At 40.6% G+C, this 288,358-nt stretch overlaps 1 protein-coding gene, 1 long non-coding RNA gene and 1 pseudogene across 2 annotated transcripts in view; all 3 read left to right on the top strand.

Annotated features, from left to right (window-relative positions):
* The window catches only part of LOC116643790, an 18,765-nt gene extending 16,035 nt beyond the window's left edge, over positions 1 to 2,730 (top strand). Inside the window, exon 3 of the long non-coding RNA XR_004301620.1 lies at positions 2,166 to 2,730. This is a non-coding gene — a long non-coding RNA (uncharacterized LOC116643790). The remainder of the gene's footprint in view (positions 1 to 2,165) is intronic.
* Positions 2,731 to 68,051: 65,321 nt separating this feature from the next.
* On the top strand, positions 68,052 to 285,360 carry PHLPP1 (PH domain and leucine rich repeat protein phosphatase 1). The gene is made up of 17 exons (XM_032422705.1): positions 68,052 to 69,839; positions 181,037 to 181,233; positions 188,199 to 188,324; positions 206,776 to 206,942; positions 230,886 to 231,032; positions 231,644 to 231,874; positions 237,034 to 237,236; positions 239,070 to 239,130; positions 241,926 to 242,021; positions 245,352 to 245,507; positions 256,598 to 256,798; positions 259,634 to 259,796; positions 268,811 to 268,941; positions 273,106 to 273,210; positions 279,153 to 279,347; positions 281,420 to 281,648; positions 282,501 to 285,360. Exons 1-17 carry the CDS (start codon positions 68,303 to 68,305, stop codon positions 283,623 to 283,625), a joined length of 5,070 nt encoding a protein of 1,689 aa, XP_032278596.1. The 5' UTR covers positions 68,052 to 68,302; the 3' UTR covers positions 283,626 to 285,360.
* Positions 86,550 to 88,804, top strand: LOC116643666 (annotated as a pseudogene).
* Positions 285,361 to 288,358: the final 2,998 nt, after the last annotated feature.

The raw sequence follows: 288,358 nt of genomic DNA, 5'->3' as shown, positions 1-288,358 counted from the left end.
GAAACTTCAAAGAGGCAAATTTTAGCTTAGTAAAAGGAAAAGACTTTAATGAGGGGGGTCCCCTCTGGTCATGGAGAGGGTTTTCTTGGGATGTAATGGTTGCACCCTCATTGGATGGGTTCCATGGGAACCCATCCACATGGAGGATGGGGAAATTTAAGAAGGAACTGGACTGAGTCAAGGTTCCCACATGATTGTCTGAACAAGGTGAGCATCAGAGTGACCTGGGTTTGTTAAAAATAAATTCCGGAGTCCCACTCATGAAGATTCTAACTTGGCATAGCTGGGACAGGACCCTGGCATGGCACTGACCCACAGGGCACTTTGAAGTGCTAGGTCCGAGAATCTCTAAACAGGATGTATTTGCCATCCCTTCCCAGTTGGATGGCCGTACGAAAGAGGATAGAAAGGTTAGCTTCTAAAGGTTGGAAAATGCAGAGAGATCAAATAATTTTCTTCTTCGATAAGAAGTCTACATTAAAAAGTAAAATAGATGGTAGTATTTTTAGCTTTACTAAGGGCACCCATAAGAGATACATTTAAACTACAGCAGAAAGGATTTGGATTAAAGGAAGAAAAAATTCCTAGCAATGACGATTATTAAACATTGGGATGGGTTAAAAGAGTTGATTGTGGAAGAGCCTTCTCTAGAAATTTCTAGAACTGGGAGACCTTCTCATCTGTCTGGAACTATGTCAGGGGGTGAGTTTAGGCTCCCTTCCAGCCTGGATGCCGATATTCTGACATACACAACAGTATGGTCAACTAATGCAGCCCATTTCCCTCAAGTGTATAGGAGAGCCTTCATGAAAGCTTCCCTCATTATTAGTTTGCTAATAAAGCCAAATCAACAGGGTGCCTGGGTGGCTCAGTTGGTTAAGCATCTGCCTTTGGCTCAGGTCATGATCGCAGGGTCCTGGGACCGAGCCCCGCATCAGGCTCCCTGCTCAGCGGGGAGTCTGCTTCTCCCTCTGACCCTCCCCCCTCTCGTGCTCTCTCTTTCTCAAATAAATAAATAAAATCTTAAAAAAAACAAGTCAACAAATGGTGAACAGATAAAATATTCACACACTAATGAGACCTGTGTTTGAATGAGGAGGTCAACCCCGTTTCTTATCGACTGGTCCCCTAATCCCCTGTGGATAATCTCCCAGGCATTAGCTTTTGTCTGAGTGTTTGTTGATGGGCACCAAGTCTCTGATATAAAAAAAAAGGAGAAAGGGGCTCTTCCTGACAACATCTTTCTGAAGTTCTGATGTTGAGGTTCAGTTGGAGTTGGACATCAAGGCCAAGCACCGAAAAGGGAAGACCTTGAAGAGAAAGGGAGGCAGGCAGGAAGCCTCTGGACGGACAGAGCTATGAATAGCAACTGGAGTGTAAAGTGAGGGGCTGACATGGAGCCAGGGCGGGAAGGTGGGATCCCGAGGTAGGCCAGCTGGGGCTGGGCCAAGAAGGAGACACAGCCGTTGCTGTGTTTAAATCTCTGAAGTATTTCTGCTTTGGGAAAGTTAGTCCTAGGGAGACCCTTTTGTGTCTTCAGTTGGAAGCATGACCAAAACTGATGTAGAGCTTGGGAAAACCCTTCCAAGTTGTCCAGCAAGTCTTCCTCTGTTAAGGAGCAAAATGCAGCCTCGTGGTTTAAAACGCAGGCCCTGGACTAAAACCTTCCTCTCTCACTTGCCATGGATAAGTTTTGTTTTGTTGTTGTTGCTGTTGTTTTTTAATACTTCTGGGCCTCAGTTTCCTTATTTGGAATCTGAAGACAGTAAACAGCACTGGGTGATGTCTGTGATTTTAGGAAATAACACCTGAGTGCAGGGCCTGGCCCACGATAAGTGCTCGGTAAGTGTTAGCTTTTCCCATTTTTCTAAAGAAACTCGTGACTAAACGCTTAGATTCACCGAAACGGTGCCTCCCAAATGCCAGGCTGACACCTGGCACCAGTCTGTGACAAGGTTTTCGGCATTCCTTGGCCAAATGGGAGAAATAAGAACAATGTCGGATGCAGCCTGTTGGCCGGGGCTTGTCAATGACAGCTTTCTTCCTCTGAGAATGTACAATGTCCTTTGCTTTTGGAAATAATGAGCACAGTAGAAGGTACTTTTAGTTTTATGTTCTTTGTCACTTGAAGTTAATCCTTGATTTTTTTTTTTCTTTTCTTCTAGTCCATGAAATCCAAGAGTCTGGGAACCATTCCTCTGGCAGGTGTGAGGGGGATCCAAAGAAGGTGGGCAGGGCTGTCTCGGTGAATCGGAGAATCGGCGTGATGCCCCCCCGGGTCGTGAACTCACAGCAGCAACTGTCCCTACTTCTCCCGCCAACGCAAGCTTCTCTTCATGCTTCTCATGACCTCCCTTTTTTTTTTTTCTTCCTTTTCCTCTCTTTGAGGGTGTTCCAATCTTCTTCCCTGCCTTGCTTTGGCTCCAGCCCTTGGAGGACAGCAGAATAAGCCACCCGCAACCCTGCCACTTTGGCATAAGGATTATTTTGAGCTGAAAGCAATTGAGAAGAAGCAGACACAAGAACAGCTCTCTGCGCCCCCCCCCCAGTCCCCTACAAGCAGGATATAAACTTGTCAAGGTGTCCCGCTTCCCTCTCTGCCAGGAAGGACGGAAGGGAATCGCTGGAGGTGGCTCTCGACCCTGACCTTGACCAGGCAGAGGAACCCACGTGACACCTTTACGACCTTGTCTTCCCCTAGTGCCTCCAGATGTTAACCTCACAACCTGCCACCCTAGGCAAAGTTCTTTTCTTGGTCTCCTCACTTCTCTAAACATTTATTTTTCTTTTGTTAAGATGCAATATAGGGGTGCCGGGTTGGCTCGGTCGGTTAGGCGTCTGCCTTCGGCTCCAGTCGTGGTCCCGGGGTTCTGGGATCGAGCCCCACGCCAGGCTCCCTGCTCAGCAGGGAGTCTGCTTCTCTCTCTGCCTCTGCACCCCCACCCCCACTCGTGCTCTTTGTTGCTTTCTCCCAAATAAAACAAACAACAAATAAATAAAAAAAGATGCAATATAAGCCCAAGTCCTAACCACCCCTGGAATTACTCCCCACTGGTGCTCCCCTGTGCATGTGGATGCACATGCTAATGCACTCCTGTTGGGTCCCTCTTGTTAACCTGTCTTGTCTAATGTGCAGGCCCCAGCCAGGGACCCTGGGAGGATAGAGGGAGAAAAGGATGAAGTGAGTTCTTTCTTTCCTACACCCCTTTAGGCTGTTCTTACCACCATCCCCCCTTTGCTTGGCCTTCTCCCCTGCCCTGTTTCTCGTCCCCTTCACACGCCTGTCTCCGTTCCTGGCTTCGCTCCTGAATCTTTCGCGGCCACAGGTGCCGCAGCTACCTCTCCAGGTGTTCGGCTCAGCGGTGGGCACGCAGGTGCTCTGCGCCGTGGGGCCGGTGCCCCGCCGCGTCCCCTCCTGACAGAGGGCTGTGCTCAGGACAGAACGACGAACGGGGCACTCAAGATTGATCTTCCTGCCTCCGCACAGTGACATGTCATTAACCGAGATGCTTCCTTGAGCACCAGAAAGGATGGATTGTTGCCCGTAGCCCTTCCAGTAACAGCGACACATTTTGGGCAATGCATTTGAGGGAGAGAAGTCGGGCTCCATACAAACCCTGAGGATTACAGCCGAGGCACAGAGACGAATCTATTATTTTAGCAGTTTCCTTGAAATTTGGGGGAGGGTGGGGGGAGACATTTCTCCTCCTTGGAGAGCAAGCTCAGCCAACTGTCCCCGTTTGCTTGAGACTTTCCTGGTTTCAGCACTGAAAGTCCCATGTCTCGGGAAGCTCATGGCATACTGGGACAGCTGGTCCCCCTAGAGCCAGCGGTAACCAATCCTCTGCTGGGCTATTTGTCAAAGATTTGGCACAAGTAGGTTTAGTTCAGAGAATGGACACAGTGAGAAGGGAGTAAAGAATCATTTAACTCAGAGAAGAGAAAGCTGAGCGTGGGGGTGGGGGAGCAGGGGCTATTTCGGTGACAAGTGTGGTCAGTGGGTGGGCTAGAACGTGTCCAGCTGGGGTCCATCTCTACCCGAGCTCAGAGCCAGAGGAAATGGGTGTGAATGGAGCCCGAACTTACTCACAACGCTGATTTCCTGACAGTAAGTATTCTTAGACTCCAGAATGAGTTTCTAAAACAGATTCGGTATTGTCTTTAGAGGTAATCCCTAAGGGCTTTAAGAGTTTAGGTGTGGCCCAAGAGCTGAAGGAATGGACAAAGCACACTTCTAAGATTCCTTCCAACCCTAGAATCCTGTTTCCATCTACCCATCTATTATGGCTCTATTTTTCATGTCCTCTTTTGCCTGTAGTTAAATCGTTTATAATGACCAGAAAAAACGCTTTGATTCTAGTCTCCTGGGGCATGAGTCCAGCTTCTCCAAAGCATGATGGAGAGGAAAGATTAACATGTTTGTTTGTTTGTCCCTAAGGATGCTTAAATTTAGAAAAGGTTATGTATTGGTCAATTTCATGACAGCAATATTAGAAGTTTAAAACAGGGAGAAACATTCCCTGTGGTCCTATTATTCCAACAGCCTGAGTGACCCACTTTCTCTTCCCACTCCCTGTCCTGAGATTTCCCTGGGATTTCATTAACGTTTAACCTGGCATCCAACCTGACCCACATAGGATTCTTACATTAGGGCAACTGGGCCTTACTGAGTGATTAAAGCTAAAAGCAAAACAAACAAACAAGCAAAACTTAAAAAAAAAAAAATCCTACGTAATCAAGTTGTTTCCAATTTTTAAAATCAGCTTTATTTTCCTCCATGGTATTGTCTCACATCCTGGGAAATCAAGCTGAGACATCTGGTGAATTGTTGTGGTTAAAACTGAGCTTTGGGATTGGTGGTGGGTCCTTGTTGTTTTAGGGATGTTTCCCCTTCATACAAACACTTCTGTTTGTCGGAAACTGAGCCCTGCCTACGTGAAATCTGAGCATCTTTCCACTATGCTGTTCTGAAGTTGTTACTTATCACTGATCCAGCCCGCCAACCCTACGGTCAAAAGCTGATGGCATAAACTCTTTGGCTGATCTCATTCTGATCAGCCCCTTACACAAGTTCCTTGGCGTATTAGTCAGGGTCCTCCAGACAAACAGAATCAATGGGTCGTATATATATATGGAGAGGAGATTTATTTTAAGGAATTGGCTGGCAAGTTCAAAATCCGCAGGGTGGGCTGTCAGGTTGAAGAGCCGATGTTGTGGTGCCAGTCTGAAGGCTGTCAGGCTGGAGAATTCCTTCTTGCTCTTGGAGGTCAATCTTTGTTCTGTTCAGACCTTCAACTGATTGGATGAGGCCCACCCACGGTAAGGGGGACAATCTGCTGCTGTATATAAATCCACCAATTTAAATGTTAATCTCAACTAAAAATACTCTTACAACACATCCAGAATAATGTTTGACCAACCAGGTGTAACCAAAGTAATAAGACCAGGGCCAGGATAAACCTTTAACTCCAGGAACAACCCCTTGATTCTTGCATGAGTGGCTGTTTTCAGTTAAGAATATAAAATAGTTTTGGTTTCACCTTTGGATGTAAACTAGATGAAATAAACCATGCTCAGAGTGGCGGCAGGTGACCCTTGCCCCTTTGTAGTGCAGCAAAGAGTTCCATTTCCCTACATCCTTGGTAGCACCTGCTATTATACAACTTTTTACTTTATTTTTTACTTTTTTATTTTTAGTCTTTTTTTAAGATTTTATTTATTTGAGAGAGAGCGTGAGCGCACAAGCAGAGGAAACAGCAGAGGGAGAGGGAGAAGCAGACTCCCCACTGAGCAGGGAGCCCAATGCAGGGCTCGATCCCAGGACCCTGGGATCATGACCCGAGCTGAAGGTAGACGCTTCACTGACTGAGCCACCCAGGCGCTCCTATTATACAACTTTTTAGTTCTTGCTAGTCTGATGGTTGTAAGGTTGTATCTCATTTCAAACACAATTTGCATTTCTCCGATTACTAAGGAGCTTGAGAGGCTCCTCATATATTTATTGGCCATTCCAGTTTCACGTCTGTGATTTTCTTTTTCACATTTTTGCCCATTTTTCTATTTTTTTCTTGCTGATTTGCAAGAGTTTCTTAGATATTCTGGATTTTAAGCTTTTGTCCTAGTTTTGCAAAGTATCTTCTTCCAGTACATCTCCTGTGTGTTACCTTTGTCCAAGGTGTCTTGGTTTAAAGGGAAAGCTTTACTCTTGATGTCCTTAAATCCATCTATTTTTTCCTTTGAAGTTTGTGCTTTTTGTGCCCCTCCTAGCAAATCAGCTAGTTTTTGCTATCTAACCAACCACTCCAAAGCCTAGTGGCTTAGGCCAACAATGATTTATTGCTATGGGTTGGTGGGGTGAAGCTTCTGGACTGGGCCTGCCTCCCGGGGCCTGATGGTGCTGGGGGGGCGGGGCTGGGCCTCCACTCCACATGGCCTCTCAGACTCCAGGTGGCTAGCCCAGGCTTCTTCACAAGGTGGTCTCAGGGGTTCCAGCAGCAGGGGAAGGCAAGCCCCAGTGTGCACGTGCTGCTCAAGCCTCTGCTTCTTCATAAGGCTAACACCCCGTGGCCCAAAGCAAGTCACATGGCCAAGCACAGAATCAAGGAGTGGGGGAAAAGTCTCCACCCAGCTGATAGGAGGAACTGCAAAATGTGTGTGTTCATAGGTTTTAACAAGCAGTTTAGGTTCACAGAAAAATTAAGCAGAAGGCACAGAGGTTTGCCACCTAGCCCCTGCCCCCCCCGACCCCAGCATGCATAGCCTCCCTCACTATGAACATCCCCCGCCGGAGTGGGACACTTGTTACAATCAGTGAACCTTTATTGTCACATCATTGTCGTCCAGAGCCCATAGTTTGCCTTAGGGCTCACTCTTGGTGGTGTATGAAATTCTATGGGTTTGGACAAATGTATCATGACATGTAACCACCTTATAGGATCATACAGAGTAGTTTCGCTGCCCTAGAAATCCTCTCTGCTCCATCTGTTGTTTTCTTTTTCCCAATCTACCTTGTTACTCTAAGCTTATCAAGATATTCTCTTATATTTCCTATTAGTAGCTTTATAGTCTTAAAACTATTTGGTGTTTCTTTCTTTATACTGTGATTTTCAATGTATTTTAATTATCTAAATTTTTCAATATTTCATTTATAATTACATATTTGTGCTTGTTATATACTAACATAATTGCATATTATATAATTAGTAAAAATAATTTAAATTAAATTTTCAATTTAAATCTATTTTTTCCCAGAGTGAACCACATTTTCCAAGATCTATTATTCTATAATCTGTCTTCTTCCCTCTGATCTATAATGCCAGCCCTATCGTATACCAATTCCCCATATATATGTGGCTCTGTTCTCAAACTTTCTATTCTATTTGCCTCTCCTATGCGAATACTTGTAAAATGGGCTACTATCTGATAGAGCTAGTATTGTTTTTGCTTTTCTTCCTCAGATTCCCTTGGCTCTTTGTGGACTTCTATTCTTCTTTATAAATTTTAAAATTATTTTTTCCAATTAAAAAATCCTCTTGAATCCATCAGGTTCTGGGGATCTTAGGTACAGCATGGTGACTGTAGGTGACGGCAATATATTGTATACCCAAAAGTTGCTAAGAGAGTAGAGTTTTAATGTCCTCACCATAACAATGACAACAAAATGGTAATTCTGTGAGGCGAAGGATATGCTGACCAACCTTATTGTGGTAAACATTTCACAATATAGACACACATGTATCAGATCATCGCGTTGTCCACTTGAAGCTTGCTTAATGTTATGTTCCAGTTACATCTCCATAAAGCAAGAAAAAAAATCATCTTGAGATTTTGATTAAGATTGCATTGAAGTAGAGATTCATTTAGGGAAAATGAACATCTATTCTGTGCTAAGCTGTCCCATTCATAAATATGGCACCTGTCTCTGTTTATTTAGGTAGTCTTTTATATCCTTTATTAGTGTTATCATCCATAACTTCGTGTGATTTTTTTTTTCGTTAGGCTAATTCATAGATAATTTACAGTTTTTGATACTTTTTCAAAAATGTTGAAGAATATTGGTTTTTTTCCTGTATTTTACCAGAGTTCAAATGTTATAGGTGTGGCCTAATGGAATTGTTGAAATGTTGTAGTAATGCTCTGAATCAGAGGAAAAAGCATAATATTCAGAGTTACATCAATATTAGTATCTGAGGCGACATCGCTTACGATACCTTCTAAAATGCACCGAGTGGCTGGTTTCAGGGTGAAATTAGCCTGCTGACTTGCTCACCCAAGAGATTTTAGTAGATTTTCTCTTCCGGCAACACAAGAGGTCCGCCTCAGCAAAACTCACACAAACAGAAGGTCACGAATGACTCTCTCTGGAATCTCCTTCATTTCAACAGTTCCTAAGTGTTCAAGAGAATTAATTGTTCAACTGCAGAAACTGGGTCCCAGAGGAGTTTCAAACACCAGCCAGATGGGAAAGAGTTTTAGGGCACACGTGGTCTTATACCCCAGCAACAGAAAACCAGAGGGGGAAAAAAAAGCTTGCATTTCCATTGTCAGCACAATGCCTATAATTCTCCTTTGTTCTGGGGGATAAACACTGAAAGACATGAAGGGCAAAACTTCTATACCTGAATTTCCATAATGCTGGGTACTGGGGATTGTCATTACTTGCTCATTGCTTGTCATTTTTGCATAGAGAAAAGGAATATAATAAGCCTTTTGAGAAATACGTGTTTAGACAGCTTGAGAGTGCTTTGTCTTCGGATGCATATGTGTGTTTAGCAGAATAATTCCCTGGTCTAGGGAGCAAATACCACATGCATAATTCTTTTGTTAAAGACGATTCCCCTTTATTTTTGCATTTTTTGTGTGTTTATTGCTTTTTTGTTATATTTTTAATCCTTTTTGGATTTATTTTTTAATATCTGGATCCAGTACAAGTATTTCAGTCAATGAAGAGGCGTGTTACAGTAAACCCGGGGAGCTTAGTGCAAAGTGTCAACATCCCACTTTGTTGGACCTTCAGCAAGAGTCACTTTTCTGAGCCTCAGTTTACTCATCTGACACAGGAAGGGTTTAGGTGACCCCACATGTCCTCTCAAACTCTAAGATTCTGGAATCTTCTTGGAACCTTGGCATTTGGAGATAATTCTTGAGATTTCTATAAATAAAAGTGAAACTCAGCCACTTCTTTAAAACCGGTGGGAAGCTTCGGGAACACAGTCGTCACCAGGTCTCTGTGATCCCTGTGGAATCAGATCAGAAACCGCCAGGATGGTGGGGCATTCATAGGGCAGCGAGGAGCAGAGTGTTGGCTTCACATATCCTGCCAAAGTCCATGTTTCTTCTTCTAGCAATTTCTTGAATTCCTTTGAAAATTGGAATGGATGAGAATTTTAGTTTTTCCACAAGATAAAAGGCTCACAGATAAAGTGAGTTATCTGTCTTTTGGCTCTTTGTGGACTTCTTGATAAAGTGAGTTATCTGTCTTTTGTTCCAACCAAAAGGTGACTTTACCAGAAATTATACTGAACATCTAAGGAATTAATCTGGACGAGTGAGCTCAGCCTGACATGAAGATGCTCCGATGCCCTTCTTAGTGATGATGCTGAAATAGTAACAGCTTTAGTTTGCTGAGGCTGTAACAGCTGCCGGGGGGGAAAAAACACAGAGAGAGAAACTAGGAAACTCAAGCCATTCCAAAGATATAAGGTAGCAATTTAGAGGCTATCCTCTTGAAAAGCTTATTTAAGCCCATCAATCAACCAATAACTATTGATTGCCTACTGATCAAGATGTTGCATCTGCATTCTCTGCCTTCCAGGAGCTTCTGATTTAGTTAAGAGCTACCATCTCTGCTCCGGGCCACTGAGCCCCAGTGCCCGCTGTGCTTTCTCAGACTGTAGCCCTTCGCCCGGGCGGGGTTGTATCTTTAGATCTTTGGCTTTTCAGTCCCTCTGGGTTCTCAGGCCCCCACGCTGTGAATCCAGCCACTGCTGGGTTTCAGCTCCCCGGGTCCTGACCTATTTCTGGCTAACCGTTCCTCATTCTTAGAATCCGCCTCAATTACTGTTGTGTTTGCCTTTCCAGCTCCAACCTATCTTTAGCCCCTGGTTCTGCTGAATTCTGTAGCTGAAGACCTTTTCTCCATCCATCCTGGCTGATGTGACATACTGAGGGTCCTAGGTTCCACCTCTGCGTCCTAGCCACCCCAGCGGATCCTTGTCCACCGACTGGAGTCACCGTGCAGCCTTTCCTCTCCTGGAACTTGACCTTTCCTTGGACGCACAAATGTGCCTATTCACAGCCAGCGTGAGTTACGTCCCCTCGTGCCCACGTCAGGTCCTGCACCGCGGGCCACGGCCGCCGTAGCGCCCAGATGTGGCCGGCTAGACACTGAGCAGGGCAGACGAGAGCGAGAGCAGTGGCTCCTGTGTGCAAGGAAGCGTGCTTCTTCAGAACTGCCTCTGACGATGCAGATCGAGGCCTTTCCTGAGGTAGAGCTAGAGAGAGAAATCCATTAGAGACCCAGGGTTCTGGGTGGGAGAGGTACGGGCTTCCTCCAGAAGGGGATGACTTTCTCAGGTAGAGGCAGCATGGCGGCAACGGAAAACATTCGTTCTTTGGTGCCTCACCAGAAGGAGGACACAATTCCCAAGAGTCGACATCTGTGTAAGCTTTGGGATTACAGAGTCCAGCTCTGGTAGATTATCAGGGTAGACACAGTGGTTCGAAATTAACTTCACTTTTCCTATCCCATCATCCTCTTCTCCTCAGGTTTCGGACACCATTATGCAGCCGCTGCCAGGCCTGAGAACCTCCTCCCCACCCCCCCAATAGAATACTGTTGAGTGTGTCTGTAAAATTGTCCCCTCTCTGACCTCTCCTTTCCATCACCTAGTTCAGGCCCTCACTCTCTCTCACCTAGGCCAGTGCACTGAGCTCTTAGCCCTGAGATTGCCAACACCACCCTCACCATTCCCCATCTCCATTCGAACACAATGGCTTCCCTCTGCCTTAAGAAGGGAGATTCATGTTGCTTAGTACCGCAGTCAAAGTTCTCCATAAGCTGGCCTTCTCCCGTCACTCGTCACCACGTACCCTGTGAAACAAGGTGGAGAAAGGCCAGCTGTTATTCCTGATCTGATCCAATACAGTAACTCTCGTAGTATTTCTGCCCTGTCACTACAAATGTCTCCTTGTTAAACAGGCCCTGTATTTCCACCCTTGGCCCGAGCTCCCACTCTGCCTTCGCCTGGAACATCCTCCTGGCACGTCCCAGCTTCTCTCAGGCTGCACTTGAATAGCCCCACCATCCTACAGATCAGAACGACTCTCCTCTTCTTCGTGCTCTTATGGCATTTAGCAGCTTTGATCTTCTGCTGCATACGGTTGCTCATGTGTCTCTCTTTCCTCGCCCGCTTATAATCTTTTTGCCTCTAGAGACACGTAATACTCCTCTTCGTGGTTGCCACGGTCGTTGGTCATTGTAGGTACTCGAGGAATGTTTGCTGAAATAAGTCCGTCCAAATATGTACCTGAACGTCCGTCTGGCTCCAGAGCTGGATACCGACACACACGCACATTTGGGCTATAGTCACACCTACGTAAAGTGCACATTCAGGCACACACATATACCTACGCATGCACGCATTTATGCACAGGCAGGCAATGCACACCTATGTCTGCACATGCACGCGCTCATGGTTGTGCACTCACACACATGCTCACATGCACACTCACAATGTACACATAGACACGTGTGCCTACACTTACACCATGGGCAAACCCACACACACGTTCACATACACACACGCATGCATACAGACCCACACATGGACGCACATGCACACCTTATCATTACCTTCTAAAAGAGGAGTTTTGCCAAGAGCATTTGGGTGTGGACTGGTGAGGGACCCCAGGGTGCAACCCATCAGGCATGCAAGGCGTCAGGGTTCTATTTTGGGGGTAAGTGTACACTTATTCCCCACATTCTTTCAGGAGGAGGAGGCTCTTTTTATGTAACACCCCTCTGCTCAGAGAAGATCGAGTGACCTGGTTGATAGGAAATTTGGAAAGAATACAATTCTTTCCCAGTGTGATTGGCGCAGACCCTCTCTGTTTTCCTCTTTGCTGTCAGGGTGTGAGCTGGGGTGCAGGCTGGGGTGCGGGCTGGGGAGGGGCAAGGCCAGGGTGAGAGGCTGCCGTGCTCTGGGCTGCTGTGACGGGAGTTCGGTATTGGAAAGCTTGTTTGCTCACAGACATGAGCCACATCTTCAGTATCAGATTGACAAAGGTGGTGGCGTTAGCCTGTCCCTGCCATCTTTCCTGCTTCGTTTCTCAGCGGGCTCATCAATCAGGGAAGAAGGGTGTTATCTCTCGGGACCCCTCAAAGCCCCGAACAGAACTTGAATAATTTACCAGCTCTCTACTCTGACCACGTGCCTTCAAATTCACATAAGGAAGGAAAGGAGGAATGGCCATTTGTTTTCAAATGGTATGTTTGCTTACGGCTTGCGATGCGTAAGACGCCACCGCAGGTATTTCTCACGTCTGCCTCGATATGTGATAGTTCTCTGATATATGATATATATATGTGATGCTTCTCCACTCTCCGGGGGCTAGAATCTCCTTGAACAAAAGGACACATTCATGTTTACCTCAACCTGTTTACACCTTTTTGCTGGCAAGTGCCCTCCTGCTCTGTTGGCTTCATCTCCCTGGGGAGTTGGTCTCAATCCCTGGGATGTGCGGTTTCCTCCCCCGGGTATGACCTCATTGTGTCGGCTGTGCCTTGTCAGGGATCTTATCCAGTAGGATCTGTGCTTTCTTCACGGTGATAAGTTACCTCTGATGACACAGCAAAGTAGCGCTGTTTGTCACAATGTGTGAAATTTGGGGATGAGATAGTCCCTTGCTCTGTGTCCTGTGACATTCAGCTCTAATTCCACTAATTTTTTTATGGGCGTTAAAAACATATTTTTTAAATTGAAGTATAGTTGACACACAATGTTACATTAGTTTCAGGTGTACAACAGTGATTCACAACTTTATACATTACTGTGTGCTCACCACAAACGTTAACTCCCACCCGCCACTGTACAAGGCTATTACAATACCACTGAGCATATTCCCTAAGGTGCACCTTTCATCCCTGTGACTCATTCATTCCATAACTGGAAACCTGTACCTCCCACTCCCCTTCACCCATTCTGTTCACTCCCCCACCCACCTCCCCTCTGGCAACCCTCACTTTGTTCTCTGTTTTTGTGGGTCTGTTTCGCTTTTTGTTTGTTTGTTCATTTGTTTTGATTTTTAGATTCTACATAAGAGTGAAGTCATATGGTGTTTGTCTTTCTCCGTCTGACTTACTTCACTTAGCATAATACCCTCTAGGTCCATCCCTGTTGTTGCAAATAGCAAGACCTCAGGGTTTTTTTTTTTTGTGGCTGAGTAATATTCCATTGTTCAGGAGCACGTGTGTGTGTGTGTGTTACATCTTCTTTATCTGTTCATCTATTAGCCATTGTAAATAATGCTGCAATAAACATAGGGGTGCATATATCTTTTCAAATTAGTATTTTCATTTTCTTTGGGTAAATACCCAGTAGTGGAATTACTGACCATATGGTAGTTCTATTTTTAATATTTTGAGGAAGCGTCATACTCTTTCCCACAGCGGCTGCACCAATTTACATTCCAACCAACATGCATGAAGGTTCTTTTTTCTCCACACCCTCATCAACACTTGTTATTTCTTATCTTTTTGATTCTAGCCATTCTGACAGGTATAGGGTGATATCTCACTGTGGTTTTGATTTACTTTCCCTGATGACTAGTGTTGTTGAGCATCTTTTCATGTGCCTGTTGGCCATCTGGCTATTTTCTTATAAAAATGTCTATTCAGGTGCTCTGCCCATTTTTAAATCAGATTATTAGCTTTTTTGATGTTGAGTTGTAGAAGTTCTTTATATATTTTGGATATTAACCCCTTATAGGATATGTCATTTATAAATCTCTCCTTCCATTTACTAGGTTGCATTTTCATTTTGTTGGTGGTTTCCTTTGCTGTGCAACAGCTTTTTATTTTGATGCGGTCCCAATTGTTCCTTTTTTGCTTTTGTTTCCCTTGCCTGAGGAGACAGATCCAGAAAAATATTGCTAAGGCTGATGTCAAAGAGATGACTGCCTATATTTTCTTCTAGGAATCTTATAGTTTCAGATCTCACATTTAGGTCTTTAATCCATTTTGAGTTTATTTTTGTGTATGGTGTAAGAAAGTGGTCATTCTTTTACATGTGGCTGTCCAGTTTTCCCATTTATTGAAGAGATGTCTTTTCCCCCATTGTATATTCTTGCCTCCTTGTCATAGATCAATGACATAAGCACGGGTTTATTTCCGGATTCTCTGTTCTGTTCCATCGATCTATGTGTCTATCTTTGTACCAGTACCACTGTTTTGATATTATTGCTTTGTAGTATATCTTGATAACCAAGATTGTGATATTTCCAACTTTGTTCTTTCTCAAGATTGCTTTGGCTATTCAGGGTCTTTTGTGGTTCCATATAAATTTTAGGATTATTTGTTCTTGTCCTGGGAAAAATGCTGTTGGTATTTTGATAGGGATTGCATTAAATCTGTATGCTTGGGGTAGTATGGACATTTTAACAATATGAATTCTTCCAATCCATGAGTATGAACTATCTTTCCATTTATTTGTGTCATCTTCAACTTCTTTCCTCAATGTTTTATAGTTGTCAGAGTACAGGTCTTTGACCTCCTTGGTTAAGTTTATTCTTAGATACTTTATTCTTTTTGGTGCCCCTGTAAATGGAATTGTTTTCTTAATTTCTCTTCCTGTTACTTCATTTAGTAAATAGAGATGCAACAGGGGCGCCTGGGTGGCTCAGTCAGTTGGGCGTCTGCCTTTGGCTCAGGTCATGATCTCCTGGGATCCAGTTCTGCCTCGGGCTCCCTGCTCAGTAGGGAAGTCTGCTTCTCTCTCCCTCTACTCCTCCCCCTGCTTGTGCTTTCTCTGGCACGCTCTCTCTCAAATAAATAAATAAAATCTTAAAAAAAAGAAATGCAACAGATTTCTGTATATTATTGTATCCTATGACTTTACTGAATTTGTGTATTTCTTGTAATAGTTTTTTGGTGGCATCTTTAGGGTGTTTATGTATAGTATCGTGTCGTCTGCACACTTCTGTCATCTTTAGGGTGAGACAGATTCAGAGGACAGTCTGAGATGAGGGCAGGGTGAGAGTCCAGTTCACTTAGGGCAGTGAGGAAAGGTGAAAATGACAGGGATTATTGGAGGGAGGGGCTCAGGAGCAGGTTAATAATTGTGGCATCTAGAACCTCAGGGGTTATTTTGCAGATGTGGCAACCACCTAATCTGTCTCCAGTAAGGAAAGGAGAGGAAAAGCCTTAGGTTGCAGCAAAGGGATTGCATTCTAGAATGGGAGCAACAAGGGCTTGGCAGAGCGGTCTTCTCTTGATCGCCTGACAATTCAAATAGATGTTAGTCTGCCTGGGATGGTCAGCATTACCTTTCATAACAGTCTCAGGAAGAAATAATAAACCTGTCACGCTAAAACCATTTCACCAACTCCTCTTCCCAAAAGAGAGGAGTTCTATTGTTATTTTTGTTGTTTGTTTGTTTGCTTTTTGGTCTGGAGAATCCAGCAATTACTGTATGTTTACCCTCACCCCAGGTTCCACTCAGATATCTGCAATACTGCAGAGCCCATTGATATGAATATTATAACTATTTATGTCTCCAGCTAAGAGTGCTACCCATCTGGGAGGGAGGCTTGCAATCTCCAGTTTTGGAGGAGGGCTATAGAGAGTATATTCACTTTAACAATTATAACTAAATAAAACAAACGTTTCTAGAACTGTATGCTGTTTCTGAGATTTTGAAATTGGAATGAGAATCTCTAAATGTAAAGTACTGTACACATCATGCAGTGCATAATTCTTTTTGATAACATCCCCACAGGTCACTATGAATCCTCGGACCTGCCCTCCCCCCAAGTGAGGTGAAGCCCTGGCCTTGCACACCAGCTCAGAGTTCCCACAAATGTGGCATGGGCCACTGCTGGTGTTCGAGGCAATTTCAGGGACACAGAGATGACCCTTTTTTTTTTTTACTTTAATAGTTACACATCTATTTTCTTATATGTGAGACCAAAATAATTGAAGGGCAGACATTTCGAAGAAAAATGAGGAGAGGCCAAGAAAAATATAACAAAGCAACACAATTGGGCGTGAAGCATTTGGCATTTGCAAAGAGGAGGGAGAAGAGTATTGAAAAAGTGTGATGGGGGACCATGTTAAGATATGGGAGAAATAAGATCAGATAGAAAATGTGGAGTCTGTCAAGGACGACTTTGAGAGCAGTGATAAATGGCATGTTAGAAATAATAAGACATGGGCTTTGGAGAAAATAAGATGGAATGCTGAGATTGAGATGCTGAACTCTTGACCATGGATGCAATGATGGCTATTTATTTATCTACTTCCTTCCTTCCTGGTCACCTCTGGGTGTGGTGGCGTCGCAATTAATTAAATGATCACTGGCGGTAGTCGTGCTTCTAGCAATAGCAGAATAGGTTGTTTTGTATGAAACTTATTTCTGAAAACAACTAGAAAAGCTGGACTAAATATAAAAACATTGTTTAAGGCATTGGGGAGCTACCAAGGTACTGCGAATTTGCCGTACCAATGTTCAGAGATTTTCTTGGACCATAGTGAAAGCAAGCGAAACATAGAAAACAAGAGTTGAAGAGAAAATCTCCCTATGTTTGGAAATTCAGCACTTATGATACCACTGAGTCAAAAAAGAAATCACAATGGAAACTAGAAAATATTTTGATTATGCCATAATTAAATTTCCCACATTTCAAAACTTGGGGGAAGCAGCTAAAGCCAAGTGTAGAGGTATTTGTAGCTTTCATATGCCTACAGGAGAAAAATTTTTAGAGGCTAGAAAACCAATGACCTAAAAATCTATCTAAAGAATTTAGAAAAACAATGAGAAAGTCAAATCTAACAGTAAAAAGAAGGCAATAAATAAAAAAGCAGAAATTAGTAGGGTAGGAAATAAACCTATAATTGATTAAATCCACAGTGCCAGAAGTTAGTGCTATAAATTTTCCTCCAAGTATAGCGTTAGCCTCACTCCATATATTTTGATATGTTGTGTTTTTATTTTCATTCTGTTCAAAATATTTTAAAACATTTCTTGAGATTTCCTTGTAGATATTGGACTACATTAAAATCAGGAATTTCTGTGTACTTAAAGGATACCATTAAAAGAGTAAAAAGCAAACCACAGAGGGTAAGAAGTTATTTATCACATATATAAGTGACAAAGGGCTTAGATCCAGAACATATAAAGAATTCCTACAAATCAGTTTTTTGATTTCAATCTTTTTCTAAAGACAACCCAATAGAAAAATAAGCAAAATACTAAAAAAAAAAAAAAACAAACCCAGACACTTCATAAAAGAGACTATCTGGATGACCAATAAATATATAAGAAGCTGTTCAGCCTTGCTGGTCTTTAAAGATATGCAAACTAAAACCCCAGTGAGAAACCTTTTTATACTCACAACAGTTAACTATCAATATTAAGTGTTGGAGAGGATGTGGGTCAACTAGAACTCTCATATGCTGCTGGTAGGAATGTAACTTAGTACCACTTTGGAAAACTGTTTTTGTAGAATCTAAAACTGGATGTTTTTATACCCTATAACTCAGCAATCCCGTTCTTAGGTATACAGCCAAGAGAAATGCAGAATGTAGATGAATGCACATGTCAGGTTGATTTGCTCTGTGGGGGGCTAATAATGACCACCCTAAATACCCACAACCTAATCTCTGGAAACTAAATATGTTACCTTACATGGCAAAAGGGACTGTGCAGATGTGATAAAGATGTTGAGATGGGAGATTATTCTGGATTATTTGGGTGCACCCAATGTAATCACAAAGATCCTTACAAGAAGGGCATAGGAGAGTCAAGGTCAAAGAGAAGAAGTAGGATGGAAACAAGTGGCAGAGAGCAGAAAAGATGTTGTATTACTGGCTTTGAAGATGGAGAAAGGGACCATGAGCCAAAGAATATATGTCGTCTCTAGAAGCTGTAAAAGGTAGTTTGGATGCTTCCCTAAAGTAACACAGCCCTGTGGACCCAGTTTAGACTTCTAAACTCCGGAACTATAAGATGGTAATTTTATTATTTTAAGCCACTAAATTTATGGTAATTTGTTACAGTAGCAATAGGAAACTAACATATGTTCCAAACAGCAAAGGGCCAATGGATAAATGAATGGTGGTATATTCCTACAATGGAAGACTATACAGAAATTTAAATGATCAATTACAGCTTCATACAACAATATGATAAATTCTCACAAATGTGAGCTTGAGTAAAGAAGCCAGACATAAAAGAATACACACCCTATGATTCCATTTATATTTAAAGCTGGTGCCCTTATGGCCTACTTGGGTGTCCCACAGATAATGTTGAACTGTTGAAGTGAATTAAATTATATGGAGGCCCCAGTTGTGACAGCTCACTATCCTTCAGGAACTTGGCAGAGCTAGCCATGGGAATAAGATAATTTGAGCAAGTACTATTTGGAAATTTTTGTTTACATTAGGTTCTTGGCTTCTTTGACAAAATCTATATTCAGAGGCAGTCCTCCATAAAATTGAACAATAGGATAATAGGAGGAAAGGCATTCCCTTTGATTACCTTTCAGAGGTGAATAATGGGCTAGGAAAGCTCACTGTTCTGCTTTCTTTCTAAATTGCCAAGCAGGAAGCAGGCTTGAGGGTGGAGTTGGCACTTCCCCACATAATAGGGGGCCTCTCAAGAAAGAATTTAAGGGAGTTTTGGCTGTTTTACAAGACTGAAGTCCTAAGAATAATTCCTTAGGCTGCTGTAACAGAGGGCTTTGCAAATTCAGGGTCTTAGAGCAGATCCTCCCAGCAGTTAAAGCTGAGCCCTGCTCCAGACCAGTGATGGGTAGAGCCATGACTTACCTGGCCAGGACTCCTACGTGAGTCACCACAGCTGAGGGGAACAGGGTGATTAAGGATCTGCATGTTTAGTCCCAAACTATTTTGTACAAAAGCAAGTTTGGAGAATGAAAGTCACTGGGCGATCTATACCTTCTTGTCTCTCATACACTAGAAGTGGCAGATGCTGATAAAACCCACACACTCAAGTAATATGGCGGTTGGCTTCCCACAAAGCAGTCTCATCTATTTAATACTGCCTATTGGCAGCTGGGATCACACTTAAGTACTCTTCTCAGGGGGCCCCCTCTTCTGCTGCCCATGGATCTCTTCCAGGCCTGATTTATTCTGGATGGTCAAAGTTCCATCTTAGTGCAATGTTCTCCCAAGAGATGTCTGGAAGTTTCTCTTGGAAGCTTGTTCACTTTCTTCCCTATGTATGTAGTCATCTCGTGGAATATCACATTGTTCCACATTTTTACAGAAAGACTGTAGATTTACCTGTTGTACTTTAATATATATGTGTGTGTGTGTGTGTGTGTTTTGTACAATGCTGATCCTAGACCAAATTGTGGTGTGAGCTAAGATTTCTCTGGAATTCCACAACCTGTCTGAAGTCTCTCCTCCATATTTTGGGTCTTAAACTCTTGCCCAAACAAAATCCCTCTCAAGACAAAATCTGAAACCAAGTCATACCAACAGCTGTGATTGCCAACAACTATCAGCTCAACGAGTTGCCTCGATCATTTTCTGAGAGATCAGGGGCTAAAAGCAAAGGAATCCTGCACCTCAGTGTTTTAGGGAATAGCACACAAGCGAGTTTATTGCTCAAAGAAGCTTTCCTGGTAGCCCTAGAAATCACATTAAATAAGCAAATGACAGTTTGTGATGTTCCCTGCATCCCCGTTTTAATATCTCAGAATTGGCAAATAGGGATTTAAAACAATAATAACCGTTGATTCATTAGTTAATCCAATTCCAGGTCCCCCTCAGCCCTGAGTCTAGCAACAAGCAATTGACACACCACATTCCCTAAACACCAAGTCCTTCCTTATGAGAAAAAAGTCATATTTATAAGTGGAAATGATGGGTTTTTTTATTTAATCCTCCAAAGTGCCAACCACAGCAAGGTGAGCATTGCAAGCTTCCAAGGGTGGTTTGTTGGATGAATATCAAAATATTACCTACTAATGTGCTCTTTTATTGCTTTGATGACTGTTTCAACAGTGTGTTAAAATACATCAGCTAGAATTTCATACATATCTACCTGATGGGAGAGAAAAATATTTCAAAAACCAGATTTTTTTTCACCATATTTCAGTAAGATTTCAAATTTCTCAGGAAGCCAAGAAATGCTTATTTACTTGGACTGACCCAAAATGCAACACTTTTAATACTGACTTGCTATGTTTATGACCAGTCTTCCAAAATCATGTTCAACTTTATTTTTAAATTGACCGCTACCTCAGCAGTTTTTTTCCAATTTCTTATTTTTAGCAATGTTATCTCTCTCTTTCTTGCTGTTTTGGAAATGTTCATGATAATTAATACTAATGAATATTTATCCTTGAACCCGAGTGCTTTATTTCTAGTTTTTAAAAGTCTCCACCTACATTACTGATTTCACCTTCACACATACCTGTGAAATAGCAAGAGGGATAAAGAGCTGAATGTTTATCACAAAGAAGGTGGCATCATGCCTACACTGCTCTCCTGAGAGACCTAGCTGGAGGGCTAGGTGGGGGGGGGGGAGGGGACACCAGGGTGAGAAGGGGACAGACAGGGAGGAATAATGAAGTAGAAGCACAATGTTGCTCTTTTCCCCCATGGAGAGATTTAAAAATTTCAGATTGTTCTTTGTCAGTTAAATACCCATATGCTTTTTAAGCCAAATCTGATTTTAAAAGAAAATATTTAGGAGATGAAACAATTGCAGCTCAAAGATTAGTGCTTTGTTGCATATCGAGTTTCCCTGGATTCTTGCCAATCTTGGAAAAATCCCATGGCTTTGAGTTTCTGTGCACTCTCAATATGCACACCCCCCCCCCTTTCTTTCACAAGCCTCCCTTCCCAGCATTTCAGACCTGGGTCAATTAGAGATAGATACACATATGCCCAGAAATGCCAATCTTCAAGGAAAAAAAATCATAACCATACAATATTTTGGAAGTTGTCTAGGAACAGATGACACATTGCCATAGGTTTGCATAAATTGTGCCTGTATTTTGGCAGATCATAAGTGGATACAAACATAGCACTCTTCAGTTCATTTATGGGGTGTGGTGCTCAGAAACTCCAAGAACACTGGCTTAATGGTCCATTTCCTGTGTTGATGTGGGGCATGGGGCATCCTGACAATGTATTGTACAAATTTACCACATAAGCTGATCACATCCCTTAGGACAGCAATTTAGCTGTGGTATCAAGAACCATAAAAATGTTCATTCCTTCTCATACAATAATCCTGTTCACTGTGGGAAATTGATCCCAAGAAATATTTCGCTGATTTTGAAATATTTTTGCTTAAAGATGTTTTTTGCAGGGCGATCTACTAGGAAGGGTGGGTATGAAAAAAGGGATGTATCATGAATTATTCAATATTAGTAGAATAGGTATATAAATTACAGCATATTATCCAGTAGAATTTTATGTTTCAATTGGAAGTTGTAACTGTGTAACACCATAGGAGAAATTTGGTAATATAATACTCATTGGCAACAACAGAATACAAAATTCCTCATGCTCTATGATTAAGAATATGTATATGTATATATGGATGCCTGGGTGGCTCAGTTGGTTAAGCATCTGCCTTTGGCTCAGGTCATGATCCTGGGGTCCTGGGATCGAGTCCCATGTCGGGCTCCCTGCTCTGCGGGGAGTCTGCTTCTCCCTCTACCTGCAGCTCTCCCTCCTTGTGTTCTCTCTCTCTCTCTCTGACAAATAAATAAATAAAATCTTAAAAAAAGAGAATATATATATATATATATGTATGTGTATATACTCTCTTTTATATATATAAAAACATAAACAAACACACCAATATCTGAAGAACAGAGCCTGGAGCCTGGAAGGGAATATAGAAAATCAGAACAGATGTAGTGAGATACTAGAATTGAGATGGGGATTTTTTTTCTCTCTGCTTTCATGTTATTTTAATGACGGTTTTATAATATGCAAAAATAGCTAAAATGCAACATTGTGCACAACTATAAGGAGAGTCAAAATAAAAAGACAACAGATTGTCAGTGTCAGAATTTTTTGGCTTGAGTCAGTTTTGTGACATGATCAACTATAATGCTGCTTCAGCGCCATTTGTCATACCGGGTCCTCCAGCACGAGGGAGTAGCGGACATATTTAATTGTTTAGCCGATGTTGTTGGGTGTGGGGGAGGTACTTAGCAGCATTTCATGTAACTTGAAGATATGCCCATCATGCTTTTTCTCTCCAGACACATACTGTATGCTAACGACCTTCATGCTACCTTGGAACGAATGGCAGTACCATTGTACCCCTTTTAATCCTTTAATCATGAAGGCGTTCAGAGCATGTCACCCCAAAATACGCCACCCTGGCATGTTGATTATTTTGAATTAAAGGCAACTGAGAAATAACAGCTATAAGAAGAGCACCCTGGCCCTCCTTTTCTTCCTGAAAGTGGGAGATAAAGCTCCCGTGTGAAAGGTGCCCTCTCGGTACCAGGAGGGAGAAGACATTCTTATCACCAGAGATGGGGACCCGGGGCTGAGAATCTGTACAAACAAACCTGGCTAAACTCACCCTTGTCTTCCTAGTTACTGCTCCACGGTTTACTACCCAGGCCGCCACCCCTTTGTCCCGTCACAGCTCCCTAAGTGTGTTACTGTTCTTTGTGGAAGATGATACATGTGCTGGAATTCTAAGCTGCCATTCTGAGTTTTCCTTTTGGTCTCTGTTGTATGCTGTGTGCTGTGCATGTCAGGAAACTGTTATCCTTTCGTTAAGAAGGAGTCCCAGCTAAAAAGCTAAAGGATGGGTAGAAGTCAAGTTTTGCCTCTCCTACAACCACAAATGAATCCTAGAGGAACTATTTCTTGGGAGAACTAACTACCGGATGAGAAGTGGCGCGTGAAGCCAAGAAACAGACCCAGCACGGGCCACAATAATATTAGTGTGAATGACTGTGATGTGTGTGTTACGTTAAAGGGCGCAGTGATGTGCAGCAGACAAGAGCGAAGGGAGAGAGCATAAAGTGGGAAAGAACTTCAACAGAGGGAGAGGCAAAGAGCTTCCCAAGAGGAGGAAGCTCAAGCAGGATCCAAATGCTCATGAAGTTCAGGGCATGTCCCAGTCATGGAAGTACAGGATTTTTGTCCCCTTGGTGCTCATGATTCTTGGTCACGCTGCTTGGAAGAATGAAGAGGTCGACCAGACGAAGAGTGGTGGGCAGCAAAGCAAAGTTTATTGAGCAAGAGTATAAAGCACCCAGAGAGGGAGGGGGACCCAAGAGGGTTTCCCGTGGAGTTTCTAAGTTTAGCTTCTTTTTTTTTTTTAAGATTTTATTTATTTATTTGAGAGAGAGAGAGGGTGCGCACTAGCATGGGGAAGGGTAGAGGTAGAGGAAGAAGCAGACTCCCCACAGAGCAGGGAGCCCCATTCGGGACTTGATCCCAGGACCCTAGGATCATGATCTGAGCCAAAGTCAGACGCTTAACCCAATGAGCCACCCAGGTGCCCCAGTTTAGGGGTTTTTATGAGCTTTTGCAGAACTGTCTTAAGCAATCAGGGTGCGCTGAGCCATGCCAATCAGCGTTGGCTTTGGTCACGTATCTGTCTGCCTATTAGGTTAATGTCTCTGTGCTGATGGTCTTTTTTTACTGACATCTGGGGCTTAGGTCTTAACTGCCCCTTGCCCGTGATATTGACAAATGCTTTGTGGTTAATCATCTTATTTGAGGACGTTTTGCAGAAGTCATTTCTGCAAAGGCTGCAAAACGGCATGTCAGTGCTGTCCTGTCTAAGCTGTGGCACAGAGTGTTGGCGCTGTTTGATCTTAGCTGTCCTGACTCCATATTTTCTTGTTGGGGACCCTGGCCCTGACTACCTACCTGTCCAACTCACTCCCAACAGTGGCTGCTCCTGAAGGGTCAGATGACCAGATAAACTTCTTTGAAAAGAAGGGAGAGACATCATCTTGTTCCCCACTTGTGTTCAGCACAATCAGACATGGAGAGAGTATTCGGTAATTGATCTTGAGTCAATGAATGAAAACCCGTACTCAGGATGGACTGGCAGAGAGTGAAGCAGGGAATGCAGGGAAGAGTGCGAGGGCCTGAACCAGGGCAGTGGGGGTGGGAGTGAAGAGAAGAAAGGAATGTCAAGGGTATGCAGTAGTAGAACTGGCAAGAGAATGGGAGTGGTGGTGGGAAATGGCTTCTAGGTTGAAAACCTGGGAAAGTGGGAAATTAGAAGGTGGAGAGGCAGCTGGTTGTAGTTAGAATCCCCGAAGTGAGGCAGTGGGTATTTCCAGCCCTGCAACGTGGGTCTCCTCAGATTCAGTCTCTTAACTCATAACATAAAATTACAAAAGTGTAAGCACATTAAAATGTATTACAAGGTGCTATTATGGCCACATAGGACTGAGAGAAAATGAGAAGATAGGAAAAAAAAAACTATCTCCAAGGTAAATGGTTAAAGTTGCTCAGGAAGAGGGATGAGGAGTCATTTTATGGAAATGAAGGGATCCAAGGAGTCCCCGAACATCCATAAATTGCACAGAGACCCCGTGTAAGGTTGCCACCTGGTAGAGCTGTGCCTTTGTCCTCTTTGTCTGTTGTTAGGGGCTACTGATCCTGGAGAGAAGACTAGCTCTGAAACAACTGATTAAGTAAATTTAATTAACTTGGAAAACATAAATGGGGCCTCCTGAGACTTCTTTCTGTTTGGCCAACTTTGAAGACACTGTCATGTGAGTCTTCTGCCCTGCCTGAGACACTCGGATAGTTGTATGAGTTCACTAAAGGTCTGTATCTCATCCTAAAATATATTCTCATAGGACTAGAGATTTCTTCCTCAGCCTTGGGGTTTTTCTTTAAAAAAAAATTTTTTTTTTTTTTTGATTCAACTGTATAAAGCATGGTGGCAAAGGTAATCCTGCTTCACAGAATGAGAATCAGTCCATTTCTTGTTTCCAGATGGACTAGAACCCCATACTCCAATATTCTTTTCCGTATCCTCAAATTTGAATTTAAGTAGAGGCTGTCTGTTGAATAAGCAAGTCAGAGATGTCAGTTTCGAGCTAAACCAGTGGTTCTCAAAGTGTGGCCCTGGACTACCAGCAGCAGGCTCATCCGGGTATGTGTTAGAAATGCACCTTCTCAGGCCCCACCCCAAACCTACTGCATCAGGATCTGGGCAACCAGGGCTCAGCAATCTGTTTTAACAAGCTCTCAGGTGATTCTGATACAAGCTCAAGTTTGAGGACCACCGGGCTACAGAATAAATAACTGTATTAGTCAGGGTTTCCCAGAAAAACAGAACCAGTTGGCTATATACAGATATATATAACAAGGGGTTAATTATGGAAATTGACTCAGGAGTTATGAGACCGAGAAGTTCCAAGATCTGCCATCAGCAAGTTGAAGAATCAAGAGAGCTGTGGTATAATTCGGTCAGAATCCGAAGGCCTGATAATCCAGAGGCTGATGGTATAAATACCAATCTGAGTCCCCAAAGCCCAAGAACCACGAGCGCCAATGTCTGAAGGCAAGAGAAGATGAATGTCCCAGCTCAAGGAGAGAGAGTAAGTTTGCTCTTCCTCCATCTTTTTGTTCAGTTGGGGCCCTTGGTGGATTGACTGGATGATGCCCATGCGCCATGTTGGGGAGAGCAATCTACTTTATTCAGTTCACCAATTCCAATGTTAATCTCTTCCAGAAATACCCTCACAGACACATCCAGAAAGAATGTTTTGCCAGCTGTCTGGCCATCCCTTAGCCCAGTCAAGCTGACACATAAAATTAACTATCACAATAACTAAAACTAGTTTTCAGATTGAGCAGCTACAAATCGACACCTTTACTTTCTTTCACTCATTCGGTCACTGCTTCATTTTATGAATATTTTATGGGGTACGCACCATATGTCAAACGTCAGTGTAGGTGCTGGGATGATAAAGCTGTCAAGTTTCCTGTTCTCGGACAGAGTTGCAGATAACATACAGGATGTCCAGGTAAAATTTGAATTTCAGATAAGCAATGACAATAATGTTTTAGTATAAGTGTCTCCCAAATATTGCATGGGACACACTTACACTAAAAATTATTGATTGTTTATCTAAAATTTGCATGGAACTGGGTGCTCTGTATTTTTATTTGCTAAATCTGGCCACCTTACTCTTGTGACGCTTCTATTCTAGTGGGGAATACAGACCCCCCAAAAAGTAAACTTATTTGATGAAGCAATGCTTTTCAATGGTGATATGTACAATTAAGAAAATATAATAGAGTAACATGGTAGAGAGTGGCATTGGATAGACTGGTTAGAGAGACCCTCTCTGAAGAGGTGGGAGCCGGCTACACGTAGATCTGAGGGAAGAATATCTCAGACAAAAGGAAAAATTTAGTGCGAATTCCCCAGGGTAAGAAAGATCTTAATATGTTCAAGGGATTGGCCAAAAGTCAGCATGGATGAGCATAGCAAGAGAGATGGAGAGATAAATAGGAGCTCAGTCATGCAGGCCTTGGCAGACAATAGTAGAGAGCAAAATTTATTCTCTCATTGGAGAATTTTTAAACACAGAGGAGTCTCAAGCCTGGCTTTGTATTTTCAGATGATCTCCTAGCATCAGCAAGGAGAATGGTTTGTAGAAGGGGCAAAAGTGGGAAGGAGGGAGGCAGGTCAGAAAGGGCTTGTTGAGGTCCAAAAAGGAGATTATCATAGCCGGGACATGGGGGTAGTAAAATAAGGGACAAATTCAGGATACGTTTTGGAGAGGAGTTGACAGGACCTGCTAATGGATGGCATATGGTGGTTGGAGGGAAAGGGAAACAACATGGGTGAAGGTGCTTGTCACTGAGATGGAAAAAGACTGGGGGCAGGTGAGTTTCGGTCAGGGGAAATCGAGTCCCATTTTGGACAGGTTGCATTTAAGAAATCTATTAGATAGTCAAGTTAGGAATTCAAATGGATCATTTCAGGGCTAGAAATATAAATTTGGGACCAATCAGCATATACATGGTATTTAAACTATGGAACTGATTAATATTACCTAGGGGAGTGACTGCAGATGAAGAGAAAAGGGTGAAACAAGGCACTCCCACGGGTAGATTTGGAGCTTCCATCAGGGGACAATGAGGAAGTCCCAGGAGGAAGTATTTTTATTCAACATCAGCTTTGTCACAAAAACTGTGTATGTGTGTGTGTGTGTGTGTGTGTAATACTGTAGTTCTGTGTATATGTATTTGTAAATTATGTCAACTACCCCTCTGTTGAATTGAAGACTATCATAGCTTGATTAGATGCCATTACAAATTATGCGTATCATGAACAATTTTGAATATATTTTTGCTCCGTTTGGCTTCTTTTTTTTTTAAATAGTGGTTAAAAGAAAGCCCAAAACTCATAACATGAAATCTGTTTTCTTAACAAATTTAAGTGTGCAGTATTGTTAACTATATGAACAATTGTTCTATAGCAGATGGCTAGAACCTTGCATTGCATGGTTGAAACTGCACATCCATTGCCTGACAACTCATTCCCCCCATTCTGCCCCAACCCCTAGTAACCACCCTTGTATTCAGTGCTTCTGTGAGTCTGATTACTTTAGATACGTCACGCAAGTGGAATCATGCTGTGTTTGTCCTTCTGTGACTGGCTAATTCCACTTAGCACAATGTCCTCAAAGTTCAACCATATTGCCACATATGGCAGGATTTCCTTCTTTTTATAGGGCTGAATAGTATTCCATTGGAAGTATATACCGCATTTTGTTTATCCATTCATCTGTTGATGGACATTTGACTTTCCACTTCTTGACTATTATGAGTAGTGCTTCACTGAACATGGGGATGCAAATATCTCTTTGAGATTCTGTTTTTAATTCTTTTGGACAAATAAATACCCAGAAATGGGATTGCTGGATCATATGGTGGTTCTATTTTTAATTTTTTGAGGAACCCCCATACTATGTCCATAGTGGCTGCACCACTTGGCATTTCCACCAACAGTGCGCAAGGCTTCTAGTTCCTCTACCTCCTTGCTAACTCTGGTTATTTTATTTGTTTTACAATGGTCATTCTAACAGGTATGAGATGATAGCTCGTGGTGGTTTTGATTTGCATTTCTCTGATGATCAGTGATGTTGAGCATGTTTTCATATACCTGTTGGCCATTTATATGTCTTCTATAGAGAAATGTCTATTCAAGTCCTTTGCCCATTTTTACTTTATTTTTTAAAAAGATTTTATTTATTTATTTGAGAGAGAGAGAGAGTGAGCAGGAGGAAGAGTGAGAGAGAACCTGAAGCAGACTCTGCGCTAAGCATGGAGCCTGACACGGGGCTTAATCCCACCACCGTGGGATCATGACCTGAGCTGAAACCAAGAGTTGGACACTTACCCGACTGAGCCACCCAGGCACCCCCCTTTGCCCCTTTTTAATTGGGTTATTTTTTTGCCATTGAGTTGTAGGAGTTCCTTATATATATATATATATTTTTTAATTGAGAAGTAGGTGTAATTTTATTTAGCATTTTATGCTTTTTGATGACCTAGTATGGATCAGGTATTCCTTATATATTTTAGATATTAAACCCTTATATATGGTTTGCAAATATTTCCTCCCATCCTGCAGGTTGCCTTTTTACTCTGTGAATTGTTTCCATTGCTACACAGAAGCTTTTTAGTTTACTCTCATCCCACTTGTCTATTTTAACTTTTGTTGCCTGTTCCTTTGATGTCATAGCCAAGAAATCATTGCCGAGACCATTTGGTTTCTTAATATTAAGGGTAAGTGTATTCTTTTTCCCCTAGTGTTGTGCTCCTCCAACTTGTGTTTACGTTTTCCCTGCAAAACCAAATCATTTTATTTTTTATTTTTCTTTTCTTTTTTTTTTTTAAAGATTTTTTTTATTTATTTGAGAGAGAGAATGAGATAGAGAGAGCATGAGAGGGGGGAGGGTCAGAGGGAGAAGCAGACTCCCCACTGAGCAGGGAGCCCGATGCGGGACTCGATCCCAGGACTCCAGGATCATGACCTGAGCCGAAGGCAGTTGCTTAACCAACTGAGCCACCCAGGCGCCCTTATTTTTATTTTCTTAATGATGACCTTTTTGACTGAATTTACAAGAGAATTAGCAATAACATCAGATATTTCACCTTTAAGAGAATAAACCGGGCGCCTGGGTGGCTCAGTCGTTAAGCGTCTGCCTTCGGCTCAGGTCATGATCCCGGGGTCCCGGGATCGAGTCCCACATCGGGCTCCCTGCTCAGCGGGAAGCCTGCTTCTCCCTCTCCCACTCCCCCTGCTTGTGTTCCTGCTCTCGCTGTGTCTCTCTCTGTCAAATAAATAAAATCTTTAAAAAAAAAATAAAAAAAAGAGAATACACCTCCCAAAACTTGACATGGATTCCACAAATTGTATGAAACAACAACACATAAGCACCATTTTTGGGCTGAACTGTTTTTCTTTTGGAAACATCTGATGACACCATATCAAACCACATCGTTAACCCTTCGCAAAGTTCTGCTGCCGTCAATGGAGCCAACACGGTGATGGCCTCACATCTCACATCAGCAAGAAAATTTGAAATAAAAAAGAGCAAAATTAGGAGAACAGTTAGCTGATAAAACAAAAACTCATGCCTCACCGGGTGATGTGTAAGTGACAGCTGTGCACGGCAAATTGTTGTCTGTGGGAATAACTACTTCGCTGCTTAAAATAAACCCTAACTTGAAAGAGATGCTGATATTTCTTTCGCAGTGTTTTCTGGGTTTCACATGATCCGCGATAGAACAACAGCTCTCAGGGCCGATGGTAAATATCAACAAACACTTTGACAAAGCTGTTTTGTTTTATTTTGGGTTTTTTTTTTAAGATTTATTTATTTTGGAGAGAGAGAGCACGTGGGCAGGAGGGGCAGAAGGAGAGGGAGAGAGAATCCCCAGTGTGATGCGGGGCTCGATCTCACAACCCTGAGATCATGACCTGAGCAGAAACCAATAGTCAGATGCTAACAACTAAGCCACCCAGGGGCCCCTTGACCAAGCCGTTTAAAGGGCCCACTTCTAGTGTCGCTACTGAGACCAGTGCTTCTTATTCTGGTCTCCATGCATTACCTGCTTGTTCTCTCTGAAAATTTTTAGGATTTTTTTTTTTTTAAACCTCTGGTGTCTTCATTTTACAGCATTATAGCTTGTTGTGTGTGTGTGTGTGTGTGTGTGTGTGTGTGTGTGTGTGTTCTAGGTGCTCAGTGGGCCTTTAAATCTATGAAGTCATGTCTTAAATTCTAGAGAAAATGTTTATTTCTGTAGTTAATATTGCTAATTGCTACCAGTACATCTTTTCTTCTTTCTTACTAACAGAATATCTGCACACAGGATGGCAATGTGCCTAGCTGGAGTTTCCCAGGCACCCTCATTGGTAGATGTAGTCATGTGACACATTTCTGTCCAACGAGATGTAAGTTGTTGTCACAGTTGACACGAACGCTTTAGGCCCTCTCCTGCTAGACACACCATTGCAAGGCCTGAAATGAGAAGCGGGTGAGCAGAAGCCAACCAACTCCCCCAGGGCCACCTCACTGCACGCTCCGGGGAGCACCACTCACACTGTAGTCGATGGAATGATGGTGCCCTTGAGTCTGCAAAGCAGTGACCCTACAGAGAAAGCAGGGTAGCATGCACCACCAGGAGGGGTGGGGAGCTGGGGGGCGTGGTCTGTCAAATATGGCTGCTGGGAGCCTTACCTTTTTCAGTAAGGCTTTGTGTTCTTGCCCTCTGCTCTGCTGCCCATCCCCTGGATCAGAACATCTCTGGTTCACCCCCTTAGGTAATAGCAAACGTATCATCCGCCGGATGGTAAAGGAGCAGTGGCCCCGGGCCGTGTGGGGCAAAGAAGAAGATCTGGGTCCTGCTCCTTCTTATACAGACTGATGAGTGACCCCTCTTGTTTTGAGCCCCATCCTGACTCCTGGATTCAGAGATGTCTGGTGCTTCCAGATCCTCAGCCTTTTGAGGATTTGTGGTGGATTCAGTTTCTGTTTGTTGGCTTCTCTGGGTGTAGACACTTAGCAGAATGGAGAAAACGAAAACTGACTTAGATGCCCTTTGTCCAGCCACTTTACATCTTCCAAAAATGTGTTGAAATTTTTTGCATTTCCTCTCCCATTCACTTCCTCCTATTTTATTCCTTTGTGGTTATCTTAGTGGGTTTGGAGAGGGGGTAGAGAGAAAGGCATGCATTCAATTTGCAGAGTTAACTGGGAGCTGATGGCTTCAGCTGAGAAGGCACACCTAGGTGCGTCTATGCTAAGAAATCCCAGGCTTTTCATCCACACCTGTAGCCATACGGATTTTTAAAAGAATAACAAGTTATGAAGAAGAACATTAATCTACTTCACAGTTTTATCTAGAGATGCCTACATTGAAATAAATAAGTACCTAAAATAGTTACCAAGTTTCCTCTTGAATGACAGTAAGGCAGCTGCATATGGTTGCAAGAATGAGAACTATTCGCTCTGCTCAGCACTATCAGACTCCCAGCCCTTTGTCTTTCCAGGCCATTGTCTTCCCGTTAAACCTCACTCCTTCTCACTGATGCCGCCAGCCTCTGGGAAAGATCAGATGACGAGGATGCTGGCTGACACCTCCAGGGTGCTTAGTAGGTGTCCGGCACTCCTCACACTTCCATCTCCACAAACAGCATTGCCTCCAGTTACCCTGTATTCTTATCCCCCACGGGTTAAGAAGGCCCAGAGCAGTTAAGCATCTTGCGTGAGTTTCCATAGTTCAAACAGAATGAATGGTTCAGAGGCAGGATTTGAACCAAGGAAAGGCCACTCTGGAGTCTTTGCTGGCATGACTGTATAGAGATAAACATACTGAATGTATGCAATCCCCTATAACTTCAAAAACAATGTCACATTCTCTCCTCTGATCCTCACAGTCCCATCGTACAGTTGAGAAAACAGCTTCTGACTGCAGACAGTAAGAGCAAGGTAACTTATTCTTTCACCCAGAGATACACTGATGTGCTGTGGGGTTTTATGTGCTTTATAGAGCTTCGTAGCCCGAAGCTCAGCTATGTCACTGGTTCATTTTGATGATTACGAGCCTTCCTTTACACACAATTCCAAGAAGAGGCACTGTAAAGGTAATATAAATATTAGAGTGCAAGTTACAAATCGTTGACTTAAACCTCAGAAAGCATTTTCCCGTAGAAACAACGTGAGTCATGGTGAGTAGGTGCGTAGGCCAACCCACAAATGCCAGAATGCGTCTTACTGTTCCCTCGGTAACCACAGCCCTCCAGGGCCTGGGGTGGACAGAAGGCCCCCACCGGGAAGAGGGGGGTCTGGATGCAGTGGCATGCTCCTCCCCGGAGGGATGAGGTGTAGGGGTGAAGAGGTATCTGGGAGGGGCTCATGCCCAGGCCAGTTGTGAGCTGAGTGTTTGCAAAGTGGGAACGGCTGGGCATACTTTATACCTAGGGTTCCACCCAAACCCATGCCACTTAAGTACAAGGGAGGAAAATTTGCCATTTAATCAAACAGATTTCCTGGCACGACCACACTGCCCGTCTAAGGGACGTGGGAACCTGAGCTGCTAATGCTTAAAGAACCAAGGGTGGACAGAGACCAGCTGAGGGCCATTTGTAAGACACTATGTCCTAGTAAGCCCGATTTCCCGAGAGAATTCTGCTTTCTGTTTAGTTGTTGGGCCCTCGGTTTTACTATTAACCTCCAGACCTTGTATGTTTAGAGGCCCTTTTTGTACCATGGTGAGAGGAGAAGATTTATATTCTGAGCTAATATAATCAGTCATTTTTAATGAAGCCCTCTGACTTTTACCAGATTCCCAATTAGGGATCTCTGGGCGATAAAGCATTTGCCAGCTTGACCCAGAATAAGAGCTAGGCATTATTATGCTTAAATTGATTAATTATAACCATAATAATCATTCATTCATTCAATTATTCATCTATTTCCTTCACTCATTCTAAAATTTATGTGAGGTGACCCAGTGTAATGATGATGACGATCTGAGTCCATGAATTCATTGGATCGCCTGCAATTGCAGAAGAGTAAACATTTCTCTGCAGAGGGCTGGTTTTTCCTGTTGCCAGTGATCGGAGATTGTTTGCTTTTATTTTGTGTTTTTTCCTGGAAGAAATTAACCAGGTCTTACAACCCAACGTGACACCTGGCCACAAAGTATCCCTGCCGTTTATTATCAGAGAGGATCTGATAAGAGAGCAGCCATGTTAAATTCTAGAAGATTTGTGATGACTTGACCTGAAGCTAGGCCAGGGACCGAGGATCCACACAACCTTCAGGGCCCTGTAGCTGGAATGTCAGGAGACTCTAGTACCCTCTAATGTCTTTGGATAAGCAAAATCCACATGAGGGATTTTTCTTATTTTGAGCTCAAGCAAACCACAGAAAAACAGTTGCATTTGAATCATCTGCTCCTTGTCAGGAGCCGGTCAAATCGAGGGCTCCACGGCCCCTCCCTCCAAGATTAGGATGCTCAGTGATGAGTCATTATTCTGGTCCAGGCCATCCTTCCATCCTCAATGACCACAACTACTGGTGACAGTTGGTTGGCTGCCCAAAGGGAGACAAATTCTCTTTTTATTACTTTTTGAGAAAATTGAGGCCATTATCAAAGATTGTTTCCCTCTTCTTACCCTTCCGACTATGCAATACTCTACAGCTAAGATCCATTCTGGTTTCCTTTTTTTGGTTCAACGTCAACTTTCCCACCTATGTTTTGACCCTCTATTCTTTTTGGCACCTGTAAGACTTTTTTAAATTGAGGTGACCATTCCTACTATACAGTTCCAAACCATTTCCATCACCCCAAAGTAAAACCCTGCACCCATTAAAAAGTCACTCCCGATTTCCATGTCCTCTTAGCCCTGGGCAACCACCAATCTGCTTTCTGGCTTTATGGATTTACCTCTTCCGGATATGTCATATAATTGAAATCATATTATAAGTGACCCTTTGTGTCTGGCTTCTTTCATTTGGCATCATGTGCTTGAGGTTTTGAGGTAGCATGTATCATTACTTCATTTCTTACGGCTGACTAATACTCCATTACATGTATGTTTGTTTATCCATTCATCCACTGAGGGACATTGTGTTGCTTCTACCTCTTCGCTATTACTAACAGTGCTGCTGTGAACGGTCAGGTACAGTAAGTACTTGTTTTAAATTTTGGGGGGTATATACCTAGGAGTAGAATTGCTTTGTCCTATGATAATTCTATGTTTAACTTCTTGAGGAACCACCAAAATGTGGTTCCTCCTCAGCCTCCTCCTTCCCAGGCTTTTGGGTCTGTCTGCTGCTTGTCTAGTCCTGCACCCCTTGCCCCAGGCATTTACAAGCATTCTCCCTTTTTCCATGCTCTTACCTTTTCCGCGATGTCAATCACCCACCTTTCAGATTTTGCTCCATCATTTTATTTCTCTAATTTTCCTCAATATTACCCCTCTCCTCTGGCATCTTGCCTTGGATGAAAAATGACTCTAGTCTCACCATCGAAAAAGAAAAGCATCTCTGTTCAATTTCTCTTCTCTAGAGTTGTCTGCATTCTCTCTTTCCCCTTCAACTTCCTTTCACCTCTCAAACTCCTGCACTCTAGTTTCTATGAGAGCCCTGTTCCCTAAAGACCACGTATGACTTCCCAGTTGCTCTGAGCAGTGAGTGTCTGTCAATCCTCTTCTTTTTTTTTTTTTTTTTTAAAGATTTTATTTATTTATTTGAGAGAGAGAGAGAGAGAGCACATGAGAGGGGGGAGGGTCAGAGGGAGAAGCAGACTCCCTGCTGAGCAGGGAGCCCGATGCGGGACTCGATCCCGGGACTCCAGGATCATGACCTGAGCCGAAGGCAGTCGCTTAACCAACTGAGCCACCCAGGCGCCCTGTCAATCCTCTTCTTGCGTCATTCTGTCCAACAACCATTCCTTGTTAACTTATCCCTCCTTCCTTGACATTTACTCCCCCTGACTTCTGGGACACTTCCTGGTTTGTGATTCCTGACATTTAGGATTCCTCTTCTCTCTCATAGGCATGACTCCCCCATTCAGTCCTTAGACTCCAGTGTCCCCCAAGGCTTGATCCTCCACCCACAGTCCTTGCTACACTCTCTCTAGGTGACCTCATCCACACTCATTGTTTCAACATCGTTTATGCACGGATAACTCCCAAATCTTTTTCTCTAGTGCTTTTATTCCCCCCCTAAGAAGAGGACTCAGCTCTCCTATTGCCTACTAGCTGGATAGATGAATATGCATCTCACATGTACCAAAGCAGAACCTAAACTATGTCTTCCTCCTACGTTCTTGATCACAGAGTGATCACATCACTTGTCACTAGGTCAGAAACCTGAGTGTCATTCGAAGCTCCTTCCTGTCCCTCACCACCGCCACCCAGACAATCACCCAGTATTTCTCAAGGTGGTCCACTTTTCTCCATCCTCATTACCAATGTCCCAATCCAGGCAGGCATCATTCCCTCTTGGACCACTATGCCAGCATCCTCTCCAGTCTCTCTTCCTCAATCTTATCATTCCCTAATTCTTTTCCTCAACTGCCAAAGAGATCCTTCTTACATGCAGATGTAATCACACCCTTCCTGCTTTCTATTCTTCAGTGGCTGCCTATCTCCCAGGGCTCCTTCACTGATCTGCACACGCCTCATCTCTGGCACCTCCTGCCTCTGACATCGTTAGAACAACTCTGGACTGCATTCACCATCCCTTTTCTGGCCTCCATGCCTCCCCTCTTTTTCCTGCTCTGTAACTCCTGCTCACATTGTCCTTGAGGGCTTCCTTGGCCCCATCCTCAGGTCCCTGATCTGAACTCCTGCAACATCTCTGGCCCTTTGCTGTGGTTGCATCCTTACACCTTTCTGTAGTGATCTGTTTCCATGTCTTTCTCTTTTATGGGGTTGGAAGCTCCTTGTATACCCATCACCTGGCTCCATTCCTGCTACATTGTTTTGATCCTCAGAATGAATGAATGAATGAATAACATACAGATTATCCCCCTTTTCTGTGGGAAAGGACCAGCAAAAGAGAAATTAGAGGCAATAACTGGAGACAATCTGAGAAATATTTCAAATAGAAAACATCGCACTATTGGCTAATCTGATTTTTTTGAGTCGTGGCATTTAAAATATGTTTAAGAGTAGCATTTGAACTCTAGTAATTCTAAATTGGGAAGAATTATCAGAGGTCATCTGTCTCAACTTCCAGTTTCTAAAGTACATAGTTAAAAAGAGGGAAAAAAATGGTCATTCTAAAAAATGCCTTTTAAAAATAGCTTCCTGTATCTTCAACCCCTTAGATGATGAGCCTTTCAATATCTGGACCAGCTGAACGGAAACTGTTGAACTCCAGTTCTGCCATGGAAGCTCGGGGGACAGGACTGGAGAAGTAACTGGCTGTGGAGAGGACATGGCGTCGCGTGGTGACTCTCGGCAGCACCTGCCATGGGCTTGTCCCTTCTACCCGATGTTCCACGTAGCCCCGAGCAAGGAACCTTACTTTCCAGGTACTGATGCTCTCTCTGTCACAGAGAGCATCAGGTGTGCTTGCCTTCCTCACTCTTGCTGTGTAACTGGTTAATAATGATTTTTAAATGTTAGAGGCTGAGGAAATCTTCCTGATTTTGTTCACTTAGGTCTATTTGCAGAGGGCAGGGGTGCTTGGCAAGTACTATGAAATGTCTAACAGACTGGAAGGGCTTTTACGTTATATGGAGATAAAACTCATTTGCGACTGTTTAAAGCAGATAGTAAAGAAGGAGAGGGAGATTAGAGGCAAAGAAATCATTTTACTTCCTAGTCTGGTGGGAAGGAAGAGTGATGTCGAATTGCCCAGGAACAATGGAGGAAGAACAAGGAAACGGTGACAGGTAGAAGTGCTTGTCCAGCTGCTGGGAAAGCACCCCATCCTTTCTGCCTGAAAGGTGCTGATGGCAGAACCAGGATCTGGACCACAGGGCAGAGCCATCATGAGAAGAAGCAGAAGGAATAATGAGCCAAGACCGGCAGCTGGTCGCAAAGTCACGTCCATGCCTGGGTAGAGTTAGCAGAGGAAAGAAAGCTGCCAGCCTTGGAGTTGGGGGGATGGAATTAGAATAGCCTGAAGGGTGGTTGTATAAGAAAAGATCCCCCTAAAGAACTGGGAATGGTTAAGGTCAATCTAAGGCAGTTTTTCTTAAGGTGGGGGCACTGCGGGCATCTGATGAGTAGAGGCGGGGATACTGCTCCCTCGTACAATGCCCAGGGCAAAGAATTAGCCAGTCCAAAGGTCAGCTACACTAAGATTGAGAAACCCTGATCTAAGGGAATTTTCCAGCCTGATAAACAACCCTGGGGAGAAGGACTGGATTTACCAAGGGCCGAATTACAGGTCCCCTCCCTAATCTGACCAAGTAGTGGAACTTGTTTGTGTCAGATGACAAGACCCTGCATTCCGAGACCTCACGTTGGTGGCTAGAAATCGGCTGCCGTGGCGGTATTTACACCGTGGAAATTGGCAACTACTACAAAGCAGGGCCTGTGTCTCCCACACTCCAGACCCTGGAGAGCTGATTTTTAAAGAGGTGCCATCACACGGCTGCTTCTCAGCTAGGAGGAATGAGATGAATTCTCTTTTTCCCTCTTTCTGCTCTTAAAGGGCGCTACCCTTAAACACGCAAGTGAAAGTGACTAGGTCCTTAATCCTGCCTCCAGCCCGAGGTTCTCACACTAGTATCTATCAGCAGCACCTGGAGGGCTCCTTGAACCATAGATCGCTGGGCCCCACCTGCAGGCTTGCTGATCCAGTAGGTCTGTGGGGCCCAGCAAAGCATTTCTCCTAAGTGCCCCAGGTGATGTTGGGGCTGCTGGTCTGGAGACTACGTTTTGAAGACCACTGTTCATGCTGCCTCTGGGAATGGCCCTGGTGACTCGCAGGAGTTTGTCTTCAGGAAGCAATTCAGTGGGCTTTGAGATGATGCTTCCACATCTCTCAAATACTCACTTGAATATGCAAGATGTGAACCATTCCCTTGTTCAGGCTGCTTATATTCTAGTGTTACTTCTCTGGCCTTGGGTCCTATGAAGATAGACCACAGGATGACTGTGCATGACAGTGAAGGAAATGATCTCAGATGCGGAATGCTTAGTCACAGCGTGAGATTTCAAGCTTCGGGTAGGGTCTCTCTCTGCATGGTGCTGAGTGCTCTAGGAACATGGGAACTTTTTAACAAGAAAAATGTCTTTAAAAAGTATGGAAATGAATGTTCTACAGCGAAATAATTGGGGGGAAAAAAGAAAGTTAAAAATTTTATGAAGACCATAAATAGATGAGTTTTGCAAGTGCTGATGGGAAGTAGTATGGCTTCCGGTGTCACGGGAGTTCCGGTGCCACACGGCCTAGATAGGCCCCAGAATGCAGGCATGCTGCATTCGTGCTCCAAACCCACTTCCAAGCAGGACTCTGCCCTTCCTTCCGCTCCGCTGAGAGAAGATGCCCACCTGAGGCAGGAGTGAGCAATGTACGTTCTATGGGCTGTGAGAGGGTTTAGTTGCATACCACTCGGCATTTCATCCCCCACCTCCCCGTTAGTCATCTGCTCTTCCCCTCATCATCCTCCCCGACTGCAGCCAAGTGGAAACCATGGACGCTCTTTCCTGTGCCATGCGAGGCACTTTAGCTCTGTCTCAGCTCCCTCAAGGTTAGCCAGCAGCTGGCCCCAGCTCACAGAAGACTCGGGAAAGCACATTCCCAAAGCAAGCCACTTGCAGAGGGATTGTATCATAAGGGTCCTGGAAGGAACAGATGGAACTTTCCAATGGGGTAATCTGAGGAGAATTTAATTGAGGGACCGTTTACAAAGGCATAGGCAGAGTTTCAGGAAAACAGCTCCAGGGTAGGAAGAGTGAACTGCCTTGCTACCCAATGGCAGGCGGAATTCTAGGATGACCTCCAATGAGTCACAGCCTTGTCAAATCTGCCTTTGAATGTGGGCAGACCCTGTGAATTGCTCGTAGCCACAGGAATACAGCAGATGTGATGGATGTCACTCCGGTGATTAAGTCGCTGTGCAAGACTCCTACATCATGGTAGACCAGAGGAGAGAGCCCCCCACTGGCCCTGAGGACGTGAGCTGCCCTGTTGTCAAAGGGTCATGTGGGAGGGAGGTATGGGTGACCTCTAAGAGCTGAAAGCAGCCCTCGGCTGACAGCCAGCAAGAAAGCAGGGACCTCAGTCCAACAACTGCAAGAAACTGAATTCCACCAATAAGAAAACCCTACCTTCTAGAAAAGAGTGCCGCCAGGCCCACACCTAAGTTGTTGCCTTTTGAGACCCTGGGCAGAGCACCCAGCTAAGCCATGCCCAGACTCCTGACTCCTAGGAACTCTGCCTTATAGCCTGCATGTTTGTGAACCCCCTCCCCAAATTCGTATGGTGAAATCCTCACCCAATGTGACAGTATTAGGAGGTGGGGCCTTCCCAAGGTGATTGGGTCATGATGGTGGAGTGCTCATGAATGGGATTAGGGCCCTCATAAGAGACACCCAGAGAGCTCTCTTGCCCTCTTCCTGCCACGTGAGGGCACCAAGAGAAGGCAGCTATCCGCAGCTGGAAGAGGATCCTCACCTGACCATGCCGACACTCGGATCTCAGACTTCCCAGCCTCCGGAATGGTGAGAAGGAAAGTTCTGTTGTTTGTAAGTGCCCACTCTGCGGCGCCTTGTTAGGGCAGCCCGACTGGACTAAAACAATGTGAGATGGTAAGTGTGTGTTCTTTTAAGCCCCTGAGTTTGTGGTAATTTGTTAAGCAGCAAGACATGGGTACTATGTACCCTTAAGAACCCTGAGGCAAGGGCAAGGAGCAGTTCCCAGAACCCAGAGAGAGGGCAGACTGATGAGAGCTGAGGCCTTTGGGAGGCACAGCCACCCAGCAGTGGCCAGAGAGGGAGGGAGCAGGAGAACGAGGGCCCCGACCTCACACGCACCTGTCCTTTCTGCACCCCCTGCTCCCTCCCCAGTGTTCCAATTAGTGAACCCTGCCAGAGGGCAGCAAGGTGGGGGCCGATTAATTTGGTCTCATGGGTCAGCTTGCGGCACGGAGCAGAGTGGAGGAAGGTGGACAGCAGATTTGGAGGAGTTAATGGAATATACATTCTAACACCAGGGGATCCTCATGCCCACTATGGGAAAAATAAGTGTTTTCCCTCATATTATTACCTACATAAATGGACAGCAAAAGGAAGACAAAAAGTGAGAGTTTTGGTTTCCATGGTAGAATCAGTAAACGAAAGTATCCTAAAAACTGAAATGACTTAAATCTTTCCTTTTCCCCTCGTTAAGTGGGCTAATCACCGCATATGGTCACAATCTCGCTTTACTCAAGAGGCCCCTGTACTATAATTACACTCAGGCCCAGCATTGTTCAAGGTCTAGAAAGAGACAATTTATGTAATAAGGCTGGCCATAAATCAGACAGCTCTGTAGTTACTGGGTAAAGGAGATGGTTTCTAGAGACAGTTTCACTGTTATTTTTTCCCTAGTTATTTCTTAGAAGATACAATTTATTCACTGCTCTGATAATAGATTTGTTTAAACACACTGTATCTCGTTCTACAGCTGGAGAGTTGACCACCTGTATTAGTTTGCTAGGGCTGCCATGACAAATACCACCAAATGGGGGGGGGGTTAAATAACAGAGCTTTACTGTCTCAGTTCTGGACCCTAGAAGTCCAAGATAAAGGCACCAGCAGGGTTGTTTCCTTCTGAGGGCTCTGAGGGAGAATCTGTTCCCGGACTCTCTCCTTGCTTCTGGGAGCCCCCCAGGTGATCCTTGGCTTGTAGATGATGTTCTTCCTGAGTCTTCACCATGTCTTCCTTTTCTGAGTATCTGGCTCTGTGTTTAATTTCCCTTTTTTATAAGGACACAGTTATATTGGATTAGAGCTCTCTCTAATGACCTCATCCTAACCCGACCATCTGCAAAGACCCTATTTCCGAATAAGGTCATGTTCATAGGTACTGGAGGTTAGGGCTTAAACATCTTTTTTTTTGTGGGGGGGAGGGGGGCCCACAATTCAACCCATAAGAGGCTCTAAACCAACCTACAGTTTAAAGGCAAAGCCTATTTCTAGTAGCCAAATTGAAGATTCCAGTGAATCCTCATGTGTTGCTGGTGAAAATGTAAAATGGTGCAACCACTTTGTAAAATAGTTTGGCAGGTATTTAAAAAGATAAACATACACCTACCATATGACCCAGCCATTCCATTCCTAGGCATCTACGGAGGAGAAATGAAAGCATATGTTCACACAAAACTCACTCGTGCGTGGTCAGAGTGGCAGCATTCACGGTAGCCCCAAACTGGAAACACTCGAAACGTCTGTCACCAGTGAACGGATAAACACTAGGTGTTATATCCATACAACAGAATATTATTAAGCCATACAAAGGAATAAACTACTGATACCCGTCATGACATGGTTGAACCTCGAACACATTATACTAAGCGGAAGAAGCCAGTTACAATGAGCACACACTATATGAGTCCATTTATCTGAAACATCCAGAAAAGGTACACCCGTAGACACATAGATTAGTGGTTTCCTGGGTCTGGGATTAGGAACGGAGAGTAACTGTCAACAGGTGGGAGGGATCTTATTGGGGAGATGGAAATGTTCAAAAATTGGATTGTAGTGATGGTCGCACAAGTCAGTAAATGTACCAAAGATCATTTAATTGTACACTTCAAATGGATGAATTTTATGGTGTGTAAATTGTATTTCAATATAGGTATTTAAAAAAAAAAAAACTCCTGGTGTCCTTAAGGTAAAAATCAAACACTTTTATCATTTATTTATAAGATGTCCTTCAGTAATGTGTTAAATATATCAAAGCCTGTTTTATGTACCGATGTGGAACCATATCCAAGATAAAGTATAAGTGGAAAAAAAAATCCATCCCAAACAAGGTTCAAGACATGTATTTCCTAGTGTACACAGGAATTTTTCTAGAAGGTAATATAAGAAATGGATAATAGTGCTTTACCCTGGAGCATGGGAATGGGATGGGGACTTTTCCCTGTAAACCCCTTTGTATCTTTTGAATGTGGTACCATGTGTATGTTTTCAAAAACATAGGTATTTAAACACTTTTAAAATGTATCAGCACACCACAAGCCAAAATATACACTCAACACTGGAGATGACCTTCCAGAAAATAAAAATAGTAGATTTTCCCCCCGTGGACCAGACTGTCACTTAATAAGTGATCCTTCCAGATCTGATATTTGGCCTTTTGTGCTAAGAATAGTTTATTCACCTCTACCAAGGAGCCATTTTCCACAAGAGACCACCTTGTAATTATGTGGTCATGTTCAAGATTAAGGATTTCATGTTTGTCTGGTCTGTCTTACCCACTTCATATGGGGAAATTGGAAAATATTCTTTCATGCAAACTCTTCCGGAGAAAGGTACCACCTAAACATGAAATCATTAAGATAATACATGTTACTGGGAGGTGGGTGGGAGGCCCTATTTATATATTTGCATTCTTTTTAGAGTACTTGCTGGGCCATAGTTGAAAGGGGAAGCAATGTATTATATTTTGTTTTCCCTTTTCACAATGTTGGCTGCTGTGTAGGATGCTTCTGTTACTATTTATTGATCTCTCTCTATTCCCTCTGTTGTTGTTCTAATGATGTCATGCAAATTGAGAACAGCTAGGATTTTTTTCTAAGCACAATAAAATGGCATCATAGAAACGATTCCTATAATCAAGCAGTTGGTTTCTAAAGAAAACAAGGGAGACTTCACTGACCGTTCTTAGAATACATTAGCGACCCAAAGCACGTCATTAATTCTTTCCCGTTCTTTCCATGGGGGGGTGGGGGTCCTGGTTGCTGTAGGCTCTTATACTCTGCTGTAGGGCTCCTCCAAGAAGTAATGCCCTGTAATTGCCCAGATCTCTACGGCTTGAGAGAACTCAAAAGCATCACAGTTGGGAAAATGTCTCACCACGTCCAGCCCCTCACCACATCCGGCTGGTCAGCCAAGCAGACAATCAAAAGGCATTCCGGTCTTTTCACGGAGCTGCTGTTGTGTGCTAATAGAGATTTTTTTGGTCTGCTTCAGAGTGGGGTAGGGGAAGGGAATTATTATTTCCTCAAAAATGTGTTTCTTTAATCCAGTGTTTTAAAAATGAGATTTTTATTCAAATTAGTCGTAGCCGAAGGAAAGAAAGTAAAGAGGAGCCGTTATTAATGACAAGGCCTCCTGCTGGTCCCCAGAAAGTCTGTTTCCAAAGCAGCTGCAGAAAAATTGATCCAGCCACAATGTGCCCCAGTTACATTTATTAGGACATTATTAATTTGCTTAATGATGAGCTGTCACACAATTCTTTTATGCCTGTCTCCCCAAAACAAAGATGCCACACCTTCTAGTTTGCAATGGTGATTTCTACTTCATTTCAGGGAACATGGAAAAATGGAAGACAGTGGATAGGACATCTAATCAAGGTAGATCTTTACAATTCCTATTTAAGCACTTTTCAACCTCTTTGAATTTATGCTAAAATTAAATGTTCCTCTGAATAAATTGATGTATCTGAATACCTAAATGTATGCATGTGAACTTAATCATCTATTTTTCTATAAAATAAAACATATTGGTATGCTCATGTTACCTACTGAAATAATCTGGCAAAATTGTTTCAAAGTAAATTCATCCCCGAGGTTTTGTTTCTCCCCCTAATGCTTTCTGTTCTAAGTATATTTGGTTACTGGTTTCTAGTTCTCATCCAACAATGTGAAACTATTAGCAGCTTCCATTCCAGAGGAATGGTGGGGATGACAGCGTAGTCAAAGCAGTAATTAGATGCACATCGATGCTTTTCTTGTTCTCCATCTCCCGGTCCCCAGGCACACGGCAGGAAATGTGGGAGCTGAGATTTGAACCAGCTGTCTTGACCACTTTGCACTTGACCCACGCACTTGACCACTTTGCGCTAATGACTGGGTGTGCCGCCTCCTTGCCATCCTTACTCAATCTGGACATTATTATTTTGCCAAAGCTTTGCCAAGCTGTGGGGTGAGATGGCAAAATGAATTTTAAAAGTATTTTTTTTTTCTATATTCTGTTTCCAGGGGAGACACACTGACTGGTAACTGGTGACTGGGGAAACTCCATGTTCCCGAAACACAAGAAGAATGGTAAGGGCTTTGTGTTGCTTTGCTTTAGAAATGAAATTAAAAGTAACAAACAAGCAAAAATGAAATGGAGGAAAGAAGTCTTTGCCAAAAGGTGAAACTGGGAATTCCAATGCCCTCGTTAGAAATGGATCACTTCAAAACAACTCTTCCCCTTCCTTTCTTCCTTCCTTCCTTCCTTTCTTCCTTCCTTCCTTCCTTCCTTCCTTCCTTCCTTCCTTCCTTCCTTCCTTCCTTCCTTCCTTCCTTTTTGCCATATTTGGTGAAGATATTTTGTTCTTTGTATATTCCAGATAAGACCTCAAGATCATTACACATTTCAGTTTGGAGAAAGCTTACCTATACTCTTGGTTTGAATTTAAGAAGACAAAGAAAAATGTACTGTTAGGAAGACAGAGAAATGTAGTCGTATGAACAACGTAAGGTAAAATTCTGTGTACAAAATGGGTATTTACTCAGCATTAATGGAACTAATATTTATTCCACAGACCAGCTGTACACAAATTAACAAAAGGCATCTAGGCGAAAGGACTTCTGAATTTGTGTGGTCAGTGGACTGCTATTAGTTTGAGAGAAGTTGATCTGATACAACTTAGTATGCTTTCAGTAAAAGAGAGAGAGACATGACCACTGTAACCAACACAAAAAGAATTGAGTTTGATGTCTGTCAAAGCTAAGCGATAATAACAAACGCCCAAAGAATTAACTTCCATGTGTATTCCAGTTGTTTGCTCGAACTTTGTTTCAGACTCTAAATAGCTAAAAGGATTGCTGTATCTTTTGGTAGGTTTTAAAAGAGAAAACTTGGCAATGTAATAAGAGCCTGAACAGTGTGGTTAAGGTTATGATTTTTAGAGTCAGGCAGGCCTAAAATCCAGTTCTGCTGTTTATTAACTAGATGACCTTGAACTCAGTGGAATCTTTCTGAGCCTCAGTTTCTTCTTCTGTAAAATGGGAATATTCATTCTTCATTCAGTCATTCAACAAACATTTACTATGTGCTGCTAATATGCCAGGCACCGCTCTAGGTACTAGAAATACAGCAATGAACAGCAGTAACAAGAAAAGCCTTGTCTTTTTTTTTTTTTTTTAAAGATTTTATTTATTTATTTGACAGAGAGAGACAGCGAGAGAGGGAACACAAGCAGGGGGAGTGGGAGAGGGAGAAGCAGGCTTCCCGCGGAGCAGGGAGCCCGATGCGGGGCTCGATCCCAGGACCCTGGGATCATGACCTGAGCCGAAGGCAGACGCTTAACAACTGAGCCACCCAGGGGCCCCAAGAAAAGCCTTGTCTTAACGACTATGTCTTAAGGACAACAAGCCAACCAATAAATATAGACTCTGTCAGGTGGTGACATATGCTGTATGAGTTTTCTGTTCTTTTTTTATCGTTTTATTTTATTTTTGCATCATGATAAGTATACTCTTCAATCCTCATCCCCAATTCTCCCCCCCACACACACCTCCCCTCTGGTGACCATCAGTTTCTTCTCTATAGTTAAGAGTCTGTTTCTTGGTTTGTCTCTCTCCCTTTTTTTTTTTCCCCCTTTGCTCATTTGTTTTGTTTCTTAAATTCCACATATGAATGAGATCATATGGTATTTGTCTTTCCCTGACTTATTTCCTTAGCATTATACTCTAGCTCTCTCCATGTTGTTGCAAATAGCAAGCTTTCATTCTTTTATGGCTGAATAATATTTTATTGTGTGTGTATATATATATATCTCACCATTCATCAGTCGGTGGACACTTGGGCTGCTTCCATAGTTTAGCTATTGTAGATAATGCCGCAATAAACATAGGGGTGCATGTATCCCTTTGAATTAGTGTTTTGGTATTTTTTAGGTAAATACCTGATAATGTGATTCCTGGACTGTAGAGTAGTTCTATTTTTAATTTTTTGAGGTGCCTCCATACTGTCTTTCACAGCGACTGTACCAGTTGGCATTCCCACCAACAGTGCACAAGGTTCCTTTTTCTCCACATGCTCGCCAACACTTGCTGTTTCTTACGTTTTTCATTTTAGCTGTATTAGTTTCCTCGGGTTGCTGTAACAAAGAAAGTACCACCAACTGCATGGCTTAAAATGACAGAAGTTTATTCTCTCACAGTTCTGGAGGCTGCAAGTCTGAAGTCTGTGTGTTGGCAAGGCTCTAGCAAAGAACCTTTCTTGCCTCTTCCGAGCTTCCGGGGGTTGTTTGTGTCCTTGGTGTCCCTTGGCTTACAGCTGCACCATTCCACTCTCTGCTGCATAGCCACATGGCACCCTCCCTGAGTGCGTATCTCTGTGTGTCCTCTCCTCTTTTTATGAGGACACCAGTCACATTAGAATTAGGGTTCATACTAATCCAGTATGACCTTGGCTTAGTTGATTACATCTGCAAAGACCATATTTCCAAATAAGGTCCCATTCTGAAGTTCTGGGTAGACCTGAATTTGGGGGGACATGGTTCAACCCACTACAAATGCTATGAAGGAAAATTAAGCAGGGTGAAGGGATAAGCATGGGGGAGGTGCTATTTAAATAAGGAAGGGTCATTTGGGAGCAGGCCTACACGAGAGAGGGAGGGGCGCCTTGCTGTTCATCCAGGGGAGGAGCACCCAGACAGGGAGACATCACAGCAGTGCACAGACGTCTGGAGCTGGAGCCTGTTTGGTGGCTTCAAAGGACAGTCAAGAGAGCTGTGTGGCTGGGTAGAATGGGCCAGCAAAGGATAAGAAAGTGGGGACCAGAGAGGCGGCAAGGAGCAAGATCACTTACGGCCTAGTAGACCAAGATGAGTATTTTGGAGTCCGCCTGTCTTCTGGGGATTTTGTTAGGCTAAAGCAAGATATGATTTCTTAAGCACTTAGGAGTACCCTGCAAAAAGCAGGCACGTGGAAACGCCAGTTCTCCCCCTCCTTGTTTACCTTGCTCTCCCAGCTCTAAGACAGCACATTAAGAAATTTCTCTCTCTGGGTTTGGTGTGACCGTCTTCTCCAACGGAGTTCTTTTCTGCTTAACTGGTCACCTGATAAAGGATCTGACAGTTTCCATTGCTGAAGGGACAGCATTTCAGAGCTTGTATCAGATAAACTCCAGCAAGTAACCTTTCATAAGGAGAATACTTGCTAAACCAGGACACCTGCAGAGCAAGGAGAGTTACTTGGGTTGGAAATAAACCTCTTGTCCTGCACTCTGTCCTCACCCCTAGTCATCTCTGAAGACCCTCCATAAACACTGGAGAGGAACATGGCTAGATTTCTAGAAAAGTCTAAAATGTCTTTTATTTCCACAGTGGCCCTATGACTGATCTAAGTGGACGGACTTCAAATGTTCCCATAACATTTAAATCTCATCATTGTACTTTTTGTTTGAAAGACATTTTAATGAGAGAGGAAAGTGTGAGTTGATATTACTATGAATACATTGCCCACAGGTGAATCCTCATTCTACCCGCAGGACTGTTGATCAAGCAGCATAAATATTTGCAAATTTCTAATTAATCTGTGCCAATTTCATTTGGCTTTAAAATATGCATTTGTGTTTAAAACATGCATTTTACCTCTTGGCTGGAAGGAACCATATCAGCTATTACTAACCCATCCTTGTGCTGCTGGTTTAGAAGGATTGACTAGTGAATTCTCGTTTCTCATTTTAAAAAGGCTACAATATCCAACTGGACTGACAAACCAACCAGAGACCTCAGACTGACTGTATCCCAGAGAAAGAAGCAGATGACATCCGAGTACACTGCTTTCCCAGGAGTCCGGACCAGCCCCTCCCTCTCCCCCAAATATGCATTTTAGAAGGGCATTTCAGCTATTCCCGCTGCATAGAAGTTCCTATGATCTGTGTGGAAAAGCAGACATGTAACAGTGACCCCGTGGGGCATTCTAGTGCGGCACTCCACAAATTCTGACCCTGCAGGCTCGGGAAATCCTGCTCGGCCCCCTGAAGGGTAAATTCGGTTGACACTTCAGTGGGAAACTGCTCAATATACCAGCACAAAAATGTTTGCTAACCAGGCTGTTTGGGGTGGACTTGTGTGAGCTTTTTGAATTCCAAATTAATACCATTCTTTTAACCCTTTGTCCCTCTGATGTGTCTGAGGTGGAAATGTCTGGAAGGCAGCAATATGGGAAAATAGACACAAGCAAACGGGAAAATTCAGTAGTCACAGTGGGCTTTTGAAAAATACAAAACTAGACTTTCTGTTCATCTTGCCTCTGTTTGGGGGGTGTGTAAGTGTATAGGCAAATTTATACTGGAAAGAGAAAACGTTTATGAGAGATGAGGGAACATTTGCTACCCATTATACTTTCAGTCTTGAAGCCAAGCGCTCAATTCCACTCAGCAAAATGAAATAGTCAAACCTTTCTTATGATGAGATTTCACATAACATTTGGTATTTTGAATGTAGCCTTTGACACGCTATTTTGTTTGTTTTCTTGTGTTTCCTTCTTGTTTGGGATGTCAGTAACACCGCGGCCAATGACAGGCAGCTGATCACCTGGGAAATGCAGCCAAAGGAAGATTCTAGCCAAGCCATGAACTTTAGTCCAAATGCTCATCTCTAACACAGACAATGCCAGCCCTTGTGTGGGAAAAAAAAAGAAACAGGGACAGAGCTTTGTATGGGAATGGGAATGACAATATGCCCTAAGATCCACTTTCTTATTAATGCAGGGTTTGTCCTATGTCACCATGAAAGACAACTGTGTATTTACTGAAAACAGGGTCACAGTCATTGTATGGGGTCCTGGAAAAATACAAGATCCTTCTAAAACCCAAAACCTTTTTTTATTTAAGGCTTATTATAGGGTGTGAACTTAATCCTTAGATTAGAATACCCTCTTTAGAAATTTTTCATTGTTGGGCGCCTGGGTGGCTCAGTCGTTAAGCGTCTGCCTTCGGCTCAGGTCATAGTCCCAGGGTCCTGGGATCGAGTCCCACATCGGGTTCCCTGCTCTGCGGGAAGCCTGCTTCTCCCTCTCCCACTCCCCCTGCTTGTGTTCCTGCTCTCGCTATGTCTCTCTCTGTCAAGAAAATAAATAAAAATCTTTAAAAAAAAAAAAAAAAAGAAAGAAATTTTTCATTGTTTATTCTAATGGTCTGGGCCTCTTTGACCCGCTGCATACTTGACCTTAATCACTCTGCTTCCCACCCTATTGAAACTCCTATTTTCCTTGGTTTTCTCTGCTGTTCTCTTAATGCAGTCTTTTTCTCTCCTGACACTCCACATGGCACTTAGGCAATGTTTGTCTTCAAGAACGCTCTTGTATTGCTCGGCACCTTTTTTCCTATAGAGCTAATTCTCTTCCAATCTAAATAATTACAAAATCGCTATTCCAAACCTTGTGCCGCCTCCCGAGCTCCCGTCCCTTATTTTTGATCACCTGAACATCTTGTCTCTACTGCAAATGATACTTGATTTTAAACCCAACTTATTTCTCCTCTTCCCTCTGTCCAATTAAAAATGGGGTCCTTCTGATTTTAAAACTTAATTTTTGTTTTCACCAGTGTTCTCCATAAAGAGCCAAATAGCTTTACTTCGTAAACTGGCAGTTCCCTGCTCCCCCCATTTCCTTCTTTGTAAAGGCAAATGCTTTCAATTCTTTTACAATTTATTTTGGTATTTCTTCCTTATCACAAAATAACCTGCCTATGTGGCTACTTCTTGTATTTTTCCATTTGAAGCTTTGTAAATCCTACCATTACTACCACACACTTACAATCTCTGCGAGGCATCCTGCCCCAAGAGTTAAATCATAATTGTGGTTAGATCAATTTTCAACAATTCTTTTGACTATGTAACTTCATTCTGCTGAGTAATGTTGTATTTGTTTTAAAGATTCTATTTATTTATTTGAGAGAGAGAGCAGCAGCGGGGGTTGGGGGGGTGCAGAGGGGAAAGCAGAATCTCTGCTGAACAGGGAGCCTGATGTGGGGCTCAATCCCAGGACGCCAGGATCATGACCTGAGCTGAAGGTAGATGCTTAACCGACTGAGCCACCTAAGACTACTTTTCCTAGCTTCTAAAACACTGTTTCCCCTGAAGTTAATAATTGTCTTGGTTTTTCATTCGCTTGGTTGTCTTAATTAATTACCATGAATTAAGCCACAAACTCTTCACCAGGAGAGCAAATATCTTCTCACGTCGGAGCTCCCACGGCATTTTCTTAATTTTATCTCATGGAAGCATTTCGGGAGGAGGCTTCTGAACTTCTTCATCATGGACAGGCTGCCCTCCAGGCCTGCAGTGCAGCTCCCAGCACGGAGTTTCCCTTGACCATCAACCTGGGATCCCCATCCCTTCTCCTGACTTGGGGTCTATGTTTTCCAGATCCTCTAACTTCCTATTTCTTGGCACATTTCTTCCTTTCTCTATAGCACATTCTTCAGGAGGTTCCTGAGAAAGAAAAAGTGGTAGGTAAGGTTTGCAGGACTTCGCATATCTGAGAAAGTATCATTATTCTACTCTAACTCTGTTTTGCTCGCGTTCGTCCGTTCCTTCCTTCATTCCTAGCTATCCTAGGTTATAATTAGTTGTTTGGCCAGCTGTTGAATGCTAAGATGGGAGTCATTTCCCTTCAGAAATGTGAAGGCATTACTCCATTGTCTGCTGCTTTGCTCCTGAGAAGTCTGAAGCCATTCTGGTCCCTCAGACTTTGAATATAACTTATTCCCCGCTACAGAACATTTAGGAGTTTTTTTTTTCTTCCCTTTGTCCTTAATGTTCTGAAGTCTCATGATGGTACACCTTGATCTAGATCTATTTTTTCCATGTACTCTGCTGGGCCCTGGATGGGCCCCGCAATCAGGAAATTTATGCTCTTTGATTCTAGAAAATTATCTTTTATGATTTCTTTCTATTTCCTAGTATTTGGATATCAATGCTTCCCTAATTTTCTTTGTTTTTCTACGATTTCCTCAACTTTTCTCCCAAGCTTTCTTTTGAAATTTTCATTTCTTTTGTCTTATTTCAGTGTAAAAAAGCTCTTTCTTGTTGACTGTTTTCTTTTTTATACCTTCTTGTTCTTATTTCATGAGGGCGATATTTTCTTTTCTCTGATGACACCCATCAGTTATTTTCAAAAGTCTGTTTCCTTCAAGTTGCATCCCCCCACCCTCGTTTACTTCCATTTTCTTGCAAAAGGATTCAGCTCACAGCTCACAGCTCACGATGTGGCCTCCTCCACCTGTGTGCGCCACTCCTCGATGGTGGGCTTTGCTGCCGAGCAACATAGCTGGGCATCCATGGGTGTTTCGGGAAGGTTTGCTGGTCATCCCATAAACTGCAAGCCTATGCCAGGCTTTGTGAGAATCAGGAGAAGGTGGCTTCTCTGGGAGGCAACTCTGCAGGAGCAGGGCTCAGTGATCAGAGGGTACCTTCTGGAGAATGAGGAAAAGGTGCACCTTCCTCTGGGCAGAGTCTGCACCAGGGTACATGGAGCATGAGCTGGATTTCAGGCTCACTCACCCCTTCAGCCAGGTGTCCTGTGCAGGGCTGAACATGGACCACTGTGTGGGATGGTTTGGGGTCTAGAGGCAGAGCAGAGGACAAAATCTGGGACAGCATGTAAAATTTCACTTTAATTCCAACTTCAGTCATGCTTAGTGTTCCACATCTCCAGAACTCTCTGTTTTATCTATTATTTCCAGGGAATAAACGTTGAAGAACAATTAGTTTCACTGAAGGTGAAGGGCACGGGAGATCCAATGCCATCATTCCTTCCTGAATAGACCAGCAGCCTCTTCTTTTTAAATCCCACATTTGTTCCTTCTGGGAAGATCTCGTGTCACCAGTTCTTGTGGTTTTAGGAAGTACTTCACTGCAAAGTATGTTGCTTCTCAGCTTTCCCCCCTGCTGGTTTAGAGTTCAGTTTCTTAGCTCAGCTAACTCAGTTATCACTCATCCCTTAGGTTTTCAGCTTCCAATTTTTATTGATTTGCTTCTTCCTATCTATCTATTTTTTTAAAGATTCATTTATTCATTCCAGAGGGGGATGAGGGGCAGAGGGAGAGGGAGAGAGAGAATCTCAAGCAGACTCCCCACTGAGCATGGAGCCCGACTCAGGGCTCCATTCATCTCAGACCCTGAGATCATGACCTGAGCCGAAACCAAGAGTCAGGCACCTGACTGAGCCACCCAGGCGCCCCACTGTCTATCTCTATTTATCTGTCTACCATCATTTTTTAAAGTTCACTACCATTTTAGTGCGGTTTCTTGAGAGATCAGAGTTAAGTGAATATTTTTAGTCTGCTTTCTTTTGCCAGAGAGGGATATTATTTGAATATGTTGTATATAAGGTAATTTTATGACTGTTTTTTTTTTCTTGATAGTTTCTTTTTAAATTTGTCCTTTTCCATTTCTTCTTGGTCTTTTCATGCTCTCTGCCCAGGTTGAGCATGTGATAACCAGTTTCTGGAGCAAAGGTACCTTTGGACATTTGTATAATAGACAGCTGTACTGTACTGTTAAATCATGCTGCACATAGTGTAGATGATGTATTTTTCTTACACATCTGGACTACCTGGTCAGTTTGCTCACTTTTGTACTGTCCTTGAATGACTTGGACTTTGTCACTCTTTGAGATGGGCATAGAAAAAGAATTGCACTTCCGTATTAGCACATTGGAAAGAGAAGACATCCTCTATCTACTAATGGGTACAGGTGCATTGAAGTGCTCTTGATGGCTTTTGCTGAGAAGCCACAAAGGGACCATACTTTATTTTGGCCACAAGCAGGAAGATTTCTGATTTTTCTCTTGGTGAACTTGGTTACCCAGCATGACAAACAGAACCAAGGGATCGTAGACTTGTATCGATGAGAGAGGGAACTCCAGAGAGGTAGGTGTCACACCATAAATCAGTTCTATGCTCTGCTGGGTCCCTTCCCCTTGGCATGACTCACCTAGTCCCCCAGGGCTCGGCATCAGCTCATTTCTCCGCTAGGCAGACTTCTGTTACTAACAGCTCTCCTCTTTAGGCTGATCAGGGATCTTGACCAGATGCTACTAAAACAACTTGTGCTTACCTCTGTTAGTGAGGAGAACAACTTTTTCCTAGACAATGTGGGTCAATTCTTATTCTTTGGCTCCCTTCAGATGATAACACCCTTCTGAAACATCCTTCTTTCAGACAGTTATATTACTGCACATTTGGTGAGATGGCCATATACCTTAATCACTTTGATTGAGCTTGGGTCGTCTTCGGGTCTCAGTAGCAATATATTTACATCTTAGTATAGGCTATTTCTACAAATTCCAAAGATTCTTTCTTTTCAGAGACTTTGTCCTCAAAGTTTGTGAGTGAGAGCCCCTAATCAGAACTGCCTATGTCCTGATGATGTCATTTACCTACCTCCCAGACTTGTTGGGAGAATCAGGTGAGATGATGCACAAGAAAACACTTTGTGGACAGGAATGTGCTATAGGGATGCACGGCATTATTTTTGCAATACAGCCTATTCTTTGTTTATAGTCCAGACTGAAAAAAAATTAGATGGAATAGAAAATGAGCTTCAATCTGGAAAAAAAAGTTCTATACTTTAATTGACCTTTAGATATAAATTTAATGCAAGCTGACTTACTATGTATATGAAAGAACAACAGCTGGAGTTTTGTTAGTTATTCTTTCCTTCTTCCATTTTTTTACAGTGGGTTTAAGATTTTTCATTTAAAAACGTCTGCCCCCATATTAATAAATAAATCAAGCTTGTTTGTGTTCAGTCCTATATAGAAATTATGTTTATTTTGCAATGATAATTTAAAAAAGAACTGAAGTAGACTCAGATACCATAAAATACTCTGATACTTATTTTTGAAATTCTAGTGGCTCTCTCTCCCTGAGTCTTTTATTTTTTTAAGATTTTATTTATTTATTTATTTATTTATTTAAGAGAGAGAGAGAGAGAGAGGGCGCACAAGCTGGGGGAGAAGGAGAGAAGGAAAGAATCTCAAGCAGACTCAAAGCTGAGTGTGGAGCCCAATGCGGGTCTTGATCCCAAGACCTAAGATCATGACCCAAACTGAAATCAAGAGTTAGATGCTTAACTAACTGAGCCACCCAGGCACCCCTCTCCCTGAGTCTTTTAACACTGGATTATGAGTCTTCAATCTTTTAAAAAAATGTAAACACATTAACTAAAATTTGTTTTCTCTCCCTGTGTTTTGATATCACTATTAATTATAAATCTTATCAATCAAATTTGATTAATAGTATTTAAGTATTTACATTTGAGAAGGGGAAAATACACAGGTGAGATTTTTCATGCTGTTATCCTTCAGTGCACTTTGCCTGATTCACATGTAACATGAACTGATTTCACAGTTAGGTTTTTACACATTCAAGCACCAGAGGAAAAGCAGGTCATAATTCTAGAAGATGTATATTAATATGGAAGTGTCAACTTTCAGAATACAGAAAAGGCATAATTAGAAGATGATTGTTCATTCTTTGCACTATTCTGGGGGCAAAAAGACCTCTTATAGTGGTCAGATTTTGAGTTTTTCCTATTTTTTAATTTTAAAAACTGTATCTATCATATTCCAACCCAGTGGAATAGGCAGCTACTTCCTCCTCCCTCCTCCCTTCCTGCCTTCCCTGTCTATCCCTCTCTGATTTACGGGATGAGTGATTCTAAAGGACAGGACTGAATTCCAGTCGAGAAGTTGATTTCTATTGGAGAGTTGGGCACATAGTTTTATAGGAGCAGTGCTTGTTGGCAGGTGAGCATTTTCCCTTCCAAAGCTCTAAGATCCAAGAGTGGAGGGTATATGGATGCTGTGGTCATCACTGTTATTCTTCATACTTACCAAAGTGCCTGGCACAGAGCAGATGCTCAATCAAACTCATTCAGGAAAGTCAACTAGCTGGTATCATTGCAATTGCCCAAAGTCAATACATGCAACTCGTTTTGAGTCTGGATCTGCAGGTTCACATTGATCTCAAACAAGGAGAGACAGGCCCTGGTCTACGTGCTTTTGCACAGAACATTTCTCTTTTTAGGAAAAATGTAGAAATTACGATTCATGGACAAAATTGCAAAGTGAATAGCATTCTACTTTCTCATCAGATTTTGTCTCCAGATAATTCTACCCAGGCTGCCTTACCCTTCTCCTGGGCCTGCCTTACCCAACACTCCACCTGCGTGCCCAGAGCCCAGAGTCATATGTAATTACAGTGTTAAGTAAATCCAATGTTCCCATGCCTTAAACAAAAAAGACACAACCTTTTATTAAAGGATTATGCATAAAGTACTCATATCACACAGATCTATGGGAAAACTGTAGTGGCTTTATGATCTTTATAGCACTTGGTATTGTCACTCTTAATTTTAGCCATCCTAAGGTATGTAGGTTTGATTCGCATTTTCCTGATGAGCAATCCTGGTGGGCACCTTTTCACACGTTCGTTGACTTTTTGATTATCTTCTTTTGTGAAGTGCTTGTTTAAGTGTTCAGTTGTTTTGCCTGTTATTTTTGAAAGGATTGTCCTTTTCCTTTACATTCTGAATATAAATCCTTTGTCTCCCCCAAGGTCTGTGGTTTGTATTCTCACTCTCTTGATGATGCCTTTGGATGATCAGAAGTTCTTTTGTGTTTTAAAAGCTTTGCCTTTCACAAGGTCGTTTTCAGAAGTTTTGTTATTTTAAATTTCATATTTAGATCTAAGACTTACCTCAGATTAATTTTTTTGGTATGACATTTTAATTATAGCCAAAGAATAATGAGCTCTCTCTGTCTTCCTCAAAGACCTTGGTCTTCACATCTATTACTTTATCTGAGTGTGGTCATTTCAACTCAGGCTAGGTCACTGGAGAAGCTGTGGAGATGTTCTGGGGAAGGAAAGACTTTCTTCTCAAGTCCTATCTCTTAAGTGTTCACTCTGGCTTTGAATCCATGTCCACTTATGTTTGAGGGCAATTCTTGTTCACAAGCATGATGCCACTGTGCAAAACTTATAACTTGTTTAACGGTTGGGGAAAAATCAGGAACTAGATTTCCTGTTCCAAAGCAAAAGTGCCCCAAAGTTAAATAGTAAAGGAAGACTTTATTCAGGGTTATTGTAGTAGGGGAGAGAGACCAGAACTCAGCCTGAGCTCCTCCACTAAAACAGGGGGCAGAAGAGTTTTTAAGGGCTGAGGTGAGCAAGTGAGAGAGTACTGGAGGATGCTGGGCCATCTGTGTTTATGAATTGAATGCTCCAAAGGAATAATACATTGCCTACATTTTTATGATAGGAGGTTGTTTTGCAACTTGGAGCAAGACCCCCACTGCAGTTAGGCTCTTAGTTTCCCATAGGGACTAAGAGACAGCTCTGCTGTCTCCTTCGATGGCATTTCAAAGAGGTGGCTCCCAGGTCCTTGAGAAAACCATTTCTGGGTTGAAAAACTGGCAAGAGGCTTTAAAAAAGATTTACATACATCTCAGAAGGGCAGAGAAGCCATAGTTACGAATGTTCTAAAGAAAACCTCTAAATAAAGGGAGGTCGGGGGCCTGCAGTCAGGAAGAAGCCTGTCTCAAGGGGAAACGTTAAGGTTGTCTTGGTCACCTTCTTCTCAGAGACCTGGCGAAGATACTATTAATAAATGCACGCTAGAGTCACCACCTGCTCCCCGGGCCAACTACTTTATCTGCCTACAAGTTGGGTGGGCTTTGCAAGAGTACCAGCCTGGTCAGGGAGCTGCTCTGGGAGCTGATGGTTATCAGGACTGCGGGAGGGAAGCAGAGCTGCTAGTTGTTCCAGATGCTGGGTGTGAGTTTGACACCTGCTTCCCCAGGCGCAGAAGAAAGAACCTCTGCTCTTCTTTGGTTCAGAGCTGGAGGCCATTGGCCAGATGTGTTTGCCTGGAGTGAGGACTGGGGGCCTCTGTGGGCGGCACCGTGGAGGTCTGTGTCCTCCCCCAAAGCCCCACCTCCTCACCTGGGCTTGTCCCGAGAGCCAGGTCCAGGGGGATCTCAGGAGCATAGCTGGGGCCTGGGACGGTTTTTTCTGGTTTCAGCTCCACTCTGTCTCCTGCACCCACTCCCCGCCAACACTGTCCCTCCTTTCGGGGCCCAGGGAATTGTGTGTCCTGTGCAAGAGAGGTAGTGAATCCGGGGGGTTGGCCGAGTGGCTTGTCTGGAAAGAATCTGCGTCGGGGGAAGGGAAGCCAAAGGCTAAAACGGATCAGTGAGCAGGAGAGACAGTTCAGGTTGTTCCATGAGCCACGTGGTAGGGCTGGGGTTGTTCCTGGCCTGGAGAAGATGAAGGTAACTTACACTCTGGTCCTGTTTCGTCCAACTCCAGAGGAACCAGTTATGGAGGGTTTACTTACTTACTTTAAATCAAAATATGGGGGGAGGGGAAGCCCGACAAACCCCAAATACCCAAACACTCCTGGGATTTCTAGGAGTGACTAAAACAAAACCGTCTCATTTGACTGTCAAAAGAGAGGCCGGTGGTGGGGGAGGGGTGGGAGGAAGGGCGTGTCCGAGCCCCCCCTTGCTGCTCTGTGTCCATGAAAAGTCTCTTTTCCTGGGGCTCTTTTTTTTTTTTTTTTTAAGATTTTATTTATTTGACAGAGAGAGACACAGAGAGAGAGGGAACACAAGCAGGGGGAGTGAGGGAGGGAGGAACAGGCTTCCCGCGGAGCAGAGAGCCTGACAGGGGGCTCCATCCCAGGACCCCGGGATCATGACCTGAGCCCAAAGCAGACGCTTAACGACTGAGCCACCCAGGCGCCCCAGCCTGGGGCTCGTTTCTGAATCATGTTCATTAGCTTGGCCCTGCCACCTGGGTCAAGTACTCATTTTCTTTTTTTTTTTAAGTACTCATTTTTTAACATAACAATAGAGAGCAGTGATGAGCAATTTTTTAAAAGAAACAATAGCAACAAATTGAAACCCAAACACCCTCTCTCACTGAGGGGGCGTCGGGGCCCCGTATTACCCAAGCACCAGGGGGGAAGGCCACCACATTTGGAGCCCTAATCTTGGTGTCAGAAAGCTTGGGTTTCTATTCGTTGCCCCTTTCTAGCTGTGTGAGCTGAGAAAAGATTAAATTTCTGCTCTATTCTTTACAATGGGAATTATATGTAACTCTCACAGGGGTCAAAGGGATGAGAAAAACCTACGGATAGGCCTGGCAGTGACCCTGGCATAGGGCTGCCAGATAAAATACAGGACACCCAGTAAAATCAAAGCTCAGATAAGCAATGAATACTTTATCATACGGACATGTCGAAATAGTGCAATTACTGGGTGTCCTGTGTTTTTGTTTGCTAAATCTGGCATTTGATAGATATTTCCTCACTTCCACTTCTTCATAAGCTCATCTAAAAAGGATTTTGGACACTGCCTGATTTAAATGTGGCTAAGTTGTGGTTGAAGGATGGGGAGATAAGGAAAGATGACTGGCAAAATAGACTGTAACCATGTTCTTATTTCCACAAGGAAGAATAATACAAAAATGGCATAAAAACACTGAGGGCAAGCATAATGTCCTGCTTGATCATTCATTTATTCTTTATGGAGCTCTTAAATAAATCATGTTTCGCCAAAATGATGCTTTTTTTTTTTTTTAAGAGAGAGAGATTGAGCGCACACAAGCAGGGGGAGGGGCAGAGGGAGAGGGAGAAGCAAACTCCCCGCTGAGCCACGCAGGCACCCCAGAAACGATGCATTTGTATTTAAAAATTAAAAATTACGTTCAGAGTGAGTTTTTTAATAACATGGAAAGGTGTTTATGGAATAGTTTTGAGTGAGAAAAGCAGGTTAAAAAATTGTAGCTATCTTATGATCTTTACTACATTAAAATGCATTTAAAAATCTGAGAAGAGGGTGCCTGGCTGGCTCAGTCGGTTAAGTGTCTGCCTTCGGCTCAGGTCATGATCTCAGGGTCCTGGGATCAAGTCCCCATGTCGGGCTCCCTGCTCAGTGGGGAGTCTGCTTCTCCCTCTCCCTCTGCCCCTCCTCCTGCTCATGCTCTCTCTGTCTCTCTCCCTGTCTCTCTCAAATAAATAAATAAAAATCTTTAAATAAATAAATAAATAAAAATCTGAGAAGAAATATGTGAAAATAAGTGGAAGTCACTGGATTTTTTTGTTCATCTTTGCATCATTAGTGTTTTCAGTATTGTCCAGACTTTCTATAATAAACTTATTACTCTTAGAATTAATAAAGTTCTCTCTTAAGTTAAATTAGATTTACAGTTTATTGTTTTAAATTATAAATAAAATTCTAAATGAAATAAGTGGCAGGAAACTTAACTTTAAACTCTTGATTATAGACAAAATGTAGAAGTTCAGATTATAATGAAAACCATACAGTTGATTTTTTTAAAAGATTTATTTATTTATTTTAGAAAGAGGAAGAGAGTGTGAGTGGGGAGAGGGGGAGAGGGAGAGAATCTCAAGCAGACTCCCCAATGCACGGGGAGCCCAACGTGGGGCTCGATCCCATGACCCTGAGACCATGACCTGAGCCAAAATCAAGAGTCAGACGCTTGACCGACTGAACCACCCAAGCCCCCCAACACAGTTAATTTTTTCAAAAACCTTTGTTATGAAGCATAATATGAACAGGATAGTATACAAAACACAAATGTACAACTGAAACACATTTTCTAAAAAGAGGGACCCAGGTAACCACCTAGGTCAAGACAGAACACTGTCAGCATCCCGGAGGCCACCTCAGGCATCTTTTCACTTGCTCCCCCCTAGTGGTTTGTGGTATTTACTTCCTTTTCCTTTTGTTTCAGTTTTACCACCTAAATTGCATCCCTAAAAAAAAAAGTATATATATATCTATATACATATATATATAGTTTAGTTTGGCTTATTCTTGAACTTGGTATAAATGGAATCAAATGGTAAGTATTCTGTTGGGCCTGGCTTCTTTCATTCAACTTGCCAAGATTCATTCATATTGCCCAGCATTGCGATCATTTATTCATGTTTGTTGCTTTGTTGGTCTTTCAATGTAGACTGTACTACCACTGATTTATCCATTCTACTGTTGATGAACATGTGGGTTGATTCCATTTGGCTTTGCTAACTGCAGCTTCTATTGATATCCTTGTCCATGTCTCCTGGTACACATGTGCTCACTGGCTGATGTTCTGTGCCCCGACCTTACTTCGTGCTGAGATTTCTACCCATCTGTAACTATAAAAGGAAAACTGATAAAGACCCTGAAATTTGGGAATCAGAAGCTGTAGATCTTGTTGTCATGGATTGGTTCCTACTCATGACAAATTCAGATTTCGAAGGACTGAAAACCCAGCAGTTTTCTTAAATGTCAGAATAAACCTGCTGTTATTTTAAATGCATTAGAAACTCTTTTACTTATTTGTGGAACATAAGGAATAGCATGGAGGACATTAGGAGAAGGAAGGGACAAATGAAGGGGGGCAAATCGGAGGGGGAGATGAACCATGAGAGACTATGGACTCTGAGAAACAAACTGAGGGTTTTAGAGGGGAGAGGGGTGGGGGGATGGGTTAGCCTGGTGATGGGTATTAAAGAGGGCACGTACTGCATGGAGCACTGGGTGTTATACGAAAACAATGAATCATGGATCACTGCATCTAAACCTCGTGATGTATTGTATGGTGACTAACATAATAAAATAAAATTAAAAAAAAAAAAAACTCTTTTAAATGGCAAGGATCAGTCTTAAAAGGCTTGCCCCCCCCCAAGTGAATAGCATTTAAATGTGAAGATCTCCATATTTTGACTAACAAAAACATTTGCCAATATTCCAAATTAGACAATGTTGGTTTTAGCCAGAATCAGAAATATTTTTTTGAGCCAGAAGAGATTTTAGAGACACTATCTGGCTGAGTCCCTTGGTTTTCTAAATCAGTAACTGAAACCTCCTTGGGGGCAAATGTCTTCCCAATGTCACACTTAACTAGTTAGTATAGAACCAGGACTAGAATGAGGACTTCTTAGATGTTATTGAACTCCTCCAAAATATTACGTGGGGCTACCTTTTAATTGTGGAATGTGTTGAAGGCTGAGAATGTTATTCTGCCATTGTCACCATCATTATATCCAACTTATTCATACACCCACCTGCGCAGGAGGGCATTTACTTGATTCTCCTGGCATCCCATTGTTCCCACAGAGTATGGTAAGATCATACATGTTATATGCTACTGGTGTAGTGGTTACAGTTTGTAGTATTTTGAGCCATAAGGCAACAGGTGGCGTTAAATTGTTGAATTCTGGCAAGTAATAGCTCCGTATTCACCTAACCACATTTTATAGGCTACAGAATGGAAGAGCACTAGAGATAACTCTTTGCAAGCCCTAAGGCTGTGGTTACCAAATGCCGGTCTGAGATCTGGCACTGGTTTGCCATGGTATTTTTCTTGATTAGTGGTAACATGAGGAAAAAAAGGACAAAGTAAGGAGTTTTCCATAAAGTTAACTTTGTTCAGTTTAAAGAGAATACCTTCTATGCTGAGACTTGTCTTTCCTACTTTTGTGTGTGTGTTAAAATGTACTTTCTTTAATAGTATATTTATGGTATTTATAGTTTAAAAATAGTTTTGAGGGCAATGCTTATAACTGTTTTATTTGCTATTATGTACTCAGACCTAGCTTAGGGCCTGACATAGGAGACATAGTGAATATTTAAATGAATGAGTAAAAGGTTTATATCCCTAGTTTGGTCACCAGTTTTTTTGGGTGATGGGATTTTACGAATCTCTGAAATCTAGAAGTCTGATAAATTTCAGATTGTCACTCCTGAGGAATGCTACAAAACACCTAGTATACTGGAGTGTCCCCAACCAAAATTCACATCTACTTGGTTTCTGAGAAGGTGAACATATTTGGAAATAGGGTTTTTGCAGATACAATCAAGTTAAGATGAGATCATGACAGATTAGAATGGGCCCTGATCCAATTACTGACATCCTTAGAAGAAGAGGAGTTGGGACATGAGGATACAGGGAAAAGGCCATGCAATGACAGATGCTAGGAAACAGAGACTGAAGGATGTACCTCCAAGCCGAGGAACGCTGCAACCACCAGAAGCTGGACGAGGCAAGAAAGGGTGTCCCCAGAGACTTCAAAGGGAGCATGATCCTGGGGACACCTTGATTTTGGACTTCCAGCCCCAGAACTGTGAGAGAATAAATTTCTGTTGTTTCTAGCCATCTGGTTCGTGGTCCTTTGTTATGACAGCCCTAAGAAACAACTGTATGTAGGAGTCCAGACCAGTGGATGTGATGGGAAGTAGAGGGGAAAAGGGTAAGATTTCTAGGAATGGACTCTGTCTCCTATAATCATTCGGTTTGGGGGCACAAAAAGAGAATACCCATGTTACTGCTTTAGGGTATAATTAATGACCATAAATATAGGGGAATCATTATCTGGAGACTATTTTTCTATTTTTACTCATGAAAGATTCAGGAGAAATGCTTTGGGATGATTTCGGAAGGATTTTTGTTAGTTAGGAATCTTGGTGGAAAGAGATCTTAGGTACTTGGGACAGATTAGAACCCAAAATGAGTTTCTAAAAAGCTGAGTATAAATCAGTTTTTTAAATTAATCTATTTTAAATGTATAAATATTATAAAGGTCCAGTGTTTAAGCAATTGTATGATGAATTCATATATAAGACAAAGAATATAGAATACTTTGGGAGTAAACATTTATACCCTAATGTGTAACAAATATATCTAGATTGCCATATTTCCCATTTGCCTAAAACAAGAACCTTCTATATGAAAGAAAAGAGGAAGTCAGTTTTAACTAAAGATTTAAAAAGATAGGTAATGTTATTATTTTTTTTCTTTAAAGATTTTATTTATTTATTTGACAGAGAGAGACAGCGAGAGAGGGAACACAAGCAGGGGGAGTGGGAGAGGAAGAAGCAGGCCTCCTGTGGAGCAGGGAGCCCAACACGGGGCTCGATCCCAGGACCCTGGGATCATGACCTGAGCCGAAGGCAGACGCTTAACGACTGAGCCACCCAGGCACCCCAAGATAGGTAATGTTATTTACAAGCTTCCTTAGGGCGGGTATTTTTGTCTATACTATTTACTGGGGGTAAATGGTGCCCACACATAGATTTTCAATAAGTATCTGTTGAATAAGTGCCCCAGGTGATTTACATTGTTATTGGAAGAGGTGGGATTACAAGGTCTTTATTTCTTGGTTTAATACTTCATTGTTGTGATGTAATATAATACATCTGTTTATTTCTATGAGGCAGGACGTGAGAAATAAGAAAAAGACAAAGAATCATGGGATTTAAAAGGGTGCACTAAAAATCTGAAAAGCTCTGAAGTGTATTTATAAATTTCATTTTTTTTTTTTTAAGATTTTATTTATTTGCGAGAGAGAGAATGAGAGACAGAGAACATGAGAGGGAGGAGGGTCAGAGGGAGAAGCAGACTCCCTGCTGAGCAGAGAGCCTGTTGTAGGACTCGATCCAGGGACTCCAGGATCATGACCTGAGCCAAAGGCAGTCGCTTAACCAACTGAGCCACCCAGGCGCCCCTGAAGTGTATTTATAAAGTGGACTACCTAAAATGAGTGGCAATCTGAGCTCTGGAGAGAGTTCAAATGGTAAGTTTTGTGAGGGAGGGGTAAAGATTTAGAGAGAACAGGAGGTATCTTCCTGCCAGTGAGAAGGGAACATACAAATTCAGTTTAGCCACCTGGGGCCCATTTAGTGCACTAGAGCAGTAATTTGCTAAATGGGTCCCTCGTAGTAAAAAAGAATGAGTAAATAGTGAGCAATTTAGGCATGGTAAACCACTAGTAGCTCAAGGGATGTAAGAATGTGAAACTATAATTAGATCCCATGTTCATAATGTGCTAACTAAATGTATTACATTGTATATTGCATCTTTCTGAGTTTATTTCTGGACACAGCTGAGCCCTTAGCAATTCAGACTGAAACCATCCCAGCTATCAATTCATGCTTCCATTAAAATTCCAACTGCTTATATTAGAAAAAAATTCCAACGATGGTTTCTTTTATCTTGGATCTAAGGATGCAAACAGGATTAACCTAGATGCAAAACACAGCAAGTCAGTTATAAATCACACAGCATAAAATAAACTGTGGCAGTAAATTGAAAATTATGTTCTCTTTTTCTATACTTAGCTGTGAAAATATTTTAACAAGTTGGCATCAGGGTTTGCAGCTTTTACATCTGTTGTTTCTTTTCAGGATTATCTTTTAGCATTTTAAGATGTGATTCTTTGAAGAGTGTGGTTAGTCAGAAATGTGGTATTAGACTGTACATTTGGAACACTTTAAAGGGTAGGGGGCATTCATGAGTTACATGGTTTCAGGATACTGGCCTATTCCCCACTCTACTTTTAGTAGAAGCTGCTATTTCATGGGTATCTGGAAAACATTTGTCCTTTACTGGAATCCTTTTCTTATTCAGAGAAATGGTATGGTGTGGGTTGGCTCAGATGGTCTGAATGATGTCCCATGATACTAGCAAGTTCTAAGCACAAGTTTCATTGCCCTTATCAATGTCTGTTATTTCAGCTGTGAGGTTCCAGTTGATCTAGTGGTAGGGGGACTGTATTCTCTATGAACTCTCCTTTTCTTTCTCTCTCTACTCTCACCTCCAAGTTTAGTGACTTTATTGAAGGTTTGGAGGTGGAACAAGGGATGGGTCACACTGTGCACCCTTGTTCTTCTGCTCTTCTCTCAACTCTGATTTTTATTATTGTGGGTGCAGTGGAATATGGCACCTTTCAGACTATGGATGCTGTGCATGAAATAGTTCATCTATGTAGAAATTATATTCTACATTCTTCTTCCTCACCCTGTCCCCAACACAGGATTTTTTGTTTTGTTTTGTTTTTTAGGCTGGAATGTATTTCCTTTTTATTTATGCTGAGATACTTTAACATTGACACTACTCATTATGCCCCTCCTCCTCCCAATTCACTAATTCCTCATACTAAGTGGGGCAGGTGTGTATGATGACTCCCAGCCCCTCCTACCTCCAGTACTTTGGATACTAAATTCTCTGAGCTGTGTTTTTTCTTTAATTTTTTTCCCCTTGGAGGAGGTGTTTTGGTTATAAATACCTTCAAAGAGTAAACAAAATTCCTAGAGGATAAAAATGCAGAGTTGGGGTGATTGTATAAAGCTGAATGACGGGAACCAGAGCTAGATTAAGTACAGTACTACAATTTCTTAGAGAGGATGCAAATGGACATTAGGCCAATGGTAACAGTATTTATGATTAGAACAAACTTTCCCTGAGTTTGGTACATTAGCTAAAGAAATATCCCTTTAGAAGGCAGCTATATGGGGGCTATAAGCTATAAGCCATATTTCTTAAATAGCAAAAATTAAACAGGTTTGTAGGAAATCAGCTAAGGAACTAATGAATATAAAGAGGTGTAAACAGTCCATATTTTAGGATTGAAATTTAACATGCTCTTTGTTTTTTAATCTACTTTAAGAAAGGCTAAATTAAAAGACCATTCTTTTCATTTCTAGAACGAATAGTTTGTGTTAGGAGTTGTTCAAGGCAACATACAGATTAGTGTCGTTGAAATTTATCTTCAATATCATTACCTCTTTTCTGCCTCTGCTTTCTTTCAGAGACAGATCCTTCAGCAACTACCCAGTTTCATTTGTTACAGAAAATTTCATCCAAAATGAGTCTCTATTGTTTGACTTCCTAGAGAAGGTCAGTTCCCCTTGTTTTATTTTTGTTTCTTTTCATGGCACCTTGTATTTTCCCCTTTCTACATCCCTCTCACTTGTTGAATGTCTTTCTTCATAACCTATAAGCTCTATGAAGGCAAGGACAGTGTCTGATTTATTCAATTGCTTACCACAGTGACTGGTGTATAACATGTTTATGATTATTTGTTAAATTCATTGACGTGACTGTCTTATCTCTTGGGAGAATTTGCATTCTCCCTAATTTAAAAAAATGGAACTCTGTGCTGTTGATTGAATTGAAATGCAATAAAAATTAGTTTCATGAGGCCAAGGGGTAAGATTTCAAAAGAAAGATATAGAAAATCATTTTCAGGAATTTCAAGAATTAAGAGAAATATTTATTTTTATCCTGGTAGCATCCTCCATTCCTCTTCAATGGAATTGTGTAGATAACCTAAGCGTGACTTTCCTTGCCCTTATCAATTTATTTCAGTGACAAGTTCTAGCTGATTTCTCTTTTTTCTTTTTTTAAGGTTTTTATTTTTAAGGAATCTCTACACTCAAGTGGGACTTGAACTCATGACCCCGGGATCAAGAGTCCCATGCTCCACTGATTGAGCCAGCCAGGCACTCCTCATCTCTCTTTCTCTCTCCTTGGCACCCCCCCCACCCCCTTTCCAGGTTTAGTAACTTTATTGAAGTTAAGGCAGGCCCTGGATAGTAGCAGTTGACAGAATCTCTCATGTGAAAATCCAGATTTATAAAACAATCTGAGGAATGGTAATTCAATTAAAAATGTTTACTAAATTCTTTTAAATAGCAAGCTATTCTAGTGTAGCCTACAGTATTGTTTTAACTGATAAGAAAGTGCAACTTTTCAGACCACAACTATACATTGTAGCAGCAAAAACCATTTTTTTCTCCTTAATGTTTAAAGAAAAAACAAGGTAACACATAAGAGAGAATACACAGGACGAGCCAATCTCATATCCCACCACGTCTCCAGTCCATTATTTCTTCTACTTTCCACCGCTTCCGTTGTTATTAAGTTACTTCAAACTTTAAGGTCAATGGGAAAAAAGACCCCAACACTTTGCCTTTTTCCTTCCCACATATAGTTGCGGGAGGATCGGCTCGCGGTTGTACGATTTAACAAAAAGCGCTTTCGACAACTGTCCAAGTTAGAACTTCCAGATGCTGTCTTCCCTGGCCTGGAAAAAGCGGGGAAAATTGAGGTTGGCCACTTCCACGGCCAGTTATCCTGTGGTGCTCTGGGTGCGTTTTTGCATCTCATACAGTGGGTGGAAGTGAGAACCAAGGAACCGGGACCTTCATACCGTGTAGAGTTCCTCAAAGCCCTCAATTTAAATCAGGGAAAACGAAAGTCTTGTGGGGAACGGGAATGGGCGGGTTGGGCACAAGTTAAAGAACAAGAACATTCCCAGGTACAGAGTTTAACAGCAGAGGGCACAATACCCACTGCCCATAGCCAGCGGCTGGCTGCAAGGAGGGGCATAAAGTAAGGAACTCTGGGGCTTGTGGTTCGCCATGTTTTCCTCGGGCATGTTTGTCCCGCAATAGAACCGCAACTCCCAGCGTGCACCGCGCGCCTCTCTCTTCTCAGCCGGCGCCTCTCTCTTCTCAGCCGGCCCCTCTCCCAAGGCCGGCGCAGGAACCTCCCGGGAAACTGCCCCCCCGCCCCGCCCTCGTACGCACGCGTCACGTTTGTTTACCCTGAAGCCCCGCCTCCCCTCCATCCTCCAGCTCTCTCCACTCCTCCCGGGAATGCCGTCATGCTAACGATGCATATTCATGAGGCCCTCGTGGATCTCCCGCCCTGCCCGCCTCCCGCCTTCCCGCTCCAGGCGCGTGATTAATATTCAATGAGCCCGGCTACGCGGCTGGTTCGCCGCGGCGAGGTGGGGCGGGGGGGGGGAGCGGGCGGGGCCTGCGCTCCCGAGCCCGCGACCCGGGCGGGGAGGGCGTGTGTAGGGGGGGCGGTGGCGGCGAGGCGGGCGGGCGCGCGGGATGGAACACCGAGACACCGACGGAATGCTCCGAATTGCCACATAATCCCCTGGAACGGCCGCGCCGAACGCCATTGGCTTCTCCCTTCTCCCCGCGCTGCCGCCGCCGCCGTCTCCCACCTTCGCCTCACCGCCTCCCTCTCCTCCCGCTGCCTCCGGAGCTGGGGGGGAAGCGCGAAGCCCCACTGCAATGGAGCCCGCCGCCGCGGCTACGGCGCAGCGACTCCCAGAGACCAGCAGGGAGGACCGAGCTCCGGCTCCGGCGGCGGTGGCGGCGGCGGCTCTGGCGGCAGCGGCCGGGGGCGGCCGGAGCCTGGAGCCCGCGCTGACCCCGGCGGCCCCGACCGGCGGGGCGCGGGAAGAGGCCCCCGGCGAGGCGCAGCCGGGGCCGCTGCCGGGCCGGGCGGGAGGCGCGGGTCGCCGGCGGCGGCGCGGGGCGCCCCAGCCCACCGCCGGCGGGGCTGCCCCGGTGCCCGGGGCCGGCAGCGGCGCCAACTCCCTCCTGCTGAGGAGAGGGCGGCTGAAAAGGAATCTGTCCGCGGCCGCCGCCGCCTCATCGTGCTCGTCCTCTTCCTCGTCGTCGTCGTCGTCCTCGGCTGCTGCCGCCTCGCACTGCCCCGGCGCCGCTGGCCTCTCTGCCTCCTGTTCGGCCTCCGCGTCGCTGTGCACCCGGAGCCTGGACAGGAAGACGCTGCTCCTGAAGCACCGGCAGATGCTGCAGCTGCAGCCGTCGGACCGGGACTGGGTGAGGCACCAGCTCCAGCGGGGCTGCGTGCACGTCTTCGACCGCCACCTGGCCTCGACCTACCTGCGCCCGGTGCTCTGCACGCTGGACACCACGGCCGGCGAGGTGGCCGCACGCCTCCTGCAAGTGGGCCACAAAGGCAGCGGTGTGGTGAAGGTGCTAAGCAAGGGCCCGGGCCCCGCGACCGACACGCAGCGGCCCCCCGACGTCGGCCCCCGGCTCGCGCCTGCGGAACCCCGGGACTTGGGGCCGCCGCCCGGGAGGAGCGGGCTGGCTGCCGTCGGGGGCCCGCGGCGCGCGCCTCCCGCGGACCTGCAGCTGCCGGGCGGCCCGGGCGGGTGGGCGCGCCGCGCCTCCCGCGCCAGCCCCGCGCCGTCAGACTCCAGCCCGGGTGAGCCGGGCGCCCCGCAGCCCCCGGACGGCGCAGCCGCCGGCCCGGCCTCCGACACCGAGAGCTTCAGCCTGAGCCCCAGCGCCGAGAGCGTGTCCGACCGGCTGGACCCCTACAGCTGCGGCAGCGGCTCCTCTTCGTCGTCCGAGGAGCTCGAGGCTGACCCGGCCCCGGCCCCGGGCCAGCCCCGCCTGCCCGGCCGCTCCGCGCCATCCCGGCCCGGGGCGGGCGCCCGGCCGCCTTCCCCGACGGCCTCCCCGCCTCTGCTGCAGCCGAAAGACCCGAGGGGCGTTGACTGCCCGGGAGGGGCCGCCCGCGACCGGCCTCGGGAGGAAAAGGCGGCTGCAGCTGCGGCCGCTGGCCGCCCCCAGTCGACCCCGGGTGGGAACGGGGCGGCCCCGGAGAAAGCGCCTCCGCCGCCCACCCTGTACGTGCAGCTCCACGGAGAGACCACCCGGCGCCTGGAGGCAGACGAGAAGCCATTGCAGATCCAGAATGACTACCTCTTCCAACTGGGATTTGGGGAGTTGTGGAGGGTGCAGGAGGAAGGCATGGACTCGGAGATTGGCTGCCTCATCCGCTTCTATGCAGGTAAGGAGTTCACCTGTATTGTGACGTGTGGGGTGTAAAACTTTAGGTCCCGAGGAATGAGTACAGTCGGCCGTCTGTCCAGACCAAGAGGACCTGTACGTCCTCGGGAGTGTTTGTTACTTCTTTACAGCTTTCACCTCCCCTCTGTGGAGCAATTTAAAAATCCGCGAGTTGCTGTCAGTCTTGAGGGCCCAGAGGTGGGGAAGCGCTGTTGGAAGAGGTGGCAGAGCCCCCAGGAAACACGGGTAGCAGCTACTTCTGAAAGAGGCAGTAGTGCTTTTAACAACGAGGGGACTTTCTTCAGGCCTCGCCTCGAGGGCAGGCTGGGTTTGAGGCAGTTTGGGATTTCAGGTAAACCATCTCGTGCACATCATACAGACAGAGGGAAATGACCAACAGACATGCTCCAGGTCACTCCTTGTGCATTTGTCCACAGTTGGCCATTCCTGCGTGACCCCCAGGAGCTCCTTTCTTGTCACTTGGGGCGCTCGTTCAGCTGTCATGCTCATTTGCCCACTGAGTCCTCGCTAACAGATGGGACCCTTCTTAGTGGTACTTTTCTCCAGAGCTTTTTTTTTTTGCTTTATTTCAATTTCATCTGCAAGTTTGATTCTTGCACCAAAAGTGATGTCTATTTCTCATTTCTTACTTCCAGCCTCTATAACTCGGTCTGACCATTGCAGTGTGACTTGAAATAGGGATCACAATAAGACTTGAAGTGGTTACCATTTCTTGAGATGGGATCTAAAATCCTTCTCGTTCTTTTTTTTGGTTCTAGATGAAAACTTCTTTAATTTTTCTATTTTTTCCCGGCTTTTTGAGATAGGATTGATGTATTAGATCTAATTCTTGACCAGGAGTGACTAATGTTTCGCTCTTGATTAAAGACTTGGTGGGTGCTAAATTAGGGAGCTATAAATCCTGGTTGTGATATTGGAGCCTTATATTTGTGTGCATCTTTTTCTGGTTTAAATAATTATGTTCTTAATGATAAATTTTATTTAAAGCAAAGTTAGCATAACAAAGTTAAATGAGGAGAGTTAAATCTGGTGCTGGTGGAAAAATTATCATACTTGTAACTTTATTAATCTGTTGCCATTCTTTCTAACTTAATGTTTTTGGTTCAACTTGTGTCTTAGTGGCAACTTAGTTTGAATGAAGAGATCTTTACTCCCACATTGAAATATGCAAGACCAGTAACATTCCTGGTGAGATGTTCTTTTAAGTTTCATTGAAGTTTTTCTATAATTCAAGTGGATTTCTGATGGATTTTTGCCTTATAAAGAAACCCATGTGATAATACAATAGCATTTGCAGAATCTGAAGATAATATCTCAACTGGATGGCATGGCTTTACAAGTTTATGACCTAGAAAATAGGTGGGTTTTTTTTTTTTTAATTGTAGGAGGAGCAATATATCCTTTTCTCCTGGAACTCATGTATTTTGTAAAATACTGTTATTTTACAAAAGCATTAAATGGTAATCACACTTGGAATGAGAATATTAACGTGAGAATGATAAATGCTCTTATAACCAAACCAATTAAACTGAAATATATATAAAGCAAAGGATATGTAAATAGTATTGAACAAATTTTATATAGAAAGAGCTCTGTATCTCTTGTTTTCCTGATGTTGATTACAATAAATGTTAGTGGGAAAGGTTTCGGGTGTCCTAGTCATGAAATTTAAATCTTTGATTCCCTTGATTGCCTCTTCAAGTGTGTCTAAAATATTCTGAGTGACGTACAGTGTTTTTGTTGTTTTGTTTTTTAAAGCTTATCAATATAAAAGTGACAAATTTTCTTTCTGGTTGAATCTTAAATTTCTGGTGTGGTCATTTTACTCTCTTTGTTTTGCTTTTTATGAAAAGCCGTAATATTTCTTTCTGAACTTACTTGCTTCATCTCTATGTATGCACAGCATAAATACACACATGCCTCTGTGTACACACTTGTAAAAATAGCTAGTAAAATGGGTGTCACTCGCAGTATCCAACCTATTCTTGAATGTGAAGCCATTGTTCAGGTGTCCTAGAAGGAAGATGCTTGATTGTTATAGAAATGGCTAGTTTATTTTGTTTTTTTTATACAGAGTTGAGCCTATTTTAAACCCAAGGTAATATACAAAATGTCTGTTGATACTCATTTGCCATAGAACAAAATTCAGCATATAGTGAATCCATTTGAACTTTTGCAAGAAAGTTTAGTTATTAAGGAACAAAAGGGCCTTGTCCTTAAGGTGGTCTTACTTGTTAGGGGAACACTGTGAGGACTTCACACAGTGAGGGTTTGTACCTGGCTGGAGGAGATTCCTAGAAATTCCCTCTGCAGAGGGATGTAGGATACCCAATGGGAGTGTTACATTTTGGTAGTAATTCTTTTCCTTAGGAAAAAGAGAATTAAGGTTTGTTTTAGAGGACACCCTTTAAGAGGTGTGCCACATTTGTTTTTATAATTTTACGTATAACTTAGTCTTATTGCTGCACATCTTTTTGTTTATATGTGTAGTTGGAGTTAAGGATAGATGAGGAAGTTGCCTTTGAAGCCATTTGAATACATTACTGTATTTAAATTGAGCTTATTATCTGCTATCTAGTTATCTAGTCAGCTGCTTTTTTTTTTTTTTTTGAAACTTTTTTGTCCAGCAGAGAACTTTCATTCTTTTGAAGGTCACCTTTCAATGGAATTTCAGTATTTATAACTTGACTCGTTATTATTAAAAGTCTTTGAGAGGCATTTGCAGCCTTTGAATATTTAAATACTTATTTGGGTAAAGTAAAATGAAAGTCTTTAATGAACTATAAGGTGTTGGATGAAAGGTGCTATTTAATTACAGAGTTGTTAATGAAAACTTAGTTTGAAAATTGTTATTGTATCTTTCAAGCATTCTTTTAGCTGATTTAAAAAGACAAAATTTAAGTGGCTTTATATGAAATTACTGGTTTTAAGTATTTTAAGTACATTAACATTTAATTTCCTTTTAAAATGAACCATCTTAAATTCTAATTGGAAGAGAGTAATTTTAGGTTAAAAAGTTTAAAAATTTATGTTGCTTGACATAAGTAATGGACTTCAAAAGATTAATGAGCTCTGTGTTTTGGATTCCCTGGGCAGTCTGAGTCATTGACCAAGGGCAGTATTAAACTATATGTTTTTTGACTCTTGTACCACCTTTTAGATTTAGTAGTCTAGCTAATTCAGTTCAAATTGTAATAGTGGGAAAGGATGTTGAGAGAATGGAGAGCACACCCACTGTGCCTAGTGAATCTTGGACAAGATATTTTTATGTGACTTATTGGGATTGCTCAGGAGAACAGTCTCCTAACCCCTCTCATATTTCTTCTCTTTTTCTCTTTTGGGAATGATCAAACCTTACATGGTTTCCTACATGGAAACCGAGAAGGGGTGGTTCAGCATTAAGCTGTAATATTGACCAGCAGGCTCTTATTACTATAATTACAGCAGTATTGAGTAACGTGGTATGAACATGTGACACCAGTGTGTGCTTGAACAGTCTTTTCAATTTTAAGAACAAAGGATTTAACTTTATTTTTGTTGTTTTATATTTACATTTTATATTTGTTGTTTTTGATGTAAAGTGCATGCTGTCTTTTCCTTCATAACTGTGGTTTGAGAACATTTATTAATATGTTGGATTTTATTATCTTCAAAAAATTTTAAAGGGCTTTCACATAAATTATCTCATTTGTCGTTTCAAAAACATTATTAGGGAGGAGTCGGTGTCAATCCTCTTTTCAGATGGAGAAACATGCACAGAGAGGTTTGCTTCTTGCTTGTGGTTTTTCAGTCCTTGGCAGAGCTGAGAATAGAGAGCTGGGATGTTCTGTTTTGCAATTCATATCACTTTCCATGAATCGATGCTGAATTTCATTTACACTTGATTTTTTCACTTGGTTAGAAGCATTCAGAAAATACGCTATTTTTGTTGGTAATGAGGTGATATTATCCTCCAGTCCAAAGTGGTATTCCTTGTGAAATGTTGATGGCCCTATTTTTTATCATGCTGCCTTTAAAAACCTAAAGTACCAAGCCTGGCAAATAAATAGGCAATACAGAAAGAGTACTGAAGTGTTGTAAATATTCTGGTTGCAATAGTCATACTTGCATTTAAGTTGTTAGGGAATGACGTTTACTTAATGACTTTTTTTTTTTTTTTTGGACCATGCCTCATTTGTTAAACTGTAAATCTTCATTGGGTATAGAGAATTAACACTTCATCTGAAAAGTGGATAACTTTTCAGGGTGGAGGTGTGGCAATTCAGTTCCTTTAAAACATAGCCTTACTTGTAAAGTGTTGAAAATATACATCAGAAAAGTCTTGCTTAACTCTTTTATTTTAAAATAGAATTGTTGGTACTTTAGTGATCGTGCTTTATTGGTGTTACTATGCTATCGTTACAATTATTTTTATAATTCATACATTACAGAGAGCTAGAATTTCCCTGAATTTCATAGTTGTTTCTAAACTGTGTGTCTTTTGTGCTCAGTGAAATAATTGCAGGGAGAGGAAATGTGTAAGTTAGGTTTTCAAGTTTCTGGGTTCAGAGTTCTTTTTGTTGTTATAAGATTGTTAAATCCACCACCTTAAATGATTGGTTATCCAGAGGTCATTATTATTTTTTAAAGTGTAAAGTGTTTTTGTTGTTTCTTATTCTTTCTTTTTAAAGCCCTGAATTTGATTTATTGGTAACATAACATTCATTGACATTCTTTATGATCCAAGCCTAGTGTAATACTTGGCATTTTAGTTTAAACATTTGTTGAATTGAATTTGTGGAATTTTGTTCAGCAGCTGGTGGAGTATGCCCTGATTCTTCAGCCTGCCATCCTGTTTGGGTCCCCAGGGATGTGTTAAACACACATATACTCGGAGGCGTTTCTCCCAGGGCAGGAGATTTTAGATGTGCCACATACTACTAATATCTTCTGTTGCACATGAGTGAAGCTCTATGTGGGTTTTGAGAGAGCAGTTCTCTCTCAAAGTTTTCTTAGAGTTAACAGGTGTTTTTTTTCCCCCCTTCTTTTCAGAGGCATCTCTTACCTCAACTTTGAGATGAATTTAATGAGACATCTGTCAAATGAGGCATTTTAGATTTAATGATTTTGTTATGTGCCAGGATGGAACACAGTTCAGTCTATCTGGACAGGAGAAGGGTTTAATTGTATTGTGAGAGTCAGGAGATCCTGAAGCCACTCAGTAGAAAAGCTTTTCCTTTAAAAAAGATGCCTGACATTTTGAAAAAGAGAAGTTATCAAAATGTCTGGGAAAATGAAGCCTTAAAAAAAAAAATTCCCACTTTCTAAAACCCACTCCACCCCTTTAATCCCAGGCATCTGGTGTAACACTGGTAATGAGGGGTTTTGAATCTGGCCTCATGTCCCTGTGCTTCTAGGGCAAGCCCTTTTTTTATACTTACGTTCGGTTTTCTGAAGATAGTATAATTAAAACAAAAAAAGTGACCATGTGGATTCTTTAGACATATTAGGTATTTATAGCCTAAGTCTTTGTGACGGGTTGGGTTTTGATTTGTATGAAACTTCAACTCTAGGCTTTGGGAGATTTTGATAAATTTTAAACTCAGAGATCTGGAAGGAACAGACTTTAGTGATAGTCTAATTAAAAGACATTAGGATATTTGGTTAACTGTGAAATAGCAACTCTTCTAGGTTGCACAGTGTACCTTTGAGTCAAGCATAATGACAGTTACTACATTACTGAAGTGTCATGACACTTTGATTTAGAGGTGGAATGGTTTGGTTACATATTTTCTATATAATATATGCCCAGAATACCTTTTAGTATGTTTAATGAAACCAAGCATAACCTTCCCAGAACGCCAAGTTCTTGCTGAAATAATTTTTTCCCTGTTGTATTTTTACATTTGAGGTTGCTTTAGTACATTGTAAGATGTATATAATGATAAAGTGTCTTGTTCAGGTACAAGTCCAGGAGCTTCTGAGTTTGGAACCTAGAAGTTCTATTAGAAAAGGAGTGGAAAAGTCTATTTGTAGGTTGTACACGTTTTTATAAGTTTCTAAATGTCAATATTTTAGCAAAAGACAAAAAAAATTCAGAATTTTTGGCATATACTTTCCCAAATGAAGCTTGCTAAAATTAGTCTCATTTCCAGTTATATGAAAGCATTCAGTTGGAGACTGAACTAACTCTGAAATAATTTTGTTTTAGACCATTTTAATAAGGAGGGAAAAATCTGATTAGAAATTTGAGGTTTGAGAGGATTTGAATTGGTTGATTTTTCTTTTTAGCTTTTTTTCTTTTGCATTCTTTTCAAGCCGGAAGAGTTTTGTATTTGTTGCTGCCTATTTCTACTGACGCCTACATCTGGTGAAAAGAAGTTAGAGAATGAATCTTGTCATATAGCTGCCTTATATGTTAGAATATTTGGGCTTTCTTTTAAACTATGAGGCATGTTTTTAAATACAGTGAAAGTATGATCTCTGCTTTTTTCCTTACCTATTCAATAATTATCTGGATTTTACAATCAGTTCACTCCTGACACATGGTCCAAAGAGTGAAAATTTATGCATAGAACCAGTTTATTTTTTTACCTTGTCATTTATGAGAAATTTATTCCTAAGGAATTCTGTCTTTGTTCCCTTCCATATATTTTGAGAGCTTGTCTGGCTGTGTCTTAGTCCTGTATAGGTGCTACCGTACGGTTTTTGAGTTTCTCTGATGTGTCCTGGGGTCAGGTGAGAGTAACCTTGGTTGGTGTTTTGTATGTTTGTTTGTTTTGTTTTGTTTTTCAGAATAACTTTGGGGAAAAAATTACATGGTTTTATCTCACACTTTGAGGAAAAATGGTGTGTAGTTTAAGGAAATTAGTCTGAAAGCTGGGAAACTTGGCATGAGTTTGGGCGTTCATTTTAATCTATCCTGGGCGTTGCTTTCCTGGTCAGTAAACTGATGAGCTTGGAGAGGAATAAGTCTAAGATCGCTTTGAACTCTTAACATTCTGGGGCTCCATGAGAACCTTTCCTTCCCATTAGAAAGACTAAAAGTTGTAGTTGTTTTAAGTTTTGTAAGACCCGTCTATGGGTTTAAAAGAGTCAAATCCCCTGCATTTTCTCAGGGAGAAAGGAATGGACTTGGCCTTCATATATGCAAGATAGCCTGAGGTTGACAACCAGAGTAGATCAGCTTTTTGGTATAGATTCAGACTGATGAGAGTATAGGTAATGTTTGATTCACTCTCTGCCAGCCCTACTTCTCAATGTAGACCTCAGTGTGCTAGAGACGAATTTAAAGAAATATATCCTTTTTAAAGTTAGAGTTTTTTCTTAAGTTGACGTATAAAGCAAGATCCTTTCAGAATTTGGTTTATCAAGTTTACTTTAATGGTAACTCTGTATTGGAGGTATTCAAATATGCAAAACTTCCTAGTTCTTTAGTTTTAATTCTTGATGAGCTGTGTGCCTATCTCCTGGTGCCTAGAGTCTCAGGAGAAAAAGCACTTAAAGAAAATGAAATTTTTGTATTGTTAATTTGATTAAATGATAGAATTAAGGATCCCACAGAGATCCCAACATCTGTATTTTTATAGATGAGGAAAGCAAGCCTATAGAGGTTAAGTATCTGGTCTAAGATCATTGATCAAGTCAGTCTCCGAATTAGGAGTAGCACCCATGATTTGGATTATCTGTCCATTGTTCTTTTTTTCACCACACTGTGAACTTAGAAACTTAATTTTGGATCCTCCTTATATTTCATATTCAGAATGAAAGTTTAAAAAAAATGGAGTGTACGTCACACATTTGGTGGTTTCTCTGTGATTTCAAGATGTTTCCAGTTTCATTTCATTCTAATCAGTGCTTTTGGGAGGTTGCATATCGCGGACAGTTATAAGGAGGGGCTTCTGATGGAACAGTTGGGTATCTTAATTGCATAGAGGGAAATTAGATTTCATCAGTGATGTTACCCTTTGGGGGATTTAATGATAGAACTTTAAAATTGACAGACGGTTGGCTGAGAGGAGTTGCAGTACTAGAAAATCAGAAAAACCAATGGTGATTCATCTAGTACTTTGAACTTGAAATTGTTAGAATGGAAATGTAAAAAGAAATCATTGGCTTTTAAAAAATATTTGGGAGAAACATTTAAAAATAGATTTTGAAAAAAATTCTCAAACATGTTCATTAAAAAGATTCAGTATTCATTATATTCTTTATTTCAGTTTTTTAAAAAGATGTCTTCTCACGATGAGATGCACATAGCTTACTTACGCACACATGCACAGTTCTACTTTTGTGTAACATAAAAAAATAAAAAAAACTGGCTTCAGTAATCTTTGGGCTTTTGTTGTTTGTTGGCTTTGGAAGTCTTTTATCATGAAATCTGCTACTGTTTTGAATATCTCCTCTCTCTCCCTAAAAGAGAGGTAGAAGGGGGGAGAGCGAGAGAGAAAAAGAAATTTCTGCCCCTTTAGCAAAAAGGCAGTTTGTGAATATTTTTAGGGGTGTGAGAGAGATTCCCTTCTATATTAGGCTCTGTTTTAATTTAGTCATTTACCTTAAGCAAAAGTTTTAGCTTTCCTTATAGGGAAGTTAATCTACTGAGTCAATTAATTCCTCAAAGATGACTGCTCATTTTTAATATGAGGAAGGGAACTTTTTAAAGTACAGAAGTACAGAAGGGTAAAAATACATTGTATCTGACATGCAGAATATGTACTCCAGATGCTGAAACAGGGGAGAAATTTCTCTTGATGGTCTCTTGGAGAGGTGGTATGGCTGGGGGCAGCTGAAATTCAGTTGTATGTAATAAGGATCCCTCCTTATGGGAAGAAGTAAACACTGCTATAATTGAAGGACACTTGTTCTCTTACACACACCCCACACATGTGTTCTCCATTGAGTGTTAAGGCAGGATGTTAATGGGAGGTGGTAGTCCTATTTATGGATGGGACGGGAAGGAGTGGGGTAGGGTAAGTAGTCTTGGGAGAAAAAAATCTTGATTTAAAAAAAAATTGCAGTTCTTAATTACGTGGAGCATTTTTTTTCCACATCTTAATTGGTAACTTATTGTGAATTATTCATATCTATTCATATCACTTGCTCTTTTTTTTTTTGATATTTGGCTTTTTCCTACTGGTTTATAGATTTGTTTTAGGGGTATATTTAGGGAAACTAGCTTTATTTTGTAAGTCACTATTTTCTTTATCCATTACACATTTATGTCAAGACTCCCTATCTGAGGTTTAAAAAATGAAATTTCCTGTATTTTCCTGTGGTATCTTATAGTTTTATTTTTTATGCCGAAAATTTTAATCTATTGTTTAAGAAACGTAGGAAGTAGGAAAGAACAAATTGTGTTAATACTTTTTATTGGATAATTGAGTTATTTCTTCACTGATATAAAATGCCACTTTCCTTAGTTTGTCTTTTTTTTTTAACTGATAAGAGATTAAAATCTATGATATAGAATAATATGGGTTTAGTAGCTATTTTGAATTTGTTCAGGAAAATAGGGAGAAAGGGAAGGATCTTTATCTGCTTTCCACTACGTTTCTTTTTTGCTCCCTAATTTCTTAATAGCAGTCTGTGACCATTACTTTTAGGATGGCAACTCATGTACTTCTGGAATATGGATGTATCACCATTCTCTTTTCCTGTGGATGCTTTGTCATCCTGAAGTAGCTAGGGTGGGCATGGGGTTAGCTGGAGTATAAAATGCTGATATGTATATGTATATATACACACACATATATGTATATATATATGTTGCATTAGGCATCATTTAGCTGCTTATTTATGCTGAAGAGATTCCTTTTTTCTCCTTCTAAAGAATTTCTGGGGACAACTCTGAAGGTCACCATGAAGCACACATGATTTATCTTTTGAATATAGAAAAATGAAGACTAACATGCCTGTCAAGATAGTAATAACTCTGTCAGTAGTGTTTTGAAGTTTTCTTAGTTGACCTGAGAAGGGGTTTCTGTGTGTAGCCATGAATTGAGATGACAAGAATATAATGCAAAATAACTCTGAGATAGCTGAAAATTGTGAAATGGGACCAGTGTGCTAATGGTACTCATGGTGCTTTAGTGCTATAGGTAAATGAACTCCCAGAAGAGATGAAGTAGTTCTAGTGGGGGTATGGGAAGTATAGAGTCATAGATGTCAAACTAGAAAAGTCAGGTTGGAACATCTGCCACCTTTGGTAGGCAGAACTAGTGACCAGTTCTTAGGTATGTGACCACAAGACAAAAATTGTACTACTGTTGCATTTCATGGCCTTATTAGACCCTCTTTGGTAGAGAACTGGGATTCTCTTCTGTAGGCTTTTAATTGTATTTGCCTAAGTTCCAAATTATCTTAGCTGGAATAGATTCTAGACTTGAATCCATTAACACTTACAGGGAAAATCTCCACACCCATTGCCCTAAAATACTAAAAGAAATAAAGTTGCAGTTGCCAGATTTATTTAGGTGTTTACAAGTATCATTTCTTCCACAATGACAAACTAGATGGCATTTTTTTTAATTTGAAGAAACAAGTGCAAAAACTCCCTATATATAATGTTCAAGAAATTGAGTAATATTTTGTTATTTAGCAAACATTTATATCACCCTTACTACATGCTAGGCAGTGTTTTAAGTGCTTTATATATATTAGCTAATTTGAGCCTCATAACAACCCTGTGAGGTAGACCATATTATTACCCTAGTATTACAGTTGGAGTGAGTTCCAGAGCAGTATAGTAACTCATCTGGATTTGTACAGTGAGTAAGGCACAGACAGAACTCAGGTCCAGGCATCTGACACCACAGTCAACTAGTCAGTATCCACCTTCTTTTGCTGAATGTGGAGAACTTATCTCTAATAACCTTCTGGAGCCAGTTTGGGCATATCAGCATTTGGGAAGCATAGATTTTGAAGTAGTTAAGGCATGGACTTGAGTTCTCTATCTGCCACTGCCCCTGGAGCTCTATTTGCTTCTTTCCTTCTTCTTTTTTTTTTTTTTTTTTTTAAGATTTATTATTTTAAGATTTTATTTATTTATTGGAGAAAGAGAGCAAGTGAATTCGAGCAGGGGCGGGGGTGAGGAGGGGCAGAGGGAGAAGCAGACTCTCCGCTGAGCAGGGAACCCCATATGGGGCTCAATCCCAGGACCCCGGGATCATGACCTGAGCCGAAGGCAGACGCTTAATCGACTGAGCCACCCAGGCGCCCCAAGATTTATTTACTTATTTGAGAGAGAGAGAGGGAGGGGCAGACGGAGAGAGAGAATCCCAAGCTGACTCCCTGCCCAGCGCGGAGCCTGACTCTGGGCTCGAGATCACGACCCCAGCTGAAACCAGGAGTCAGACCGTCCACCAGCTGAGCCACCCAGGTGCCCCTCCTTCTCTGTTGAAAGAGTTCATGCTTTTGTGTTCTACAGGATTGTTGAGAAGATCACATGAAATGTGTGAAAGTGCCTGGCACAGTCGTACTGGTTGTTAGAAACCAAGTCCTGGGCTTAGGGTGGAAAGAGCATTCATTGATGGAGGACCCGGACACCTAGACTTGACCGTGGGCTTCGTTACTTGATGTGAGACCTCGAATGAGCCTCTGAACCTCCTTAAGCTCATGAGAGAGAAGGAGAGAAGTGATAAAATAAATCTGTCTCAAAGAACTTTGGGAGGTTCAGATTTGATGATATATGTGGAAATGCTTTGTAAACTGTGAGATGTTACACAAATGTAGTGTGGTTTTATTATTCTTAGCATCAGTAAATTGCCACAAATGTTAGAGTTAATTAGGGCTCGTTAAGGAAGATGGGATATATAGTTGCTCAGTGACTGGCAGACAGTATACTTTCATCTGTCCATCCATCAGTTATTGTATCTATTATGTCAAAGGTGCTTTTGATTCAGAGATGACTAATTTGAATTTTCTAGGATCCCTTGACATACTTATAATTTTGAGGGCATGTTTGTGGAAAAAAACAGGCAAGCCATCATTTTTATACCAAGGTGAAAAGTGTCCCAGTAGAGGCAGGGTTCATAGATGGCTGTCGTAGCAATGTTGTGAATCCCCAGGAGGCCCCGGAGCCAAGGCTTGAGGGACCAGAAGGAGTAGACTATTGCCTTAATTCTGGGACCCTGAATTGTTTGAGGAGCAACCATAAATTACTAGTTCAAATCCAGTCAGACCCAGTTTAGGAGTAGCAATTCCAGCTCCATCCTTTAAGATTTATGTATTTCCTTCTATCTAGGCATCTAGGCCTTTTTATCCACTTGAATCATTTGGGCTCCATGTGGTATCGCAGCTTGTAAGGGTCTAAATTCTGGATTAAGCAATTATTAATTTTGCTTTTTTTAAAGATATTTATTCATTTGAGAGAGCACGAGTGGAGGGGAGAGGGAGAAGCAGGCTCCGCACTGAGCAGGGAGCCCAACACAGGGCTCAACCCCAGAACCCCGAGATCACGACCTGAGCCAAAGGCAGATGCTTAACCATCTGAGCCACCCAGGCGCCCCTAATTTTGCTTTCTTGAAAAGAAAATGCAAATGTGTGCATGCTCCATGTTGCCCTGAAGCCTGGTGCCAGGGTCCTGCCATACATTTGAAAGACGTTCTCTTATTTCTTTTTATAAGGCCTATGAGGGTTTTTCATTCCTCAGATTTATGAGAGTTATGGGAAATGTGTTTATCTTCTGGAGGCAGTTAATTTCTTTTAATTTAGTTACATATGGGGGCACCTGGGTGGCTCAGTCGTTAAGCGTCTGCCTTCGGCTCAGGTCATGATCCCGGGGTCCTGGGATCGAGCCCCGCATTGGGCTCCCTGCTCCGCGGGAAGCCTGCTTCTCCCTCTCCCACTCCCCCTGCTTGTGTTCCCTCTCTCGCTGTGTCTCTCTCTGTCAAATAAATACATAAAATCTTTAAAAAAATAATTCAGTGACATATGTAGACTGCAGTAATGTAAAATTTGGATGATGATGAGTTGGTCATAATCTGGAAATTTTATTTTTAACTGTGCTCATCTAGTGTTTGAATCTTCACTGATGAAGACTTCTTGTTGGGCCAGGAGGAGACGCAGTTCTTGAGTGTTCATTTAAACAAAAGCAACATGCTAGCTTTTTAATCCATGGCTGGAAAACTTGTACTACACATATGGCAAGTTAAATCTTTACTAATGGCCTGTTATAAATTTTGTTTTGTTTTTGTTTTAAATAGGAGGCAAATGTCTCTGTGAAACATTGTCTTGTGTAGTAATGTGAATGGCAACACTGGAAAAAAGATCTTCATTTTACTTTTTTGTTTTGTTTTTAAATTATGACAAACAGCATGGTAAAAAGAAAAGTTATTCAGATCCTGTCTGATTAAAATAAATTGATTTATATTTCTAATTCAAATGAAAATGCTTCTCCTTCATACTCATCAACATTGAGGTTAATCACTTGCCAATGTGTGTTTTCCACTGTTATTAGCACCGTTTTGCCCTCTGTGACTAATTTTTACAGAGACTTAAGTTAACTCATTAGAGTTATATCAACACTCGACAAGCTGATTTTATGGGGGATAGTAACAGAAATGTTAGCATCAGTGTAATCATATAGAGAGTAGTTATTGGTCCTTGTGATTTTAAAGCAGACACTCCAAATCCCTTGCTCTGTAACCAAGTTGTAAGAGTGACTTGGTGTTTTTAACCACAATCTGAATTGTATTGTCTCATTAATAAATACATGATGACAGAAGTTCTGTAAACAGATATGTTGGAACTACTTAAGAGGATAATGTCATTCTGAAGATACCACATAAAAGTCCATTTCTGAAACTAGGGCTTGTTTTGTAGTTAATACAGTCAGAATGCTTGTTTTATATCCTGAATCAGCTTGCAGCTGCTCATAGAGAATTGGGAGCTGTCATTGCTTCCTGCTTCTGGACATGTGTGTCACATCTCCCACCTTCACCCCCTCCCCACAACCAAGCAATAAAACAAAAATGGTTGACAGCCCTCTTGGTTCTAAGAAACTGGCAGATTAACCCCAGTGGCTTCAACCTCCAAATAATACTGATGGATAAAGGAAAGTTGTGTGTTCATTTATCTTTAAGGTACCATCATAAGCACAACTATGCTTATCCCTTTGCACAGTGTCTTCTTTATCTTTTAGAAACATTTGTGATACTGGAGTAGGATCAACCTGAGTTGTCTGTGGATAGTTACTAAATCAGATTCTGGTGAATGTGATAATTGAAGAAATACCTGCTAGGTTATAGCTTTTCTAGGCTCCACAGGTATAAAATGGGTGACAACTGTGTGGATATGTGAGGGGGAGGGCATAGAATCTGAGCATTGGAAGGGACCAAGGGCATCTAGGCCAGTTTCCTACCTAGCACAGAAATCTGTGCTCGCCTGATTGATGGTCATCTGGCCTTGCCTGTTGACTGCTTACTAGGTAAGCATTATTCCAGGATAATGTTGAGTGGAGCTTTGCTCCTTGAGATGTGATCTATGGAGTAGCATCATCAGCATCTCCCAGGAGCATGTTAGAAATGTAGAATCTCAGGCCCCACCTCAGACTTAGAAGATTCTCAGGTTGATTCAGCTGCACAGTGCACTTTAAGAAGGGATGGCATTGGATGAATTGCGAGTGGGAGAGGTTAGAATTGAAGGAAAGAAATCATTCGGAGCTTGTGTGGCTTAGTGAGATACTGAGGGCCTAAATTAGAGCAGTGGAGGGAGAAAAGGAGACCTGTGAAGATGTTATCCTAGGACTCAGTAGCTAATTGGCCATTTTGATGAAAGAAGCTCAAAGATGACACGTGTGCAGCTTGAGTGATGAGAGAATTGTGGGTCAGTTCATGAAAGTAGTTCATATCACTAGTTCAGTAAAGTTGAAGGAGCAGGTGCTAGAGTTAGGGGTTGGTGATATGAGAATGAATGAAGGTGTATCTTCTGTTCTTAATATTTACAAATATTTATCAGTTGAGGACTGATTTTGCAGAGGATGAACGTGAATGGTGTAGTACATGTTAAACTGACTAAAGCCATCCGTTTAGCTGGTAAATGCACCTGGCTCACCATCCAGCTTCCAGAGCTCAGTGGAGCTCTGTTGCCTTCTGCTTATAGTACGTGCAGTAACTCTCAGGAAGGTGATATAAACATTATTTACTTGGTTTCCTTATGACTCATTTTTTTCGCATTTAAAATAAATGCTAGTGCTGGCTATGGCTATGGACAAAAGTGGAGAGGTCTAAAAATAATGTTTATATTAAATTTATGAAGCTCTCAGGATGAATGCCTTTTGAATGTCGAGGCTTTCCTATCTGGGGTGTGTGTGTGTGTGTGTGTGTGTGTAAATTACATAAACAATTATAATAAAACTTGAAATACCTTAATGAAGGCATTTACAGAGGGCTCAGGGAACGCGGAAACCTGATAAAGCAGCTCTCCCTAGAAATGGAATGCCTTGGAAAAGCTCCATGGGAAGGATTCCCTTTGTGAATGAGGGGCTAGAACTGCATGACAAGGGTGGGGCAGGAAAAGCACGAATGAAAGGGCACCATGTAGGTAGGAAATGGTGGGTAGCTCCAATGGTGAAGTGTTAGGTGATGAGTTTAAAGTGGTTGGAGGTGAAATGGAAAAGGAGGTTGGGGCCAGATGATGAAAGGCCTCACATGCTAAGGACTTGACTTGATAAGCAGTGGGAGCTACTGAGCATTTTAAGTATGTGGGGGTGACATGGTTAGGTTTGTATTCTAGGGTGTTAACTGGTAGCCAGCTGGAGGATGGATGGGAGAGGAGTGGCTAGAGACTTGGTTACTGCCTTAGCGCTGTCTTTCATTAACATTTGAAAGCACTCTGTTAGGAGCTGGAGATCCAAAGAAAGAATTGCCTCAAGGAGTTCAGCCTAGTAGGGAGAAAGAAAGAATTGCAATACAGAGTGTGTCGCTTTTGAGGTTTGTACAATGTGGTTGTGATACCAAATAGGAAACTAATCAGGTCTCTGCAGTTGGGGTGGGTGGAAGATTATTTTGAATACTGGAAAGAGTAGACTAGGAATAGGAGTGGATGGGATAGGGCATTCCTGGTATGGGGACCAAGGTGCTACCTGAGCACTAGATGAGAAAGATCTGGACTAGGTTAGTGCAGATGAAGAACTTCAGAATGGGAATTGCTGTTGCTTAGAGTGTAGAATTCTTGGGTCTTATTGAATGATTATATGTTGGTGGGGGGGAAGGAGTAGTTCAGGATTTATTATTCATTCTGGCACTAATTTGAGTATGTCTTCCAGGTCAGGAAGGTGTGTCACTATATCCCATGTCAGGGATACAGTGTGCATAAGACTGACAGGGTTTGTGTGTCAGGATGACTTGGAGGTTTCTGGTTTGATTGACTGTAATCCCATCGCCCAACAGGCAGAATACAGGAGCAGGAATTGGCTTTGTGGGGGGGGGGGGGGGGGTAGGTTGGTGGGAAGATGGCAATTTAGATTTTGGATGTGTTAAAGTTAAGGTGCCTGAAGGACATTCAAGTATTTCTGGAGGGAGCTCAAGGAGCATCTATGTTAGGCAGTCAGTGAAGTGTTTGGACTGAATGAAAGTGCTTGATTGAGTGGGTGGAGTGAGGACAGGCCGAGGGAGCAACTCTGAAGAATGCTTGTATTTAAAAAGTGGGAGTGCAGGCTGGGCCGTGGACGGGAAGCGCCACGCTTGAACCCCAGCCTCCTCATCTAGTTTGAAACCCGGGCGCCGCCAAGATACCGGCTTACCACTCTTCTCTCATGGACCCTGACATCAAACTCATTGGAAACATGGCACTGTTGCCTATCAGAAGTCAGTTCAAAGGACCTGTCCTTAGAGAGACAAAAGATACAGATATTGTGGATGAAGCCATCTGTTACTTCAAGGCCAATGTCTTCTTCAAAAACTATGAGATTAAGAATGAAGCTGATAGAACCTTGATATATATAACTCTCTACATTTCTGAGTGTCTCTTAAGAAACTCCAAAAGTGCAATTCCAAAAGCCAAGGTGAAAAAGAAATGTATATGCTGGGAATCACTAATTTTCCCGTTCCTGGAGAGCCTGGTTTTCCACTTAATGCAATTTATGCCAAACCTGCAAACAAACAGGAAGATGAGGTGATGAGGGCCTACTTGCAGCAGCTGAGACAAGAGACTGGACTGAGACTTTGTGAGAAAGTTTTTGACCCTCAGAATGATAAACCTAGCAAGTGGTGGACTTGCTTTGTGAAGAGACAGTTCATGAACAAGAGTCTTTCAGGGCCTAGACAGTGAAAGGAGCCTCGGCAGACACTTTCCACAGCCGTGGGCAGCATTTTACAGCAAGATGTACATAGTTATTTGCCTTTATTTGATAAAATTTTATACAGAAGAGAGAAGAGAGCATGCCTTCACTTGAAGAGCTCTTTATCAAGAATTTGGGTGGGGGAGGGAAGAATGAGTTGTTGAAGGGTGATTTGAAATGTTCTGCAGTATTAAGCTGGTGCTTAATAAGTAAGAATAAAGAAATTTCTAACAAAAAAAAGTGGGAGTGGATTATGTTGAGTGAAAGAACAAAGAATAAAAGAGACCTACTGTACAACTGTATTTATATGAAGGTCGGTTAACAGGCAAAACTAATTTTTGGCAATATGTCATAATAGTTGTTACCTTTCGGGGGCATATTGATGGGCAGGGGCTTGAGCCATCTGCTGCTGATAATGTTCTTTGTGGTTTTCTGAGTTTTAGTTTCCTGGGTATAAACATTGAATGTAGCCTTATGGTTTGTGTGCTTTATTCGATATAAGTTAAGCCTCAGTAGAAAGAAGGGAAGTGGTCCTGAAGGAAAAGACTTGAACATCATTTCTATCCTGAAGGGAAAGAGAGAGCGGGAAAAGCTAAGGATGATGCATGAATGGAGAGGGAAAAATGAAAGAAAGTCCTGAAGGAAATAAGAGGGACGATATCATGAGCCCCCATGAAAGAGTTAGCTGTGTGTCGATAGAGGGCATCTATTTCTTTGAGGCTATTAGGAAGGATGGTAAGGATAAAGATTTATTTGAGAGATAGTTCAGGAAGCTGGGCCTCAATTTTCTTAATGAATTGGAAGGTTAAGGAAAAACCAACTCTTCGTATTTATTGTAATATACTTTTCCTTGAGTAAATCACCCAACTAATCATAGTCTATGCCCTTTTGGGAATTTATGCCTGTGATTTCAACCTATGCTGACTTTTCTGTGGGGTGTTCCTTTCTTGGACTACTCTGAAGCACCTTATTGCACTGGGTGGGGCTGGGGGGGTGTTTGTGAAGTAGAGATGCAGGAAATGATTGCCAAACTCAGATTTATAAGTTTGGAAGTGCTTGTATTGGGTAGCTTTGTTTTGCACAGTTTTGATTGCACAGTTTTGGTTCCTTCCTCCCAATCTGTGAGAGTGTGTGTGTGTGTGTGTGTGTGTTGGGGGGAGGGTAAGTATATAGATATAATGGTCAAAAACCTTCAGAAAAGTTGGAACTACTAAATGACAAAGTAGGGATTGTACCTTCTGTTATATCCTGTTTCCTTTCTGTTTATAAAATCACTTGTGGAGTAATAAAACTTCTGAGATAGTTTTTTTTTCCTTCCTCATAACCTATTGATTATACTTGCAGAGATGAGAGCTGGTTCTGAAGACACATTTTTCATTCCTAGATTTTTCAAAGTGACTTGTGGCTTGAATCTGTTTATAAAGTGAGCATAAGGACATGATAAATGATAAGATTAGATGGGTATAAATCAAATTGTGTAGGGGACAATTATTGTTATATTGTTAAGAAACCATGTCAAACCTATCATTTTTCCTCTTGATAATTGTAGCAAGCATCGACTTTGTGTTTTGTGCTCAGTACTCAAGCTGGATGCTGAGATTCCAAATTGTGGTTATTGAAACAAATGAAAAACCAGCAGTTTGGGGGTTTTTTTTTAATTTTATTTTGTTATGTTAATCACCATACATTACATCATTAGTTTTTGATGTAGTGTTCCATGATTCATTGTTTGCGTATAACACCCAGTGCTCCATTCAGTATGTGCCCTCTTTAATACCCATCACCAGGCTAACCCATCCCCCCGACCCCCCTCCCCCTAGAACCCTCAATTTGTTTCTCCAGTTTGGTTGTTCTTAAGAATATAATTGCCCAAATATTTACTGTAGTCTCTAGATCATCTGGTTATTTAATTTATTTATTTATTTTTAAAGATTTTATTTATTTATTCATGAGACACAGAGAGAGAGAGAGGCAGAGGGAGAAGCAGGCTCCCAAGGAGCAGGGAGCCCGATGTGGGACTTGATCCCAGGACCCTGGGATCATGACCTGAGCCGAAGGCAGACGCTTAACCATCTGAGCCACCCAGGCGCCCTAGATCATCTGGTTATTTTATATTCCAGTTACAAAGTTGGTTTCTATAGATTTTTAATAAAGATGTTTTGAGGAATAGGATAGAAACTCTTGAGAGATAACCATAACTCTTCATATCAAATATGGTGAATTGCCAAACAGCGGTAATACTGGGAGAAAGAAGGATCATTGCTTCTGATTTGGAGAACCTGGTGGAGTGGCAGTAGAGTTGTTTTTAACTTGCTCAGGAACTTTATTGGGTTGGCGGTTGTAGGCACAAAGTTTTGTTTATGTTCAAAATTCACTGATCAGTGTAACGAAACTTTTTATGGGATACTCTTTTTTTCTCCTATACTTAGTCAATTCAGATAGTTGCAGAGTGCTTGCTTTCCAAGGCATGAGGTACTTTGAAGGTTGGGGGGAAAATGAATCCGACAGATCTGCATTTTTATAGAAGCTTAAGCCAGATTGCACAAGGACATAGATGATCATAAAACAGAGCACAGTAAGATAGTACTGGGAGGATACTCCCTCCTTTCCTCCTTGCAAATAATTCTTGAACCTGTGTCCACTACATGCCAGTCTTTAACAAGACAGACATAGTCCTTGCCCTTGTGACTTTATAGCAAGTCAAACTTGTCAAACACATACCTATATAAATAATTGTGGCATGTGCCACTAAGGAAAAATATAGTATTTTTTTGTAGCGGTGAATCCTTGTTGATAAGCTGAGACCTGAAGGATCAATAGTGGTTTGAGGGTTTGGGGTACAGGGTACGTGGAAGAGCATTCCAGATAGGAAAATAGTATATGTGGAGGCCATGAAGGGGGGAGCCCAGCATGGTTTAAGGACCTAGAGGAAGGACCACTGTGAGTGTAGTACAGTGAGTGAGATTGAGAGTATCAGGAGGCAAGGCTGGAGAATAGTCAGGGCCAGATCTGGGTGTGTGTGGTCTGGGGTCAACTTTTGGCAAGTTGAGTGCTTTGGTCATCATAGCTCCCCCCCGCCCCCTCCCAATTAAATGCAAAATATGTCAGTATGCACTCTAGGTTATGTTTGGCTGCAAGGGTCTTATAGGCTATAGTTAGTGTCTTGGAGTTGATTTTAAGAATAATAGGAAACCATTCCATTAGGTTATCAAATGTTATTTAGCTTTGTCTCATTCTAGGATGGGTGTCATGACCATCATTTTATAACTTTCCTTTGTCTTATCAGTAGGGAGGATAAAAGGAGGATAAAAGTAACCCTGTCTTTTCTATATTAAGCCTTCTACCCTGGATACGCTAAGAACAGCCAGTTTTCTCGCTTTCCTATGTACACTCCCTCCAGGCGCTTTCTTTCCCTTTCCAGCCTTCCCTGTAGCCGCCTAGCTCCTTACCCTGCTGCACTGACTCTGCGCTGAGAACCCACGATACTCTCAAATTACATGGGGCCAGGGTCTGAGCATAAAGGCGTAGGCTTTTTACCAGCCTCACATTCATTTTTACAGAAAGCTTTATTTTACTCCCCCCACAACCCACTCAATTTTCCCTTTCTTAGAAAAGAAAAATTAGTACCCTTCATCAAATGAGTAGTATATAAACATTCCCTGTTGTACACTCCCAACTTCCCCTAACTCAACCCCAGCGATAATAAGCTATGCTGAATATCAAGCATGTTTGATTGAGGAAATTTAAAAAAAAAAAAAACACACCAATTCACTGTGTTCTCTTGGCACATTAGCAATCAACTTCTATTTCAATGAAGTTGGAATACAGCATTACAGTTTTTATGTTCTTTCAGGAAGACATTCAATGAGATTATACCATAGGATCTCTTTTTTGTACACTTTTTATCCATAAATGAGAGAGGTCTTGGCGTCATTTGTCCACAAAGTCAAATTTTCAGTTAAGGGCAGGTTCATTAGTTTCTTTATAGGGATTAGTGAAACTATTACTTTCTTTCTCCTTTTTTTTTTCCCTTGGTTGTCTTTATATTTTGCATTATTTTCCTATTTTTTGATGAGATAGTAAGTGATAGTAAAACAGGAAACAGGTAAAAGTTTTTTTATTTTAGGATTTTTATTGTTGTTAGGGAAATTTCAAAAACATTTTGAAAAGTATGCAGAATTTCATGTCATGATTTCAGGGTCATGAGATCGAGCCCCTGATGGGCTCTGTGCTAGGCGTGAGCCTGCTTTAGATTCTCTCTCTCCTCCTCTACCCCCCCCCCCCCCCCCCCCCCCCCCCCTCTCTCTCTGTCTGTCTCTCTCAAAAAAAAAAAAAAAATGTAGGCAAAATAGTGTGATGAAGCTTTGTATACTGATTGCCTGGCTGGCATCAACAGTTACCTACTCAGGGCCAATCTTGTTTTATCTTGAGTCCCTCCTTCTGCCTAGATTATTTTGAAGCAGATCCTAGACGTTCTTTCATTTCATCTATAAGTATCTCAAGTATCTCTAAAGTATAGCACTCTTTTAAAAAACAACCATGACACTAATTTTGTTTAAAAAATTAATATTCCTGTTTTTCAACAAATATCTAGTCAGTGTTCAAATTTCCAAGTATCTTAAATTTTTAATTTGAATTACTGAAATGTCAATATCTTGTGATTGGTTTTTTGTTTACATTTCTTTAATTTTAGATTTCCCTTCTGTCTCTCTTTTCCCCTTCAGCCTCCCCCTCTCCTCTTTCCCTTGTAATTTACTTGTTGGAAAAAAAACAGGGTATCTGTCCTCTAGAGTTTCCCACAGTTTAGATTTTTGGGATTACATCTCTGTGGTGTTAACAGGAGTGTATTGAAAGTTTGGGTATATACTTTTGATTTTTTTTTTTTCCTTTTGAGTTTTGTTTAACTTTATCTTTTTTTTTTCCTTAAAGATTTTATTCATTTATTTGAGAGCGAGAGTTTTGGCGGGGGGAGGACAGAGGGAGAGGGTGAAGCAGACTTCCTGCTAAGCAGGGAGCCCAATGCAGGACTAGATCCCAGGACCCTGGGACCATGACCTGAGCCGAAGGCAGATGCTTAACTGACTGAGCCACCCGGGCACCCCTGTTTAGCTTTATCTTGATCAAGAGAGTTAAGTTGGATCTTCTTTTGGAGGACTTATAACGGAGGTCCAAAACTAGTGCCCACTGGGCCATGTGTGGCTCACAGACCTGTTTTGTTTGGTGGACACTGAAATTTTTTTTTTTTTTTTAAGTAGGCTCCATGTGGGGCTTGAACTCATGACCTTGAGATCAAGACCTGGGCTGAGGTCAAGAGTCAGACGCTTAACTGACTGAGCCACCTGAGTGCCCCTGAAATATTTTAAAATTAATTGCTATCATTTAAATATTATAAAGTTTCACATAAAAATCAAGATTTTTTTTTTTTTTTTAAGTCACGAGATGTGGGCATACTAGGTGTCTGTGGCAATGGCCAGGTTATAGCTGATGAGTGGCGGCACCTCACTTCAGAGGGTGTCTCTCTTTTTCCCGTTACCCAAGTGCTCCTCTCATGGTTTCCTGCCTGGTCCCAGTGGGCTGGTAGGTTAGTGAACTGCAACTTAGAGCAATAGGAATTGCTTTCCTCTGTGTGGGATTGCTTAAAATCTATGCATGGTAGTTTACTTCTAATTTTTTGCTACATGTTTCACTCCAGCTGGTGTTTGGGCTATTTTACTGTCTAACAATTGATGTTTATTCAGATAAATGGTCAGAGTGCCTGCTGATGTTCCCATTGTGCTTTGTATCTCTATCATAAGACTTGTTCAGTGCATTGTATGAATCTATTCTCATGCCCCCATGGAAATTGGTGTTTGTAGTTTTAGAATCTAACAGAATGCTTGGCACATAGTAGGTACTCAGTAAATTCTTGTTGAATGAGTGACGGAGGAGGACAGGAACCAGTAAACAAAACTATTCAATGGAAAAAACGTAGTAAGAGAAAAAATCTTGTAATGTACATCCATGTTCGAAATTTCACTGATGCTAGTTCCTCTATTCTTCCATTGGCATGCATTATCAAAAGTGACTGTAATTGTGGTATGTACAGTGTAGAAATAACCTCTATAGGTGTGCAGATGTTTATCATTAATAACATCTAAGTTAGCAATAGATTTCTAAGAAAGAGATTTAAATTTATTTGTGTTTGGAGAACATACTAGCTGGACTTCCTTAAGAATTTGGAGTTTAATTCTTCCTTTGGTTTATGTCCAGTGTTAACAAGGACATGTAGCAAGTGTGAAAAAGGGAAGGGTACAACATGGACAGAGCTCACAGACTTGAGGGTAGTTTAGGAGGCGTATCTGGTATAATTTGATAAAGTTTTTAAACCTGGCATTTGGATATTGCCAAAAACAATACTTGAAAGATACTTTTATGTTTTAGAGTTTAATCTTATTTGTGTTATAACAATACATACTTAAAAAATTATAATTGAGGGGGTGCCTGGCTGGCTCAGTAGGTGGAGCGTGCGACTCTTGATCTCAGGGTTGTGAGTTCGAGCCCCACGTTGAGCATAGAGATTACTTCATAAAAATTTTTTAAAATTGTAATTGTTTTTTTTTGGGGGGGGGGTGGTTATATTAAGCCTGCCTGAACTTTTCCTTGCTTACTGACAGCCTTTTATAAAAGTGTGAGTAAGGTTAGGTTCTATACACTTTGACTCCAGGAGAATATTTAATTTCTCATGAGTAAAAAAACCAAAAAGTAAATACAAGTTACCAGTAGCATGTTCTAGCACAGTCTGAATTCTTATTTCTTAGTGATAATATATGAAAATGTAGTTTGGATGACCCTAAATTATCAATGAACTGACATGTCACTAAGAAATCTAGCTCATTTTGCACATTTTTTATTGTGACCTGAAAAGAACAAGTGGCACTATTATAAGTAAGGAGTTTCAGTTTTTAAAGTCCTTCAGTGGCATTTGTGGGAGACATGATAAACTCTTATTGAAAACATTTGGAATCTTCACATAGTAAGGTTGATTATTACAGGGAAGCACTGTAATGTTGAAAGAAATTAGAGATTTTTTTTTTTTTTTTTGAGTAACTGATTTTAATAATAGCAACAACAACAGGAGTATCACCACTCTGCACTTACAAAATGCTTTACATTTTTCTTTTTCTTTTTTTTTTTTTTTTTTAAAGATTTTATTTATTTATTTGAGACAGAGAGAATGAGAGAGAGAGAGCACATGAGGGGGGGGAGGGTCAGAGGGAGAAGCAGGCTCCCTGCCGAGCAGGGAGCCCGATGCGGGACTCGATCCAGGGACTCCAGGATCATGACCTGAGCCGAAGGCAGTCGCTTAACCAACTGAGCCACCCAGGTGCCCCAATGCTTTACATTTTTCAAAGCACCTTCAGCATTTAAATGATGATAATCACTGGACCAAATCTGTGAGAAATTCCTGATTAAAAGAAAACTTCTTCATGTTACTGTTGCCCCTTTTAGTTACCTGTATTTAAGAAATTAGTTACTGTTAGTAAATATTAGCCAATGTTTCTTTTCTACATAAAGATAAAAGGAAAATTATGACAAGATTCTTTACAATTTGGAGGAAAACTGATTTAAATGGAAGATTTGAAGCTGAAATACTGTGCTAATTTCAAGTGAGCTGTGTCAGAGATGGTCTGTGTCAGAGGTATTAAATCTAGATAGCTGAGCACTGGCTCTATTTCTGGGCCTCCAAGGGGAAGATTGTAGTGCATGCTTAATGGATTGTTACATATTAATAAGGAGAGGAAGATAGTTGGAAGAAAAACTGACTTTTTTATAGTGAGGTTTTCTCAGATGTTAACACTTCCCTGCTGTTAAATAGTTGCGTTTTATTTAAGCAATTTGATTTTCTTCTTTGTACATATTGCCTGTAACAGCCTTTGAAAATTGTAAGGTGAACACTACTTGAATGATGTGCTTTAAATAGCAATTAATTTAGTTTGATTTTACCCAAATGATTTTAGCTTTGCAGTAGTTTTTCGTTTAAAAAAATTTTTTTTTTGTTGTGAGCTACTTTGAGCCTGAAGACAAGTTGGGAATAATAAAAGAATACCTGTATTACTATTACCCAGCTTTGTTGAATGTAACATTTTGCTGTATTTGATTCACATGTAGGTTTTATTTTATTTTAAGATGCATACCTGTGTACACCTTAGGATCTCAGCAACCTGGCACATGCTTTGTGATGTTCATTCCTATATATCTTATATTTTTTCATATTATATGTGGTGGATTTAAGTTTTTAAAAATTGTTTGCTGGTGCATAGTAATGCAATTTATTTTTGTGTTTTGATCTTAAATCTAGCAAACTTGCTGAGTTTTTGTTTTTTGTTGTTGGTTTTAATAGTTTCTATATTTCTTTGAATTATTTTGTATAGTCAACCATATACCTTGCAAATAGTGGTGGTATTATTTCTTTCGGGTCTTAAACATATTTCTTTTTCTTGTCACACTGGCTAGGACTTTCAATAGTGTTGAAAGAAGGTGGTGATAGGAAACTTACTTGAATTTTGTTCCTTACTTTAAAGGGAATTCATTTTGCCATTTAATTTCATTTAATTTACTAGTTGATAAACTTTATAAGGTTAAGAGTGTTATGAGAAGTTTGTTTTTAAAATCATGAAAGAATTTTTATTATTTTTCTGTATGTAGAGATTTTGTGGTGTTTTTTTTTCCCCCCTTTAATCTCTGGAGTGTGATGAAATTATATATTTAGTATTAGTTTTTTCTAATATTAAAAGATCCATTAATTCTTAAAACTTAAATTATCTTGGTGAATTTTATTAGCTAATATTTTAAGTAGTACTTTATTTATGTTTTACATGTGGAATTAGCTTAAACTTCCCTTTTTGAACCGTTTTTTCTCTTATTTTGGTTTCAAAGTTATACTGGCCTCAAAAGGTAAATTGGGAGTGATCCCTTTTTAAATTTTTTCTGTAACAGTTTGTATAAGATAGGAGTTACCTGTTTGTTCCCTGAATGTTTGGTGGAACTTGTTTAAACTTCTGGACCTATAGCTTTTCAACTGGTGTTTCAATTTATCTAATGGTTATAGCTATAGTCAGATTTTCTAATTCTTCTAGGGTCAGTTTTGGGAAGATACATTTTTCTAGAAAATATTCTATGTCTGTTTTTCCAACATTATTGAAATCTCTACCACATTTGCAGTGTTTCCTTTGTATGTGCCTTCTCTTTATTGTTGGTCTAACCACAAATTTGTAACTATTATTTGGGTTTTGAAAGAATCAGCCTTAAGTTTTGCTGAAACTTATGTTCCCCTCCCGCCATATTTAATTAATGTATGCCCTTATTCTTAATTCTGTCAATCAGTTTTTTAGGAGTTTCATTTTATTCCTAACTAAAGTCAGATGCTTAGTGAATTAATTTTCAGTCCTTCTTTTCTAAGACCAGTTTTTAGTCCGTTTGGGCTGCTATAACAAACTACCATCACCTGGGTGGCTTCTAAATAACAAAAATGTATTTCTCACAGTTCAGGGTGCCAGCATAGCTAGGGTCTGGTGAGATCCCTTTTCCAGGTTATAGACTGCTGAATTCTTATATCCTCGCAAGTCTGAAGGGAGAGGGCGCTCTCTGGGTCTCTTTTATTAGGGCACTAATCCCATTCATGAGGGCTCCACCCTCATAATCTGATCACCTCCAAAGGCCCCACCTCCTAATATCATTACACTGGGGATTAGGTTTCAACATATGAATGGGACACACACACACACACACACACACACACACACACACACACACACAGAGTCTGTGGGAGCCCATAAATATCTCTTTAATACCACTTTAGTGGTATCCCACAAATTTTAATGAGGTGCTTTAGTTTTCATTGATATGTAGTTCAGTTCTAAATATTTTGTAATTTTATTGTGATTTTTTTTTTCTTTGTGAGTTATTTATTGCTAATTATGGCATAATTGTCGGAGAAAGTGCCTGTATGATGCTGATTCATTGGGATTTGTTGAGGTTGACTTTGTGGCCTGGTGGGTTTTTATCATTGTTCCATGTCTGCTTGAGAAGCAGGTATATTCTAATTGCTGGGTCTGGCTGTAATATATGTTCATTATTAGGTCATGCTTGTTGGTTGTGTCATTCAAATCTCCTGTAGCCTTACTAATTTTTGAGTGTTCAGTCTATTGGCCATATATTAAAATGTTTCTCAGTGATTGTGAATTCATTAAGTTTCCGCTTTAATTCATATGATATTTGCTGTCTGTATTTTGAGACTGTGTTGATAAATTGCAGGTAAATTCAGAATTTTAATCTTGTTGACTGAATCTTTTTCTCATTGTTATTTAGTGACCTTTTATTTCTAAAAGGGACTTTTCCTTAAAGGATATTTTATTGGATACTGATGTGATCACACTAGCTTTCCTTGATGTTCTTTCTGTATTGCTATTTATGCCCTTCTTCTAAACATCATATAGCAGGCTTAAAATTTAATATGAGAATCTATGAATGAAGCCCGTTTATTTGTATTTCAGTCCATTTATTTGATTTTAATTTTATACTCCCCTCTCCTATTTAGGTTTGATATTCTCTTTTCTTGGTAGGGTTTTCTTTAGTTTTCACTTTACTTTCTATTCATCTGGAAGTTTTATATTTGCTTTATTATTTTAGTGGTTACCTTAAAATATTTGACTTGAATATGTGACCTAAAAAGTCTGTAGTTAATCGCCATTCCAAAACAGTATGTCTTAAAAACAAAGCAAAACCCCAAAGACTTTAGAATACTTTAACTCTGATAACTTTTCTCCTGTTCCTTGGTGTTACTTTCAACTGGTCTTTTTTTTTTTTCTTTTTACTTCTGAAATTAGACATTACTTTTATTTAGTCAGCACATGCTTAGATTTACCCATAGACTTACCGGTACTCTATAAATATGTAAGTTTTTACAGCCTCATATTATCAAACTCCAAACGTCTTGGGGTTTGGAAAAAAGGACGGACTTATCACCCTCCCACCCCCAATTATTAAAGAAAAAAGTACGTATTTTTCGTCAAAAGAGTATTTGTTGTACTTTGGAAAAGTATATAGGAGAAAGTGTAAGTTTCTGGAAACTTAGAGATAACACTTAATATTTTGGTTAGTCAGCTTCTTCCTTGCAATTTTACTCTCTCCTTCCCAGTTTCCCTCTTTCCCATTGTATTAGTTTCTCAGGGTTGCCATTACAGAATACCACAGGCTGCATGAGTAAACTACAGCAGTGTTTTTTTTCTCATAGTTCTTGGAGAAGTCCAAGATCAGGGGGTTGCCAGGATTGGTTTCTCCCGAGGCCCCTCTTCTTGGCTTGCAGATGGCTGTCTTCTTGCTGTGTCCTCACAAGACTCCTCCTCTGTGCACTTGGAACCCTGGTGTCCCTTTGTGTGCCCAAGTTTCCTCTTATAAGGACACCAGTCAGATTGGATTAAGGCCTACCCCAAAGCCTCATTTTAACTTAATCATCCTTTTAAAGGTCCTATCTCCATATACAGTCACATTCAGAGGTACTGGAGGGCTAAGGCTTCAACATGTGAATTATGGGGGGGAACACAGTTCAGCCCATAATACCTGTCTTCCAACTTCTTTCTTTTGGCAAATGGTGTGTTGATTGCCGCCGTGTGCAGATGTGAGTTGACTGGGGATGTAGTAGTGAATGAGACAGAAGTGGTTCACATCCTCATGGGGCTTATAGTTTACAGTCTTAGACAAGTCTAGTATAATTTCTCTCCCTCCCCACTCTCATCCGTCCTCTACCTCTTTCCCTCCCCCTTTCCTACACACACACACACACACACACACACGTGCGTGCGCACACTATACTTGTTTTGTGATCATTAATATAACTGCTTTATTTTACATACGTAGAGGAAAAAGCCTTTACAGTCTTGAAAACCTAGCACTTAATATTTTTATAGTTTTTCTCAGAGTTCTGCTGAGATTCAAATTATCTCTAGGTTTCTGACTACTGAAGTTATATCTTTTACATTTATTGCTCTTCCTTCTTTTTCCTGTATTTCCAGCTACTGTGTGACTCGTCATTGTCATGTAAAGACTATATTCTACAGTTTTATTGGTAGTGAGGATGAATTTCTTTTTTTTTTTTTTAAAGATTTTATTTATTTATTTGAGAGAGAATGAGAGACAGAGAGCATGAGAGGGAGGAGGGTCAGAGGGAGAAGCAGACTCCCTGCCAAGCAGGGAGCCCGATGCGGGACTCGATCCCGGGACTCCAGGATCATGACCTGAGCCGAAGGCAGTCGCTTAACCAACTGAGCCACCCAGGCGCCTGTGAGGATGAATTTCTTAGGTTGTTACAAGCTCCTGGGGATTCTTTCTTCAGCAATTCATTATTGCATTTACTTTTTGTTGCATCTCAAAAAAGCTCTTCCCCCTTCTCCTTTTTAGGTCACCGTTTTGGGTGGAGGGGCTGGGCAGAAGAATATAAAGACAAAATGAAAGGGCTCAAGTACAATAGAAAGCGGAAATGAGACACATTTGTGGGACTGAGTGTGTGTCTGTTCATTTTACGTACTGTTGCTCAGGTACCCCGAGTTTTCAGGTGCCCAACGTGAGAGTTCCATTTTTCTTTTAAATACAGTGTTAACTGCCTTTTGATTTTTGAGTGTGGCAGCTCCGATGTAGGTAATCCAGTGAATCTTGGATTGATTCTTAGGACAGCTGCACATCTGAGATGGGTGATAAGTTTTTCCTACTAGTTACTCAGGAGCCTAATAGGCAAAATTGGTCAGGAACCATTTTCTATTATTATTATTGTTTTAAAAAGATAAGTGTGAAGCATCAAGGTTGTTTGTGGGAGGAAGGAGGTACTTCTTTCCTTGTCTGACCACTGACTCTAAAATAATTTATTTGTATGAGACTCTGTAAGGTAGTATAATTTGAAGTTACCTCAGAATTTGACCTCTAGGTACGAGAGAATTTGTACTTCTTAAAAGGGTGGATTAAATTATTGTATCTAGCCAACTTCCTCCTGAAATGTTTGTCTAAGAGCAAGAACAACATCAACTCAGAGCAGTAGGGGACAGTCATCTGGCCTTGTTAGTGCCGTCCAGCTCCTTGGGAAAGGCTTTCATTTGTATGCTGCCTAATTATACTGTAAAATAAAAGACTGAATCCATTAAAGAGCCAGGCCCTTTGTGTAGTTCCTGAATTCCTTTAATTTAGTGGCTGCATAGAAGCTTTATTCAGAGCATTCATAGTCCTGTACTATCTTTCCTGTCTAGATGCCAGGTCCTATTCAATGGTGTTCTCACTGCAGGAAGTTCTCACATTCATTTGAGGATAGATGAAGGTGGGGGGAGGGGAAAGATGGGGGGGAGGCAAAGGACTGTGTGGATCTTTTTTTCCCCTCCATTTCCTGCTCTGCTCCTTAAAAACGAAACAAAACCCCAAACAAAAAGCAAACTCAAGAAGATAGCTATAAAGGAAATTCTCAAGTGACTCAATGGATTGATAACTCTTGGTAAATCACAGAAAAGTTGTGTCTGCCTCTGGCATCTATTTACAAATAGTACTAAAACACCCAGAAAAAGCATTTCAGGTCAGATGAGGGTAGGAGGCATTGGAAGAATAGATGGCAGTCTGTTCCAAAGGATTTACTTCCTTTAATTGAATGTATTTTAAAGGACTTTTGGTAGGGTGGGGGAGCAGTGGGAGGGATGATAAAGAATAGTTCTTAAGGTTGTATTAGCAGTCAAGTTGAGAGTTGACAGATGCAGGAGGGGAGTTCAAGTGAACATCTTAAAATCTAAACAGGAATAGAAATAGGCCAAGGGATGTTTTTTATCCCCGTCTTCTGTAGAATTTTAAAAAAATAAGTATTACTTTAGGTCTGGTTTCTAATATGTGACCTTTTACTAATAGATGCTGAATTGTTGCTTTATGTTTCCAGTTTTCTAAATAGGTATGCATGGAAGGAAGGGAACTGGAATGACCCGAGTTGTATTTTGTTTTGTTTTGGGATGCTAGTGGTGGTGGGAAATAAATAAAGGAACAATGAGTGTAGACGGACTCTTGAGTGTAAATAAATAATGTACCAGTTTTGAATTGCCAGGATATTATCTTGATTGATGGTGGTTCTATAGCCCAAGGAAGCTCGATCTTGTTGAGGTTTGTTTGCCTAGAAGCCTTGGTAAGTGGAATGGAATTCTCGGGGCTGGGGCCGGCGGGGGGGTGGGGGGTGGGGGGGGAGGAGGTGGTGGTCAAGGTTAGATTCTAATTACGTATTTAGTGTCTTTTTCAGGCCTTTTGAGTAAGGGGTATCATTTCAAGTTTCTGATCTCTTATTGTCTCAGTAGACCCTTATTGAAGCTGGCTAGGCAATTAAAAAACAAAACAAATTCAAACAATCCCTCAGCAACCCCTCATTTCTATCAGATCTTCAGTAGAAAACAGGAGTGAATGATTGGATGGAACGTAAAGTGAAGAATGTAGGTTCATGTTCCATGTTTTGTACTGTGAAATACATTCTAAAAAACTGTAAACACAGAAAAAATAGCTATTTAATATGATAGGAAGGATTCCTGGCATGTGGAATCCTTGACTGGATACATAGGAAACCAAGTAATAGAATGGAATCAAGACAAAGAACTGAACCTTCATTAGTTTTCATAGAAATAATGCAAAGTTTTCATTTTTGGTTTTTGGTGAGGTAGGAATGATAATGTGTAGTAACATTTTATTTTGGTTAAGTATATAATTAGGAAGTTGTCTTTTCCTTCTAATGGGAAACTGATAATAAATGTTTCTAGTTAAATTTGAAATAAGTGTTGCACCAGAGATTGTCCAATATACTAGTGAATAGGTATTAAATAATTTATGGAAGAGAAACAGGTTGTATTTTCATGAGATATTCCCAAGCATTTTGTTTCCATGCCTTAGGAAAATAATTTTTGAGATAAAACCGTAATGTTTAAATTACTCTCCCCCTTTTCTGCATTACCTTTTCCTTTATCATTAGTCATATTTGCTAATAAATGTTAAAATTAGTGAGAAATCAGATCTCAGGATATGTATATCCTTTATAGCTACTCAGGCTGTGATGTTTTGCTTCTAGATATGTGCTTGTAGGCATGACAAGGTTTAAGTCTTAGATTTAAATCTCATAAAGTATGGTTCTCATGGTACTAATCTCAAGTGGGCATTCTACTACTAATGCTTTATGTTGGCTTTCCGGTCTGATGATAGGGATAGAAGTACCAAAAGCTCTGTTTTATCCACTGTTGTATCCCCAGTTCCCCAGTGCTTAGAGTAGGCACTCCATCTGTAGGAGTGGTGATTTTGTTCTTCTTTTTTTTTTTAAAGATTTACTTATTTATTTTAGAGAGAGAGCGGGTGCGCAAGCACGAGTGGGAAGAGCAGAGGGAAGAGAGAGAATCCCAAGGAGGCTCTGAGCTCAGCGGAACTCAGTCTTCTGACCCAGAGATCACAACCTGACCTGAGGCGAAACCAAGAGTCAAACACTTAACCAACTGCCCCACCTAGTCACCCCAGTGATTGTGTATTCATTTTCACTCATCCTTTGTTTTAATGCCATTTTGAGTGGAGTGTTTTTATATTAATGCCAGAATTTTTCTTTTTCTTTCCTTTTTTAAAAAGATTTTATTTATTAATTTAGAGTGTGAGCTAGGCGAGGGCCAGAGGGAGATGGAGAGAGAGAATCCGGAAAGCAGACTCCCTGCTGAGCACGGAGCCCAGAGGAGCCCAGCGCACAGGGCTTATTTCATGACCCTGAGATTATGACCTGAGCCAAAATCAAGAGTCAGATGCTCAACCAACTGAGCCACCCAGGTGCCCCAACCAGGACTTTTATTTCATTTCATTGAGGTGGTAATTTTTATCACAGTGAATTAAATTTTTAATTTCTCTCTTTTTAAAAAGATTTATTTGTCAGGGAGAATGAGAGAGAGCGCATGAGCACAAGCAGGGGGAGCGGCAGGCAGAGGGGAAAGCAGGCTCCCTACCAAGCAAGGAGCCTGATGCGGGACTCGATCCCAGGACCCTGGGATCATGACCTGAGCTGAAGGCAGATGCTTAACCGACTGAGCCACCCAGGCATCCCTAAATTTTTAAAATTTCAAATGTAAAATGGGAATAGTTTGTCACTTTCAGGAATAATTGTGTGGAATATTGGTTCTCAACCAGAGTCTAGTTTGTCCCTAAGGGGGAATTTGGCAATCTCTGGAGAATTATTGGTTGCCACTACTTGGGGGTGGGAAGAGGTTTAAACTACTGGCATCTAGTTAGTAGAGTCCAGAGATGCTGCTGAACATTCTAAAATGCACAGGACAGCTTCTCTGTCTCTACATGTCAATAGTGCTGAAGTTCAAAGGCCCTGATCTAGAAAATGCCCAAATAGAGAAAATGAAGAACTTTGATTTAATACCACAAAATATGCCTGCCTACCAAGAACTTTAAAGAAAGAGGCTTTTACGGAGAGAACACTAAGATTCCCAAGAGTTAAAAAAAACAAACAAACAGAAAACCCCCAAAAATACAAAACAGTAATGGAAAAATTGTGCCATGTGAGGTACTTACATTTTTTAAAAGATTTTATTTATTTATTTATTTATTTGACAGAGACACATTTTTTTAATAGCTTTTTTTCTATTGAGGTATAGTTGACACACAATGTTATAGGAGTGTTAGGTGTACAACATAGTGATTTGACAGATTTATACACAATGCTATGCTCACCACAAGTGTATCTACCATCTGTCAATGAGGTACTAATATTAAATTGAAACAACCTACAGAGTTGGAATCTGTTTTTGTTTTTCATATATGTATGTACCTTCTAGGATGGGATGTGAAATTATGTTTCATGTATGTCTAGAAGATAGTGGGCTTTTGCCAGATGAAGAAAGTAGGGATGCTGAAGTCATTTTTGGAGGAGGGGGAAATTTACAAAGGCCTTGAAGCCCAGAAGGAGTGTGCAGAGTTTGGGGAAAGTGGTTAGTTTTGTGTAACAAGAATGAAGATGAAGACTGTATTGGAGGGCATGGAAAGAGACAAGGTTGGAGTTGGAGTTGGCGAGGTAGGAGCAGTATGTGAAGAGCCCTGTCTGCCAGGTTGTGTAGCATGTGGACTTGATTTTGTAGGCCTGGGGGAACCTTGTAGGGGAGTGACAAGAGTATTCATTTTAGAAAGATTACTTTAGGGCAGAATATGGGGGACAGAAGCAAGGAGACCAATTAGAAGGTTGTCTAAGTTCATTTGAGAAAGAATGAGGCACTGGGAATGGAAATGGAAAAGGGGGATAAAGGTGATCAAGTTCAGAGCCGCTTAGAAAAAGAATCTACAAGTTTTGGTGAAAGTAGGATGAGGACTTAAGAGAAAAAAAAACAAAAAACCAGACTGGATTCTAGCTCCCTGTGGACATGAAGACTATAAAAGAAGCACATTTGAGGAGGTTCCTGGCGTTAAGGTACTCTGCCTGCTTCCACTTAAACCTGAAGCCCAGAAAGGTCAAGAGTCTTCTTTAAGTTCATCCAGGTAGGTCTGTGGTAGGGTGAGATGCAACTCTGGTCTCTTCCCACGTTCTACTGCTGAGCGGGGCTGTGGGCTGTGTGCTACACAATCATAAGGTCACAGAGTTGAGGATGTGAGTTCTAGAGTCAGGTGCCACAGTACTTCCTCCTTATGCTGAAAACAGAAGAGGCATGGGTGCTTTCAATAAAGTCAGTAAAATGCACTTTGATTTAATCCTTACTATAACATGTTTAATGATTTTTTTTTTTAATTAGCATGAGCAGGGGGAAAGGCAGAGGAAGAGGCAGAAGCAGACTCCCCACTGAACAGGGTGCCCAACACGGGGCTCCATCCCAGGACCCTGGGATCATGGCTTGAGACGAAGGCAGACGCTTAACTGACTGAGCCACCCAGGAGCCCCCTTACTATAACATGTCTAAATGGGTGTAATTACTTTAAAGAAATGGAGATGTTAGGAAATCAATGAGTTCCATTTTGGATATTTGGAGCTTGTGGACCACAGTAGTGTTACTTGGAGTTGATCTCTTACTGAAGAAGAGAAAATACATTGTTAGGATTAGACTGCATGTTTTATCATTTTAACTGGCCCATATAGATATTGTTTTAGAATTAAGGAGGAGCCACCTGGCAGATTCATTCTCAGATGAAGCAGGGTTTGTTTTATGGTAGAAGCTCTCTTAATTGACCTCACTGTCTACTCTTTATAACATTGGCTGTTCCTCACAAGTGTTCGAGGCTGGGAAACGGTTTTCTGGTTTGCCTGTCCAGTTCTCCTCTACCGGTTGGGTTGTATATTATATTGGCTCCATTTTCACAGTCTGTCCAGGATTTGATTTATCTCCACTGCTAACTCTTTAGTTGAAGTCTGGTCATCTCTCGCCTGGATTTATGATAAGCCTTCTAATGACCTGTCTCCCTGCTTGCACTCTCCCAGCCAGAACGATCCTGATAAAATTAAAGTCAGATCGTGTCACTCTTCTCAAAACCCTCCAATGGTTTGTCTCAGAGTAAAAGTCAGAGTCTTACTGATTTCAGAACAGTGCTTGGCTTGTAGTGGGCTCTCAGCATTTGTTGAACAAATGAATGGCTCCCACTTTAAAGAAACAGAAACTGAATGTTTTAGAGAATGCATTGTAAGTGTGGTTTATGTAAGAACCATGAGTTTATACTTGGCTGTACATCAAAAGAGTGATAAATGAGTACACACTTATGTTTTATGTTAAAATGTAATTGTTTAAGGTATTTATGTTTTCATTCTAAATGTTTTATCATTTTAATAGGCACTTTTTCAAATATTAATCAAGTGAGTATATAATTCATATAAGAAGACTTTAATGGTATGGTATATATGAAGAGTTTGATTAGAGGAAAATAACTGAAGGCTTGTTTTAATAATAGTAATTATAATAACTATATTTATTGAATCCATACAATGTCCTCCTGTTGGCTGCATAGACACTTGGCATGCATGGTCGGCATCTGGTCGTGTTCCCTGATGGATATCTTCATCTTCTTTTCACTACCACTGAGAATTTGATCAGTTCAGTGTCAGGAAACGTGTGTGGCTGTTTCCAGGTGCCATGCTAAGGGTTGGGGCTTTCAGAGGTCATTAGTTACTGATTGCAGCATAAACATTGAAACGGACACACCATACCCTCATTACCAACTCCCTGGATGTAAACTTCACCTTACTGGGGATATTATTTTGTGTGATTGAAACAATTAGATTAGTAAAAGAGTGGTGTTTTTTTTCAAGCTAATGACTTTAAAAGTTTGGCTTTTTTTTTTTTTGCAACTTTTCTTAGAGAAATTGACTGCTTTTGTAAAATTTCTTATCATGGGCCAAAGAAAAAGACATCCCAGTGATTTTAGTCCTGTGGGATTGAGGCTTTGGTTTTTTCGTGAAGTCGGCTCTTCTGGAGGGGGGTTAATTTCCTGGAGCTGTCACCTACTCTTGATTCCCAGTGAGGGCTGTGTGGTAAATGCTTTTTGTTACAGCCCTGTAACCAGCCCTTCAGCCTACTGTCCTAACCACTGCAGCTGCTCTGTGTGGCTTTCCCATCGTACCTTCTCTGGGGGAGCGTGCCCCTTGGACTCCGTTGTCCAGACTGGCCTCTCACTTGTGCCGAGCCACTTGCTCAGCTGTTCATGTTCTGTGGAATTGCTTTCATCCTGTGCAGCAAGCATTCCCCATCACCTGTCTTGTCACTCTGGCAGACTGTGCTTGGGGCCCGGGGGTGGTGGTTGGGGAGCCACGTTGGGGTAGCCATCGGGCATGTCCATGTATGCCCAGGAACGTGTGCAGGGGTCTGTAAGTTTGGCTGCTCCTAGAAGTGTGCACGCTGCTGCCTCTAACCTTTTCTGAACTCTTTCTCTACCAAGTGTCTGTGTAATAAAATGTGTTTGGCTGTCAGAGAAGGCTTTATGGGAAGAGGGATGAATAGACTACATGTTTTATAGTTATACTAAGAAAAGGGCATAGTGCTTGGGGGGAGTGTGGTGGAATCACCTACCTTGGATCCCCAGTATCAAAAAGTAGGGCCAGTCTGACATGTCAGAAGACAGGACTGCTCACCTCTTGTATCAAAGGGTAATGGAAGTTGTTTCTCTTCTAATTTGCTATAAGGGTAACTTAATGACATGCCCAGTATAACAAATTCCACATGTAAATGAAGAGAGGAAAAATGCACCTTGAGATTTTAATTTTTTTTATAATGTGTTATAGAAAGCATCAAATTGCTGTAGACTTTCTAGGATCCCTAATATGTATCACTAGGACCAAATAGATTTCTCGAAATTAATAATTGACAGAGTTTTGTTTTTGAGTTAGACAGATAATAGCGTTTTGAAATAACTGACATAGTGAAATGAACCAGTATTTTTTTGAAGGCTATTGAGGTTTAGACATCTTATATTCCTTTCTTTGTTGTCTTCTGGATAGATGATCATTATAAATCCTTTAATTCTGTGTAGCTATAGATAAGTTGAAAACTGTCACTAGACAGAATGTCCAAAATCTGATCCTGCCATGCTTTGTTAGCTCATTGGCTCATTCTTTTCCTTTCTTCAGGTTCTTACCAATACCAGCCTTCTCTATAATGACCCCTGTGGGGAAGGAAGCCTGAAAAGCTTACCTAGAGCATTGCTTTATAACGTGCCGATAGGATAGTTTGTAACTACTTTTGTTGGTTTGAACTGGGCATTTACTGCTGGGGTTTTCTTAGAAGGTATTCTCTTTTCTCTCTGAAATTCTCTCTTCCTATTTTCCCTGAGCAAAGTTTCCTTACATCTGGGTAGGGAAAATGGAAACATGATTTGTGAGAATATTTTTTCCCTTTCTATTTGCGGTTAACTGGGAACTCAGATTAGTGTTTTTATTTGTTTTTCTTTTTCTTTCTTTTTCTTTTCTTGAGAGAGAGCGTGCACGCAATGTGTGTCGGGGGAGGGTCAGAGGGAGAGGGAGAAAGAGAATCTTAAGCAGGTGCCACACCCCGTGTGGAGTGGAGCCTGATGCAGGGCTCAGTCTCGTAACCCTGAGATGATGACCTGAGCTGAAATCCAGAGTCGGACACTTAACTGACTGAGCCACCCAGGAGGCGCCCGTTTTTATTTTTTTTAAATAAAATGTATTAGACTACCTTATGTTACACTAACAAACAACTGCCAAATGATTTAGTGGCTTAAAATAGTAAAGATTTAATTCCTGTTCGTGTTATGTATATTTGTTGTGTATTAGCAGTAGTTGGGGGGGGGGTCTGCACAGCATTATTACTCAGGAATCCAGGCTGACAAGCACTGTCTGGAACTAGTTGCCATGCAAAAGGGAGAAGAAATTTCTAGGGGGTTTCAGTTCATATGACCCACCCAACCACAAGGGAGCCAAGAAGTTAATCCTACTCTGTGCCAGATTAGGGGGCCCACACCATGGTAGGGGTCACTTAGAATGCCTTGTCGCTGCAGGTAGCAGACAGCTTGAATCAAACAAGTTTAAATCACAAGGGAATTTAGTATTTCACAGCACTAAGAATCCAGAAGTTGATGGGGTTCAGACAACAGGTGGTGTGATCAGGAGCTCAGTGCTGTCATCAAGCCATTAAGTCCTGTCTCTCACATCTGCCATCCCTAACTTGGGGCTTCGCTCTCAGGAAGGCTTTCCTCTTGGTCAGAAGCTACGTTAGCAGTTCCAGATAGGACTTCCAGAAATGATAGTCTGTAGAAGAAGAGGGCACGGGAAGAAACGGATACTTTTTCTTAGGAAATCTTTCCCAGAAGCTCCTAGCTGGATTTGTCATTTCATTGGGAAGACTTGTCACATGTCCATTTCTAAGCCAGTTACCATGATTGGTTTAGAGATCACAGTCTACTTGTTGGAGCTAGGACTAGGGCCAACTTTCTCCTGAAGCACGTGGCTGTTGGCAGGAGAGGTGGGCACTTAAGCCAAAGTGGGGTTCAGTCAAGAAGGGGAATGTGGAATGAGCCACCACAGCATGTGCCACATTCTTTGCATATGGTTGAGGCTTTTGTCCCTAGAAGTGATGAGAGATACTAATTTCATATGGGTGAAAGATGGTACATAAATGGGAGATTTGGATGGACAAGGGGTAACCTTAACTTTAAAACCTCTTCCTCAGATAGTTCAGCGATGAATAGTATGATTGTTTTGACAAAATCAACACTGTGTGCATAACACTGCCAGACAATGCATTATAGGGAATACAAGGGCTCGAATGCATCACCTGTCATCAGTTTATAGGACTCCTGCCTAAACAAACGGAAACCTCCATGAAGCAAACCCGAGATGGGCCATTGCTTCTCTTATCTCTCCAACAGTTCAGTTTTTGCTTGTTTAAGATAAAACTCAAGTGTGAATTTAATTAGTTTTTATTTCATTTCTTGCTCTCTATTAAAGATGTATTAGTAATGTTGTAGTGATTTGTTCTGCTGTGTTTCAAATAAGGCTTGGTGTTTCTTTGAAGTTTTGAAGAAGTAGTGTTCCAGTTTCTTATCTCTGGAGTGCAGGCTACACTACTGCTATTGAGACCCATTTGTATGGGGTGGCCCCATTTAATTTCTGCAACCTTTGTTTCTTTTCTGTTCCCACAGAGTTGAGCTTCACTCTTCTGTCTAGCATCTGAGGTACTCGGAAAGAGTGCTGTTCCCTCAAACTTGCAATGGGCTGGTGGAGGTGTGCTCTCTCTTTATAGCTTTCTATTTGCTGTTTTTCTTTCTAATTCTTTGGCAGGACGGCCCTGCGGTTCCTGTGCTGGCAGAGAATACCTGACTGCCTCGGTGCTGTCCTATGCTGCCCAGTGGTTTTTTCCCAGCTTTGCATTTTAGCTTTGGAGCCCTCCTTCCGGGCCTGCTCTTTCACCTGCTTACAGACCTGTATGAACAGATCACCTCTGAGTATTTCCTGCAAAAACCTTTTCATCTTGCCTGTTTGGCTCTGGACCCTGAAGGTATTTGTTTTATGAGCAAGGCCTTTTTTCATTTGTGTGTTTAGGGTTTGAAAGAAATGTTCAACCAGTTTTCATCTGTGGAAAGTTCCAGCTTATGGGCACTTCTAAATAAATCCTCATAGATTACGGAATGGAGGAGGCAGCTCACATTTCCACCCATTGAGCTGGTTTCTGCATGTGTAAAATGCCTTTTTTCTCCAAGTATTTGAAAAATATCATACAAAGAAAATTTATTACACTGTGGATGGTAAAATTACTTGATTATAGTGGTGAACTATTTTTTTTTTTTTAATCTTTTAGGGTATGTTTAGCAGAGTAAATCATACCCTTGGCATCCAGTAATTTAATAACACAGCTTTAAAAAAAGAAAAAAGAGAGACAAAATGGAATACCTCATTCATGGCCAGGAAACTGACATTTCAAAGATGAGGAAATGGGCACAGGGAGGCCAAGTAACTTGATGAGCATTATGCAGCTAGTAAGTAAGTGGGCAACCTTTTGTGCTCAACCTTGCTGTTAGGACACTAGTTTCTCCTTAGTCTTTTCCTTTAGTGTTTTGTTTTCCTTTGATGTAGTTAATTTCTTGTTTAAAAAAAAGTGAGGGGAAGGTTAGAACTATACATTCTACATTTTTATTCTTTTAGGCTAGTGACTATTAGACTTCTTTTTTCTTTAAAGCAAAATCTTTATTCCTCAGTGCATTTTTGGGTAGTTACAGAAACCCATAATTACCAACCAAAGGAAAAAAAAAATTGAGTTTCTTTTTGCTGAAGTAAAGAGCCTCTGGCATCTTAACTTTCTAGGTATTATTTAGTGAATTGGTCTGAAGCAGAGATGAAACATCTTGTTAAGTTTATTACTTTCCTCAGTAAACCCATTGCAGAAAAGAAAATTTCAGTTAATGACCATACTTGGATTTTGCATGTGGAAAACCCTTGCCACTAGAATGAACTATTTCCTTGAGCGTTAAAAAAAGAAAACAACCAGCTCTTCTCTCCATCTCTGAAAATTGTTCAGTTTTAAGAATAATGAAACATTATTTTCACATGAAAACCAAATGCAAATTAACTTCTTTTCACATGGTGATTTCAGTGATGGGCGGGTTGTAAGGTTAAATCCCTGTGCAGAATGGAGGCTCTTGTTGAATTCAAATCCTTCTAAACCAAGAAAAAAGGAAAATTTGTGTCTGATACATACATGTTTATAGAACCAATGGTGATTGTGAGTCAAAATAGGATTTATATGGCAATGTTTATTGGTTGAATTTGTGAGTCTACTTTGTGGGAAGTATAGAGGATGGAGTGAACAGTCCTTAAGATATCTTATCGCTCCTTTTTTTTTTTTAATCACAAATATAATGACAGAAAGTGATTTAGTAGATGTGGTGGGATCCGTATCAAGGGTCTGAGTGCTTGTAATGGTATAGAGTCTACCAAATGGTCATGTCATTTCATAAGAAGATTGCTGTAGAAACAGCTAAAAAAAATTGTTTTGAGATCTCAAATAAAAAGTTTGGAAAATGTTTTCTTTGAAAGCTCAAAACAGTTGCCATTAACCTGTAAAATAAAATCACTTTTCACTCCTAGGCCACTTTCTACTCTGAAATGCTGTTGTGTTTGCAACTAAAATGTTTTGAATTTATTCATAAACAGGTTTCTTTGAAAATGCAACAGATTGAGAATGCGTGGAGAGAGATGGGGAGAGTTAGCTGTAATGGTTATGTTCTCATTTGTATCTTTGGCTTAAACAACATTTGTCAAAATCTCTTGGACATATGAAATATTTGTTTTAATTTCAAGATCTTACTTGAAATGTAACATACTGGTATTCTTACTTTCTCTTGGCTATGCTTTGTTGGTTAAGATCAGGGACTAATTAAAAAGGACTAATTGTACACTTTGTTGGAAAACCCACAAATGTAGTATATACTGGTTTTGGAGATCACTCTTTTCCACCCTTACGTATGGACCCCACCTGTACTTGTTGGTTATGTGGATCTTTTATGGCTTAAACTATGTATATTTCTATTCCCCCCCCCAAGACTATTTTTCTTTTAGGGTCTACAAAAAGGATGGGTTGAACTAGTGATTTTCCCCTTTTGGTTTTAAAAAGGAAACCATTTCAGGTACACTGTTCAAAGTGAACAGACTTCAGAATAGTGAAATAATTGGAGAAATCCATAAATCTAATTGTTCAAAAATTTCTCCACCCTTTCTGATGTTTTTACCCTGCCTGGTAATTAGAATTTTAGGTTGTCATCATTCTAGCCTCCCAAATATCTAAATCTAAATAATGAAATAATGTTATTTTTCCTGTGTTGGAAATTTCAGCTTTATCTTTCTGTTTATGTTTTTGATGTTGCTTCAGACCTATTATGTATATACTTACATGTATGTGTTCAGCTGTGTCACTGTAATTCTGAAACATTAGAGACTTGTTGAAAATGTGGTAGGAGACTGGGATTGCCCACCACTACCCAAATTAATCTCAACTGGTTCAGAATTGGTGATATTACAGAGTTTCTATAACTCGTGGCTTGACTGACACACTTAAGAGTAGGTTTTGCCTGGACATTAAAATCATTACTCTATAGTTTGTCCTCCTGCCCTCTTTCTCTTTAGCTCTTTCTTTCTTTAACTTTGGGACATTGAAAAATTGAGAATGAAACATATTCTTAATAAGTAAGTTCAGCTTAGATGAAACAGATGCAGTGATTCATCTAGCTTTATAGTCTTGTCAGACCTGTACCTCTCTGCCCTTTGGTTTCCATACTTGTCTGTTTTTGTTAGAAATGATAGTAGCACTTCCAGATAGTTGCAGTCTGGCATTTCCAGGGGCTGGATGCTAGTGGTCCACAGATTTATATTATTTGAGAAGCATAGTGTTTAATTTTAAAAATGAGGTTATTTCGGGCGCCCGGGTGGCTCAGTTGGTTAAGCGACTGCCTTCAGCTCAGGTCATGATCCTGGAGTCCTGGGATCGAGTCCCGCATCGGGCTCCCTGCTTGGCGGGGGGTCTGCTTCTCCCTCTGACCCTCTCCCCTCTCATGCTGTTTCTCACTTTCTCTCTCTCTCTCAAATAAATAAAATCTTTAAAAAAAAATGAGATTAGTTCTAGTGTCTCTCGAAAGGAAACATGAAGTCTGGCAACACCAGGCCCACAGTCCTGCAGGAAGTGAGGCGTAGCTGCCTTCTTCAGATGGTGTACCACTGTTCCCCAGTTCCACTGAATTCCCTTCGTTTTACATTACTTGCCTGGCCCCAGAGGCGTTTTCACCCTGCAGTCCTGCTCTAGATTTCTTGCTACGGGTGCTTCCCCGTTTTTATGGCATTAGATTTTCTGCCTTCATTGCTCCTGAGTCTATGCTTACTGTGGCTTGTGAACTCGTGAAGAAAAATGTATGATTTGGGGAGCTGGATATAATTTTACCATTTACTTAGCTGGGTATATTTGGACAAGTTTTACATCATCCCCCTAAGCTTCAGATTCCTGGTGTGAGTAATGGGTATAATCCCCACCCCATGGAGTGGTTGTGGCCCTCAGTGTAATGTTCTCTTACCCTCTTCTGTTTTTCTTCTCCAATTCCACTCTCCTCCAACAGTGTGTTTTGTATTACTTTAATTTTTTTTTAAGATTTATTTATTTATTTGACAGAGAGAGGGAGACACAGCAAGAGAGGGAACAGAAGCAGGGGGAGTGGGAGAGGGAGAAGCAGGCTTCCTGCTGAGCAGGGAGCCCAATTCGGGGCTTGATCCCAGGACCCTGGGATCATGACCTGAGCCGAACGCAGACGTTTAACGACTGAGCCACCCAGGCGCCCCTGTATTACTTTAATTTTTTACGTTGTAAACTAGGTAACACCATTTAATTCTGTAGGAATCCGGAATTACGGGAAAAGAAAGATGAATATAAAACAAGGTGGGGGGGGGGGCTTTTTGTTTGTTATTAATAGTGGCTTGCTTAGCAAAACTTGATGGAATTAGCACAGTAACATCCCTTGGAATGGGTGTCCCTCTGGCATTTTTAATGAGGACAGGGCTGTAAATGTATGGATTTTAAGTTAAAACTTAAAAAGCAATATAGCATTTCTTTTAACATTCTAAGAAGTATGGTGATTGTTAAATAGTACAGTTTTCAAAGCAAGGTGCTAAAAGAATATGAGAATTGAGAATATGAGGCCATCAACAACATATAAAAAATACAGGCGTTTTGCAAATTTGAAATAGGGATACTGAACATTTATTTCTTTAAGCATTTTTTAAAGATTTAGAAAACAGGAAAGTGCCCTAGGCTCTATTCTCATTTATAATCAAATGATCTAAGACCTAATAATTTAATAAAGATCTAATAGTTTTTATTCAGTGTGCGATTACTTAACTGATAGCATTTATTATTTTCATAGCAGTTAATATTGATTTTTAATTCATAAATTATATGAGATATCAGAGTATTCCTAACTGTCCGGCTAAATAGACACCTGTTTTTGTTCTGGAAGATTAATTATCTGTGCTTGCAAACCTGTGGCTTGACGTATTTTGAATCTAGTCCAACTCACTCATTGACAGTTGAAGAGACAGATTGGATGTTCAGGATCCTGCAAGGAATGATCAGCTCAGTCGGAGCTGTGGCTTGGGTCTTCTCCATTCAATTTACATTCTTTCTGTAATTCTTCACTAACTTTTAAAAAACGTGTTTTTCTAGAAATCATTTCTGTTCTCTTGATGTTACATGATTTTCATGCAGATTTATACTTTGAAATTAAATTTTAAAACTTAGAACAGTTCTTTAATTTTGTGACTGGGTTTTATAATTGATCCAAGTAGGATATGCATTGCTCAAAGGAAGTATCTTTGTTGCATATCTATAATCTGTTTTAAAATACTGACTCTATTTCTTACTTTGCCATAATGGTTATGGTAGAGCTGTCTCTGGGAAAGAGTTCTTGGTGTTTTTACTTAGGAAACATAAATTGTAAAATAAGATGATCTAAAACACAGCTGTTACTTTTTAACACTCTTTAATACCACTTTGCAGCTAAATCCACAAAACCTACCAGCCCAGGGTTTCACCTAGCCAATTAAAGTGTCTTTTCAGAAATTTTCCCAGTATTGACTAGGTTACTCCTTTTTTGTTCTCTAACAATTGGTTCAGCCTCCAGGATATGCATGTGCCCGCAAACTGCCTGGGGCAGCACCACCCTGGGTAGACAAAGAGTTGCACTGAAGTGGTTGCAGTAACTTGTCTGCCACCCTCCTCCACTGCCCTGAGCATTCTTTTCTCGCTACAGCTCTGTATGCTTCTGAAGTCATTACAGTGTAGTGGCCTTAGCCGTGCCCTCTGGCCTCCTTTGGAACGCAGGAGGAAGATCCCAGGTGATGGCCATGTAGATTGTAAGTGGGGCACTGGGCATCTGCCGTGGCTTCTGGCCTTTGGTTAGGGACACACATCTTGCCCACCAGAAGTCCTGGGCACACCAGTGCTAGCCGCCTCACCCGAGCTCTGTGGCAGAAGGACGGTGGAGGCTGCCACAGAGCTGCCATTTCTGTCCAGTCCCCTCTTTCACAAGTCTGCAGTCACCCAGGCTGCGGCCCTGAGACCCTGTTGTCTGGTAGCGTGGTGCTTTTCTCTTCTGTGTGTCTTTCCCTACTTGCTTCCTGGACTCTTGATAGCACGCCCCCATTCTCTCTAAATGTGACTTTTCCCAGTGGCACGAAGATGCTTTTCCTACTGAAGAGACCTAGATTCTGTCACTTCAGTCGATAAACATTCAAATAGCCTGAAAACAAAACAGAATCACTTTCACCCACAGCTACTGTTCTGTCCTCTATCCCTGTTTTTGTTGTTGTTGTTGGTTTGTTAAAAAAAATTTTTTTTTTAAAGATATTATTTATTTGCGAGAGAGAGAATGAGAGACAGCATGAGAGGGAGGAGGGTCAGAGGGAGAAGCAGACTCCCCGCTGAGCAGGGAGCCCGATGTGGGACTCGATCCCGGGACTCCAGGATCATGACCTGAGCCGAAGGCAGTCGCTTAACCAACTGAGCCACCCAGGTGCCCTGTTGGTTTGTTTTAAATAAGCAAATCCTTTTAACTCTTTTTTCTTCTCAACTCTCGTATGTTCTCAACCCCATCCAATCTGGGTCCTGCCTCTGCCTTGTTATGGAAGTAATTTTCTTGATGATCACCAAAATACAGATGGTAATAATACTTAACAACTCATAGGGTTCTTGGGAGGATTAAATGAATTAGTACTTGTAAGCCTCTTGGAACAATGTGCTTGATACATGGTAAGCACTCAGTAGATGTTAGCTTTCATTATTAGTAGTTGTTTGCCATCTCCACGAATGTCTTTGTCCCTTGTCTCTTTTACTTATTGACTGTATTTGACACAGATGATCATCTCATCCTTTTAAAATGCTTTTCCCTTCCCTTGGCTGCTCTGACACTTTACTGTCCTTGTTCTTTCCCAGTGTCATTGACCATTTTCAGCTCCTTCATTAATTTGTTTCATCTGTCCTTTAAATGTAAATATTCCTCAAGGATCTCTCCATCTACGTGTCCTTCCCTCCAGTTGCTGTTTGTGCATTTTGATTAATGCTATTCCATTCTCTCACTCATTCAGGATTGTTACTTTGAAATCATCTAAAATTCTGTTTTCTCCTTCATTTCTTTTCTCCATACTACCCCCAGATCTAGCCTTTTTTCCAGTTCCTGTTGATTGCACCTTGGTCATTTCTTGCATAGCCTAGTCATGTTCATTGCCACTATTCTGTTTTAGGTCTCAGGTCTTTTAACTTTTCCCTCTCCACATCGCTACCAGAGTTGCTTCCTTTAAAGCTCAGCTCTGATGTCACGCTTAAGTGGTGGTCTCCAAAGAGGTGTGCTTACATCAAAGGTAGTATACAAATAGATACATTTGGATGTGGGAAGAAAATATGAAAACTTGTATTTACGCTTAAATTGAGCTTTAGTAATATTTGATGTATATATTGACATTCGTACCTTCATTGGATCTGTAAGTCATTTATTTGGTCATATATCTTGAAACATCCTCAGGGAAGAATGTAAAGTGAGTTAATAGCCCTCCATTGTTTGTTTCATTTCAGCATATTGCAGTTGATTACAGTTATATGTGCCTACTTAAGTAGGTATGTACAGTGTATTACTTAATTTTTAATAAGCAAATGCTCTCAAAATGGATAAATGACTTAAAAAATTCCTGCAAAAAAGAAGATTGAAGATAATGTTAATAATGCAAGATGAATAGGTTTTCGATAGAGAGGAAGAATGTTTGAGTCAGAGAGAACAATGTGTAGGAACTCGGGAATGTCATTCTGGATTCTGGGGCAGCTCTAGGTCCCTTTGGTGCTACGTGTTGGGTGAGAGCTTTCTTCTGGTTTCGTGTTTGCTTGTATGGGATGGGCATTCGTTGGGATAATATTATATTCCTGGCCTCTCTAGGAACCCTCACTTACTCTTCCCCCTACTTTTTCTGGAGTTTGGAAAAAGGAACTGAGCGTGTGTCTAGTTCAGCTCATCATTTCCTACAGAGAGCTTGCATTCTGCCCTGCCCGTTCGTGCTGTTTTACAAGGGCAGGCCTCTGCAGGAAGCCTTTTGGCTGTTGAGCTGTACCTGTGACTGGGTGGGTAAATTGGCTTAATTCTGGGCTGAAATATTAGCAAGACCCCTTGGCTAACTGACCTAAGCTACCTTTTCCAACCTAGGCTTTATTAGTAATAAAGCTGATATGTGTGTGTGTGTGTGTATATATATATGTATATATATATATATATATTTTTTTTTTATCTCCATCTGTCTGACTTCCCTCTCTGTTTCTCACTAGTTCTAAACTTGGGAAGGCGGGGGAAGCCTCCATCTCTAAAATCAAGTTACTAAGTACTAACTCTGAGAGTTGTTTTATAAGGATAAAAGATACAGAAGGAAGTTTTTGAAAAATAAACTGTCTAAAATGTATAGATATTTATAAATATTCTTTAGAGGGGAAAGTAGAAACAAGCTGGGACCTGTTACTTTTATAATTAACTGCCATCCACAGATTAAATCCTAGCTCCTGCCTGCTACCCCTGCCAAGTCCGTGGATTATGGGAAGTGGTTGTGGGGGTAGGAGGGAGGTGAGTGGAAATAGCAAATGAAAAAGATCTCACTTTGAATATTATCTGGATATCAGGCTCTCAGTTATAGTATTATATCACAGAATCTGGGAATAATGAAATACCAGATCAAGGAAATTAATTTTCCAACAGGAATGGGGAAAGTTAAATAATTTCAAAGGACACCACTTAAAGCAAAGATTGCCTCAGCTTTTCAAAAAATATCACAATGTTATTTGGCCTTTTCTTAGTTAATGAGCAGTGGGAAATGTGCTTGCATTAGAATATCAGAGCAAAACCATGATTCCTACTCCCACTTGAGAAAGTCCTAGAATTTGGAAGAATACACTTGTTACTATATAAGACTAGGAAGAAAATTATTTGCAGTTTTCTGTTGGATTTGATCCTTTCCTCCATATATGAAATGATATAGCCTGTACATGGTAAAACCCAATTTAGTTTTTGAGAGTTTTAGATGAAGTGGTTTAATGGTTTGGAGCATGACTCACCTGTGGCATAGGCATGAAATCCTACGTAATGACTCATGAGAATTGCCGCTGCCACACGGTTTTAGAATCCAGGGACCGAACTCTCTCTGCAAATATATTTAAGTGCATTTCTAAGTAGGTAAGTAGGTAACAGCTGTTTGAATCTGGTGGTAACATGTGTTTTGGGGGTATGGGGGAGAAGATAGAGTATACTGCTTTTATGTTAGAGAAATTGTGTCCCCCACCTTCCCCCATCTGGTTTAATAGAGTACAATAGTAAAGACCTAATCAGTTCAGGGAGTGGCCCATTTTAATCCAGCCCTCTTTATCCACAGAGTGGCTTGGAATGAAAGATGCTAAAATGCAGTGTTTGGCTGGTACTAGTGAACCACATAGAATGTGGAAAAGAGAGTTGATGTGTGGCTCAAGTCATCTTAGGGCTCATGGGAAGGAGATGAGAACGCACTGGTACCTCTGTATCTGGGACAAGGGGTGTTGCTGAGAAGCCCTGTTTTGTAAATTTGTTTGATTGCAATTTTAGGGGGAAAAAAAAAAAACTAGTGAAGTCTAAAAGTTTGAGAACTGCAATGTAATAAAGGAGCCACAGCTTGGATGAGAAATTTCAGCTGCTATGATTAAAGAAAAGCAAAAATTACAGAAACAACATTCTCTCCCATTCCTCAAGCCCTAAATCAGTGGGTAGGCACCTTGAGAACCAAAGAGATTGAATACAATGGAGAACATCCAAAAACGGAACCAGACATGACCTGTGAGGCAGGAAGTACAGCTTGAGCCTCTATTGAAAACAACTCAACAATGATATCATTGGCTGGAGATGGAGAAGACTATTTTGTAACTCTCTCGGATAGGAGTTTAATAATTACATTACTCTGTAAGCAACAGAATCAGCACAGCAACAAAAGGCTCTGTAATAACCTCACTGTCTGGGATATAGGCAAAAATAGGAAAAGAGGCAGAAAATTTCTCTGAATATCCCAAATTGGTGACATTAAATCTTACCTAGCTCAGATTTCATTATCTTTGAATATGATTCTACTAAGCTTGGTTATGTGGTTATATTAGAAATATGCAATTGGGAAAGAGGCTGCTATAGGCGTTTGCAGTGACAATATCAGCATGTATGTGGGTGGGGATGAAAATTATAGGATTACCTAACAACGAGAAAGGAGATAAAAAACTGTAGAAAGCAAATACAAGGACTTAAAAACTCAGAAGCTGTGTTCTAATTAGGATAAAAGCAAGAGTTTATATGCTGTTCTCTGGGAAGAGGTTGTGGTGGAGATAGCGATCTGTTAGTGATGTCTGCTACCCTCATTGATCGTCATGGCTGAATGGGAGATAACCTTTTCAGAGTTTAATATATCATTGTATAAAATGATTGCTAATAATCATAAGGATAATGATAAAGATTGAGTCTTAAAAGAATAACTCCAATGTCTAGAGAACTCTTAAGAACCTGTCATTCACTTAGCATTCTATACAGTTTCAGAGATGATTATTTAGTTGAAAGAAACATAAGGTAGTCATGTGATTTTAAGTTGAAGATTAAAAATATATTTGGATTTCAGTGGATTGTTGGATATAAATCTTAACTAAAATTTTCAGTATTATGGCATCAGAAGTCTAGATGTAGGAAGAGCTTATGGAGATTTCATGTAATTCCTGGTTTCTGCCAGGCTGTTTTACAGAATTTTGAAGCCTGTCATGTTAGAGGTAAAAATTATTGACTAGTTGAAAAAGATGAATTTTGGTTTTGAAATTAGTAGAATAATTAGCAGCGATTGCTGTGGGGGAGGAAGATAAACAACGTGATATTAAACAAACTTTTGTTTAATCATACTAGGATTCAAAAGTATATATTCCGTCTTTCTAAAAATCATCTTTAAACTTTCACAGAAATGTCTTAGAGCTGCTTTATCTTCCATGTTTCTGGAAAAATAGTCCATTCCCATTAACAATCTGGGTTTAATGTCTCCATAAAAATTGTTTTGTGTTTAAAGTCAGTTTACAAATAATTTATAGAACAATGAAGGGATAGTGAGAAATGGCTTTATTAGGATTTATTAAGAATTTAAGGACAGCAAATCCAAATCCAAAATGGGTAACATTCTCTGAATACAACTGCTCCTCAACTGTTATGCATGAATCTGGAAATATCCATCTTGTAAAATAGTGATTCCAGATTTCAAATATATCTCTAATTGCTTATCATTACTTCTATTTTATTTTATTTTGTTATTTATTTATTTATGAGAGAGACATAGCAGCTGTGCGAGCGGGGGGAGGGGCAGAGGAAAAGGAAGAGAAAATCCCAAGCAGGCTGCATGCCTAGTGTGGAGCCCAATGTGGGGGTCTATCTCTTGAACCTGAGATCATGACCTGAGCTTAAATTAAGAGTCAGACTCTTAACCAACAGAGCCATCCAGGTGCCCCTACTTCTTGTTCTTCTTGCACTTACATCATCAAATACCATGCTTGAAGAATTTTTTGAAATCTTGGACAACTCGTAGTTTCGTTGAAGAGAACACCATCGTCTTTGCTCTATATTAAATGCAAAACATTTTTATTCCTAGGTTTGTAAATGTCAATTAGCATGGTCTGTCTCATGAATATTTTTCATTTCCGTATCATGTATTTCCTTTCAGTCCTCTGTCTTCAACATGTCAACTTGGAATCTACTAATGAACCCTAAGTAAATTTTGACACATAAACATCACAATAAATGAATGCATACTTTTACAAGCCCTTTTAGCACAGTGCTCTGGTCCACATTCTTGTTGCAAAATATGATAGCCCTTCCTGTTGAATGACTTAATGGGTGAGAATGCCATACTTTTTGTACTTAGAAATATATTGTTCTTGAATTAGAGAAAAATCCATCTACACTATCTTCATTTGAAGACTGAATCTGAGATTTTATTTACATGGTTAATTTCATCATCGTCACTAGACTTTGGAGTGCTGTCATCTGTCTCTGCACTCATCTTCTGATTTATCTAATTGTGACATGTCTTTGTGATTTTTATCCTCTTTGCCATTATGGGCAGACAGTAACAATTTCTGAATTCTCAGCTGTGTACAGTGAAAGCTAAAAGTAGATGACCAAGTTAGTATCTTCAGTCTAAAACTTTTTTTTTTTTTAAAGATTTTATTTATTCATTCGAGACACAGAGATAGAGAGAGCATGAGCAGGGTGGGAGAGGCAGAAGGAGAAGCAGGCTCCCCACTGAGCCAGGAGCCAGACTCGGGGCTCAATCCCAGGACCCTGGGATCATGACCTGAGCCGAAGGCAGACACTTAACCATCTGAGCCACCCAGGTGCCCCTCAGTCTAAAACTTTCTTGAGGGGCACCTGGGTGCCTCAGTTGGGCGACTGCCTTTGGCTCAGGTCATGATTCTGGAGTCCCAGGATCGAGTCACGCATCAAGCTCCCTGCTCATCAGGGAGTCTCCTTCTCCCTCTGACCCTCCCCCTTCTTGTGTGCTCTCTCTCTCTCTCTCATTCTCTCTCTCTCTCAAATAAATAAAGACTTTTTTTTTTTAAGGAATTTTTTATTTATTCATTTGAGACAGAGAGCTACAGATCGAGAGAGAGAGCAGGAGCAGTGGGGAGAGGCAGAGGGAGAAGCAGACTCCCTGCTGAGCAGGGAGCCTGATGTGGGGCTCAATCCCAGGACCCTGGGATCATGACCTGAGCTGAAGGCAGACACTTAACCATCTGAGCCACCCAGGCGCCCCATAAATAAAATCTTTAAAAAAATTATAAAAAAATAACTTTGTTGAAAGATCATGTCATGCTTTGGGCAGTACAATAAGAAAACTGAAGGATGATACAATTGTAGCAATGTATTTCATTATTAAACCATCCTTCTCTAGGTGATCCTACCATTCTTCAGTTTGCTTATTTCTTTTTTTCTTTTAAAGCAAAGTTGGGAATAATTGTTTAGTAATAATGAAATAACCTTAGGGTAATTTGTAAGGGTGGAACATCTTGCAAATAGCAAACTGTTTCGAGACACAGGAAAAATAAGATCACTAAGATCCCATAATGTATCTTATATTTATAAAATGGTCCACCGGACTCATCTGGTAATTGCAAGATAAAATGAATTTTATACTGTCTTTAAAAAGAATAGGTAGATTTTCTCTTTGTTATTGGAAGACCTCTAGGAGAGAATACGTCGTGAAATACAATCCTTACAAATAGAACTGCTTGAAAAAAGAAACTCAAAATCTAAATTGGGTACAGTGGACCTTGATGATTTGATGAGGGCAACTGGAAATGGTAGACAATATGATGTTTTATGGAAGCAAAAGAGAAGGGATGGATGCCAGGAAAACATGAGGGAGAAAGGCCTGGATTTGGTCACACTGGCAACCTTGGGCTGCTAGAGTTGGAGAGTATCCTTTCAGCTTTACTTTCTGTGGTAGTGCTGTATTGGATCTACTCTAAGATGTTACACCCCACCTTTTTTTTTTTAAATGTTTCATAGATTTTCGTTGCTGGAAGACTTCCAGAAATATAATGGGACATTTGTGTTAGCCAGTCCAAGTCTCAGGTATGTGGGACATTCTCAAAGCCCTTCAAGACTTGTAAGTGCAGCTTGGAGCTGTTGTACATCAGTGAATTATTTTTTTTGGTGCTTCTTGTGGGCCTTGCTTTAGTTTGCCTTTATTGTCTCTCTCTGGTAAAGTAGTAAATTTCAGAGACTGGTGTTGGTAAGAACTTTGGCTATATGTAAAGTTTCCTTGTCATTAGTTTGTGTGTCTTCTTTATTTATACTTTGTCACCACAAGGTGCCACATTTTGGGAAGGACTATTAAAAAAAAAATTATTTTGGGGGGGTGGGGCCTGGGTAGCTTAGTCAGTTAAGCATCTGCCTTTGGCTCAGGCCCTGATCTCAGGGTCCTGGGATCAAGTTCAACATTGGGGTCCCTGCTCAGTGGGGAGTCTGCTTCTCCCTCTCCCTCTGCTCCTCCCCCCTACCCCCCACCCCCCACTCATGCTCTCTCTCTCTCTCTCAAATAAATAAAATCTTTAAAAAAATTTTTTTGGGGGGGCATGGGTATTCTATCTGTTCTTAGCCAAAATTTAGACTATTTTAGAGGAAGCTCAAAGAAATGAAAAACCAGTGCTGCTATGAATTTGGTAGAAAATGTCACAACCTTCTTGTGACCTATGCCTTAATTCATTGGCTCATTCTGCCTGTTTCCAAAATCTGATTAGCTGAGCTAGATTCAAGGCTATGTAAGATGTGGTCCTAGACAGGCTTTTTCCTCTTCCTACATATTATTCACTCCAGCTGAATCAAATAAGTCTTACTTTCCTAAGATATTTCACATTGTTCGGCACATAGCTTGGCATGGGGAAGTGCAAGGGGATTGGAGTCAGATCAACTTCATTTTGAGCCTTAGTCAAGATTTTTTTTTTTTTTAAAGATTTTATTTATTTATTTGACAGAGAAAGAGAGAGCACAAGTAGGCAGAGTGGCAGGCAGAGGGAGAGGGAGAGGCAGGCTCTCTGCTGAGCAGGGAGCCAGACATGGGGCTCGATCCCAGGACCCCAGGATCATGACCTGAGCCGAAGGCAGCTGCTTAACCAACTGAGCCACCCAGGCGCCCCGAGCCTTAGTCAAGATTTTTGACCTTAAGAAAGTCACTTGACTTCTCTGAGCCTCTCATGCTTCATCTACAAATGTTGCTAAGTTGTGATATTTAGTTAGTTAGTTAGTTTAGAGAGAAAGAGGCAGCCGGAAAGGGAGCGAAATCTTTGAGGAGACTCCCCACTGAGCACAGAGCCTGATGTGGGGCTAGATCCCAGGACCCTGAGGTCATGACCTCAGCTGAAATCAAGAGTCGGCCCCTTAACCAACTGAGCTGCCCAGGCGCCCCCAAAGTTACGATATTTAAATGCCATGATAAATGTGAAAGCATTTGACCTAGAAGTCACTTAGTAAATCATCTCTTCCCTGAGCTAATATCGTAATGATCCTTGCCCCTTCTTAAAAGAGGCAACACACACACACACACACACAGTAAATTTGAAAGTTGTCTTGAGAATTTGTAGTACCCGTTGAGATGATTATTTAAGGTATAGTTCCACCTGTGTTCTTGATCTACCATTTAGAAACGTTGCCCTTCTCATTTGTTATCACCAATCCCACCTACATTGTGGGCTAATTCTCTTGGGCTATAAAAGCATTCGTGTTTCTTTTCTATGTTTAAGCAAAACAAAATAATATGTCAAGTCAAATGAATAGCAAAAGCAAAATTCAAGCAAACAAAATACCTTCTTCTAAAACCAACTCCTAAAGCTGCATTCAGCTCAGATTTATCTTTGGAAGCCTAAACTCATTGGCTTTCGTGGCATTACCACAGAACGTCCCAGCAGAACCATAGCTGAACATGATTAAAGCAAAATCTACTTCAGCATGTGCCTCTTGTATTCTTGATCTGAGTTAGCGGCACTATTATTCACCCAGTTGCCCATGGTAGTACGTATAATTTATTGAGGTATGATTTATGTACAGTAAACTATACCCATTTAAAGTATGTAATTTGATCAATTTTGACATCTGTTCACCTGCAAAACCACCACCCTAGTCAAGATATGAAATATTGCCATCAGCCTGAAAAGTTTTCTCATACCGCTTTGCAATCAATTCATCCTTCTCCTGTCCTTGGCCCTAGGGAACCAGTGATCTACTTTAGTCACTATAAATTAGTTTGCATTTTCTGTAATTGTGTATAAATGGATTCATATCTGTATCAGGGTTCACTGAAAAAGAGAACTAATAGGATGGATATATAGATATTGATGCTATATATATCTATATATACAGAAAAAGATTTATTTTAAGGGATTGGCTCACATGATTGTAAGGGCTCACAAGTCCAAAATATTCAGGGCAGGCCAGCAGACTGGAAACTAATGGAAGAGTTGCTGTTAGAGTCTTGAGTGTGAAGTCTGTGAGGCAGGCCAGCAGGCTGGAAATTCAGACAGGAGTTGGTATTATAGTCGAGTCCAAAATCTGTAAGGCAGGCTGGAGATTTGGGCAGGCTGTCTAAAGTATGGTCTTGAGACACGATTCCTTCTTCTCTGGGAAACCTCAGTTTTTGTTCTGATGGCCTTCAGCTCCCCGTAATTGGGTATCATGTGTTGTAAATTTCTTCTTCAGAAAGGACTTGTTTTTTCTTCTCCTAAATAGGTAAGGACTCTTCTAAACTTTTTTTTTTTTGTCTGTGTTCAAGCCTTCATTGTCTTTGAACTTCACATTGAAATATTTTTCTCATTGATGTCCTATGCATGGTGTCTTCCTTCTCCAATCCGTTTCTGTAATGCCACAAGTTGTTATTCTAAACCTCAATCTGTTCATGGTACTCCCTGCTGAAATAACTCCCTCAATAACTTTTCATTTCCCCCAAATTGCCTAAGTCTAGGTGATGACTTCTGATGGAATGTCCATGTTACAGAACGTAGCTTGGGGAGAGAGCAAATCAGCCAGTTTTCTATGTAAAGGAATGATCCCAAACTTGGAGGACTTAGACATGATAACATTCTGTTGTCATTATTTCTTTTATTAGCCTGAACTGTTTTAAAAAAATTGTTTTTTATTTAGTTCTTTTTTAAGTAGGCGAGCCCAACTCGAAGCTTGAACTCATGACCCTGAGATCAAGAGTTGGACACTTAACCTGACTGAGCTACCCACGTGCCCCTAACCTGAACTCTTTTAAATGCATTGCTTTTAATATTCTTCCTAGTTCCTAACACAGACCATTGTGACATAGGAAGTTTTTGTACCTGTTTTTTTGTTTTGTTGTTTTTTCCCTTAGGAATTAAAAAGGCAGTAATGGAAATGACTGACTTGAAGAGAAAACCAGGCAGCCAATAATTTTTGAATGCTATATTTAAAAAAAATCTTTCAAAAAAAAAAATAAATAAATAAAAAAAAAATCTTTCAGTTTTATAAGTAGAGGGCCTCATTTTTTTTTTAAAGATTTATTTATTCATTTTAGAGAGAGAGCGTGAGCAGGGGGAGGGACAGTGGGAGAAGGAGAGAATCTCATCGCTCCCCCTGCTGAGCCGGCAGCCATGCAGGGCTAGGTCCCAGGACCCTGAGATCATGACCTGAGCCAAAATCAAGAGTTGGCCGTGTAACCGACGGAGCCACCCAGGCGCCCCTGTAGAGGGTCTAAATAATCTGGAAGACTAAATATAGCCTTCAGTTTAATTAGGAAGTAACTTTTGTTGAATTGGCCGTGGAAGATGTGTTGAAGAGAATAAGAACATCGCTGATCGTTATTCTGAATTTTCTTTGACATGTTGTGTACCATAGCTGTTCTATCGGGGCCTTGCTGTTTTGGTTTGAGACAGGTTTCTAAGCAGCAAGATGACATATTTTTAGAAATGTAGAAGCATGTGTTCAAATTGAGTTTGTTCTTTGGATGATTTATTTTTTAATGTAGGTAGCATTAGCGTTCTAACAGGCCTCTCATAAGAACTATTTTATGACTGCTAATCTAGATCGCACACAAACTAAGTATCCAGGAGATAAGAGTAATTTAACCTGGAGAGTAACTGGGAGTCACTGTGTGTTAGTGTATTGATTTTAATGTTTACAGCTTGAGGATATGGTGTAGATTTCGAGTCCTTCCTTAATGCGTTTGCTCAAATTATGCTTTGGAGATATTTTAAATTCAGCCTTCTGCTTCCTTTGGTCCCATGAGGTTAGCTGTGGGCTTGTACATCTTTACCTCCAGGAATGAGAGTTGTGGGGGGTGATAAACTCAAAGGCGCCTTTAGAATTTGTAATGATTCTGTTGTATTCATTAAGTAATCTGATCCTGTTGTGCTCCTATTAAAAACCTTCTAAGGGTTTCCCATTGCATTTAGAATGAAATGCAAACACCCTTTCAGGCCTACAAGCTCCTGTCCCTCTTCCCTGTACTAGCCTGGCTTCAGCTGCCCTGCCCGCTGAGCGTGCAAGTTCGTCCCCTCCTTCAGCCTTTGTACTTGCAGTCACCTCTTCCTGTAATCCTCTTCCTTCAGACCTTTAGGTGTCTTTTTCAGTTCTCAGATCAAATGTCATCTCCTCAGAGAGGTCCTTGCCAGTGTTTCCTTCTCCCCAGTCACCCTGTTCAATTACACTATTTTTATTGTCTTCATAGTACTCATTGCCATCCCTCTCATTGGTCAGTAATTCTCATAAGAGTCTGTGCCTTGCTGTTTAGTTCCATTTGCTGCTGCATCCCCATGCATGGAGAGGCATAGTGGGTACTTTGTAAGCATTCAGAGGGATGAATGTTCCTTATAATTATCCTCACTGAAATAAAGTGACTAGTTAAAAACAATATGTGACTAATTCATATGATTGTCTGTTTAAATTACTCAATAATAGATTCATCTTTTCATTACATAGTACGGAATTCAATTATGGTTAGAAGCAGACCCTGTCTCTTGTGGCTGGGGCTGGTATGCAGATACAAGATCCTATCTTTTATTCAATTTGTCAGGTTATGATTTCTATCAATTCTTTAAAAGAAATAGCTGAATAATAATTTCCTTTTTTAAAGTTTTAAGTTTATATTTTAGAGGCTTTTTGGAAATTCCTGAAACGTCATTAATTCATGTGCCCTGTTTTGTTTTGTTGTTGTTTTATTAAATCATGACTGAGGCAGGGTGGTGGATTGAGACGATTCTGGACTGGAGGTCAAGAGGTCTAGTTTAGTTCTGCCAGTAGCCAACTCTCCACATGAGTCTTTTGGCCCTCAGTTCCCTAGTTTATAAAATAATAGGGTTGGATAAAATGATCTTAAATGTTTGTTCTCTTTTGGGGCACCTGGCTGGCTCAGTCAGTAGAGCATGAGACTCTTGATCTCGGGGTCGTGAGTTCAAACCCCATATTGGGTGTAGAGCTTACTTAAAAAAAAAAAAAAAGCCTGTCCTCTTTTAACAATGTATAATTTATGTAATTCCAGGCATGAATCAGTTATTTTTTCACTTTGGGGAATTTTTTTTTTTTTAAAGATTTTATTTATTTATTCATGAGAGACAGGGAGAGAGAGAGAGACAGGCAGAGGCAGAGGGAGAAGCAGGCTCCCTGCTGAGCAGGGAACCGGATGCGGGACTCGATCCCAGGACTCTGGGATCATGACCTGAGCCGAAAGCAGACACTTAACCGTCTGAGCTACCCAGGTACCCACTTTGGGGAATTTTTTAAGTTGTATGGATGTGTGATATATATGATAGTTGTCTAGATATTATTACACTTTTGCAAGAATGGAAAGTCAAATTTGTCTAATTTAGCAGAACATTAAAACATCTGAAAGATTCAGAAGTGCTCTGGTTTATTTCACTTACTTTTTTTTTTTTGGCAGCAGCTCTGGTGAGAAATACCATACGTGATTTATTGGAGCTATTGATTTTAAAAGTGACAGTATTTAAATGTATAATAAAGGTTTGTCTTTAGGATGCTAATTTTGGCCTTATCACTGTTTAAAGGATCCCAATATTTTTCTTCTTTAATCATTTGAGAATTTTATAATATGGCATAACGTGTCCTACTTCAGCACATCAGTTTTACTTTAAAGTTCATATAATTCGGGACGCCTGGGTGGCTCAGTTGGTTAAGCGACTGCCTTCGGCTCAGGTCATGATCCTGGAGTCCCGGGATCGAGTCCCGCATCAGGCTCCCTGCTCGGCAGGGAGTCTGCTTCTCCCTCTGACCCTCCTCCCTCTCATGCTCTCTGTCTCTCATTCTCTCTCTCTCAAATAAATAAATAAAATCTTTAAAAAAAAAAAAAAAAAAGTTCATATAATTCATCATTGGCATTAGATACGTAACAGTTTTAAGAAATACTGTAGAATAGCGTATGTTCTATCCTATATGCTTTAGTTCACTAGTCCTCAGACTTTAGCATGGGCATCATAATTAAACAGATTGCTGCCCCATCCCAAGTTTCTGATTCAGTAGGTCTGGGATGGGGACTGAGGACTTGCCTTTCTAACAAGTTCCCAGGTGATGCTAATGCTGCTGGTCCAAGACTCACACTTTTGTGTTCTTTTTTTTTTTTTTTTTTAAAGATTTTATTTATTGACAGAAAGACAGCCAGAGAGGGAACACAAGCAGGGGGAGTGGGAGAGGGAGAAGCAGGCTTCCCGCTGAGCAGGGAGCCCAATGCAGGGCTCGATCCCAGGACCCTGGGACCATGACCTGAGCCGAAGGCAGACGCTTAACGACTGAGCCACCCAGGCGCCCCCAAGACTCACACTTTTGAAAACCCTTGCTGTACTTTGTCAAGTTCTTCGTTTGCACTCACTGGCAACATCTTGGTGCAGAGGAGTCCAGGTTCCTCCTTGTTGTATAGTGATGCATCTCAACAGTACCAGGCCCCTTTCCCTCTTTACCTTGTAGTCCTTTGATTCCCTGATATTACATGATATCTCAGATCCTCTCCAGTCTCCTGGTAAGTGTGATACATAGTAAATGGTTAAATGCAGCTGGAACCCTTAACAATAGCATGCTGCTGGTCACTTAACCTTTTGGAGTGTGTGTTTAAATGGGAAGACATGCATTTAGAGGTGATGGGCAGTTTACTCTTGTCAGTTTGACAGCACTGACTTTGGAATCAAATACTCTGGCTCAGAGATTAGCTCTGCCACTTACTGGCTATTCAAGTTTGTGAAAATTATATAACTTTTCTGAATCTTAGTTTCCTCATTTCTAAAACAGGATTGATAATATCTGCCTTATAGGATTTTCATAAGGACTTAATTAAATTAGTTAAGGTGTATAAAATACTTCATAGGTACTTGGTAATTTGGTGGTCTCACAAAAGGTCACATGTCAGTGTAAATGATCATAACTCCCATGTAGTTTTGGATAGTGTCTGTTACTCTCATAGCTATTCACGTCTTACCTTAATGTGTGTTGCTCACCCAACCTGCTTGCAGGAGTAGCCATGGGCAGTAGACGTTTAGCTGTCTACTGTGTTTGCACAGATCCCACTTCTCTTACTTGTTTGGAAATGCTGTGTCTTGTTCCTGTCTAACCTGACTCTATATCCCTGGGCACTTAACTCTGGTTGTGGTGCCCATATCACGTCCTTCCTGCTCTGTGGACCTGTTGCAGCCTGTTTCTCAGACTGGGATCCTCCCTGTGTTCCAGGATGGTTTTTATGCTCCTCTTTCTGGCTGTATATGAAATACCTATACCAGTGTGTTTAGAGGCGTGTAGCTCCACCCCCTACCTGGAATGGGGTGTTTGGTTTTTTTTTTGTCATGAAAGTAACCACTCTTTAAATATGTCTTTCAATATATGTGTGATTTTAATTTGTCAGATTCAAGGGACAGACTTGTGCATTTTAAGTGCAGGTTCTTGTATGGTATTAAACATTAGACATTCCATTAGACGTAGAGCCCAATGAAAAAAAATTTGATTTACTATATGTTCTCTTAAAAAGTACCTATATTGGGGCGCCTGGGTGGCTCAGTTGGTTAAGCGACTGCCTTCAGCTCAGGTCATGATCATGGAGTCCCTGGATCGAGTCCCGCATCGGGCTCCCTGCTCAGCAGGGAGTCTGCTTCTGCCTCTGACCCTCCCCCCTCTCATGTGCTCTCTCTCTCAGTCTCTCTCTCTCAAATAAATAAATAAAATCTTAAAAAAAGTACCTATATTCACCAGATTCTAGTTAGCTTAGAATATATTGGGGAAATTTTCAACTGTGAATTCTGTTGATTGGGATGGAGATCCCCTAAGACACTGTTTTAGCCTCTAACAATGACTTGTGAGAAAGTGCCAGTTTGTCCCATCACAGATGATGCTTGGTGGCAGTGTTGGGGGTTCAATGACTCTTCATTGTTGTTTTACATTCTGTTTTTGGACATGATCATGAATTCTCTGTTGCCCTAAGGTCTATTGTAGTGATGTATTTTCAGCCCTATTTATGATTTCATGCTTTTCAGCAACAGAAGAGATTTGTCTTTGTTACATATTTACACAAACACTTTGCTTCCTACTTCCTTTTCGGTGAACCAATGTTCATCTGGCTCAGTTGGGGTGGGGGTGGGGGTTGAGCAAATATAGGAGTCTGACGGAGCAGTTGTCTCCTAAGTGTGATTTTTCCTTGCGTTTGTGAGCACCTGGCAAGCCGAGTGCACTGGACCAAGTAGAACTCAGAACAGAAGCATCAGATACAGACTACCATTTATGGAATTATGAAAACTAGATGTGTGGAACACGATGTAGTAGTTTTACTTGATTGAATTAGAGTGTTTGAATATTGGGAGACTAATTCAGGATTGGCACACAATATTATCACCTAAAAAGGTATTATTTAGTATGAAGCATTGAATAATACATAATGGATCTCTCTCTGCCATTTATATATTCTTGCTTAAAGCTATTTTACTATAGTGCAGCCATATATACAAATTCAATTTCAGTGAATTCAGCTACATGCACTCCATCTTTTGTATAAGCTGTAAATGTGTATATGTCAAAGAATTTATAAATGAAATTTATAAGGATAATTTCAATGTGATTTTTAAATTTTTTTTTTTAATATTTTATTTATTTATTTGACAGACAGATAGCGAGAGCAGGAACACAAGCAGGGGGAGTGGGAGAGGGAGAAGCAGGCTTCCCACTGAGCAGGGAGCCCGATGTGGGGCTCGATCCCAGGACCCTGAGATTGTGACCCGAGCCGAAGGCAGACGCCCAACGACTGAGCCACCCAGGTGCCCCAATTTCAATGTGATTTTTGTCCTGTTCTTTACTAATTTTATTATCTATTCCTAAGTAAGATACAGCTAAGAGTAGGAGAAGAAACAAGGTTGAGGACTTTTAGTCTTGTTGAAGGTGGTGTAGCAAAGGGCAATGTAGTCATTTTTGACAAATTAAGATCAGATGTTTTTGGAGTGAAGCACTGTTTTCTGTACTTCCAGTGGTCTGCTTTTTGGCATCTGTTTGTGCTGGAGTAAAATGAATTTATTTGCTTTTAAAATGTTTTGAACGTTTACCATTTGGGTTCATTTCAGCTCTCATAAGCAAATAGCTTTGGTGAAAGTTTATGAGACTCTCTTACATAGGTTGGGGACCAATGAAACGTCATTCTTGTCAGAAGATGGAATGGTATGGAAATGGTACCCACCAATGGTACTCATGCTAAAATGTGGTAACTTAGAGCATGTTTTCAGAGCCTTAAAAAAATAAAAAGGTAAGGTGAGTCACCTGAGGTTACTGGATTGTGATACTACTCCCCATAGCCTTTAGGTTAATGCCGTGTTGTAATGGTTACTGCAACAAGAAGCTGCTGTGCCGCACTTAGGAAATGAGTATCTTTTCTGATCCATGAACACTGCCATTATCAAGGGGACACTTGAAGCCTTGGAGAAACTTTTCTTTTGCTCTTTCTTCTTGACATTTTTTTATCCCCTTAGAGCAGCTTCAGGTTTATGTTTTAGAATATGGCCTAGTAACTTGCGTCCTAACCTAAAGAAATCGTCTTCCATCCAGAGTAAAATGAGGGACTATAGGCATGACAGTGCCCATGATGGAAACAAAAAGGGAATATTTATACTTGTCCTTTAGGAAACTGGTCCTTCTCAAATTAGGTTAGATCTGTCGTTCCAGGGCCTGAGAATGAGTAGAATGCTGGCCACAGTGAGGAAGGGCCTCCTGCTGCCAGCCAGCCAGCCAGCCAGCCTGCCAGGGTCTCAGCAGCTGTTGCACCAGCAACTTCAGAGCCAGGCCCGTGGTCTTCAAGGTTTTTAATCTTTAAAATGTGACGCAATGGGAGGAGTCTTGAAGTTATTCTCATTCTTTGACTGCTCTTTCCTCATCCTAGACTCTGTATATAGAAGCAGACAGTACGATGTCTCTAAAGCAGTGCTTCTCATCTGGGTAGTTTTGCCTCCTAGGGGACATTTGGCAACATCTGGAGGTATTTTTGGCTATCACACTAGGGAGATGGCTCCTGGGATCTATCATCATTGGACAGCTAAACATCCTACAGTGTTCAGTATATAGCCTCTCAAGAAAGAATTATCTACCCCAAAATGTCAGTAGTGCCATGGTTGAGAAACCTACTGCTAAAGCATCATCTCAAAGAGAGAAACAAAAGTTTCTAGAGTAATATTCTCACCCTGAAGGGTAGTTGTAAGAAAGAAAGCAGGAACAGAATTCTAACTTTTAGTTCCTGCCTTAGAATGAGGTAATAGAGTTTGGTGTACTGTAGGTCACGAGACAGGTTTTGTGGCCTCCTCTACAAGTGCTCATCTTTACGAGGGGGAGAAGGTTGTGGGCTCTCTTGGTTCCAGTGCAGGTCATTTAAGTGAGTGGTGCAAATTCAGACTGCTATAGCCACACATTTGTCTGTGTGCTGGACAAATGAGGGAGTTATCACCAAAAAAAACCCTCATTTGGTTTGCAAAGTGGTATATAGCCTGCTTCAGTATATGGTACATCATTGGCTCTATGCTTTCCTGTCATTCCATTCAGGCTTAATTTGACTTTTTCAGAGTGAATTGGAAAAGAGCACAAATCTACTCTCACTGACACTTAAATCAACGGAAGATTATAGGGATCTTTTTTTGGATTTTAGTAATTGTGGCTTCTTTTTTGACGTAGTTGCCATAATCAAGAAATTGAAGCATGGTCTGCTCAGGGCAAAATGAGTCATGAAGTCAGAAAATATATAGATATTTGTGGAAAAAGATTAATACGACATAAGTGCTGGGGGAGGAGAGAATAATTTGAAAACTCATTATTTATAACTTGAGGCAAATAAATCATAGTTCAGAATTATGTTGTTATAAAACATGGAAAACCAGATAATTGGTATGTTTTTCTGTTTGATTCTCAATTTTAAAGGACTCTAATTGATGTATTGTTTATATTGTTCCCTAAATACAGTGTTTGGATGATAGGGAGGGAGGAGAGAATGCATGTGATCGTAGCTCAAAGATGTGCAGTGCTTCTCCCCAAAACAATTAGAGTGCAGAGACTGCCAATGGTGATGTCAGTCAGTAGATAAAGAGCCATTTAAGACTTTATAATCAGCATTAGAAGAACAGAGAGAATTTGTGCAAACTCTGAAACAGTGTTAAGATTCCTACGGTGTTCCTCTGTTCTGTTGCCTCAAATGATAACGTTCTCAAACATTTAATTACTTATATAATTTACAAATTATATTTCGTATCCAGGAAAAGAGAGAGTACTGTTTATAGGGGGCAAAGTAGTTGCTTTGTTTTGCCAGAACAAAAGCAGAAATGCAAAGCAATATTTCGGGACTGAGATAGAGGAAAATAATACTGGTTTCTAACTTAGTAATGTGGCTCCTAGAGGCGGCGTTGGGCAGAACTGGCCTACCTAGACTGTAAATTTAATACTGTTTATTCCCTTGGGGAGAGGAAAATGCCATTAATATAGACTTAAATGATGTAAAGGGGGGTGAACTTCTTTACAGTCAGGAAGAGCCTCACTTAAAACTAATTTTCCAAATGCCAAAGGTCTTTGGCTGCCCTTCCGCCCCCCCCCCCCCCCCCCCACTATTTTGCCAAGATTTTGGCATGTCTTTTCCTTGGATTCTTACCCTTCATGCTGGATTTGGAGCCTAAGTTAGAAGGGAGTATGCTGACATACATTTACACTTTTTTTTTTTTTTTTAAAGATTTTATTTGTCAGAGAGCATAAGCAGAGGGAGAAGCAGGAGCAGGGAACCTGATGCGGGGCTCGATCTCAGGACCCTGGTACCATGGCCTGAGCCAAAGGCAGACGCTTAACCGACTGAGCCACCCAGGCGTCCCTAACACGCTTTAGAGATGAGAAAACCGCAGCATCATTTGGCGTGGCGGAAGTAGGCAGTGCAGGGGGAAGAGTGGTAAGCAATGAATCTGGAGAACTAGGCAAGTTAGTCATTGAATTGAATATTATCTCAAGATTTTCAGTTCATAGCTTAGTGCCTGACCCTTAATAAGTGCTTAATCAGTAACTATAATGATTTATAGGTAACCATAGGTAGATACTTACAGGGAGATTACTATGTTCTATGTATATCTTTTCTCTCCCTCTTTTCTGTTTCTGCTCCTGTTTTAGATCAGACCATCAATTTGAGAAAGACAGAGAAAGACTGAGAAATGAGAGAAAACAAACGAATACCAGTACAACAGAAAGAAAATTAAACTACTTTGGGCTAGCCTTTGTATACTTTCACTTAATCCTCACAATCACCCTGTGATTTAAATAATATTCACATTTTATGGATGAGAAAACGGAGATTTGGAGATGGTACTCAGTTTACAGTAAATGATAGAGCTGGGATTTGATCCCAAGTCTGGAGGATTCCAGTGCAAGCATCTCTTTTTTATAGTATTCCATATCTCTGTAACTGGGCAGGTTTAGTTATTGAGAAATGCCCCCCCCAAAAAGTGTTGTTAAAGGATTGTTTCAATAAAAACTTGAATTTTCTTTGGAGGAACAGGTGAAAAAAAAAAAGAGGGGAGTTAGGGCCCAGTGTAGAAATAAGTGAGAGAGAAGTTAGCATTTAGGGTAAATACAGTGAGTGCCTGGTGATGGTGAGCAGCCACTGGAGGAGGGAAACTTAAATTTAAGATTTAGCCCGTGAGTGGTGAAAGCAGGGCCACTGCATACAGATCGCCTGCTGTGTGCTGCGTCATTCGGTGGGGGGCCATTCCCAGTGCGGTCTGTGGTGGGGCTTCCTGGAGTGCTGCCGTGCTGGCTGCGTGCAGGGGCTTGCATGGCGAACGTCTAGGTGTGTGCTGTGAGGGGAGAGCAAGCACCTGCTGTAGGCACAGGTACCTGTCTCTTTCTGGAAAAAGAAATACCTGGAAGCTTAAAGGTCATAGTTACTACACAAAACAACTTGATGAAAAATGAGCAAAGGACTTGAATAGACATTCCCCAAAGAAGATATACAAATGGCCAATAAAACACATGAAAAAAATGCGCAACATCACTAATCATTAAGGAAACACAAAACACAGTGAGATACCACTTCACACTCATTAGGATGGCTGCTATAAAAAAAAGTGTTGACAAGGATATGGAAAAATTGGAACCCATGTGTGCTGTTGATGGGAATGTAAAATGGTACAGTTGCTATGGAAAACAATATGGCAGTTACTCAGAAAATTAAAAATAAAATTACCATATGATCCAGCAATTCCATTTCTGAGTAGATACCCGAAAGAATTGAAAACAGGATCTCAAAGAGATATTTGTACACCCATATTCATAGCAGCATTATTCACAATAGCCAAAAGGTGGAAGCAACTCAAATGTCTATCGATGGATAAATGGATAAACAAAGTATAGTATAAACATATAATGGAATATTATTCAGCCTGAAAAAAGAAGGAAATTTTGACATATGCTATGACATGGTTGAACCTTGAGAACATTGTTTTTATTTTTATTTTTTTTGTTCAAGTTTTTATTTAAATTCCACTTAGCATACAGTCTAATATTAGTTTCAGGACTAGAATTTAGTGATTCATCACTTACATATAATGCCCAGTGCTCAACACAACAAGTGCCCTTCTTAATACCCATCATCCATTTAGCCCATCCCCTGCCCACCTCCCCTCCAGCAACCCTCAGTTTGTTCTCTATAAGTTAAGAGTCTGTTTCCTGGTTTGCCTCTCTCTCTCTCTCTCTTCCCCCCCCCCCATGTTCATCTGTTTTGTTTCTTAAATTCCACACATGAGTGAAATCATATGGTATTTGTCTTTCTCTGCCTGACTTATTCTGCTTAGTATAATACATTATAGCTCCATCCATGTCATTGCAAATGGCAAGATTTCATTCTTTTTTGATGGCCGAGTAATATCCCATTGTATGTATACACCACATCTTCTTTATCCATTCATCAGTCGATGGACCTTTGGGCTCTTTCCATAACTTGGCTATTGTTGATAATGCTGCTATAAACATTGGGGTGCATGTATCCCTTCGAATCAGTTTTTTTGTATCTTTGGGTAAATACCTCGTAGTGCAATTGCTGGATTGTCAGGTGGTTATTTTATTAACTTTTGAACCTTGAGAACATTTTTAGTAAAATAAGCCAGTTACAAAAGGACAAATACTGTATGGTTCCATTTATACGAGGTACTTAAAGTCATCAAATTCATAGAGACAGAAGGTAGAGTGGTGATTCCCTGGGGTTGGCAGGGAGGCAAGAATGGGGAGTTAGTGTTTAATGGGTACAGAGCTTTAGTTTGGGATGCAGAGGTTCTGCAGATGGATGGTAGTAATAGTTGTACAACAGTATGAATGTACTGCATGCCACAAAACCGAACACTTAAAAATAGTTAAGATGGTAAATTTTATATTGTGCATTTTACCAGAATTTAGAACAAAAGAGTAACTGTTTCCATAGCTTTACTGTTGTCTTCCCTGTTTGACAAACTTTTCATTTAAACATACAATTCTCTTCATCAGTATTAAGGGGAAAACAGTCATCTGTAATTTAAGAATGCTATTTATTAAGCAGGGGAATAAAATGTTGACTTTTCCCACAACCACACTTGAAGAATGTCTCTTGCCTTAGTAGTAGCTGCATTTGTTAGAATTACTTTAGAAAATGGTGACTAGATTTTTATCAGGTCCCACCTCCCCCTACTATTTGGACTATAAATAGTCCAAATTTATACCCACAAAGCTATTTTAATATTTTATTAATTGATTCACTTTATTGAATTACAAGTATAATTGGCACTATAGGCTTGGTTCGAACCCAGCACTCAGCAGGTAGGGCTAGAAAAGTGCTGGGATACTGTGGGGACCTCATAGTGCCGTGGGCGTCACTGGTGCGTTCTGCTGAAGGAATGGAGACGTGTGGTTAATCCGGTGGGTAGGTTGAGAGGAGATTGGTTAAGAGAGCATTTTCTCTGTTCAGAGTCTTAAGTCTCCTGGCTTTGGGACAATATTTGTAGTTACATCAGACCTCAGTGGTACAGCACTCGTTCAGTACCCTCCTGTCATAAACGTTTCATGTCTATTTTATGTTTATTTGATATTCAGTAACTTGCCCATGAAGAAGTTACGCCACTAGCATTTTCTCTGCTTAGGGCTGTGGTCTCCTGAGCTCAGCCTAGAGGGGCTTTTATGTTCCTTTGCTTTAAATTCCTTCTTTTGAATTGGTTGTTCCAGAGAACCCCAGGCAGTATCTTTGGGAGATGGATCATCTTTCATTGCCCTGGTGTTGTGTAATTTGGCACACTTGTATTTTTCTGTATGAGCCGGATATTGGGAGTACAGGAAGCCAAGGTGGAAAGCAAGGACTAGAACAGTGGGAAGAGTGAGGGAATGACTTGTCAGAGAGGGCAAGGACTATGCAGGACCCATAGTGGGTGTGTGATCCTACCGTGATTAACATGGTGAGCCTCACAGGAAATCAGTCCCTCCCCTTCTCACTTTATATTGGAATCATGCCTTCCGGCAAACCGTAAAAGCTTTCCCCCTTTGTATGCTATTTATTACAGAGCATCGTTTTATGTGATTCAAGTGAGCTTTCAAAAGTAGATGGGTAGTGAGAGGTAGGGTTTCTTGTTTGTTTTGTTTTTTAACCTAGGGGCTGTTCTTGTTCAGTCTACTGTGGTGTGTCACCATAAATTGTAATTAAAGCTTGTTACATCTTATGTGTTTAAAAACACCAATCTTGAGTTTAAAATAACCATACCAAGCCGTTGATAAGGCACAGCTTCTGTTTTTGATCCTGGATGGATAAACCTAAAACAGACAGATTTATGTGAAAAGATATTCTGGATTCCAGAGAAAAGATGGTTTACTCAGGATGGCTTTTTTCTTTTTCTTTTTTTTTTCCCCACTTAGCAAACTGCTCTCAATTTTCAAAATACGGTTAATCCCAATTACCTTTATATGGAATATAGGCAAGTAGAAACTTCCAGAATATCGGGGCCACTCTCACCCTCTCTTTCCTTTTGGTCTTTACTTTTACAGTCATTAGTGATTATATGTATTCATGAGTACAAACTAATATGAATTTTGGCCTTCAGAAAAATCACAATGCATTAAAGAGTGATTTTTTTTTTTGGCGTATCTGAAATTTTACATGCTATTTTTTCCTTCTGTTTATATGTTTGAGTGTATGCAGAAACTTCTTCTTATATTCATTTTTTTCTATTTGTATTTTTATGTTTATTTCTATATTGTGCAAAGGGAACCAGTTCTTCCAGACCCTTCCATCTGGGTGTTAGCAAATAAGGAGGGGGTAAAAAAGCAACTTTAACCAGCAATTGAGGTGGCTGGCTTTATTTCCCATCACTGGAGATGTTGATGTTGTGGCACAGAAGCCCATAAAGCTAAATTAAACAAAGCCACATCAAGGCTTGTGTCAAGGCAATAAACCAGACAGGGAAGGCTGTTCTGATACCATGTCAGATGAACACACGTGGGTATGTGGGAGAGGAAGATTAACTAAAAATACTTTAGGAGTCTGAACTATGCTGTGTAATTTCTTCGTTAAGCATTAGGGAATATATGTAAGACTTTTTGTTTGTGAACATTTCCATATTAGTAGGTGGTATTGCTGATCTGAGAGATTCATAGCTTGAAAAACCTGAGTTGGCTGTGTGTGTGTGTGTAGCTATATATCGATCAAATATTACATTTAGCTGTTTTTGAGTGAAAGCAAAACAGTGCCTTTGTTTTTGAAGAACACGTAAGTACATCACAGATTTCATAAAATACTGAATTTTTACCAGAATTTCTAGGCTGTTTTACAAAAGGTTTTATGCAGAGGTGAGATAGGGATCCTGCTCCCTGCCATGAAGGGTAGAAGTTTGGCAGGAAAGCCCAGCACCAGGAGGGGCCCACACCCTCCACTCTTCCTCAGTGTCTCCTAACCCAGCATCAGATCTTCTGCACCTCTGATGTCTGGTCTCTTGGTGCCACGGTCCTGCTGTCTGGCTTCTGTTTTTTTCATGCCTCAAATCCCTGATGCCCATTTGGAGCATAGCTTTTTTCTTCTGTGGCTGTGGGAATTCTGACTGACGAAGGTAAGTAGTTCCAGGCTGCACTTGAGGTCGATTATATTAATATCTAATGCATATGCACATACGTATATATAAATACAAGGAAACTAAACATACAAACCTTTAATACTTTTCATAGCAACAACTTAAATTCTCTGGCTTTTTCTTTTCTTTAACACCCTCCATGTCATTTACTGTGGTTGTAGTCCTATGTGTAAGTACATTTATCTCGCAGATAATTCTTTAGTAAATTCTTTGGGAAGCTAGGGATTTTATGAGCTATAAGATGATAAAACAGTAGCTAGGAATAACAGGAAACAGATTGCATAATACAGAGTCATTGCCTTCATAGTTTTTCCAAAGAATTTGGAAAAGCAAGACTTTTATAAATAAGTTAAATATAGGTACACCTCACCTGTTTGGTTATCAAGCAATGTTATCAGTTGTAAACATAACTATAAGCCAGGTAGCCTGCAAAAAAGGCGTCTACGCAGCCCAAATAGACACTGCAGAATTTAAGTAAAAGCGCCTGGCATAATTCAGAAGTAGCATTCATAAACGTGGGAGCCAGCCAGCCTGGGACCTCAGTAGTCCCTGAGGACATTGTTATGAATATCATTTATTATACTCTTACATATCCTTTAATAATGATGACTCAGGACCATCAAGAAAAAGTATTCACTGCTTATTTGACTTTTGACAAGGCAGGACAAGTTATGGTATATTCAAAAGTATTGAGATAAACTTATTGCCAAAAGAATGAATTCTTAGACATCTGTAAAGCTCCATAATCTAGATTAGCACATGATCTCCAGGTTTAGGACAGCCAAGATGATATTGTTACCAACTACCAGTATTTAAAACGTTCCAGCAAAAGTCCCAGGCTTTCAGTGGGACAGGAGAAGGTACCCACAGTAACTGCTGGCGGTGGTGCTCATGCTGGTGGTGTGTGGTGGGGAGAAACTGGGGCCAGGAAACGTACTTAGGTGGCTGTTACCATAGTTGAGGGGCAAGTGGGAAGTTAAGGTCAGGAACTATAACCTGGGGTTGCCTAGGGGCTCAGTTCAGCGTCTGACTCTCAGTTTCGGCTCAGGTCATGATATCGGTATCGTCGGATCAAGTCTCGTGTCAGGCTTATGCTCAGTGCAGAGTCTGCTTGTCCCTCCCCCTCTGTTCCTCCCCCTGCTTGCTCTCTCTCTCATAAATAAAAATAGAATCTTTAAAACAAACAAACAAACAAACCATAACCTGGGTATAGGTATGAATAACTGCGAGGAAGGCCTGGCATGCAAGAGATACTGTGAGGCCTGTGGGCGAAGTGACTAACCAGATATGGACAGCAAGCGGAGGGAGGCTTTAAAAGTGACCCCAGGTTTTGCAGCCCTTGAGTCTGGGAGAATGTTGTTTACTACTGCAGAAATGGGACAGGTAGCCGATTTTGCAGCGAGGGAGACTGGCTTTGTTTTCCTGGTGCTGAGATGAGGATCTGGCCTGGACTGGAGGCCTTTGGACTGGAGAGCCTTTGGACTGGAGAGCCTGGAGCTCTAAGAGCCTCTTTTTAGCTGTTCCCCAGACAAGCGGAGACAGGCATGCTTTGATTGTTGCCCTGGTAAGTGCCTAAAAATTATTGGTTGATTTGTAGTTGTTTTGAGTTTTGTGGAATGATTGGATTTGCTTGAAAACAAACTTTGTTCAGATACATACTTTTTACTTTCAAGTAAAAAGTCCGTAATTAGACCTGCTCATGCACTTGCAGAGTGGGAACAGAAGCTGAGGCAGGCTTGCTACAAAGCCTGACATTGCCGTAAAGTCATGAGTTTTCTCTTGAAATGTTATGTAAAATCTCCATTCTACACTATGATGTTTGCTTTAATATAATTTTTAAAATATAAAAGTATTAATAGTTGCTATCAATCCAAAATGAAGAGTTTCCTGCTATGTTTCTCTTGTGGTTTTGCTTGGCTCTTCTTCCAGAGTTGTTTTTGTTGTTGTTTTTTAAGTAAGCTCTGCACGCAACATAGGGCTTGAACTTACAACCCTAGATCAAGAGTCACGTGCTCTACCAACTGAGCCAGCCAGGCACCCCTTTACTTGGCTCTTCTTGGTTCTACATATGTAGGTATGCTTTGCTCTTGACTGAGTTTTAAAGGGAAATTCAGTTTTCTAGCCAGCAACATGATGTTCTTTTGGTACCTCATTGAATGTTCTTGCTGTGTTATTTTCATGGTCTTCACAAGAATATTCTAAATTTGCAGAGCATTATGAAATTCTGTTAGGAAAGCAAGATAGTATATATAGCTCATATCATTGGAACTTTTGGCTGGATTTATAATAGGAAAATAGGGAATGTCTGAAGGGACTAGTTAAGCCTTTTTGTCTTTTTAGAATATGATGCTTATTATTAAAATGGCTGATTAATAATTGCAGATATTGTCATTTAAGGGTTAAGAGTCCAAGTGGTTAAGTAGGTGGCCTTGAGGGAAGTTAAATCTTAGGTGACTTGGATCAATATCTTTTAAAAAAGTTACTCCCCTGCACGTTAATGAGCATACTACTTTTTCTGGATTGAGACATTTTCTCTTTTTCTGAATAAAGAAATCATAAAAATAACTTTTTTTTTTTCAGTCTGAGTATAATCCTCTTGGATTCCTATAGCCAGGGAGATTTTATTACAAACTTAGCACACGTTTTTCTAATCAGAGTGATTAAATGAAACCTGTCTTTCCATGCTGCAGCCTTACTTCAAATGAGTGCTACAGAAATAGGAAACTAAACTCAAGGGGCATAGACTTGGAGAGTTTCCCATCTTTCAAAGAGCTGGAGCCTGAAGGCAGTTTAGAAAAGAAATATTTTCTCAGGCATAATTTATTGACTATTTAATGATTATTTTTCAGTGTCAGAGTAGAACTGTGTTTATTATCCCATTTGTGCTCCACAGACACTGATATGAAACAGCTTACGTTTTTGCTGGTGTCCTTTGAGTATAAATGACTTTACAAAATTTTTTCAAGTGGCACCATCACTTTTTTACTTGGGAAAATAAATTCTGATTTTGCTACACTTTTCTGACTGATTGCATTTGTTCTCTTCTCACTTTCTTCCAACCTACCTCTTGTCTTTTTATGGACGTATTCTAATGACTTCTCTAAATACTGGCTTCCCCATATTTAATGCAAAGGAGCAACCCATTGATAAACAAGTTGAAAAAGTCTTCTTTTACTGTCAAGCTCTGAGTTTGTTTTTTGGTAACAGCCCTAATAAGGGTTTTCTTTTTAAATTTCCCTTTTTTTCCTTATCTCTCTCTTCAAAGTGTGGGTTTCCCCCTATATTTGATGTTTTGTGCCACACAAAGAAATGCTCTTGCAATTAAGAATAAAATTTATTTGTGGAATAGAAATGAGAGCATAGTTGGGTTAGAAAATCTGCGTAAGTTTTACCCAGTGAATGTAGATGGCAGAGGGATACTTGTCATGACCTGCCAATCACCTAGTTATTTGCATAGAAAAATCGGTTCTGAAAAATGATTTAATAACATAGAGGGATTTTATGTACTAAGAAATATGGCTTTCAGATACTTTGAAGATACTTTAACAGCAATGAGTACATAGAGGGAAGTAGGTGCATTTGAAGATTTTTCCTCTGTAACGTAACATCTGCTTGCTCTAGAGTGTTGATAACAAATCACCTTCATTCACTAAGTACTGTGGATGAGGAGATGAGTGAGACAAGCCCTGGAGAGCATTCCCATGCAGATGTCTCTGCCGAGCTTTGTAAGATGAGAAGGGCAGTAAACCTGGTGAAGAAGGTAAGGAAGAACATTCCAAGCAGAGAAAGAGACATCAGTGACACATGCAAGCATATAGGTGTGTTTGAGGTACTGCAGGTGGTTCTAGTGTGCCTAGAGGGATGGAAAGTTAACCTTGAACTTGCAGAAAGATGGCCTGCAAAGGTCAGCAGTGTAGGGTCCTGAAGAACTTCCTTTGCTCTGTTCTTGCTAGTTTAGGTGAGGCACTACTGTCCAGTGGGTAAGAGCATGGCTCTAGGTTGGATCTGGCTTTTCCTTCTCCTAACCTGCTCTGTGACCTGGGGACAGCTCTTTTGGTCTCTGGTGCCTCATCAGCAAATCGGAGCTAATAATTGTACCTACCTCATAGAAGTGTTGTGATGATTAAATTCGGTCAACACTTGAGAGTGTGTGCTCAATAAATGCTAGTTCCAGATGTTGTTAATGTAATTATTGTTACTGTCATCTAAAGGCTGTGGGGCAGTCATTAAAGGATATTAGACAGGAGAGTAATTGATGACATTAGCAGAGTGGAGGGATAAAGTAAACTGGATTAAGTACAAATGGATTGCAGTTGTCATCTAGGAAAGACAAAATGAGGGCCTGAACTGAAGCAGTTGTAGGAGGAGTGGAGGGAGGGAAGAATGGATTAGAGAGATTTAGAATGGAGATTTGGCTAATGATAAATTTGATATGGAGGAAAAAAAACCCAGTGTGTCCAGATTAACTAGCAGGCTTAAGGTTTGAGTAACAAATGGGGAAGCCAGAGAAAAAATATACGAGGAAGAACAGCTTTTAGGAGATGAGATGATGAGTTTAATTTGGATTTGGATTTCATGTGCTTGTAGGTCTTCCTAGTAGAGAGGTTCAGCAGCCAGTTTGGTACTAGTATGTAGTTAGGAGAGGGATTGGGCTGACCTTGTGATGTTGGAGTTAAGAATGATGTCATGGAAGGGGCGCCTGGGTGGCTCAGTTGGTTAAGCGACTGCCTTCGGCTCAGGTCATGATCCTGGAGTCCCTGGATCGAGTCCCACATCGGGCTCCCTGCTCGGCAGGGAGTCTGCTTCGCCCTCTGACCCTCCCCCTTCTTATGTGCTCTCTCCCTCTCATTCTCTCTCTCTCAAATAAATAAATAAAAAAATCTTTAAAAAAAAAAAAAAAAAAAAGAATGATGTCATGGAAGTGAATACAAGTGAGGAACCTAGAATTCAGAGCTGGAAACCACTCACATTTATAGAAACCACCCATATTTAATGAACCTGATGATCAGAGCATCTGTAAGAGGAATTCCATAAAGAAGATTGAGAAGAATTTTGAGAAGTAGAAAACTGGAGAAGGGGAATGTTACAGAAGTTGGGATGGGCTGGGGAGAGTGGTTCAAGAGTGAGACTGTTACGGACAGTGGGGGCCAGTATGTGGGAGGTAGAGGGTAGAGGTAGGTGCCCTTCAAAGAAACTTGGCTCTGAAGAGAAGGAGAAACTCTTATTTATCAATATGACTCCTTGTGCCATGACCTTGCTGATCTGTGGCTGAATCTGTGTAACAGTCCTTCTCCCCACCAAAGCCTCCCAGGAGTTTCAGTCCACGTGGTATTTTGGGACTAAACCTGTCCCAGATCAAGCCAACATGGCTACTGGGTCCCAGCCATGTCCTTTTACCTCTTCCTGGTAATTAAGCTCTAGCTTTGTCTTTTGAGCTCTTTTTTCTCCCCTTCAGACTTTCATCTAACTCCCTCCCTCCCTCCTTCCATTCTTCCCTCCTCCCCTCTCCTTTCCCTTTCTGCCACATTACAGTCCCTTCTCTGGTTTCCAGCCTAGTACTTCAGTTGCTTGGAGACTGAGGTTCTACCTTTTCCACTCAGTTCTTCCTAACTGTTATGGATAAGTCTTCAAAGCTGAATCTTTATCACCTACTGCTGATTCACTCTCATGTCAGCTTGCCTACCTGTAGGAACCATCTTGTTCCAACTGCCAGATTCACCTGGTGATATGAAACTTGATCTACCTACTCTTTAGCCTTGGCCATTCATTCCTACATTCCTAATACTGACTGGTCCTTTTTCCAGACTGCTATAGCTTGCTATTCTCCTATAACCACAACTGTAATCTGGACTTACTGAACATGGAGCTTTATGTACATTATAACGTTAGTTAACAGTGATTGCATTCCCACCTTTAGTACCCAGTATTTCTCTTCTGTTCCTCCATTTCAACCTTTTCTAACTTTATACATTTTGCATTAAAAAATTTTTTCCTGGGGTACCCGGGTGTCTCAGTCAGTTAAGCATGCAACTCTTGATTTCTACTGGGGTCATGATCTCAGGATCATAGGATCAAGCCCTACCTCAGGCTCCATGCTGAGCATGGAGCCTGCTTGGGATTCTCACCTACCCTCTCTCTCTGCCCCCACCCACCACCACCCCCCTCCCCCAGCTCACACTCTCTTTCTCTCTCTGAAAAAAATTTTTTTTTCCTAATCCATTTATTTTATCACCTTTCCATTTGTTAATTGATGATAGATCAGAACGAAAAAAATTAAAGAGGACAGTCTTCAAGAAAGATGTATGGTGCTAGAGTAGCTAGATAATGAATAGGGTTGTGAGTGCTTGCTAGGTATCAGGCACTATGCCAGATACTATAGATATTTCTGTAGTATCTATATATGGCAGTTTACCTATTTTACAGTTGAATAAACTAAGGTTTGGCTTAGTAATTTACCCAAGTTCACACAGGAAGAGATAAGCCCAGCGTTCAAATAGAGCTCTAACTCCAAAGTCTGTACTCTTAACTATCATACCATGTTGGCAGTTCCCTGCTCTACCTGCTCTGGTTTGGACTAGTTGAATGTTTCTCAAACCGGGGTCCATTGGCCTACTGTTTGGATGTTTCTCCAACTGAGGGGTCGCTTGGCCTGCTGTTGGGTCTTAGTTTCCATTGTGTCCAGTCCTGCATCAGACCTAAGTTTTACAAGTTTGGTTTCCTGATATGGATGAGTCTCAGTTGTTGCTATCCACATGCATAGTCACCTTTGCCATAACTAACTAATTTGCTTTCCTGAAAGGTAGGTTTTGTTAAATGTTAAATCAGCATTTTTATCTTGGGGAGAAGTGGCTCTCTGTAAGACTGATCAGCCTTTTAAAACTTAAGAAGAAATGTCATAAATACATAAGCACACAATTAACAATTTAAAGTACTATTTTTTTTTTTTACACAAATCACTTAGATTTTATTTGTAGATTTATTGTTGATGACAGAGACTGAAATCCTCAAAACTGGCTCTTGTTATTTAAGTATTCAAAGGGGACTCTGTAGGCCTAGGCTTGCAGTGCAGGGGAGGATTAGGTCGTAATGAGTATCAGTAGTTTTACTAACATAACCACATTAAGGATTAAGCAGATGGAGTAGAGAACAAAACGCTTCTCTTGAGAACAGAGTAGAGAAAGTGGAAATCATGGACCTTACACTATGCAGCCCCCAAACCTGTTCATTATCCACGGGTTCCAGCTGATTTCGGAATCTGCCTTTATATTACTTTCAGGCAGAGGTTGGCAAACTTTTTCTGTCTAGGGCTGAAGAGGAAATATTTTAGGCTTTGCAGGTCACATAGATCTATTGCATATTCTTATTTTTATTTGTTTTGCTTTTACAACCCTTTAAAAGTCTACTTTAAAAATTTAAGAACCATTCTTAGCTCACCGACCATAGAAAAACAAGCCACAGGCTGGACTTGGCCCTTGGGCGGTAGTTTGCTAACTTCTGCTTTTAAAGGAACCTCTGCTTTTAAGGAACCGTCATCACCTGAAATAAATGTAAGTTCATCTTCCATCCCATCCTCTAGAAACTATAGAATCCCTTTCTGCCGCCATTATCCTGTTGCTCCTCCTCACTCAGACTGTTAGAATGGCCTGTCGATCTCTCCCTTTGCAAGTTCCCCTTAAACCCTTACCGCCCCATTGCCTGGAGTATTGCCGTAATTGCCTGCTGTGCAGCTTTCTCTACTTCCCGTCTGTTACTGCTCTCAAATGTCCTATGCATAGCAATTAAAATTATGTTCTGGAGATAGTTATTCTGTGTCATCTTTTACTGGAGGTACGTTAATTTCTTGTACAACCTGAAACTTGTCATTCTTTGAAAGGTTACTGAGCTTCCCATCCATGGAATGAACATTCTTCTTATTTGTTTCCTGTGTGAACCCGCAATTTATAAAGCAGGTTATATCTTGTGATAACTTTCTGGACAAACCTAAAATTGTTGATCATAATGGACTTTGTTGAAGTACATTGTTAAAAGTCAGTTCCAAGTTTGTGAGACTTAGAGGTAGTGTTCAGAGGCTCTAATACTCCCCACACTTCACAGGTATACCGGCTTCCTTGCCCTTGCCACAAACTAGTGAGGAAGGTACTGTGCTTTTGACCGTTTTGCAGGGAGAGCACTAAGACACAGGTCAACAGAGGAAGTGAGTGACAGAGTTAGGACTCAAACCTAGGCTGTCTGGCACCAGAATTTACATCTTTGAACCACAGTGCTATATTGCTTCCACAATGAATTAATAGTTAAAAGAAAGACTTTGAACCTAGTAGAGGAAGGAAGGAATCGTTCAAACACAGCTTTAACCTTCATCCCTTTCCCTGCCAAGGTCCCAGGTCTCTTTGTATTTTGTTGTTTTGCCAGATAGTGTATGAACTTGGCTGAACTTTATAGATGGAAGTATTTGAACGTTTGAAATAGGGAAGAGTTGAAGGTTATCAGAACAGAAAAAGTCCAGCTCTTTTCCTGGAGCACCATCAGGTGCCTTTGCATAGAATGTGCCAGGGACTCTATCCATAGGCAAAGAGAAAGCATTTGAACATGATTATTCATTGTGAAAATTTGTTAAAAACATCAACAGAGCACAGTTTTGGTCAGCCATCTGCTGGAAGATAGAAATGAACTTGTTAAGAATTTGCAGTTGTCTCCGAAAACTGTTGATGACTGTTTTGTTTTTGGATTGCATATTGTCATCTGGATTGTTAATTGCTCAGGAAGAGAGATGCTATTTTCTGTTCCTTTTGCAATTCAAGCCTAAATCGTCCTTTCTTAGAATTCTGTACATAGGCAAGCGATCTATGAATGTTGACCAAGTGAGATACAGATATTTGATCTTATTGAACAGTAGTTAGCTTTGATCTTTACTCATTTGTTTCAGTTAAATCCTCAGATACTTAAAGTAAAAAAACCTGATAAATAAAATTCTTACTTTCCAGCCTGTTTGTTTAAGCATATTCTTTTGTAATGAAAACACTGTTATCATAGTAAGATGGATGTTAAATATTACCCAGCCATTCACTATGTAACTTTTTATTGAGGCCACTATGTGGAAGCACTGAATAGGTTCTCAGAATCCAGCCAGGAATAAAACAAAAATCTGTGTCCCATGAAGTTTATATTCTAGTGGAGAGAAAAGATAAGCATAATACAGAAAGAAATAGATTACATAATATATTCAGTGATAGGTGCTATGGAAAAAAAGAAAAAGTGGGGCAGGGAAAGGGGGTGCCAGCACACTGGGAGGAGGCAGGTTCTGGTATTATAAATGGGGTGGTTAGGGCCGGCCTTACTGCGGTTTGAGGAGACTTGAAGGAAATGAGGGAACAAGCCAAGTGGCTAATTAACTGTAATGCTTGTCACCTCCTCTTATTACCACTCTTCAACTTGTAGATAGACCGTGATTAATTTGAGTCCCTATTTTATTCCACCGGTTATAATCTGTGATGGTTTATTTAGCATGCATTGTGGAATTTTGACATATCTTATTGTACCTTTTGCCACCATAATCAGAGCAAATAAATGAATGCTTTAGACTTTGTGTTGCATCAGTGTAATTTATTTGGGTCAGCTCTATATTTTTGTGGTTGGATTATTTTTAGCAAGTGCAGTCTTCATGTTTTAAAACTTGCTCTAACAGTATTAATATTAGATAACTGTACAGTGATGGTCTCAACTTTTTTTTTTTTTTTTGCTTCTAAGGTTGATCACACATAGTGCAGACTCTCACCCTTAATATCTTTCATTATATGCAGTTAAAATCTCTCCCATGGGGGAGGCAAAGTGAGGGTAGTTAAAGAATGAGGCATTCCTTCAGGGAGTCATATAAAAAAGAGGGGAATGACTCTCAGTTTTGATACTTGGCTTGGTTCTAATTATTTGTTTTATTGCGTTGAGAGTTTGTCTTAACTGCTAGTGATCCTAATAATAACTTATTGAGCTAGGGCCTTTTTTTCTAGAGTGCCTTGGAGGTATTGGGTGCTGAATGGGCTTCTCGGGCTTCTCAGGCTAGTTGCATTCTTTGCCTGACTTAGTGAGTTTTTGTAAACACTCATAACCTCAATCCTTAGGAGTAGGGATCTCTTGTTACTGCTGGTGGTAGATGTACCAACAGAGAGAAATTCAGCTGAAGTTTATTTTATGAAGTCTTTTTATTGTCTACTTTCACTTAACTGGAAATTTCCCTTGGTATTTGTGCACATTAAGTTGAGAGTTGAATTAAAGCTAATTTCTAATACAATTATCCAGAACAACTAATTCTTAACTGTGGGTTTGCCAAGGTGACTTTTTTTTTTTTTTTTTACATGGTAGGTGTGGTTTGGAGCTAAAGAGAAGCATCAAGCACAAACTGTTTTTATGTAATGTACAGTTTCACTACCAAAATTAATTGGTGCTACAAGTGAGACAACATGTCAAAAAGTAATTATAAAGGACTCAGATAATTTAGTATTTGGGATCAGCTACTGGGGTGAGTATGCCCATGTTTATCTTTTTTTTTTTTTTTTTAAGATTTTATTTATTTATTTATTTGAGAGAGAGAGAGAGAAACAGCATGAGAGGGGAGAGGGTCTGAGGGAGAAGCAGGCTCCCTGCTGAGCTGGGAGCCCGATGTGGGACTTGATCCCAGGACTCCGGGATCATGACCTGAGCCGAAGGCAGTCGCTTAACCAACTGAGCCACCCAGGCGCCCTGCCCATGTTTATCTTAAACATGGGATACCAGGTGTCTGGAGTCGGTTGACCCTGTGCAGGCTGTTGTACAATGCTGAATGAGCCTAGAGGATTGTGTTTTAGTTTTCATTTTTCTAAAACAATTAGTAAGAGAAAGTATTACAGTTGGTGCCATTGATGATCATATTTCCTAAACTGAAGAGCTTAGTAAATTTTGAAATATTTATGTAAGTTTTACACCCAGATTTTAAAAATTGTCAGCACTGTACCTTGTAAAATAAATTATTTAAAAATTATGTTATTGCTAATTTTGCTCATAGCTGACTGTGGGGGGGAGTACTTCTCTGCAGGTGTGCTCAGATTTCTCTAGTTATAATAGCTTGATGTCTAGTAAAAAGCTCACTTTATTGAATGCTTTCTGTGATGCCTGACATTGTTCTAAATGCTTTCCATTTGTCTTAGCCTCACAACCATTTGGTTTGATATAATCTTCATTTTATGGCTATGGAAATTCTCAGAGAGGTTAAGGGTATTCATTCATTAATTCAGTAACTGTGTTTTGAATTTATACTGTGTGTTAGGCATTGTTCTAGGTGCTATGGATACAGCACTGGCAAAAACATTAAAACAAAGCAGAACAACAACAAAAATCTACCGCTAAGGGGTTGTTAGGGAACTTGTCCAAAGTTTGCACAGCTCCTAAAGGACAGAGCTGGGGTTTGGACTTCGACAGCTTGACCTCACAGCCCACGCACGTCACCACTGAGCTGTGCGGACATCCCATTTGTTTTTATGTCCATAGTTTCCCTCTTCTCTTACCAAGTCTTGGGAATTTACCTTCTGTCTCTTCACCATCTCAATACATTTTCTCACCTATTTCTTGTCTTTTCCACATTCCATTGTTTATATTTACCTTTCAGGTCCATATTCACATTCATGTACACTGACGCTGTCATTCCTAGTCTCTAGGAACACCGTTAACCTTTGTGCTGTTTTGCTGTATGTCCACGCCATTTATATTTTTACTTCCTCTCTTTCCCCTCTCCCCATCTTCTTTTACCTCATTTCCTTTTCACCTTCTGTTTCCCTCATTCCTCTGACTACCTTCCTTCCTTGGGCCAACGTGTGTGCGAGCACCCAGAGGCAAAGAAAGGTTGAGGGAAGGAGCAGAGGGGAAGTGAGCTACTCTTTCTTCCAGTTGTCGATGGGAAGAAAGGCCAGAGAAAAGAAGGGTAAACTCAGCGCTGATTAGGGAAGGGACAGACTGCGTGCCCAGGGAGAGGGGAGAGTAGCAGGTCTTTTGGAACTGAGGAGCTGAATCTGAACAGCAGGACAACAGCAGAGCCAACCCAGGAGGCAAATGAGAACAGACCCCAAGTCTCCCAGAGGGGGGACACTGGGGAAGGGAACCGATTAAATTCCCTGGAGGGGAAAGAGCACAGTGGAACCCGAACAAGTGGGGATTCACCCTCTCCTGAATAGAATATGACTTTATGAATATTGATGATTGAAACTGTTTTAAGCATTGCAGGTACAGTGTACGTGACTGTAGAACATCATACAGCTATATGCGATAGGTAGAGAGAGGTAGCAAGACGCGCACTACAAAATGCAGCTGAATTAAAGTAATCTTATTTCTAATCTCCTAATTAGGGCTAAATATCTTAGCTAAAATAAGCACTTAAATACTGGTTGAATTACAAGTAATTTGGTCTCATTCTGTAACTTTTTTTTAACGTACACATGCATATTTTCATCCATCTTTCTACTGTGCCAAGCATTGCGAATGTATCAATGAATGAGACTGTGCCCTCAGTAATCACTTGGAACTTAGTTGGACAGACAAATGACAACGTTTGAAGTTGTGAAAGGAGTATAAACTAAGTAGAAACCTCCTAACTATGCCTTTTCGGTGGAGGAGTTCAGATTGATAAAGTTCAAATGAAAAATTGAATTGACATAGGAGTTCAGGAAAGTCATTTCAGGCAGGCAGAATAGCAGGAACGAAGACAGGGCAGGGTAGAAAGTATTAATGTGGAGAGAAGCCCAGTGAGGATTGGGTATATGGTGAGTGGCAGAAGATGAATTTGCTGAGTAGACTGGAAAATCGAGAATGCATACTGCCTATGCCTTAATCACTTCTGTTTTTGTTTTTATTTTATGCCTTAAAAGTCTCTCTTAAATGAAGTCAGATTTAAAAATAATCTCAAGATGTTTAGTGCTGGAAGAGTGTGCTCTCTGGATATATTAAGGGTTCATGTTGGTGTTAACACTTGGTATACGCTAGAAATTTTAATTTAAATATTTGCTTATCATTAGCTTTCTAAGTCAAATTGCTTTTATTTTTAAAGAAATTAAGTCTTTTATTGAAATATACATTCAGAAAGCTGCACAAGTCTTAATCACCAAGTGACTACCTCTGAGCTCAAGAAATAGAGTATTACCAACATCCCAAATTCCCTTGGGCCCCCTAGTTACTAGTTATTACCTCTACCCCACTCCTCTAAAATAACTACTCTCCTGATTGCCTTTTTTTTTTTTAGATTTTATTTATTTATTTATTTAAAAAAGATTTTATTTATTTGACAGAGACACAGCGAGAGAGGGAACACAAGCAGGGGGAGTGGGAGAGGGAGAAGCAGGCTTCTGACGAGCAGGGAGCCCGATGCGGGGCTTGATGTCCCAAGCTGAAGGCAGATGCTTAACGACTGAGCCACCCAGGCGCCCCTTATTTATTTATTTTAGATGCGGGGAGGAACAGAGGCAGAGGGAGAGAATCTCAAGCAGACTCCACGCTGAGCGTGGAGCCGGACTTGAGGCTCAATCCCACAAATTTGAAATCATGACCTGAGCTGAAATCAAGAGTAGGACACTCAACTGACTGAGCCACCCAGGCGCCCCACCACTCTCCTGATTTCTGACATTATCAATTAATTTTGCCTGTTTTGACCTGTATATAAATGGAACTATATCATATGTACTCTTTTGTGTTTAGCTTCTGCTTAAAGTTGTTTGTAAAATTCATCCATGCTTTTGCATGTAATGATAATTCATTTTCATTGCTGTGGGGTATCACAATGTATAATTGTACCACAGTTTATTCATTCTGCTGTTTATGGACAGTTGTATTGTTTCCATTTTTCTTTTTCTAATTACAACTAAGGTGGTTGTGAAAAATCCTGTACATCTCTTAGTGTAATTACATATGTATTTTTGTTGGGTAAATCTGTAGGAATGGGATGGATGAGTCATAGAATATTCACGTTTTAACTTTAGTGGATCATGCTAACAGTTCCAAAGAGGTTTGTACCAGTTTATATTTCTATCAGCAATGTATAAGAGTTTGTACACATCTTTGCTAATAGTTGGTACTGTTGGTCTTAAATTGAGCCTTTCTGCTTGGTGTACAGTGTGACCTCTTTGTGATTCTAATTTGCATTTCCCAGTAACTAAGGTTGAGCACCTTGCAGCGTATGTTCACTGACTCTGTAAATAAATGTGTGTGAGAGAGAGAAAGCTGGGAGGGAGGCCCAGTTTTTTACTGGGTTGTCTCTTTAAAACATTTTTTTTTAGTAATTTGTAAAGGTTCTTTCTTTTTATATATTCTGAATATGAGTTCTTACTTAGCTAGTTATATATGTTGCTGATACCGTTTTTCCATTCTGTGGCTTGCTTTTTTCACTCTCTTATTGGTGTCTTTTGATGGCAGACATTCTTAGTTTTAAGGTATTCCAACATGTCCACTTTTTCCTTATGATCATTCCTTTTTGTGTCCTATTTAAGAAATCTTTGTCTTGGGGCGCCTGGGTGGCTCAGTCGTTAAGCGTCTACCTTCGGCTCGGGTCATGATCCCAGGGTCCTGGGATTGAGCCCTGAGTCGGCCTCACTGCTCAGTGGGAAGCCTGCTTCTTCCTCTCCCGCTCCCCCTGTTTGTGTTCCCTCTCTCGCTGTCTCTCTCTCTCTGTCGAAAAATAAATAAAATCTTTATAAAAAAAAAAGAAATCTTTGTGTTTGTTAAGGTAATATAGATACTCTCCTATGCTAATATCTACTTATAGTATGAGGTAGAGGTCAAGATTCTTTTTTTTTTTTTCCGTCATCCATATGGATAGCCAAAATTGCCTTAAAAGGTTTCAAATCATCAGAAATAAAGTATTTCAAAATATTTTATCTAATTCAATCTCCTCTGCAAATAGTTTTAAATGAGTTAAAATCTTCTTTTAATACAAATAATGGGTGTTCTGTTTGTCCTGTTTCTCTTAGTTTATAGTATTCTAAATTGCAAACAAACTGTTTTTTCTACCTGCCCATCTGCTTTTCTTCATCTATCTTTAGAGAAAACAAAACAAAAACTCAAGCTCAGGAGTTTATATGCAGTCTTTACCCTCAGAAGTCATGTCTTTTTCTTGAACACAAAATTATCTTATACCTTTGAAGTCATCATTGGGTGTGTTTATGCATATATAGAAAAATGAAGGATTGGTAGATAAAATCTAGGTAAGTCAGTCAGGAAAATCAGTGATTTCTATTTTTTCTTTCTAGACTGATTTCTTACAGTAATTCCAAAATGAGTTTATTGATAGACTCAGAAGGAAAGGAAATCTTGTATGTTATTCCTTCCTTTATTTAATATTTATACTTTTTTTTCCTTTCTCCTGCTTTCCCCATTTTTAGGCATAAGGCATAAAATGGTCATAGCAGTAGGACTGGTGAGCAAGTATATTATACTTTGAGAGTAGCTTGTATTTGGTTAGTTGATTCTTTGTTGTTGTTATTTGTAATGGTCCCGAGATTTTGAGACAACTCCTTTCTTTTGAAAGATTAATACTTCTGAGGCAAACATTTTGTAGGGAAATAAAAAGATGATAAATAAGAATTTTGTTGTGTATTATGTATACACTAATTCTCTATGTAGCTGGACTATCTAAATGTTGTTTGCAATGTTGAAATTATATATCTTTGAGGATGAGTTTAACATCTGTTTTCAAATCCATAATTTCCTATTTATCCAAACGGAACTTTGCCCTCGGATCTTAGTGTGAGATTATATTCTTTAATTCTAAAGCTCTTAAGTATAGTTTTATTTTCCCTATAAATTTGTTTGGGATTATATGAGCTAAAGTGTTGTCTGAAGGGGATAAGATAAAGAGAGTCAGAAGCTGTTTGGGGAAATGCCAAGAAATAAAAACCCGAGGTGAATGCTCAGTTCATCAGGAATTAATTTAAATCAGTATATTATTTATCCAAAAGTAGCTTTAGTTTCAAATCCTTTTCATGAAAGAAGTTGCCCTTGTTCCTTTTCATAATGAAATCTACTGGTTTATCATAACATGAATATATTAGATTTTCTATTTTCAAGTTAATAATCTTTAGGGATTATTGTATGCAACCACAAAATAATTTTCTTTTTTATCATATGAAGAGGAAACTCTCACATCTTTGGCCAACAAATAAATGCCAATATAACATTATTGGCAAAATATGAGGTAGTGATGAGTCTTTATTCATCATAATCCATCTTAGTTTGTCTAGGAAGTTATATTTTCCATCAATTGTATTTACTCTAAAACTCAAGGACATCAAATTAAGGGACTAGGCTAAAATTTTAAGTAAATTTCAATTGTATGTACTGAGCAGTTCTTTGATGGCTTATGATTTCTGGGGTAGAAACCTAAATAAGAAGATACCATTGTTGTACTCACATAGTTTGCAAACAAAACTAGAGCTAAGACATTTGTATATGGTGGATTATTCTGAGGTGAGAATTTAGAAATAATTGCTTCAGTGGTGTATTCTGGAGTTCTGCTTCTGCTGCTTGGGAATAATGGAGTGGGTGAGTCCAGTGTGGTGAAGAGAGTCCATTGTGTGATTACACACTAGCATGGCTCCAGCGTGCACTCACTTTCAGGGGTGAGCAGTGTTTTGCCCTATGTCGGGACTGGAGATGGTTTTCCCTTCCAGTTTAACCTACAAACTGAATGCCTGAAGTAAAACTGAAGATGCAAATAAGCAGAGGCTGATAAACAAGAGCCAATGGATGAAACATTTATTCTTTTAAACTTGGGGTAAAAAAAACAGTCAAATGGCTAAAAAGTTAATAATGCTGCTCTAACAGAGTTTGTCACCATTAACAATGACAAATGTGGAAATGGAAAGTTTTTTTGGATTTGGCATAAAAAAATGGCTGGATTTTGTCATTATTTGTAGTCTCTTAGGTTTATACTTGATTGTTGATTGTCTTTGATCACTGTAGTATATAATTTTGTATCCATAGCTAGTAATTAGTCTTTCTTTGCTCCTAAAAATACAAAATTTTAAATTTTACATTTTGTGTGTATGAGGGACAAGTTTTGTATAGTCCATCAGCTAAATGTTCTTCCTCTTTCTTTTATATCCAGTTTATTGTTAGAAAATACCATATATAAATGGATTTTTTTCTCATCATTGGAAGTAGTTTATTATCTCCAGTTATTTCAATTTGTTTAGACTTTTATTGAGTGTCTACTATGTGTTTGTCATTGGTCTAGGCCCTGTAAGAGTATAAAGGTGAATGTCATGATTCTTGCTCCTGAACTAACAGAAGATAGAAAAGTTAATTTTAACATTATATGAAATAATGCTTTAAGTATGAAGTATATGTAGAGTGTTATGGGAAGACAGATGATAGAGAAATTAATCTGATAGGCAAAAAAAGCACAAATGTGATGTACTTAAGCAGGGCCTTGAAAGATGAATAAGAATTGGTTTTCTGATTTAAATACAGACTTTAAGAGAATAAGTGTTTTATTAGAATTATATAGGCTGAATTCCATCACAACAAATATAACAAACCTGTAAAACTCCTCTCCCCTCAAATTCCAGATTCCTGTCTGCAGTCTTCTTAGATTAAAAACTATTCTGTTAAACAAAAAAGTTGAAATAATTCTTAGTAAGTTTTCCATAAAAAGGATTTGACCAGGCTTGAGAGAGCTTTGAAAATATCTAGTTATAATAGTGACCCATACTTTTGGTGTAATTTTAAGAAATCCATGCTTTTTCTGAAAACAAGTTAATTCTTTTTCAGATTTTTGTTTATTTTGTGTGTATGTGTGTTCCCTTGCTATTCTATTGACTTGGGACTTTTTTGTCTATTTAATAGCCATCAGGTTTTATCTAGCTGATGAAACATAATGTGTAAATTTATTCTACTAAGCGATGTAATTTTTAATTTTTACTCATTGGTAATTAGTGAATTAATTTTGTTAGTGTTAAAAGCCAAGCTAAGAATAAATGCCATTTGAAACTGCTTATAATTGTTAATGTGAAAGGCTCTAAATTACAAATGTGAAAACCCAGAATTAATATAGAAGTTTTTAGGTGGTTAGTCTGAGAAGTTAGTGATTTAGAGTAGAGGGAGGAAGACTGAACAGAAATAACCAGAGATAATATTTGGGGGTTCAAATGCCTTGAGACAAGGAGGCCTGTGTGACTGGGGGGACATGGCCAGGATGAGTGGGAGGGAATAGTAGGTCAGAGGGTTAGTAGAGGACCAGGTCAATAGAACTTGCTAGGCTATTGCAGACTTGGGCTTTTACTTCGAGTTTGTGTCATTGAAGGCTTTTGAGCAGAGAAGTATCATTTCGGGTGCTATGTTGACAGTAGACTAGTGTGAGGCAAGGACAGAAGCAGGAAGACCAGCTAGCAGGCTAAGGCAGAAATCCTTGGAAGAGATGAGGGTAATACATGTAGTGTAGATGGAAGTAAGGTTGATAACACAGTTGAGTTCTGGATATATTTTAAAGATAGGGCAGGGGTGGAGCTTGGATTGGATCTGGGGTGTGTAAGAGACAGGACTACAGGAATACACCATGAGTTTTTACTTGAGATACTCAATGGATGGAATTGCCTTTTCTGAAGATGGATTAGTCTTGGAAAAGTAGGAGGAGACATTCAGGTGGAAATATGGAATAGACAGCTGGACAAAGGAAACTGGAGTTAAAGGCAAGAAGACTGGGCTGGAGATATAAATTTGAGAAGTTAAAAGTCTGATATGATGAGCCCATTCTTTGGATTCCATCCATGCATGTAATCATGTAATTATCATACTAATTATATGCAAACTTGTTACTAGTTCTCTAATGCCGAGTACTTGTTTTAAATAATCACCTTTGTTTGGAATCAGTACCTCATGTGATCCCCCAGTACACTGTACTTTTTCTGTCATGGTCTCTATCAAAGTGTACTGTACTAGCCTGGTTCTCTTACTAGACTGTAAGGTTTTTGAGATTTGGAACCTGTTGTCTTGTATACCCACTGCCACATATGGAGATGTTCATGCAGATCATATAAAACTCCATTTAATATGAATTGAAATTTAGTAGGACTGGAATATAAATTTGAATTTTTAAGAATATATATCTTCTGTGAAAGCTAGAAACCACTGCCTTTCCATTTTTACACAAAACTTTGTTGCAGCAAACAAAAAATAATTAAATTTTCCTTCCTTCCTTTCTTTTCTCCCTGAGTGGATTACCTTTAGGGAGACAAGGCCTAGGTGGTATCAGTGCAAATTAAGTCATAACCATGTAACTTTTTAAAGGTCTCCAAATCATTAATTTGAGAGAAGCTCAAAATAGCTCTACTATGATTAACTTTTTCTGTCCAAAGTTGAGTATTTATGAAGACATACACAGAGTAAGCATTGGAAAGGTTGTAAAAATGCAAATGTCATGTTTTTCCTTCTAACATTAACTTTTTTAAAAATTTTATTATTTTATGTTAGTCACCATACAATACATCATTAGTTTTTGATGTGGTGATCCACGATCCATTGTTTTCATATAACACCCAGTGCTCCATGCAGTACGTGCCCTTCTTAATACTCATCACCAAGCTAACCCATCCCCCCACCTCCCTCCCCTCCAACTTTGACTCCTAACCACGATCCTTAATTATAATGCCACAGTTGGGTGAGTAGGAAGGAACATTCTTCCTGTCTTTAAAAAAAGTTTGCTTGATTTTCGCAGATTGTACACGGGAATGATTAATACATTAAAAAGACACAGCTCATGCAGTCCTCTGACCTCTTACAGAAGAAAATAGTACCAATAAAAGGTATAATAACACTGAAGGCACTAGCACTATTATTAACAAAAATAGGGCACATGAAGGAGCTACTGTGTACACAGCTGGGAAATAAAAATATCTGAGGAATGGTTAATATGTGAATCATAGAAAACTAGGACCTTGTGCCAAGAAGGACCCTTAGTAATCAGATAATCCAGTGTGTGTGTGTGCCTGTGTGTGTGTTTTCCCCTCAGAACCTTTCTTTAAAAGAAATACTGTAGGGGTGACTGGGTGGCTCAGTCGTTAAGCGTCTGCCTTCTGCTCAGGTCATGACCCTGGTCCTGGGATCGAGCCCCACATCGGGCTCCCTGCTCGGCGGGAAGCCTGCTTCTCCCTCTCCCACTCCCCCTGCTTGTGTTCCCTCTCTCGCTGTGTCTCTCTCTGTCAAATAAATAAATAAAATTAAAAAACAAACAAAAAAACCCTCCCCCCCCAAAAAAAGAAATACCATAATTGCTAACTGATAACTGCTTTATTAGGAGTTGGATTGGTGGAAAGATGGGACTTAAGACCACTGAGGACAGAGTTTCTTAACCAGAGATCTAATCTGATTTCGCCATTTTCTGTCCCCATTTGAGAGGTAAAGGCCTAGAGAAGTAAAATGACTTATCTGAAGTCATAGAGCTAGTTAGCGGCAAAGCCAGGTCTAGGATTCAGGTTTCCTAACTTCAGTCCAATCCTGCCTTTATTCTCATTTTAGACTTCAATGTTAATATTGTCTTTAAAGTAATATTAATGTATTTATCATTAGACTTTATTTAAAACTGTGGGAACTCTATTCTATATGCTAAATTACAAGGTTTTTTCCTTCTTAATCCATGAGAGACATCAAAAAGCAATACCCCCGGCATGAATGAAAACACACAATTTTGGTTTTGGTTGAGTTTCACTTGTAGATTTGACAGTGGAGTCAGAGGCTGTATATTTTTTTGTAGGTGAAAGGTCGGACAGAACCAGTGCAACTAGAGGAGCAGTTGTTCAGGCAACAGCGCACAACCCCCGGATGTGCTGGTTGGATGAAGAGTCTAGGTTATTGGGCCTCTTGGCCTGTTCTCAGGCCATTGGGCCGGGTTCTGGTGAAAGCATGACTGTGCCTTACTCTCCTAAAAGAGCTGCTTGCTGTGCTGTCTTTGAAGATTTATCTTGCAAAGGCATATGGTACCAGATGGTATTGATGGGAACTCAAGGGACTTCCGCATTTTACAGAAACCAACTAGAATCCCCTTTTTTGCCTTTTCTGAACTGTAATGGTAAAGTTGACAGAAATCTCCACCATTTTCCCTACAGTTTTTGAGAGCTTTCTTTTTTTTATTAAATGAGATAACTTAGGTGAACTAGTAACTGATGTTAGCTTTATTTCCTCTTCCTACTTCTTCTCATGTACTGTGACAATTACAGAAGCTTGAAAGATGAATAAGACATGAAGGTGGAGGGGGAAGGTGGACAAGGTAAGGGTAAAGATATGGATATAGTGGTATGGGTTACTTGTGCCTCTGGGAAGTGGGGATCGGGGCGGGCTTTGCATAAGAGTCATCATTTGAATTGCAAGTTGAAGGATAGGTACGATCTTACCTGGTAGAGATGATAGTACCACTGGAGAAGTGCTTCCTAACACATGGTTCCCTCTCCCTCTCACCTTCCCTCATTTCTTTCCCTGTCCTCTCTCCACCCCCCCCGCCCCCGCCTCTAACAAAGGTATATTCACTTGCCTGACACATTCCTGAGTTTCCTATGCCCGTATGGTTAGGTGATAATGGCTCCCAAACATGTCCACATCCTAATCCCTGGAATTTGTGAATGTCACCTTATTTGGAAAAAGGGTCTTTGCTGATGTGATTACCCTAAGGATCTTGAGATGGGATAATTAGCTTGGATTATCCAGGAGGGCCCTAAATCCAATCACAAGTGTTTTTTATAAGAGAGAGCAGAGGGAGATTTGAGTCACACATAGAGAAGACAGTAAAGTCACAAACAGACTGGAGTGATGTGGCTACAAGCCAAGGAACACTGACAGCTCCAGAAGCTGGAAGACGCGAGGAGCAAATTACCCCCCCAGAACCTCTGGAGGGAGTGCAGCCCTGCTGACACCTGTTTTCCAGGGCTACTAGAACACATTACCACAGACTGGGTGACTTAAAATGACAAATTTATTTTGCAGTTCTGGAGGCTAGAAGTGCTCCCTCTGAATGCTCTAGGGGAGGATTCTTCCTTGTCTTTCCTAGCTTCTGATGGTTGCTGGCAACCCTGGGTGTTCTTTGGCTTTGCAACTGCGTCACTCCAGTCTCTGCCTCCATTGTCACACGCCCATTTTCCCTTCTATGACTGTGTCCAGATTTTCCTCTTATAAGGACACTAGTCATTGCATTAGAGCTACCCTAATCCAGTATGACCTTATCTTAACTTGATTGTATCTGCAAAGACCCTATTTCCATATCAGGTTGCATTCACAGGTACTGGGGATTAGGACTTTGACTGTATCTTTTTGGGAAATGCAATTCAACCCATAACAGGGTTTGTGGATGGCTGCCGCAGTGACTTAGAGAATGGAAACAAAAGAACTAATTGAGAATTTGTTGTTCAGTCAGCAAAAGGTGACAGCTATTGGATTTGGGATATGTTGGGGGATGGAGCTGATAAGAATTGAAGATAATGAGGGAGAGAGGGAAATTGAGAATGATTTTTCTACTTTTACGTAGATATGGTTGTTAGTCCAAGATAGAATGATTTATAGTGATGACCTTGAATACATTTAAGTGATTAAAAATTTTATTGGCATTTCTTAGCACATCTTATAACTAATTGAATGTCAGGTATACTGTTTTTGATGATATTTTTTACCCTGGATGTTGGTTAAATGAGTGTGTATGCTCAATAAATTTGTTCTGTTCAGTGTTTTATAACTAATGTGCACATTGTTTGTACGTGTGTTGGCATTTTAGTTCACCATCCAGTTGGTTTATTTAACTGATGGATGCTAGCCTCATTTGGAGTTGTTAGTAGGTACCAAAAGTATGTAAAATTGTTGAAAAAAAATATGTAAGACTTTGATAGTCTGCAGGGTTAACCTTCATGGTTTTTAAGTCTTCTAGTGCGAAGAGCTTCTCTTGAAGACAGTTAAACAATGAGGTTTGTTTAACTTTGAAAGAAGTTTGTTCGACATAGAGGGAAGTGAAGTGCTAGTCCTGGCACAGTCTACTGATGTTCCATTTACTGGTCTTCAGCCAAGCTATTGCCCTACTACAGACAAAAATTGTGGAATGCTTCATGTATCTTTAGTAGTTTGGATTTCCAGATCCAGTGCTTAGAGATATGATACTTTTGTCTGCTTGGGCATTTGCCTTTAACATTTAAAGGTCAAAATGCCATATTGTACCTAGCAATCTTTTTAGAGCTCAGCTAACACGAATTGCTTGATCTTAGGTGATACTTCATGATTAAGTAAGTTTTACTGTAAACTTAATAATATACTCCACTGTATAGAGAATACACTATGGCAATACTAAACAAAGGTAGTAGTATAAATATTTAGTTCTCAAATTTTGAAGAACTGTAAAACCAAAGAAAATTAGACTTGATTAGATCAGAGATCAGTAGTGTAGTAGGTGTCCTCCCAAAATTCATGTCCATGCAGAGCCTCAGAATGTGACTTTAGTGCCTTTTCAAATATAGTAAGTTAAGATGAGGTCATACTGTATTTAAGTTGGCCCCAAATCCAATGACTGGTGTCCTTATAAGAAGAGAAGAGGATACACAGAGCTACACACAAAGAAGGTGATAGGAACATGGAGGCAAAGATTGAGATTGTGTTGCCAAAAGGCGGAGAATGTCAAAGGATTACCTGTAACCACCAGAAGCGAGGAGAGAGGCTTGGGACAGCTTCTCCCTTAGAGCCTTCAGAAGGAGCCAACCTCACGGACACTTTGATTTCAGACCTCTAGACTCCACAACTGTGTCTGTTGTTTTAAGCTACCCAGTTTGTGGTAGTTTGTTGTGGCAGACTTAGGTATATCGGTCCATAACTAATACAAATAATTTAGGATTCCAAGAGTAATTTTCAATGAAAGTTGGATCTTTGCTACTTTCAGAGCCACTGTACCTGCTATTCAAGCTGCTGCTCAGAGTCCCTATTCTGGAGAATTGGCTGCCATTATGGATGGCATCTGTAAGAAGTGTGCTAGCATCACTTACCTCTGCCCCTCCCTTGTGACAGGTAGCACAATCGATCAAAGCCCTTTCCCCCTTGTATGTCATAAGAAGACATGGGAGACTTCACACCCTGCTTATGCATATCGTTGTTACTAGTTTTAGAAGTTTGCTTATGTGATATGATAGCAATTTATTTCAGTTCTAGTTAGGGTGAAATTTTGACTTGAATATAACTGTGCTAGAGAAGTTTTAGCTGCTGCAACAACCAACCATACCAATCTTATACTTTAACATAATAACAGATTTCTTTTGTTCTCATGATCAAGTCCATTGCTGATGTTTCTGGTCAGGCAGCTCCATTCCAAGTGACTTAGGAGCCTGGGCTCCTTCCATCTTGTGGCTCACCATCCCCTTGAGCCTCCTGAGCATTCTCCTGGACAGTCTTCATCCAGCTGGTCAGTGGGTGAGGAGCCAGTGGAAGAGGATGTATGGCATAGGCAGATCTAGAAGTGGCTTATACATTTCTGCCCACATTTTCTTGGCCAGAACTAGTTGCAAGACTCCAGCAGAATTCCAAGAGAGTATGACAAATGCAGTTACTATGTGCATCCAGGAAGATGAAATGGGATTATTAAATATCTAGCCAGGCTCTACCAAAATAGCATATGTAAATATGCCGGTACTGTATACAAAATCGTGTTTTGGTGCATTCATATTTTAAAAATCATTTTAATATAGCCATGAAGCTTTTATTTTATTATTTTGGATGTGGGATTTAGATTTTCCAGTGTGTCTTCTAAGTCATTCCAAACTCCCCTCTATTGTTTTGAATAATGACATTTTATAATTTGTCGCTCTATTAAAATTAAAATTTCTCTTTGATAATTTAGATTTGAAAAGTATGACCTAGAATTATATTCCATTATAATAAAACGTATTGCTTCTATAAATTACAATGAAAATGAAGAACTGGCCTTAACAAATTTTTTTAAGTTAATTTTTTTGTTAGTAATCTCTACACCCCACGTGGGGCTCAAACTCACAACCCAGCAGACAAGAGTTGCATGCTCTTCCGACTGAGCTAGTCACGTGCCCCTTACATTTCTGATAATAAGGTTCCACAGTATCTGGAAACTCATGTTCCTCAAAAGTTTTTGTTCTTCTTGTCACTTTATTATAGTCTAAAGAATGAGCTAGCAAATACTCCTTTTCTATTTTCAGAAAGTTTTGGAGACGGATTTTGCTCTCTAGTTTACAGGGACACTAAAAACAGTAAGTGGACATTATTCCTGTTGTGGAGTAATGACTTGTATAGCCTCTCATTTATCCTCCTTTCTGATTCTTCCTGGTCTGATCTCTGTTACTCATCTTTGGGTTGTTTCTACTTTGAGTCTTTATACCTGTGTCTATTTATTATCATACTTCTCATATACTTTATGATGAAAATAAAGACAGACTATTTTGTCAAACTATATACATACTATAATTCAGTTGAATGACTTTAATTTGCCCATTGATAACACCCCCTTTCCTTAACTTAAAAAAAAAAAAAAATTCCCTAATGTTTCTAGAAAAAAAGTTTGAAATATTTGGCTGATAATTCTAGGTAAATATTTTCCTTTGTAATATAAACCAAAAAATGTTAGAAGCTAGAAAGTTTGTTTTGAGCCATCTATTTTTTCTTCTATCCTTTTTTCCAAGTACGTTGCTATAGATTGTATAATTTTTGTAATTTGAGCTGTATATGTTGAGAAGAGGTTGTTTCCTTTGGCCTAAACATAGGAGTGTATTCATTGATGCAACAGGTACTTGTTGAGCACTTAGTTTGTTCCAGATACTGTGCTAGGTTTTGGACCTGCACATAGGCAAGAGTCATAGCTAGTAGATTGTGTATTTGGCCTGCTCTGGAATTTACAAGCCATGGGTTGGGGTTAGTTGGAGGAACTTGAAGGCCCAGGAAGACTGGAGTTCTAGGGTTCTAGAACCTTCTGAAGATCAAAGGACTTATTTGTGAATAAATGATTTGGTCACCAAGGAATTAAATCAGTACCCTAGATCTGAAAGATGTATTAAATATGCTTTTATGATAACAAGCACTGTAAAATCCATGACAGTCAGTTACAACTATTTTTTCATTGGAAATGTTTTTATCCATTGCTAAGTGTTTTGCTGCTCCTTATAGTTATAACTAGTTAGTGACTTATGGCAGAGTAAGGGTGGGGGGTAGTGGGAACAGAGAGGAAAAACAGTATACAGTGCTGGATAAAATCAGAATGCTGTCTATGTACAAGTGTAGAAAGTTTTCACCAGAGGGGCGCCTGGGTTAAGCATTAAGCGTCTGCCTTCAACTCGGGTCGTGATCCCGGGGTCCTGGGATCGAGCCCTGCATCGGTCTCCCTGCTCCGTGGCAGGCCTGCTTCTCCCTCTCCCACTCCCCCTGCTTGTGTTCTTTCTCTTGCTGTGTCTCTCTCTGTCAAATAAATAAATAAATAAATTTTTTTAAAAAAAAGTTTTTCACCAGAAAAATTATAAGCCCTTTTTTTTCTTGCTTGCTTTTTTAGTCTATTTTCTTCTAATCATTCTTTAAAAAATAGAGACTTCCCATGTCTTATTCAAACACACCTACTGGTATCAGCAATCTGAAACCTATTTCCACGTAGATAGTGGATGTGGATGCATTTTTATTAATAACATGGCTTAGTGTGCTGGTTTGTTTTGATTTTTTTCCACATGTTCTTAGGATGTCCGCAAAGGTCATTCATTCCTTTGGGAAAAATACTCAGTAGTGGAAGCATGCTTATTCTTGTTCATTTTGCTTATTTTGCTTATTATAGCTGATTTAGAGTTGCTACCTAGAAAGAACTGGTTATATTAAAGAGAGATCAGGAGTCGCAAAAAAATCATGCACTTGGATTTAGCAATTCATACAATGAAAATTTGGAAATAATTCTCAGTGAAATGAGTAAACATGATTATTCATGGAGTAGCTTGCAAGTCTTTAAGATATAAAGATTGACAACTTTGAAAAGCCCGTATGATACAATTTGAAGAGGCTAAAGCAGGCTATAAGATGGTGTGTATGTTATGATTACAAGTATGTAAATGAGGGGCGCCTGGGGGGCTCAGTCGTTAAGCATCTGCCTTCGGCTCAGGTCATGATCCCAGGGTCCTGGGATCGAGCCCCACATTGGGCTCCCTGCTTGGCGGGAGGCCTACTTCTCCCTCTCCCACTCCCCCTGCTTGTGTTCCTGCTCTCGCTATCTCTCTTTGTCAAATAAATAAATAAAATCTTTAAAAAAAGTATGTAAATGATTTGCAAATAAAAAAATTGAAAAAAATTCAAAATGTTTATAATGCTACTAAGAAAGGATTATGTTTATTTTGCTTTTTTTACTACGCTTCTAAACTTTTGATGATTGGGATGTATTTAAAATAATAATGGAGGGGGGAGGAGCAAGATGGTGGAGGAGTAGGCGACCTAAATTTCGTCTGGTCCCAGGAATTCAGCTAGATAGGGATCAAACCATTTTGAACACCTACGAACTCAACAGGAGATCGAAGAAAAGGATGGCAGCAACTCTCTGAACAGAAAAGCGACCACTGGAATGTCTCTTCTGATTTGTTTAGCGTATATTTTTCTGGGGTTGTTGTTACCCTGTTAGCATTTTGTTCTCTCATTCATCTATTCTCCTCTGGACAAAATGACAAGACAGAAAAAAATCACCTCAAAAAAAAGAAGAGGCAGTACCGACTGCCAGGGACCTAATCAATATGGACATTAAGATGTCAGAACTAGAGTTCAGAATGACGATTATAAAGATACTAGCTGGGCTTGAAAAAAGCGTGGCAGATATTAGAGAAACCCTTTCTGGAGAAATAAAAGAACTAAAATCTAACCAAGTCGAAATCAAAAAGGCTATTAATGAGGTGCAATAAAAAATGGAGGCTCTAACTGCTAGGATAAATGAGGCAGAAGAGCGAACTAGTGATATAGAAGATCATATGATGGAAAATAAAGAAGCTGAGAAAAAGATAACTACTGGATCATGGGGGCAGAATTCGAGAGATAAGTGATACCATAAGATGAAACAATATTAGAATAATTGGGATCCCAGAAGAAGAAGAAAGAGAGAAAGGGGCAGAAGGCATATTGGAGCAAATTATAGCAGAGAACTTCCCTAATTTGGGGAAGGAAACAGGCATCAAAATCCAGGAGGCACAGAAAACCCCCCCCCCTCAAAATCAATAAAAATAGGTCAACACCCCAACATCTAATAGTAAAACTTACAAGTCTCAGAGACAAAGAGAAAATCGTGAAAGAGCTAGGGACAAGAGATCTGTAACCTACAATGGTAGAAACATTAGATTGGCAGGAGACTTATCCACAGAGACCCGGCAGGCCAGAAAGGACTGGCGTGATATCTTCAGAGCACTAAATGAGAAAAATATGCAGCCAAGAATACTATATCCAGCTAGGCTGTCATTGAAAATAGAAGGAGAGATAAAAAGCTTCCAGGACAAACAAAAACTAAAGGAATTTGCAAACACAAAACCAGCCCTACAAGAAATATTGAAAGGTGTCCTCTAAGCAAAGAGAGAGCCTAAAAGTAACATAGACCAGAAAGGAACACAGACAATATACAGTAACAGTCACCTTACAGGCAATACAATGGCACTAAATTCATATCTTTCAGTAATTGCCCTGAATGTAAATGGGCTAAATGCCCCAATCAAAAGACACAGGGTATCAGACTGGATAAAAAAACAAGACCTATCAATATTCTGTCTGCAAGAGACTCATTTTAGACCCAAAGACACCTCCAGATTGAAAGAGAGGGGGTGGAAAACCATTTACCATGCTAATGGACACCAAAAGAAAGCTGGGGTGGCAATCTTTATATCAGACAAATTAGATTTTAAACCAAAGCCTATAATAAGAGATGAGGAAGGACACTATATCCTACTTAAAGGGTCTATCCAACAAGATATAACAATTGTAAATATCTATGCCCCTAACATGGGAGCAGCCACTTATATAAGCCAATTAATAACAAAAGCAAAGAAACACATCGACAACAATACAATAATAGTGGGGGACTTTAACACCCCCCCTCACTGAAATGGACAGATCATCTAAGCAAAAGATCAACAGGGAAATAAAGACTTTAAATGACACACTGGACCAAATGGACTTCACAGATATATTCAGAACATTCCATCCCAAAGCAACAGAGTACACATTCTTCTCTAGTACCCATGGAACATTCTCCAGAATAGATCATATCCTAGGTCACAAATCAGGTCTCAACCAGTACCAAAAGATTGGGATCATTCCCTGCATATTTTCAGACCACAAAGCTTTGAAACTAGAACTCAATCACAAGAGGAAAGTCGGAAAGAACTAAAAAATGGAGGCTAAAGAGCATCCTACTAAAGAATGAAGGTGTCAATCAGGAAATTAAAGAAGAATTAAAAAAATTCATGGAAACCAATGAAAATGAAAACACAACTGTTGAAAATCTTTGGGATGCAGCAAAGGTAGTCCTAAAAGGAAAGTATATAGCAATACAAGCCTTTCTCAAGAAACAAGAAAGTTCTCAAATACACAACCTAACCCTACACCCAAAGGAGCTGGAGAAAGAACAGCAAATAAAGCCTAAACCCAGCAGAAGAAGAGAAATAATAAAGATCAGAGCAGAAACCAAAAGAACCGTAGAACAGATCAACGAAACTAGGAGCTGGTTCTTTGAGAGAATTAATAAGATTGATAAACCCCTGGCCAGACTTATCAAAAAGAAAAGAGAAAGGACCCAAATAAATAAAATCATGAATGAAAGAGGAGAGATCACAACCAACACCAAAGAAATACAAACAATTATAAGAACATATTATGAGCAACTATATGCCAGCAAATTAGATAATCTGGAAAAAAATGGATGCATTCCTAGAGATGTATAACCTACCAAAACTGAACCAGGAAGAAATAGAGAACCTGAACAGACCTATAAGCACTAAGGAAATTGAAGCAGTCATCAAAAATCTCCCAACAAACAAAAGCCCAGGGCCAGATGGCTTCCCAGGGGAATTCTACCAAACATTTAAAGAAGAATTAATACCTATTCTTCTGAAACTGTTCCAAAAAATAGAAATGGAAGGAAAACTTCCAAACTCGTTTTATGAGGCCACCATTACCTTGATCCCAAAACCAGACAAAGACCCCATCAAAAAGGAGAATTACAGACCAATATCCCTGATGAACATGGATGCAAAAATTCTCACCAAAATACTAGCCAGTAGGATCCAACAGTACATTAAAAGGATTATTCACCACGACCAAGTGGGATTTATTCCTGGGCTGCAAGGTTGGTTCAACATCTGCAAATCAATCAATGTGATACAATACATTAATAAAAGAAAGGACAAGAACCGTATGATCCTCTCAATAGATGCAGAAAAAGCATTTGACAAAATACAGCATCCTTTCTTGATCAAAACTCTTCAGAGTATAGGGATAGAGGGTACATACCTCAATATCATAAAAGCCATCTATGAAAAACCCACAACGAGTATCATTCTCAATGGGGGAAAAACTGAGAGCTTCCCCCCTAAGGTCTGGAACAGGACAGGGATATCCACTATCACCACTGCTATTCAACATAGTAGAAGTCCTAGCCACAGCAATCAGACAACAAAAAGAAATAAAAGGCATCTGAATCGGCAAAGAAGTAGTCAAACTCTCACTCTTTGCAGATGATATGATACTTTATATGGAAGACCCAAAAGACTCTACCCCAAAATGCTAGAACTCATACAGGAATTCAGTAAAGTGGCAGGATATAAAACCAGTGCACAGAAATCAGTGGCATTCCTATACACCAACAACAGGACAGAAGAAAGAGAAATGAAGGAGTCGATCTCATTTACAATTGCACCCAAAACAATAAGATACCTAGGAATAAATCTAACCAAAGAGGCAAAGAATCTATACTCAGAAAACTGTAAAATACTCATGAAAGAAATTGAGGAAGACACAAAGAAATGGGAAACGTTCCATGCTCATGGATTGGAAGAGCAAATATTGTGAAGATGTCAATGCTACCTAGAGCAATCTACACATTTCATGCAATCCCTATCAAAATAACATCAACTTTTTTCAAAGAAATGGAACAAATAATCCTAAAATTTGTATGGAACCAGAAAAGACCCCGCATAGCCAGAGGAATGTTGAAAAAGAAAAGCAAAGCTGGTGGCATCACAATTTCAGACTTCAACCTCTATTACAAAGCTGTAATCATCAAGACAGTATGGTACTTGCACAAAAACAGACACATAGATCAATGGAAGAGAATAGAGAGCCCAGAAATGGACCCTCAACTATATGGTCAACTAATCTTCGACAAAGCAGGAAAGAATGTCCAGTGGAAAAAAGACAGTCTCTTCAACAAATGGTGTTGGAAAATTGGACAGCCACATGCAGAAGAATGAAACTGGACCATTTCCTTACACCACACACAAAAATAGACTCAAAATGGATGAAAGACTAAACGTGAGATGGCAGTCCATCAAAATCCTAGAGGAGAACACAGGCAGCAACCTCTTTGACCTCAGCCGCAGCAACTTCTTCCTAGAAACATCGCCAAAGGCAAGGGAAGCAAGGGCAAAAATGAACTATTAGGACTTCATCAAGATAAAAAGCTTTTGCACAGCAAAAGAAACAGTCAACAAAACCAAAAGACAACTGACAGAATGGGAGAAGATATTTGCAAAAGACATATCAGATAAAGGGCTAGTATCCAAAATCTATAAAGAACTTATCAAACTCAACGCCCAAAGAACACATGATCCCAAGAAACGGGTAGAAGACATGAACAGACATTTTTTCCAAAGAAGACATCCAAATGGCCAACAGACTCATGAAAAAGTGCTCAACATTGCTCAGCATCAGGGAGATCCAAATCAAAACCTCAATGAGATACCACCTCACACCAGTCAGAATGGCTAAAATTAACAAGTCAGGAAACAACAGATGTTGGCGGGGTTGCGGAGAAAGGGGAACCCTCCTACACTGCTGGTGGGAATGTAAGCTGGTGCAGCCACTCTGGAAAACAGTATGGAGGTTCCTCAAAAAGTTGAAAATAGAGCTACCGTATGACCCAGCAATTGCACTACTGGGTATTTACCCCAAAGATACAAATGTAGTGATCCGAAGGGGTACGTGCACCCTGATGTTTATAGGAACAATGTCCACAATAGCCAAACTATGGGAAGAGCCAAGATGTCCATCGACAGATGAACGGATAAAGAAGATGTGAGATACACACACACACACACACACACACACACACACACACACACACACACACTGGAATATTATGCAGCCATCAAAAGGAATGAAATCTTGCCATTTGCAACGACGAGGATGGAACTGGAGGGTATTATGCTGAGCGAAATAAATCAATCGGAGAAAGACATATATCATATGATCTCACTGATATGAGGAATTCTTAATCTCAGGAAACAAACTGAGGGTTGCTGGAGTGGTGGGGGTGGGAGGGATGGGGTGGCTGGGTGACAGACACTGGGGAGGGTATGTGCTATGGTGAGTGCTGTGAATTGTGTAAGACTGTTGAATCAGGTAAGGCCTGTACCTCTGAAACAAATAATACACTGTATGTTAAAAAAAAGAAGATAGTAGGAAGGTAAAAATGAAGGGGGGCGGGAATCGGAGGGGGAGACGAACCATGAGAGACTATGGACTCTGAGAAACAAACTGAGGGTTCTAGGGGGGAGGGGGGTGGGAAGATGGGTTAGCCTGGTGATGGGTATTAAAGAGGGCACATATTGAATGGAGCACTGGGTGTTATATGCAAACAATGAATCATGGAACACTACATCAAAAGATGTATGGTGATTAACATAACATAATAAAATAAAAAAATGGTATAAAAATAATAATGGCAAATAAGTGAGAACTTTATACGTTTTGTGTTTTATTCTGAGAAGGTTTAAAATAAAGCTTCTCAAGTTTCCCATAGTTACCTATAGGTAAATCATATAAATAAGCTAATTATGGGAGGTTTTTGTATTTGGGTTTTTTTTTTGAGATTCCTGATAAGTTGAGGGATGGTCATCTGTTTGGAATGGGTGTGTTTCAGAACGTCACATTGGTATAACAGTTTTTGAGGTCAGTTTTAGAACATCGGAATCTAGATTAACGTCTTTAATGTAATCAACCTTGTAGGGAAAAAAGGTAGGTAGTTGACTGTTATCTAATGCAGTAGAGAGGAATTAGATTGTTTTGCTCTTGGAATCTGTTTCTCTTATAAAATTTAAACATTATCAGGTATGGGTTATAAAGTGGAATGTAAACCCAGACTCTACTTCTCAGCGAGGAGGCAGAAAAGCATTTTGAATCACATTACGTCTTAACAGGATTGCATGGACAATGCTCTTTGGAACCTTGTCAAGTCATCTTGGCTAAAGTCTGTTCTTCACAGCAAAGGAAACTGAAATGTATCAGGTCTCTTTTATTAGTAAGAGAGAGGAGTAGTGGTGTGGATTATCCAAAAATCATTCATGCTTGATTTTAGAATTTTTATTTTAGCATTTATTTATCAATGTGTGCATGCCTCGTTGGAACTTCGCAACCCTCCTTTTAATAAAAGCATCCCTTGGTGAAAACTTGACTCAGCTGGAGCTATGGTGCTGTCTACCCTCATCATCCTGATTTCCACGCCCACAGCAGTATGCATCAACTCTGACACAAGTCACAATTTTTATCTAAAGGAGGTAGTGAGTATGTTTATCCTTTTGAGAGCAGTTATGGGCATATTGCACCTTAGGCATGCTCAGATTTAAGATTTAGTCATCCCAAGGCCTCCCGAGCCTCATGATAAATAGACATTTGTAATTTTTCTGAGGCCTACATTTGAATCAAACATACCATGAGGCCTGCTGCCTGGCTTCATTGTTTTGAGAAGTTCAGCTGTTTCTCTTCACTCATGGTGTTCTATGCTTTAATGCTTGTTGCCTTATGACATTATCCTTTGTGGAGAAGTATGACAAAAATAAAGCCAGCTGGGAAAGCAGGTGATGAAAATTTTTCTTCAGTCTACCAAAGGGATGGTTTTTAACCAGAAAATGGAAGTTGTAGGTAATTTAAGAATGTTAAATATGGCAGAAGCTTGACAAACCTGTGGACCTGAACAACTCTACCATGTACTATAATGGAAATGACAATAAAAAGTTAGTGAAACTGTTACAGTGATTTTTCTAGCCAAGGAAAAAATTCCTCATCCAATGAGAAAGAAAAACTCAGGAGAATGTTGGAAAGGCTCCTAAGGTATGGTCTGGTTATGCACGGAAAGACGAGACTGCCATTTCTGGGAAGTAACAGATGGCCAAGACATTGAACTGACAGGTGAAGGTTGATTTGATGAAATTTCTCAAATGCATTTTCTTTGCCAAATGTGAAGTTAATAAGGGGAGGCCACACCAGCTAGCCATGTATTGCTCCTGGAGCTGAGCTGAAGGAACTCATAAGTCAGGGAAGTGTTATGGTCTCTCTGAATGCAGGAGTGTAATGAAACCCACCTTTGAAGAAAATACCTTCTCTAAATATACATCCCAAGAAGAGACATGAGCATTGGGTATTCAGACAACTAAGGGGTAATTTTGGTGATGGAATGGAGGGAAATCTAAACATGCCTGAGAGGTGAATCAAATTCCTTGTGAGGACAGGAGGTGAGGGAACGAAGGAGGGACGAAGCGGGTCTAAAAGCAGCACCTGCTCTTCTAGTTCATTTCTAGTTGCCTTTCTCATCCTTTCCCCAACTTGATGCACTTGCTTCTTTGGTTAAGGTTTATCAACCAAATGCTGACGATCACCAGATTGAAAAGACGTTGTTAACCTATGGCTTTAGCTCAGTGGGTCTCAAGTGGTGGTCCTCAGACCTGCAGCATCAGCAGAATCTCTAGCCCTCACCTAGAATTACTGAATTGGAAACTCTGGGTAGTGGAGCCCTGCTGTCTGTCTTGAGAAAGCCTTCCAGGTGATTTTGGTGCAAGCTGGTTAGAAGCCCTCTGCTGTGATTTGTCTTCATTCAGCATTTCCTTTAACATTTTAATTTATTATAGTTTGTTATATATTACATACAGTGTACAGTTGTGGTAATCATCTTCATTGCTCTGACTTCTCGAATTTTTTAAGTTCCTGGCTGATTTTATTATAGTTTATATTAGGGCTTGCTTTGGTAGATTTTTAAAAAATTATTTTGGCTCTGTGTTTACAGAATCTATAAGAATATGAGGGGCTAGCTCACATTTTCCAGGTACTGTTTTAATTAATATTATAAGGGAAATTATAAGCTCTAGTGGTATTCAAGAATTTAGAGATTAGAGAAAGGTTCAAGGCATGACATTTCTCAGGGATAAGGGTCTACAGTAATTTTGGCGATACAAATAAACCTAATCAAACTGAGTAGCTGTCAGTAAGAAGCAAGATTTACTGGGCAGTTGACTTTATATATTTTGATCTGATACATAAATTAACCCTCCCCAAATCTATTTAGCAGCTGGTTGTCATTTCCATTAGCTAAAAGCAGCTAGTCTTAAATCTGTTTCAAAGCTCCTGCCAGCACGTCTTGCTGAGCTTTGTTTAGCCTTTCAGCTGTGAGACAAAATTCCCAGGTGCCCATTCAGTGCTCAGGTCTCCAGACCTTGTTATGGGCTGTTTAAATCCTTCTGCCAGCTCTTGAAATGACCCAAGGCAAGTAATTTAATTCAGTCTTTCTGTCACTGAAGGTAGTCAAGAAGGATTTAAGGATTTATATGCAATAAGAAACATGCTTTAGAGTTTTATCAGTCTAAGCTCTAAAGGTAGAAGAGGTGAGGGTGAGGGTTGAATGTTTTCACTCATTCCTGACCATTTTCAGCTCTAGGGACACGGTAAATTCTTCCATTAACTTTTATGCGATGATCAGACTTCCTTAGTTTTTGGTGCTATATCATCATGAATACTTTCATTCTCTAAAGTTTTGGAAATTGTGATTGCTTAATATATTATTCTTGTTTTTTACTATTTCTGATTACAGTAGACCCTCACTAGTTTATACAAAAGTTCTGTAAATTTGTAGATGATTTTAGGGAAATGTGGGTTATTTAAGTAATACTATGTTCAGGTAAATAGAGCTAAATGAAACCAACTTCGTAAAGTTGTATTAGTTATTGCCCTGAAACTTAATGGCTTAAAACACCACACATTTATTATCTCCTCCTTTCTCTGAATCACGAGTTCAGGAGTGGAGTGGCCTAGCTGGGTACTTCTGGCTCAAGTATTATGAGGTGTGCAGTCAGCATGTCTTGGGGGTAGCCATTCTCCAGGGCTACTGGGGCTGGAGGATCTGCTTCTATTATGGCTCGGTCATGTGGCTGGTGAAAAGAGACCTCAGTTCCTCACTGGCTTTTGGCAGGAAATTTCAGTGCCTCACCTTGTTGGCCTTTACATAGGGTCTCCAGAGTGTCCTCATGACATGGCAGAGGAAGAGTGATCCTAGAGAGAGCAAGGAGGAAGTTCTATGCCCTTTACGACCTTCAGAAGTTGCTTCACTTCTGCCACATTCTGTTTGTTAAAAGCGAGTCACTAAGTATAGTCCACATGCAAGAGGAGTGGAATTAGGCTCTACCTTTTGAGGGGAAGAATTTAAAAGAATTTTATGGACATATTTTTAAACTGCAATGATAGACACGGTTATATATTTAGCAAAGATGTGATTGGCAACAACCAAATTTGTACTTATTTCTTTATTGTTTAAATGGTCTTATAGTTAAAACAGGTGTTTCTGCTACTTTATATATATTCCTGAAAATTCTCATGTTCTCCAAAATTGTAAAATAAAAATAAAAGGGTTTATGGGAAAATGTAGTTGGAAGGGGGCAGGACTATAAGTCCATGCATCTTTATAACCAAAATACTAACAAAAGTAATGATGGGGCCTCGGGAGATAATCCAGATGGTCCCCATGGGCATCCTAGTGTGGCTGGAAGTTGAGTTGCCTTAAGGAATATTAAAACTGCACAATAACAGAACAATAGAAATGCTAGCTTGTGGGCACTGAGATAGCATATTTGCTGTGGGCTTTTTCCTTTGCTATTGAAAGTTATAATTCTAGAGTAAATCTTTTTGAACCAACACAATATGCATATTAAAATGACACCATTCCCCTATTTATAATCATATGAGCTAATTGGTATTAATGAATCACAATATTGTAGCAGAACAGACTGTAGTTTCCCTTAAATAAATAAATACTTCTCTTCTAATCATTTCTTTAGTAAAATTCCCTGATGATAGATAAGACTGAAGGAGACTTCAGTCGCTCTGCTGTGGTCAGGTCTCTATCTCAACTTGAAATACTTGCTTTTGCTGTCTGTCTTTCCTCTTGGATCGTGTAAGAAATGCCTTAAATCTGTAGGAAATTAGAGTAACATTTCTAAAATAAAAGTTTTAATGAATGATCCAACTTTCAATTGGTAGGCATTGGTTACTTGGTGTTGTCAATATTTATTAGAGCATAGGACCATTGGAATTCCTCTGAATTGAGAAGTTTAAGAATTGGCAGGGAGAGATAATTCCTTATGTCATAGAATAAGGAAGTCTGATGCAAAGGAGGGTGCATCTGGGTTGTTGCCCAGGTATATAGTGCATATTCATCTCCATATTCCATGTACTCCATACACAGCCAAGTCCTGAGGACGTGTCTGATCTGGAACACCCAGGGAGGGAGCAGACCACAAGGATATTGAAGTTCACTCAGAACAAGACAAGGAGGGGTTTGATTCAGACTGGGATGTTTAGGGCTTTCCAAGGACAGACTGATCTTACCATTAGGCTCCAGGACTATTCAAGGCCCTTTGGGAATTTTTCTAACTAGAGAATAAAAAGCCTGTCTCTGTTGATGTCTCCATACTCTTTTATATATTTCTGGGATGTATCGTCCACTCTATCTGGTGATTTGTTCTAGGGCTTTCTCTAGGATTTTTGTGGAGTTGGGAGAATGGAAGGGCTATTTTTATGTATCCCTGTTTTTTTCATCAGTCTGTGGTTACTCACAGATCTACATAGATGTGACAGGTTAACAAGTGTCCTTGAAGCCACTCTTGGATGTGGCTAAATTGTCTCCTTCTTTGCATTCATTAGTCCATATGTAAGTGTGTGTGTGTGTGCGCGCGCGTGTGCATGTGTATGTGCATATTTAGATCAGATTCCTCGTTAGTGTATGTTAGTTTCTTATATTCGTGGAAATTGGATTTTAGAAAGCGGTAGTCTGTTACACTTACCTTCTTCCCTACAGGAAGAGTGTCATGTAGAAAGGAGCTCTTAGACTGGGAGTCCGAGCATTTTTCTCTCTAGGTAAATGAACTCGTACGGAAAGGGACAAGCGAATGACTGGTCTGATCCATCACTGGCAGCCTTTGGCAAGTCAGGTCTGATCTGAAGTTTCCTGGGCTTCCTACCTCTTTGCGGGGCATTAGCATCTGGTGACTGAACAAGTCAGTGGAGTTCTCAGCTCCCTTGAGGGTGTTAGCGGTGTGTAGTTGTTTGCTGGGCACCAAGTTGAAATAGCTGAACCACTGTTAAACTTCACTCTGGCCCAGCCCCAGCAAAATTATGTCGTATGCAGTATCTACTTTATAAAACATCTGATATACTGGGAGAAAGAGGAAGTGAAATTCAAACCCGCTGGTTTTGTTATTTCTGCCCAAAGGTATGTATTGGGAGGGTTCCAACACTCTGGATCTCTTGAGATCTATTTTTGGTGCTGCTACTCTTCCTGTTTCCTTTTCTAGCAGGTATTAGACATCTACCAAAACTACTTGGTATTTATGTGAATTTTTAAAATTCATAAGAATATAATTTCCCTTGAATATGTTTTTTCTGCTAGCCTTTGGCAACTAGGCAACTTTCCAAATAAATAGAACCCTTCTGGCTTGGGTCCTGTTCAAGGACACGTGTCTCTCATTAGTTATTTCTTTTTTTTTTTTTAAAGATTTTTATTTATTTGACAGAGATATACACAGCGAGAGGGGAACACAAGCAGGGGGAGTGGGAGAGGGAGAAGCAGGCTTCCTGCGAGCAGCGAGCCCGATGTGGGGCTCGATCCCAGGACCCTGGGATCAGGACCTGAGCCGAAGGCAGACGCTTAACGACTGAGCCACCCAGGCGCCCCTCTCATTAGTTATTTCTGAGCATGGGTTTCAGTACTCTTTGCCATTATACATTCAGTGTCTACAACGGGGAATGTTTTGCTCCTTGTTTATAACACTGTCATATATTAATCACAGTAGTTCTCCCATCCAGTTGATAGGACTTGTCTGAATATCAGTCTGCCAGATTCATTTCCATCTTGGAAACGAAGACTCTTAAGATCTTTCCCAGCGCTCTCTTTGTCTCTGAGTCGCAGTGCCCCTCTCTTTCTGTCTTCCCTCCATGAGTCACATGCACCACCACACAGCATCCTTCCTAGATTGGTGTTAAGTCTGTCCTTGAGTACTTAACCTATCATAGAGTAACATTTTCTTATTAGAAAAGTTATTTTTGTCTCCTTAACAGTAAATGTACATTGAGTAACTGTAGGAGCAAGAATATCAGCAGTTAATTCCATTAAAACTGATTAGTTTCATTAAATGCTAGATCTTGAATGTTATTTTCCTATCTCAGTCTATAATATTTTCTTTTTAGTGTACTTAAGTTAACTCTAGCCATTTATAAAAGTCTTGAAGTTATCCCTTTTTTAAATGTAAAAAAAAAAATGTGCAGGATATAGAAGGAAATAAAACTTGGGTTTAACAGAGGGCGTAAAATAGTCTTTTCCGAGCGTTTTAAGGAAAAAGCTTTTCTTCATCTAAAATTAAAATGTCTGTGGAGTAGATGTGGTAGTTCTTAACCATAATTGTATTATTGCGGATTTCAGAGTCTCTCAATTGTAAATTAGATTGTTGCCCAATAATTATTCTCTGTTGCCCTGATAGTTTATCTGGTATGCCAGGAGTTGGAAAAAAGCCCAATTGTAGGGCATCTGGACGGCTTAGTTAAGTGTCTGCCTTTGGCTCAGGTCATGATCCTGGGGTCCTCGGATCGAGTCCCGCATCGGGCTCCCTGCTCAGCGGGGAGTCTGCTTTTCCCTCTCCCCTCTCCGTCAAATAAATGAATAAAATCTTATAAATAAATAAATAAAAAGAGCCCAATTCTTTGGACTAAAATGTTTGCTTGTGTTTGTTTCAGGAAAACCTCACAGCACCAGTAGCTCTGAAAGGATTCAGCTCTCAGGAATGTATAATGTCCGTAAAGGCAAAATGCAATTGCCAGTGAACCGATGGACCAGACGCCACGTCATCCTGTGTGGGACCTGCCTGATAGTATCATCTGTGAAAGACAGCTTGACCGGAAAGATGCATGTTCTGCCACTAATTGGTGGAAAAGTAAGTTTAAAACAAACAAAATACTAACAGGTTTCCCAGTATCATTAAGCTTACTTTGAGCCATTTCTTTTCTTTTTTTTTTTTTTTAAAGATTTTATTTATTTATTTGAGAGAGAGAATGAGAGACAGAGAGCACGAGAGGGAAGAGGGTCAGAGGGAGAAGCAGACCCCCCCCGTGCTGAGCAGGGAGCCCGATGTGGGACTCAATCCCGGGACTCCGAAGGCAGTCGCTTAACCAACTGAGCCACCCAGGCGCCCTGAGCCATTTCTTTAATATGGGGTCCATGGTTTTCACTCATCTAAGGTCTAATCCAGTTCCTGTTGTGCTCTACCAGTGGGCATGGTTGGATGGTGGAGTTGTGGAAGATAACAATGCTGTTGGCCCACGTGAGGCCCCGGTGATCATTACTTTATTAGTACATGCATCTTACTTACAGGCTTGAAAGCAGAGCAGCTAAAATTCAGTATTATATTTTAGGCTGTAGATGATAAACTATTCTTTATGAGTAGACATCTCTTGATATCTTGAGTATGTATTGTGTAGTATAGTATAATGATCCTGAAGTCCATGGCTTTAGGACCATTCAAGCATGGTTACCAAGGGTTAGACTATCTCTCTTGCATGAATCTTTGATCCAACTTTGGCATACCTGTCTCTCTTTGTGCAGTGACCAGTGAAGTTAGCATTTTTTTAAAGATTTATTTGAGAGAGGAAGAGAGGGCATGAACAGCAGGAGGGGCAGAGGAGAGGGAGAAGCAGACTCCCCGCTGAGCAGGGAGCCCCACACGGAGCTCAATCCCAGGACACTGAGATCATGACCTGAGCCAAAGGCAGACACTTAACGGACTGAGCCACCCCGGTGCCCCAGAATTAACATTTTTTAGTTTATCAACTTTAGCTAGTCATAATTTTTCAACCTGAAATGTTAACTTGTTTCAGAGAAAAACTGTGATATAGCTGATAGATATTACCAACATCACTATCTGCTTTTCTTGGGGCATGATAATTATTTTATTCCTATCATTTATAAACTAGAAAGAACCAGATTGCTTGGGAAAATCTTACATTCTTTTTTTGCCAGATCGATTTATTAATACCCAAATGTTGGTGGGAGTATCATTACCATAATTATATGTTAGTATTTCCCGATTTTTAAATGATACGATAATCTCTTAATAAATGGGAAGGCAAATTTGGATGAAGAAAAGGGTTTTTGAAAATTGGGGGCATATTAAGCAAATATTTTCTTTACCATTTTTCTTCCTGAATGAGCATGGGAAAGAAGGCAGAACATGGAGGATATAAATAGAGGGGTAAAAAAAACAAAAAACAAAACAAAACAAAAAAAACCCACAACTTTTGTTAAAGTGAACTTTTTAAAATGGGCAAATGTTTAATCTGCTGGTTCCAGGGATTAGAAATGAATAAGGTAAAATCAAGTGTGTGCAGTAGTAAATGGCTTTGTTACTCACTTGCTGTGTAGCAAATTCATTCTTCATTCATAATTTAGTCGTTCCTTATGTAAATAGCCCATGTCAGTTCCCTACCCACCCCTCTGCTATTATGCATTCTAATCCTAAAAAGACTAATACTTGATCATTTAAAAAAGATTTTGGCCAGGCTGCCAGGTATATTTAGATCTATTTCAGTCACCTGTTTTGAAACCATTACTTAACTTTTGTCTGAGCATTGAAGAATTAGTGGTATCTTATTACTGAAGATTTTGTCCTCTGGATTGAATTCTGAAAAATTAGTCATCATTATTACTCCCATAGGTCATCATTACAAATGCATATTTAATGTTTGATGCCCTGTTAGGTCAACAGTCTGTTTCTTTCTTCTCTATGATGTTAGGCGTTTGCTTAGGCAAATTTAATACAACTATTTATTAAATAACCTCTGTGGGGAAGCCACTTTGCTTGGTGTCCCAGAAATACCAAGGTGGGTAAGTCATCATCCCTGCCTTTGAATTGCTTATAATTTACTATCCAGAGATGAAGGATGGGCACAACGATATCTGCTCTAAGAGAGATGCAGAAAAGTAGTGCGGGAGATGAGTGGAGGAGAGATTACATTTTCTTGTGGGGAATCAGAGAATTTTGTGATGAAGGAGGTAGCAATTACAGTAAAACTTGAAGGGTGAAAAATCTCTTGACATATGAAGGAGATGGTCAGAAAGATTATTGTGCTTAGAGAAGCCGAGGCAGGAAAGCAGTGGAATGTTCAGATAAGGTCAGAAGATCGAGTTATAATTAGCATTTTCATTCAGAGCTAGAGGCTTGTCTTGTTTCCCAGGCCTATTATTGGATGGACTTCTACCATTGAATAAATTGAAATAGCTTCCTTTTCTCACAGACCAACCTTGTAAAACCTGTTTTGCACTATGCCTTTAAAAATAATTGAGTATGTTGAAAAACAGTCTTTTAAAACCTGTTGACCGAGTTAGGGAAAAATAATTCAGTCTTTGCAATCTGAGTTTTCATTAATGTTTATCTGTTTCTTTTTTCATTCTGCTGTTTCATTCTGTTAAAGGAAAAACTAAGAGTAAATAGAAGGTTTTTGTTTTTGTTTTTTTTAAATATATGTGAAGAAGAGCTAGAAATGAAGTGTGAGATAGATTGCCCATAACCCTAGCAATAATTGTTGATAATCGAATCTGACAACCACTTGAGCATGATCATTTAGTTTACATTTTCAAATGTCAAATTCCAACTATGACGTTAAATGAAGCACTCTTAAAATTTAATTGTTGGGGAGAAATTATATAATTGGTAAATTTCTATTGTGCAAGTGTTAGGTTATTTAATTTATCCTTTAAAATTTAACATAGATTTTTAGATATCATATTTTAATATTTTACTTAATATTTGCTAAATTATGATGCATAATAAGTTGAATAACCATTAACCTACTACTCAGTTTAGGAATCATGGCAGTATCAGTACCAGTGTTTCTACCTGTGTCCACTCTCATCTTTCCCGTTGCCTCCCCAAACCCCAAAGGTATCCACCCATTGTCCTAGAATTTATATTCATCATTTTCTTTTTTGAAATAAGTTTAATCTTTTTTGAAATAAAACTATGTTTTGCTTTTGATCTGAATAAAAATGGTATTGTACTACATGTGGGCTTCTGTGATTGAATTTTTCCACTCAGTATTATGTTTTTTCATAACAAGATTCTATGTTGCTTGCTGTATGTGGTTTTCATTTCTGTATAATGTTTCCCTCTGTAAATGTTCTAAATTCTCATAATTTCTTAAGGAATTTTCCTGTTGATGGACATTTGGGTTGCTTCTAATTTTTTATTATAAATAATGCTGCTGAAATAGTCTTATATTGATATGCCTCCTGGTATGCAAGTCGATTTTCTAGGGCAGTAGTTCTCAACTCGAGTTACTGTGCCCAAAAGGGACATTTGATAATATGTACAAGTGTTTTGATTGTGAAATTATTGGACAGTCAACAAATCGGCTAAATTATTCTATAGTAACAAATCCCCCCAGATGTCAGTGACTTGACATAACCGCATTTTCTCATTCCCCTAAATGTCCACTGTGAATTGGTGGAGATTTCTTTTTTCACATAACTGTCCAGGGACCCAGCCTAATGGAGGCTCTGCTCTCCTAAAACATTTGGAACATGCAACCTTCTTTTGGTGCTGAGGCAGAGGCAGAGACAACAGAAGACTCATGAACTGTCTCTTGTATATTTGGAAGCAGAAGTGACCCCATGTCACTTCTGCTCATGGCTCATTGTCCAGAACTAGTCACATGACTTCACCTTAATTGCAGAGAGTCTGGAAAATGTGGAAAGTAGTGTTTGGTTAATATTAATATCTTTGGTGCAAGGGGAAAATATTGGCATTTATGGGGTAGGGGCTCAGAGAATGAAATGTCATGCAAAGTATTAGTACTGCACCATGTACAGTGAACTGTTTAATTCAAAATCCTGTAATAAATGACCTCCTTGAGAAATGCTGCTCTTAGATACAGACTTAGGAGTGCAGTTACTGGGCTATAGGGCATATGCACATGCTACAAGATGATATCAAATTATTTTCCAAAGTTGATGCACCATTTTACACTCACATCAGTGTACAAGTGTTCCTGTTTCTCTGCATCTTCACCAAATTTTATTGAGGTGTAATTGACCTATAGTAAACTGCATATTTTGATAGTAATTTGATAACAGTATAGGTAGCTAAATACACCCATTAAACCATCGCCACAATGAAGAAAAATGATCATAACATCCTCAAAAGTTTCCTTGGGCTACTTTGTACCCCTTTCCTCCCACTCTTTTCCTCTCACTTTTCCCCATCCTCCAGAAATCACTGGCCTGATTTCTCTTAATATTGATTAGTTTAAATGGCATTTTTAAAAAATTATATTTTCTCTTTAGTGTATAGAAATGCAGTTGTCTTTTGAGTATTGATTTTATATCTAGCCACCTTGCTAAATTTTCTTTTTTATTCTAATATAATGTCTATAGATTGTTTGGAGTTTATGATGTAGCTAATCATGTAATATTTAAATAATGACAATTTTCTTCCTTCTTTAATACATTTTTGTGTCTTATTGTAATGGCCAGAACTCTATAGTATTGAATAGAAACAGTAGATACTTGTCATCTCAGTGATCTTAAAGAGAGTGGTATATCATCATCATTAACACTGAAGTTTGCCTTAGATGTTGATAAATACCCTTTGTCAGCTAATACCAAGTTGTTATTTGTGTTCTTAGTTTGCTAGTAGTTTTTATCATGAATGATGAATAAGTGGTGAATGTTACCTAATGCTTTTTCTGCAGCTGTGGGGATGATCATATGGTTTTCTTCTTTCACCCGTTAAAGTGATTAAAGATTTTATAGTTCTAATAATGTTAAATCATCTTGCCTTTCCTGAGGTAAATCCAATTTGTTCTTGATATGTAGTTTTTTTTAAATTTAAATTCAATTAATTAACATATAATGTATTATTTGTTTCAGGGGTATAGGTCTGTGACTCATCAGTCTTATATAATACCCAGTGCTCATTACAACACATACCCTCCCCAAAGTCCATCACCCAGTTATTCCAACCCCCCACCCCTCCCCTCCAGCAACCTTCAGTTTGTTTCCTAAGATTAAGAGTCAAAAGATTTTATTTATTTATTAGAGAGCAAAGCAGGGGGAGAGGCAGGGGGAGAGGGAGAAGCAGACTCCCCACCCAGCAGGGAGCCTGACTCAGGGCTCAATCCCAGGACCCTGAGATCATGACCGGAGCTGAAGGCAGACACCTAACCAACTGAGCCACCCAGGCACCCCTTGATGTATAGTGGGTTTTTTTGGTATTTCTGGATTCTACGTGTCTGTATTTTTTTTTTTTTGTATTTCTGGATCCTGATGCAACATTTTGTTCAAGATAAGTGTTCATAACTGAGACTGGCCTATAATTTTCCTTTCTGTTTCTGCTCTGATCTGTTTTTGGTTATAAAATAGGTTGGGGTATTTTTCTTCATTTTTTGTTTGGTAGATGAGTTTGCACAAGTTTGGAATGATCTGTTTCTTGGAATTTTGGTAAAATTTATCTATAAAACCATATGGGCCTGATATTTCTTGAGAAAAAAATTTTTTAATATTCAGTTTCTTACATGGTTATAGGACTATGTAGGCCTTCTGGTTTTTTTCTTGATTTAGTGTTAGTAAAATATATTTTCTTAGATTTTGCCATAAAATTGCTTATAATGTTCTTTTAAATCTCTGCTTAATCTGTAATCATGTCTCTCTTTTCATTATTAATGGTATTTATATGTCTTCAATTGATATCACTGACCAGTATCAGTTGACATTTGATTTTGTTAGCCTTTTCAAAGAACCAGTGTTTTGTTAATGTTCATGTTCTCTGTTGTATATTTGGTTTTCATTTCATTAATTTCTGCTTTTTATTATCACCTTTATTCTACTTTGAGTTTATTCAGTTTTTGATATGGTATTTTTTCCCCTAAGTTCTTGAGACACATATCAATGAAAACAATTTTCTGCCTTCTTTTCTAATACGAGTATTTAAAATTACAAAATTTCCCCTATGTACTGCTTTTGTTGCATTCCATAAATTTTGATATGTAGTACTTTCTTAATGGTCTAGTTCTAAGAATATCTAAATTTCTATTACGACTTTTTTTACTTGTTTAGAAGTGTGTTACTGGTTTTCTAAGTATACTTGGATTTTAATTGACTTTTTATTATTGACATCTAACTTTTGTGTTTTGGTCCTAGAACATAGTCTGTGATACTCATCTTTTTGAAAATTTTTTATACTTTCCTTGTGACTTGTGATAATTTTTGTAAATGAAGCATAGGAGCTTGTGTAATATCATGTTAGTTTATTATCTGGACTTTTCCTCCTTAGGAAGAATTTACTGGGAATGGAAATTTGATTTGACTGTATCACTGCCGTATTAGGACTTGAAGGACCAATTAGGACTCTTGGTAGAGTTTTATTTCATTGTTAACCTCAATTTCATGTTAAATTTTTAAAAACTTATCTAACATGCTTGAAGACCTTTTTCAAAAGGTTGTAATTCAGAATAATACAAAAGTCCCTTAAAGTAAAAAATTTACCTAGAATAAAAATCCTTAAGTAAAATATTAAGGACAACTCCGCCCAAAGGAAAGAAGAACCTCAGCACCCTATTGTGACGATAGAGAAATATGAGGAAGGGAGTCTGTTCCAATTTAAACAGGAAGAAAAGAATTTCACTTTTGTGGGGGAAATCTAAAGAAGATAAAACTCCCCATTTTCGATTTCCTTGTAATTCAAATTGGTTGGTCAGACTCAGGAACTTAACACATTTTAAGTATTAAGAGGAACATATGTAGGGAAAGATGCAAATCCGTGCAGGGTGACTGGCCCAAGGTATGGTTAATGAACTATGTAAATGGTCTGCTTTCCTGACTCATTTTTGTTTCTGTTTGTTTTTATAGGTAGAAGAAGTGAAAAAGCACCAGCACTGTTTAGCATTTAGCTCCTCTGGACCCCAAAGCCAGACATACTACATTTGTTTTGATACATTCACAGAGTATTTAAGGTGGCTTCGACAAGTCTCCAAGGTAAGTGCTTGTTCAGCTTCTAGCTGGCTCAAGAGTTCCTCTCTGCTTTACCCAGTTCCAGAATGTAGTATTATACTTTTTTTTTTTTTTTTGCAGATACTGCTAGTAGTTTGTAATTTTTAGTTTTGTAGAAGCTCATTTTGGCTGAAAAGTAGCCAATTAAAAAATGTTTAAGTGTATTTCATTTGTTAGATTCTGTTTATCCTAAGGGGGGAAAAAAAGAATTCAGTGGGTAGACTGGCATTACTATCTTAATGTTATAGATAAGGAACATAGGCTAAGAATATTTAAGGGACTGGCCCGGGGTAGGACAACTGCAAAACCACAAAATACCCAGAGAATTGTTACAAATTTCCCCTCTTCCTCTATTTTTTCATATAAGTGGTTTAAACTGTGCCATCTCCTTTTCACCAGTTCAACTTCTGCCTTTCGAGTGGCTTACTTTCTTTTCACATCTTCATTATTTTGACCATTTTATAGTCCCCTAATTAAATAAGATCACCATGACCTATGAAACAGTATATGTGTGTGTGTGTGTGTGTGTGTGTGTGTGTGTGATGGAAGCTAGAATAACATAATGAATAAGATAAATAAGTGTTGGTATTTCAGGTAGTGTGTGTGAAGATGATTTTACATCACATTTATAGAATTGTGTATAAAATGGGTGGATTGTAGTACTTTGTGCCTTGGTTTTGCGTGTGTTTATGAAATGATGAAACCTCTCTTGGGTGCAGAAGCATTACTTTGGAATTTGCTTTCATATTTTTGAATTTATAATCCAATTTGCTATCCAAGTTCAATATGATTCAGACTGCTGTATGATGTAATTATTTATCAAGTGAATGAATAGGGAACGACTTTGTAAAACAGTTAATAGAAAATTCGAGAATAACGTCTAGAAAGACTTTGTGAAATACTGACTACACTTGAATTATCAGGTAAAAACTGTGTTCTCTGATGATGCCAAACATTTATGAACATTAGTTTCCCCTCCTTTCAGAGAGGTAGCAATAGAGGCAGAATTTGGATTGATAAGACTCAGAATTCTCCTAACCTGGTAGGCAAGTGGAAGGGCAGCACCCTGCTAGAGAAAATGGGAAAGATGACATTTTTCCTACAGACGTGCATGTAGAGTTAATGTGGTATTAGAGGCAATAAGTACATCTGTCTAGTTGTTTTACAATTACTTTTGTGGTTGCAAATGTGAGGAGACAAGTATTAAAGAATACTGTGCTTTGATATTTAAGCGTTTGCATGGGTTCAAGGCAATAAGGCAACAGCCTACACTCTGCTTTATTCAGAATAAAATGCCAAAATGTGGTCAGAGTGCATTAAATTTCTTTCTATATGGAGACATTGATTTTTTTTTAAATAAACTTTTTATTTTGGAATAATTTTCTATTTACAGAAAAGTTGTAAAGATAGTACAGCGAGTTTCCACATAGCCCCACCCAGTTTCCCAAACATCTTCCATTACCATGATAGATTTGCCAAAACTAAGAAACCAGTATTAACACATTACTCTGAAATAAACTCCAAAATTTATTTGGATTTTACTAGTTTTTCCATTAATGTCTTCTTTCTGTCCCAGGGTTTAATCCAGGCTACCCATTGCATTTGACTGTCATGTCTCCTTTGTCTCCTCTATCTCCTCTAGTCTGTGTCAGTTTTTCAGTTTTCCTGTGTTTTTTTATGATCTTGATAGTTTTGAAGAGTATTGGTCAGGTATTTTATAGAATGTTCTACATGGAGATGCTTTGATCTTTTAAATCAAATCCAGTGTCATAGTCAGCTGCTTTGCATTCTTTTTGGAACAGGTCAGAGGTATAAATTCTTAAACATGGATAAAGATGTAAATAAACATAAATTATCAAGCTTATCAATGACAGATTGTTTTGATTGAAACAATAACAGAACGATTAATAGGTATTGAGTTTAATAGTCATATATTAGACATCCACACAATTGATAAGTCACTGTTCTGAAGCTGGCAAGCATTTATTAAGCACCTTCTGTATGTTAAGTATGTGTTCTATGTACTGGGATATAGCAAAGAACAAGTCTAATTCCCCTCTCTTGGGAGCACTTACATTGGGGAAGTAGATGGTTAATAAGTAAACACACAAAGAAGACATCAAATAATCACAGTGCTGTAATACAAGTTATAATGCCAGAGTATAATGGAGGAGGAGTAACTCTTTCTGAAGAGGGGACATTTAAACTGGAACTTCAGGGAAAGAAGTATCCAGTTATTTGAAGATGTCATGGGAAGAGTTTTCCAGGCAGTCAGAGAAGATAGTGTGAAAGTGCTAAGACTGGAACAAGGGATGTGAAGTCAGGGAAGGCAGGGGTCTTACGTTACAGAACGGGATAAAGAGTCTGGATTCTATTATTGGCATAATGGCAAGCCATTAAAAGAGTTCTCTTCCAAAAAGTTACATGATCTGACATTGCAGTTGTGTGGAGGACAAGAAGAAAAGCAGGGGGTTCTGACTGGCAGGAGGCTCTTATGGTATGTTCCAGGCAAGAGGTGAGAGGAGAAACGGAGAGAAGTGGATAGATGTGTTTTGGGATGTGTTTTGAAGATTGAGTGACAGGATTACTTATAATTACATATCAAGCATGAGGAAAAGGTCGGAATGAAAAATGGCTTCTAGGTTCTTGCTTTGAATGAGGAGGTAAATTGTAGCCTCAGTCAGAAACATAGCACTAATTAGACTTTTTATATTGGCACCTTTAAAACAATGGCAAAATACAGTTTTTAACTTCAAAGAGTTTGTTTCTAGAGAGACAGCAAAGAGGTGAGGCAGAAGAGGTAGATTGTGAAACGTCTCTTTAATGGGGTGTGGAAATTGTTGATTTCTAACGCTGTTGGTGATCATAAAGGTCAAATGTTAGTTTGGTTAGTACTCTTCACTGTCGCTGGTTGGCTAATATGCCATCTCCATGGTCTAATAGGGTGGTGTATCTGGAACGAGGCTTTCTCTCTGATTATCCAAACCACGAACAGACGCAGGCACCAGGCCACTCAGTAGGAGAAGGTGGGGGGTGGAAGGAGAATTGTGACATAGGAGAAGGTGATGGTGGCAAGGTGGAGGAGTGTTGGTGTGAGTTTCCTCTTCCACTGATTATCGTATTGCCATTAGAAAGTTTCTGATGTGTAATGCAGCTGCAAGCAGATCATTCACACGCACATAGGTACACAACAAGCCTGCAGCTTACATTTCACACAGGTGTGGGTGGGTGCTTCCAGGAGGGAACGGAAGCTAATTACCTTAAATTATGAGTATTAATAAGTGGTTAACTAGTAGTTGGCTGGTATTAGTGAGAATGAATTCAAATTAGAACCTTAACCTCCTTTCCCTTCAAAAAGGCTCTGAATGTTTGGAGAAGCCAAATAGTGTGGGAGTGAAGAGTTCGGGTTTCAAACTAAGGCAGACATAGATTCTACCATTCACTGGCCCTGACACTGTGTCGAAGCTTCTAAATTTTAGGCCTTTTCATTTGGTAAAGGGAATAGTAATAGTACTTACCTCCTAGGGCTTATGTCAAATATGCACATGATAGACTTATCCTGGCACACAGTAGATTTTAACTGTGTGTGTGTGTGTTTGTGTGTGTGTGTATGAGAATGACTAAATAAGTAAAACAATTTTATGGCCATCATTCCTGCTGTTATCACTGATTGGCCAGACGATCTTTTTAAAGTATTACCTGTTTTTATGTTTATTTTAAGCTTATAAAGATGCACATATGCTTGGTTTATCTGAACAAAGGACCTTTTGCTATTCTTAACAGCCACAGCAGCCTTTTGGGGTAACATAATTAGGGATGGCAGACGTAGGGGAGAAAGATTTCTTCCTGAGAAGTCAGGAGTCAGGGACAGAGGGCAGAACATCTTAGTAAATGCATATTTTAGATACAGTGTCTTTCCTTTCTCCATTCTTAAAAACCAGATAAACACTTCGAAAGTTTTTAGAAGTTTTTACGGTTGGTGAATTAAAGGAGAAATGAGTTGTTAAGGTGCTGGTTGAAGAGGTTAGATATTATAGAAGGAATCAGTGTGAGAGCCCCTTATTTGGTTGTGAATCCCATATAAAACAGCCGTGCTCTTCTTTAAACTTCGTATCTTAAGGGTGGTCCTGTGCTCTTATCTTTTTCTTTAATCCAGCATCCTGGGAGAGTAGGTTGGGGCCCCTGGAAAGAGGATATGAGAAGCTCGGTCCATTGGGGAGTATGTGCTTGTGGGAAATTTGGAGTGGCCAAAGCTGACTCTTAAAAGCCACTTATACTTTCAGCTTCCGTTTCCACTGTCTCTGTTCTTCCTCATGTCTGTAGGCATTAGGAAGTTACACAGTTTAGTTGTTCAGGGTTACTGTGGAGACTTTCTTTTCCTTTTCTTATTGAGAAACACAACATTCACAGAATGGAATGTCTATACATCCTAATGTTTATTTTTTTTAATTTTTTTTCTCTTCTTTGCATTATCTTTTAATCTTTTTTAAAATTTAAATTCAAATTATTAATATATAATGTATTACTAGTTTCAGAGGTAGAGGTCAGTGATTCATGAGTCTTATATAATACCCAGGGCTCATTACATCACATGCCCTCCTTAATGTCCATCACCTCGTTACCCCACCCCACCCCCCAACAACCCTCAGTTTGTTTCCTATAGTTAAGAGTGTCTTATGGTTTATCTCTCTGATTTTGTCTTGTTTTTCCCTCTCTTTCCTATGATCCTCTGTTTTGTTTCTTAAATTCCACATATGGGTGAGATCATATGATAATTGTCTTTCTCTGATTGACTTATTTTGCTTAGCAAGAATACCCTCTAGTTCCATCCACGTTGTTGCAAATGGCAAGATTTCTTTTTTTTTTTTTGATGGCTGAGTAGTATTCCATTGTATATATACCCCACATCTTCTTTATCCATTCATCTGTCATACATCCTAATGTTCAAATGAGATTCATTTTGATAAGAATCTGAAAGAAAAACAACAACAGAAAGAAATATCTGAGTTTCTGATTTTTAATGACCATCCCCACCTTAGTCTGGGTAGGAGGACAAAGAGAAGCAATTCTGATGATTTTTAAATTAAAATGAATTAGATAATTAATTTAAAAGGAAAATCCTTTATTTTCAGTTTATGCTTCTGGATCTTAGCTAAAAGAGAAGTGTGAATCTTCTAATTTGTTTAATTTGATTTTGGGAAAATTTATAAAAGGTTATTAGTTAGATATGTTCTACCAAGATAGGCCTTTATATACTTACTATTTTTAAAATTGAATCCTAGCACTTAGTATTGCTTGCAAAAATAATACCCAAAGCAGTCCCTTTGGAGTTTTTGTTTTGGGTGGGTGTTAGTGGTAGATACTGTGAAGGAAACAGCTCCTTTGGGAGGATTACAATATTGATTATAAAGTCATCCCTAAAATATTAATGCACGACATGCTTTAAAAATTCAGTAAACATTCTGTTGTATGCAGTGTAAAAAAGGGCTCTGTTTGCTCACCACGGGCACATGTTTTAAGCATGTTTTCCGAGGGATGGGAGGAAGGCTGGGAGTGATAGTAGAGAGAAGAACAGGAACTGCAGAAGACGTCCTGTCAAATACACGACACAAGTGACATAGGAACGCTGACCTTGATGTCCATTCTTGTGGCCCACTTTTTGGAGTGCATAAGTTTTAGACATGTTGATTAATCCTATGAATTCTTTTCAGAGTTAGTCTTTACACGAATCTATAGCCTAAGCATATGTAATTTTTTATTAAGCCTTAGTTACTTCTACAGCACTGTATTGTCCCGCTTTAAAGTCTGTTTCTTTATTTCAGGGAAGATTTAAAAAGCGGGGAATCAGATCGTGGATTGGGTGTTGTGCATGAATGTGTTTTTAACTTTTTATTATGGAAAATGTCAAATATTTAGAAGTGGACATAATAGTATAGTAACAACCACATACCTTGTGACCCAGCTTCTACAGTTATCACCTGTGAGCAGTTGTGTTACATGTGTGTTATATGGCCCATTGTGACAAATTCACACCCCATGGAGCAGCATAGCTCGTGCACGCTTCTCCCTCCTTGTTGATCAGGGGCTGACATGCAGTTTCCAGTGACTGTGGCTATCATAGTGGCTCTCTCTCCTGTCTTTCTTCCAGTATTAACCGTAGTATTTTATTCTAGGCCTCTTGTTTTTTGTTTTGTTTTGTTTTTGTCACTGCCGTGAACTTTTTGGTTGCCTTGATATATTGGGTTCACTCTTAATAGGCATAGTGTAGGCAAGTCAGGGCCACATTTCATGCTGAATTAAAGATCACATGAAGTAATGAGTAAATATCACCCCTTTAAATCAGAATAAAGTATATGGTGAATCACAACTGAACTTTGGCTTTCACATGCTTAAAAAGAGTGTTTGTCTGGTTCAGATTTCACTCAAAGAATACTTCACTAACTACTTGAGTCCAGTCATTCTAATGTAATAGGATTAAGGTTTCCAACATAAAGATTTGTGTCATTGGATGGAGCTGCAAGGAACCCTGAAAGATTACTTAGTCATCTTTTACACATTTTTTGCCTCTTAATTTGAAGTGTAGATTAGGGAGTATGCTGCTTTTTGTCAGCATGATTTGAAACCTGTCTTTTAGGGATTGTGCTGTAGTTGCTTACACTGGGATTATAAGAGGCTTTGCTCTCAGTACGTTTCTGCTAAGAAGTCCAGGTGTTTTTGTTGTTGTTATTCTTGCTGTTGTTCATTTGTTTTTTTAGAAACCTTCACATCACATTTTATACCCATTCTCTAGATAGAGAATTAAGGGCTATTTGACCAAGGACAGTCTAGCAGATCTGTGGTAGAAGCTTAAGTTAAACCATGTGACATAGATTTTAGCTTATAATACGTCACCCCATCCCAAGGAGATTGTTCTTGTACCAACTCTGTAGTGAAGATATGAGAAAAATTTGGAAATCCAGTATATGAGCTGTTTGGGTACAGGAAGACTTCAAGTAGGTAATGGGCAAATTGAGTTTCTGAAGGATGAATAGGAGTTCACTACAAAGACAAGAAGGGAAGGGCATTTCAAGGAGAGGTGTAAAGTAAGTACAAAGGCACAGCTGTGTAAAATGTGAAAATATAGTTCTATCACAGATGTCTGAGCAGCATGAGACAGAAAAAAAAAAAATAGAAGCTAGATAAAGTTTAAAAAGTGCTGGCCTGTCTGTTTCCTGCTAGTTCCATATCATTTCCTGGGGGAAATTTGATTATAAGTTACCAAATATGATAACTAACTTTCTAACATAGTAATGAATTTGTTACATAAAAGTTCATGTTAGTTCATGTTATGGAATCTTCCTTATGGATATGAGCAACAGTTTATGAAATTAGGGAATTTAGGAATTCTGCTTTGACTGATGAAATATTTTGGATTGCATTAAATTTTGTTTTTGTAATACGTAAAACTGTGATTAAGTTAGTAAAATATTAAAATGATCTCTTTGTGGTTATAATTATGCTTCATCTTATTTCCACATTGCTAATCCTGTCTATTCTTTTTTCCTGTGGCAACTATTGGTTCTGAAATCCTAGTTAACATTTTTTTTTTTAAGATTTTATTTATTTATTTGACAGAGACAGAGCAGGAACACAAGCAGGGTGAGTGGGAGAGGAAGAAGCAGGCTTCCCGCTGAGCAGGCCCCCGATGCGGGGCTCAATCCCAGGACCCTGGGATCATGACCTGAGCTGAAGGCAGATGCTTAACGACTGAGCCACCCAGGCGCCCCTAGTTAACATATTCTTAAAAAACGGGTTTTTCCTTGAATTCTGAGTCATTTCAGTTTAAAGCCATTTAATTTTATTTTCTCCAAAGTTTTATCATCCAGTTTTATCCAAGTAAAAAATACCTAGTTTGCTTACCATTCCCTAGCAAAAGAGGCATGCTTTTGTGAAACGCTGCCGGCTTGTCCATTTACTGGGTTAAACTGATCCCCTGTGTCTCCGTCTTCCCTCCCTGGGTCTTCTCACTTCCTCCCCTTTATTCTGCACTTTGTTGGAGTTACCACAGAGTTGCCATGAGAGACATGGGGAGGGAGGGTAGAGAGAAGACTAATTCCACCCTTTCTTTATGCAGGGCACTCTTCTAGGCTCAACTTCTAGGTCAGGGTCTCAGCAAACGGAAGAAATGTGTTCCTCATGTGGATTTTATCTGTATATTGTTACTACCTTTAATAAAATACATTCTCGGGGGCGCCTGGGTGGCTCAGTTGGTTAAGCGTCTGCCTTCGGCTCAGGTCATGATCCCAGGGTCCTGGGATCGAGCCCCGCATCGGGCTCCCTGCTCAGCGGGAAGCCTGCTTCTCCCTCTCCCACTCCCCCTGCTTGTGTTCCCTCTCTTGCTGTGTCTCTGTCAAATAAATAAATAAAATATTTAAAAAAAAAAAATAAAAATAAATAAATTAAATAAATAAATAAAATAAAATACATTCTCGGTGTCAAGCAAGGGGCTTACAGCTGTGTTTTAAAGTTGCAACATATTATTTTAAGATTGGAAAGGGCCCTTGTAAGAAAGTCACCAAAAAGGTAATATTACCAGTTGTAGTTTTCTGGAATAATTATCTTAATAGTTATTTGGTCTTTTCTTTGAAAGTATTCTTTAGTTGAACCTTAAGTTGTAGCCATGATCAGGTGCTCTTAGTTCAGAGACTTAGAATTCAAGATTCAAAAAGGACCTTCTGGACTCCCAGACTTCCTTCCCTCCTCAAACCGTCTGTAGCGTTCCAGACACCTGTGCTGTCTGGCCAGACGGCTCTTCCTTACCAGTGAGCGGAGGTCTTTTCCCTGTGGCTTCAATCTGTTGATCCGGTTTTGCTCTCTAGTATAACACGGGAGAATTCTGTTTGATAGCCTCTGAATATTGAAGTTAGCATGATTCCTGTGCCCTCCTCCACCCCTTAGCCATCTGTTTTCAGGAGGAGCATCTCCGGTAGTTCCAAGTCCTGCTGTCACGTGGTTCCCAGATCCCTTCTTCAGCTGGTTTATCGATATGCGTACTTGAAGATACCAACTGATGAGCCCGGACCATCATTTTCCTTGCTTCACACATTATATCCAAAGTGAATTAGTTATTCATCCATGAGGTCGACGCCAAATTAAAAGAAGTTTTGTTTTTACCCCCAACTTGTTGATGTATTTTGTTCATAAAATCACTTAGCCTAATGAATCGATCTAGTAGTGACCGCAATAATGCCAATAGGAATAACTAATGTTTTGGTAACTTTTTCTATGTGCCAAGCACACTTCTAGGTGCTTTATAGCAGCCCTGCGAAGTAAGTACTCATTACAACTCTACGAGGTCAGGTTTTACAACAAAAGAGGGAGTAACTCTGGACAAGATACTATCACATCTCCATTTTGCAGATGAGGGAACTAAGGTATGAAGTATCCAGCCCTGCTTTATGCAGGAAGTTCTGCTAGCTTGCTCCTTTTTCTTTAATTGTACTTCCAATGTTTAACAGTGGCCTGAGGGAACAAAACAGACCAAGACTCAACTGAAATGTACTGAAAATGTCAAAGGGAAGTACTTCACATACAAGGTTGTCAACAGCATCCAGGCAGCTCAGTGGTAGAATAAGAGGTGGTTTGTCACACAGTCTGTTGTATGGGGTATGCTGCTAGGGAAGCCGCTGTGCACTGCTCGTCCGTCGTCTTAAATGATGGCCAAGACACATTTAAGAAATCTGACGTGCTTTCTATGTCATCCAAGGCAGATTAGTATATGTGCTGCCGAAGCGAGCACTCATCCAAGGCAGATTAAATTGATTTTATTGTTGAGAGGACTACTGTTGTCTAATTCTTCAAAAACTGGTCAAGTATTGCTATCTCAGGAATTCACCATATATGATTAACCACATCTCTGTATCTGGTCATGTTAATATTATGAAGTTAAGTCATTTTAGTCTTGAGTATTTAGACCAATGTAAATATATAAATATATATACTTATATATATTATTTATATATATTTATATAGTAATATATAAATATTTATATAGTAAAAATATATATTTATATATTTATATATAATATATAGACTTTATATTTATAAAATATATAAAATATATTCATATTTATATTTATATATTTATATATATATATATATATATATATATGTTAAGAGTTTAGTTTCCATTATATATTTGCTTTTCTTGGAAGATCCCAGTATTTGTAACCCAGAGTATTGCATTTCCTACATCTCCTCTGAAGAGTTAAGTTCGTCTACCCACTGGTCTGATTTATAATTTCATAAAGTAAGGAATCACGGAATAATTGGAAAAATGTCAATGACCTCTTTATGTCTAACATGCTCGACCTTGTATGTTAGATTTGGAACTTAAAATACAAAACAAGTAGCTCGTTTCTAATAGTAGAATCATTTAAGTATACGTTTACATCACTTCTTTTACCAGAAAGCTAGAATTTAAGTGTTTTTTGTGGTTGGCTATCTTTTCCCTTCCCCGTGGTCAGGGAGATGCCACTTTCTCAGGTGGCCACTGTCTAAACGGACTGTTTACACCTAGTTTGCCAATACGGAAATGAGGAAGGAACTCTGAGTTCAGATTTGATCTCCGCCCAAGCTGAGCTCTGTTTTTCTGTTGTTACTGAGAAACACAATGGGGTTTGTGTGTGGGTGGGGGGGGGGGGAAGATAACGGCTGGAGTGACATGGGAGTGATCCTGGGAGGCTGTTGGTGCCATCTCCTCGCAGTTTTTCACTGTTGCCTCTGGCTCCGGGAAAGGTGGTGCCAGGTCTGCATTTCCAGTGGAGGCCATGCAACGAGCTCCCTGGACAAACACCGCAGTTCCGTCTGCTCTTGGTGGTGATGTGCAAGTCTCTGCCCGAGTGCCCAGGCGAGGGAGGGGAGTGTGGGTGCTGGGATTGCACAGGGTTGCTCTGAGCTTTGTGTTCTCTGCTCTGGGTGCTCTCATCACACCACTGTGCGTACCTTCCTGAATTACGGTCGTGTAAGTGTCCATGTCTCAAGAGACCAAGCTTTTGAAGACACAGTGCCACCTCTCCAGGACCAAGTCCAGTGCCCGGTTCATAGAGGCAAATGATAAACATGTGTTGAGAGATTCACTCGTCCCCATCCCCTCCATTCGCCTGGCAAAGAGAGGTCAGGATGCTTAGGTGGAGCTCTTATTCTAAATTTCTCAGTATTGTTTTTTCCATATTGTTATAGCCTGGTGCTTTAACAGGGCTTTAACAACATCGGCACTTTGCTTTGCTCCTATTAGTGTATTTTAATTACTAATTATTAATTATTAGTAGCTCCTATTAATGTATATATTGTAATTAATTTTATACCAAAGTTACCTTCACCTGTTAAACAGATTTTATAAGATTGTAATATTAGTACAGGATCAAGAAAAGAGATGTCATTGCAAAAAGGTCTGGGGTCAATTTAAGGCATTTCCTATATATTTGTAGATTTTTTTTTTAAGAAATGATTGCATGTCGTAGAGCGGTGATAATCTGAATTTTATTAAAATTAGAAACTTTGGTTTGATATAAAGTATTATAAAACTATTGATGAGGATGGAGTTGAAAATAAGTTGCTAGAATGCTTAGCTAAAAGATTAATAAACACTCCTCTAAATTTATATTCTCCTCCCTCATGCCTTCCCAAAGCATTTTTAGGGAGTGAGAATTAAAACTAGGTCAGTTAAGAGGTTAAGAATTTTTTACAGAAGTCTAGTAAAGTCCCCAGAGACTATCCCTGTAGCCAGGGCATAGTTTTCCAAGCCACTGAAGGTTAGGCCAGAGCAGTTGATGCCTCCCTGTGCTGGTGTGCAACAGTCTTTTACTTTACACAAGTAGAATTACTTGTGCTATTTCAGCTGCTTTCACCAAGCCTTTCAGGGTCATTTTGATTGATTTTGAGCATGTTTGGCACATAATAAGGATAAATGCCCCTTCACTAAAGTATAGTGGTAACAACAACAAAATAAGTCACATGAATGTTTTTCTAAACCTTTCCTTGCTAATAAAAGATGAGGACAGTCCTGTTACAAGGGAAGATGATAATTTCAAAAGCATAGCAAGGATTGGTTAGGATAGGAGAGATATCTTGGTTTAGAAATGCAACTCAGCTAGATGCATAGCTGAGACCAGTTTTGACATAAGTGCCCTAAAGGCTTGCCAAGAAACAACTGAGGGAAGTGTTGAGCTGAGTAGCCTGTTAGAAATATCTGGAAGCCCAATAGGTCGTCTGAAAAGTTTGTCGTTCATATTATCATTTTTATGTTTACCCTGCAGTGTACTTTTGGGGAAATATTTTGAGGCCCAAATTAACTTTCCCCCTCCCCCTCCCAACATGTTTACAAGTAATTTGGAAAAGAAGACAACCTGAGAAGGTCGTTGGAATTCATGTTCACTTTTATGTGTCTTCCAGAATATGTAGGTTCATGGGGGGGGAAATCCCATTTAGTTCCCCAACTCTATCAGCCTTAAAAAAATGTTTTGCTGTTAATCCAGACTAGCCAGATTTCCCTAGCCACAGTTCCATTGAACCAATCTTCTAACACTTGAATCCCTTCATGTGTAGTTCATGGACGGTCTGTGAGCCTCATAACTAGTGTCGTGTTCTGCCTTTGACTGAGCTTTATCTGTGTCCTGCTCAAGGTGGCAAGAACAGTGGCCTGTGCTCTTGTCCTTTTTTTGTGTTACAGGTTTATACTGCGCCCAGCTGTGGTTGTTGGTCAAGGGACACTTGGTCTGTAGAGCCTCTCCTGATTTTTTTAAAATGAGAAAAGTATTATTTACAGCAGCTTGTCCAATTCATCAGGGCAGGGACCATCTATTCCTCTTTAGTGATGAGGGCACAGAAGGACAGATAGATGAAGTGACTTATCCAGAGCCACATGGCTTGGAAGTGGTAGAATTGTTTGTACGCCCTGAATATTGTTAAGACTGTGCCCTTTCTCCTGCATGTCAAGTTGCTTGGGTCTCAACTTTGTGTCTTCCACTGTCTCGATGTTGGGAGGTGTAATAGAAGTACAGTAGCTTTTACCAAAAGGATTTTGTATTCTCATTGTGAGGTCCTTTAGAGATCCCTTTCTATAACAGATTTGAGGTGATTTCTGCATGTGCCCTTTTCTTTCACTTTCTAAATTTCTATAACCTTTTATTTATTTATTTATTTTTTATTTTTTTATTTTTTTAAAGATTTTATTTATTTATTCATGAGAGACAGAGAGAGAGAGAGGCAGAGGGAGAAGCAGGCTCCCAAGGAGCAGAGAGCCCGATGCGGGACTCGATCCCAGGACCCTGGGATCATGACCTGAGCCGAAGGCAGACGCTTAACCATCTGAGCCACCCAGGCGCCCAAATTTCTATAACCTTTTAAACTTTTCCTGTAACCTTTTAGAATTCAGTGAGGTGCTCCCCAAGTGGCGTCACCCCTGCCCAGGTAGACAAGCTGTGTAGGTAGGAGTGGGCAGAGCCCATGATGTCAGGGAATGGTGCCCCCGTGGGGCTTCACCCCTTCCCTGAAGTCTGTTTGTGGTCAGCACATACTGTCTGCTTCTCTCAAACATGCCAGACTGTCTTCTGTCACTGCCATTCCTGAGGCTTAAGCTTCCCCTGGGATAGCATCTGATCATCTTTGCTGTGGTCTAAGGGGTTACATTGTTATTTTATCATGGGAGTTAGAAGTACAGGTCCTTGTTCAAACTCAGGTTCTGCTACTGCTCAAACTGGGTGACCATGGGCGTGCTCGGTGACTCTGTTTACCCTTCATCTTTGAAATGAGGGTAAGTCATCACCACACTGAGTTGTTGTGAAGGTTAAATAGCATGGCTAGAGCAGTTAGAAGAGGGCCGCCCACAAGTGAAGCACCACCTAAATGTTAGCTGGTATTATTGCTATTCCTACTACTTAAAAAAAAAAAAAAAAAAAAGTAATAAGAGGCTACTTGCTCTGAGGTATAGCCAGGTGGATTTCTGATTTATTTTTATTACTTATTTAGGTCTTTCCTGTGAAGGATCTTAGTTTTAATAGGTGCCATGTATGTGGGTCACAGCTTCTTTGGGCAGTCCAGCCGATGGTTTTCTCACGTGGGAGTCAAGCAAATCTCTTTGTGGCATATCCCTATGTGCCCAGGCTGGTCTGCGTGGAAGCACTTAAATTCCCCCCTTTTTGCAGAGACGGGGTGGAGGGGCAGCTCCTGGTAGCTTTTGTGGTCACCTTGGCAGCTCACTGCCCTGCTGCTATCCTTTCTGTTCTTGCTGTGCACGGCTCTTGCTTGTTGTCGCCTTGTTAATGTGGCTTCTTTCCCCTTGTTTCCAGCAGCAACAGCTTGTGGTCCAGAACGAGGAAAGGAATCAAATACTACTTGACATGTAATCATTATCTTTCAGTTGTCTGAGGAGAGTATTTAGTGTGACGCCTCAGTCGAAATAGGATTTGTCCTCTTCAAAGTAGTCTCTGTGTGAAAGCATACGCTAGGTGTGTCAGATGCAGGCTGGTGAGAAAGCAGGGGCTGGAAATTGGTCCAGTGGCCATTCTTCTGACAAGTACTTTTTTCGAGGGTCTCACCAAGTGCTGAGCATATCAGGGTATATCAGTGAACAAAATAGGCAAAAATCCCTGCCCTTATGGAGCTTGCAGTCTAGAGACAGAGATTTTCAGAACCTTTCCATGCTTCCCATTTTGCTCACATTGAAAGCTAGAGTATTTACAGTGACTGAAAAGACCCTGCCGGACCTGCTGCCCACCCCTACCCCCTTACCTTCCTGATCTCACTACGTACAGGTCATTCTCCCCTCCAACATGCTGGGCACATCCCTTTTTAGGGCCTTTACCCTTGCTACTTCCGTGTTCCTCTAGACAAATCCCTTCAGCCAACTTCCTCATGCCCTTCGTGTCTAGATGTCACCTGTTCAGTGGGGCCCACCCTGACCAACCTATTTAAGGAGAACTGACCACTTTTCCAACAATCCTGACCCCCTGTTCCTTGCTCTATTTTTTCCATAGTATTTGCCAATTTTTAACATATAATTGACTTATGTACAAAGGCAGGGATCTTAATTTTGTTTACTGAGGCATACCAAGTGCTTACCTAGGCCAGTATTGGCACATGGGAGGTATTCAGTAAACGTGTTGAATGACTGAAAATGAAAAGTACTCTGGAAAAAATTGTGAAGGGAGTATTAGTTTCCAAATTAACAAAACCTTGGTGACTTTAAAACAACAGAAATGTACGGAGTTCTGGAGGCCAGAAGTCCGAAATCAAGGTGTTGGCAGGACCATACTCCTTTGAAGGCTCTAGGGGAGCATCCATTCCTTGCCTCTGTCTGCTCCTGGTGGCTCTAAACATTCTTCGGTTTGTGGTCCGTGTTACTTCTGTGTCTGCCCCCATATGGTCACATCGACTTCTCTTCTTCTACCTCAAAACACTGCCTCTCTCTTAAAGGATACATATTTCGTCATATAAAGTAATATTCACTCTTGCCGTATAAGATAATATTTATAGATTCCAGGGACTAGGATGTGGAAATCTGTGTTTTTGTCTGCCTCGCCTCCTTTTTTGGGGCCACTGTTCAGCCCACTAGTTAAGGGGATCCCTTTGATGACAGGAGGAATTGTTGTCCCTGGTGTACCACCTAGTAGAACACTGAATTCAAAGAAAGCCAGAAGACTGCTCTCATCCATTTTCTTCTTTAACTGAAATTTTAATTGAAATTACATTTTTTTCCCAAAGTAAACACACATACACATGCACACAGAAGAGCACAAAGGATAATATTACAGTTTCCACGTACTTGTCTTCCCCAGTTGTTAACACATTTCCATAGTTCCTTCCTATCTTCCCATTCTTATTTCCTTTCCCCTCCCGACCCATATAGAAACAATTGCCATCATTAATTTGGTATGTGACCAATGCAGGGTTTATGTGGTTAATAGTTACTGTTCCATAGCTATTTATACATAATATATGGAGTCGTGTGTGTTCGTGTTTTCTCTCCTGGCTTCAGAATATATAAATCCCAGAGAAGGCCTCTGGTAGCCTAGCTGGGGTCACATGCCAGTACTTGTTGGATCAATCGTGGGTTCAGTGGATGGGGTACTCTGGTTGTTCAGGCCTGGAGTACGTGCCTATCCCTGTAGCCAGAGGGTCAACACGCTTTGTTCGAAGCTCTGTCAAGATCCCAGGATCCTGAAGGATTGCTATAGGAAGATATGGAAAAAGGATTTGGGGTAGATGAAAACACAGATTTGCACTCAAGTTTGAAGTTTGAGCTTGGACATCAGGTCCTTTGGGAAGCCTTCCCTGACTTCTTAGATCATGCACTTACCATTACTGTAATCATTATCATGTAGTACCTAATTTCCCTCTGCTTCTCTTGAGGTGTGCTCACCCAGGGCGGAGACTGTGTCTGCCTTGTTTACTGCTGTACCGCAGGTGAGAGAAGGCCGGCACACCCTTACATGCTCAACGTGTGTGCGCCCTCTCTGCCTGTAACAGGTTCCCGTGAGCGTTTGCACCTGCCTGTCAGGCCCATTACATTCCTCATGGCTCTCTTCACATCTTTTAGTGTATGTGGATGATTTGGCCCTGTTTGGGATTTTCTTTTTTCCTTCCTTCCTTCTTTTTTTGTGGAAAACAATTTCTTCTTTTTCTTATTTAATAGTGAAAATTCAAGGAAAGATATAGTTGTTAAAATGCAGACTGAGACTTCGTCTTTTTTTTTTTTTTTTAAGATTTTATTTATTTGCTAGAGAGAGGGAGTGCACATGAGCAGGGGGTGCAGCAGGCAGAGGGAGAAGCAGGCTCCCTGCTGAGCGAGGAGCCCAATGTGGGACTCGATCCCAGGACGCTGGGATCATGACCTGAGCCGAAGGCAGACGCTTAACCGACTGAGCCACCCAGGCGCCCCTATAAAGTCTTCTGAGTTGAGCCCTGCCAGGCTGTTTTTACCTCACTCTCCCCTTAGTTCTCAAGTGTGCACAGTAATTTCTTTCTAACCTCAAATATGCCATCAGCAGAATAGGTTTTATGCAAATTTACTTCTGAATACCTTTTCAGCATCAGGAGAATTTGGATTCCAGTAGCTGTAAGATGTGAATCATTCTATTTGGCAGTAGTAGCAATACTGCTAGTGGTAGTACTAGAGTCCCCGCGTACTGAATGCTGTTTCTGGGTTGGCTGGTAGATGCCCATGTCACCCTCACACCTGGTACACAGATGAGAAAACTGCAGCTCGGAGGGCTCAGTGATCTGGTCATGTCCTCTCAGCTCCTCAGTGGGGGAGTTGGGACATAAAGCTGCACATGGACCCCCGAGTCACACTCCTGAGCACCATGCCCTGCTGCCTCTGTAACTGGGAAAGAGAAAGCTAGAGTTTGGTAATAGAAAAGGATATCATACTGGTCACAGATAAGGAGTGGTGTTTCTGCCATAAAGCTTTGGTAAAGATAAAGAGCACAAGGGAGAATCAATCCAAATCTTAGAACAGTATTACCGTGGCGTCTCTGGGGGAGAGGAGCCAAGGTGTGTGCAAGTGGGGCTGAAGCCACACGCAGAGGCATAAAGTGACACTGCATGACTTGGAATATTGGAGAAAGCATTTGAGAAATACAGGTCATCCAATGCTCTTTCTGTCTCTAGCATGCTAGTTGGTCTGGGCCCTGGGACGCTCGCCACGGTCATAGTCATTCAACCAGGAAGGCTTTGAATATGTGGATAAACATTCCGACATAAAATAAATTTTACTTAGAATACTTGCATGAAGCAAAGCCCAATGAATTTATGAGCATCTCATTGAAGCTTTGTGGGACAGACAACCCAAGAAGTTGAGAGCAAGCAGACAGTGGAATCTGATCATATGCTGCCATTACTATTAAAGATGTGTACAAGGCCATCAATACTACTATTCTTTATTTGTGCTGTTTTAGATCAGTATATACAAGGGCTTTGATAGGTTCTATCTAGACCTTAGTGTCTATCTCCTAACCCTGTAGTTACTCTAGAGTCTTGTATTACTTAGCTCTGAATTCCCTTACCATGAACGTTTTCAGGAACTTAACCCCTACGGTTGGAGGAGATTACTGATATCACTGAACCTGATAGGATAATCTGTGCTTTTTGTAACCTGTCTCCTATACCGGGTTACTGTAAGTACCTTCCTGGCAGGGACACTGTTTTCTGCTTTTACAGTACTTGACTTGGTTCTATGTTAAGTAAATAGTCTACTGGTTTGTGTTTGGACTACTAGTGCTAAATACTGGTTTATATTTGGGCTACTAGTGCCACTTGTACAATATGTCTGTGTTCTCAATGGGGTTTCTATCCATAGAGGGCATCTGTAGGATAAATGGATGGTTTCTATCCATAGAGGGCATCTGTAGGATAAATGGATGGTACTAAAATCAGGCTGGGTTTTATCCCCCTCCAGGTTGCGTCACAGCGCATTAGCTCAGTGGACCTCTCGTGTTGTAGCCTGGAGCATCTGCCTGCCAACCTCTTCTACAGCCAAGACCTCACTCATCTCAACTTAAAACAAAACTTCCTAAGGCAGAATCCCTGCCTACCAACTGCCAGGGGGCTCAATGAACTGCAAAGGTGAGCATACAGAAACGGGTAGCCTCTGATTGTTATTTGAATATTCTGACTTAAAAAGCTACAGTGTGTAACCTTTCTCTTTCAGAGGGCAGGGTAATAGGACTTTATGGAAGTGAGGACATTATCAGTTTCATTCCGGAATTTTTTTTAAGGTCCCTGCCTTTGAAACGAATGATTTATGATATTAATTAACTGGACAGATTTGTGTAAGAAGGATATTTCTTTTGAAAACACTTCTGTTTCCTAACTGATCTACAAATGGGTCTGTGAAAAGTTTGTTACTCGGTGTTACTTCTGAACTGCTGAGGTTTGGTCAGATTAGATTATTTCTTTTGAAGTTTATAAAGTCAGTTTCTTCTGTGAAAAGACATTTCCCCACCAGTTTAAGAACTAAGGTTTAAATCCACTAATAGCAGGGCATCTGGGTGATTAGTGTGTAGGTTTCAAGAGTCCAATGTTAAAACAGTATGCTTTATAACTGGAGAGAAGGGACTTTATTTGCGTGTACTTAAAACAGATTTAAGAATTTACTGTATTCATTTCCTCTTTAGAGCAATGATCATTCTTGATTCTGTGGTAAATTAAGCCTCTGATACTTACATATTTGTTGCAGATATCTGAGACTATAACTGCAAAAGAATGTAACTTTTAAATAATTGTTCACTTGTTCTAAATGACTGATAATGATCCGAGATTAAACTATGGTAACTTACCATTGTGATTATGTGCTCACGGTTTTTAATATCCAAAAATAATAACCCAGTAAGTGTTTATTATAAAGTTTGTGCAATGTGTAATTGGAAAAGAGAAGAGTATTCTAATTGTCTTTTCAGACAATTGTGAATAGTCTTCTTTGATGCTATGCCAAAACTTGACAAGTGGTCATTTCTTAAATGTTGGTTCCAGTATGGAATCTTAAACCCTGTTGTTAAACTTGAAAAAATTCTTTTACATTAGGTTCTGTTGACCTTTGTTGCACTTTGAATGGGTCCTTGCCCGTGCATCACTTTATCTCATTAATTATTGGTCATTTGGGAAATACTAGCTCATTAGAAAATGGAGCTATTCCAGATGTTAACGCACTTTATTGTGCAATTTCAAGACATCACAGTTGTTAATATCACCACTGATGCCATCAGAAAAATCTTTAAGTATTGGGAAGTTCTCAAGTTCACAGTGGAAACAAGTTTTCTAAAATGTTGACGTTCATTTGGAAGCTCGAAGGCTATCCTTGGCAACAAATACCGTCAGTTGTTTTTCCTGAAATGACCTTCTCACTTCATTGTAGAGAAAATGTCTGCCAAATACCCAAGTCCGAATAGTGAATTTGTCAGTTGTTCTTTCACGTAAAAGTTGCATTCCATGAATTGACTAGTTTGGCTCACAGCTCAAATAATCATACAAGTGTTTTCTTTGAGATAACCATCATACTTTACAGCAAAGGTGCTTTTATCCACAGATATAGAGGGCCAATCAGGAAACTCTGAAAGAACTAAATAATAAGCAGTGTAGGACGTTCAAGAACTTGGTATCATACTCTTGAATCCTAAGACACCAGCAAAGGGACGTCAGAATTCATTCAAACCAATGCTCCCATTTTAGAGATGAGGTGGATGGAGAAGGTAAATGTCAATTTCAGATTAATGGTTACCTGTTGTGAGGCAGTTAGGGGCATAGGATTAGGGAATGGTCCGAGGAGGGTTTCAGCTATATCCATATGTTTATTTCTTTAAAAATGGAAGCAAATATGACAAAAAATTAGACGCAAATATGACAAAAATGTTAATATTTGAAAAAGCTGAAGAGTGGTTGTTTGGATGATCATTATCTTTTGTATTTTTCTATTTGCATGTTTCATAATAATTTCAAAATTTAAAACCTAAACACAAAGAAAATCAAAATGCTTCTAATTCCATAAGGGAATAGGATGCTCCCAAAGAGCCAGCCAGCATTTCTGGACTAAACAAATACCCAGGTGAAAGGGTATTTGGGGCATTGCCCTGCTTATTATTTAGTTCTTTCAGAGTTTCCTGATTGGCCCTCTGTATCTGTGGATTCTACGTCTATAAATTTCTTTTCGACCCTTCCCCCCTTCTCCTGTGCTCCCCCTTCCTCAGCACACGACCTGTCCCGCAGCTGTCTGAGGAAGCGCTTCTCCGCTCTCCCGCGGACAGCGCGGGGACAGCACAGGGACAGCACAGGGACAGCGCAGGGAGCTCTGCAGAGCAGCTGCTGCCCTGTCATTTTCCCACTGCAGTTCGCCCTCGCTAGTCTTCTCGCCTGCGGTTTCCTACATTCCTTGCTTTCGTTTCGTAGTTTAAAAATTTAAACCTTTTCCCCAAGTAACATCCTATGTAGATTTTTTAAAATCTTAACAAACAACAAGACTTATAATAAGAAATATGTGCCGGGAACTCCCACCCATCCTTACACCCCAGGCCTCCTCCCCAGGCAACCACTTTTGAGTCTTTTGGCTCTTTTTTGCAGTTTTCCTGCATCTTCCGAAGTACTCTTTATATACTGCTGTTTTAACGTTTTTTTGTTCTTGGACATTTTATGTTGATTTATTTCTGTGGAAGGTGAAGATGTAGCTCTCTTACCTTGCCTCCCCGCATGCGCACACCGCTGCCTCTGCCATCCGCTCGGGGTAAGGCCAGCTGTCCATTTTGGAGCAGGGAGCTGTGGCCCACAGCCAAGGCGCTTTAAAGGCAGTGACTACATTTCCTTTCCTGCGCTGGCTGGAGCCTCTCACATGCGTACTTTTTTTCTCTAGGGTTTCTAAGTTTTCTGACAGAACTCTGACATTCTGACACCTTTTTCTTGGACACTTCTTTCGTCCTGGAGTCAGGGCAGCAACCTGCTCCGTGTGCCTACTGCACAGCTGGTGTCCTGGGATGACCTTCCGTCATTTTCCTGGTAGTTCTCGTCTCCCCCGTGTTGGACCCGTAGTTTGCTGACAGCTGGTAACTTGAAGAAAGACTTGGTTTACTCCCTCTTTTTAATGGAATATCTTCCTGAGAAAGGAGACACGGGAGACCAATTTATTAGACACTTTACATGTCTGAAAATACTTTTCTCCCCCGCTTGAATGGTAACCTGGCTGGCTTCTAGGTAGGAAAACGGGGTGTCCTGAGAATTTTGAAGCCGGTGCACCATTATTTCTAGGTTCTACAGTTGCTACCAGAAAGCATTACGCTATTCTGATTCCTCTCTTTACAGGTGACCTTTTCCCCCCCTTTTGTTTGCTTGTTTGTTTTGTTTTGTTTTGTTTTAAACAACCTCCAAAAGATTTTAGGATCTTCCTTTTATGGCACTCTATTAATTTCAGCCACTATGATGAACACTTGATATAAAAAAATTATGTCCTTTAGTTCTGGAAAACTTTCCCATTATGTTTTTTTGATCATTTTCTCCCTGACCTTGGTTTTCTCTTTTCTTCCTCTGAATTCCTGGGAGTTCAGTGAGACCTCCTTGTTTCTCCTCTAATTCGCTAATTTTCCTAGCTCTTTGCTTTAATGCCCTATTTGACAGGTGTCCTCTATCTTAACCTTTCTGAAATTCTGCTGTCTTTATTTTTCAAGAGCTCTTTCTTATTTGTTTTTGTGTACATTTTAATAGCATTCTCTTCTGTTTTTTCTCTTCTGTTTCTGAGGACATTAAAGTTACTTATTTATTTATTTCCTTCTTGCACTGTCAGTTTCTTTTTTTCCTGTTTGTGTAGGTGTCTGAGTTTTTGTGTTAGAAACATAACTATTTGGGGGCGCCTGGGTGGCTCAGTCGTTAAGTGTCTGCCTTCGGCTTAGGTCATGATCCCAGGGTCCTGGGATCGAGCCCCGCATCGGGCTCCCTGCTCTGCGGGAAGCCTGCTTCTGCCTCTCCCACTCCCTCTGCTTGTGTTCTCTCTCTCACTGTCTCTCTCTGTCAGATAAATAAATAAAAACCTAAAAAAAAAAAAAGAAACGTAACTATTTGGTGATCCTTTGCTCTCTGTTCCTATTTAATGGTGAGTCACTGAAAAGTGAGTTGGCTACTGAGATACGTGGGCAGGGCTTCTCCACCATACAGCTGCTCTGCCATGGCTATGGGGGGTGAGCTTGTGGTTTCATTGGGGAACTTCCAAAGACAGTATCTGTGGATCTTTTCCCTGAGGCATGTCAGTTTTACTTGAGAGGAATCCTGTGGTCTTCTGTGTGGGCAGTGCATGCCAAGATTCGGGAAGCAGAGTGAGGAAGAGAGCTGGAATCTCAAGGTTAGAGTGTGGGTTTTTAATTTATCCCTGTTTTCAGAACAGTGTTTTGTACTGGGCCTGATGTCTTTGAGCCAGAGACTCTCCAGTTCAGTTTCTTCCAGGGAATAAGCTGTGTTCTGCTGGAATTGGGGAGGGGATCTGGGGTCTTAACTCTTCCTTGTATAACCTCATGAAGTCTTCTTGTAGAAGTATAACAAAATCATAGAAAAGGCACAAGTATGAGTCTACAATTCGGTGGGTTTCCACAGAGTAAACACATCCATGTAACCAGTACCTATATTGAGAAATAGAATATTACTAGCACCCCAGAAGCCTTCCTGTGCCCCTCCTCGAATTACAGATTAGATTAAAAATAATCACTATCTTGACTTTTAACACCATAAATGAGTTTTGCCTGTTTTCGTACTTGATATAAATGGGTAGTATATAGTGGTGTCCAGCTTCTTTCATTTACGTTTTTTTAGAAAAGCGAACAAAGCATATGAAGTTACATATGATTAGTTTGTTCTTTGTAGTGTGCAGGATAAAGCCATGTCTTTTACTTAAGGTAGAAGGTTTTTCAGTTTTACGCTGCAGCAAAGGTTTCTGTTTCTTTCTGTTGCTTTATGCCTAGGGGAGATAGACCGAGGGGACTTGGTGTGTGTGGGGGGGGCGGGGGGGTGGTCTGAGCACCTGCTAAAGCTGCTGTTGTGTTACCCTTTAGAAAACAAATGGGCTTTAAACCAATTTTTTTTCCTACCACATACTACTACCCCCATTGTCCAAGAAATATTTTATTGCAAAGTTCTCAAAGTAATAAATTTGTAAGTCTAGTATAATATACATACACACACACTTAGTGCTAGGAAATGAAATTATAATATAGATTTTTAAACTCATATACTCCAAAAAGCATTAATGTAGCTTTTATATACCGATACAATTAATATGGTAGATTTGAGATATGCCATATATTTAGTTGCTTATTTTTATTTGTGCATTTAAGGAATTTGTGCTAATTCTAGTGCATGTTTCACAGTGAATATGTTAGAGGGGAACTTACTATGTTTTTACCTAAGTCTCAAGGAATGAATTTTTAGATTACAAAATTAGTTAGGGCAGATATCCAGGGAGTAACTTTAAGTATAGTGCGTTTATAACAGGTAGGAGTTCAGTGACTTTCTCTCTTAACCACATATCCCCTTAATTTTTCTTCCTATTGGAAATTCTTGCTTTAAATAAATGAGCTGTTTTCACAGAACATTTACGTTGGTATTTCCAGCCGCATTCTAAATCTGGAAAGATGGCATGCTGAGGTACACACATAGGCCAGCAGTTCCAGAGGGAAAACATTGTTCTTGGAACGACCACTGTTTGTTTTTCCTTTATTGGCATTGGAACTCTTCAAGTTAGTTTTCAAAATATAGAGGAGAGGCAAAATCAGAGTAATTTTTGGTAGTTTAATGGTTTCTTTCCTGATTATGTATGTCACTATTAATTATAATGTATTATTTACCTCTATTTTATTAATAGATAGAACTTCACTTAAATTAGCTACATTTTCATTTAGATGACCCAGATGGTATTAGTACTAAGATTATTATTATTTGCAATGGAGAATTTTTTTAAATAAAATATAATACGTTTATTTGTAAAGTCAATGAAGAGGACAACTTTTTTTACTGTTTTAAATTTGAGGAATATAACTTTCCTTACCATGTCTTAAGTTTATTGTTTTTAATACTGTAGTGAAGCGGTATGAACTTATTTATACAAAATGATGTTAGTGTTCAAACATTTTACTGTACTGATACATTTAGCTCTTTTAAAATTACCATTTATTAAAGTTTCACGGGTAGTAATATTGCATTGAAGGCTCTAGAGTTTGTAAGGTATGACAGATCAGAGAGTTCTTTTATGGTGATAGCCAGTGCAGTGTTTACAAAGAGCTGTGTAGAAAGCAAACTCAAAAGCAGAGTTTGATAGTAGTAATTTGTATGCGTGCGTTTCTGTAGCTTTGTCCATGGTACTTGGAAAGTTTGCCACTACATTTGAACTTAAATGTCCTCATCTTAGATAATTTTAATTTATTAATCACTTCTGCCTGTCACTTTTATAGGTGAGCCTATGTTTTAATATTTGACAAATGGATGATAATTAAAACACACTTCAATTGCTTAATTCTATATGTTAGAAATTAGACAAATTATGTAATAATTACTCTCATAAATACAAAATGATTGTTTCAGTTGTGTTGATGGCTGGTGATTATCTATTACTTCCATCCATTAATAAGGGAAGTGAATCTGATTCCCAGCTCTTGCTGTTTGTAGGTGAGTTGGTATAGAGAAACAAAGTTAGCAGAGCTAGAGGGTCCCAGCAAGTTCTAGGAATGGAGCTGATTTTTTTTATAGGAGGATTATTAACTTTAACTTCAATAGAAGTTGGCGTTTCAAATTATTTGGTAAATCATGTATGTCTGCAAAATTATTAATGTGCTTTTTACCATACGTGATCCTGAAATGGGCCCCCCCCCCCAAAAAAAATCCCCTCAGATTTACCACCATCAGCCTTTTTTTTTTTTTTAAACATTCTTCTTTGGATACTGAATTTTGTTGTTGTTTTGTTACTGTGCCCCTCATAGTTTCACAATATTTAATGCAATAGTTAAAAAAGAGCCTGCTTTCGTGAAGATGTAATGCCTAGGAATAGCTGTATTGCTTCAACTTGTAAACATTTGTTGTTGCATTTAATTTTTGCCTGAGTGACTTTCAGCGTAGGTACCATAAGGAAAGAGTTGACTTCAGCCTGTCACCTGTTTTGTTTTTGTTTTTTTTTACTGTTTTCTGTATTTATCTTGTTTGCTTTGAATTCTTAGGGAGCAGGGATCTGTTCTTCCTCAGAGGGAGGACCCACTACCAGAGGGGGGCCATTACATACATACTTGGTAAAGGAATGAATATGTGAGCGAATAGTGGTGGGAATCGTCTTGATTCCTTCAACACTATGTTAAGTATACCCCACTTCTTTGCAAAAGGTATTTGTAGCCACATGTGGAAGGAAGGGAGACTGGTAATTTATCATTATGTTTCTCTTTGGTTGAAGGTAAGATGAGAGAGCCTGCATGGTGAGGTGATTCAGAGATTACTAAGAAAGGGATTTGTAGTTGGAAAAGGAAACATTAGATTTTAAATGGACAGTATGATATTGGACTTACCTAAAAAAATATTTTTTTTACAAGTCTATTCACCATTCTCTAAACATACTTCACATTTCACCTTGCAAGGAATGTGCCTGTCCTGCTTTTCACCCACCAGACCTGGGCTCAACCCAGTGAATCCTCCTCCCCTTCAAAGCACATTTGTAATGACCTTTGTTTCTTGAAGCTTTTCATTATTTCCCATTTCCATGTGACCTTTTCGTCTTCTGAATTGTTAGCTTTCTCTCTACTTAGTGCATTTACCAAGTATACCTTTTATAATAAACATGTGAAAACTTCAAACATCACATCTATATGAAGTCCTTGAGAACAGAGATGGAGTTTCCTTATATTTGTCTTCCCTCTCTGCTGCCCCCCCCCATATTTAGACATGGGATATTGTGTGTGTGTGTGTGTGTGTGTATGGCAATATTTGTTGAATTGTTAGTTTTCCCACAACCAAGGATAATCAAAGAAATCTGATCCTAAAACTTTCAGAAAAGAGCATCCAAAAAATGCTTTGAACAGTAGCACCATTTGGTGTATTTAGTGCTTGAGGTGACTATTTTAAGGGGACATTAGTCCTTTAGAATGATTGTAGATCAATCATGTTACATTATATAGCACCTGGAGATCAATTTCAAGGAACTTAGGAGTAAGCTTGTCATTATGTCTTATAGGCTATGGTATAAAATGGGTATAATGTAACCTAAAATATGATGAAGATTACAATTACCTTTGGGTCAAGGAGAGCGTGAATTAAAGACTTGGAGGAAAGAAGTGATTTGATCTTTGTTTAAATGTGAAATGTGTTTTAGCCAAAAAGAATAAGAGGGATGGGGGTGGGGGGTGAAGCAGGGATATTTCAAATGGGAGAACAGTGGGGAGAAGGAATGAAGTTGAGTTGGGTGTGCAAGTGTGTGGGTGGAGTAGAATGAAAGCCATGAAGAAATGAGCATTGAGAAACTCATAATTATGCCTGGAATTTATCAAGTACCTTCTTCTTAGAAAGCTCAATTTTCTACATTTTTAATCCCCATGGAGTGGAAAACAAATGACCTTATTTACTACGTTTTTTTGGGGGGATCTTGGCATTCCAGAGCTACAAAGTTATTCATGTTAATTTTTTACCCATACCAAAAGTTCACATTTCCAGGTTTTTAAAGAAAGAGATTTTAATATTTTGTTTTTATCAGTAATTTCTGAAAACTCAACTTTTAATGGGAATAGTGATGATTCATTAACAGTAGGATCAGGAGCAGCATGCTAAAATATTTTTGCAGCTCATTTTCCAGACTTAGAACTGCAGTACTTAGCCCAGTTTCAGCTTCTTTGAAGATGCTGTGCGATATAAAAAAATATTACAAGTGAACAAGAGCTAAGTGCTGCAGAAAGGGTATGGCCAATGTGTTAAAGAACACTTAGCACAAGTGCTGCTCAGGGATGAATAACCTTGGGAAGGAATTTCCACTACTGGGGTTTGGTGAGGCTTGCCAAGTTGTAAGGAATTTCATAGACTGGGTGGAATGCCCTTCTTTCAGTTAACTCTTCCCAATACTGGAAGTTCCTTTATTATACAGCTTTGCTTTTCAGATGGAATTTTGATCCTCTTGGGAAGCTTTCCATTTCACACGATTCCCATTTTCCTTCCCTGATCAAAGGAAAGCCTTTACTTGGTGCTTGGGGCGCTGAGATTGTGTAGCCTTTGGTCCTCCCCTCCCCTTGGTGTGGGCTCCCGACCTCATTTCTGAAAATAATAGCTGATTTTCTTCTTCCCTCACATTGTGCACGAAGAGGGAGCTCAGAAAGAAACAAAAGATTTCTTTATCAGCCAGACTGTACTAAATTACAGTCTGCCCTATTGACTTCCTTGGGATCCTTTAAGATGTTTAACTTTTTTTTCCCACTTAAATAAAAAGAAAGGAGGGATCTTCAGAAGCCTTGGCTTGATTCCAGTGAGGGTATTGTATTCTGGCCAATTCCATTCTTCCATTTGTTCTTGTTGAGCTCTTTGCTGTACTCTCCAAGCTTTAACTTAACTGCAAACGGTTAATGTGGCACACAGTATTTGTAGGTATTTGTTATTCTGAGTGGCAACCAGCTTTTCACTCTGCATATAGCTCTTAGGGGACAGTGATAAAAGCATGCAGGGAGAGGCCAACCGATGATGCTTATTTTGTGGTTTTTGATGGTGAAGTGTTGTCACGACTTGGGAACATGATTACTGTCGTTCCTGATGACTTCTGAAAACAACCCTTTGGTCGCCAGTACAAGAATACTGAGGGCAACCCAGGAATGCTCCTTTCTTCCTCTCTCTTCTGCCTCCGGTCAAACAGCCTCAGCTCACTCTGGAGCTCCTTCTGACCAGACACACGTGTCACTTTTGAAAACGAAAAATCCCTGAGAGTTGTTATTCCTAAGAGTGCCTGTAGTTCTGATGTCATTCACCATGCTCTCCATAGTAACAGAGCTGTCACTGGGAGGAGTCACGCGCCTGCTGTCATTTCCCACGGTGGGTTAGGATGGTGGTGCCAGCGCTGGAAGGACATTTCACAGTGGCTTCTCTAAAGGAGGGCACACCCATCCCTCCCGGGTGATGTCTTTGGGACGTGTAATTAACAAGAGAACCTTAGGGAAAGTCTGACTTTCCACATAGTTTTCTCTTTTTCCAATTGTAAGATTTCTGTCAGAATGCACCTTTCACCCCAGGTAGACAGGTAGGGGTGTGTGTGTGTGTATGCGTGTGTGTGTATGCGTGTGTGTGTATGTGTGTGTGTGTAGTGGAAGCACATCAAGGTAAGCAGAGATGTTCCATGATTTGCATGATACACACAAAGCCATGTATCCTTGCATAGACTGTTTCACTTCTTATTCAAATTTTTTCGTAGGTAAATAGCAGTGTCTTCATCTGGAATTTGAGGCACTCTGTGCTTAGTCTTTACTCGCCCTTTGCGACCACAGTTCTTTCTGCTTAATGCTATCATTTGCTTAATGTTTCCCAAGTATACCCTGTAGTTTTTGCCCTCCAAATCAGTGTTTCTCAAAATACGATTTATGAAATGCCTACATCAGGATCACATGGGGAATTCACAGAACACCTTTTTTCCTGCCATCCCTGCAGAGTCAGAACCTCTGGTGATAAGACCCAGGAAACTGCATTTTTAACAACGCGTGCTAAATTTGAGAAACCGTCCTGCCACCCTGTTCTCCTTGAATGTCCTCTCTTCCGATCCCCATCTCCTCATCCATTAAACTCTTGTTTGTGTCCCTTCCATCAAAGTGAGTTTTCTTTTCTGTGAGTACTCATGATTTTTTTTCCCAGTAAGTTTCATCTTGTGCTTTGTATTAGAGCAGCTTTGCTCCCAAACTATTTTTCAATTCCTGGAGGGTGAAAACCATATGTAACTCACATTTGTATGCTTCACACACCTTTGTGCATAATAAGAACTCAGACAATGTTTACTGAATGGATGGTTGTTCAAACTTTTATTGTATCTAGTAAACTTTTGGGTATTGGATTTTTTCTGTTAACTACCAGATATGCTTGGTTTATTTGTGATGTGAGCTTAAGCTACTCATGTCTAAGCACGTTTTCATGATATAATCATTCTCTCTGACCTTAGCTTACGTTCACTTTCTCCTTTGATAATCTGATATCTTTGATAGAGTGGTTATCTGGTTTTCATTTTTATATATCTTTATATGACTCAACTGGGATTTTATCCAAATATACTTTATGGATCTTCTCTTTTTCTTTCCTCTGAGAAGAGGAATGGAAATAGTGATCTGTTCTCTGCTTTTTATATTTTTGTTCTTTGTCCTACTAGTATGGTGGTTAATATTAAACATCTCTTGAATGATGTTGCAATTGAATTGGCTGTGGGCATAACTGTTGGTAAGAAAATGAGAAAAGGTAGTCATGGATAAATTGAATAAAGAAACCATTTCATAGGAAAATATGTTTAACTGTGACATAGTAACATACCTCTTGTTTATCTTTTCGATCATGATATTGCCAGTTTATAAAAGAATCAGAAAACGACAGATTTATGCTGCTTGTGACTCATTGTTTTCATGAATTTAGTTAGTGCAGGGTTACTGTAGATTACGGTAGATCTAGTGACTGCTCTTTCCACATGATTGCCATCTTATGATTTGGAGTGGTTTTCTTTCTTTCTTTCTTCCTTTCTTTTTTTTTAAGATTTTATTTATTTATTTGGCGGAGAGAGAGAGAGTGCACAAGCGTGGGGAGCGGCAGGCAGAGGGAGAAGCAGGCTCCCCGCTGAGCAAGGAGCCTGATGCGGGACTCCATCCCAGGACCCCGGGATCATGATCTGAGCTGAAGGCAGACGCTTAACCGAATGAGCCACCTGGGCGTCCCTGGAGTGGTTTTCTATATAATGTACTTACTTGATTCATGGGAGCCTGCCCTTCACGTCTCCCTACCCCCGCCCCGCTGTGGGTTGGAGCTCTCTCTTGTTGGCTGTTGTATACATAGGGTTAACTTAGCCTAGGTCTGGCACAAAGTAAGTAACCAATAAGCGGCTCCTAGTTGAATCATTTTAAAAGAGGATTAAAATAGAAATGTCTCTCTTTAGGGAATGCTTTCATTTGCATCCCAGCAATATGTCCATTGTAATTGTTGCCAACACGGACTGTTCTCGATTTCCTTGATTATTATTTTGGAAAAATTATGTCTGTGAGTTGTAGCTTTCCTCTACTTATTATGTGGCAAGTTTTTTTTATTTTTATTTTTTAAAGATTTTATTTATTTATTTGACAGAGAGAGAGCATAAGCAGGGGGAGTGGCAGGCAGAGGGAGAAGCAGACTCCCCTGCTGAGCAGGGAGCCCGACGCAGGGCTCGATCCCCGGACCCCAGGATCATGACTCAGCCGAAGGCAGACACTTAACTGGGCCACCCAGGCGCCCCTTCTGAGGCAATTCTTAAGAAAATTTTTCTCCAGTACAGTATTATCCAAGATATGCATGTGTTTATTTTTGTTTTCTAGGCATATGAAAAGGTGATATGCCTGTTTTGCTTGTACTGAGAGTCATTAATGGTGATTAGGATTAGGATGGAATGGTTTCTGTGTATTTTGGCTCAAGTGTTGAGAAGCTGGTTGTGTGTGCCACGTTAGCATTTGTACATTTGTGCACATGCTGAAACTCTCAGAAGACCCTGGCAGGTGCTCACTGGGTGCGAGGCTGGTGGACATTGTCCTAAAGGGACAACAGGAGACATCACTACACCAAGAAGCGGAGAAGTCACCAATGAGAGTTCAGTCCCAGGGCAGTAGAGTTCGGGGGTGTGAGAGCTAAAAGGAGCTGAGTCATGGTTTCTGAAGAGTAGGTGTTCCCAGCAATTCTGAAGCAGGCTTGGTGACTCAAACGTTTCTCATGCCGCCGCAGCTGCAGACGAGTCCGAGAGGAACGTGGGGCAAAAGATATTCTTTCTTTCCTTCTGTGTCCAGGAAAAGAGAGCCTTTTAAGTCTTTTGCAGATTGTTTTGCTTTCTGACATAAATACTATAGCACTGGTTGCCCTATGTCATACCTGGATTAGGGCAAAAATATTGAAACATGGCTGTAGGACAAAGTTCACAAACAGTGAAGTTCTGCACTAGAGGAGTCAGAATTTAAAGTGCAAGGAGGATAAATTAAGAAGTTGCTGACTGACGTCTCTTTCACTCACTGGTTTAACTAATGCTTCTCGAGAGAAAGTGCATTCAGTACACATTTTTTAAAAGTACTTTGATACTCTTTCCAAGATTTGTCCTTCTACACATAAAAGAGACAAGTTACTCTGTCAAATGAATTGCTTAATTGAAGCATTTTATGGGCTCCAAGCTCTTAAGAAGAACAAAAAAGCAGACATTTGATTTTATAATTCTCCTGGAAAAAAAAAGAAATAAAAAGTAAATGTAACTTTTTACCTACGCTTTTCTCTTTGTTTTATTTGAACAGTAGCAGGCTTTCTCTTTTTGTTCATTCTTCCTCTAGTATTTGAAATTGAATGAATATTAAATTGAATCCATATTGAAAATCGTGAAATGGTGTTGGCATAATTAACTACTAGACCCCCCCCCCCAAAAAAAAGGGCAGACCTCTACCAAGCATCACATGTAAGAAATAAATGTCAGGTGAAATAAAGAACTGAATATACACAAAATAAAATACATGAGTATTAGGATATATGGGAGAACTTTTTTACCACTTTGGGGTGAGGTAGGAGGACCTTCCCAAGCAAGGTGAAAAATATAGACTCCATCAAGGAAAAGATTGCCAAATTTGAGCAAATAAAAATTAGTGTGTGGCTAAAGTCGCCATTAACTAACAGAGTGGGGCAAGATGAAACAGGAGGGTACGAGTGTCATGTGACACATAGCAGCATATGACACTGGGTATGGTAGTTAATATTCAGGGAGCTCCTAAAAATTAGTAAGACAAATAACCCAATAGAAAAACAGGCAAAGGCTATGAATGTGTATTCCAAAGAAGATGAACCCCACAAAAAGATACCACTTTTTAGCCATCAGAGTAGCAACAGTGGAAAGGATACCAACATTAAATGCTAGTGAAGGGAGCATGGAAAAGAACCCTCTCTGACATGGGTGATTGAGAGTATGAATTTCTACAACTTTTTGGTAGTTTTGCAGTACGTATTAAAATTTAAATTGTAAATATTCTTGGACCCATCAGTTATGCTTTTAGAAATACAGGTTCGCAATCCCTGACCCAAAACTCTTGAGGCCATTTGTGCTTCAGACTTCTGAGAGTTTCAGATTATTAAAGATAATATAGGCATGTATATTATATAGCACCTCTGGCAGGCTTTGGGGCTCCATAAGCAGACACATTTATATTTCTAAAGAGAACAAATTCATACCAGAATATTGACATCAGTTCAGGTCAGCTTTTGTCACCACATGAATCAGTGAAAAATTTTTGAATTTTCAGAGCCTGTTGGATTTCAGAATTATGGGTAAGTCATTGGGCACCCATAAATACTGCAAAATGAAAGCATTGATGCACAAATGGATATGCTGAATTATTCCTAATAGCAAAAAGCAACTGGGAATACTCCTAATGTCAGTCAGTGGAGGGATGGAATCAGTTGGGGTACATTTGTACTCTGTGTATTATTATGTAGCTGTCAAAAGAGTGAGTTAGACTTTTACCTACTGTCTCAGAAAGATGATTTGTCTGTAGTAGATGAGAAAACAAGTTATAGAAAAAAATGTGTGTGGTATAAGCCCATTCAAAAAATAATGGAGGGAGGTTATCTCCTATTTATGCATGCATGTGTTCTATAGGGAGGAAAAGCTTTGGAAGCCTGTGTACCAAACTTGACACTGGTTATCTCGGGGGATGGGATTTGGAAGGAAGTAGGGGAGACTGTTACTGTGTTCTTCACATGCTTCTGTAGCTTGACTTGTTAAAATGAGCATGTATTATTTTGGTAATCAAATAAAAGCAATCCTCTTAAAAGCAATATGGGGGGGGGAGGGATGGGGTGGCTGGGTGATTAACATTGGGGAGGGTATGTGCTATGGTGAGCTCTGTGTATTGTGTAAGACTGATGAATCACAGACCTGTACCTCTAAAACAAATAACACATTATATGTTTAAAAAAAAAAAGAAGAAGATAGTAGGAAGGGAAAAATGAAGGGGAGGAAATCGGAGGGGGAGACGAACCATGAGAGACTGTGGACTCTGAGAAACAAACTGAGGGTTCTAGAGGGGAGGGGGGTGGGGGGGTGGGTTAGCCTGGTGATGGGTATTAAAGAGGGCACGTATTGAATGGAGCACTGGGTGTTATACACAAACAATGAATCATGGAATACTACATCAAAAAAATAATTAAAAAAAAAAAAGCAATATAGTGAGTATTAGCACTGACAGCCTGGCAACTCTCCACTAAGGTACAGCCACTCTGAGCCATTAGGGAGCCTGCTTTTCATAATTAATGGAAAGCAGGAGACTAAGCGCAGAGCTAGGCTTACAACTCCAGCCCTTGAGCAGGTCCCTCATTACTTAATATTGGAGTCTAATAATTTCCAAAGTGTATTAGCGTGTTCCCCCACAGGGAAAAAAACAAGTGAAACATGGACTGTTACTATGAAACGGAAATCCAGTCACCAGGGAATCTTTTTCTAATTGACCCACTTGTAGTGAATAATAACTCTGGAAAATAATATTGATTACTCTCTGTTAGAACCATTGAGTAAAACAAGTATGGTTTCCTCTTCATGAGCGTAATGTGTAACTCCCATTTAATCACATTCAGAATAGGTTTAAAAATAGGAGTACCTCCGCCATACTGTTATTTTATTTTATGGTCAAATTTTCCTAATCTATCCTTAGTTCCTGAAAGAAAAATTACTAAAGATTTAGTTGGATCGAAAGCTAATTATTATGTCTCTAAATAATCATCATACTATTTATTTGGTTTTGTTTCCTAAATATCCATAAAGAGCTTTGTCCATTGAGTTTTGAGTGTGGGTAGACTGAGTGGATACATGCTGAGAAAGGAGAAAGATTAAGAGCGTCTAGGATCATGACAAAACAAGCCCAAGGTTGGGGGGGGGGGGTAATATGAAAATCAGCATTTATATTTGTTTATTTTTCCCAACTTTGATATCAGGGAACATTGGCTTTTTCCTTCCTGCCCTTGGTAAACATGCTCCACTTCCTTTTGTAAGGAGCACTTGCTCCCAGGTAGCTTTTTGGAGGCCAGAATGAAATAAGCTGATAGAGCTGTGGGTGATCTGTTGAAAAACCTACATATCTGTCTAATGAAGGTAGGGACATGGGATGCATGCATGTGATGCATTTTAACCTTTCAGGTTAATTTAAAAAATGAAACAAGACAGAGCCAGAGAGGGAGACAAACCATAAGAGACTCTTAATCTCAGGAAACAAACTGAGGGTTGCTGGAGTGGAGGGGGGTGGGAGGGATGGGGTGGCTGGGTGATGGAGGGTATGTGCTATGGTGAGTGCTGTGAATTGTGTAATTCATTTGTTTTAAAGAGGGAGTAGCTTGGAAGATGATAGCTGGAAATTTTAGTGACTGAAGAAAACAATCCCTTTCAAGCTGAGTACAGACTGCAATATGTCAGACAGCATGCTGTCTGGATTGAGGAGGAAGCTAGGCAAGGGCAGGGACAAAACTAGTGATGGCTCCATTCCCCCAGGAGCAGTTTCAAGATAGGTGCTGGTCCTACTTTGTTGTTAATAAGTGATGGTGTGAAGTTGGAGAAAGAAAGGAAAAACTAAGAACATTAATACAGCAGATGCCTCCAGAGCATGGCACATTTTTATCTAGAGACAGTAGCATTGTTATTCTACTTTGGGTGTTACGGTGTACATACCGAAGGAGATGCAAATGAAAGAAGTATCATCCGAGCACTGTGTCAGCTCCACTCTACCATCTTGCTAGTTGGGACCTTGCAGCATTCCAAGACCCCCCTCCTTCCCAGGCAATCCTGCACTTTGTTATATGGCCCTTAGGATACCTAGTTCAGAAGGGACTTCAGTGTTTCTCTGTGAGCGCAATTAGAGTTTTCGGTCTTTGTAGATGATCAAGTATTTAGTTGATTGCACTTTTTTTTTTTTTTTTAAGATTTATCTATTTATTTTAGAGAGAGAGTGCACAGGTGGGGGGGTGGTCAGGGAGCTGAGCATGGAGCTGGATGCAGGCTGGATCCCACGACCCTGAGATCATGACCTGAGCGGAAATCACGAGTTGGAGGCTTAACTGGCTGAGCCACCCAGGCACCCCCGACTGCACTTTTCTGTGACACTTAGTATTAAAAAACAAGAGTGTACCTTGGAACTTTGTATTAAGTGAGACCTGAGTTCTAAAAGCCCACAATGTCCATTGCCATTGGCTAAATGTAATATTATAATACTGCACCCATAACTTTAAGAATTAACTAAGGTTACTCTATTAGACTCTGGATAAATGTTAACTTGATTTTTTCCCCCTACTTTGAGCTCTGTTATAGAACAAATGGACATGAGGTATAGCTCTTTCCTTAAAGCGGATTGCTTGCTCTGCGGAGTGAAGTCAGGCTTTGCAGGTTTTTTGGTAGTTTGTGAGCCCTGGCCTGTGCCTAAATTGCTTTAAATGGAATTGCACATAGTGTTCAAAATATTCGTCGTCCTCCATTGCCAACAGTGCACCACCCTCTGCAGGGGGAAGTGAGGCTGAAAAAAGAGTGCTTTTCATACTCTGAGGCCACTCTTTGATCTGTGACTTAGGATTATTAGCAATTGGTACCTATTTATATTAAAGACTCTAGTAAGATGTAGTAAAAGTAAAGCAGGAGAGATGAGAAGTAGTACTGATGTTGAAAGGCAGTGTATTCAGGTTGTATGTGACACACAGTTTCTCTGTGCCTACTTTCTTTATCTGTGAGCTTAGGAAATGAGAGAAAATGACTTCAGAGGCCCCTTTATTCTCATTTAGATAACTGAGAAATGAAGAGGATATATCCACTTTAGCCTTGGCACTGTGCGTACGTATATACGTATAACAGATGTTTAAAAACAAACAAACAAACAAACTACAGAGTTTCCTGTCCTTTTAGTTTCTAAAACATCAAGAGTCATTCCTTATTAACTGGTTAAACCAGCCATTATAGTTGTTGCAATCATCATTAATTTTTATTAATCTGAAATTTTGTGATGTTCTGATTCTGTTCTACATACCTATATTGAACAGCTAGGAGGAATTATCTGTAACCTGAATGAATATAATGTAACTTCTTTTTAAGGACTTAATTTTAGGGTTTAAGAACTATAATAGTAAAAAAAAAAAAAAAGTGTAATAGTAGCTTAAAATAAAATTATTTAAAATATACCTGAAAAAGTGCTCAATATCACTTGCCATCAGGGAAATCCAAATCAAAACCTCAATGAGATACCACCTCACACCAGTCAGAATGGCTAAAATTAACAAGTCAGGAAATGACAGATGTTGGCGGGAATGCGGAGAAAGGGGAACCCTCCTACACTGTTGGTGGGAATGCAAGCTGGTGCAGCCACTCTGGAAAACAGTATGGAGGATCCTCAGAAAGTTGAAAATAGAGCTACTGTACGACCCCTCAATTGCACTACTGGATATTTAACCCAAAAATACAAACGTAGTGATCCGAAGGGGCACATGCACCCCAATGTTTATAGCAGCAATGTCCACAATAGCCAAACTATGGAAGGAGCCTAGTCCATCAACAGATAAATGGATAAAGAAGATGTGGTGTGTGTGTGTGTGTGTATATATATATACACACACACACAATGGAATATTATGCAGCCATCAAAAAACGAAATCTTGCCATTTGCACTGAGGTGGATGGAACTAGAAGGTATTATGCTAAGCGAAATAAGTCAATCAGAGAAAGACAATTATCATATGATCTCACTGATAGGAGAAATTTGAGAAACAAGACAGAGGATCATAAGGGAATGGAGGGAAAAATGAAACAAGACGAAGCCAGAGAGGGAGACAAACCATAAGAGACTCTTAATCTCAGGAAACAAACTGAGAGTTGCTGGAGTGGAGGGGGGTGGGAGGGATGGGGTGGCTGGGTGATGGACATTGGGGAGGGTATGTGCTATGGTGAGCTCTATGAATTGTGTAAGACTGATGAATCACAGATCTGTACCCCTGAAACAAATAATACATTATATGTTAATAAAAAAACTTATTTAAAATACTTCACCAAATATGTATTTTTCCAAAGTCAGCCAGTTTTATTTTGGAATCTGGGTCTGTATACATTTGATAATTTATGGGGTTCACCTATTAGTGTGACAGAGCTAAAAGTCTTATTTTGTAGGAGACATAGAGATTTCTAGTCTTTTCTTCCCTAACCCTATGTTGTTACCTTGCTCCCTCCTCTGCATTCTTTTTGAAAGAAGGTAAAGGGAGGAAAGGTCATCCACTCCCCATTTTGATTTCTTATCTCTCTTTTAACTTAAACATTGCCTCCAGGTATCTCTTCACCATTTTAAGACCTGAGAGAAGTAGATTCTAGGTTATCTTTCTCTGAAGGGATTTTTGAATTGGCAGATGCCTGTAATCGGACTGCTTTCCACATCTGTAAAGAAAAAGTGGAACTCTAAGAAGGGTAAGGGTTAGAGTTTCCAAAACAAATGAATTTTAATGTGTTGGGACCAAGAACTTGAGTTCTCAGAAACAATTCATGCTTTGTTTGCTAAACAAGTCTGCTGAACACTGTGTTCTTTTCTGGAAAGAATTTGGGGGATGGGCTGCACAGGGAGGAATATGAGGGATGTGGGGAATGTGATGAGAAGGAAGGAAAGAAATTTAAGATACTTATAAATCAGAATCGGCCCTTAAAATGTATAGGTCTAGGGCAAGAGTTTAAATGGAGGCCTCATACCATATATCTAAATATTTAAGTTATAATCAAGATAATAAACTGTTAAATAAAATATATTCTCTCCTCCTACCTTAACACATCTAATGACTTGCAAGCATAGATTCAAGTTTAGAATCCTCAGACCCCTTGGGATTCCATACTGGATATGGCGGCGTGGGGAGATCTGGCCCAGTGGCCCAAATGTCTTCTCCTTCTGTCTCTAGCTCCATCCCTCACACTGCAGGGCTGTGGACACGCTGTCCAGGCCTAGGGTTTATGGGTGAGGAAGATGGACCCAGGGAAGAGGCCCACACAAGCCCTGAAAGCAGGTTTGGTGTCATTTGGGTAAAGAATTCTGGAAATCTGCTTACTGTTAGCATGGAGAAAACGCTTCTCCATGAAAGTAAAATGTGAGCCACGTAAGTTAATTTTAAATTTTCTCATAGTCACAGAGAAAGTAAGGAGAAACAGTTGAAATCAATTTTAATAATATATCTTATTTAATGCAGTATAGCAAAATTGCTATCTGTTCTAAAAAATTATTGGGTTTACATTCTCTTTTGTATTAAGTATTTGAAATCCATTGTTTATTTATACTTAGAGAACATCTCAGTTTGGACCAGCCCCATTTCAGGTGCTCCATAGTCCCTGAGGGCTGTTGCTGTCTGATTGGACAGCTCAGACTCCTTGTTCTGTGGGGGGGTGCTTGGCCCCTGGGACTGGGGGCAGTTCTCTTTATCATAAGGTCTGGTAGTATTTTTATCATTGAATTGATGCAAAGAATAATTGCAGTTCTTTATATTTAGAGCCTGTGGCCATTTTAAAATGCAAATATATGTATACATGAGACTATGGAGGGTACTTGTTAAGAGTTTTATTTTTGTTTATTTCTTCAACTGCTTTTTACTCATTTGGCTTACTACTGCTTTCCTTTGGGTCAGGGCCAGTGTGGTTCTAGTAAATTTGTTTGCAAAGATGAATATACTCTCTGCACCCCCCCCCCCATGTTATTGATAAATACTTTTCCAAAAGCGTGCTCTCATTTGCTGTCTTGAGTAAGTCTTGGAGTTGTAATCATTTCATCTCCACTCTGTTGTGTGGGATAATGTCTGGTAGGTCTATTTCTTTCCTAGAGGAACTTTTTTTTTTCCTAAGTTCAGTTTAATTGTGCATATTTTTAAACTGTGGCCAGTTCTACCAAATGAGGAATCATATCTAGAAAGTAGGATACTGTTTTTGTTTGGACTAGAACAGCAGTTTCATCTATTTCAGGATAGAGTTGGCAGATTTAGAAGGACAAAAAAGCACCCAGTTAAAATTGAATTTCGGAAAAACAACAACAACAAATTTTTTTTTTTTTTAGCATAAGTATGTCCCATGCAATATTTGGGAGATACTTTACACTTAAAAAAAAATGTGTTTATTTTCTGTATTTATCTGGCAACCATATTTTAAGACTCCTTTACTCTCTCAAAAATTGAGGACCCTAAGCAGTTTTTATTTATGTGGATTAAATCTATTGATATTTACAACATTAAAAACTTAAACTGAGAACTATTTTAATATATATTCATTTAGAAAATTAATAAACCCATTCTTGTTGACATACACATTTTTTATGAGAAGTAACTATTTTAGAAAACAAAAAAAATAGAAGAGTGTCATTGTTTTATATTTTTACAATTCTTTTCATGCCTGGCTTAATAGAAGGTAGTTGGATTTCTCCGTTTCTGCGTCCAGTTGGGTGTGCTGTCATAAAGACCAGGTGGGAGTCTCCACTGGACACTTGAGAGAAAAGGACAATGGGAAAAGGCAAATGGCATCTTAGTATTGTTACGAAAGTAGTTTTGACCTTGGGAATTCTCTTAAGAGGGTCTGAGCAACCTCTTCCAGGGTCCTCCAGCCATGCTTTGAGAACCTCTGAACTAGGAATAATAGCACCTGTAATTCTAGCTCGTGTAGTGTAGATCATGGATGATTTAGTCAGAATAAAGGATAAGCATTCTTTGTTTTAAGAAGGCCTAATGAATCACATTGTAAAGTAGAAAGCAAATTAAAAATGATTATTCAGGTTTAGCAGTTAATTCTTAACCTTTTGTTTAATTTAAAATACTATTAGGTCTACACTTCACCATTCAAGAAAATTGCTATTATAAAAGAAAAATCAAAGTAACACTTTAAACTGTCACCTTTCTGTTTAGAATAAACTTTATGTCATTATTTAAAATGAAGCTTAGGGGCACCTGGGTGGCTCAGTTGGTTAAGCATCTGACTTTTGATTTTGGCTCAGGTCATGATCACAGGGTCATGAAATCAGCCCTACTTTGGGCTCCTGAGCATGGAGTCTGCCTGTCCTTCTCTCTCTGCTTGTCCCTCTCCTCCTGCTTGTGCGTGAGTGTGCTCTCCCTCTCTCTCTCAAATAAATAAATAAAGTCTTAAAAATTTTTTAAAAATGGGGCGCCTGGGTGGCTCAGTCGTTAAGCGTCTGCCTTCAGCTCAGGTCATGATCCCAGGGTCCTGGGATCGAGCCCCGCATCGGGCTCCCTGCTCCGCGGGAAGCCTGCTTCTCCCTCTCATACTCCCCTTGCTTGTGTTCCCTCTCTTGCTGCCTCTCTCTCTGTCAAATAAATAAATAAAATCTTTAAAAAAAAAAAAAAATTTTTTTTTAAATAAAACTTAGCATTTTTTATTATAAAATTCAACAGATCAGGCACATGACAATTTCCTTAAAATGCTGATTGGAGGGACACCTGGGTGGCTCAGTCGGTTAAGCGTCTGCCTTCGGCTCAGGTCATGGTCCCAGGGTTGTGGGATCACGTCCCACATCGGGCTCGAGCGGGAGTCTGCTTCTCCCTCTGACCCTCCCCCTCTCGTGCTCTCTCTCTCTCTCACTCTCTGTCTCTGAAATAAATAAGTAAAATCTTAAAAAAAAAAAAATGCTGAATTGGATTTAGTTTTAAGTGTATGTCTGTTCTAGGCACTGTACATACTGCCCAATATTTAGGCTTGGTCAGTTTTAAAAATAATGAGCATAATGCAATAACTAATCTGATTCTCATCTCAAATAGAAAGAAAGGGTAGAGGTCAGCAGTGGACTGACAGAGAAGTAAAACACAGAGAAGTAAAACTTTAAAGATGACTTCTTTAATTACTTGGACAACTGAGAAAATGAAAGAGCCATTAACAAAAATAAATCAGAAGGAAGTGCTGGTCTGGGAGAAAGACATCGGTTGAGTTTCGCACTGGAAATCCTATAGGGTAGCCCAGGAGGCAGGGGGTGGTGTGTGGTGGTTTTGAGAGAGCTGTTCACAGAGCAGTAAAATGATTTCCAAGGAAGGCAAGGTAGAGAGAGGAGAGAAGCTGGCAAAGCAGAGATCTGTGAGAAACACTTAACTGTGGAGTGGGGAAGAAGAGATGAAGAAAAAGGAAAGAAACCTAGAAGAAAAGAATCAAAGAGTGTTGAAAGAGGCTTGGTGAGGAAAAGGTCTTACAAGTGAAATGAGAAGAGCTTTTCCAGAAAGGGTATGTGCTTAGCAGTATCAAATGTTGGGTTGAGATTGAAAAATGATAATTGGTTCTTAAATTTGGAACTATAAAAACTTGGTTCCCTGAGAGAGTGTGTAGTTCTGATAAATTAATTTTTTATTTCAGTTTTATATTTGGGGATAAATGAAGCAGAAAGGTTTTTTTTTATTATGTTAATCACCATACATGACATCATTAGTTTTTGAGCAGAAAGATTTTTGACTTGTGTGGGTAACACAGAAATTCGGAAGGGCTAGATCTGCCTGTTCTTTCCCTCTCTCTCCATTATCACGTCATGGTGTGTTAATGAAGCTGGCCCGGGTAAAGCTAAAAAAATTACTCCAGCGGAACTCACATCTTCAAATACTCAATCTCATTCTGGACTGACAAGTTTGTTTGTTTTTAAATATAACTTATATTTTAGGTAAAACACTGGCCTTAGAGTCTGAAGAGGTGCACTCCAGCTCTCCTGTGCGCTTAACCTCTGTGGGCTCATTTCCTCCTCAATTGAATTGGGTTGGATTATCTCTAAGGCTATGCTAAAATAATGTGATTTATGCATCTCTGACACTTGTCTTTTTTCTTTTGTTTTATTGTAACAGGTTCACCAAGTTGAGGAGTCTTAACCTTTCCAATAATCATTTAGGGGACTTCCCATTAGCAGTCTGCAATATTCCAACCCTGACTGAGCTGAACGTGTCCTGCAATGCCCTGCGAGCCGTCCCCGCAGCCGTCGGGGTTATGCACAAGTGCGTACTTCAAGCCCCACTGCACGATATCCCTCAGAGACCCCTGGGGAAGCCGCACTGGGGTCACAGCTTAAGAGATTAGTTAACTTATTCTGTTGGTCATGGAACTCTTGGCTCCAAAGCAAGACGTCAGGCTCTTCTGGAGAGTTCATTTGTTAGCTTTTATACTCTTTAAAGTCTTGTAAAAAATTAAAATATCCTTGTTTAGAACTGAGGATCCCCACAGATGAGTGTGTCTACCCATGGGATGACATGCTTACTTTCTCATTTTCTGAGTTATGTTGAATTCTAAGATTTAATATTTAAAGTAACAATGAAAGATGGGTCTTGGGGCTGCTTCACACTGTAGTTAGCTCACGTTGTTCCCATTTATGGCTATCCAAGTTGGGAAAATGGGTCATAATTTTGGTTTTCAGTAAAAGATTATGATGCTTATCTCTGATCTTTTCTCTGTGGTGTATTATTGCCTCGGGCCTTGCCTTTATGCATTTTGCAAAAGGTAGTTCATTTTCTTTTACTAGTAATATCATCTATATTTATGGAACTTGGACATTGATAATAAACATGTAAAGTTTACATTCTCTTTATAATTCTTATGTTTTCTTTACTAGCTTACAGACTTTCTTGTTGGATGGAAACTTTCTCCAGGCCCTTCCTCCTGAGTTGGAGAACATGCATCAGCTTAGTTATCTTGGTCTTTCTTTCAATGAATTCACTGACATTCCAGAGGTTTTGGAGAAATTGACTGCTGTGGATAAACTTTGTATGTCTGGAAACTGTATGGAGAGCCTTAGGCTACAGGCTTTAAGAAAAATGCCTCACATTAAACATGTGGATCTAAGGTAACTATTTTTAAGAAATATATCCCATTTAAGTGGTTGGCTTATATTTAGGAGTAGGTTATAGCCCTTTTGGTGACATTTTTCTGAAAGGCAAGCAAGCTGGTTAGTTGCAATTTATGGTGAATGAAAACCATATCATTGAGAACAAAGTGAGTATTTTTTCTTTGTCCTCCTTTTCTGTGGCTTGAGATAGGTAACAGCATTGAGCATCTCTTCTTTCTTAAATTGTGTTTCCCTCCTTGACTTCCCTAATGTAATATAATGTATTCATTAAATTATTTGTTTAACTTATTTAATTTCCTATTTTTTCTATCCACATGGCTCTGCCCTTAGTTTACTGTTCTTTACAAAAATATAAAATTCATAACCTCTCATTAGGCCCAAGTTTGACCAGAACCTCCACTCTCACACCTCACAAGAGCAAGGAACCTGCATTTTGAATGCTGATCTTGCTAAACTCCAACTAAAAACCGCTAGCATAGTCCTTGCTACATTAAAGATGCTCAGTGATTATCCCTAAGTATGTGAGGTTCAGTTTTAGTTCTAACATACAAAGAACCAGTACACAAGGAGGAAGCTATTCTAAATTTCTCTTTTTTAAGGAAAAACTAGTCTGTCATGGGACTGAGGTCCTGCAAAGCAACATATCAGGCTTAGGCCTTCATGCTGATTTGCCCAACTTGATACTTTTTCAACCAAACTAATTCCTCCATTAGCCAGGGGTTGATGACCACGTAATAATGACATTAAATCTTGGGCAAGATATTTAATATCTCTGCAACTGTGTTCTCATCTCTAAATTATGGTTAATAATAGAACCTAATTCTTAGAGTTTGGGAAGGAATTGAGTTAAATGCCTCACACTTCCAATGTGTTTTATGTATCATTCTTACTACCTAATTGAGGACTCTTTTTACTCATGGAACCTGCTTAGCTATCATTCTTGGACTCTTTACAACTCCCATTTGTCAAAGGTGGCTCTTTCTTTGCCTTACTACCCACTTTCCTCTCTGTTGGTAACCCTGGACCCTCACTCAGACCTGTTGACTTTTGTCAGTATAAAGAAGCATCATCTTTTGCTCCTTTTCTTCTGCATTTATTTGGTCTGGCCTTGGAAACTCATTTATTCCAGTCCCTCAAAGAATTGCTTGCCTTGGGGCACCTGGATGACTCAGTCGGTTAAGTGTCAGCCTTCCGCTCAGGTCTTGAGCTCAGGGCCCTGGGCTCGAGCCTCACCGCTCCCTGCTCAGTGGGGAGTCTGCTTCTCCCTCTCCCTCTCCCGCCCGTTCGTGCTCTCTCTCTCTCTCTCTCAAGTAAATAAATAAAATCTTTAAAAAACAAAAACAAAAACAAGAATTGCTTGCCTTTCCCTTTCCTCAGACTAAAGAAATCACCTGGGGAAGTGTTGGTTAGCAATTTGAAGACCTAGAATTCTTAATTTGAGGAGTACAAATGGTAATACTTTATCTGACTTTGAGAACTTTTTGGAATGTCACAGGAGACGGCACTAAACACTTTAACTTTCTTGTTAACTTTCTAAATTGTTAACATTATTTGTCTCTGAGTCGCTTGGATTTAGAAAACTTTCATATTAAAGCATTTAAGTGCTTTTAAATGGAGTCACCTAGATTTCTAGTTCTAATTGGATCTTTCTAGATGAGATCAGTTGCAGGACCCCAATCTTTCTCTAACCCTTAATTTCTCTTCTTGGGACTAATTCCACTTCAGGTGCCTCCTGGATAATTTTACCTTGGTTCCCCGCATTGGCACACTTCACCACACCCCTTGTGAAACAGTTCAGTTTCTTTCTTTATTCAACTAGTTCTTCCCCTGGATTCCTATTTTACTGATAGCAACATCACTTCGTTGTGTCTATAGACATGAAATTTTGGACCCTATCTCTGGTCTACCACCAGATTCTATGAGTTTCTTCTTTCACAATGGTTTCTCTCTTTGTCCCTTCCTTTTCCTTCTCACTACTGCATCTGTTTCCATTGTGTAGCCTCTCAAGCAAGCACAGTCTTGCCCAGAGCCTTCAGTTCTTTGGCTGGAGGTATTTAAACTCTTCTTATCTGGTTTCAACCTACTAGCCTGTGAGTCCCTTGGGGATGCAGCTCTAGCTCAGAGCTACTCAAAGTGTGGTCCTCTGACCTGTGCTGGTAAGCCAACTATTTGCTACCTTTCTACAATGAAATATGTATAGAAATTGAGACTTAATGTTTTAGAAACATACAGTGATTTGACATTGCCACAGTATGCAAGTAGACTCATATAAGCAACTCATCTCATTGTATGGGGAATAGACTCGTTCAGCTGTTGGTGAATTCACTTGGGGAGCTGCCTGTGCTGTAGGCTGTGTCCTGGTCATGTGCAGTAAGACTATACACATCAATGGTAGATTAGAAGTTTAGAACAGAGTTCATTCACCACAGATAACCGAGAAACACTGCTCTTCTTTATCCTTGTTATCCAGCGTTAGCACTTCGTTGGTACTTTAACTGACTAAGCCCCCCTTGCAGCTTCTTACATGCCTTGCGCTCCTGCACTCATGTGTGAAGTCCTCCCTGTGCTTTTCTCTTCAGTCCAGAGGCTGTTCTGCCCTAACTCATGCACTGCTTTCTTTCCCATTCATATCTGTTATATTCTGCCTACCCTTGGGATTCAGATGAGGTGCTCCGTCCATTGCATCTTTTTTGACCATTCTCTGTATTTTATACATCAGTTATGGCACTTAACACATACTTGTAGTCTTTATATTTTAAAGCATATGTGATTTTCCTCACTAACATACTAAATCTGTTGACAAACACCTTTTCTTCATCTCTTATTGACACAAAGCCATAGGTCATCATCCTGATCATCACCGTATCTTTCGTTGTTTGCATACTATGGGCACATACTTCATTTCTCAGCTGCCTTGTAGTTGACAAGGTGTTATCCCCATTTTACAGATTAGAATTAGGCTTAAGGAGAGATACTAGGTGACTTGTTCAAGGTCAAACGCAAAGTGATGAGCAGCAAACTGGCACTAGAACATAATGCTCTTTCATACTGCCTGTCTACACACAGTAAACCTCAGTGAATATTTATGAAATAAATAAAATGGTTGTGTTTACTGGGGATTATTGGAAGGAAATTTTAATCACATTTTGCCTCCTTGAAAGTTCATCCTAAATATATATTATGGTTTCAGCCTGAAAACTTTTGAATTTGAATCCTGACAGGACTTGGCAATTTAAACTGAACAATTCCCTCTCATTATAGATTTTCTTTTGTCTCCTCATTAAATGAACCTTTAATTATTTTAGTGTTAATACAGTGAAATTACAGGAGGGAGCTATTTCAAATGAAGATGATAATGCCACATTATGAAAGTTACCTACAGTGTAAAGTAAGAAGAACATGGGACATTTTTTCAATTTCTATAGTCTGTTGTATCCAAAATGAGATTTTTAATTTTTTAATTTTTTAATTTTTTTTTTTAAGGATTTATTTATTTTAAAAAGAGTGTGTACACGAGCTGGGGGAGGGGCCAGGCAGAGGGAGAGAGAATCACAGGCAGGCTCTGCACTGAGCATGGAGCCCGACTCAGGCTCAGGCTCGCGACCCTGAGATCATGACCCTAAGATCATGACTTGAGTGGAAACCAAGACTCGGACGTTTAACTGACTAAGCCACTCAGGAGCCCCTAAAATGAGATTTTTTAAAAATTCTGTGTACATATACTAGTAATCTAGTGAGCATTTGGAAATAGGCAAATTGCTGGGTTGAGGCCAGTTTTTAAATCTTACAACCTGGAATAAAAAAAGAAGCAAAAAAACAAATCCTCTTGGGGACATTTGAAGAGGCCATATGCTATGCTTACAGATTGACAAATCCTAACTCTTTGCTATCTGTCACTCATCCTTGCGTTTCAGTGACTTTATGATATTACTATTAATAATTCAATTACCATCATTTTATTTTCTTCAGTTACCATTATTTTATTTTTTTCAAAGGGCAAAAATTCACAACCAAGAAACTTTAGCTTTTTCCTAAGCTCCAACCCTCATATTAATGCTCTTCTAACCAAGTACATTATTTCAGCACTTTGTTGGCTTTGTAATGAGAAGTACAGGGTTCTTATTGTTTGTTTGTAAAGGAGTTGGGGGTAGCCTAGCAAACTAGGAATTGAGATTTTCATCTGTTTTTCTCCCTTTTGAAGTTAAGTGTATCTTCATTCTATTGATTCCTAGTCCCCATTACTACTTAGTTATCTTCTTGGCAACCCACCCATAGCAACTTCAGTCTGTTAGCTAACTAGTTCTCATGGCCAAGGTTCTGCCAGTTTTCCCGTGCCTTGCTCTATCCCAGATTTATTGATCCCATTGTTGTCCTTGTTTTGTAATTTCTCAGCGAATCCTAGATGCCAAAGTATTTTCTGTGCTTTGCTCTTCCAAGCAATATTTTATTTTTATTTTTTTTAATGGAGCCCAACATGGGGCTTGAGCTCACGACCCTAAGATCAAGACCTAAGCTGAGCTCAAGAGTCGGACACTTAACGCACTGAGCCACCCAGGCACCCCTCAAGCAATATTTTAAGATGGAGATAGTTTTGGTAATCAGTTCTTGGTCCTGAGCCAGCCAGAAATCCAGATGTTTGCATTCTTATCTCTGGTGCATATGTGGCTCCCATTCATTCCCTCCCCCCACCCCAAAGTTCTCCCTTAAATTCTGTCCTATATGAACTGCTCATCTCCCTGCTCACTAATCCTTTCTCCTTCCTTAAATATTCAGTGTAGTTCTAATGTGCCTAACAGGTTGTTCTAGGTTTTGTTTCTTGTGTTCTTTCAACTAAATTCTTTGAAAATAAATGATTAAGTGGATTTTTTTTTCCTCTTCAAATGAATTAAGGTGAAAATCAACATATGTGCTTCTCTTCCAGCCTAAGTGGTCCAAATTGTGTTTCAGAATATATTGTCAAGATTAAGACCTTCATGGAGTTGTAGCTAAAAATAACCAAAGAATCTGGCCAGTTAAGGAAGTCCAGATGTAGAGATTAAAGAAATCATGGAGGACTATAATATAGTGAGACTTCTCCTTACCTCAGCATATTAGGGTGTGGCCATTTATTTATAGCACTGCAGTTAATTATAGTCTCTGTGTCCTTTCTCCTCAAGACTGAACGTAATTAGGAAGCTAATAGCAGATGAAGTGGATTTTCTCCAGCACGTCACTCAGCTTGATCTGCGCGACAATAAGCTTGGTGATCTAGATGCCATGATTTTCAACAACATTGAAGTTTTACACTGTGAAAGGAATCAGCTGGTGACATTAAACATCTGTGGCTATTTCCTAAAAGCGCTCTATGCCGCTTCTAATGGTATGTGATATAGACCACATCAGAGTTTCTCTTCTGGTTCCAAGAATTGACTCAGCACCATCATCTCTGCCTCACTCTGATTTTTACTTTGCTCATTTAATAAAATAAGTGTCAGATATTGCTGAGGTAAAAATCATAAAAGAAGAATGCTGGTATGGTATTTAAAAGAACCAAAATGGAAGATTTTATAGGTCCCAACTTGTTTTTCTCATATTGTGATATTTAGGTAAGTTACTCCCCCACTCTTGATTTGGCTCCTCTGCTTAAAAGGCCTTAATAAACTATTTCTTGGACTACCCTGTTAAGATAGTAAATCTGGAACATGATTTAATATGGGAGAGTGAAAATGAAAGGAAGGTCCGTTTTGGACTCTACTCAGGGTCTCAGATTTCATGCTCCACTAACAAAGGAACTAATCCTCAGAGAGACCTGAATTATATACCCACAGGGACACCACAAATCAGGAGTCTTACTCATTTAATGAGATCTCTCTTTCAGAATCTGGAAATCATGACAGTTCTAAAAAAGAAAAGATCATAGGGACATATGTTACTGAAGTGAAGATTTCAATTCCCTGCAATCAGAAAACTGAGTGAAAACAACTATTCAGTACTACAAGTTGAACAATTGTTTATCACGTACTTGTTCTATGAATAGTGTAGTGCACGAGTTCTAAAGGATAGGGGATTTTTTTTCTTTTTTTGAAATGAGTTTCTTGTCATCTCATGAGAGAAACAAGCCAAATGTCAGATAGCTACAAGTCACTGAGGGTTATAGGATTTGGATAGCCAGGAGGCACCAAGTGGGTGTTGAAGAGGAAAGAATCTGAATGTGGTCTGTTCGGCAGATGGGAGAAAACAGGGAATTCTGAACTCATAGGTGCCCACTAGAAAATGGTAAGAGGTGGTTATGGAATGCATGGCTTGGAGTCAGACGGTGAAGCTTTGAAGCTAGTGCAGTAAACTCTAGAGAGCCCGTGGAGATTCTTAAGTAGAGGGACACGTGATGGAAGTGATGCTATAAGACTGTTCTGGTTAAAGTAATGTACAGGGTGCATTTATGGGAGAAGAGTGGAGCCCTTACCACCTTGCTAATCGCCATCATTGTAATGGTTTTCATGGGAGCAAATGGGAACTTGCACTCAGGACTACAGATGTTGGTTTGAGGCACATTTGTTAGAGGTGGCACCTGCAACCGTGGAAGTAAGGTTAACTGGGAAAGAGAAGAGCACTGGTACCAGGAGTCCATTTAGAAGACCCTCCCAGCGGGCGCCAGGATAGGCAACCAAATAGACGCTGAACTGGTGAATTACAGGGTGAGTGTTTGGAGAATCAGAAGGACATCTAGAAACTACTCTTAGAAACGAAGCCCTAGGTGGATGGTGGTATCCTATTTCATACAGTTTTGAGGAAGGGTTTTCAGATTTGAGTGGAGGAAGTCATTTGTGACCCTCAAGAGTATGGTTTCAGTAGAGTAAAAAAGGCAAAAGCCAGATGCATATGGTTTTATGGAAGGAATTCCAGATTTAAAAAACTGTTCATACAGTTAATCTTCCAGGTAACATTCAGCATGTATAACAAGAGGAGAGCCACAGTAAGTGGGTGGGGGAAAGGTAGGAAAGTAGGAGTGATTTATTTCAATCTCTGAATAAGATCTTGTGATTAAATTGGAAGTTCTCTGTACTTTCCTGTGGTTTCCAAGTTTAACAAATGGATGTATTGTACTTCCTAACCTAAACAATGGTGAATAAAGCACAGTGATGATGTTCTACATACAAAAAGTCTCTGTGTGACTTGAATGGTAATGTCTTTGTGTTTTTTCCCTGCCTCCTAGAACTTGTTCAACTGGATGTTTACCCAGTTCCAAATTATCTGTCCTACATGGATGTTTCAAGGTAAGATGCCAAGTCCTAGAGTACTCTAGAGTCTGCTTGAAAGTTATTTAGATCATCCTGTCTGAGCTTATGCCTAAAGACTTTTTATGTATTTTGACGGTAAATATTACAAATTAAGGGTGCCTGGGTGGCTCAGTTGGTTAAGCGACTGCCTTCGTCTCGGGTCGTGATCCCAGGGTCCTGGGATTGAGTCCCACATCGGGCTCCCCCTGCTCTGTGGGGAGCCTGCTTCTCCCTCTCCCTCTGCCTGCCACTCCCCCTGCTTGTGCTCTTGCATGTTCTCTCTCTCTCTCTCTGTGTCAAATAAATAAATAAAAAATCTTTTAAAAAATATTACAAATTAAATTCATAGTTTTTACTTATCTTCTGAAAAATCTACGTAAATATCTGTTAGTTAAAATATTACATTTGTGTACTATAGTTCAAAATAGAAGAATCAAGGTATTATGTCCCTCTAGACACCAATTTGACCACCATGTTTGGGCCTGAAAGATTAATGAGTTGAGTGTCATAACGGCTGGAAGGTCCAGAATTTCTTTAATTATATTAACCATATCTTCAGTCTTCATTTTAAAAATGTGCTATCTCTCTTTGATATTTTTTTCCTTCCCTCTATTATTTTGCACCTATATCTTCTTGCTAAGAACCCTTAGAAAATAGCAACTAAGCCTACCAAAGTAGGATTTCCATCCGGCCTGCTCACTGTTCTCAGCTTATTTGCAAACAGGCTGACTATCTCACCTTTTATACAAATTCGCTACTGCATTGTGTCAGGTTTACTCCAGTTCCCATAAATATAGTAGACTTTTTTCTGAAGGCATAAAGCATGTATTTATACAAATTAGACTTTAATAATCTTAACACACTAAAACTGAAACTTTTAACATAACTCCAAAGGAAATATCCAAAATTTTCTGAACAACCACAGTACATGGGGGTTTGTGGCCCACTCAGTGTAGCAAGTGTTAACTCATATCAGTGTGCAAAATCCAGTACAACTGCCATGTGATTGGTCAGGTGCAGAATTTGCCTTTAGTTATAAAAATATACAAATAGTTATTTTAATAAGGTTCTCAGAATTATGTAAGAAAGTATCAGAATTATTACAGTTAAAATTTTATCAGAAATTTATAATTATAAAATACTTTATGAATAGTGCTTCATGAATTTTCTGCTAAATTCTTGTCAATTTTGTTTAATAAACTTGAAGACAGATTTTACCTGATTATTTTTTTTAACAGTCTTGAATGCTGTTATCTTCAGCCTTTAAGAACAGTACTGCAGTGGGTTTGCATACATGGGTATATATAAATCTCTTGAACAGATTTATTTCAGAGTCGGCCATAGAGTAAATCTATTCTCCTTTTATTTATAGGATGTAACTGGCAAATGGTTCCCACTGAAACCCCTAAGTGAGATTGAATTGGAAACCCTGTCTTGCTTTTCCCTGAATTCTGCCACTTAAATGCTATCCATCTTTCTTTATAATTCTCATGTCCAGAATCTTCAGTGTAACTCGCTGTGCCTCATTCCCCTCCCCAACTAACTATAGGACTTTCTCTGAGAAAAACTGACCCCCCTGACATAGCTCTACTCAGAGCTATGTCCTCCTCCTTTTATGTGAGTATTTATGTTATCAACAGGAACTGAGCTGTCACCCATCATGGTGTTTACTAGGCCCTCAAGTTCGAAGTTCCAGGTTATTTTTATCGCTGATAGTTTTATTGCTCTATATTGAGGTTCTTTATAGTGAGAGGGACTTTCACTCTCCTATCTTATGAAGATGTTTTAGGGGTTAACTACTATAAAATAATTAAGTGGGTCGATCTTCAGGGCTTCAAAGCCAGAACCATGTGTACCTGTACAGACACTAAGAAAATAAGGCCACCTTTTCTGTATTTGAATTGAAAAGTTAGTACACTAGCAAAATTAAAGAACATGATTTTTAATCATGCTACCACCTTTAATATCACAATGGTTTTCACTTTGATATAGTCCTGTCCGAAGCATCATATTTTCATGGAATTGTTCATCTGTCTTTAAAGAGTTGTGCTCATAATGTACATATCATTTTATATTCTTTGTGCCTGGTCATTTCACGCATTTAAAAAGGAAGAGAAAGGGCTAATCATCCATGACTGGGGAGCTACTCATTGTAGTAGATTTGTCTAAGAAGTGATGAGTTCATTTAGTGATAAAGTCAGCATTAGTTTAGTTCACTTGTTTCTGCTAATTATAATTGCCATCTTAATGCATAAGTTAATGTTTTCAAATAATTCTGAGTCTCACAGGTCTCTGGTGAGACTGGTAACTGGTGCCATTTCTTTCCTTTTATCTATGGTCTATGCTTTCATGATACCTACTGGAGTTAAGAAGTATTAAAAATGTAAATTGGAAAATAAAACTACTTTATGCCATTTTACTTAATTGAAAGAATGTGTATGTTTGCTTGTTTTGTTTTGTTTTTTCCAATATAAGACATCCTCTTGCTAAGCTTGCATGGGTTTATAGACTTCGTAGGATAGCAATTCTGGGAACCAGACCTTTTGTTTTTTTAAGACTTTAGAGATGATATACCTATGTCCTTTTCTACTTTTTCTTTCTTTCCTCTTCCTTGTCACACTTCATCTTGCTTCTAGATTAAAGTGAATATACATATCCTTTTGATTAATATTCACTATACTTTGGTATTTTGTTAGAAGTTTTATTTATTTTGTGTAGTTATTCTGAGTTTCAAACCATATTTTAGGCCAAATTCCAATCAAAGAAAAAAAATTGTATATTCTTATATTTAGGAACTGCTTAGAAAACGTGCCTGAGTGGGTATGCGAAAGCCGAAAGCTAGAAGTTTTGGATATTGGCCATAATCAAATATGTGAACTTCCTGCACGGTGAGTATTACAGATTGAGTGAGAGAATCTTAAATTAGAGAAGCAGTTTTTTAATAATTTAGCTTGTTATTATGAACTCCTAAAAGAATTTGTTTTAAAACCTTATTTCTAGTGTCTTTTATCTCATATGGTATCTCTGAATTATAAACTTTTTTCATGCAGTAGAGAGTAGGGTGAGACTTTGTCAGCCAGGCTTTCCAAAGCCACGCGGGGTGGTGCTTAGGGGATGTTTCTAAATAAGCAGTGTTTGAAAACTCAGCAAACAGTGTGTTCACCTCTGTAATTTCAGTTCTTTCAGAATCTTTCACTTCTATCTGTTGACCTAACATGTCTACCTTCCCCACAAATAATTCTCAGTTTTCCTTGAACATAACTTTGGAAAAAAGGATTATTAGATCATTAAACCTAGAAAGAGCAAACTAGATTCTGTTTTTCTTGGTATGAAATTTGGAATAAAGGTCCAAGAACTTTTCTTTCCTTCTCTTTTCTGTCTTAATGTGTATTATTTTTATTTCATAATTTTCACTTTAATGGCAAGATTTGTAACACAACCATGTCATGAGGTCTAGTGTCCTTAGATACAAACAAATATCTTCAGGTTAACTAATTCTGGTACAAAATATTATTGACTGTTAGTGACTAGCCATGCAATTAATAACAAAAGGTAGCCTATTCCAGTACTATCCTATAGAATTTTCCGTGATGGTGGAAATGCTGTCTGTCTTTTACACGACATGTAACTGTGCTGTCCAGTGCGGCTGGACTAGTCACGCATGACTGTTGAGACTCAGAATGTGGCGAGTCCTGAGAAGTGCCGACGTATGCAATGTACAGTAGATGCAAAGTATCTCACTAGTACTGTATGTTAATTACATGTTAAAATAATATTTTGGATATATTGGGTTAAATAAAATGTAAGAATGAATTTATCTGTTTCTTTTCACCATTTTTAATGTGGCTACTAGAAAATTTACCATTATATATGTGGCCTGCATTATATTTCTGTTGGTTAACACTGTTAGAACATAGATCTTATAAAAGAAATCTGGGTTGCATTTCGATCCCTAGAAAGCTCAGTTGATTTTACTTTGTTCCTTGGCTATATGCTATACCTAGAATTGCAGTCTGTTTGAAAATGCTTTCTGCTTTAGAGTTTTCTGTTGACTGAGCCTTTTGGCGACCCAGTGCAGCCCAGCACCATTATTAAGAGGACTTTGGTGCTGTGCCCTGTGGACAGAAGTGTGTGTAGGTGTGAGGCCAACCGAGAGAGACCCTTTCAGGAGACAAACAGCAAAAATCAAGATAGACTCCTACTAATGGGGGAAAAAGAATTTGTTGAAAAAAATCTTGCAATGTTACCTTTCTTCTGTTTTCTCTGTTCTCTTCCCCACTTCAACCTCCCCAATCCAACAGATAAGCAGCACAGTGGTGTCTAAGGCCTCTGTTTTCACTGTAGGCTTCAACAAAGATATTGTGTACACGAACCCAACAATTCAGTAAAGATAACAGATATTTTATCCAGTTTTCCCCCAAGTTAATTAATCTTTGATTTGATCTGCATTAGGTGGGCTCTTTTGGGGATCTAAATGAATGCTTATTTAAAAGCAAATTGCAAATGCCCCGTGGTCAAGGAATTAAACAGTGTGTGTGTGTGTGTGTGTGTGTGTAACGTGTGGGACAAAAACAATATATACTGTTTTCTTACTGTGTTTAGTTGCAAACTATCAGCTCTATCATTGATCTAATATTCAGCAAGACAGCAGTTCATTAGAAGCTGATTTGATAGTCAAGCTTTGTTTATCTAAGCAATGTATGTAAAGGATTTGACAAAACAAATTAATATTTAGAAATGGAAATGTATTAAAAGGAAAATAAGGTGTTTTAATGCTTAGTATCCAGAAGAATTCAGCTAAGTCCAGTAATTAGCATTTAAGACTCATACTGGAGTTGTAACATCTCTTTTATTTGGAAAAATCAAGGTAAAGATTTTGTCATCTGTCTTTCAGTTATCCATTATTTAAGGATAAAGTGTGTGTGTGTGTGTGTGTAAATAATAAATAACACATCCTCCCTTCTGAATCCTAAATTGCACCCCAGGCCCAGTAAGACCGTAAAATTAGTGAACCAAATCCTGAATTACTGGGTTGAGGTGAATTACAGAGACCACCCCCCTGTGAAAACCGTGACTGAATGACTATCCTGGATAATCTGTCTTGTCACACTGATGCCATGCCAGGTACCAATCATGGCAGCGTTGAGACAGGTTGCTTGCGTCTCTGTGAACAAAGAATCTGGTTTTGACATTTAAAGTGAATAAAGTTCGGCCGTCACGTGGAGTGATTTTAACAGCCCTGGCGGTCCCTGAGTGAGGTCACAGGGTGGAAGGCAGGAGGTTGTGGGGGTGGCCTCGTTCTTTGACAGCACTGTACATGAGGTCTCCCTCCAGAGTGATCCTGATGCAAAGTATAACCTTGCTATGCCACAGGCCCCACATTTCTGTGTTTAAACCTGGGGCCTGTTTTATTCTCTACGACTGTTGAAGAAGTCTGAATTTGGTCATACAGCGGATTTATATTTGATTAAAGTATTCATCATTTGTTGCGGTTTTGATAACCCGTAGAAGAAACATAGCCAGGGTTCCGAACAGCTCTCTAGGCACAAAAGAGAATAGTGAATTAAGTGCATTTCCTTCTCTTTGGGAGGGGTCTCAGTTTTGTCTAGGATTAAACCAAAGAGAAAAGAAAAATATACAGACTTAGGGAAGTAAGGAAAGGGAGAAATACTGTGGTTGTGAAATGTAAATGAGGAAAAATGTAACATTTTATCAGTTGGCATTTGTAAAAGTTTAATCAGAAGAATCCTTATTTAATGTTGATCCTGTAGGTAAAAATTGATCGACTCTATTTATTGAGAATCTGCGGTGGGTAAAACGCCTGTGTTCCATGGCAGACAAGACATGAGCCCTACCTCGAGAAGCCTACAGCCTTTTAAAGCATGGCTTCTGAGTCTAGCAAAGTTAGACTATTCCCTTCAGGATCTTCTATGAAACTTGTTTTTCTCTCTTTCATTAAGTAGAGCTTGTTTGTTAAATAATTCCTGTTGATCGTTTTTCCCACCCTCTTTTCTTTCTTTTTTTTTGTTTTACAGTATGGAAAGTATTGAAATATAAAGAGCTCCAAGTTTGAGCTTAGGAATTTGTAGTTGCTCAGAATAAATTTATGTTTCTTTGGAGAGATCATTTTAAGTGTTCGACTCCTGTTCATTTTTTTATTCCTTATCCCAAATTAGCGCTAAGTAGGTTTCCTTCTGTCTTTGTCCCCTCTGGCACAGCTTATTTTGTAATAGTAGTCTCCGGAAGCTGCTGGCAAGACACAACCAGCTGACGAGGCTACCCGAGAGGTTGGAGAGGACCTCAGTGGAGGTCTTGGATGTGCAGCACAACCAGCTCCTGGAGCTGCCGCCGAACCTGCTGATGAAGGCCGACAGGTACAGTAGCTTGTTTGTTTGGGTTATTCATCAGAGTTGTGGAATGCCCCCTCATTAGCATTCTTGTCCTACGTGGTGTGTGGACTTTCTTTTCTTTTATTATATTTATCTATTTGGGAGAGAGAAAGACAGAGACAGAGCATGAGCACGGGGTTAGGAATCAGAGGGAGAGGGAGAAGCAGACTCCCCGCTGAGCAGGGAGCCCAACATGGGGCTTGATCCCAGGACCCTGAGATCATGACCTGAGCCGAAGGCAAATGCTTAACCCACTGAGCCACCCAGGCGCCCCTCGTGCAGATTTTCTGATTATCTGAGGTTTTACCAAGAAAATGGTTCTCCAGCCACTTCTCTGTTTGGTAGGGGATGGAGTCAGGGGATATCCTGTAGGTTCTTCGTTAATTTTGCTGCTTTCTGAGAGGAGTAAGTTGAGTCGTTCATAAGCATAAGCACAGCATAAGTTTGCTACCTGGTCATAACTGGTGCAGGGTGCTCCAGTCTTAGTTGAATTATCTTAGGATTCTCTACTCTTGCTTTCACATATTTGTGATTTGGGGTGACAGACATAGTTTTCCTAGAGTTTGCTAAGTTCTCTCACTGTTGTTGTTTTCTGACCAATTGTCCTTACATTTACCACAGTTTTCCCTTTGCATTTAAATTATTTTCTTTAGAACAAACTTTTTCTAAATAGCTTATGTCACTAAGTAGTTAAAAACATTGTTCTGATTTGAGGGGGAGGTTAGTTTAAACATTCAGTGAAATCTCTTTTCTGTGGAGAGTTGCCACATGCAGAACTTCCCTTAAAGAAAGCTTGAGGTTAAGTGAGTGTTACCTTACTTTAGAACATCTTGTTTGCCTCAGGGGCCTTGTGCATCATACGAAAAGGCTCACAGCCTGATGGCCTGCATCATTTTGACCTCTGCTAATGTTTATTTTTAGTGAGTGACCATTACTTTAGAGATGATATGAAGGATTTAACCTTTACTATACTGCATGAGAAAGACAAAAAAGTAAAGTTTAATTTTGTGGTTCTCTTACAGAAGAAAACAATGATGGGTCTTTCTGCCTTAAAATATAAATTTGAAATATGTTTCAGCGTGTGTGATTTTTCATTGGTGAAAAGAACTCTGCTTTCCTAAAGTGAATTAGACACCCGACCATGTGTACCAAGCTCCCTGTGCTTATTCCTGTCTTGATACTCATCACACACTGTATTATAATTTCTTGTTTACTGTCTGTCCCCCCATTAGATTATGAACGCTGTGTCCAGTGACTGTGTCTTAATTATAGTGTTATCCTCAGCATTTTGCAGCGTGTCTGGAATAAAGCAGGGTGCTCAACAAATATTTATATAATGAACAAAAGAAAATTTAAGGAATTTTAAATACTACCTTCACTGTTGGATTTTCATCATTTTTCCTATGTCCTTTAAAAAAAAAAAAACTTCTTAATCAAAATATAGCTTATAGTCAAAAAACTGTAACTCTTAAGCATACTGCTCAATGAATTTTTACATATATGCCCCTATAGTCATTGCCCGGATTAAGACAGGGAACATTTTTAGTTCTCCCTGCCTTTTCCTTTTGTTTTTTTTTTTCCTCATTTAAAAAAACATTTATTCTTTGTACTTAATATAAGTTACAATGAATTCCTACTGGGATAGTTATAGAGAAATAATGGAATTGTGAGAAAATGGGATTGTTAAATTGTAATTGACCAGTGCTATACCATTCCCCTGACAAAAAACAGCAATGTTTCAAGATCATTTAAAGAATTGTTCTTACTTCTGCATTCATATCAAAATACTGCTGACCCTTGAATAACATGGGGGTTAGAGTACCAACCCCCGCACAGTCAAAAATCTGTGTATAACTTTTGACCCCCCCCAAATTTAACTAATAACCTACTGTTAACCAGAAACGTTACTGATAATATAAACAGTCAGTTATCAAATATTTTGTATAAGTATATTATATACTGTATTCTTATGATAAAATAAGCTAGAGAAAAGAAGTGTTAGAAAATCATAAGAGAAAATACATATACAGCACTATACTATATTAAAAAAAATCCACGTATAGTGGATCCATGCAGTTCAAACCTGTGTTTTTCAAGGATCAGCAGTGCAGTGCACGGCATGTGGGTGGCTATAGACACATGCTTTTTGTTGTCCCGAATACTGTAGGATTTAGTCTCTTCCCCTGTGCAGAATTCTAAGTGATATTGTAACCTTGTGTTTTCTTTCTTAAGGCTAACTAGGCAAAACTCAGGTGCAGTTTTATCGTGAGAATCTACTTGTTCTCCTGGGCGTCTACACTGAATCTACAGAAACAAGTAGATAGATAGAATCCGATATAGGAGTCTGAGATAAAACCGGTTCTGAATCTGGCCAAGTCTGATAAGCTCATGGCTAATGGAGTAGATAAATAGGCTGGAACTCTCCAGTAGATAATGAGTCTTTATTCATTTTTTAAAAGGACAGTTCTGTATATTTTTAATTCTCTAGAAGCAATCAGTAAGCAGTGAATCTCCTTGGTGCTGGGGCAGATCTGAAAACATGTCCCTGAGGGGGAGCTCATAAGTGGAGTCGAGGAGACTGTTTTCGTGTTCAGAAAAGAATTTGAGTGGGGCAGCTGTAATTTAAATTCCTCCACAGGTGATTCTGCTTACTGTTGACTTTGTGACCCGGCGCAGCTCACTCTGAATCTCGGTTTTCCCATGTTGCATATTCTGGACAGTTCCCAAATGGAATCTGTAATTTGGAAGTGGAAGGATTGTGTGAACTGGAATATTTCTAGTAACACAACGTGGAAAATTAGGGACCTGAATCAAGCCACTGAAAGAGGACATTGCTGTCATGGAGAGGATAAGCTGCGCTAACGGTGTAGGCTGAAGGCATTTAGGCGGTAATTCCCAGTCTGAATAGATGGGTCTATCCAGAGCCAGCTGCATTTTGGAAAATAGGAGCTGTGGAGGGGGGATTCGCCAGCCTCTGTAGGTCTTGGGAGGAGGGCAGGCCATGTGAAATGTAATTCTGGCACAGGAAAGTCCCGAGTGGGAGGCCAGGCGAATTACAAGGAGTGGGCATCCTCCTTCATTTTATGAGAGGAAAGCAAATGACCGAAAAAGGCTGAAATGAACTTTTTCAAGAAAGCGTATTTCAGTGCTTTTGTTTTCCAACCATGATAATAGCCACCTCTCAGCGTGGTGTATTATTAGTCATGACTCTGAGTCAGAAAGAAGAGTTAAGAGTTTTGGTCCTCTCAGGCAGATAGGGTTGTGAAAGGGATAATATAAAGTTGATGAATGCTTTTTTGAACGACATTCTTGTATTACTTCACTTGTTGGAAGACAAGAAACACAGAATATTTGATAATGATTCTCACTAAACTATTTACTGCTTTGTAAATGGTTAATATGTCTACTTTCCAAAACCTAAATAATGGAGGTTTAATCTTTAATTTAGAGAGAGTGTGCATGCAAGTGGCGGGGGGAGGGCCAGAAGGAGAGGGAGGGAGAGAGAACCTGAAGCCAACTCAATGCTCAGCTCAGCACGGAGCCCTGCATGGGGCTCAATCTCACAACCCTGAGATAATGACCTGAGCTAAAATCAAGAGTCAGACGCTTAACTGATTGAGCCCCCCGGGTGCCCCTCTATCTAAATTTTTTTAAAATTCTATTTTTTTACTGAGGCTTAATTTACATTCAGGAAAATGGAGCGATATTGTGTATTAGGTTTGAGGAGTTTGGGGGGAAGGAATAAACCAAAACTGACAGTTGTGGGAGCAGGTCAACCCAGAAAACATGGAGTTCAAAATATGAAAGAGGGTTTTTGAGGACAGAATCTCTGTAATAAGCTTCTTGCAGGTGGGTTCAGTTGTGACTTGTTCTAGTTTGCATGATCCAGGCCAACATCTTGCTGACCCAGGACATTGAAGTCACTGTGCTGGGTGCCCCAGGGCATTGAAAGTGACATCGGTAGTACCCTCAAGGGGCTCACAGTCTAATGCAGACTTTAAAATAATTACACAATAAACCATAATAAAAAGTGGGTTTCAGAGGGTAAAAGAGAGGGGAAATGATACGGTTGGTTTTAATTTAGGCTCCTGGCGTGAAGAACGGCACTTTGCTGTTTGATAATACAGAGCTGTTTGTTTCGTAAATAGCTTCAGGCAGTAATGAAACTTTGCTTCAATCCTCCTTCCATTCAGTTAGCTCCAAAATACAAATCTTAAAAATATATAGATGCTCCTTGTTTCTTTCTTTCTTTTGTGGTAATAAATTACTGTAGCCGGTTCTGTCTTTGGTTATATAACTGAAGAGAGGGCCTGAATACAAGTCTTCATAAGTTATAAATGGTTTAGCTCGTGCTCTAAGTAGAACTTGTGCTTGGAAGCTCTAAGAGAACTGTCAGAAAAACATGCGTCATTGGACACAGAGCAAAAGACTGAACTTTGACTCTCTTGTAAGTTTTTCTTTAGCTCTGAGTCTTGCCTGCTAGAACCAATGTCATGGTTTTAATTACATGATGTTGTCTGTTAAGTATTACAGCTTTAGAGTGGTGTATATTAATTTTCCTTACCTGGTGGTAGAAGGTATTTGGTAACCAAATGAGAGAAGGAAACCTGCTTTAAATTAGATGACTTTTAGTAATACCTTTCTCTTCCTATGAAAACTTTAGACCAATTTTATTAAAATTCTTAGGGCTTGAACCAGCAATGTTAGCTTATGAGTTTACTCTCTGTATTAATCTTTGAGTTTTGTTTATTTTGACTTGCTTTTCATTGGCAGCTCAAAAACTGTAGACAGATGTGAGATGTGATGGACCGTGTGTTGCCGAGAAGTTGACTGTGATTTTGTGTCTTATGATGAGGGTGGGATTTGGTTCTCTGGGGTGAACTGGCAATATTCTAATCTGGATCTCACTGTCCTAGATCTCTTATCTTACCTCTTTTTGCTTAGAGTTGAAGATCTCCTTGATGGAAGCCCCCAGGAGTTTCAGATAATCAGTTTTTATCAACAGATGGGCAGGGTGGGGTAGATAGTCACCCGGGGTCACAGAGCAGATGGATGAGGTACAGCCACCCTTCTATTCGTGAAATCTCGGTGAGGGCCCCCTCCTGGTCCATCTCACAGCTGCACACATCTGATGGTGGGAGAGCTGCTGCTGTAGGCGGCCGGTCTAATTTACAAAGCCACAGCTGAACCTTTAAAGGAGAGTTGTAGTTCCTGTTGTTGGTGGATATTAGGGTCTGTTTTTATCCCTGGTTAGAGCAGTATAAGGTGCTTTAAGGGGTGGGAGTGGGGAGAGTGTATGTGCGAATGAAATACATGGTAATTATTAAATATCCCCTGAGTATTAGTCACATTACAGACCATAAGTTTTAGTGACTCAGTACATGTGTAAATATCAAGGGGACTAAACGGGAACAGAGAATTTGGAGATCGTGATCAATTGACCATGACAACTGGTGCCTTTTGGCAAAGACAGAGATTTCTGGCATTTTTAAGAGCTAAGTTGCCTACACTATTTTGTTTAAGTGAAGAGAGCTAACTTGTAAAGTTCTGATATTTTGAGAATAAAATTACAGTATTTCTCAAAGTGTGTCTACAGAATGCCCTGGGGTACATATTAAACATGCAGATTTCTGGTGCTTATCTCTGTTCTACTGATTCAGTATGGCCAATCATCAGAATCCTTAATTCCACAGAGTTTTGAAGCCTTACCCTGACCTACTTAATAAGACTATCTGGGAGTTGAATTTGAGAATCATGTACCTTCTGATAGAAGAGCACAATATCGCTTCTGTCTATTTTTGCCAAAAATGCACATTATTCTAATGATAAAACATCAAACAAATCTAAATTGAGAGACATTCTACAAAATAATTGTCTAGTACTTTTCAAAAGTGTTAAAGTTGTTTAAGACAAGTAAGACTGAGTAAAGGAGGCTAAGGAGGCATGATGACAAAATGTATGTGGGACCCTGGATTGGATCCTGGACCAGATAGAGGACATCAGTAGGATAATTAACGAAATTGGGATAAGGTCTGTAGATGAATTTGTAGTATTACATAAATGTTAAATTAATTCTTAATTGTACTTAATTTTTAAAACTAATTCTTTTTGTGTTCTTATTCAACAATTCTTCCATCTGTATAATTTTTGTTCCTTTACCTGGTAGCCTTGTAGCCAGGCAGATTTTCATACCTTCCAAAATAATAGTTCTGTTAGACTGTATGCAATTTTTCTTCACTTGGAATCCCCGCTATTAAGTGGTGTTGCTAGGCAATTAATAATTGTGGTTCTTTTTTCAAATTGATTAGTGGGGTAAAACATTAATTTGGTGGGTTTCTACCAACACTTTAAAAAATTAAGTAGGATAGAAACGAATAGAGTCAGATTAAGTAGTGATTGTGAAACCTTTTTTTCTACTTTTTAAAAAAGATTTTATTTACTATTTATTTATTTTTAAAAGATTTTATTTATTTATTTTAGAGAGAGACAGCACAAGCGGGAGGGGCAGAGAGAGAGAGAATCTCAAGCAGACCCTGGGCTGAGTGCAGAGCCCAACATGGGGCTCAGTCTCACAACCCTGAGATCATGACCTGAGCCAAAACCAAGAGTTGGGTGCTTAACCGACTGTGCTACCCAGGCACCCCAAGATTTTATTTATTTATTTTAGAGATAGAGAGCAGGTGGGGGGAGGAACAGAGGGAGAGGGACAAGCAGATTCTGGGCTGAATGCAGAGCCCAACACGGGGCTCCATCCCACAACTCTAAGACCAGGACCTGAGCTCAAATCAAGAGTCAGATGTTTAACCGACTGAGCCACCCAGGTGCTTCTGTGAAACTTTCACTTATACATGTGTATGTTGCATCTGTACTGGGTGGTAATGTAAAATGTAATTTGTACTCTTGGTTACTGTCAAACATTTGAAAGCCCTTCCCTTAAGAGCTATCAGCCTTCTGAAGACAGATGAAATTGTTAAAAGTGTTGTTCTATACAGACAGATGATAAGGAATTGAGAGTGTTTCACAGTTCTGGGACTTTGGGGGCCAGAAATCAAGGCTTTGTCTAAAAGTAGAAGAGTTTTGCTGGGCTTGAAATCTTAACCTTTTGCATTTTTAATAGAAGTCCCAATACTGAGCTCCAGAAAAACTATTAAAATGCGGAATGCCAGGGTGCATGGGTGGCTCAGTCCATTGAGCATCTGACTCTTGGTTTCGGCTCAGGCCATGATCTCAGGGTCGTGAGATTGAGCCCTGTGTTGGGCTCTGCACTCAGCCCAGAGTCTGCTTGAGATTCTCTCTCTCCCTCTGCCCCTCCCTCCACTTGTGCGCTCTCTCTCTCCAAAATAAATAATTTTTTTTTTTTTAATGCAGAAGGCCTGGTATACTTACAAATAGGTAAATCGGTTTTGATACCAAATCCTGCACTTTGTTTCAGTGACAGAATTTGGCTGTAAAATTTAAGGGTGTGCTGGAAATTACTAAAAAGCAAACAAACAAAAACAAAACAAAACAAAAAAACCTAGATGAGCCAGAGCAGATGGACAGAATGTGCCAAGGAAGAACAGAGCAATTGCTCAAGAAGCAGGAAGTGGATTTGTCTCCCTGCTGTTGTGGGCAACTTTCCAAATGCTTTAGGGCAGGAGCTGTACATGAGTTTTTTCTCTGCAACTTTTGTACTTTCTGCTAAGAAAAGTTTTTGAGTACTAAGTTATCTTAAGGATGGAGTTTAAAGTACTGTGCACATGTAGTTTTCACACTACCCAGCAGGTGCCCTGCTTTACCTCCAGCATTTCAGGAGAGAAGGGCCTACGAAAATGTCCTCAGGAAAATGTTTTATTATTACTGTTTTTTAACATTTGAATTTTGGAGAGATGTGTTAGGGAATCATGGACTCTTAAGATTAATGAGGTCTGGGTTTTATTTCTCGCTCTGTCATTAATTACTGTTTAATAATTGCCAAGTAATTTGACCTTTCTCAGCTTGCGTTTCTGTCTTCGGTGAAATATGACGGGGCATCTCTGTGATGATGGGAGAACAAAATGAAATAGAAAATAGGAAAGAGCTGTGGTCTCTACACAGCACCTTACAGATGAAAAGAAAGCAGTCATATGTGACTGCTTTTTCTCTATCTAGCAGAGGAGGGTGGCCTAGTGAAGAGGATTATATGGATGAAACATTTCTTGGCACGTGAACCAGTCTTTTATCTTTTATACAGTTATCACAAAAATCTATAAGGGAGAGGCTTAAGGAGGTTATCACATCATCTTGAGTTGAGACCAAACTCAGCGCTTTAGGAATTTTTTGGAGGTTTTGAAAGCAGTGGGTGGGGTTATATACCCTGATTTTTTAGTTAAACTGTTAGCCAAACTGGAGAAATTTTGCAAAATTAAAGTAGTTGCTCGTTCTGGTGGAAATGCAGCATTTGTCTCCTGCTGAAATATTGTGAGGTTGGGGGACAAGTGTTTTTATTTTTAAGAGAATGGTCTTTGAATTGAATTTTCCTGAGACCATTATAATCAAAAATCTTTTTAGCCCAATTGTCTGCCCTCTGACCGTTAACTAACAAGATGATTCAATCAGGCCCTTTCAGTTCAAATCAAATCCTTTGGAACCAGCCCATGTAGTTTCAACTTAGTTTCATTTCCTGGCGGGGTAGGATGTGGGATTTTCTTTTTTTTCTCCCTCTTAATTTCCCACCAAAGAGTATATGGCCCCTTCAATACAGCAAATTTCAACATCTTGATGAGAGGACAAGTCTCTTTGGAAATCACTTTCTTCTCTTCATTCAGATGTTGTGAGGGATTTTCCGAGTCCTTTTGGCAGCTTTCTAGGTGAGCATTCACTAGTCAGTCTTTTTTTCTTTCAAAACAATATTCCCTCCTTTTCTGGCCTGCCTGAAGATATGCAAATGTTCATGAATTCTCTTTTCTTACGTCCATAACTATATATTGCCCAGACCATTATATTTTAATGAGATTGTCATACAGTTTCCCAGCCAACCCCAGTCCATGATGTTTCAGGGCAATACATTTTAATTTGTTCTAATTCTTGACTGAAGAAATTCTTAACAGGGTATTTAAGTCAGGTGATATAACAAAACAGATTTGTAAAAATACTTTGAAGAACTACGGTGCTGAAGTTGGTTTCCTTCCTAGTTCAAAACCATTTCAGAAACTGCATGAATGACCTTTATTTTCTTCTGTGTAGCACACACAACTATAATTTCCCATGACTATTTATGGTCTGTGCAGCCCTTTCTAACTTCCTTTTTTTTTTTTTTTTAAATGTCAACGGAATACGTGTTTCTTTAATGGAAAATGTTCTATTTTGGGGAAGCTGCTTTTCCTTAGACAAGTAGTGGAATTGGGAGTGTGTGTGTAAGTATGTGTGGGGGGTTTGCAAGATTGGGGAGGATTAGTGGATTGAGAGCTTGGCATGACAGTCCTGGTGATGACTCCTGAATACAAAGCCTTCTTTTGGTCCAAGGTTAAAAATAACTATACCTCGTATTCCATAGTCTTTTTTTTTAAGGAAGATTTTATTCCTTTTTCCTAACATATGGCAAAGCAGTCCTGAATTGGACGCTGAAAGTTTCAAACCCAGGTGGTTGTGAAACAAGACAAAGGTGGTTCATTAACAGGCTTTTCCAGATGGGGAGGCAAGGTGGCTTTGACCTTGGTAACCATAGTGGAGAGTGTGATGGGCAGAACACTCTCCACATTCCGGATGCTGCGGCTTCACAGTGGAGCCCACACAGTGCAGGTCCGTTGTGAAGCTGGAGGGTCACCTGTGTGACTCACGAGCCAGGCACAGTACCTGCTCTGTCCTTCCTCCAGTGACATGGAGCCTGATCACAGCAAGGATTCTGCTTCAGTTCTCCAGCTTCGTGTTTTACGTTTATCTGTGTTTCACAGTAACTATGGAAGGATTATGTGATTTTAGTTAGCTGGGGTGTAAAAACATTCTTCATATTTTAGCCATTTTCACTCTGTCATCTGGATAACTGGGGCAGCATATACACCTTGTTTGTTTATTTTAATGTAAATCTTATTGAAATATAATATAAATACAGAAAAGGGGCCAAATCGTAAGTGTAGCACTTGATGAATTAAGTGAACACGCTTGTGTAACCAGCACCCAGATCAAGAACCAAAACATTGTATTAGAAAAATTAGAAGCTCTCTCCCAGACACTACTTCCCTTCCCTGACTTCTAATAGCATACATTAGTTGATTTGTTTTGTTTTGTTTAAAGATTTATTTATTTTAGAGAGTGAGAGTGTGTGCATGGGGAAGGGGCAAAGGGAGAGGGAGAGAAACTCAGACTCCCCACTGAGCGCAGAGCCCGAAGCAGGGCTCGATCCCATAACCCTGAGATCATGACCTGAGCCAAAGTCAAGAGTCGGGCACTTAATGACTGAGCCACCCAGACGCCCCGTACGTTAGTTTTGCCCAACTTTGAATTTGATAATTATGGACTCATGCAGCGAATCCTCTGGTATCACTCCTTTCGCTCTCCTATTTGTGAGCATCATCCTGCTGGTGTGTGTGGTTGCAGTTTTTCATTCTCGCTGCTATATAGTAGTCAATACAGAGCCAAGTGTCGCCTGCAGTTGTGAACACATGTCAGTAAGATGTGGTTTGGGCACCATACTGAAAAGGACTTAGTCAGTATGTGATTTCGTTGTGTTGTGACCTAATGTCTAATTGGTTTATTACTCGAAGGGCTCTTTTATTTAAAAATAGGCAATTGTTTTCTCTTCCTTAAGGCAGAATAATAACTTTACCTTATCACTTTCCCTTCCACTCCCTACAGCTATAAAATTAATCACTTCCTCTCACCTTTGTGCTTCCATAAAATCTGATTTTTATCTTTTTGTATTTAACACATATAGTTAGTGTGTTCATCATAGATAGTGGAGTCATGTATCCATATGCCTGCTAGTAGAGCCAGGGCCTACTTTTAAATCCAGTTTCTAATATTCCAGGTATCAGTCAGAAAAATTCTAGATTTGTCGAGGGTCCTGGACTAGACCTCTGGTTTACCAGTGGGATTTTGTTGCAATTTTGTCATTGTAGCCTGAGATTCCTGAATGCATCTGCAAACAAACTGGAAACCCTTCCTCCAGCCACTCTTTCTGAAGAGACGAACAGCATCTTACAGGAGTTGTATTTGACAAATAACAACCTCACAGATAAATGTGTGCCCTTGTTAACAGGACACCCCCATCTAAAGATCCTTCACATGGCCTACAACCGACTTCAAAGTTTTCCAGCAAGGTAAAAGAAGATCACAGAGTGATGTTCTTCATTGCATTTCTGAAAATGGATTCGTAGATGGAAAAGAAAAGATAAAATGTTTATTTCCCAGATCATGTGAAGCTTGTTCCTCCTGATCCTTGTTCACAGTTGTCTTTCATCTAAGCCATGATTAGCATTTCCCTAAAGAGAAAGGTGTTAGTTTTTCTAATATGAATGTATCCCAAGACCCAGTCACGACCGTGTTACTTGTGATTTTGAAATAAGATCTGTCATTTCATGGGCATGTTTTTTCTTTTGGTTCTTTTTAGCCAAATTATTTTTTAAAAATTACCCTACTGTGGTGTGTAGGAATTTAGAACATAAACTAGAATACCTTACGGTTCTTAATGAGCTACCGGTTTTTATATTTGTGCTGTGGTGTAAAAAGCAGTGGTGGTCTCTGCAACCACAGAAGCCCTGTGGCGTTGTAAATAATTTATGGCTCTCAGAATATTCCATTTTTAATTCTGTTGTAATGTGAACTTCTAATTCTGGGGAGCAGTGGCGCTGTGTCTTACTTTGACTGAATCCCCACACCGAGCCGGGAAGGACTTTACTAGGCTTCTGTGTCATTGCATTTGGCATCTAACAAGTTAGGACTTGGAACGCATATCCACACATCAAAGCAGCAAACACTAACCCCTCTACCATTCTGCTGCCAACTACAACTCAGCCCTGGGACAAAGCAAAATATTGGCACAGCTTTCCCCCACAGCCATCAAGGCTCCCAACCTACAGAAACCTCACTATGCATTGCAAATATGCACTGACTTCAAGTGTTGCTCTGTTTGGTTGTTGTTGTTGTATATCTTTATTTCTTGATTTTTTCCTCTCATTTGATGTTAATGACTAAACCTTTTTTCTTCTGTGTACTGTATTTCTATGTACTTTTTTTTTTTTAACTTCTATGTACTTTTACTGTGTACATAGTATTTTACTATGGAATGAGGAGATGATATTTTTGAAAGAAAACATGGTCATCACATAACAATATCTCTGAAAGGACTCATGGTCCTATTTGAGATGGTGAGTAAGCCCTGCAGGAGAAATGTCATCAACTCAAAATTTTGATGGTATTCCCCCGTGACCCATGCCAGTTGTAATCAGCCTAAATACAGAGAACTTTTTTATGCACCTCATAAAAATCCATTCTGCTATAATTTCTATCTCCCTGGGGATTGTGATATGACACAGGAACTCCCTTGAAGACTCCGAGTTCCTTAAGAGTCAGGACTGTGAATTGCCTCCATCAGGACCACGTCTCCTATGAGGTCTGGCCTGGGTTGGACACTCCACAGCCGGTTGCTGAACTAAAGAACATGCTCCAGCCGTCTGGCCCTTTGACCACTTTCTTTGTATGTTGACGGATGGAAACTTCTTTAACTTTTTCTTTGTTGGGCCCGATTTCTATACTTTCAGTCATGTTTCATGCCCCATTACTCATTGATTTCTCCATATTTCTTCCCAAAAAGTAATAGTCTTACAAATTCAGGCAATCAGAGCTGGATTACATCACAGTCCATGTACACAATGTTGTTTGTAGTGCATCCTAATGCCATGTTGGCTGTTTAGGATATTAAAAGACTTGATGTCGTCATATGAAAACTTAGTTCTTATTGTATCTTTGGCATATATTTATTTTCAAGATAAGCAAATAAGATAATCTTTATATTTGAGAGATGACAGGAAGAAAAGTAATAAAAGAATTTCTTGCTAAATTTTTTAAAGGTTTATTATGGCACAGGTAGCCATAACAAACAGAGGAGATACCGACAATTGTAAACTGAATGATTCAGATTACAAGTTTGAGTTACACTCGCTGGGAATCCTGTGCTTTTTGGAGTCGAGCATCAACAGTGGTAGAAAAAGAGTCAGAAGGGTGGTAGATGCTATTATAGGGACTATAGGGGTGGAAGGTTTTTTCCTCCAGATTTACAGAAAAGGCAAGAAACCTTAACTCTGAAATTTTCTTTATTCGGTTACTATAATTATTACTTATTATGATGATCAGCTATAAATTAATGTTGAACAATAAAAGACATTCTTAAACAAAAGTGTTCAATATATTAGGACATGCTATTAAGGTAAGGTTAGAGAGAGTCCGCTTTTGTAGATGTTTAGCAGGAGGTAAGAGAAATTTCTTTTGGGTATGGTTTAAATTTGGGCACCACCAGAAGGTCAAGAGATGATCCGGATGATACTCCCCACCACCTTATCATCACGAATGGTGTCAGAGGAATTTGGGGAGTAGGGTTTTAGGAGAAAGCGTATCTTCATACGAGCCCCGTTCTCCTCTACATCCCCTTGAGTTCTCAGTGCCAATACAAAGAAATCATTCTCTCAAACTGAGCTCTTTTAAAGCACTTATATTGGACTAATGCTCACTTTTGACCCACTTGAGTAGGATTTTTATTGGAGTTCAGACTAAGCTATGTAGCATAGTTATTGTTGCTGAGATAACTTAATTCACACAGTTTTAAGAGGAAAGGGACATCCATTTTTCTATTTTTGCTTAATTTGAAGAGTTGAAGTTAGTAGTTTTTGTTTTGTAGTAGGAAAGGAGGTGTTAAAATACTTTGATACTCAAAAACAGTAGTGAAAAATGGTCATTTGTTAAAATGGCTACTACAAGTGAATCTTTTTTTTTTAATTCCAGGATAGTTAACATGAAGTGTATATTATACAAGTCAATCTTTAAAGGATCTTTAGACTCATAGTAAATTCCCTTTTTATTCTCATTATGTATTATTTTCTTCTTAAATTGCCTTATGATTATTTTTTGACCCCCTGCCCCTTGGATTTTGTCTTTTTTAGTAAAATGGCAAAACTGGAGGAACTTGAAGAAATTGACATCAGTGGGAATAAACTGAAAGCCATCCCGACGACCATCATGAATTGCCGGCGCATGCACACCATGATTGCTCATTCTAATTGCATCGAGGTCTTTCCTGAAGTTATGCAGCTCCCAGAAATCAAGGTATGTGGTTTGATCTCATCAACTCCAAGCCTGCAGGTCAGGAAAGAGAATTGTTTTCTCCAATTCATCGGTTCAGGGTGTTTGCACCTTTGTTGGATTGAAGACTCTCAGTCATCCCTGCCCCATCCTTCCTAACTACTGGACTACACTGTTGAGTCAACAGAGGGGGAAAAAAAACAAGAAGAAGAAGAAGAAATAAAAAGGCACTGGATTAGGAGTTGGGAAAATTATATTCTGGGCTCTGTCCATAACTAGCTGTGTGAATTAAGGCTAACCATAGAGTCACCTAACTCTTTCTTATCTGTCTAACAATACTTGTCCTCCTTATTTCCAGGGTGGTTATGAGGCTCGAAAGAGATTGTCACTCAAATGTCTGACAGCAGTTTGAAAAGGTTAACATTACCACTGCACACTCGCCCCCAGACTCCCCCAATTAAGTAGCATCCGCCGTACAGCACCCACTTAGTCACAGTTCCCTAGATAAATACAGCATCAATACTGTCACTAAACAGTCGTTTCAACTTAATGAAACTAGCAGAACAGGTATTATTCCCATTTGATATTGGGGTGCTGAATAATGAAGGGATTTGTGTACATGAAGACAGGAATTGGTGGCAGAGATAGTCTGCAGTCCTGACTTCTGACTCAGGGTAGATCATAAGCTGAAACCAGTTCACCAGAATGAAAGCCATCTAACAACTTTTTATTCATGTTTTTTTGGTGCCAAAGTAAGAAGTTCTTTACATAGCATGTATTTTTTCATTTGCATCTTAGCATTTCCGATCATCAGTTTTGTGCTTAATAAAAAATAACTCAGTGGTTATAGACTTGGAGCACATTCTAACCTCCTAAAGGGAACAGAAGTCATCCTACTTGGCCACTCTTCATTTTTCAGGCACTTTCTGATACGACCTTTATGTATCAGATTTAAGAAAGTGTGTAGACATTTGAAGGCACTTTAAGTAGCACTCATAATCTTTCACCACAGCTGTTTTTGTACATTTGCGTGGTTGAGGTGTACACAAGCCATTTCCTAAGCGTGTGCATGTGTGTGCACGCTTTAGGCCACGATGTGTTTCACTGTGAGCACACCATCATTTCATACATCGCGGGCGTTTTAGAACATTGGTTATAAGCTAGCAGCCATAGTTTACTTGTACTTTCTACATAGGACCTTACACACTGGTGAAGAGGGGGGGCTCTGAAGGGAGACAGACCTGGAGCTGAATCCAGCTATAAGTTCCTTAACTGCCCCATCTCCTCAGCTGGACAGTGAGGGGAAGAATAGTCCTTCCTTTACAGCATTGCTGAGGATGAAAGGAAATAGTACGTGTGAACGTTTGCAGTAGGAATGGCACGTGGCGAGAACTCTGTAAAGGTTAGCTACAGTTACACAGCCCTTGATGGGGTTCAGCTGTGATGTTGGTTATATGGAGCGACCGTTCCGGTTGATGATCGGTAAAATACGGAAATCTGTTCCTTAAACATGCCTTTGCCTCCAGTACCAGGTTAGCTGCTAAGCTTCCCGGGGCCCCTGTGTTGCCCATTGCTGGACATGGGGGCAGCGCCGTGGTATCTTCTGGGGGCACCTGTTAAACTGGTCTCTGTGCACTGTGCCCGGTGCGACCCCAGGACAAGAAGGGAAAAGTCTCCAGACCAACCTCCCATTCGCTGGTTTTACTTTCTGCACCTGGCTTTTAATGTTCTGTAACTCTAAATTGTGGATTAGGCTTTTTTTTTTTTTAAGTGTCTGGTTTAAAGTACAGATACAGGTAGACATTTAAACTTTTCGGGTTTTGACTAGATTTTGCAAAATCTGACTCTTGTTCGGTGAAAATGAATTCTCTCCTCGACCCTCGCTTGGCTTCCTGGATTCTGAAGTCGGTGCCTTCTATTTCTGTTGAACGTCTTCTGTGGACTTCTGTCTGTGCCTGACTATGCAGCCCCTTTCAAAGTTTTACTTCTGGTATTGCTTTTTTAATGGTTTTGTTTCTTTTGGTCTTTGATTTTTCTTGTTATCCCAGCTATTATATCTTAGCAGTTTCTGTATGTTAATAATGTCCTGTCTTTTTTTTTTTTTTAATTTTATTCATTTATTTGTCAGAGAAGGAGCATAAGCAGGGGGAGCGGCAGAGGGAGGAGCAGGCTCCCCGCTGAGCAAGGAGCCCAATGCGGGGCTCGATCCCAGGACCCTGGGATCATGGCCTGAGCCGAAGGCAAACGCTTAACCAACTGAGCCATCCAGGCGTCCCATGTCCTGTCTTTCTGATCCAGCTCTTCCGTTACCAACAGAGATTTTGTTGTTGGGGGTTTTCTTTGGGGTGGGAGTGGTGATGAGCAATATCAAGTATCCTTTATACACAGAAGTGTACATTTCGCAGCCCTGGGCAGATAGCGTTGATAAAGTAGTAGTTATATTGTTTTAGAACCCTGAATTGGTATGTCAGCATTCTTTCATATGAGAATATTTTAAATTGCAGTGTATTTACACACATTTAAACCATCCAAAAGAAAATTCTTGGTAAAAAGGCTTGCTGTATCTCAAGTGATAAAATACCTATGAGCATCTGCAAACTGAGCTCTAAATTAGCATGTTTTTAATGTCCTAAGTTGAAATACTCAGCCTATACTAAAATTTTATTATTGAGTTAATAACCCTAGATTATATTCCTATTGCTTGTTGAAAATAAAGTGAAGTAATTGTAAAGTAGTTCCTAAAAGGTATTATGATCATTGCAATTATAAAAACTGAGCAGGGAACATGATTTAAAGAGGGAGAGGCCCTACTATATTTAACTAGCTTGTTCTCTCCAAGCAGTCTCTTCTTTTAAGACGTTAAAGGAAAGTGCTTATTCATAGCTTTGGTACCAAAACTTCAAAGCCAATTATTACTTAAAAGGGTAAACAAGTTCCCCTACTAAAATACATGTGCTAAAATACATTTTTTAACTTGAAAAATTAAGCCATTATTCATGTACCCCTAAAACAGAAACTGTATGCACCTTCTAGTCTTGGATAAAATTTAGGTCTGGTCTTTTCTCATTTTGGTACATTCAGTGAGATCTGCTCATCCTCAGGCATCGATTTCTATACTTGGGCAAGAAGGTCATATAAGTTATTAGTAGGAAAACATATATTTTCAGAATTTTCCAGTGAGCCCAAGTGGACCCAGAGTCAGAGTACTTTTTGTTCCTTAGTTTTATTGTCTTCACTTTTGTTTAGCACTTTCAAATAAATCTTCCCTACCTCCAGTCCTGTATTCCCAGAGCAGGTTATTTGTTCTATCCTGGTTCTAAAATAGAACGGCTTCCCTCTGGATATAGATCAGCTCTCAATGAGGTAGAGAAGAAGACATGATTCCAGAGTCAGCATATAAGCCAGACTTGGCTTGGCTGGTCCTGAGCTGAAGTCCACATTTCGGCTGCCCATGGTAATGAATCCAAATAGCAAAAGTGACCATGAGTATGGTGCTCGGTTCCCCAAGATCTTAGTTGAGTAACTTCCAATTAGTGACTAACCTTTTTTGAAGTGTGGTTTAAGTAGATAAATGTGTGACATATGTGAATGAAATTTGTAGTTTAAACACCATTATCAGCAACTTCTTTTTTAAATTTAACATGTTCCTGTGGCATCTTGATTTTAATTACCGGATGAACAGTATCTTTTAAAATGTTTTAAATCTAGGACGCCTGGGTGGCTCAGTCGGTTAAGCGTCTGCCTTTGCCTCAGGTCATGATCCCAGGGTCCTGCGATCGAGTCCCACATTGGGCTCCTTGTTCAGCGGGGAGCCTGCTTCTCCCTCTGCCTGCCACACCCCCCTGCTTGTGCTCTCTCTGACAAATTTAAAAAAAAAAACTTTAAAAAAAAGATTAAAAAGAATAATAAAATAAAATGTTTTAAATCTTCTTCAGATTATTTTCATGTTGTACTATGCAGTGATGAACTACTTGGATAAGGTGAGTGAACTCATCTCTAGGATCTGTGTTAGTTTCACTGGGAAGTCAAGTATGAAGTTGACTATCCCTTGGAATCAAACTCTGCTTGCTCTTGTTTCTAAGGAGAGAGAGAGAGAGAGAGAACCAGCTTGGTGATAAAGACACCAAGAACGTGGGGAAACGGCTGGGTCAGAACAGATGAAAGAAAAGAGATTAATTCTTTGGAAAGTAGGATAATGCAAATGAAGACAGATCAGGGACCAGTTAGGTGTTAGCTGGGTAGAATAGCTGACCTCATAGACTTAAAAGGTCATCGAGGCATTTATACTGCATATCTGAAAGCCAGAAACCAGGAGCAGTCGTCGTTATGGTCCTAGAATCTGGGTCAGTAATAATTATTTAGGAGATTTCCTAACATTACCTTTAACTTTGATTCCTCACAAAAATCCCGTCCTGGAAAGTCTCAGGAGTGGCCCCTTTGCTGTCGCGACCACGCACACTTGACCCTGTTGTTGATTCGCCGTAGTGTTTATTTCCCCCTCTGGCCTGGGGATCCCCGGGGTGGGGCCTGCGGTGCCATCTCTGTAGATCCCTGATGTCTGGCCTATCACCTGCCGCTTTGTAGGTGCCAAATCAGTGGTCCTTTGGATGACTACTTGCATTTATTTGCTTCTTAATGAATTCATAATGAAAATTAGTGAGCCTGTTCAGAGAAAAATCACAGTATTTGTAATAGAGAAGGAGGCTTTATACAAGATTAAAGGTCTTCTTTTGCAACTCCCTGATGAAAGGTGGGGCAGTTTACACAATATACATGTCTGAGTAATTACAGAAATAATTACACCAGCAGCTTTCGCCCCATGAGGGCCAGGGAGTGCAGAGGTGAGTGGGAGCCCCCCGTTGGCACCTGGCAGAGCTGTCGGGCAGCATGGCTGAGGTGGCGGGCTAGCTGTGCTCTCAGGAATGACGCAAGCCTTTGCAGAGTCGCCCAGAGCCAGGAGGTAAAGTTGCCGTTTGAGGGCAACACGGGCAGTTACTGGGCAGATAATAGAACACACACTGCTAGGAAAATGGATATGCCCGGGGCACCTGGGTGGCTCAGCTGAGTGTCCGACTCTTGGTTTCGGTCCTGGGATCAAGCCCCAGGTCAGGCTCTGCACTCAGTGAGGAGTCTGCTTGAGATTCTGTCTCTCCCTCTGCCTCCCCACTCATGTGCGCTCACTCACTCGCTCTCTCTAAAATACATAAATAAATCTTTTTTAAAAATGGATATGCCGGGGCGCCTGGGTGGCTCAGTCGTCAAGCGTCTGCCTTCGGCTCAGGTCATGATCCCGGGGTCCTGGGATCGAGCCCCGCATTGGGCTCCCTGCTCTGCGGGAAGCCTGCTTCTCCCTCTCCCACTCCCCCTGCTTGTGTTCCCTGTCTCGCTATATCTCGCTGTCAAATAAATAAAATTAAAAAAAAAAAAATGGATATGCCTATGTCTTTAGTAATGTTTTGTGAGGAAAATATTATAATAAAGATATTGGAGCTTTGGTAATAACTATGCTTAAATGATAGATCAGTTCTCTTTAAGATGCACTGATTATTTTCCTGTGCTCTTAGCTAAACGAATTAGCAGTAATTTTCCTCTAAGTCATGAGTTCCTCCAACTATGAGTTATCTCACTTTTTCCGAGGATTGGATAATTCTGTTTTCAGTATTCTTACCAGAATTTTGTATGATAGCCAAATAACTTTTGCAAGCTATGTCCTAGAAGAGGCCTGAGAGGGAAAGGTAACTTTGTTAATGTGGTAGGCAAATTTAACATTCTGTTCAGCAACGTATTTTCAAGAAAGTTTTAGCGCATTAAACACTAGAGAAACATACATTAAATAACATAGACTGTGCACGTACTGTGTTTTTCTCCAGTCTCACCCCCCAATTTTCTGTTTTCCCAGTGGCAACCATTACACTCAGCTAACAAGTGTTTGTTGAGAACTGTTAAAAGAATAGGAAATAGTACTTATAAATGGAGCACTCACTATTTATGTGAATGCCAATAGGTAGCGCCAGGTACCAGCATCCTGTAATTTTTATGAACAAACCTCCTTCAATGTGCAGCACAATTTGCCACTAAAGAAAGTGTCGCATTGGGGTGCGACTTACTCCAGACCGAATTTAATCTAAGCACATGTGTCTCAGTTCCCATCCTAGCTGACTGAATCACTGGAGGACCTTCTCAGAAGATCCGTTCATGTATTCGTTCAGCAAATAATTGTCTACCCGTTCCCCGGCAATTAGCTGTTCATTGGCTCCTCATTGGCAGGAAAGTATTCGTTGGGCACCACTCTTCGTGCCGCACAGCACTCCGGACACGGGAGGAGAAGCCGCAGCACCTGTTCCCAGGCTCATAGTCTAACGGAAGGAATAAATAAGCAAGGGGCATCAGTTGAAGCAGGGGTCCTAGTGGAATTGGCACTGAGTTGAGACTTAGAAGCATAAGGCAGATTTTACCAGGTGAGAGGCAAGGAAAGCTTGAAGAGGCCCAGTCACAGAGAGTAGTTTGTGCAGAGGCGCAAGTGAGAACATGACACATGCAGGAACTGGAATTGAGTTTGACGCAGCTGAATATAGAGTGCAAGGAAGCAGGTGGTGAAAGGTGCAGATGAAGGGCCTCATTTGACATGCTGAGGAGTCTGGTGGCAGATTGGAAGGCAGTAGGGAGCAACTGAAAGACAAGCCGGAGTGTGATCAGATGGGATAAAGCACATCAGAGTCACCCTGACAGCACGGTGGGGAGTGGGTCAGAGGGAAGCGAGACTAGGGCAAAGTCAGGATGCGGTCCCGGGCCTCCCGGGAGAGCTGATGCGCTTGGACAGGGTACAGGAGCTGGCTGCAGCAAATTAAGGGTGGGGGGGGGGGGGGGGGGGGCGGAGGGTCGTGATGATGATGAGCACCACCTAAGAGGATTATTTATAAAGATATCGCCAGCATTGTCTTTATAAATAAATACCCTACTGAACTCATTTTATAATTTTGTAATTTAAACCATGAGCAATTACGACTGCAGAACTGTGAAAGTTTAAGTCATTAGGTAACATTAGAAAAACGTTGCTTATCAATTTCATAAAATTCAGTGATGTTCTGAAAGGTCTGTAGTCTTTCCCTATAGGGCATGCTCTGACCTGAATTTGTTTCCTTCAATCACTTGTTCTAAGTTATGCATCAGCCAGCCCTTAAGCTTGGGTTTCATCACTACTCAGCACGTTGTGCTGATACCATTTGTCTTCCCTGTGCTGATGTATATCCTGATGGAATAGCCTGTCATTAATAAGTATTAATCAGTTTTTCATTGAAGTCCAGTTGACTGTTGATGGAACCATTATAAGTGGAAAAACAGAAGAAAAAGGAGAGGACAATTTCCCTATTAATGTTTAGGTTAAGTGAATTTCTGTACTTAGAGTATTAAGGCTATCAAAAGTGATGGGAGTGCAGATACGGAATAAGTAAAATGTGATGACATTGTGCCTACATTTATGTTTTTTAAAAGTTTGGGTTTATATTAATGAGGCTGCAAGAATATAGAATAGTAACGCTGGTTGTGTTAGGGTGCTATATTTAAGGCAAGTTTTCTAAGCGTTTCTGCTGGTCCAACTTTTTGTAATGTGGTTATAATCCTCTCATAATAAAAAGTAATCATTTTTATTTTTTTTAAAGATTTTTATTTTTTGACAGACAGCGAGAGAGGGAACACAAGCAGGGGGAGTGGGAGAGGGAGAAGCAGGCTTCCCGCTGAGCAGGGAGCCTGATGAGGGGCTGGATCCCAGGACCCCGGGATCATGACCTGAGCCGAAGGCAGACGCTTAACGGCTGAGCCACCTAGGCGCCCCCAAAAATAATTATTTTAGATTGCGTATAATTTTATATCATTGCTTCTGTTTGGGAGCAAGGGTATAAAATAATCTGTATGGAAACATTGCATTATTTGAAGTCAGTTGAGAATATATTTCTCCAAAAATGCAGGTTTTCATTTTATTCAGTCTCTGTCCCTCCCCAATCCATAATAGACTTAAGAATTTTTCCAAATAAAAATGATTTTGTCTACTTTTAATATTCTGAAATTCTCAGACGCAATTTGCCTTTCAAACCATCTTAAGATCTTTAATAGGCTCTTGAGGCATTTTCTTAAATTATAATAAGCTGCCACCCCAAGCCAGATAGTTGAATGCTTCCTACCCATTCTGCCGAATTGTGGGTTACATATTCTGCTATCCAGAAAAATTGCCAATTACTCTTATTCTCTCTTGCACATGGCGAGCTGTCTTCTACCCTGGTTCCCTGCTCCTATCACGCAAATGCAGCACCTCATTTTAGGGCTTATCTCATTTAAGCCTTACATAGGTTTTGTGAGAAAGAAGGTATTATTCCCATTCACAGATAGCACATAATTTTTGTTCTAATCAATATGCTGACCCGTTTTGTGGTTGTTTTCCAAATGAGATTAGACAGGAGCTGTTGGAGAGTCCAGGTAGTGGATGCCTGGAGGGCAGGATCCATATGTGACTTGTGCCTTTTTCCCTTGCATATACAGGCATGTGCACCAGCTCGTCTTTTACCAATTTCTTATTTAGCTTCTTTTGAATTATCTTCTCATTTTGTATGTTTTTCTGCCTTTCCTCATGTTGCAAGTTTTTTGGTTTAAGAAAGCCCTTCACTGTTGCATTTTGATGTTAGAACTGTAACCCTTATGGTCATAACAGGTGCAGAGATTTTTGTGAGCAGTAAGAAAAACTATGCTTAGGGTCTTCAGTTAATGCTTATTTTTTTAATGTAGAGATCAGCTTAAAAGGATAAAGATGGGGAGAGTAAAGAACACAGATTTTCTGCATTAGTCAAAGACAGTAAACATTTTAGCTGCATTTAGCAAAATCTGTTTTAAGTGTTTATGGGAGGGTAGCAGACAACCTAATTTTTCTGCATTTGGCCAGCATCGTGTAGTGAATGGTCCGACGGATTCTCAGGGCAAAGGGTAGGAGCATAGAACCACCTGAACCACCTGTCCAGGCCCTCACTTCCTGTTTCCCCTCATTCCTTCAGTGCGTGGACCTGAGCTGTAATGAGCTAAGCGAAGTCACTTTACCAGAAAACCTGCCTCCAAAACTACAAGAACTAGACCTGACTGGAAACCCCCGACTTGCCCTCGATCACAAAACCTTGGAACTTCTGAAGTAAGTATTTTGTGACGCTTGGCAGCCCCATCTGACAATGGGATTTATAACTTAGTGAAAACATTGAACAGAATATGAAGGACCCATTGATTTATTAGCTATATCTACACATGTTTGAGGTGATTTGTGAGTCTATAGTTCACCATCATGGAGGGCCAAAAACAATTTCAGATAGTTGGATACTCAGGTGTCCTGTCAGAAAGTTTTTGAGGAAGTATCCAGACAAAAAGAGAACAAGAATGAGTACAAAGAGGAAAAGAGGATAGAAAGAAAGACAAGGGGAGAGCAATGACTAGCCAAGATGTAAACTTATATCTCAGTTACTGATAACATGGTGTGATGCTTAATGCAAGTGTTATGAAAGGATTTTGAAAGAGATGCGTAATGTGGGGAAAATGCACAATGTGGAACTGAAGTCCAGATTATTTAAGCAAAAGTGGGAGTGTGGGGTAGTTAGATCCTACTAAATTATCTTCTTGTTTGGGGAAAGAATTCTTTGATACTGTCTCATTCTTGATGTCGATAGAGAATTACAGGTTCACTGTGTAAAACATTAAAGGAAACCTCATTAGAAAAGATGTCTTTAAAAAATTTTCATCACAGAACTCTAAATGTCAAGAGAATTGAATTATGCTTCCCAATTGAATATTATATAGCCATTAAAAATGATGTAGAGTTACATTACTAACTCTAAAGATCTCTACATATGATGTTAAATGAGAATGTTTACAGAGAAATTTGTATGGTATGTTCCCACTTTTTTGCAAAATATGTGTGCATTGGGTGTGTGTGCTTGTGTACACCTGGAAAATGCCCGCAAGGATATAAAACAAAATGTTACAATAGTGTTATTCTCTGGATAATAGGATTATGGATGGTCTTCATTACCTTCTTGAAACTTTTCTGAATTCTCAGAATTTTTTTGCAGCCGGTCTTAAGTAAGTCTTGGACATGGATACACACTAGCCATTATGTATGCCATTTATGCTTAAACCCTGTTATACTGTCTACTGCTGAAAGTCATATTCCATTATCTTAGAAAAAACTGAAAAGGAGAATTTTAAAAAAAGAGTAGCATTAGTAGTCTATTAATATTATCCTAGGCTTTTAGTGCAAGCCAGAATTTGAACATCACTCAAGGTGATTCCTGGATAGAATTGGCCTAATTAGTGCCTGTTGGTTTTAGGTACTTAATTGATTTCAATATATAATTGAATAATACTGCTTAAGTAGAGTGTTGTAGGAAAGCCACAGGGGACCTAGGCGCTCTCCACCGTTTATCAGTATATGAAGCCTTGGCCCAAATCCCTCCGTCCGTACAGACCTTAGTTTTCTCATCTACGTGATGGGGAAGATGGCCTACATACTTGCTAAGGGACTTCTCAGAACTAAGAGTGCATGGATTATCAATATATATTTCATCTTTATACAGGTAAATTTTTGAGTATTACAAATATATGAAATTTTGTATTAAAAATATATCAAAATTAGTTAATAAATGGAAATAGCTGTTTGGAGAAAAAAGTTGAATTTGTACTACACACCAAAATACATTCCAGCTAAATTAAAGAGTTAACTCTATAAAATGAAATAATTTCTAAAAGTAAGAAAAAATCATATATGACTTTTTAGGCCAAAAAATTTACACGGGGGTGGGGGGGCGGGGAGGCAGGGATCACAAGAGGAGAAATCAATATATATAGATTGGTTTTGATATTTGTTATAAATATTTAAAAGTATGTTTTATACAGAAAAATTTGAAATATCTTTCCAGAAGTAATCAAGAGTAAATCTAAAAGGCAAATGACAAACTTCTTAAGAAGAAACACTGGCAAAAAAAAAAAAAAAGCAAAAATAAAAGCATTAGTGTTCTTGATAGAAAATGTTCTTATAAGAAAAGTACTCAAACAGCAAACAAGCAAAGAACATTAACATTTCACAAAAGAAGTACAGATAGGTACATGAAACCATGATGTTCAATCTCAGTATATCAAGGAAATATTAAATATTTAAATAACATTTTCCTCCCTCACATTGGTGCTGCTGGAGTACTGTAAATTGACATAACTTTTCTTAAAAGCTATTGACTCTGTGTATCAAGCTTTTAAAAATATTCACATACTTAGACCAAGGTTTTCTATTTCTGTTTCTATTATTTCTAAAAAATAATCAGAAATGTGGTGCTCATTTTAGGCACAGAGGTAGTCATCAAGATATATCTAATTATCTTTAGGATGAACATAAAATGTCATGGGGAAATGTTCATGATGTAATTAGAAAAAAGATGCAAAACCACATATATAGAATGACCCCACTATTATACATGTGTAAGAAAAATCTATCCAAGTCTCTGCAGTGAACATGTTACTGAACTGGCCTGAGCAACTACAAAGAAACACATGTGTTCTCAGATTTTAAAAAGGTAACAATGAAATCGTAACACTTTTATGTTAAAGATGTTGCCTTCTGTTTAACAGCGGGAAGGCTATGGCTTCTTCCTAACTTGGGAGAGCTTCCGTATCTACTGTATTTCTTGGGCTTCTTGAGGCTTGGCCTGTTTATCAGGCATGAGCCGCAGCTCATGCATGTGGTGGCTCCTCTGTGTGAGCTCCAGCTCCCATGTTTTCCCAGACTCGTTTAAAGAGGTACAAGAGTCGACATTCAGGTCATTTCGGACAGCTTCTCAGCCACACTGTTCAGCTAGGCAGAGAAGGCGAAACCCCCACTTAACCAGAAGGGATTGGTGGGGGGGGGGGGTAGTTTAAGGATTACTTTTTCTTTAATTTCGGGCTAGGAAATGGAATTATTTCTTTGAAGGTTCTGTGTTCTATAAAAAGTATAAATGTCTTTAGAAATGAGCCCTCTGTTTTTCTCTGGAATTCAGAAAGGCAGCGAAGATGTCGTGAGAACCTTAGGCCTTAAGAAACGCTTCTCATTTGCTTACCATTGTGCAGGGATGAAATCTGGTGCCAGGTCATATGAATAGCAGATAATGGCAGACTGTCTTTTTAAATGCCCCTCTTTTATTGTTAGGATTGAAAACTTTGAAAAGAGGATATATAGCTCTGCTGTGAAATAAGGTATTCGTTTTATTTCAGGGTTTTCTGTTGGCACTTTTCCAGTGTAGAATACTGGAGTAGAAACTTTTCTTTCACGAAATACTTTTAAATTTCAAAGAAATTGCAATCATCTATTTCTAGAATCAAAGTGAATACAGTTAGGTATAGATTTACTTCTTAGAGTTGAAGGGTATTCAGTGTTTGTTGTATTTTGGAGTTAAATTCTTGGGGTCATGACAGAAGTGTCTGTGTTAAGAGATTATATGTAAGCTTTTTCTCTTGTATAAGTAATGGGAAAAACTAGTGGCAATTTATAAGTAAGTAGGATTTATTTCACCGTGTGGTAGCCAGCCTTTTTAAAAAACTGTTTCACATCTGTAGGACTTCCTGTTTGGGGGCACTGAATACTTTCTAGTAGGGTGGTTTTTAATAAACCCCATTCGAGAGTTTACACTTTCAGTATTTGTCTTGGGTCCTGTTGGACCAGTTATGGCATGTGACAGCGAGGTGAGATGACTTGTCTCCCAGTTTAATTCACAGTGTTAATGTGTAATTTATTGAAATACCCCTCCTTTCATAATTTCATGATATTAGTCTTAGCACGAATGGCTGCAAATGAGCAAAGAATTGGAAGCTTCAGGGATGGCAAGTCCTCAATATTTGTGAAATATTGTAAGGGGTGATATGGGCAGAAATTGGATTTGAGGATGAATGTTGCAGAATTCTCTCAAATACAATATGATTGTGGCTTAGGTTTCGTACTTTTCAAATCTGGGTGTTCAGCCCGTAAGAATACACCCAACGTAATGATTTCTCATACTAAAGTTGAGAGCGGTCTTTTTCATGCCCAGGAGACAGCAGCCATCGAAGTGTGATATGTAAAGGTCTCGAATCACCACCCTAGGATGCTGATAAAAACTAATTTTCATGCCCCTTTGTTTTCACTTTGTTGAGTAGCTCGTTCTTGCTGATAAACATTTTAGACATGTTAAACACAAAGGGTAAGTACGGAGTGCTTAGCAGGTGTTTTCATCTCTCAAATAAAGGTAGCATTTCACACATCTTTGACTTTAATGATTCCCGTCCCTTTCTTTTCTCTTGTTAGTAATATCCGCTGTTTCAAGATTGATCAGCCTTCCGCAGGAGATGCATCTGGAGCCCCAGCTGTCTGGAGCCATGGATACACTGAAGCCTCAGGGGTGAAAAACAAGTGGGTGAAACTTTGGAGTGAGAAGCGCCTCCAGCCCGCCTCCCTTCTTTAGTGGGGAAGATACTCAGTGCTAACACACACTTCCCTCGTGTCACATTGATCTGAGCAGGATTCCCTAAAGTGAGGCCACCTCAAGCCTTACGTTTGAACAGTAAGCTGAGCCCTGCTTGGCATCACATACTCTTCTCTTTGTGAGAGATGTTGCTAGGATACAGTGTAACTGACACATTCAGTCTATGTGAGACTCCAGGGTTTGGAGAAGGCCTAAGTATTGAAATGCATCCCTGCCCTTTGGAAAAGTCGATCTTTGTCTGAAGCCTGTTTACCGAGCAAAACAGGGGATAGTATTGAAGGAGAAGTAGCCTTGATTGTCCATATTCAGTCACTTCCGTTATTGATTAGTGGTTCATGGAGCTGTTTCTTATAATCTTAAATTAGTTTGGCAGGGGGTGCCTGGGTGGCTTAGTCGGTTAAGCAGCCAGCTCTTGATTTCATCTCAGGTCATGATCTCCCAGTCCTGGGATTGAGCCCCACGTGGGGCTCTGCGCTCAGCGGGGAGTCTGCTTACGGATTTCTCCCCCTCTGCACCCGCCCCACCCCCCAGCTCACACACTCGCTTTCATGACACGCTCTAAAATAAATGAATAAATCTTTAAAAAACAATAAATTAGGTTGGCAGGAGTTTCATGTTCATTCCCTGTGAGGTCAGCTGCTTGTCTTGCTGCCAGGACTTGTCCATCTCAATTTCAGTTTCTTTTTCTTCCTTGTCTCAGGTGCAAATATTGATTTTCCTGAGAATTGTAATCAAGCTTTTCAGGCTTGCTTCTTATGAAGAGGTGGTAACAATTAGTACCAGAAAATACCAGAAAAGGAAAGCCTCCTATAAATTAGAATAGTCATAATTAGCTAAGGTATCACAACAAGAAATACTGAGAATAGGGAAAGAAAAATTGGAAGACAATTCTGTAATACCTAACATTCTACCCTGGGTGCACATTAGAATCAGTCAGGGGAGGAACTTAAATCTTCAGCCTACGCCCAGCATTTCAGAATGTTTTAAAATCTCCCCCAGGTGACGTTAATGTGCATCCAGGAATGGGAACCACTGACTAGCTGAATATCTTTCATGGAAAATAAAAAGTGGAATTGTGGTCACCATGCTGCCCTTTTTTTTTTTTCCTTTGAGCAGAAAACAATCAAGTTCTGGATCTGACACATTGGTCCTTCTTTCCCTAAGGGTGGGACTTGGTGTTGTGCAGTCTGGGGAAGAGGCAGCCCCCATTTCAGCACCTCTGCTCCATTTTCCCAATAAAGGCAGAATGACCAGCTGTGCCAGGCTCTGGTTGTTGCATCAGTTCTGCGTATTTTGCCTTGTGTTAGCACAATCTTTTGGGGAGAAATTAGTACATTCTTTGGAGCCCTCAGAGTTCCTTTCTGGAGATCTTTTTAAAAGACCTAGGTCTTGCTTATAACCACCAGTATGTGAAACTGCTTTCTAATTCCAGAACACTGATGGGAAACCCCAGATTGGCTTTTAAACATCTCTGGATATTAAAATGTATTATCTACTCCTATATATTAATGAAGCAAGGGACCAATTAGACCTGTTTTTTCCTACATAATTCCCCCTTCCCCCATTACTTTTTTTGAGTGAGAGTATGTGCAAGAGCAGGGTGGGTGGAGGGACAGAAGGAGAGAGAATCTTAAGTAGGTGCTACACCCAACCCCACCTCAGAGCCTGACCCGGGGCTTGACCTAATGACCCTGAGATCATGACCTGAGCTGAAATCAAGAGTCAAATGCTTAACTGACTGAGTCACCCAGATGCCCCTACTTTTTTTTAAAGAAACGTTATACTGAAGTATAACGTAGGTACAAAGAAGTACATAAGTATACAACTAAAGCGAACACATCTGCAAACCACCATCTAGATTAAAAAATAGAATGTTATAGTAAATGCTATGTAAGTGTGAGCTATTGTTAAGGATAATGGTTCTTACTATTATTTATCCCCTAACTCCTCAAGAGTTATTTTTTCAGGTTCATATCTCAGTCTAGCCATGATGTAGATCAGGTCTTCATTGTTTTTATTAATATACAGAATAAGAAGTTATTTATATTCAATAAAATTCACCCTTTTAGGAGTACAGCCCTGCAGTTTTGATGAAAGAATGTGATTGTGTAACCACCACCACAGTCAAGTTCTAGAGCAGTTCCATCACTCCCCAGAATTCTCCCGTGCCCCCATGTTGTCAGTTCTCCTCCTGACCCCAGCCCTTGGCAGCTCTTGACCTGTTTTTGTTGCCTTGGTTTTGCCTTTTCTAGAATGTCATATAGATGGAATTATATAGAAGACAGCCACCTCAGTCTACCGTGTGTCACTTAGCATAATGCATTTTATATTCATCTGTGATGTCACATGTTAGTTCCTTTTTATTGCTGAGTATTATTCCATTGCATGAATATATTATCATTTATCCATTCACCATTTGAAATCTATTTAGAGTGTCTCAAGTTTTTAGCAAATATGAATAATGAGTGCTCTAAAGAGTCATGTACAAGTTTTTGTGTGAACATGTGTTTTCTCCTGGGTAAATACTTAGGAGTAGGATTATATATTTAGCTCCAAAAGACTGCCAGATTCCTTTCCAATTTTGCATTCCCAGCCATAATGTGTGAGAATTCTAGTTGCACATCCTTACCAGTGCTTCCTGTTATAAGGTGGGGGTGGCAGTTTTGGCCATTCTGATAGTGATAGCTCATTGTGGGTTAATTTTGCTTTTCATGATGACTGATGATGCTGATCATCTTTCCATGCGTTTATCATCCATCCATATATCTTTGGTGAGAATATATTCTTTCACATCAAATATGATTACTGAAGGTATTTTTGTGGATACCCTTTATCGTTAAGAAAATGCCCTTCTAATCATACTTTGCTAAAAGTTTTTGCCATAGGCTTTTTCTGCATTCAATTGAGATGACCATATGTTTTCTTCCTTAGTCTGTTGGTGTGGTAAATTACATTGATTTTTGAATGTTGAATCAGCTTTGCATGCCCAGGATAAGTTCTACTTGGTCACGATGTATTCTCCTTTTCATATGCTGCTGGATTCAATTTGCTGGTAATTTGTTGCTCGTGCCTATAGTTTTCTTGTGATGTCTTTGGCTTTGATATCAGGGTAATGCTGGCCTCATTGTTGAGGACTGTTTCCTCTTCTTTAGTTTTCTTGTACAGAATTGATATTTCTTCCTTAAAGGTTTGGTAGAATTTACCAGTAAAAGCCATCTGGGCCTGGAATTTTCTTTGGTTTCTAACTACACATTCTGTTTCTTTGCTAGGGGATTATCTATCTCTTCTAGAATCAACTTTGATAATTTAGGTCTTTTAAGGAATTTATCCCTTTCATCTAGTTTTCACGTTTGACAAACTTGTTCATATTATTATGCTTTAAAATCTGTAGGATCTGTAGTAATGGCTCTCCTTCCTGATATTGGTAATTTGTCTTTTTATACTGATCAGTTTGGTTTGAGGTTTATTAATTTTATTGATATTCTCAAAGAACCAGCTTTTGGTCTTGTTGATTTTTCCCTATTGTATTTGTTTTCTAGTTCATTGACTTCTGCTTATTTTTATTATTTTCTTTATGCTTGCTTTCAGTTTGTTTTGCTCTTTTCTAGTTTCTTGATTTGAGCTTAGAACATTAATATTGTAATAAGTGTTTAGCGCTATACATTTCCTTCTAAGCAATTTCTCCAGTATGACTGGAGAATGTATTTTGAATGACTTGAATCCTTTAAATTTATTGAGACTTTTTGTGGCCTAGAATATTCTGGGTAAATATTCTCTGCATTTGGAAAAAATGAGTATTCTGTTGCTGTTGGGGTAGGGTGTCAATTAGATCAAGTTGGTTGATGTTGAAGTCTTGAATATCTTACTGATTATCTACTTGACAGTGGCTGAGAGACTATAATAATGGGTTTGTTTCTCCTAGTTTTATCAGTTTTGCTTCATGTGTTTCAAAGTTGTCTTAAGCGTGTAAACATTTAAAATGAACTGAATATTCTTTGTTCTGTAATATACTTTGATCTTAATGTATCTTTAGTTTAGCATAGTATATCTTTTATCCTTTTACTTTAAATTTTTTTTTTTTTTAATCCAGTCTGACTGTGTCTTCTGGGGCAGTATTTAGACCACTTGTATATTTAATGAAATTGATATGGTTAGGTTTAAATCTGCCAGCTGTTTTCTCTTTGTCTCATCTGTTCTTTATTTTCTTTTTCTTCATTCTTTTGTATTTATGATTCCATTTTATCTCCTTTATTCATTATTATGCCTTTAGGGTTTGTAGTATAACCTTGAATTACAGTTTACCTTCAAATAATAAGTTAATCTATCACTTCACATATAAGAACCTTACAGTGTGTATTTCCATTTCCCCTCTCCTGGTCTTTGCAGTATTCTCATGTTTTACGTATGTTATAAACCCCGAAATACATGGTTATAATTTTTACTTTAGTCATTTTCTAAAGCAGTGTTTCTCAACTTCAGTGCTATTGACATTTTGAGCCAGATAATATCGTTGGGCAGGGAGGGAGGCATTGTCCTATGCATTGGAGGGTGTTTGGCAGCATCCCTGGCCTCTACCCACTACATGTCAATAGCACCGTCTCTCCCAACTGTGACAATCAAAAATGGGTCCTGTGGGTAAAATTGCCCCCATTGAGAACCACTGTTCGAAAATGATTTCTCAGATGAGTTTTATATTTACTCATCTATTTGTCATTTCTTGTACATCTCATTCTTTTATGTAGATCCAGATTTCCATCTGGTATTTTCTTCTGCTTCATGTATTCCTTTTATGTTTCTTATACTGCCAGTCTTTTGGTAGTAAGTTATTTGTGCATCTGAAAACATCTTTATTGCACCTTACCTTTTTGAAAGCAATTTTCACTGATGTGGAAATCCAGGTTGACAGTTTTTTTTTTACTATCAGTACCTTAAAGAGGTTGCTTCACTGTCTTCTGCATTGTTTGCTGTCCTTCGTGTCTTTGTTCCTCTACCTACTCTCCCGCCTTTATTCCTGATTTTCAGCAGTTTTTTCTTTTGCTTACTATTTGTTGAGCTTCTTGTATCGGTTTATAGTTTTCATCAGATTTGAAATCTTTTCAGCCATTAAATTCTTCAAAGGTTTGTCCTGTCTCTCTCCTCTTTTGAAGACTCCAGTTCCCTGTGTATTTGGCTGCTTGAGGTTGCCCTGGCACTCACTGATGCCCTGGCCTCTTATTTGTCTGCCTTTTTTTTTCCTCTGTGTTTAATTTTGGAGAGTGCATGGGCCACAGTTACTTGGAAACAACGTGGTTCTGCAAAGGCCTGGAGTGCAGAGACTGTGCGGGCCTCCAGAGCACACGCCCACCTCCACTGCTCTGCCTGCAGCCCAGAAACTTCCTCCAGGCAATAAGTTGGGCAAGCTTCATGCTTGCTCCCTGACCTGCACTTCTTATCAGCCAGTGTCTGAATACTATTGTTCCGTAGGTGGTTTTTTTTTTCCCTGCCTTTTTAAGTTGTTTGGGGGAAGGGGGGGAATAACATACAAAAGGTCCCAGTGTGTCAGTTGTTACTCCATTTTTGCCCAACCTGGAAGTTCTCCTTAATGTTTATATGGACATACAGATTCAGAATCTTTTATTATTTCCCATACCTCCTATTCTATTTCTTTCTCTGCCATTTAAAAATCAAATCAGAAGATGGGGGGCGGGGCATATGTCAAGTATCAGTGTTAATCAGTCTAATTTGCTTTACAGAATTTAGCCGGGATTAGTTTACCTTAGTTTGTTCTTCCCCCGTCTGAGGTCATGAAGGAAGAGACAAGCCTGTTAATAGTGTGGGGCTGGGCAAGGAAAGATGAGCAGACTCGGCACACGTGACTCTCGCCTCGCAGGTTGTGTGTCGCGGCCCTGTCCGTGAACAACTTCTGTGACAGCCGGGAGGCCCTGTACGGGGTGTTTGACGGAGACCGCAACGTGGAGGTACCCTACCTCCTCCAGTGCACCATGAGTGACATTTTGGCCGAAGAGCTGCAGAAAACAAAAAACGAAGAAGAATACATGGTTAATACGTTCATTGTTATGCAAAGGTAAAACTTCCAGTCCCTGCTCTGTGTTTTCTTGCTCTTTGAGCGTTTGCCCGATAGTCTCAAAGCACTGCTGTGGCATGTGGGTGTGCAAGAGGCGTTCAGGGGAGCGGGTTTTGCGTAAGTAGCAGGGATGGACCATGTCCCCTTGAGACATACTGGTGTTCAGACAACTTTGTAGGAGGCTGAGTCAATGACAGAAATTTAGTGTAGAGCTTTTGGTCACTGTAGAAACTGTGTTTGTAACTCCTAGGGATGAATGTTACAAGCATTCCCTCCTTCAAAGAATTGCTCCTCCTTATGTCACTTGAATGGCTTTGTAGGGTGTAAAGGAATTGTCTTTTCATACTGTACTGCAAACACTCCCGTGGGCCCAGGAACCAGGGAGTGTGCTCAAGGTCATGAGAACAACGATGAGCTCTCCTTTTTCTCTGCCATGATCATCTGCCAGAGGAAGTAGCTTTGTAAGAGGGGTAGAAAAAGTATCTGCTAGGGAGCGCTGGTTTGGAGCAGCCTTTAAAGTTACCCTCGTCATAAATAGCTCCTCTTGAAGAGCTCAGTAGAGACCGCTACAAGGAGGTTCTTTGCTTCTAGACGCACCTCTTTCAGATTCTAGTGGGCACATACCATTAGCAATTAAATACTGATAGATAATATTTAGTGAGCCCTTAATATGTACCAGTCATTGTTCTAAATACCCCACATGCCATACAGTAACATTAACTATCTCACTGGGTAAAATGTACTTACTTTACTGATGAGAAACTGAGGTGCAGAGAAGTAAAACAGATCTCTCTTAAGAGCTCGTAGATGGCGCGGCCAGAATTTGACCTGGGGCAGTGAGACCCAACGGCCAGCCGCATCGATCTACTTTTCTGTTTTCATCACCATCGTATCCTAGGGAAAAAAGCAAACACATATCATCATATGCACAAACATGTGCACACCCTCCCCCCAAAGAGGTCTACTTTTTATAGACACGTGAGCACTCAAACTCTGATTCCCAGCTGTTCCGGTCCCCAGGTACCATCCAGTTGCTGGCTTTGCTCAGAGGAATCATTGTGCCTGGAAAGAGAGCAAGCAGGGCTTCCCTGGTCGGGCCTCCAGCCCCGTCTGGTCAGGGATGGCCACAGGTCTGCACTTACAGACCCAAGTTGTTGGCCCATCTCCAGGGCCATTTGTATGCCCCTTATTTTCCCTGTTAAGAAGACATGGGATCTGGAGTGATCTTTTCAGCCTTTGGAGGAACTGTGTGTCTTCTTGTGCCTGACGTCCTAACTTACTCAAGTAGGCAGCCCTGGTTCCCAGTGCTGGTCCTGCTGCTCGCCTAACCTAGAGCATTGATAGGAGCTGACAGGACCTGCAGGTCTGTCCTCGTAATCAGCCTTCTTGCTTCAGCACCACTCAGGATCAGCAGGGCCCTGGGAGGCTTGTGATAGGAGTTCTTGGCTCCTTTTGTCAGAACTTGTGCTTTTTGTACTCCGTCTGTAGAGTGGGGGTCACGAATAAAAGGGGTATATCACCAGCACTTTGGAGCTTGAGTACTAGAATGTCCTTCCTGTGAATATTCTAGAATAGGTAACACTGGTATAGAAAGTCTTCCCCACATAAGGCAAGAACATCAATGGTCCAGAAATTAAAGGCTCATTCATACCAGCAAACATCCTTACAAAGGAGAAGAGGGTCGGGGGGCCAGGTCATGTTGAAGTGGAGTACAGTTCCACGTGTTGAAGTGCTCCCTTGGTCCCCTGGCTGGGGGCAGGGGGGATTTGAAGAGGTGGACGGGGAGAGAAGTAGCCATTCCCCTTCTGTCCTTGGAGCGTCATGATGAGGGAGCAGCAGGCTGGATGCCGCAGGACAAGGGCTCCTTGGGTGGTAAAGGGACATTCCCCCAGTTGGGCGCAGACTCCACGCTTGGGCCCTCCTCCTCGGAGAAGTCGAGCTTACTTTGGTGAGAGAGGGCCGAGTGGAACCCCCGGGCTCCGTTTTTCCTCCTAGCCCTCCGGTTGAGTTAGCCAAGCTGACACGTGCCCGGTCGCATCTGGGTTTTACCCCCCCCCCCCTTTGGGTTCCAGGAAACTTGGCACGGCTGGGCAGAAACTTGGAGGCGCTGCTGTGCTCTGTCATATCAAGCATGACCCCATGGACCCAGGAGGCTCCTTCACCTTGACCTCTGCTAACGTGGGCAAGTGCCAGACGGTCCTCTGTCGGAACGGGAAGCCGTGGCCTCTGTCCAGATCGTACGTCATGAGCTGTGAAGAGGAGCGGAGGAGAATTAAACAGCACAAGGCCATTATCACCGAGGTGAGGAGAGCACGGTTTTCCTCGGGGTGGCGGGGAGGTTGGGGCCAGGGTCATGGCAGAAACCGGCACCATTCCAAGTCTGCAAGGTCACAAAGCAAATCCTCTGTACGATGGGTCTGAAGACATCACATACAGGATAAACATTTCTCCGTGGCCTCCCTGCGTCAGAGGCTCCGCCCAGTGCTTCATGCCCTTCGCTCAGCTGATGCTCACAAGCCCCTCCGGGAAGCAGGGGGTTCGGGGCCTGAGGGGGCCACCCCGGAGGTCACAGTGCTGGCTCTGGTCCTCGGGAACGTAGCCATCCTGTCTTCCGAGGTCCGTGGATCAGTGTGAACGTAGCCAATTGTGATTTGGTACTTAGCTCCTGTTCCCGTCTGAGTCAGGCGGGGAGTGGTTTTTTCGCCCGGGGTTCTTCGCACCCCCAGCCCCCGCGGGCACACTTGGTTTTCACGGCTGGGTGGAGAGGGCTCTGGGCACGTAGCAGGGAGAGGTACGGGGGCTGCTCCCCGTCCTCCAGTCACAGGACGGCGCCCACCACAGAGGACTACGGGGCCCCAGATGGCACTGCTGGGAAACCCCGGAGTGAGGCTCCGTCCTGGGACGTTTACGGCGGCGCTCCTTCACCCTGGGCCCTCGGGGGGCTGCTCCGGTCTCCGGCTGCCCACAGGACGCCGAGCCCACCCCGAGGGCGTGGGGAAATGGTGCGGGGCTGCAGGGACGGGCCGGCGGACCGCGGCGGAAGCTCGCCATCCGGTGGAGGGAGAGCGCGGGAGTCCGGCCAGGCCGTCGGGGGGCGGGGGGCGGCCCCTCCCACGTGCCTTAATGCCCATCCGGGTCCCCCTCCCGTTCCAGGACGGCAAGGTGAACGGAGTGACGGAGTCCACGCGCATCCTGGGCTACACCTTCCTCCACCCCAGCGTGGTGCCGCGGCCCCACGTGCAGTCCGTGCCCCTGACCCCCCAGGACGAGTTCTTCATCCTGGGCAGCAAGGGCCTGTGGGACAGCCTGTCGTCCGAGGAGGCGGTGGCGGCCGTGCGCCCCGTGCCCGACGCCCTGGCCGCCGCCAAGAAGCTGTGCACGCTGGCGCAGAGCTACGGCTGCCACGACAGCCTGAGCGCCGTGGTGGTGCAGCTCAGCGTCCCCGAGGACAGCTTCTGCTGCTGCGAGCTGGGCGCGGGGGGCACGGGGGGCGCCGGCCCGCCGCCCAGCCCCGGCCTCTTCCCGCCGCCCGGCAGCGCGGGGCTCCGGGAGCGGCCGGCCGACGCGCCGGGCGTGCCGTCGTCCAGCAGCGGCCTGGCGTCCGAGATGAGCAGCGAGCTGTCCACGTCCGAGATGAGCAGCGAGGTGGGCTCCACGGCCTCGGACGAGCCGCCGGCGGGCGCCCTGGCCGAGAGCAGCCCCGCGTACGCCAGCGAGCCGCGCTGCGCGCTGCACCCCGGGGGCGCGGCCCACCCCTTCCAGCGCCAGCTGTCCAGCGCCACCTTCTCCAGCGCCTTCTCCGACAACGGCCTGGACAGCGACGACGAGGCGCCCATCGCCGGCGTCTTCAGCAACGGCAGCCGCGTGGAGGTGGAAGTGGACATTCACTGCGGCCGCGCCAAGGACAAGGAGCCGCAGCGCCTGCCGCCCGCGCCGGCCGACGCCAGCGACGAGGGCATCGTCATCAGCGCCAACGAGGACGAGCTGGGGCCGCCGCGGAGGGCGGACGGGCCGGCCGCGGGCACCATCGGGCGGCGCCGGGCCAACGGCTCCGTGGCGCCGCAGGAAAGGAGCCACAACGTGATCGAGGTGGCGGCCGACGCGCCGCTCCGAAAGCCTGGGGGCTACTTCGCGGCGCCGGCCCAGCCGGACCCCGAAGATCAGTTCATCATCCCCCCGGAGCTGGAGGAGGAGGTCAAGGAGATGATGAAGCGGCAGCCGCCGCCGCCGCCGTGCCCGGGGGACCCGCTGCCGGACTACTGTGACACGCCACTCTGACCCGCCTGAGCGCTAGTTCCCAAATAAACTAACCGAGAAAGACGGAGTCGCAAGAGTCTCCCAGGCTCACGTTAAACCAGGGGTTCACTCCACGCCCTCCCACGTCCCCACCTGTCCTTGCACCTCGTCTGTAGGTTCTCCTTCTGTCGTTTGTTTTTTAATAATTACCACTCTTCTAGGGATGCTCTACCAATATGATTTAAATTTGTTAACCTCTCCCCCTAACATATCAGATGTGTAAAGACAAAGAACAAAAGGTTTAATATATTACAGAGAAACGGTTAATGATAATGTAATATTTTTTAAAATGGCTTTTTGTTGTTTTGTTCAGAAGGCAGGGCGGGTTGCCAGTGCTAAATGATTTTAATAATATTGTAATTCCGTATTTCTTGGGGGGAAAAGGCTTTTTTTTTGTCTTGAAAATGATAGACATTTGTAGAATATGGAGACTAACTCCTAGGAGTTGCTTTACTCTGTCAGGTGACTTAAGTCACTGGGATTCACTAATTTTCTCTGAGAGAACAGTTGATTGAGAAATTTCTATTGTAAATAGCTCAGTGTTGTATAGTGACGCTTCAGATGTTTTGTAGTTTTGGCCTAAGGACACAGCCTAAACAACTGACTTTTCTTCTCCTCCTCCTCCTCCCCCTCGGATGAGCCTTCCCCCCACCTCACACCCCACCTGAGCTCATTCAGTGTGGAGGCTGAGCAGCGAAAGCACTTCTGTTCAGATAAGGGGGAGCTTAGGCCGCTAGAAAGGAACCTGCACCCAAGAGGCCTCTGACCCTTTTTCCTTCCTCTCCTGCCCCCACCCAGCCTCTTGACTTTTGCAGACACTGTGTTCCTTATTGCTGCCACAGTCAGCATGATTGTATAGCGTTCAGTTAGATCATTTACATACCAAGAGTTATATTAAAGCAGAATGCACAAATGAACATGTCATAATTTTTGTTATAATAAATATAAAATTTACAAGTATTGGACCCATTTGCTTTTGTCCCAGGAGCCAGGTACGTCCACAGGATCTCACCCAGCTTGGGTTTGGAATGAATGGATGTAACTTCGGGGCTACCAGATATTTCTGCCCTTTTTTTTAAAGGGAAAACACCCAACAGGTTAACCAACCTTGAATGAGCTAGTGAAATTGACCCTATGCAGAGCTGGTCTTAAAGCCTTTCTATTTCTTGTCATGATCATGCAGGGATGGACAGACAGAGGTTATATAGAGGAGATCCCTGGGAAACTCCTCCCACAAAGCCTAGTTCTTTCCAGTTCTCTCAGGTTACTAGACCTTTATGTGAACAGTGGAAGTCAGGAGCTGGCTGCCCACCTCCCCACCACTAGCAGACACAACGTTAGCACAGTGGAGTCCACCAGGAAATCCAATATTGCGAGCTGACTTACTAGCTTTTGCAGACTCTAGCACCCCCCTCACCCCAACCCTGCATCTCGTGAAGGCAGACCTGTCTTCCTTTTCAGGCCTGCCCTCCAGTGGTCCCTGGCTAGCTCAGCGCCGGGACCGGGCAAGTAGTATTTCTCCACGTGTAGACTCAGGGATGGACTGTCTGCTCTTTTGCTGGGGGGCCAGATCAGTGGACCAGCCTTGTCTTGGTAACGTCCGTGCCTCCTTCTGGGTCTGGCTACTGGTATACATGCTCTTTGAAAACCACGAAGACCGCAGAAGGATGAACTCAGCCCAGTAAGAGACCCAGGCACCAACGGACGAGACTGCCCCAGCCTACACAGAGTGCTGTGCTCGAGCCAGGAAGCAAAACCAGCTCAGGCTCCCGCGCCCAGCCCCAGCCCCCAGCACCTTGCCTTCCTCCGTCTTTGCCCTGCTCCACGCGGATCGGAGCACACTTGGGAAGCTCTGGGATTGCGCAGGGGTGCCTTACTGCACTTCTGCTCAAGGTGGCATCTGATAGTACAGGTAGAATGCTTCTAAAACTGTAAAGTGCTTAACCTGTGAAGGTCCCTGAAGCCAAGGGCTTTCCGCGGTGAGTATGAGAGAGAAGGGCATCCTCCCCTGCCACATGCCCTGCTTCCTCCAGGAAGGCCACGGGATTGGGAAAGGGTCGGGGACAGGGAGAGGAAGGGGTTAGAGCAGAAGCCTAGCAAACTTGCAGTCTTGTTGAAGACTCAAGGGTCCCGATCGAGGAACCCAGAAGTGGTTTGGTGGTGGATAAAGCACGGGCTGCTCGGCGTGTGCCCACGGAATAGGGCATACCAGCTTTGAAGGGGGCACCAGGGCCTGTCTCCGGAGCCCAGACACCCAACCTGTCCCACCCGGTTTCTCTCGATTGCTGTTGTCACAGCACCACCTGCTGGTGAGATCGGACTTTGTTCTTTATCCTTCTCCACTCTTCCGGAAGACCCAAAGTCACTTATCATTTACCTACACCCTGACAGACAGCAACCCCAAGCGCTTATTAAATAGGCAGAGAAGCTGCATTAAACCACGTGATTGCGCCAGTGCCCGCGGGCCTTGTACGGTGGGAAACGGACATGCGGACAGATCGAGAGGTGTAGCCAGAACCCCAGCGCTAATCTGGGAGAGGAAGTCAGGCCCCAACACCTGTCAATCCCCCATTCCCCAGGATGAAAGAAAGAAAAATCCGTAAGAAGTGTCCGATCTTAAAGGACAGCGTCTGAGAATCCGCTCAGTGAGGGCACCGCCTGGTGGGGAAAGAAAGGCCGATTCCCGTTTGTGTTCACGCCCACGTGAGCACGCATCGGAAGACGCAGTGAATTCACGCCACCACATCCAGAGAGACTTTCTGTTAAGTGTGGGGTCTGCCCTACCTGCCTCCCCAGTGATCGAACCAGGTAACGTATGTCGAGCGAGTTGTAGGGAGGAAAGCCTTATGTAAGTGGAAATACTGTCACGGTTATAATTGGGGACACAGCAAAAGTCCCTTTTTAAATTAAGAACTCTCAGCGGAGCAGCTGTTGGGATTCTTACAGGTAGCAGAGAGGAGGTCATGGTAGAGAAAATAGCCTTTTCTCCTTTCTTACCAATGAGTCTCCTTTCTTTTTGTTCATCCTCCAACATAAATTTTCTGCAAATTAGTCTATGCAAACAATTTCACTTCTGTCATTCACCTACCATGAACCTGGTCATATTGCTGCATATTTGAAGATGATTCTAAAGGTCGCCCCCGCATCCCACGCCAAACCGAAATTACAACCAAATTCAGACAGGCTGCTCCCATGGTCATTCTTCAATTTCTAAAGAGGTAGAAGTAAAATTGGCTTTAAACTGAAATTATGACTTTCCAGTCATTACTATTACGTGGGTCTTATTCCAAAAACCATACTTTGCCCTAAATACCAATCTTATCTATTGAAAAAAAGCTAAAATGACAGCAAAAATCATTTTCCCAAATGTTGCACCCCCAGACGCTGACTTTGAGAACTCATTTACAGGCCATTGGCTTCTCTGGGTCTTTAAGAAAACTACTCCACCAGTAACATTTGAAGGTCCTTGGATCAGTTTTCCGTTTAATAGAAATCATGCTGCCAGCCAGCAATAAATCCTGCACACGAAGTAAACTCTTCTATTTGGCCTAGAATACATTTTAAGAATTACTTGGGTATTCCTTGTGCTGGAACATTTCGGTATGTTAAAAATAGCTCCTCAAGATCTCCAGTCCAACCCGACCACATCAGAGGATCCCGAATCCCCTCCTGCACAGACGCACCCGGTCTCCAGCTTGGACAGAGCAAGGTCTCCGGGAGAAGAGCTGAGGGCGGCCCGAGCAGCGTCTGCACGAGAGCGGGAGGAACAGCAGGAGAGACGGACACGGGACGAAGGCGGCACCGGCCGAAGCTGGGAGTGCAGGGGGGATACTCCTGAGGGACCGTGAGCACAGAAGAAAAGCCACAGTTTAAAAGGGCAGCGAAAATAGAAGGGAACCGACCGAGGGCCCTGGTCCCCGGCCCCCTAGCTCCTTGTTAGATGCCCTGGCTGGCCCGTCGCCTCCGTGAGCCGCAGCTCCCTAGCCTCCACCGGCCCCAGCTGTCCCGAGAGGACCCCAGACGGCACACACTGGGACACCCCTGCTCAGCAAGCACAACCGCTCCGACCAGCTCGCCGAGGTGACACGGGCGCAGAGCACACTGCGACACCGCGGTCCCGTGCCACCCAACAGAGGACTGCCCCCGGGACCCCTGGGGCCAATGCCCGGCTCAGCGGCAGCTGCCCTACAGGCAGCCCTGTGCTCAGAGCACTCCAGGAACCACTGGCCCCTGCCCACCTCCGCTCCGGACACCCTGCCAGGGCAGCCCCCGCGCCGAGCGGCCAGGGACCTCCCCAGCCCACGCCTGCCCCAGGTCCAGCCGCCCCGCCAACGCACCCCCTCCCTGCAGAGCCCTGGGGCCACCACAAGGCTGGCGGCTGACTCGCCTGCAGCCTCCAGCCAGGGCCCCCTCGGTGTGGAGAGCCCCGCACCCGCCCCTGCCCCAGGCCACGCCAGCCTCGGTCCCAGCCACCGCACCAGGCTCGCCCCGGCACAGCGTGCTCCACGACCCCCAGCCTGAGATGGCAACAGCTCCAGCCACGGTCCCCGGGCGCACACAGTCTACACGGGGGCCACCCACACAAGATCAATCCTTCATGGAAGGCTTCCACCCCATTCATAGAAGCCAACACAAAGCAACGCAAAGCGAGACCCAAAAATATGCTCCAAACAAAAGGAGACAAAACCTTAGAAAAAGAGCTAAATGAAAGGCAG

The sequence above is a fragment of the Phoca vitulina genome, unplaced genomic scaffold, assembly GCF_004348235.1.
Source record: "Phoca vitulina isolate PV1807 unplaced genomic scaffold, GSC_HSeal_1.0 scaffold27, whole genome shotgun sequence".
Classification (NCBI taxonomy): domain Eukaryota; kingdom Metazoa; phylum Chordata; class Mammalia; order Carnivora; family Phocidae; genus Phoca; species Phoca vitulina.
Note: the sequence above shows the minus strand (reverse complement) of the source record. Positions and strands in the feature narration are given on the sequence as shown.

Excerpts from the sequence above, each read along its gene's own strand:
- PHLPP1 (XM_032422705.1), top strand. The coding sequence starts at position 68,303 with ATGGAGCCCGCCGCCGCGGCTACGGCGCAGCGACTCCCAGAGACCAGC. Across the intron at positions 206,943-230,885 it reads GGGCTCAATGAACTGCAAAG|GTTCACCAAGTTGAGGAGTC; the intron begins GTGAGCATACAG and ends TTATTGTAACAG. Across the intron at positions 281,649-282,500 it reads ACAAGGCCATTATCACCGAG|GACGGCAAGGTGAACGGAGT; the intron begins GTGAGGAGAGCA and ends CTCCCGTTCCAG.